The 276,506-nt window shown below is 40.4% G+C and overlaps 9 protein-coding genes and 1 long non-coding RNA gene across 30 annotated transcripts; 5 read left to right on the plus strand and 5 right to left on the minus strand.

Annotated features, from left to right (window-relative positions):
- Positions 1-4,389: 4,389 nt before the first annotated feature.
- On the minus strand, positions 4,390-9,596 carry sdhaf2 (succinate dehydrogenase complex assembly factor 2). The gene is made up of 4 exons (XM_030414741.1): positions 9,013-9,596; positions 7,041-7,264; positions 6,420-6,529; positions 4,390-5,079 (listed from the first exon to the last, which is right to left on the minus strand). Exons 1-4 carry the CDS (start codon positions 9,037-9,039, stop codon positions 4,949-4,951), a joined length of 492 nt encoding a protein of 163 aa, XP_030270601.1. The 5' UTR covers positions 9,040-9,596; the 3' UTR covers positions 4,390-4,948.
- LOC115580429 (cleavage and polyadenylation specificity factor subunit 7) lies at positions 9,520-16,030 on the plus strand. 2 transcript variants are annotated; one of them, XM_030414739.1, is made up of 9 exons: positions 9,520-9,965; positions 10,625-10,828; positions 11,786-11,889; positions 12,003-12,148; positions 12,251-12,581; positions 12,818-12,915; positions 14,173-14,317; positions 14,447-14,709; positions 15,753-16,030. In XM_030414739.1, exons 1-8 carry the CDS (start codon positions 9,879-9,881, stop codon positions 14,703-14,705), a joined length of 1,374 nt encoding a protein of 457 aa, XP_030270599.1. In that variant the 5' UTR covers positions 9,520-9,878; the 3' UTR covers positions 14,706-14,709; positions 15,753-16,030. The 2 variants fall into 2 exon arrangements, with proteins under 2 accessions (XP_030270599.1, XP_030270600.1); XM_030414740.1 differs by having other exon boundaries at positions 14,450-14,709.
- Positions 16,031-16,519: 489 nt separating this feature from the next.
- polr2l (RNA polymerase II, I and III subunit L) lies at positions 16,520-17,962 on the minus strand. The gene is made up of 3 exons (XM_030414742.1): positions 17,812-17,962; positions 17,157-17,261; positions 16,520-16,807 (listed from the first exon to the last, which is right to left on the minus strand). Exons 2-3 carry the CDS (start codon positions 17,249-17,251, stop codon positions 16,699-16,701), a joined length of 204 nt encoding a protein of 67 aa, XP_030270602.1. The 5' UTR covers positions 17,252-17,261; positions 17,812-17,962; the 3' UTR covers positions 16,520-16,698.
- Positions 17,963-19,310: 1,348 nt separating this feature from the next.
- On the minus strand, positions 19,311-23,387 carry LOC115580724 (uncharacterized). The gene is made up of 2 exons (XR_003983908.1): positions 22,263-23,387; positions 19,311-21,520 (listed from the first exon to the last, which is right to left on the minus strand). It is a non-coding gene; the product is annotated as an uncharacterized LOC115580724 (long non-coding RNA).
- An 840-nt stretch (positions 23,388-24,227) lies between these two features.
- Positions 24,228-66,223, plus strand: dagla (diacylglycerol lipase, alpha). 2 transcript variants are annotated; one of them, XM_030414135.1, is made up of 21 exons: positions 24,231-25,163; positions 41,869-41,970; positions 42,065-42,276; positions 42,467-42,568; positions 42,670-42,808; positions 42,939-43,026; positions 43,679-43,813; positions 43,905-43,982; positions 44,513-44,637; positions 44,965-45,115; positions 48,031-48,114; positions 48,947-49,024; positions 49,283-49,363; positions 49,615-49,757; positions 51,485-51,553; positions 53,150-53,222; positions 53,667-53,875; positions 56,961-57,087; positions 61,668-61,834; positions 62,107-62,124; positions 62,614-66,223. In XM_030414135.1, exons 2-21 carry the CDS (start codon positions 41,876-41,878, stop codon positions 63,686-63,688), a joined length of 3,249 nt encoding a protein of 1,082 aa, XP_030269995.1. In that variant the 5' UTR covers positions 24,231-25,163; positions 41,869-41,875; the 3' UTR covers positions 63,689-66,223. The 2 variants fall into 2 exon arrangements, with proteins under 2 accessions (XP_030269996.1, XP_030269995.1); XM_030414136.1 differs by lacking the exon at positions 62,107-62,124 and having other exon boundaries at positions 24,228-25,163.
- A 1,944-nt stretch (positions 66,224-68,167) lies between these two features.
- Positions 68,168-90,600, plus strand: ext2 (exostosin glycosyltransferase 2). Of its 2 annotated transcripts, none has more exons than XM_030414759.1 (15): positions 68,168-68,350; positions 68,949-69,289; positions 69,373-69,596; positions 70,029-70,118; positions 71,623-71,739; positions 71,944-72,139; positions 72,242-72,381; positions 72,482-72,575; positions 78,161-78,292; positions 83,666-83,855; positions 85,926-86,092; positions 86,656-86,799; positions 87,411-87,539; positions 88,219-88,301; positions 89,162-90,600. In XM_030414759.1, the coding sequence occupies exons 2-15, from the start codon at positions 68,975-68,977 to the stop codon at positions 89,298-89,300; spliced, it is 2,160 nt and encodes a 719-aa protein (XP_030270619.1). In that variant the 5' UTR covers positions 68,168-68,350; positions 68,949-68,974; the 3' UTR covers positions 89,301-90,600. The 2 variants fall into 2 exon arrangements, with proteins under 2 accessions (XP_030270619.1, XP_030270620.1); XM_030414760.1 differs by lacking the exon at positions 68,168-68,350 and adding an exon at positions 68,449-68,577.
- A 664-nt stretch (positions 90,601-91,264) lies between these two features.
- On the minus strand, positions 91,265-118,244 carry alx4a (ALX homeobox 4a). The gene is made up of 4 exons (XM_030413452.1): positions 117,567-118,244; positions 103,253-103,572; positions 97,535-97,663; positions 91,265-95,781 (listed from the first exon to the last, which is right to left on the minus strand). The coding sequence occupies exons 1-4, from the start codon at positions 117,916-117,918 to the stop codon at positions 95,461-95,463; spliced, it is 1,122 nt and encodes a 373-aa protein (XP_030269312.1). The 5' UTR covers positions 117,919-118,244; the 3' UTR covers positions 91,265-95,460.
- A 41,700-nt stretch (positions 118,245-159,944) lies between these two features.
- caprin1a (cell cycle associated protein 1a) lies at positions 159,945-167,708 on the plus strand. 2 transcript variants are annotated; one of them, XM_030414275.1, is made up of 17 exons: positions 159,945-160,089; positions 161,668-161,802; positions 162,425-162,487; positions 162,736-162,822; positions 163,195-163,436; positions 163,736-163,818; positions 163,945-164,100; positions 164,190-164,242; positions 164,368-164,451; positions 164,568-164,729; positions 164,954-165,062; positions 165,238-165,302; positions 165,627-165,758; positions 165,889-166,048; positions 166,539-166,727; positions 166,842-166,948; positions 167,085-167,708. In XM_030414275.1, the coding sequence occupies exons 2-17, from the start codon at positions 161,668-161,670 to the stop codon at positions 167,169-167,171; spliced, it is 1,914 nt and encodes a 637-aa protein (XP_030270135.1). In that variant the 5' UTR covers positions 159,945-160,089; the 3' UTR covers positions 167,172-167,708. The 2 variants fall into 2 exon arrangements, with proteins under 2 accessions (XP_030270135.1, XP_030270136.1); XM_030414276.1 differs by having other exon boundaries at positions 165,241-165,302.
- Positions 167,709-167,972: 264 nt separating this feature from the next.
- Positions 167,973-175,211, minus strand: nucb2a (nucleobindin 2a). Its single transcript, XM_030414277.1, has 13 exons — positions 175,051-175,211; positions 174,521-174,661; positions 173,401-173,508; positions 172,912-173,044; positions 172,663-172,766; positions 171,509-171,694; positions 171,237-171,327; positions 171,083-171,141; positions 170,910-171,002; positions 170,730-170,819; positions 170,439-170,609; positions 170,249-170,309; positions 167,973-170,155 (listed from the first exon to the last, which is right to left on the minus strand). The coding sequence occupies exons 1-13, from the start codon at positions 175,072-175,074 to the stop codon at positions 169,932-169,934; spliced, it is 1,485 nt and encodes a 494-aa protein (XP_030270137.1). The 5' UTR covers positions 175,075-175,211; the 3' UTR covers positions 167,973-169,931.
- Positions 175,212-184,759: 9,548 nt separating this feature from the next.
- plekha7b (pleckstrin homology domain containing, family A member 7b) lies at positions 184,760-272,418 on the plus strand. Of its 17 annotated transcripts, none has more exons than XM_030414875.1 (30): positions 184,760-185,001; positions 185,120-185,196; positions 185,338-185,395; positions 227,753-227,836; positions 234,205-234,316; positions 236,176-236,280; positions 236,928-237,000; positions 237,451-237,551; positions 244,911-245,089; positions 246,584-247,012; positions 247,199-247,739; positions 250,270-250,353; positions 252,021-252,155; positions 253,120-253,173; positions 253,874-253,954; positions 257,004-257,075; positions 258,189-258,269; positions 258,403-258,552; positions 259,327-259,428; positions 259,807-259,918; positions 260,124-260,326; positions 260,424-260,630; positions 260,715-260,832; positions 260,968-261,059; positions 261,402-261,626; positions 263,529-263,786; positions 266,615-266,748; positions 267,380-267,528; positions 269,808-269,948; positions 271,702-272,418. In XM_030414875.1, exons 1-29 carry the CDS (start codon positions 184,919-184,921, stop codon positions 269,933-269,935), a joined length of 4,227 nt encoding a protein of 1,408 aa, XP_030270735.1. In that variant the 5' UTR covers positions 184,760-184,918; the 3' UTR covers positions 269,936-269,948; positions 271,702-272,418. The 17 variants fall into 17 exon arrangements, 16 of the variants coding, with proteins under 16 accessions (XP_030270735.1, XP_030270738.1, XP_030270740.1 ...); XM_030414878.1 differs by having other exon boundaries at positions 184,761-185,001; positions 263,559-263,786; XM_030414877.1 differs by having other exon boundaries at positions 184,762-185,001; positions 260,439-260,630.
- The last annotated feature ends 4,088 nt before the right edge of the window (positions 272,419-276,506 follow it).

Below are 276,506 nucleotides of genomic sequence, written 5' to 3' on the forward strand. Positions count from 1 at the left end.
GAAAATTATAAAATGGCCCTGGGTATGTTTTTTTTTTTTTTTTTAACACTTTTATCATTCATTTAGTTTTATCACCTTTATACAGTATTTTAGTTGAATGGTTGGCAGCGTAGCAGTCAGGACTCCTGCGACAGGATACGAAGAAAAAACAATGTCTGCTACAATTTGTATGCTTTTTTTCTCCGCTTTTGTGCGAAAAATAATTCCCCTTCATTACTTGAATGATTATTTAATGTGAACATTAGATAATTATGTAGGTTAACTAGCAACTAATGCACCATAAGGTATTTTAGTGACTCCATCAAGAGGTCTCGCCTACATACTACTCTTTTCTGTAAGGGTTCGAAAGCAAGACATGTTACGAAATCTTCAACAAGACGAGGCATTGCATAAGCTTATGTATTTTTTCTGCCATGTAAAATCCCAACATACAGGAAGCTAGTTACTACAATGCAGTGAAAAAATATAACATTTCCCTCTGAATTGTAGAGGAGTATGAAGCGGCATAAAATAGTCATACTTCTACTACTGAAGAAAAATTACACTTACGCTTACACTTAGTTATAGGTTGGCTTAATATGGCTCAACCTATAACCCAAGAATGTAAAGAGACTGTAAACGTTCTGACTTATATGCAGTTTTCATCTAAGAAACAAATTTCACAGAGACTTGGTGCTAACTCTTCCGATCCCAGTTCAGTCTGATTTTGGGTGTTGATAGCATCAACTTCTTTTGTGGGACTTTAATTGCGAATACTTGGACCAACTGATAAAGCCACAGTTATTACAGCCACCACAGGAAATGCATTACTTTCGACGATTTGCTCTCTCTTCCAGCTCCTGCAGAGACAGGGCCAAGATTTTAAGGGTAATTAACACGGATCTTTAAAATTGGTGCTGATCTCTAGAATTAAGGAAATTGGCTGCTCTGCCTCCTACACCCTACATGTCACTGCATCTTCGACGCAAGATAACATCTGAGGGCAAATATCTGCGTGTGCTGAGAGAGCGTGTTTAATTTACCAACTTCCAACATCCTCAAAGTTAAAGCTGGCAGGAGCATCTCGTTCAGTGAGAGCTGATTCCCTTTGCGCTCCTCTGCTCACGACTCTCCGGCAGACATGGGAAGACAAGATGAAGGCTGAGGATGCTGGTGATGGTGGTGGGAAGAGGAAACAAGAGAACATGAGATTGAAATTCCAGGGGAGCAGAGGGTGACGGCAGGGCTGAGGATAAAACAGAGAGCTGTCACGACACAGGAAGCAGCGGTGGAGGATGACAGGAGCGCTGGGCTACAGATAGGCACAGTGGGTGTGCGTGGGCAACTGATGAATACACACTCTAAACAAGCCTCACAGCAATGAAGATGTGAGTTTTGCTCCACGTGGGATCCACAGGTGGTGTCTTTTTCTCCTTCAAGGCGGGAAATTGTGACAGCAAGGAAGGATCACATCCAACTACTGTCAAATAAATGATCATGTGTAGTGCATGGCATTCACACAGTGACAATTAGGTGACTATTGTTTCCAGCTTTTTAAATTCCTGCTGCATTAATTTCAGTGTCTGAAGAAATATAAAAATCATTTAGTCACCAGTAAATGTAGCAATGCAACAAAGAAAAATAACTTAATTACAAGTAAGTTAGTCAGTACAAAATAAAAATGGAAGTAAATATTACGAAGTATTAGCAGCCACGTGTTTTTTACCCTCCTGTTATGGTCAGTTGGCAGGTTGACCTGGTGCAAAAATATTTGAAAGTAATAAATAATCCTAATAATCATTGTTTATACCTCATTTCTAAACTGTTACTAAATATTCAACTGATATTTAGTGCAGTTGTGTGACTCATCTCACACAGATCCTGGTTCCATGAGAATAATTCACTAATCTTTTTAAAAAATAAATTCATGTCCAAATATTTATTTAATGTACACTGGAAAAATGTTGATATAAATACAGTTTTGAATTAAACGTCTATCATTTAAATGTTAAAGTTTATAATCGGCTTACATTTTAAAGGGTGCAATAGATAAGAATTGGCCACGTGTTGAATTGATACTCCCAACAAAAAGATGGCAGTTAGCTTGTTAGCTCATTTAGCCATAAAGTTAGTCGGACTACTGATGATGTTTACACTGCTGGCAAAGGAGTGTTGGACTGCTAGGAGAAATTTGAATTTTTGGCCTGGGGCTAGCTGGTTAGCACGCTAACTACTTCAGCAACACCAAATAGACATTAATAGTCATTTCTTTACATTCTGACAGTAATTTTAGTTAGTTGTGAGTTTATTGGATGTTTTAAACTAAAATTCTTACATATTGCACCTGTGGAATGTTCAGAATGAATCAGAAGTTTGCAGAAAGTCTATCTAGACATGTGGATGACAAAGTGCTGCGTTTTACCATTTGTTGACATGAATGTCTTGGTCGGAGGAACAGGAACAGCTGTTTCCTCATCTTATAATTAGAATTGAAGTCAGGACGGTTTCCATCTTCAGACACATCCTCTTTTATTTCACTGTTGAGATCAACAATCATTTTGTCAGGCCCTGACAGTGAGTATACTGTATGTAGCAGCGGAGAGTGATGTTGTAGAGACACTTTTGTCTATCTCGCCCCTCTGAAGCTCCGTGTGGGTAGTTTTCCCATGGGAAGATAAAAGGTTCCCATCAAAGTCATAATAACATCTGCACTTTCTTACACTTAACAGGTGAGGTGGGGAGAATAGGGAGAAAGAGGAGATGGGATAATTTGGGTTCCATGTCAAATTGACCCGAACAGCAAATATATGAGATGTGCCATTACCATCATTTTCACACCAATTAAGGCTAGCAGAAGATGTGTCATCCTGCTAAAATACTTGAACATGTTTCTGAGATTGTCAAACCTTAAAAATGGTCATTGTGACCGGCAACAGAATAGGTAAAACTGGGCGAAATAATCAAATTCACGTTTTGCACATAATGGCACCTGTGACTGATATGTGTTAAAATGGATTTGCTGTAAGATAAGTAAAATAGGTGCTTCAAAGTGTATGCAGAATTTTACCGCAGCCACTGAAGTGGAACTATAAAGCACATTATGATGGTTTAGTCTATGGTTCCCAGCCAAGGAGTCACAAGGTAATTCCGAGGAGAGGTGGAGAAGGAAAAAAAAAAGAAAAACAATGTTCTGCTATATGTTTCTATTCATTTTTTTGACTCGGATTCGGACTAACCTCATCTCAATTTGGTTGACTACCCACATATAATAGACATCTAAACTGTACGAAATGGCACCAATCATACACTGCTTTTCTTTAAAAGATCATAAAAACTAAAAAGTTCGGAACCGCTAGCTTAATTGTATTTTATAAGCATATCAAATATTCTTTAATGTAAATCTTGAAATCTAAACTAACTAGTAGCAAAAATGTGTGTAAAAACATAAAGAGAGTGAAAAAGATATTTTCCTCTCAAATGTTATGCACTATACCACTGATTAAGATATAGGGTGAGACAGATGGCAGAGCAGCAAAGAACACAGAGGGGAACCCTTCTGACATCACCTCGGGCTATTTTAGGACATAAAAATCGAAGGCTTGGATTCTAACTCGACATATTTACCCTTTAAAGTGATGAGAAACAAACAACACATCAACATTCGTCTCCCATCTGCGGGACTGCCTTGTTTGTGTAACACCCAGCCGATGGATCATGTGTACATTACGATTCTATGGGCGTACGCGAGCAGCCTTGTCAACTGTTTTGAGATTCTGTGCACATCTCCCGGCCAGAGGGCATTTCCCTCCTGCTCTCAGTACAAGGTTCCACTGAACCGACATGACACACAGCCAGGCACGATATTTTCCCCCCAGTCAACACACACTGATCTGCTGGTGGAGGAGAGTATTATGACCTTGTGGGCACGGCTTTAAGCAAAAAAAATGTATGGGGTTTAAGTGGAAACTCTGTTTCTCTGAGAGAATGAATGCATTCTTTCATAGAAGTTGTTAAAATAATGCACTTCTCATCCCATGCCATCGATTCCTTTCATCCAATGATGAGGAAACACTAAGAGCATCTTTGTTTTGTGAGGAAGCTGCACCTTAGTTTTAAAGATTCACAGAAAATGATCATTTCAATAAATACACCAACTGTGGGCTGATGTTTTCACATTGCATCCCGCTTGAAATATGAGGAATGTGAGATGTACGTGGTTTACAGGTGATCATCAGATGCTTGAATTTGAGTCACTGAAAATAAGGTCATCTGCTTCCATCTGGTGTCAGTGAGCTGATACTGCACGCAATGCACTCGTCATCGTGTAACAAATGAAGTTCATTGTCAGTCATAGTCACTTACTGTGTGATTTTTAACCCTTTGTTAGGGGTTAATATATTAATGAAAGACTTTTCCCAGGCATCAACATTTATTAAATAACCGATAATGTCTGTAATAGGCACAGTAACATCATTGAAAAGAGCCAAAACTTGACAGTTCAACATGCTACGCTAATGAGTGACTCAATGCATTTCTATTCACTTGTGAAGTTTAGAAACAATGAATGTCCTTTTATCTATTTATCAATGCTTGTCTTGTTCAGTATGCATCTCATAGTTTACATTTACAGTTTTGAAATCACAAATTTACAACAAAATTAATGTAAAATATTCGGAAAACCTTCCGAATATTGTCTCGCATTCGACTTTTCTCGATCTGCAAATGTCCCTCAGCTCCCACAAATCTATAATAACAGAGGAAGCAGCGCACAGAGGTTTTCATGGTGAGAATATTTCACAGAGAGATGTACCGTAGTCATGGATGGTTAATATTTTGTACACTCTGCTGTGTATTACAGGAGAGACACAGCTGACTTCTGAAGGATGTATGAGGTGGGTTATGACACTGATATTTCCCCCAGTGCTCCACCAAAAATGAGTCTCAGAGAAGGTCGGCAAGGCCGTGGACCTCATTGACTTTCCTTGTCCAGGTACTCCAAGTTGGGCGCATCCAACCTTTGTTCATGGTCTCGATTCTTTGTGAACTCCTGCAGCATGTCCATGACCTCGCTCTTATAAACGTCAGGGGTAGGCTGAGCTTCTGTAAGCAAAAAGAAAAACTGAATTTATTATTTTTCGGATTCCAACCCATGACCATTAATATACTGAGTAAATATTGAGGCCACTACCCCTCACATAAAACCAGACAAGTTGATCATCTTCATCTTCCTTTTATTAAAACGAAACATGGCCAGTCCCCCCTTTTTTACATATCATGGTGTGCAAATAAGGAATGATAAAAGAGACATCTTTAAGAGCTTCTAATCTTTATTCATATAGTCTAATTTTGTGTATGGATTGGTTTTTACTGTTTTTATTTCACTGTAAGGGAGGGGGGGGGGGGGGTCCACTGTATTAGCCTGATGGCTTCTTGACATCCCCTCACACATCTCTTATATTTTGATTATCTGATTTTATCTAATGTTTTGTGTGTTATTAAATACAAATAATTAAAATTAGATTTATCATATGTGAGAGGATTAATGATGAGGCAGATGGCTGGGGAGCAATGAGCACACAGAGGGGAGCCCTTCTGACATCACAGTGGTCTATTTTAGGACAAGCTGACAACGTAAAACTGAAAGGCTGACGTTGGCTGATGCATCATGATATTTCCCTCCTGATGATGATAAAAAAAAGAAAATGCACATAAACATTTCTATTTGTTTAATTTGTGGAAACTGCAAGTTTCCCTCAACTTACAAATTAAAGGGCTCATTTATTCATAACACTTAATAACTTAACACCACGAGTATTTGTTTTAGTAAAGTCAGATTGCATGCAGCTGCTTTTTGTTTGGTCTTCAAGAGTGCTGCTGCCAACTGGATGTGTTGATCTGTGCCGCTCTCACACTGATTCTGTTGCTCGGCTGTTACGCGCAACAAAACAGACATGTAATTTAATCAAATTAAGAGGAAATCAGAAGACTAAAATAGTAGGTCCAACTGGGACAGTGAAGTAGCTCCCAGGGTGAAGTCCAAGCAAGGAATGGTGTAAGACCTGGGATTTAATTATTTCAGAGTCAGCAGCCATGAATGATTGCTGTTAAAAAAACCCAAAGTATTTTATTATTATCATACCAACTGGAGTTTTCCACATTTTGTTGCAGGCTGAATATAAATTTAGAATAACTGACTTCTTCTTGTTTTTAACACAAACCAACAAGTAAAACCAAATATTTGTTATTTGTAATTTGCACAAATATTAACATTTAACGTATATCCATATTCCCTTCAGTGTCTGAAAAGCCTATGGACTGGTTGCCAGCCAACTAACTTCTGATCTGCTTTAACATAGTGCATCTAATGTACTGGATGAGATTGTACAGGCAATTTTCACATGTAGCAGGGAAACTCATCAAAAAAATAAAAATGTTCTCACGTGTCGCCCAGTAGTAGATGTCCCAGTCGTTGCTTGGTTCATTAATCAGTCTGTCGTACTGCTGCAGCTGGATCTCACTCATTGTGTTCAGGTATCGCTTTGCAAAAAGGCTGCAAGATAGACAGGGAACTCATTTGAGTCTTTACTTTAAATGGAAAGCTGTAGTTGTACTGTTAATTATCTGAGCAGCTGGTGAATGGGCTGCATGCTAGGAGCTTCTTCTTCTTTGGGCTTCCTTAACATCGCATCAATGCTTCCCCCTGGTTTTAATCTCTTGTCTGTGTCCCGTTATTCTATATTTGTTTGATCCATCTGGTGGCGCTCAAAAAACCACAACCTTCATATCTTAAAATACTTTTTACACAGATCTCTAATAATCCTAATCTCTGTAGTTGTGAAACAACAATAATAATATAATCATAATATAATCCTAAATCCCCCCAGCCTATTCAAAAATGTGTACTTGAACTAGAATGTTGTACAAAAGAAACCTGAAGAGTTTGTCACCAAAACTGATCACACACCAGTACTGTACCACTGCTCGAAAGTGTGTACATGAGATGAAAGAAAAAAATTTCACCAGCACACTTAGATCATACAAACACAGCACAGTCTAACAACCTGAGCAGAATGCAGTTTTCCAACATCCCCCTCTTTCGGCTCTCATACAGCAGGCGGCGCCTCTTGATGTCAATGGACTCGCTGGGCTTATCCTCCCAAGGGGGCAGAGGGATCTCAATCAGGTCACCTCTGGTGTCATCGGGCGCATCTCCACGGTAACCACGAGACGATACCAGCCCTGTGACCGCTGGTCTCCATGCTGCCCGGTGTAACCCTGTAACAAGCTGACAAGCAACAAACATACATGTCAGAACCAATAGACTTCCGTTTCATCCAATAAATGTGATGAGTTAAACTAATTCAATTTCAATTTTATTTGCAAGGGACAATGTGCAATTAAAACCTAAATGTAACCATTTAATGCATTGCACCAGAGTTAGCCTTAGGCTAATTTACATCTGCAGTCCAATTTAAGTCAGTTAAAGAAAGGCAGAGCTGTTCTTGAACTGATATATCCCATTTTCATTTGTCACTACATCTGATTGTCCCAGTTACGTTCTGAAACACTGCCATTATTTTGTATTACCATTTGGACTTAAAGCATCCAACATTACTCAAACATTAGATCAACATGTTTAACTGTCCTCACATTTATGTGACACAGTGCATGACTGAATGCTGCTTCATGTTGACTCTATGAAAGTCATTTTAAGTCTTAAATGTTCAAATCTTATAAAGCTAATGGTTTATAATGAGTAGTATTTAAGGTTTAAAGAGCAACTTCGAGCAATCATTGCAAAATTGTGTTTACATGTTTTATGTATCTTAGGGATCGACGGCTATGACTTTTTCAAGGTTGTAGAAATCAAGGAGATTGAAAACCAATGTTTGGGACAGATATTAATTTGCAGTAAAATTAAACTCTATGCAAAAGAAACAGTTATGGAATGAACCAAAATACAATTCACTCAATAACAATTTTGAGGTGCTTTACCTGAGTATTTCCCTTTCCTGCTACTTTATATTTCCTCTCCACTACATCGATTTGATACATTTAGTTACTGGTTACTTTGCAGATTCAGATTGTTCAGTGTTTACAGGATATTAATTGCGATGTGTGACAAATCATATAGTGTTGGGGGTGGAACACTGAGTGTGAACATCCTGCATCAGAGCCAAAGTAGCTCATTTTATGTGCTATCTAAAGGAAAAATTACCAATATGGATAGTTACGCTGAATATCAGCCAGGGCCAATAACCGGTCTACCCTTTTGTATAAATAGTATACAGAATAATATTGGCCAGTAAATTGATATTGTTTTTTTTAACCCTCTAATATCGATATTTAAAAAAAAAAAAAAAACAGTAATTGGTCAGGCTCTACTATTCTTTATACTGCTCAATCCTTGATACCTTAAGATATTTAGGATAAGGATAAGATCTTAGGATAAGATACATTTCATGTAATATATCCTATATTATCTTGAAAAAGAAAATGTCTGTGGCTTGGATTTGGCTAATGGCTGACTTGCGAAACAAATTTATTAATTAAAATCTAGAAAGAAACTCAGTTAAATTTAGGCTATAATGTATCCTTACAGCACGTCAACGTACACAATCCTCTTTAAATCAATACTTATTCGTTTTATTAATGGAGGTCACAGTCTCTTCCATCAGACATATAACCTCAAGATCACGAAGTTTAGATTTATGACAAATTTATCGATACAGACAAAAACAGGGATCGACACAGAGGGGAGTTAACGTTATATAATAATATCGCGGGGATCTGTTTAGCTACTCCTGCTTTGTAAAATGGTCCCTCAGCAGAAAACACTACAAAGCCAAAATACTGAGCTGCTGTCACGAGTAGTTATGTGAAAAATAACTGCTACATCGTATTATTACACTAAATAGATCAAATTAGAGGCAGAGCTTTCGAAAGTCCTCGAAGAGATCTAACATTCAGACGGCGCAGCGTTCAAACTTGAACCAAGAAATGTAGAAACAAATGCAACGCTTGCTTACTCACCCTTCTTGCAACAACAGACGACAGCATTTTAACCCTTTTTCTTGGGACGTTTTGGAGTTGGGCTATGAGGTGCTTCCTCGTCGTGGAAATAAATGTTAGTGATGTCTGAAAGTCAAACACATAACACTGAGCTTACACAAGCACTTCACGTCACACAGGAGCACACGGGGCACTAACGAGGGGGGACCGGATACACAACAGTGCGCACGTGACGCTAAGGTAAAAGGTAATTTTAAGATACAAGAAAATATAATTATTGTTATTATTTAATTTGAGCATTTTCAGTTCATGTATATGATGAGTGCGTTGGCCCAACATATCCCCTCGCATTAGAATTCGAAGGGGATCGACCGTAGGAACCGAATGTTGTATGTTGTAAGCCGGTAACATATCCTTGACGCACTGAAATGTTCACGTACCGAACACGTACCGAACGGTTAGCTACATTAGCATTAGCAGATCAAAGAGCGAGCCCATGGTAGTCCGAAGCCATTTAGATGAGCATTCATTCACGAAAGACCGTGCATGTGTTATCAAAGTGTTCATTAAAACATTATGGCTTGAGTAATGTCCGCTTGTTTTCTCGGTTGGTCATTGTAGCTTGTCTTGGCCAGTAACGGTGTTATTGTAGCGGTCTCGAGCGGAACGTTGTTTAACGTTAGCTGTCGATAGAAACAAGGCGTAACGACAACAACAGTGCTTGGATGTTGACAATGCACTTGTCGATATGCACTGATATTTAGCCAAGTGTAACGCTTCAGGTAGTGGTAATTTGCAAAGTGTAACGTCACTAAGTTAAACTATAAAACAAAAGATTAACTAGGTTAGCTGCAGTGCCATCAACTGGATCATCTTAGGCCCGCGGAATGGCTGCTGCAGGACGTGCAGCTGGACCAAGCACCTCCAAGACGGATCTCATAGATCTTTACGGTGATCTGAATCACACCGACGAAGTGAGTCTGAAGTTTACAGTGTTTGCACCGCTGCAGATGCATCAATGAGAGCATTGCAGGGATGTGTCCGAGATGTAAAGTTGTCTGCACCCTTTGATGGAGTTTAAATGCACCTTTCTAATTTGTGAACTCATTAGATATTCAGATTTTCAGTCTCTTTTTGAATGGGGACCCATCGATGGGTTCGTACTTCGTACTTTGCAACTCAAATGAAACCGTACAGTTCGTTCACGTTCTGTCATTCAGGCATCTATGGCTTCAGGTATCACTCAAGTCTAGCAGAAAAGTTGTAATGTCATATGTTCCCATGTTTGAGACTTGCCTTTGAGTGAAAGTGAATGTACTTTCATCCAGTTTTGTTGTTATAGTTATTCTGACAATTTCAAGTACCCCCAGTAAAAAATTAACTGAATCAAGCAGGTGTTCAATACCTTTTGTCATCTTCAGAACTCATCAGAACTCTTTATTTGTAGTATTTGGGCATTTTCAGAAAAAATGGGAACAATCCCCTTTCATTCCACACTGTCTCCTGCTGCTGCATTTGCTTGTATTTACATTTTCCCTGGCAGTGTGTTTTGTTCATTGATGCTCTACAAACATCTGAGACTCACGGGGTGATAGTATATAATGCCTGTGTTGCTTTTTTCTGTCCCTCACAGGAATTGGACAGAATTGCTGAAGCAAATGAACTTTTTGATGCAGTTCTGACGGGGGCAGTCAATCAGGACAAGAAAGTTACAACAAATGTGGCACCTCCGAAGGACGCATCAGCTCAAGAGAAGGCAAAATCAACAATAGAGAATAGTAAAAAAGCAGGAAATTCACTGAGGAAGCTGTCTTTATATATTGGAAATTTCCCCTGGGTGAGTACCAGCCCTCTCTGTGTTAATGTTGATTTCATGTTTACATGTCTGCATGGGTATGCATAACACAGCCTCACATGAAACAACAAACAAATGAGTTTTCAACACGTTAAGGGAGACTTGACAAATGACACATTTAAAGAAATGTACATTGTCTGTCTTTGTTTTGAGTTAACATGATTAAATATCTTGGATGTGATTATGTACTACCTCACTCAGTTAAAACCGGTTCATCTGTAGAGTCATCTCATTTCAATAAAAGTCAAATCAAACAATCCACCAGACTTGCCATTTGTTTATACATTTGGCACTGTAGTAGTATGTTGTCTGTTTTCATGAAGTAGCATAAATCCTTCAAACACTGTAAGAATGTCTTCAGTTGTGCACCTCTTTTACACCACATTGGGATTTTCCTAAACTAACTCAATGCAAGTTTTAGGGGGTTTGTGAAACACTATTTAGTGGAATGGCAAGACATTCTCTATTTCATGAAAGATCCACAGTGTACTGCTTTGTACTGGCTTGTGTTAATGCAATCGCTTATGCCTTGAGTTGCCTTAAAAAGAGCACCAATGAAAAACAGAATTTAAGCTCATCCAGTGGCCTGTCCATAGTTAACTAGATACCTTGATAAACCTGGTTACATATAATGAATTTCCTTTGTTCTCAAGAGTCTCTAGCAACACAACTTGTTTTAAAGGCCATATCACTAACTGACATTTGGCCAAAAGTTAAATAGGGAAATCCTAATATTCTTTAATGACAGTAATTATTCTGAAATATATCCTCAACAATCTCTTCCCCTTAACAAAGCAAAGTTTTACTCATTAATAGATGCATTTGTTTCCTCAAGCTCAATGTCTGTTTCTTTAGGTCCTATTTACCAATATCACAAATAACTATCTACTCTACTGTCATATTTTCATCCCCTCTCCCAAAAACTGCACATACCTCCAGTGGACATCTGATAAGGACCTCATTAGCATGGCTCAAACGTTGGGTGTAATGGACATGATAGACATCAAATTTGCTGAGAACAGAATTAATGGCCAGTCAAGAGGGTGAGTGGCTTCAGATCTAGAGAAATCTTTGTAGTTTGTGTTTGATTTATCCAAGCTTTGTATGACTTTGTGTGTGTGGTCACATGTTTTGTTTCTTCTACTCTATAATACAGATATGCAGAAGTGGTGGTAACCTCAGAAGAGTCATTAAAAATATTGTTGGAAAAAGTACCCCACTGTGAACTCCATGGGGAAAGGATAGACTGCCGCTTTGCCACTCGCCAGAACCTCACCATGTTTGAGGACACAGCTAATAAACGTAAGAGCATCACGATGTTGAGAAAATACTGTTGATTTTACGTTATACTGCAAATAATCAATATGAATGTCATTTTTCACAAAAACAATGTGTTTTCTGCAGGCATACCGATGCGTGCACAATCCAAAGACCCTAATGACCCAGAGCCTTTGGAAAAGATTCCCTCATTATTATCGCAGGAGCCCAGCCCTCCCCCTATACCTCCACTTTTTCCATCAAACAGGTTTCCCTCATTACCCAGCCCTTTCCTTGGTCGGCCTCCTCCTCTCTTCCCACATATGCTGCCCAATATCCCTCCACCACTGCCACCCCCTTTGTTCCCGCCTCCTCCAATTCATATTCTTAGCCAGCCACCTCCCAGTCTGCATACGAATCCAGCATTGGTCAACCCGGCACAAGACGGTCACAGCAGCAAAGCTTACAGCCAACAAAAGTGAGACCCGTTTATATTCATAGCTTTTGCAAACTATAAAGAGCTGAAACTCAAAATACCAAGACACAGAGAGGAATAAACAGAATAGACATACCCAAATAATTAAGCACATTGACATATTATGCATAATATAACACATTATTCAGCATCTTTGCCATAGCAATATGTCATTTTTATTAAGAACTTGTGATGCTTGTGTAATTCTGTCCATGACAACAATCTGCGTATTTTTTCAGACACACACGTACAGATGCAGAATTTGAGGAGCTGATGAACAGAAACAGAGCTGTTGCCAGCACTGCTATCACCAAAGCTGTGTCTGGAGCAACAGCTGGTAAGTACAACTGATGATCAGATTCAGTGAAGTGGAAGAAACAGCACAGAACTTAACAAGCCATGTGGAGAAAGCACTGGTTCTTACCTGTGACTGACAGGCATGTGCCAAAAATATTTTTAAAAAGCCATTTACATACAAGTACTCCGACCCCTTCATCCAGTGAACTGTTACTTTAGTTACTTAAAGCCTTTGAAAACAACTATGTGGTTATGGTGTGATCAGATTTGATAGACAGTGGCCAAGCAACACAAACGGAAAACCCCACAGTTGTCATCATGTTTAATTCAAATGTTACTAAATTCTGATATGACAAACCAGAGAGAATCGCTCCGACAATAACAGGAAATACCTCAATTCTCTCACGTAAAACTTTGGTGGTCGAGGGTCCCACTCCAGTCCAGGTTTTGTGTGTTCAGGTGCAGCTTTCTTTTAGGGACCTCCTTGTCTTTATTCCTATGTATTGTTTCCGTAATCCTAAAAGTTCTAGTTGTTGCCGCTGAAAAGCATCAATGTAATCATAGGACTTATAGTAGACAGATGATGCTAGACAGATGGGTAGTTCAGACATAGCACATGGTATTAATGCACAAGAGTAGACAGTCAGTGTCTGTTTATTACCTTCTTGGGAAACTCAAGGTAAAGAGTGGCCTCGAGTTTCATACCATTAAGACTTGATTGATGGAGTGTTGCAGAGATGGTTTTACATGAGCCAGGTGTGCTACTGGCAACATTCATACTTTTGCTTGATCCTGTGCTTTGACACAGTTGTTATCTCAGAGGTCTACAGATGGTTCCTAAGACTTTTTGCAGATGGGCATGAAGCTTTCAAGATCCTAGAGTTAACAATAAAATGTGGAAAAGCTGTTCAAATAGAGGCTGAAAGCATTATAGCGTAGTTATCTTTTCTGGATGTCTGAGATTAGGCTAACGTAGATGTTTGAAAAGGTTTCACACTGTATACCAGACTCTCATATTCCTCCTAATAAATGGTAACAGAGTACAGCTGGAAGCAAATGCAATGGTTTTGTTATAAGAAAAACAATGGTGTGGTATGACAGTTTAAGGTGTATAATCTTGTCAGGGTGAAAAAAAATGGAAATTGGCTATCAGAGGTTTTTGATAGAATATGGTTAATCAGGACCAATTGCTGATATTGATGTCCAGACTTTTTGTGGGTGTTAATGGGAGCTCTTTGGTGTTTAACTACATAATGCAACTTTTATTTATAACTGATTTGTGCAATTGCCAATGCAGGAGATCTGCGGGTGGCCATGGAGACTCTTCTAACTGCCATCGCCATCATAAAGCAGTCCAAAGTGTTTGGAGATGAACGCTGCCAAGCCCTGGTCACCTCACTCAAAGACTGTCTCGTCTCTATCCAGGGCAACTACGGCTACAGGTCAGTTAATGTAATGATGTGTCAGGACTCCCAAGACATGATGGATCTTGTTGTCTATGCAGAAAGTGGCATACACTCCTTCTTCTCATCAGTCTGTTTCACACAATTATAAATATACACATTTTTCAGCAGGAGCAGCAGTCGTTCTGGGGATGAAGAAAGAGAAAGAGACCGGGACAGGGACAGAGATCGGGACCGGGGGCGCGACAGAGAACGAGAGCGTGATAGAGAACGCGACAGAGAAGATTCCTCCAGTTGGGAAAGTCGAAGACGCAAAGAAAACTCTTCGAGTGGGGAGAGGGACAAGGAACGCTCACGAGAACGGGAAAGGCACAGAGATTACAGAGAGCATAGAGACCACAGAGAGCACAGAGATCGATACCGCTAACTTGGTAAGCTTACCTCTTATTTATAAACTTTTTCATCCACCAGACCATTTCATTTTTTGGCATGCATTTGATTATCCGTTCTATTGTTGGGTTTCGTGAGCATCATATGTTTTAGTGTTTTGAGTTACTTTAAGGCCATGACAAAAGAGACTGCCCAAAGATTGGTAAGAGTAATTTTAGGAGTCTAATATCACAGAGCCGTACTGCCCCTGCTTTATGTATCTCACACAACATCCTTTAGCTTTCTTGCTAGGTCACCCCAATAATGCAGAATTAAGTAACACTTATTGAGTAACTTTACTACAGATGTTGGATCTAAGCATAAACTTCCAACAAATTTGATACAAAGTTTGTTTCATCTTGTATTTCACAAAGCCAGTGAGTTAGAGAATGGGTCTTAGTTAAAATCATCTTGTAATTGTGACTGAATAAATTAGTTTTGTAAACATATATATTAAATCACTTAATGACCATAATTTAGTTTTTAGCATGTGATTTAATTTCAATAATGCATCTTATATTCCTCCATATATTTATTTATATGGCTCAGAAGTGCAGATTGTTGGGAATTAGAGGTTTTAAGCTTTATTGGATAAACCGTTAAAAGAACATTTCATCACATCCCAAACCTTTTTGACAGATTACCATTCATGAACTGAAGGTCAGTCAAGTAGTTATTTTTAGTACAAAGTTCGTGATGTGCAATGAACTGTTAAAAGTCAGCAAACCGTTATGTCACCAGACTCTTAATACATCATCATCATCATCACATTTTGTCTCCCTGTCAACAGACCTGGCAAGGGTATAACTTGGTAATATACATAATGAGATGGAGCATATGCAGAACTTCACAGTGATATATTTAAGAAAGCTTGTCAGTCAATACAAAGGTTTACAGTGTTTTCTAGTTTACATCACAGGAACTGCACAAAATGCTTGAAAAACTTTTGTGAGGATAATTTAGACGCATCCTCAGTTGTTGGCCAACACAATCCACACGAGTTATGTAAATGCTGCTCTGAAAAGTATGTTTCTTTTCTCCCCAGACTGATCAAGTGTTTGTGAAGCAGATTGAAGACAGGACCTTTTGTTTGTACATCAAACTGTGCATCAAACTGTGTAAAATCTGGAGGTATCAAAGGTGAAACTGAAGATGTATCTCCAAAAGCCTAAAGTGTACTGTTATTTGTTGTTGCTGGCACATGTGATCCAATGCTTGCATGCACGGGAACACTGCTGATTAACTTATGTAATGTATTGTAACATTTTCATCACTTTCTTTTGTATTAAATTACAAATTAAAAAAAAAAAACATTCCCGAGAATCTGATTCTAGTGTTTCATTTCCTCAGACATTTAGGTCATTAGAGGTAGCCTATAGTTTGAGAAGAAATTCACTTTTCATGACTGAAAAAAAAACTGAACAAACCACTGTACCGTTTTACTTTCAGGGCCCCTCTAAAGCTACCTTTCTTGGTTAAGTTGTCTGGCAACCTTGTTCCCCTCGAGGACGGCTAATTTGTGTAGAAAATATATCAAAACAATTTCTGAGTTTGATATTTTTTCGATGCTTGACAGTGCACCTTCATAGATCTAATAATGATCTAAATTTAAATTTTTATACATCACTGATATGGTATTGTCAGTGCAGAAAAACACACTATAAACGTATTTTCAGAGAGTCTGACCTCGATACAGAGAAACTGAAATTACTTGCAGTAAATTCCCCCATGACTTGAGGTGCACCAGAGTGCTAATTTTCACCTCATAGTTCTGGAGAAATGTCTGTGATAAATAGACAAACCAGCAACAAGTTAAACATTTCATTAAATAGCTTTATTTAGAAAAAAAAACCATGACATTTGTGCACACGTAATTGTTCAAAAAGTCTTCACTGAAGTCTGTTTGTTGTCGCACATCAATGATATAACATTAATCTGTCCATGCCACAGCCCCACAAGTCCTTGCAGTAGATGAGGGTGGCCACTCTCAATCACTTTTCCAGTGGAGCATAATTCAACAATTTCTCAATAAGATCCACGTGCGATAGGAGCATCCTCCGACAACAGTATCTCTTCAGGCCAAGGGCATCAAGGGCATCTCTTAAACGGGAGAGAGGAAGGAATGTTAGTCCTAATGCATGCCATACAAATCATGAATGAATACGTAAAAGCAAAGGCCAAGGAAGTTACTGCAGGATAGCAGCCTAAATGACCTCAGGTAATCACTATTATTCGTGTCTAAATTGTGGATGAAATGAACATGGCTTGTGACAGCTGACTAGGCTGTGGGTTTCGCTGTGGTGTACTTCTACTTGACTGTTTCCTAGAAGATTCTTTTGGCACAGCTTCACCCATGACAAGATACATTGTTTTGGTTTTGATTTGGCATTATTACATTGCCACGAACCACTGCTACCAGAATGACAGACATTTAAGATGTTCATCTCACCCCTCAGTATACTCGGCCTGGAGTAGACCGAGGTATGCCTCCCACTTGTTACCCACGATCTTCCCACATGTGAAGCACCGGACAGGGATGATCATTGTCGGACACCTGGAGACAGAGGCACATCACACTGTTCACATTCACACTCAAGAGTATAATTTTATTGTAGGTAATGCAGCCGTTTAACATCAATTTGTTAATTCAAAACAACTAATTTACATACCAAAGTGCCATAGTGGTTAACATATAAACATGTTTAAATGGTATGTGTACACGTTTAGAAGTAAAACGAACGAAAATAACTAGAACTTTGGCAACGTTTGTCGGTTAGCTAGCAATGCTAACTAGCCAAATGTTTTCTACGTAGTAGCTCTACAACTTCAATGGGTGTGTTTTCGTTGAAAGGATAAACCCAACGTACGAGTTTACTCACGGGATTTGCTATACTAAGAAGGGGTTTAAACCTGTTTTTCACAGCGGATTAATGTGTAACGTTAGCTAAATCCCATAGTGCAATTTCAGGCTAGCCACGCGATTAGCACAACAGTAGAGTGTCAGCTAACGTTAGCCGCTAGTTACATGCTGCCACGAGTTGACGTAGTGTTATTTGCCGGTCAAAATACAGAGTCTACAATAACGACAACTTGTATTTACTCACCGTCGCCAATGTAGGATACACAAAATTCAAATGTTGTGTTATTCCCAATGAAATTAGCTGCTGGAGAGTTCTGGCAGCTTCCCTCGTTTTCTCCAGTTTCAACAACAGCAATACTTCCGGTATAAATCTTTCAAAATAAAAGTGCTATTTCCCAAGGTGGAAATAATACATTAGGTGATACACTATTTACCAAATACCCACTCATTGTTTTGGATAGGAAGGACAAAATATTTGAAACGGCTTATATTATAACCTAATGCATTTCAACTACAGCCTCCAAAATCACAATAATGTTCACTTAACAGCTTCTTTAAAACGGTTAAGGATTAGGTGGTATGTTGGATGTAGAATTAGACTGCATTAGTTTTAACAAGCTGTAACTAATGAAAAGGCAATTGAGTGTAGAACTGCCACACAAGGTATTTACCCGAAGCTGTCACATTGTAACTATGCTAAATGGAATGACAATTGGCAGATGCCACCAAACAAACAATCCTGCCACGAGTGCAATCGTAACTTTTTTTTGGCCATGTAGACCTCAGAAGTGTGAGAGTATAAAATACAGACCGTGCATGCTTTATTGAAAAATCAATGAGTTTTGTTGCAGCTGTCATGGCAAGTCTAGTCTCTTTTTTTTGTGTGTATTCTTTTGAGAATACACAAAGAATCCTAAAGGTATTGGCTGGGAGGTTAAAATTTGTAACCTTAAGAAAACACCTTGCACAGTTCACACAGCTTCTCTGAGTGAGAAGTCTTATCATCAAGACTAAAGAAACATCTTTGTGGGTCTTCAGGTAGAGCACAGAACAGATAGATAATGACTTTTGTAATTCAGTGTACATATTGATTATTGAGGACAGAAATACCCACACACTGACCAAACATAAATATTTGAGCAAATATCTCTCACATGTGGTTATTAAAGAGTGATTAAAGTTAAATCACAAATGGCTGTGAAAAATAAACAAATACAGCTCACCCCTAAATATAATTTACTATGACTTTTTAGCTGAGTTTTAAGGATTGTGCTTTTTTAGGAATCTTTTTTGAAGCTTAGAGAAAGGCTTATAAGGCATTCAGTAAAATGTCATACATAAAAATTCAGAAAAATGTCATACATAAAAATAACCAACTCTAAAAGTTTTAATGGTTGTCAGCATGGCGGTATGACTTGTCCTTTGTAATTCAAAATTGGAGATGGAGTTATAGCAACCAGAAGCACTCACCATTAATCACAGAGTACAGAAAATGAAACTAGATTTAGTCCAAAATTCCTTAAGGGTTAACTGAAGAGGGTGTTTCAGCATGCTTACATGCAATATCCTAATTATTACATTGTCAGACAGTGCAAATTAATCATGCAAACTCAAATGACTGATGAGTGTAATTGGAAAAACATTTTCACCTCCAACTGATTAATAGAGCTGAGGCTCTGTCTACAAATGTATGATGCCAAATTTTAATTCATTTGAAATAAAGAGTGCAATTATTAGACAATAAATAGTCACTGGTTCACTGACTTTAATAAAGGTAAGATTACAACCTCTTTCTTTTTTTACATTTTACATTTCAGCGTTTGGGGGCAGAGGGGAGTGTGCAGAAGGAAACTATGTTAGAAATATATAAAAAATATATCATAACCAATCATTATCATCATTACAGTCATCATGAAAAAAACATAACCATTTCCCTCATCATCATCTTACATCGCCGTCATTGCCATCAACAACATCATACATCATCTTCTACAGTATTATTACATGTTTAATGTAATTTAACTTGCTACAGCACATGTGCTAAATGAGGAGTCCTATCTGAATTATTGCATTTATACGCTGTTGAAATTATGAAAATAGGATTTTCTCTTTTTTTCATTTGGTAAACTGTATCGTACAATGTGAGGTGAAGTTTGTTTGGTGTTGGCATACTATCTTTTGGATGTGTTTGGGGTGTTGACTATGGTGAATGTGCTATGTTTGTACAATATATTTGGCCAGTAATGTGTGGTAAAATTCATACTCGCCCTTACAACTAAAATCGAGTAATGGTGTGTGTCAGCTGTCTTTCCGCTATCTACTTATGCAACGTCTCCATGAGCTTTACATATGAGTGGACAATATTGTGTACAGCTGTACAGTTGAGTGTGTGCAGCATCAACATCGTGACTAGTTAAGGTTTTTTTTTATTTTTAATTTGAGTTAACTACACAACAGTAGTTCATCTACAACCCACTTTCCCTACAGCCCTAGGATGCTGTCATTACATTATAGTTGTACTGAGTTATTAATGAGGTTTTAAAAACAAGGATTTTTCCTAAAACCACATAAGGGGAACACAGTGAAGACAGAAACAACTCTAATGTTTTGGCAGCAGGCTTTAAACCTGATACTGCAACACTAATGGCCGCTACAGCTACATCGACTGTAGGATGTAAACAGATCAAACCAGCATAACTGTGGCTGTTGTTGTACGACATGAAAGGTTATTGATTTGTGACATCATTTGACGATAAAATAAAACTCTCTTATTCTAAAGCAATAGCTAACTTTACAATCATTCTTTGCAATATACTTGCATCTTCAACAGTCCTCTACATCCTATTCCTAAACCACTGCATGCTTATATTTCCTCTCTCAGAAAAGGTTGATATTTTTAAATAGCACTTTGCTATTCTCCATCAGATTTTTGTTTTTAGATATGCAGGGATTCAGTGTCTCTTCTGGTACTTGGGGGGGGGGGGGGGAAGAGAAAGCGAATCCCTTAACTTTGGCAATGATTTAGCCAAAATATGTGCAATACATCACAATGCATATTCCCACATGTTTTCAGGCACACTCTTTCAATTGTCTTATTTGAAAGTAAAATAAAACCTACGACTCCTAATAGCCAATATTAATATCGATACGTTTCAGTATTATGAAGTTTATAGAGTTTTTCATGATCGTGAACCAAGCTCATTTTCAGTGCGAGACTGCACAAATATTGCAAGCTTGTGTCAATATCTGTGCAAACTGGATTAAACGAGATAAAGCAGTTGGAAAAGTTATATTTAGAGAGTTTAGGCTTTTAAGCCCAGTACTACAGTGTGAGTTTTTTTTTTTTTTTTCAAAGATTATTACAATTCAGGTGCGATTCTGAAGCAATTTCATGCATATACTGTGTAATTATGCTCCATATACAGCCTTAATCAAAACTTGAATGGTTCGATTCACTACAAGTGAAAGCAGGTCAAAAATAAAAGTTGCACAGTGGCTCCCCATCCCCCATGTGTACCATCATAGTCTGTGAACCACTCAGCAATGATGCTGTAACTAATCAACCAATAAACACTTTAATTTGAGATAATGGTTTGGTTTAATTCCTCTTCGCCAGTAGCAACACTCCCAACAAGATGGCTCCTGCAGCAATAACAGCACCACCAATGAGAAAGGGTTTCAGGTGTTCCAGAGAGTCTGTGCAGCAGGCCGCAGCCTCGTCACCTGCTGCTGCTGCTGCCTCTGCTTCTGCTTCCCCATCCTGGGGAGGAGGATTCTCAGGCTCGGGGGCTGCAGGGGCAGGCTCAGACTTGCGTGGGGCTGCCGGCTTCTCTGCTTTGGATGCTGCCTTGGGCGCTGGAGCCCCGGTCTTGGCCTTGGCTTCCATGAACTCAGGGACAGAGGTGTGGTCTGGTCAGCAGGAGTCTTTATAAGGTCAGCTTTGTGCTGCTTCACTGAGGAAAAACAGCAAACAGACACAGCCAGATGATCCCACTAAATTTGGCTCATGTTCGTGTTATCTGCTCTGCTGAATGTAGAGACAGTGACATAGGAGCGAGCCCATGAAATCCACGAATCACTGTACGGCACTGAAGCAGTCATGTGGCAGTGAGGCCTGAAATGTGACCTTGGAAAAAGATGACATTGATGGGAACACTCCGATGCTCAGAGGACAAGGAACTGTTTATTTTGGTCACAGCAGCTGTGACATAACCTCCACTGATAAAAAAATTATGTTACAACAGCTTCCTGTGTAAAGCTTTTTCAATTGCTAGATCTGTAATGGAGGAAGAGGAAATGGTATTGCAGCTGCAGACCGTATACATAGCCAGGACTGAATCTCTGTTTCTTTGATCCCCGACAAGAAAGTAATCCAGATGCAATAACATGTAGGGAGAAAAAACAGAGCCCTTCCTCTGTCTTGCGCTCTGTTCTCTCACTGTAAAAACTGCATGAGTCATTTGTGCTATAAATGGAGGACAAGATGGAGGAGAGAATAAGGACTGTGGTGACTGCGAGGAAATCAGCGAAAATGCAAATGAGGAAAAAGAATGAAGAGAAATATGCACTGCTGAAATTTACGAGTGCATCATAGCAGCTATCACTTTCCAGAATGTAGGCTGTCTTTAAATAAAAATGCCTCCTACTAAATCCTGCAGTGATGTGTTGAGAGGAAAAATTATGGGAATTACATACCTGTCCAACAGCTCTGTAGAGATGACAAGGATAGCAGATAAAGGAGGAACTGCAGTGGCCTCTGGGAGTGAGAATGTCCTTAATATAAGAAAATGAGAGAAAGCGAAGAGATGGAGGACACAGAGCAGGAGGGAGGAGAATGAGCAAGGGAGAGGAGGAGAGACTGGGATGTACCACCTGGTCCACAAAATAGGGGGAGACTATTCTTTGATTACATCCTGGGTTTGAATGCCTTCTTAAATCTTTAACGAAAAAGTGTTATTTAAAGATGAAAGATTATCTGGACAATTATGAGATATAATACATGTTGCACATGGCTTATGTGAAAACAAGTTTGTGCTGTGATTTTTGAGGTACCGTGGAGAAGGAGCAAGTATCCAGAAAATGACATTTTTCATTGTTTTCACTGAGGTTTAAGTACTGACTTTCACTCCTGGGTGGGTTTAAGGGTTCACAGTGTTGAAAGGAATGTGTAGGAATTAATCAATTTTATACGCAATCCCATACTTTTCTGATAAAGAGCAGAATGACAGGGCTACAGGTAGTATACTGCTCATCTGTGGATTTTAACTCTCAACTAAAGCTGAAAATCAGAACTTAAGCCTCACTGCTTAATTTTAAAGCCAATGTGCTAAATGAATAAAGGCAAATCTCTTTCTCTATCCATGCATTCATTTTCTATACCCAGCATGCAATGGGCAAGAGCAACCCAACAGCATACACCCCAGGCACACCACTCACCATCATCGTCCCATAAAACTTATTAGGTCATGCTATAAGGAAATTAGTCATGTTTTAATCTAGTCTATTAAGGGGATCCCTCGTAAATCACATTCCCCCTGTTTGTACAAAGGTGCCCATTTTGTGGGAAATGTTGAAATGTTTGTGACATTATACCCTTTTATCCGCCAAACAATCATTTCATGTATTCATTATAGAAAATGGATCTTGTTGCTATTGACACACCAGATAAAGGCAGCTTTCAATCTATTTACAGACAGCAGATGCCTGCCACATAACCCCAAGCCGTGAGGTCAGCAGTCTTAGCAGGAGGTCATGTGAAAGTGAGGACGGGATTTGTGATGAGGGTTTCTTTTTCTCTAATTTTACAAAAAAAATAAAAAATAAAAATAAATAAATATATATTTCTTTGAAATTCTTGGCATATGTTTCGCCTGCTCGTCCGCATTTCTGACAGATGACACTACACCTATTTTCATGTGTAGATTCTATGACGTAACGCAGATCCACGCCCAGTGTACGTTGACCCAAAGAACGTCGTAATGTCAAGATAGTAATCGGTAAAATGAAGATAGCGTTGACGGTCAAACGCGTAGGCTTGCTGGATGACGTAAAACACACTGCCACGGTGAGTCATCAGGACTCCCAAATGTATTTTTGATTTGATAAAGTTTTGAAGACGAGATGGAAACCCCGAAGTGTCGCAAAGAACTCGAAAGTCAATCAAAATCAAACCTCTTCTTTTGTGTGCGCGCGCGCGCGCACGTGTGTGTGTGTGTGTGTGTGTCAATATGTTTTCCCTTGAATTATCCCTGTGTAAGATCGCATGAGAAAAAATGTGACGAGAAGAAAAAAGGGCTAAGAACAAAATGTAGACAATATGGATGACGGGTTAATTAAATCGAGTTTTGTGATAATAAAAAGGTAGCTTATACGTGTGCCTGATAGGACTTTTATAGAGGGGCGTCATTTTGACAGTTGTAAGGATATTTTTTATAGGTTTTGTACAAAATGCTGCTAAAAATCCAAGTTTATTCACCGCACGAGTCAATCTGTGCCTGCATCGCCGTTCCCGTCGCTGTGGTAACGACCTCTGATGTGATCAAAATGCTCCACTGCGCATGCGCAATTCATCACAACATCAAACACGATTATATTTATTTTCGCCTTTAAGGTAGTGTCATTTCTTTTTTAAAACTAGAAGCAGCGTTCCAAACAGACGCCTCCCTTAAAATGTTTAAGTAACCGAACAAACAAGCAGAGTAGGCTGTCAAATCCCCCCGGGGTCTCTCTGGGTGACTTCACAAAGGGGAGCGGCAGCCTCTCGAAAAACACTGCTCTCTTTGAGTCAGTCGCCGAATCCTTGATATTCACAAACCACCAGTGGCGCCCTTTCTCCGCAGGATTCTCCAAAGTGTCTGCGGGCTGCCATTTACGGAGACGGAGTCAGGTGTGCGTAAACAGAACACTGTATGGGATTTGCGCAGCCAAACACGGAAGGGGGGATACAGAGAATTCTTACGTATTTTTTTTGTTGGGAGCAAACGTCCGAGGGGTTGGGTCAGCTTCACGGGAAATGCTCCCTCCGTTCAGGCTACCCTTGCGGAGGTTCGGGAGTTGTCCGGCTGATGGCACACACAAGCTACTGACTACTACGTGAGGAACGAAGGGCTCGTCTTGCTCGTCAAACCCGAGGCACTGTCATCTTTCTGTGGACAAGAAATCATGCAGAGCTCCGACGGAGGGACGTGAAAACGACCCCGCACTCAGCTGGACTGCCAGCAGCCGACGACGTGTTGCCGTTGAGCGGAGGAGCGAGCCGTCAGTCTCCGGCGGTTTGAAAAGCGACCGTGTAATTGATTCGGCTCTTTGATGGCATGTACCGGGTCTGCCTGACACCCGACAGATTACCGAGGAAGCCCCGGCTCTTTGATGTCTCTTGGTCCATTCATCCCGCTGAAGTTATGACGTCTGTACGGTTATTATAATTCTATCCGTGAGACATTTGTGAATTCATACCTCCTCTCCTCCTCCTCCCCCAAAAACCCCCGAGCCGGTGTCGGGGAGAAGCGAGGCTGAGGCGGGTCGGCAGTCGGAAGGATATGGGAGAGCGAGCGGAACCAATGCAGAGGGCTTTGGCAAGGCATCGTCAAAATTCAGGTGAGCAACAGCAGCAGCAGCTACCGGATCCGGAGACTGACGATCTGAGCGATTACCTGCCTTTAGTTGTGTGCACATGCAGGGCAAGCAGCACGGACGGTGTGACCCGGCTTCTGTTCCGTTCACGTTTTTTAGTGCTCGTTTGAGACACATTTCTTAGGCCACATCCACATTAGCTAGGCCCACAGGATGCCACCTTAAGCAGCTGTCCTGATTTAAATCAGATTAGACACTACTGCCGCTGCTGCCAGTCGGACTTGTCGGAATCGCACGTTTGAAATCTGTTGCAAATTTAAACACCCAGGCTGCAGCTCACTACAGTTTCCCTGTCTGAGTTTTTTGTATAATTGTAAGTTATTATACAGCATATAATGATGACAGATGCCAATCACAAGTTACAAGAGTCTAAAGTAATGTGACAGTTGGCCTGTTGATGTGCAGTACCAGTACACTACCCCAAGCATTCACATGAATGAGTAAATATAGGTGTGAACTCTCTCTCTTTTTTTTTAGGTGACTGATCAGTCAACATCACTAGAAGACTTGACAAACCAGACATAAACCATAGCCTTCCCATGATCAGGACTCTCTGCTCTTAGTTTCTGCAGTAGATGACATGCCTCCCTCTTAAAGGAAGGAGCTGGCACAGCGACAGTAAGGGGAATGTCACACCTGTTTATCATGCACACTGAGAATATATTCACTGATAACTTGGGCCCTCCTTTTCTCACGACTCCCAGTTGTGGATACGTTTTTTCTCCGTTGTCGTTATGCTCACGCCACTCAAAAGTGCAAATGCCTCCACTAAGCATTGTTTCGCCATTAACGAACACTTCTAAGAGCTACGAAGAATAAGATACCATGAATGATATGGTTTTTCAAGAGCTGACAAGAGGTGAGTTCATGGAAGAAGAATGTGGAAAAGTGGGAATTGTAAGTCATTACACGAACTGTAGTCTAGACCTGTTGTGTTCTCCTGTGATATGATGAGGCATCGGACAAGTTTGTAATGACCAGAGGGTGCTTTTATGGCACACAGATAAGTAGTGGACTATGTCCCTAAGTCTTGTACATTAAAATGGATGTCTGCAAATAATAAAAAAAATTTATAAAAAAATCAATCCAAGCCAAGCCGTTGATAAAGTGCCATCAACAACAGTTTTTACACTTTGTTCTCTGGTTTCCCTGAAGGCTTCCACCCTAAAGGGATACCATTAACCTCCAGGGAGTGCTAGCAGATGCAGTATGTTTTCTTTCTGTTTTCCTCTGCAGTGTGCATGTGTGACCTCTTCTTGTGCCAGGCAACCTTCTCCTCTGCTCAAATATTGACCGATTGTTTTGGATTATTTGATTTGGCTGGTAACAGGTAGTAGGGCTGGGCGATGAGGCCTTAAGATAATATTACAATGTTATTAGGCTATATGTTGATATGCAATATGCATGTGAATGTTTTGAAATCTCCTAAAAAGCACATCATAAATGCTACAACTGGATGTATAAATGACAGATAAATGATTTTACTTTCACAGGCGACAAGTTATTTTTTATGAGTAAATACCTCTACTGATATTGCAACAGCATTGTAGGAATGACTATTAGTACTGGATATAATACAATTTCTGATAAATGAATGATCATCAGTAATGTGGACATGACGACGTCGTGGGTAACTGAGTATCAGAACAGTGTGGTGAAAATTACATCACTTTGCTGTATTGCAGCCTTCAACGCCAGGAAAATGCAACACTGTATCACAATATAGCAATTTCCAAAATCTAAGACTATGTGTAGTCTTATATCTTGATAAAAATATATTGTTGATATAATGCCAAGCCATAGCAGATAGTTTTTGGAATGGCACTGATTTGGGATGAAGCAGCATCAAAATAATTCATTTTGCGATATTTGATGCTTTGGTCCAGCAGTGAGTAGTATCAATAATGATGGAGCAAATCTCAAAAACACAATTTGGAAAACAGCCCTAAATGCATGTTTAAAATCCCGTTGCACGTGTTCATCAGTGATGATTAGGATCAAGAAGTATGCAACATTGATATGGACATGGACATGGCATAATGCAGCTTTTAAGAACCACCTGTTCAGTTTTGGTGGGATTAGAAAGAGTATAATACGACTACACTGTGACCTAAGATTTAGATATAATCATTCTGCAGATGTGAGGTAACTGTTTCAAACAGAAGTCCTGTGATAACATGCTGCCTAGGCTGGCATTTGATTTGTGTTATGGTTTCTCTTCTAGTTTTCTAATTTATGTTTCATCCCCAGTTTACCTTTTATCATATATGTTGTTCTGCCCTGAAAGGTCAAAGACTTTGTTAAAATCTACTGTTGTATCTTGCAATTGTAACTTTGACTGAAATTACTGACAATTTTAGTAGGTCTCATTTTTATTAAGAAAATAAATGACACTCCATAAGAGCTGTGCAATTGTCTGGAAATAACGCACATGTACTGGCAATTTTCCTTGACCATCATATATATTTAAATACCAAGTATATGTTGTTTTTGTATATGTGAAGTCTCAATAATCATAAACTCATGTTGATGTACAGTATATATGTGAATATGCTGTAACAAACACCATTTAGAAGAATATGAGTTGCAGTTTTATCGACGAGCAATGGGCATATGTTTTGTTGGAAAAGTTGTAGGCCTGTATGACCTCAACAGACTGTCTTTATTGTCGTGCCATGTCGTGATGGTGTGTAGGTGAGTGCTCGTGAGAGGAGAATGGATATAGGAAAACACCAAGACATGTTTACTCCCTCATTCAGGGAAATATGCCTCTACTAGATTGATATATTTACACATATCAGCTAAACTGAGGAGTGATTTGATTCAAATGTTACACTCTTAGATGCACTGCAAATATTTAGCTCAGGTGTAAATGTAATTCTTTGTCTGAGAGAATTAACTCAGACAAAATATGATATTCTTGTAGTCTATGAATATAATGGCACAGGCCCTTGAAACTGAAGTTAATTTGATTGTCTGTGTGCTGAGCACATGTCAGCATGAAAAGCAACCCTTATTTCTTTAAAACTTGGTAATTTGAAAGCAACAAAAATAGTTTGTTCTGAAAGTTTGGTTTAATTTGTGCTCATTTGTCAGACAGCTTGAAATTGCAAGTTTGTGAGAGATAGCACGCTGATTTAACAACGTTTACAGTTGTTGATAGCTCTATGTTCTATGCAGTCCATTGTTTATGTAAGATCTTTGCTTTGGCTTGTGGAGATGTAGATGTCATTGCATGCGTCATAGTTTCAGACTTGCTCTTTTTTGAGTATGACAGTGCATCATGGGAAAAAAAAAGCCATATAGAAAATGGCATTACTTCTTGATAACGTCCATGAGAAAGTATTGATGGTTTGGCAGATGCCTTGCAAGCGAGAGTGTGTTCGTGCATGTCCCCTCCCTGACAGACGTGCACGTATTGCAAAATCTATAAGCCGCAGAACTGAAATCATGTGATTATGCAGTGAAGCCATTAATAGAAAGCTGTTCAATACAAGAGTGTGAAAAATTTAAAGTACCACAATACATTCAGCACACTGCTGAAAACCTGTGGCTGCAGTAGTGTGATGCTGCAGTTATTTTCAGCAACTGACCAGATACAGATCTGTACATGGTTAGTGGCAGCTAGCTACAGACAGGTTGGCAGAATGCATATGTGAACCACCCAATATAAAGACAAATGAATGTATACATAAACACACACATGCAATCTGCAGTGCACATACTATCACATCAACTGAAAGAAGAGAAAATGGAGTGGGAAGAGGTGAAAGGGATTGAGTGGGTGGCAGTGGGAGAAAAAGATGGAGAAAGAGGCAGAGGGAGAGTAGGAGTGAGTGGCACATGGCTTTCAGTCTAAAAAAAGATGAGCAACACGAAACCAAAACCAGAATCTGGATTAGCTAGATAAGGAAGAGGAGGGGGACAAGGGAAGGCTCGAGGAGAAAATGTAGGTTTCTCCCGCACTGAAAATGGTGCAGATGCACACGCTCGGTTTCATGCTCATAAATGTCCTCTTAAATATGAATACTGAATGAGCGTGTGTGGATGGTAGGAGAAGGAGGAGAGAGCATGAGGATGGGAAGACAGAAGATGAGAAAGACAGAAGGTGAGATGGAGACAGCAGAGGGTGACATTCTTGAGGATGGACAGAATACCGCCATAGTGTGACAGAACAGGGAGAGACAGGATCATTAGAGACAGCAGGAGCGGATCCAGGGATGTGACAAATGCTGGAGACAATCTTGATCTGAGCTGAGTGTAACACTGACCCAGGCAGAAAAAGAGAGAGACTGGAACAGATGGATGTATGACAGAGAGCAGGAGACAGAGATATTTGGGACTGTGCTGCAGCCGTGCCAACCCCGACATAGCCTCATCATTTTAACCCCACCAAGCAAATATTTTCCCTTCCTTGTTTAGTTCTATTGATTGTGACACTATAATTGTGCACAATTAATTGTGCTGCAGTTTAAGCCTTTATAACCCGTTATCACATTATTTTGATGTGAGTGAATCCTGGTTGAACTTTGTGTACCAAATTTCATTATATGCCCCACAAACAGACTCCGACATCTGCACAGACACCATGACACTGTATATATATTTTATACCAGGATGTGTTCAGAAGCTTATGTTAATGACAGAGCTTTGTTCACCTGTGTTTTGTCGGACACACCTTAGTTTACATAGATGATCTAATCCCCTACAGGGTGCTGTGAGTGAAAGCCTCTGTATTCAGTATTGACATTTAGAGTCACAGTGTGTGAAGAGTGGCACTTGTGAGGAAAGAATCACATCCCTATTGATTACTTAAACATGTCCACAAGGATTTTTTGCTGTATCCGTTGGCTGATGATAGAAACAATTCAGAAATGTAGCTCTGTTGTATGCAGGGAAATGCACCTCAGTGGGCCTTAAAAAAATATTATTTTATTATTCTGCTGACTATATGGACATTTAATCGATTTATATTTAATCTATGTATCTAAAGTCTTTTCAGTTAAAAGCATGAATTACAAAGAAAAGTTACAAATCCTTACATTTAAGAAGCTGAAAGCAGCAAATGTTTGATATTTTTGTTTGAAAAATTACAAAGAATTAATCTTAAATTGAAATAGTTATCAACTTTTCTTCCACTGGACTAATCCATTAATCAGTTCCTCGCTGCAGTTGTACATTTCAGAAATGGAATAGATGTTTTAAATGTTCAGTCAAAACTCTTTGATCCATGCATGATTCCTGGAGAAGAGGTGAGGTCAAAATGTGATGCATTTTGAAGCACACCTTAGGCAATTCATGCTCAGTGCATCAGAGCAGATCATCCCTATTTTGGATGGACACCCACGGAAACACACACAGCTTCAGAATGGTGTGTAGTACTATCACCCACTTGACAAAGCAAAAGGGGAACAATGTTTCATGTTTATTTAATCAAGTGCAACAAAATAGACTGCACATTCCTACACTGGTACTGCTTCCCTGCAAGACAGCTGTTGTTTGTTGGTGGCTGTACCAGCATAAATATGTTTGAACTATTATGATAAACCCAAAGATTTTAGAGGCCATGCTCGACCCTAATTCTGTCTTTAGTATCTGTACCTGTTGCCAGGAAGGTGCTTGTTAGTCAAGTGCTTTTCACAGCAAAAGAAAAGTCAAAAACATGTAGAACTTTCTAACCACCACTGCAGGGTGATCCGCTGTCCATGAATGTGCTCACGATGGTGCATAACCTTAAGAGTTTCGCAGTGATATGGCTGAATGCTTTCAGTGCAGCTTCAAAGCTTTTAGGGGCAGTAATTCATTATGAAAGCTGTTTATTTTGCCAGTTCATTGGGAAAAATGTGCTTGGAAAATTCTAATGTCATTCTTGATTGTTTTTGAGAAGTTGATGCGGACATTTTGATGTCCTGACATTTTCAAACATAGAAATCTTCGACACTTTTTGAATCAAGAATAACTGGCAGAAGTCAAATTTAAGGGTGAGGAAACGGCACACTGTGTACAACTATCTTTTAAGATAACAGTGTTTTATCATATGTAATGTAAATATAACAGTCTTAGACAAACAATTACATTGCATTAACATCTTAATCCCCCGTAAGAGCTGGGACTTATAATGGACCAGAATTGATCACCTGTTTGTTTTTAAACCAGTTTCTGCTCTCTCCTCTGTGTTGAGAGGATATGCTTGAGAATGTAAATATTCCTCTTCCAGAGCTCAGTTACAGTAGTGATGGATGGGAGAGAATGTCATGGAAATAAAGAAGCTATAACCAACAGGCTGTGTGCCACAGCTTGGCTTCATGCTGCTGTTGCTGCAGCACATTTGCTGCAAGTGAGATGGAAGAGTGGGTCTACTTAAACACCTGCTGCTAGTCATATTAGAGCAACCTGCTGTCTGTCACACAAGGAATATATGTTGAGTTCAGATGGGAGCTGAGTTTTTCCATTGATGCAGATATTATATTCAGGTCCAGTATGTGTGTCTACCTCAGAAACAGTGTGTTGGTCTCTTGAAATTGTTCTGTGTAATCCTTTGAACAGTGAGCCAGGTTTTAACTTTTTATAAGCATAGTTGGATTAGAGTGCCCACCAACAAAATAAAGAGATAAGAGAGCAGTCAGACCACATGCAAGACAAAATGAGATTATCATCATTTTGCTGTTACAGCATGTGTAGAAGATGCAGCAGTCAGTTCAAAAGCAATCATTCTCAGTGTATCATTTTGGAGGCTGTGCTGCATGCCTGTGCCTCTGTTTGTTTCAGTAAGTCCATGTCAAAGACAAAGCCATAATGACGGTCGGGGAGCCCTGTCATTGTTGTTACATCATTGTTGATGCACCACGTGGGTACGAGCCTGGGCCTGGCACACAGTAGCACGCTGTGTGGAGCACAAAAGCATTGCTCACATGCAGGAATATGTCATACTCTTTTTGACAGAACACATGTCATTTTGGATTCAGACAGAGTCACTAGCTCAAATTGAGAGTCAAGAGTGTGCATGACTCATGCCATATGCAGAAAGCACTATCATAGTAGAGTCAGGCACAGGAGCGCTTCCTGGATTTGTCTGTGTAGCTGAGTTGCCCTAAAGGTCAGGATTTAAGTATTTAGACACTCTTTGATCTCAGGTTAGAAACACAGCAGGGTGTGTGGTGTGGGCCAGCTTCAGGTGCTGGAACTCCATGTATTCTTTGCTTTAGAGGAAGGTTTGGCGATATGGCCTGAAAATCATATTACAATATGTTTAGGCTATATTGCAATACATGATATAGTATATAACCCGGTATCTTAATATCCCCTTGAAGAAAAAAATACTTTATATAGAAAGACAGTGGATTGTTGAGTCTCATCTCCAGGTCTTCAAATACTGATGCTTTGGGTCGGTGGCCTCAATTATTCGCTTACCCAGAGGGTCAGTATTTGCCTTTTACATCAACAGAGGACAACACATTGTATTTATATGTGGGACAGGAGACACGGGCCATTTTAAAACATCAACAAATGTCTCTCTCAAAATGTCTTAAAAAGCCAGTTCAGAGTGTCAGGTATCCAACTTCAGCTGTGTATACTCTGCACCATGACTTTTTCTTACCCCTAGCTCTATAGTCACCATAGTCAGAACTAATGTTGTCTCAAAATGGGGATTTGTAACTTTGACTAAATACCTTGAGGGACCATTTTTTTTCATATTCCTTACTACCTGTAACAACGATCAGGTTTGCTTTAGCTTTTTTCTGATAAAATTAAATGTTTTAGCTGTGGCTTAAACGATTGATAAAGATGGCTTTTTGAGTGAAGTGAATGGATGCTGAGAAACAGCATTAGTCAGCTAGTCTGTCAGAAAGTGTGTATTCTGGTGTGTGCTGGCTTTGAAATATTTATTAGGCCTGTATTGTCATAACTTATTACAAGTGTATCCAGAGAGTAAGTGTTTTTTTTTTTTTTGAAGACTAAACATTGTAAAGAAAAACATAGGTAGAAATCATTTTCATGGAGAGGATTTGGTAGCATTCTTGTGTATTTCTTAAGTTTAAGTGTCATTGGTTGAAGATGGTAGGTAGGCTTACTTGCAAATTATTCCACTCTTAAAGCCATTGTCTTTATTTTATGAAGATATGCAGTTTCTGATTGTAAACATCTATCTAAATAAATAAATAACTCCACCTTCCTGGTCACAAATTGTCAATGGTTTAAGGGAGTTTACTACAACCATGTAACATGTCAGTGCATCACTGTTAATGCCGTTGTGATCTGTTTGCATTTCACTGTGGTGCAATCAAAAGTCTAAGTGCCTCTCCTAATGTCTACGGTGGAGGCTAAACAGCACCACTAATAGGCGAACATTCCCCGGGCTGATGGATGGTAAAGCTCCTGAGGAGGCAACAGCTATTAGTGAGGATGCTGGGTGGAGACATGTACGAATGGCCAGAGCCTTCTTCCGTGAAATTGGCCAGAGTCTTCCTCTGGAAATTCAGGCTAGAAGAGCTGATTTTGATTTTTGGCTGGAATGTGTCTACGTCACTGTGCAACCTGATAGATTCATGATACTGAGATTATTGGGATCTACCGTAAGTAGAAATAAAAAGCAAGGTTGACTGTTGTGCTTATCCAAGTCTTCTGCAGCTGGATGTGGATAGCTCACTGAAAACACTTTTTTTAGGTGTTTTTCGCACATTGATCTATTCCAAACTTCAGGAGTAATGAATCAGAAATATTGACCTCAGAATCTGTGGTTACTGTTGTTGACAAATACAGACAAAATAAATGTAGCATAGTCCGGCCTGCTTCTGGTTGTGTTAAAAATTATTAACTTGATTGTTATTGATTACATTGCACCAAAGATAACTGACAATGCTAATGGTTGTAAATTTCCACCATTATGGTTATAATATTTCATGTCTCAAAGCAATTTACAAAGTGGCTCATATTAGCTGAAACTATTGGTCGATGAATCCCAATCTCCCACTTTTGATTGATTTTTCTCACTGTCTATTAAGCAAAAATATAAAACTTTCAACAGCAGCTCCAATGAAGATATGCTGCTTTTCTCACTTTAACATGCAGAGAGAATATTATCCTTCGACTATTCTGATTTGACTAAACAAACTATTTAAAGGCATAACTGAGGAATCTGGATAATTGTCATGGCATATGAAATATTTACCCATTAATCAAAAAAAGTTGGAAAATTGTAAAGGCCACCAATAGAATGGATTGTTAAGGAACACGCAGTCTAAATAATAAGAGACATATAAACGTATTTGTAGATGAATCAGTCATAAAGTCTTGTAATGCAACTATAATACAGCCGTTGTTCCTGATTACACAAATGTAGCAGTTATGAATGACTTAACCTGCTCAGCACTGATAAATCTGAATAGATATTTATGTTTACATAATGCAAAGTTGTAATCAGTATTGCATTATATTGGACAGATTGTGGGATAAGTGTAAACTAGTAAAAGATAAAATAATGACCTGTATAAAAAGTGACAAGATAATCTGTTCCAACACTGCTTCGTTGTGGGGATTGGGCAACATTTAGCTACAAGGCAGTTTGCAGTGCAACAAAAATCTTCATTTGGAAACCATAAATCATCCAGTGCAAGCTGGGATAGGCTCCATCCTCTGTGATCCTGAACGGGTAGTTGTATAAGAGAAAGAAGAGATGGATGTATGGATAGATGGAGGGACCTGGCAGTGGACTTTTTACTTTTACTGTAACAACAAGGTCATCCCAAGCAATTTATAATTATGTCATAATGTTTTTTTCCACTGTTGAGGTCTCTGCTGGGAGTTTTAGCCATATTCTAACAACAGGCCTTAAGGAGTGTGCTGATAATGGTGTCCCTGGTGGTCTGGTTCATGCACGCCTTCTGCATTTAAGAGATCTGCTTGATTTCCCCAGCCTGATTGGTTTTGGCCTTAATGAGATTTGAGGGGAGTTCTTTTCTTGTCCCCTCTTTCTTCCATCTTTCCACTGCCCTCTTTAATGTCAATCCAACCCAGATAGAGTTTTACAAGTAGCTGTGAAGTGGCTTCAGTCACATGAACCCACTCACACATCCCTGTGTTTTTTTGTTTTTTTTGTTTTTAAGTCTCTCGCATTACGTCAAAACTGAGGAGCTGCATAGTAGGATTAATATGAAGATCTGGAATCTGTAGGCAAAGAGTTGCTCTATGTCTTATATACAGTGTTTCTTCAGGATCCCAGCCTCTTCTGAAGCATTGGCTTTTTAGAAATAATTACAGCTAACATTCAGCTTTGGGCGTTGAACCATTTGCTGTGGAGTGCTGAGAGTAAACAGGTTTGTCTTCAACCAAACACTCCTGCCGCTGATTTCACGTCATTGTCCTGCCTCTTTGGTTGAAGGTCTGGCAATCAGTTGGCCTGCCTGCTGTGGTGCTTTGATTGGAAGGAAAACCTTCATACTGTCACCGCACTGCTCATGGTTTAACCCCTCTGTCTTTGACACAGCCAGTTGTAATCACCTGCCAACACTACTCAGTCCAAGTTGCTGGGAAAACAACTTTGTGTTACTAAAAAACTGAAACATTTAACTGTTACTGAGCTTAGATTGTTCTGTAATATTTGTACTTGCTCTGTGAAATCCCATCCTCATGGTACATTATTCAAAGGTGAGGAATTTCATTTTTCATATTACTCTTGAGCTTCTACCACCCGAGCCTCGGCGTGTCAAATACTGTGCTGTCTATAGGGATCCCCTTTTATAATTTGAAAACAGGAACGCATGAGATAATGGAAACACATTCAAGTGAAATCTGGTAGCCTTACAGTGGTTACCAGTCTCATGAAGCTCACAAGACTATTATACATGGATTCATGCTTTATCTTGGCTGTCAACTAGAACATTTTCAAATGTTCAAAGAAAACACTGTTTTTCTAATACTGTTCATTGCCGCAGCACCTCTATTGACCCTCTGTCTGACTGCTTCTGTGCCTGTCTCTTTAAGGCCCCCCTCCCAAAAAGCCCAGCATACTTTGATTGGTCAGGTTTCTCAGGCCTGAACAAGCAATGTCATCGTGTTTCTGCATCAGGTCTGCCGTTGTTTTTGCAACCACAGCCATATTGGAGGCATGGCTGAAGATGGTGACTGTATAGTCTTGACATCACAAGTTTACAGAAGCCCTGGCGGCTTGTTTACAGGCTGCGTGCATTTTCCGTGGTTTGAGACTTTTGATACTTTTACAGTGCGTGTATACCTCCGTATTCCGGATGATCAAAACAATTGTTTATGGACTGCTGAGGCTGAATTGAGGAGCCTGACAGCCCGAGGAAAGAGGCAATTCTTTGGTCTTGTGGTGTGGTACAGCACTTAAAGTTTAGTATGTTTAATTTTTTGTCCAGACGAGCCACCAGCTGAAAGTTCCTTTTAGCAGGCTAAAAATTACTTTCCAAGACGTCAAAGCAGGCGTTAACATTCAGGTGAATAATGGGTGTCATTCACAAAGTCATCCACAAAGAAAAAACTAGTTCCACCAGTCATTTCTTTGTTTCAGTAGAATAGAAAAGGGAATAATAATTGCCACGTGCATGTCACCCAGTTATATGTGATTCATGTTTAGCTGATGACTGTGCATTATTTGTAATGATACCCATCCAGACCCATGATACATGTGTGCATATGAAGTCCATTACTCATTTCATGCTCAGTGCTGCACCATAGTACAGTTGGGTAATATGGCTAAAAAATGTCATATTGATATTTCATGTTCATGAGGGCCATTTCATGTTTGTCACCAAAAGACAATATGGGTTTCCTTGAACTAACTAACTATTTTCATTATTGATTGATATGTTAATCATATTTTTTCTATTAATCAATTAGTTGTTTGGTTAATTAAATATCAGAATATGGTGAAAGATGTTGATTAGTTTTTCCCAAAGGCCAAGGACGTCCTTTTGTTTAGTCTACAACCCATATATGCACCCATCAGCCACCCCATGAAAACCACTAACAGGTGATGTGAGTAACATTGACCCACCCCATCAGTACAATGCACCCTGCCACACCACAGAACTGCTCAGGAATGGCTCAGGGGACATGACAAAGAGCTCAAGGTGGCTTCCAAATTCCACAGATCAAAATCTGATTCACTTTCTGTGGGACAAGTCAGAACAAGTTTAATCCATGGTGGCCCCACCCCCCAAACATACAGGACCCAAAAGATCCACTACAAACTGTCATAGAGGACTTAAGACTTAAGAAACTTGAGAGGCAGAAATTGGACAATGGGGATTTTTTTTCTTTAAAAAGAGTTTAAACGAATGATCGAGTATCACATTTTCTTCCTCGATAAAACAATCAGGAAGCCAGATTTCAAACAATTTTAAACCTCCATCATTTACGTCTGTGTAGTACTCCATGACTTTGCTGGTGAATTGCAGACTTTCTTCAGTTCAGTTCAGTTCAGAAAACTTTATTTATCCCATACGGGCAATTCAGTTTAAATTGGTTCACTACAACCTGAAAAATCCATAGTGCTATTAGTGGTCTTTGCTGAAATAACAGTCCAGAAAAAAAATAAATGTTTTTTTCAATATTCTTTCTTTATTTGTTATGCTGTAGAGCAAAGATAATCAATATACTGTGTATTTGTAGACACAGTATTAAGTTGTTCATCAAAGACTGCTCTGAAAAGCACATCAAGCTACTGTTATGACCGACAAAGCAATCATCAAAGCAAATCATCAGTAACCAGAACATTGAAAACCTGTCTTTCTTCCTTCTAAACTTGTGTAACTGTTCTTTTCCTCTCTTCAGTTCCCAATACACAAAACACATAGCTGTTAGAAACTACTTGTGATGTGTGTAGATATTTTTGCAAAGGAAGAACCATACATCTAGCATATGTTGCTAGGCTACATCACCTTGTGTTTGTGCACAGATAGATATAAAGAGGAATAGCTGAACCAAATAGGCCCACATTTGTCTTGTGAAAAAGTAATTGTGGTTGGTCATAGTCAATCCAAATAAAGTGATAGGTCTGACAGAGAAAGGTCACAGTCACAGGAGGAACCCAACAACCAGGGAAATACTTCGATCTGTTTTTAGACAAAATGCAAATCGGGGCAGGTGTTCATGCTCAATAAGCACCCTCTGGAGAATTAAGGGAACTGGCACTACACATTTTTCCGTATATTTATCCTTAACCATATGGGGTACAAACGCGACGAGAATATATGTTACGATTTAACATTTTATAGACCTTATATGAGGATGAGACTTATATTTGGCCGAGGCAAAGCTCTAGGACTGTGACTATTGAATTTTGTTCCAAGTAAAAAAAAAACACAAAACATTGAACTTGGGAGGGTTAGATCATTGCTCTAAGCCAGGTCTCCAGTTTTTCTGTGTGACTAGTGATAGAAAAGAGAAGGCCTGTGAAAAGGTATTTCTCCACCAGATCTGCACAGAGGAAATGCCAATGTTTTTCTGTCATACTCACACATCTCTGCTGAGAGCTATGTAGGTGGTAGCACAAATGCTTCAATGAATGTTTTCATTTCTTTTTTTTCCCTTCAGAGGTAATGAGGTACAATCTTGTTGAAGTATGAAAAGTATGTGATCTGCACAAGAATTGTTATATATTTTATGGGTATTTCTCTAGATTAGTGCGGATGAGTGTTGTCCTTTTTTGTCCTTTTTTAAAGAAACCTTAGACCCCCTTTGATTTATGATGATGTGCTGAGCTAGTATTTTGGATACATGCAATACATGATTTGGTATAGAGCAGTAAAATAATTTGAAGTCTTGTGTGGATATTTGAAGGAGAAGCTCCTTTTGGTCTGTTCAAAGTCTGATCTGTAACTTGGCAGTTAGCCTATCATTTATAATTAGCAGCGCAGATGCTTTTTCTTTTCAAATTCTTACTCATGTTAGTGCAGGGCGATGAGGACACTTGTTATCTTGCTTAAAAGCGAGTGCTTTCAAAGACTGTCATCTGGGCATCTATTATCACTATTGAGGCTCGCACTTACCCAAAAAAAAACCATAGTAAACGATCTTCTTTGTTGTTTGATGCATAAAGGATGCACTAGAGACAGGGCATCATGAAACACAAAGCACAAGGACCACAGGTTCTGAAGACAGCTTTTTTTTTCAACAGTTGTTCAGCTGCATTCTCACCTTACAGTATCACCCTATAAAAGAGTATGTCACTGGCTAGACTCACACTAGAAGTGGAATGGCACACATGTTGTCTGGCTACTAGCAGACATGCACAAGGAAAAGACAACACAATCACACGTTCCAGTCCAGGTAATTTCAACAGATCGGTGTAAGACTTTCAACACAAACAAGACACATAATGTCAGGGAACAGAAGTGTGAACAAACAAAAAAACAAAACATAAAAAACAAATGAATGCCAAGGGAAGTGTTTTTCTGCACCTCCAAGTTGTTATATCAGTACTTGGCTATGTCGGTCCAATCTGACCAGTTGCCACTGGAGTTAACTTCAGTGCACAACTGACCCAACCAGATTGCTTCAGCAGTTACGCCCATTGTGGAAATGTAGATCACTGCCCCTTCGCTGTGGTATTTATCCATTCTAAACAGGAAGTTCTTGTATAATACTGCATTCTTGGTGTAGTATCATACTACACTTGAAATGATGCAACTGTCCCTCGTGCTATTTTATGCAGGCACGATGCAGAGTGAGACTTTAACAACTTTGATGAGTGTGGTATTTAAGGGCGAAACAGGGAAGGTGCTGCCAGGTTCTTGATAACTCAAAAAATGTGAAAAAGTGTTCTGAAACTAGACTAAAAAGCAGAGGAGTGCTGGATAATGACCAGCGAGAACTTTTGAAATTAAGTGGCTTCATCTGCTGCAAAACTCATCTCTACCCTAGTTCATTATCACCCTATGGCGAGATGTTTTATGTTTATATTTAGGCAATGGTTTTGGCATGATGAACTGTATACTTTTTTGACCAAAGTAAAACAAAAAGTGTCCTTGTGTTTTCAGCAAATATGTAGGAGCAGCTCACAATAAAGGCTGTATCAGCCTGTATCAGCACCATAAGGCCCACATCAGCATCTCTGTGGCTCTTTCTCTCCCTACTATTTCCTCCCTCACATGCCTTTTACGTTTCATTTCAGTTGCACCCACAGGCAACTTCACAATGCTTTCGCAAAAAATAGAACCAACACAGTGACGTAAAAGAGGGTTTATCACGTGGACCATAACCAGCGTGGTGCCATCATATATGGAAGCTGGTCCTCCTTCTTCTGTTCATTAAGTGGTGCATTTTCTCTGCATCCCTTCACCCACTTAGCCTCATCTTGTCCACATCCCATTATCTTTCACTGTTCCCCTCTGTGCAAGTCTATTTCCGTTACAATCCCTGTAGCCCTCTCTCAGTTTTCATGTGTTTAAACAGAAAGTGAAACACTGGCCTGATGATGCTGAGCTTTTAGCAAGATCCGACCAGTTGATGCATTAGTGTCAGTATTATTTTGTTGTTACAGTGTGTTTGTTCATTATCGGTGTGTACCTCTTAATTGTTTCAACTCCATGTCAGATAAGAAAATTACTTTTATAATTATAATGATGATATAATAGTAATAATGATAACTTTATTTATATAGCACTTTTCAAAAACTAGTTACAGAGTGCTTTACAAAGACATAAAACAGGAATAATAACAGAAAACTGATAAACAACAGTACAATTTAAACAGTGTTACAAGAATAGATATAAGAAGTGAGGTAAGAATGACTCAAACACAATAAAAACAAACAAAAAAGGAAGAGTGAGCGATTGAGGAGATTTAAAAGAAGAAGCAGAGCTAGCCAGCCTGATTTTCTTTTCGACATCGTGGGGTCTGTGATATAATCAGGGGCAAACCCCAAATCTAAAACAAACAGGTAACTAATGCAGAGATGCTAAAAGAGGAGTTATGTGAACTCTATTCAATTCTTTCTGGGTAGTCTTGCTACAACATTTTGACCTAGTTGAAGTTGTGAAAGATTGTATTGAGTGAGACAGGAATAGAGCAAATTGCAGTAATCTAAACGGAGTGTGATAAGGTGGGAAATTACAGTTTTATAGATTCATAGTGGACGAAAAAGATCACATTTTTGAGATGTTTCATATTTTAGAAAAGCAATTGAACTGATTTCATTTGATGATGAAAATGTTCGCTGGAGGGGTCTGGACTGGACCTATTAAAATGGCTTCTGATAAGATAAATATACTTGGATGTCCCCATAGGGAAAGTTGTCCCTTCATTCTGCAGTTTCACAGTGGACAAAAACATACATACTGATTTGTGAATGGTAAATGAACCCCTCAAAGCCATACAAGGTGCTGACCTGCTCAACATGAGCAACACAGCACTTCCTAATCATATTTTTGCTGTCAGCTGTTCACACACACTGACACACCAATGGAACAGCCATCGGGAGCTTTTTGACCCAATTGACCCACTCTACCTCCTGAGCCACAGCCACAAAAGAAAAGACATCAGCACTGCAACAATACATTACTTCTCTGTAACAGTGTACAAATGCATACACACCTTCTGACAGCTGATGTCAGACATGCACCTGTGCAGAATCAAGCCATTACAACTTTTCAGGCAAAGATTTTAAATCACGTCTCTGAAGTTCTTTGTTCCTCTGGTTGTCCCGCAGGGCAGTGATGCCTGGCATGGTGATGTTTCGGCGGCGCTGGTCAGTAGGCAGTGATGACCTGGTGCTGCCCGCCCTCTTCCTTTTTCTACTGCACTGCGTCTGGTGAGTCTGAATTTTGGAAAACTTTTTTTGCCTTTTTTCGTATTTACATATTTTATTCTAAAATAATGATTACATGTCTGACTCTCATCCTTAGGTTGGTGGTTCTGTCCGTGGTTCTGTTCGGTCTCCCGTATGGCTCAGACCAGTCCTGCTCTGTAACGCTGGTTGACCATGGCCGAGGGTACCTGGGCATCCTAGTCAGCTGCCTTATCTGTGAGAGTGCCATCATGTGGCTGAGCATGAGAGGCAGCATTCTGTACACGCAGCCCAGGGAAGCTGTGCAGTATGTCCTTTATATACGGCTAGGTGAGACTCACTATTCTGTCTGAGGCTCTCTTTGAAACAGGATTACCTCATGATGCTTGTGAGAACTGGAGGAGGTGGTTGTGAGGATTACTTACTGGGTCTCCCAGTTATCATTGGGACACTGTTTATATTGATTGGACAGTTATTGATTATTACTCTCCTCACCCCGTCTCTCTCTGCCTCTCTCTAGCTATTCTGTTGGTCGAGTTAGTATATGCTGTGGTGGGAATTGCCTGGCTTGTCCAGTATTACCAGCCGTGCTCTGATGTCACTGCCAAAAACTTGGCTTTGGGTGAGTGCAAGAGGATATAAAGGAGACTGGGAATGAGGCATTTCAAGTTGAAAGAAGTCTTTTATGCTTGAGTTTGAAATATGTTTAAATGTTCTCTGCAGGAATTGTTGCATGCAACTGGCTGGTGATATTCAGCGTCTGCATCACCCTCATGTGCACCTTTGATCCGACGGGTCGGACTTTTGTCAAACTGAAAGCCACACGCCGGCGCCAGCGTAACCTCACTACGTACACACTCAGGTATTAACGGGTTCATGGATCCTGTTTCTTTCTTCTTTCTCTTACCTGGTCTCAGATAAAGACACAGCTTCCAGGCTTGTTAACACAAATTTAGTCTTGACAGTATTCTCTGCCTTTTTCCTCTCCAAAGACACAGACTAGAGGAAGGCCAAGCTAGCAGCTGGAGCAGGAGACTAAAATTCTTCATGTGCTGCACAAGAGCCCAGGATACACAATCAGTGAGTCATAGCACACGCTTACCCATTTCCTCTCTGCGCTGAAAGTAAACTCGAAAATGACTGAAACCAGAAATGTGTCAGGGATAACGTCCAGTGAGCGAGTCATTAAAGTAGGACCTGACAGGATGAATCAAAACGGTGACACAACGGAGCTCATTGCTCAGCTACTTACTGGTAGCATAAGGAATTTTATATAAAATATGAATGGGAAATTATTTCACTGGAGGCTAAATCAATTTACAAGCTGTCTATCTGCAGACAAGTAAAGCACAACTGCAGCCATGGACATTTCACCATTCACTCAACTAAACTGCATAACTGAATTTTGCCGTCAGCTTTTAGCCAACAATCCAGTGCATTTTACTAAAACTAGTATTTGAGCAAGGCACGCAGTCCTCTGTGAGTAGGTTCAAATCCAGGAGACATGACAAACTATAACTATAGTCTTTAAGCCTAACCTATAAGCCTAGAACACTGCAGTTTAGGCGAGTAGAATCATACAATTTTAAATATTGTTTAAACAGACAGTCAGACTTTTTAAAGGTTGCGTGATGATTATATAGATTTTGTGGCAAACCTCCCGTCGCTCAACTCTGTTTTTCGTTACTGTGTTTTGCTAACATGTCCTGATATCTGCTACTCTCTTGTGCAGGATGCATATTCAGAAGTGGCGAGCCTTTTTGCAGAGTTCTTCAGAGATCTGGACATTGTGCCAAGTGATATCATTGCTGGCCTGGTGCTTCTCCGCCAGAGACAGAGGTCTAAGAGATCTTCTATCCTGGACCAGGTATCATTATCCATGGAAAAAAAGGGTGATGTCCGTATGTTTGTGCTGCTGTGATGACAATAACTTCTCTATTCTGTTTTCTCTTTCTAAGGCCAACAATGACATTTTAGCCTTCTTATCTGGAATGCCTGTCACTCGTAACACTAGATACCTGGACCTTAAGAACTCGGTGAGTTTTAATCCTTGTGATAAATGGGCAAAATCAAGGTCGTTATATCTGTATGCTAAATCACATGAATAGTTGACTGGAAGTTAAAAGGTTTCAAATTCAGGTAAACAATGAAGTGTTGGACATCAAAAATACAGCATGCATTCTAACTCTAATTCTGAAAAGCTCTGGATTATTATTATATTTTTTATATAATTTTATTTGCTTAAAGGCTGGTAAATTAAAGCAAACAATACACCAGGAGAGGGTTTACTTGTAGCTGACAAAATTTAAAAAGGACATCATTATTTTTCCATAAAAGAACATCAATTATGTTTGGCACCATACAAAGCTGTTTTGTGTAAATTTAACACCATACAAACAAAACAATAGTAGTGAACCAGAGCCACCAGTTGATCTGATGAGAACTGATGATGTATTCATCCAAATGGATATCTTCAGATTTGAGTTACTCTCTGAATATGTTGTTACTGTTATTCCTCAGTTGTTCTGACACTTGTGTCCGTCTGTCTACCTCTCTTTTCTCCCAGGGCGAGATGAACATGTACAAGGATGTGTGTTATTACATGCTCTTTGCCCTGGCTGCATACGGTTGGCCCATGTACCTAATGAGGAAGCCTGCTTGTGGGCTGTGCCGCCTCGCCAGCTCCTGCCCGTAAGCACTCAAACACTCGCCCGCACAGTTTTGATCTATCTGGCTTCTGTGTCTCTTGAGCCTCTTCAGTGCGGATCAGATTCACATGCGTCAACACTTGCCAAGTGGTAATCCACAGAGACAATACCACTCTAGTTAGTCTCACTCACTGACACTGGCAAAATCGAATTAATCACATACTCTCATCCAGATTTCGTGCATTGCGATACTAGACTACTCTCTGTAGTCTTACTTGTTTTGCTCTAATGTTTGCTTTTTTATGTAAGAATCTGCCTTTTATCTGATTTTTTGTCTGTGTGTTCTCCTGTTTTCCTCCCCCCTTCCCAGGTGTACGTCAGTGTCTGGCTCTCGGTTGTCCCAGTCAGTGACAGTGGAGGAGGACAACTGTTGCGGCTGTAACGTCCTAGCCATACGCAGACACTTCCTGGATAGGGAACTCAAGCAGGTCCACATTGTCTACACTTCCTGCCACGATGCTGTGAGTATTCTGACAACTGGCTAACAAGCCGTCAAAGGTGTTTTTGCTTTACTTCCTGAATAAGACAAAGGATGGGTTGTGTGGAGGAGTCTGAGGAACAGTGTCAAGATTTTTTAAATTGTTAATGCATATCACCTTTTGTACAATACTGCCCTTTCTAACCCTGTCCCTTCCCCATTCTGTGACTGAAAATCAGACAATAATCCTGTCAAACGAACGTCACTTAACACAGTGCCGTGGTGCAGCGCTGCACATCCACAAACTAGAAGCCAGTGGTTTTATTGTGGCATTTCTATTTTTTTTTTATCTGTTTTGGTTACACTTAATTGACCAGATTATTTGCTGAGAAATGGGTTGCCGAGTTGCTGTGTCTACATCCTCTGCAGTACGTCAAGTTTGTTCTCAGTAGGTGTCAGACTTCGCCAAGGCTGTTGGTGATAGTCATGGACAGAATTTTAAGATGGAGCTGAAGAGGAGAGATGGTCCACTTCTGCTCTCAACTTTTTATTCAGTATTGCTGGCTTTTGTTGCATTGTCAACAGCCGTGAGAATGCCATATTGGTTCTTTATTCTTTTGTTGGAAACCCATTAGCTTCCACAAAATGGTTGCTTGTCCTCTGAGGTCCATGCAAAAACAACAATTTATGATCGCAGAGTATCAATAATACCAGAGCTGGGAAGTAACACACACAAACACTTTGTTCCTGTGCTTGCATTGATTTTTCAGGTAACTATACTTTATGTAAGCATTTATTTTTCTGACATCTTTTTACTTTTACTCCCTTCATTTTAATGTAAGTACCTGTACTTTCAACACCCTACATTTGCAGACCGCTATCCAAACATCACAATACTGATTTTAACCTGATAACGCACAGCAGATGTAGAAAGACGAAACATCGCAAAAGACACAATGGCTGGTCAAAAAGACCTTCAGAGGAATCCTTTTTACTTTTATACTTTGAGTACATTTCAGAGCTTGTACGTCCTTAGTTTTACTCAAGTGAAGAAGTTGAAACTGTACTGCTTCTTTTTTTTTTTTACATTGTCATTCACTTTTTGATTTCACTTCCTGATGAGTCTTTTTTATGCTTGCGTGATTTAATGTATCCTTACCTTGACATTCCCTTGTCCACTTTTGTTGTAAAGCTGTATCTAGTAAAGCTGCTGAATCCTCTTGTCAAGGCAGTTATGTCGGTGTGTAAAAATGAAGAACTGGTTGGCATGATGGTCAAAAATACAAATGGAATTAAAGTGAAACTCTCGCCAAAAAGCAACCGAAGCTTTATTTGTGATTGAATATGAGTCAAACTTTCGTGTAAATGCATAATTACGACGAAAGAGGCACTTTTAAGATTGACAGTAGTTTCATTTTCGTGCAAGCTAATTTTCAATGGGGTGCAGGGGCACTTTTACACTAGCATCAAAATTGCTATTTTTAAAACACTAAGAAGGCTCGACACAACATGAAACTTTGAGTTTACTAAACAGAGGATTTTAGTACTACTCACTGTTGGAGCTGGATCTCCGGCACACCTCCGCCAAGACAGACAAAAAGTGCCATGGCGGCGGCGCGCTGGAGGTGCTACTGCTAACATGAGTTGTCCAAAAACCTACGTTTTAGTAAACTGTGTACGCAAACAATGTTCTCAATGCTCGTGTTCATGTGTAGAGACCCTGGTGATACTACGAGTAAAGTTTCATGTTGTGTCGAGCCTTCTTAATGTTTTGAAAATAGCGATTTTTTCGGGGCACCGACTAGTGACCGGAAGGTCGCTGGTTCGAATACCTGGCTCCCCGGGGCGGGACTGAGCTACATGCCGAAGTATCCTTGAGCAAGATACTGAACCCCAAAATTGCTCCTGATGTGCAGTTGGCACCTTCGTGGCAGCCACTGCCATCAGTAAGGGCCCTGTGATGAGCTGGCGACTCATCCAAGGAGTACCCTGGCCTTCGCCCATAGAGTCACTGGATTTGGCCCCAGTAACCCCCGCTCCACCTTGAAAAAAGGTGGTATGAAAGCGGTAACATCACCCGTGACCCGCATGGAGAAAGCCGAAGATGAAACGAAACCGTTTAGCTCAGTTGGGGCGTCCCATGTGCTGAGGCTCTGCAGCGGACCCGGGTTCGACTCCCGGCCTGGGTCCCTTTGCTGCGTGTCACTCCCCCTCTCTCTCTCCCTGTTTCCTGTCACTCTCTTCAGCTGTACTATCAATAAAGCTATAAAAGGCCAAAAAAATGCTTAAAAAAAAAATAAAAATAGCGATTTTGATGCTAGCATAAATGTGCCCCTGCATCCCATTGAAAATTAGCTTGCCCGAAAACGGAGCTACGGTAAATCTTGAAAGTGCCTCTTTCATCATAATTATGCATTTACATGAAGGTTTGACTCATATTCAATCACAGATAAAGCCTCGGTTGATTTTTGGCGAGAGTTTAATTTTAATGACCATAGAAAATGAAGATGAAAAAAATGAAGAAGATGTTTCACTACCTTTTTATATATTGCTTAAAAAATGTAGATTTCTTAATTAAATAAACAGTTTGAACAACTCCTAAGTATGGTTTTAGAAGTCAAAATAATTTCACTCCAATCTCACATAACTCTTAAATTAGTTTCCATGTCACGGTGAATATGCAAATAACTATTTTTATGCAGAGCTTCCATAGCATGCACACCTGCACTTGAGCTACATGATGAATTGTAAAATAACTTCCCAGTGAGGTTAGCGCTGAGTTTCCATCTATAAATTTCTCTCATGGAATGACTTATACGGTGGCATTCTGTGCCAAATGGAGAAAGGTTTGACGTCAAATACTTAAGAAGTGGAAGTGAAACTGATGCACAAGCATTTGTCTCCCTTCACTGTTCCTCTAATTCTCTAACCCCCGTTTACCTCCGCTCCTCCATACAGGTTTACGAAACTCCGTTTTTTGTGGCAGTGGATCATGCGAAAAAGAAGGTTGTCATCAGTATCAGAGGAACCCTATCGCCAAAGGTGAATTTTAACGTTCTCATCATGTGCTCGCAGCAATTTTTCTCCCTCTTAACATTAGCTGACCCTTTTCCCTTCAGTACCTCACAACACCAACACCTCCAGATCAGGTGAAGTTATCCTAGTTTAATGCAGTGTACTCAAACTCCTACACCCTTCACGGATAGAGCAGAAACATGACTGTCCACTTCTAGAAATAAATGTCCTCTCCATTTTTTTACATAAGCATTTGGGAAGTTTGTGTAGTGGTTTGAGAACTAGATCGAACCAATCATGCCATTTTAACAAAGGGAAAATGTCTTATAAGAGGACAATTAATTCTCATCCTATTTAATGCTGATGTTTAGCTACCAACTCGTCAAACATTTTGTAAAGCTCCTACTTTGATAAAATGCATCGAGTACAAATTTTAAAGAGGAATATAGATTATAGATTTGAATATATAAATCTAAGACACTTCCTCAGGTGGTAGCGTATTATTTCACAAGTACTTTGGAATTGTTAATCGTAATTTCTTAAATAAAACATGTATACACCATCTCTAGCTCTTAGTACAGCAGTTCAGGTCTAGTAGATACAATATAACAATCAAATTTGCAATGGAGATGATAAATGTTATTTTTAATTCCCGTGCCTGATCTTTGCACATTTAAAATGGACAAATATTATTTTTTTCTGGGACAATATATAGTTCAAAGATAAAGGTTATTACGACTCTCCTTCACTGTAATTGTTCATTCATTGCACTGTGTGCATATGACAGTCGAACACTTTGTCTGCTTTAAAGCTTTCTTTTGTGGATTTGTCTTTACAAAATTTCTCCCATGTGTATTAGGATGCCTTGACTGATCTGACGGGGGATTCTGAACGTTTGCCTGTAGAGGAGCAGCATGGGACCTGGCTCGGCCATAAGGTCAGAGATTACTGTCTAAAACCACTCACTATATTATACACACAGTATACTCCACTTAGATTTTCCTCTTAGGTTTCGTGTTCTCCATAGTGCAGGTTCAACAAGTAACATCATACCAGACTCCAAAGGTCATTTCACTTGTTAATAGAAGAATAATTGTTATGGGTATTTTAATAAGAGATTAATGACACAGACTTCCTGTCTATATTTCTTTCTTTCCTTCTCTCCACTGACTTCTCTTTCTTTCCACTCTCTCAGGGGATGGTTTACTCAGCAGAATACATTAAGAAGAAACTGGAGCAGGAAATGATCTTGTCACAAGCATTTGGAAGAGACTTGGTAAAAGACCCAATATACTATATAAAGAATGGCGGGCTCCATAATAATAACGTTTTCTGTTCACTTGCACTTTGAATTTGTATCAACACCACTGTAGTACATTACTCAAGTCTGCACAATTCACACTAATGCCTACTGTATGAAAAGCATTCTACATTTAGCAGTCGAGGCAACTTGTTTAAGTGATTATGTTCACTGTGGTGACAAAGTTGTGCTTTTGCAAGTGGAATGACTCTGGCTGTCTCTCACAGAACAAGGGCACCATGCACTATGGGCTGGTGATAGTGGGCCACTCTCTCGGTGCAGGCACTGCTGCTATCCTCTCCTTCCTGCTGAGACCTCAGTACCCAACACTTCACTGCTACTCTTACTCCCCACCTGGTGGCCTTCTTAGGTGAGTCAATCTGTGTGTGTTTATACAAAAGACTTTACAGGAGAGCATCAGTCATGTTGTCGTGAGTACACTATGCAGGAAGTTATTCAATACCTGTTTGCCACTTTCACTCACAAATCCCATGTTTATGTTTAAGTTTCAAATCAGACTGCAGTCGGGGGTGTACTGTGGTCACCACTGTTTACTTAGGACTAGAGTTTGTATCTGTTTCTCAGTACACAGCATAGTTAAACCTAAAGCACAATTATATCTATATCTTTTTTGTGTGCGTGTGTTTCAGACATGTCCCCACAAGCTGTGGAGGTCACTTTCATTTTTCTTTTTTTAATTCTCTAATATAGTTTATTTCTGGTCCAGAGGTTCCGAGTTCAATAGCACACTTGAGCACAATCCAACACCCTGCCATACAGCTGGCTGCAGTGGTTAGCTGTGTTTTCTATGCAAATCATGCTGGAAGAGAGCCTGTACCAAGAGATAACTAAAATGCTGCAGTGCACCAAGGGCTCAAAATTTGCAACAGCCACCAGCCACATATTGGCACAATAGCACATACAAGTAGCAGGTAGATTTCTTTAACACAAAAAACAGTGATAATCTATTGAGTGGCTATCAATATTTAAGCATTCACTAGCCATTTGGCCAGTGGACCAACAAGTTATTTGTCATCCTGAATGCACCTTTGGTGTTTCCTTAACGTTAAGACATTAACGTGTGTCAGGCTTTGATTAGATGATACAAGGTGGGTGACTAAACAAAAAAGGTAAAAATGGAAAAAAAAAAAAGATGATAACTTAACAAATTCAGATTAAGCAGTGATCTGATAACTCTGTGTTAGTGTTGTTCCTGGAATATTATAATAAATGTTGCTCCCGGACGATAATTTAAACTGAACAATCACAATTTTGCTTTAAGACTGAGCAGAACACGCATTTAGGTGAAGTTGCCCTTTATCACAAGAGTTAAATGTTAAGCAATACTCTGGTATCAAACTTTAATCTTTGGTAATAATAGGCCACTTCTGCACCACTTCTACAGCACACGCAGCTATGTAGAAGTGGTACAGTGGCAGATAAATGATGCTTCTGTTATCGTGCAACACAGTTGCACTGTGCTGTGGCTACCCATATATATCAATCAACAGCCACTGCTTACATAGCAAAAGCTTTGATAATGTTTTCTGTGCTCAAGTGCATTCATCGTTCTCTGTTCTTGTTTGCCCCATTCAAAAAGCAGCAACGCTTAAACCTGTTTTTCATGCACCCTTGATCATTTGTTCAAAGTCTGTGAGATCACGCTTGATGCTCTTTTTTAGGTCATCTGTTCACATGCAAATCCCCTGTGGAAATTTAGTTGCTGTTATTTGCACCTGTTTTTGTTATGACACAAGCAAATTAGAAGGGAGGGTCCACTTCTTCTGCAGGAGAAGGGTTTCAATAATTCTTTTACTGCATTTTCTTCTGTCAATAATTTCCAGTATCGTATCTCTTCTTGTGGATATATTCAGTTAAATGTATTATGTGAAGTAGAGTAGAGCAGTCTATCGAATAACTTTTGGCATCAGTTGGCTTCTGGTTGTTTTGAAGAGTTTTGGATTAAAACAGATGTATTAATTTATTTAATAGGCGATAGAAATGTGTGCAAAGAACATGGTTTCCTCTCCATTCACATCCTTTAATCTCCCCTCATGTCCTGTTGTCATAAACTGTGTTTTTCTTTTATTTACCCAGTGAGGAGGCCATGGAGTACTCCAAAGAGTTTGTCACATCTGTGGTATTAGGAAAAGACCTGGTACCAAGGTATCTCTTCTACTACACTACCAGTCAAAAGTTTTGACACATCTTCTCATTTAATGGTTTTTCTTTATTTTCACGACTATTTGCATTGTAGATTCTCACTGAAGGCATCAAAACTATGAATGAACACATATGGAATTATGTAGTAAACAAAAAAGTGTGAAATAACTCAAAATATGTTTTATATATTAAAAAGCCACCCTTTGCTTTGATTACCGTACTGCTTTGCACACTCTTGGCACTCTCTCGATGAGCTTCATGAGGCTGAGCACTTGTTGGCCCTTTTGCCTTCACTCTGCGGTCCATCTCATCCCAAACCATCTTGATTGGGTTTAGGTCAGGTGACTGTGGCGGCCAGGTCATCTGGTGCAGCACTCCATCACTCTCCTTCTTGGTCAAATAGCCCTTACACAGCCTGGAGGTGTGTTTTGGGTCATTGTTCTGGATGCTGTGGTAGCCATGCTGGTTCAGTGTGCCTTCAATTTTGAATAAATCCCCAACAGTGTCACCAGCAAAGCAGCCCCACACCATCACACCTCCTCCTCCATGCTTCACAGTGGGAACCATGCATGTAGAGACCAACCGTTCACCTTTTCTGTGTGGCACAAAGACTCGGCGGGTGGAACCAAAGATCTCATATTTGGACTCATCAGACCAAAGCACAGATCTCTACTGGTCTAATGTCCATTCATTGTGTTTCTTGGCCCAAACAAATCTCTTCTGCTTGTTGCTTTTCCATAGTAGTGTTTTTTAGCAGCTATTTGACCACAAAGGCCTGATTCGTGCAGTCTCCTCTGAACAGTTGATGTAGAGATATGTCTGCTACTAGAACTCTGTGTGGCTCTAATCTGAGGTGCTGTTAACTTGCGTTTTCTGAGGCTGATGACTCGGATGAACTTATCCTCAGTAGCAGAGGTGACTCTTGGTCTTTCTTTCCTGGGGCGGTCCTCATGTGAGACAGTTTCGTCGTAGCGCTTGATCGTTTTTGCTACTGCGCTTGGGGACACATTCAAAGTTTTTGCAATTTTCGGAACTGGCTGACCTTCAGTTCTTAAAGTAATGATGGACTGTCATTTCTCTTTGCTTAGCTGATTAGTTCTTGCCATAATATGAATTCTAACAGTTGTCAAATAGGGATGTCAGCTGTGTACCAACCTGACTTCTGCACAACACAACTGATGGTCCCAACCCCATTAAGAAGGCAAGAAATTCCACAAATGAACCCTGGCAAGGCGAACCTGTTAAATGAAAACCATTTCAGGGGACTACATCATGAAGCTCATTGAGAGAAGGCCAAAGGGTTCGCAGCGCTATCAACAAAGCAAAGGGGGGCTACTTTGAGGAATCTAGAATATGAAACATATTTAGAGTTATTTAAAACTTTTTTGTTCACTACATAATTCCATATGTGTTCATTAATAGTTTTGATGCCTTTAGAGAGAATCTACAATGTAAATAGTCATGAAAATATAGAAGAATTATTAAATGAGAAGGTGTGTCCAAACTTTTGACTGGTAGTGTATATACAGTACACTGTGATTAACTTCACCTTTCTGCAGTAATACCATAATAGACACATCTGCTGCTGCTCTCTCTTAGGCTCGGCCTGTCACAACTGGAGGGTTTCCGACGCCACCTTCTGGAAGTCTTACAGAAAAGTAACAAGCCGAAGGTGACTTAATCTTTTGACACTGTGCATGATGAGTCGGATCAACCCTTAAATATCCCCCAAAAAAAAGAAAAGAAACTGACACAATATTCCATCAGCTGGCCCCGCCAAGGACTTCCTGTGCTGTCTCACAATAATTTGGGGGAATTGTTTATGGGTAAAAAGTCATATCTCTTGTCTTTGTGCTAATGATTGATTGATGATTGAAAATGCAAACATGTTGATAACTACTCAAATTCCACCAGCCACTGCTCCTTTTGCAGTGGCTGATGAGAAGAAACTACAAACAACCTCTTGCAACACTGCAGTTAGAGTATCTCTGCTGTAATTAAAACATAATTTAGTCAACCCCTGCCTGCTGCAGAATGTGTACATATAAAACACACAAGACCGATTTAGAGTCAGAAGTTATGTTGCATAACTAAACTATGTTTTTCTTTGCACCAGTGGAGGATCATTGCGGGAGGCACCAAATGCATCCCAAAATCAGAGCTTCCACTCGAGGATGATGATCCTCAGTCTCAGCCTGCAGCGCCCCCAAGTAGTCGCCTATGGCTCCACCCCAGTGACCTCAGCATTGCCCTTTCAGCCTCGACCCCCCTCTACCCTCCTGGCAGGATCATCCACGTGGTGCACAACCATCCTCCAGAGACATGGTGAGGAAATTGATTTGAAAGCTGTGGCTGTTTCTGTTTTGCTGTCTGCTGAAGTGGTTGTGTAACTGATGCGTGGACACAGTTATCTCAAAGCAAATCTTTATGTTTGTTTCACACTTGTGACTTAAAAGAGCTGGCAGCTCAGTGGGAAAAGGTATACACTGAATACTTGGGACAGTGTGGGTTTGAAGTGTTCACGTGGCGCTGCCCTCTTCCCTCTGCAGCACTGTCTAATATCTTTTATTTCATAGTCTTCCTGTTTGTTGTGCCTGTTTCTTTATACCTGGTGTTTTTAATTTTGTGCAGTGTGGAAATATTTTTAGAGAGTTTAGAGATACTAATATTTGATCCTGATTCTGTTTGACACTGTTATCAAACATACACATCCTCTCCATCCAATCCAAGGCCAGAATACATTCAAAGGTCTTATGACTAACAGATGGATGTCATTCTTAATCTTAAAAAATATAAAAGAGGTATCTGTAATACAGTTGATGAGCATCTGAAAATTATTTGATTTTTCTTATCTTTATGCTCTCGTCAAGTTAGATAACTGTCAGATTTTAGGTCTGTGTGGCTTCTATGACACAATCTAGCTTCATTAACAAGCCTCGTGACCCCCCCCCAATACATTCAAGTGATTTTTAGTCACTAGACACTCTAGTGACACACATTATGCACATTGCAATATCCATTTCTACTGCAACCAGTGTTGGGAAGATTACTTTGGAAATGTAATTGGTTACAATTACAAGTTACCCTGTTGAAAATGTAATAGTAGTGTAACTATTTCAATTACTTTCTCAAAGTAATGTAACTAATTACATTTGGTTACATTATGATTACTTTTCTTTATTTTGAATGAAATCTCTCAACTGCTAACCATTTTGACATTTTAAGACCTATAGTGTGATAAACCTTTCAGTTCAAAGGTTTAACCATATATTATGAGTCTGACCTTCGGCCTGTACTGAAGGAGGCTCACTTCCTCACTAAATGGAGCAACAACTGGCTGATTTCAGCCAAGAGGAGCAGGTTGTTTTAATGGAGAGAGTATGAGCAATACAAAAAAGCCTGATCACAGCCTGAAGCAACAGTGGTGCTGCAAATATGACAAGAGGAGGCTGATTTTAATTTCTGACAGCTCTACACTGAGCTGCTTTTAAATATGAAGCTTTAGAGCAACAACAACTGTTGTGTTATACTGTGTTTTATATTGTTTTCATATATTTCACTGATCGTAATTATAAAATGCCAGTGTGTGTTTTATTGAAAGCGAGGCTGGGTGTGCGTATGAAAATAGGTTACAGTGGGTTTTTTAGGTGCTGTAGCTACAAGCAAATCTCATGTTGTCTCTGTACAAAGACCTTTTTAAATGTGAGAAAACAGAGTAGACCTACTCAAGATTTGCATTTGGGCAACACATAACAGGCGAAACAATTAATTTATTCATGGCCACATTAAGTTAAATTATCTGTCCTGCTGCGAGCGCACAACTTCTTTCAGTGGTGACTGACTGTATATAAAAGTAAATAGGCTATAGCCTAATAAATGACCTCCTGACGCGAGTCGGATCAACAGCTGAGCAGCGTATCCCCTCAGCTGAACATCTGTAGGCGGAGACGCTCAGAGAGAAAGTAAACAGCAGCGGATCAGCGCGATCTCTCCCTCCGTACAAATGCTCCGTTCTGATCCAGCTCCACTGGACTTTCAAAGTAAAGGTGACGCCAGCTGTAAATGAGTTAAATAGTGAAATAGCGGCGCTTTTATAGCCGATTTTATGATTAAACTCTGAACAGAACCTGGTCGGGACCAGGTTATGAGCTAAGCATAAGTTACCATGGTGATCTAGCCGGGTTAAAAGAGAGCCACCTTTGTAATACAAGGAAGCCTGGCTTCTGTCTGTATTAAGTGTTTTTTGTATTTCCAGCCCAGGAACATCTTGTGCGCCGCTGACACTGTTGCTACTGAGTCTGACTGCCGCCGTACGGTTTGTCGGTTGAGTCGAATGGCACATGACCAGAGAGAGCCAATCACAAGCGTCAGTTTTGGCAGGAAGATGTTGATATGAAAATAACTAAAAACAAACATGAATCCAGGGGGGCGAAAAACTATTTGATAAATCCGAGCTTTTGCTGCGATTTTTCAAATGTAACTTAAGTTGTAATCATTGAAATTTCCAAAAGCAACTGTAATTTAATTACATATTTTCTCCCAGTAATGTAACGGATTACAATTACGTACATTTTGTAATTAAATTACGTAACGTCGTTACATGTAATTCGTTACTCCCCAACACTGACTGCAACATTGCATAATCCAGGTCAAAGATTTTGCACTACTGCATAAATCTTGACAGTCTTCACCTATTTAAAATCAGTCACAAGCTATTTATATTTTTATTATATCTTTTAATTATTTTTAGCATTGTTTGTTGTTTTGCACCTGCAGAACACAGCAAATTCCTCGTATGTGAAAACTTACTTGGCAAGAAAAGCGATTGTGATTCTGATCACTAGGAGACCATTAACTTGAAGAAAGTCTGCGTTGCAGCTGCATTGATGAGACAAATCATTGGAATTTAGTTGACTCACCAACTATTTTATTATAACATTTTTCAAGCAGGAATTTCAAATATTTTCTCTTTCAACCTTCTTAAATGTGATGATTTGCGTGCTCAGGAAGTTCAACAAAATGTGATGAAGGTGCTCTTTGGTAGGGAACACTCACGAAAAAAGGGAAAACTCCAAAAGGTGGGATGAAAAGGTAAAAAACAGCCTTTATTTAGATGGTCATTTCAAACTGAAATTCTATATTGACAGTGCATTAAAGAATGAGCTGAGTAGCAGCCCACCTGTAGCAGCACAAATGTTTTTTGAATAAAGGGCGAAGGTGCAACAATCTGATCAGTTTTGAGTCATTCTTCAGTTTACCATATTCAGCTCCTGAGCTTTTTGCCCCAACTTGTGAGTCTGGTGTGATAGAGCTACATGAACTGTACTGTAAATGAGGGAAAATCAATCAACTTGTGTGTTTATTTGTCTTCAATCATGTTTAACAGACCTTATCTCTTCCTCCCTTGCAGCTGTAGCCAGGAGGAGCCAACCTACTCAGCCCTGTGGGGGGACAACAAAGCCTTTGATGAGGTCATCATATCACCTGCTATGCTTAATGAGCACATGCCCCACATGGTGATGGAGGGCCTAAACAAGGTCTGTTTTATGTGTGTGCATGTGGATGAATTTGATGGGTGTGGGTTTTTTTGAAATGCTGGTGAAATGGATTTTAAATCTTGTTTCTGATTTCCAACACTGGATAATTGAATTTGATGGATGACGAGTATTTGTGAAATGTCTCTTTCTATAAAAATCCAGATGCATTCACCAATATTTTTTAACAATTGTTCACAGAGGGGCATACCACCATACCAAAACACATTTTGTACTGTGTGAAATAGGAACTAATGTAGACGGATTGAAACTGAAAAAATTTTCCTAAATTAGAAACTGACACAATCTGTGGTTATCTAGCCACATGCTCATGTAAATGTAACACATTTATCGATATGTTTTCTTATAGAGAGTTCCAGTTAATATTAATAATTGAAGGGAAGGCCTGCTGCCATTTGTAGAGAAAACTAATTTGAAGGCTGATCAATTTATTGTTACTCTGGCCTACGAATCTTCTCATTCATGATTGCACATTGGAACTGAAAAAGACCATTATCAAATACACTGATGTGATTTATTTCCCTTTTTTGGTTCTAGAAACACACTATTGCAAATACACAGGAAAAACTTTGTGCCCTTTAAGTTTAGTTAAAAAATATCTTTTGAATGATTTGGATTAAATCTGAGTTTTGTATCCAGTTAATTTTGCATGTGACCAAACATTAACCTACAACTTACCAAACACCCTTTTGTTTTCTTCACGTTGCTTCGGTTTCCAAGCATGGGAAATGTTCACACCTAGGTGGTTTCATGGTATCCTCTGGTCTTTATGAGTGTATGAATTACAAGCATTGAGCATCTCTTTAGATAACTGGGTATTAATGTGTATGTTTGCATGTGGCGGATCCACTTTGGGAATTGCACTTGTCTTGTGGATGAAGAGTTAAAGTTGTAAGTTTGTTCCTCTCTGTGTGTATAATGTGTTTGTACTTTGTTTTTGCATTTGTTTGTCCCTTTGTCAGTATGTGTCTGGATGGATGTTTTAAAGGAGACATGTTATGTTCATGTCGAGGATCATAATTTTATGTTGTGTTACTACTAGAATAGGTTTAAATGCATTAATGCTCAAAAAACACATCAGTTTTCTCATACCGTCTAGTTTTGCAGCACTGTATTCCCCCTCTGTCTAAAAAGCTCTGTTTTAGCTCCCGTCTCTTTAAGGCCCCTTCTCCTGAATATCTTGTCTGCTCTGATTGGTCAGCTCACACATGCATGAGCCAGCACTGCTAACAACAACAGAGCAGCTGTGCTCAATCAATTCTTACATGCCAAACAAGCTGCCAAGCATAAATTATGCAAATGTGTGACACAATGACAGTGTGATGGCACAAGGTCACGGAATTAAAGGTGGTGCTACTGACGAGGTGTTTAAGGAGCAGTGTTTTCTGTGGGAGAGAGGAGCTTTAGATGGGGCAGACTATGACCTTATAGTTGTTTTACATGCACAAGAATGAAAAAAAACACCGAAAGAAAGGGAAAAGATTAAAAAGCATAATAGGTCTTCTTTAAGTTTTAGTGTGTTTGTGTGTGTGTGTGTCAGTGTGCGTTGTTGTCTGCTGTGCCTAGTCTGTAGTATGATACCTCTGGTGTTTCTGCAGGTACTGGAACCATTTTGTCCACTGTTTGAGCAGGAAAGCTCAGAACCAGAGGACGTGGAGGTCAATCATCATGCCAGCAGCACCACTATGTTGATAACCTCACAAACCGAATTAAACTCTCCTCCTCTTCCCTCTGATTCCTTGGCTCCCACACACAATGACCAGTCTCCTGCCACCTCTGTCACAGAGACCGAGGCTGTCTCTGTGCCTGTGCCTTTGACTGTTGCTTCTCCCTCTCTTTCAGATGCTGGGTCTGATCTTCCTCCTCCTACTCCTCCTCTGTCAGACTCTACTTCCTCCTCACAGCCGAGCTCGGTGTCTGTCCCCACACTTTCTAACAGTCCCTCCGACCCTCAACCAGCAGCACTTTCAGTTCATGATGATTCACCAACACAAACCCTGTCAGATCCACCCAACTCTCATTCTTGTGTAGATATGATTGCTGCTCCTCTTTCTGAAATCACATCTGATGAGTTGGACAGCACTCAGATAGAAAATCCTTCTCTCAAGATAGTAACAACAAATAGCTCTATTAAAGAAGTGCCGAACAGTCCTTCTGATTCTCTTGCATAGACTTTATAATATTCAGTATTGCTCTTCAGTAAAACTCAGGATAAGGTGTCAGAAAGGCTTTTTTTAAGAGACTGGTAAGGACATTTAATAAGTCATCATAGAGGAGGAAATGGCGAATTTTCCGTCTCTAAAAGAAGCCACAAAACACCGGGATAGAAAAGCAGCACAACTGGTATAGCACTTGAGGAAATTCTGGAAAAACGTTCTCTCTTGCCATTAAGAATTCCTCCTGGCTTTCTTTCCACTTGCACATAAAGCTGGTGGCTGTATGTAGCAAGTCCAGACAAGCTCTTTAAATGCCATGTAAAGGTGTTCAGGGAAAGACAGACACGGGATATTCAAAAGAATGTGAAACAATTGACAGGGCAAGTTGAGGCAACGGATGTGATGTGGTAAATTTCACAGGTTAAAGGTGTACATAACAGACCAGGGATATGCAATTGTGTTAAACTTTAGAGTACAGCAGAGAAGCCTTTTCCAACCCTGCATGAGTCCAAACCCACCTGCACTCTTTCTCTCCTTAATGACATTCGTCATTTCCTCAAATCAACCCTTCAGTCTTCCTTCCATCCCTCTCACAGCTATGGTACATTTGGTCAAGTGCTGTGGCATGAACTTGCTAACCCCATTCCTCCAACTAACTAGTTTTCTTTGTATTCACAAGGTTTCCATGGTAACCTAATTTCTTCCAAATTAACTGCTCTTTCTTCCTTCTTGGCTGGGTGTTTCAGTAGCTGCAGCTCTTCTCCTTTTTCTTTTTATTTGTGAGTGCATATTCAGCTTTTCCTTCAATCTTGAATCCCTTCAAGGAATTGTCAATTACTGTTCAGCAGCAGATGGAATGGCACAGGGAACAAATGTGTAAATATGGAATACTCTGCTCAGCTCCACTCAGCTGCTGAAAAATTGCTCAGAGATAAATTTCTAATTTCTTCTTATTACTGACTTGGTACAGTGGAGGGCTTTTATTAATGAGACTCTGGAAACTGGAATTGTATTTTTTTTTATGCCTTCCATCGTGCATTTCTTGATGTGCCTTCATAAATGATATATGTCATATGAATCCTTGGCTGTAGGGGTTGCAGTACATTATTGCATAATGCAAAACTCCCAAGAATGATTTTTTTTCTCTCTGGGTGCAGAGTCTGCAGAGCATGGCTCTGTTTTTTTTTTAGTTTAGTTTGTGTTTATTGTGCCTACACTTGCAGGTGAAATGTTTGATATTGTTTGTGCCAAAGATCTTTTGTAGTTTATCTCCTCTGTACTTCACACTCAACCATATAACATCACCATGTTTTCATTTGTGATCCATTACCATCTGCATAACTCCAAACATAAATGTGTTTGTTTAATGTCATTTTTAACTTACTCAAAATGTGCTTCTAAGGTTCTCAGTCTTTGTTTACATTCATTTCCATTTAATTTAACCCTTTTATGTTCCTATGACACATCAGTTGTATGTTTTATTTGCGTGTTTTCATGTTCCATACCTGCTCCAGTTTTAATATCATATTGTGCTTCCACCAAGTGTTCAACTCATTAAAGTTAACCAAATATATGTCATTGTGTGTTGATGTGATTTGGTGTTAGAGTTTGTTCTCCTCACATATTTATTAACACAACTAAAACAAATTAGTGGGTTACATTGTTTTCGTGAATGTTTTTGAAGTTGCGCATGCAGTTGGCTTATGCTTTACTATTCCTTATCATAGTGTTTGGTCCTTGCTCAGACTTTATGACTCCATTGTGGGTGTTTAATGTCAGTTGCAGTAGGTGTAAGCTCACCTTTAGATTGCACTTACATTTATCTGAACGTCGCTGCGCTTTAATAATAGATGTAATCATATCTGCAGCTGAATAAAGATGTAGTGGTTTCTTGGCAAAAGTCACTGAAAACCATTATAATCTTAATAGGGGTGGTCCAAATGCATAACTAGACATTTGTGACATTTGACTTAAGTGTCTTAAACATGAAAACTGTGTGTGTGTTGATGATGCGTTCCAGAACCGTTAATGGCCAGTGGATTAGATATTGATCTCTTGATTTTTCTCAACCTTGTTTTCAATCCCTCCTGCTATCATAGAGGAATAGAATTTCTATATTTTGTAAAGGAAAAAGAGTTGTAAATTGAGATGCATAGATATTTAGTTTTTTTTAAGGAGAAAAAATGTTTTTTTTTTGTTTGGTATGAAAAATAAGCAAGTAGTAAGCAAAATCTGTTTAATGCAGCAGTAATAGAATTTAAACTAATAAAAGTTGGATTTTCTTTTTTTTCCATTTAGAACTGAGCTTCTGCATCATTTCTCTGTTCATCACCCCTGCCTTCTTGCGATCGTTGTACCTCTATCTGTCCAGTCATGTGTCTGTGTATACCTCTGTGCTTGTGACAGGTGCTGGAGAATTACAACAAAGGGAAAACGGCTTTGCTGTCAGCAGCCAAAATCATGGTGAGCCCCACAGAAGTGGACTTGAACCCAGAGTCCATTTTCATGGATGCATCAACAACTTCTCAGCAGCCGACGCCTACAACCCACCACCGCAGGAACAGTAGTGTTCGGTTAGTACACCAGGCACCACTGTGGGTGTGTTGGAGCCTAAAAGAATATATGAAACGGATTGTTTGATCCTCTGTATAGTTGGTTCCCCCTCTAACTTAACATGTGATGGAGCAAACCTCTGCCTTAACTGTAGGGATAATCATGGGGACATGTCTATTTTCTATTTAATGATCTAGCCACAACTAAACAATACAACTGCTACTAACTGCTACTTTATTGTTTTCTCAAAATCATCGTTTCTGTCTGTTCTGTTTGGTTTAAAAAAAACAAGACAAAAAACATTGTTACGGTAAGCAAAGCATGCCAATACTAATTTTTGCATAATGTGCTCCCTTCTCTCATGCACGCATGCACGCTGTCTGACCACAGAGCAGTTGCGACGTATGGTAGTATTCAGTTCCCACCTCGCCCTCTCTGGTTTAGCCCCTGTCCAAAGTCAGTGTGAATTCCTGGTAGTGATGGTTAGATTATGATGTTACCTCTCCTGTATTAGATGCTAATACAAGAGCCAAACTGTTACTAGGATTCACTCCTGGCCTCCCAGTCTCACCTTTTGTCAGTTTTATATTCCATTTCTGTTATGTTTTGCCGGTGTTCACCTAGTCTCTCGACTCTAGATATGTTTTAAATACTAACAAGATCCCATTTCCCTTCTTTAACCCCCCCCCCCCCCATGAGTTGTGTTGACCCATTTTTTACGTCTGTCTTGTGTTTTGGATCCCCTCTCCCCTCCTTTCCCTGTCACTGCTCTCCAACCCCTTCTTCTACTCTCCTCTAGTTCATGTGCCCAGTCTGAAATATCTCTGGATGGTTTCTCTGAGTGCCCTCCTCCCCCAGTGCCTGTAGTGCTACGTGGAGCTCGGGAGCGGCTGGCAGTGGAGCTGAGGGACCGCAAAGCACCACTGGCCGTCATGGAGAGTCTCTCAGACGCCGAGTCGCTCTATAGTCTGGATTCCCGACGCTCCTCTGCCGCGCTAAGGGGTTCGCCAATGCTGAGCAGCCTCCCGTTCCCTTTGGATGCGCCGATCCCAGAGGAGAACCCGTCTCTCAGCTCTCGCACTGAACTCCTGGCTGCCGACTGCCTCTGCGCGACAACACCAGAGCACCTGGGTGAGGTCGGGCCCTTCTTCACCCCAGTGGAATCCAGATCCACCCCGGATTACCCCATGCGGCTGTCTCCCGCCACACCTCGTTACAGTGGACACCATTCCCCAGCTCTGCTGAACCAGAGCGTCCTCAAGCCAGAGGTTAACGCCAACCCAAACATGCTTCCTGATGGGGATCACCAACAGATACCGGGTGTTTACAGCCCGGGGAGCACTCCCAACACTCCCCTCAGCCCGCAAGCTGGTTTGAGACCAGTGGATGGAGAAAAAGATGACTGGGAGCTGGAGACAGCAGAGAAACAGTTACCGGCTTCTACTCCTCCACCCCAACTATCCAATGGGAACCCCAGCCAGGCCGTGCTGGAGTTCGCCCAGTACTTAGACTCTCTATTCAGATTGGACGGCAGCAGCTCACCGCCTCTTGAGCTGTCTGACGGGGAGTCCGAGTCTGGCCGGGGCTCCTTTGGGCAGGGTGAGTGTCTCGGAGACGGACAGCAGTTGGATGACAAACAGCTCCTGGCCAGAGCAACACTGGAGCCTAACCTCGTCCCCAAACCCCCACGCACTTTTGCTGGATCTGCTGACCCCTCTTCGGGCATCTCTTTGTCCCCATCCTTTCCTCTCTCATCGTCAGAGGAGCTCAACGACCTTTCCCCCGGTGAGGGAGCCCCGCCAGCCATACACTCCCTACGAACATCTCCCCCTTGCCACTGTCCTGAAGAGAACACACTATCGTCTATGGTGTAGTGTGCTTCCAGAGACTCCAGCGGGTCCTTTTGCTCTAAATCGAGAGGTGCGGTCATCCAAATTTTAAAAACATATCACAGTACGTGCATGCGATGGAATGCAGTCACTCATCAGAGATCCAATGACAGAACTCTACGGACCAACTCACAAACTGTTTCCATTCTTCAGGTGTCTCCTCCGAACGCTGTTTATAGCATTTTCACACTATTGCAATGACTAAGAAAAAAAAAAAGATACCTCTCTCTGCATGCCAGGGGGCTGTACTGCTTTTGGGTGAATATAATCTAACTGTAGCTTCACAATGCCATTCCAAAACAATGCCGTCTCACCCACGTAGGGACGTGTCAGCATTACATCGATTCCCTGACTTAACAAAATCAAAGGGAGAACAGTTAACTGAGCAGGGAAACAAAAAACTAACACTGTAGACGAGGTTAGCGTAGGCACATCATCATCTCGGTTGATGTACCGCACAACTTCCTGCACCCTCAGCAGCTCCAGCTTTTACTTTATATTTTTTATTTTGAAAAAATCAGGAATGTGAAGATGGACATGTTCGTCAATCAGTAGAAGTGAGAAGACATTATGAAATGATCCTCAGGTCTATAAAGAATTGACTTTGAGAAAGAGAGTAAGTGTGTTACATTGGTGAGAATTCATGTGTCTTAAAAATGTAGTGATTGTGACAAAGTTATTACAGACGCCTATGGATGTTTTTGAGTCTTTTGGTTACTCTTTATAGTGCATGAAAAAGGTTTTTTTTTTTTTTTTCCTCCTTTATTTTTAAAGAGAAATTGTCAATAAGCCACATAGATTGACATTCGGATACTCTTGCACATGTCATATTGCTCAATTTACCCCCCCCTTTGCCAAAAAATTTAATACATTGTATTGCCAAATGTATTTATGAGATGTACTTTTGTATATGTAAATGGATATTGCTTTATTTAAACACAAGCTAAGTTCATTATCTCTTGCCCTAGCCATTATGTTGGTTCCCATATAGACTGTTACACAGCAACACCACAGAGAAGATGCCATCCTGACCTTAAAACACTGCCATGGCTTTCATTTTTGAAAACACAACCTCTGTACCTTGGGTTTGAACCAATAATGAACTTGCTTATAGTTGTCCGAGACTCATAACTACCATACCTTTTCTCTTTAGAGAGCTCTTAGCAATGTGCCCGGGTCAAGGTCTGCATGCTTTTATGCATTTTCAGAGTAGCATGGCTGGTATAGAACAAGTCTTGTCATGAAATCACAGTAAATAAGCTCTTAACATGTCCAGAATTTATATTATATGTAAAGTCAAACCATTCTGGAGAGGCGTGTTAAATGTCACCAGACAGGTCCAAACTGTATATCCTAAAAGTGTCCCAGGATATCATTTCTGTTGCTCTCAAGGTGCTCTCCGTCATCTTGGACGTCAAGGTGTTTGCTTCCCTTTAATGTGGTTGATCTGGAACATCTGAGGTTGGACTGAACAAATATATGGGCTGGAACATTTCGTCAGCCAATTCTAAATACTGTACGTGGCATCCAAATCTTCCATATCACTCTGGGTGTTAACAGGTGGCTCACCGTTTGCATTATTTATTACCGTTAATGTTGTTATCACTTTTATTGCTATATTTGATGGTATTATTATCCTTATTGCTCTTGCAACAGATTGGTTTGATGTCAGTGGTTTTTATCTCAGTTTTTTTGGGACAGTGTGGCGAAACTTTTTAAGACTTTCCCAAATGTAAGGAGTTATATATTTCAGCTTTTTTTCTGTCCGAGTGGAAAAATATTTGACATTCTGCCATGGCATGGTGACAATATGCTCTTTTTACAAATGTTTCATTAGTGGTGAGACATGCTGCTGAGTGACAGCCTGCTCACAGTGACCTTTTTGGTGCAGTGCCACCGTCAAGCCCGGAGTCACCATAGTGATCTGCTCACTCTCTATTTGGAATAAGATTTGCTGTGGTTACTCACAGCAGACCGTTCCAGCCAGTTTACAGTCTGACACTGCTCAAATCATGCTGCCTGTCCCAGTAGTCTCTCACAAAATACACTAAGGTTGGGCCAGCAATTTCCTACGTTCAGTAGCTTTGCTCGCAGCCGGTCATACGCTAAACACTGCTGGAAGAAAAAAAAAAAGCACTGTAATACTTTCCACCACGATGTGTACAGCACCATCTTCTATGTGTAATTATTTATGCAGATGTCTAAGAAAAAAAAGAGATGAATTCCAATAGAGTCTTGTAGAAAACAACTATATAACAATAAGGAGATAAAGACTATATTAAAAGATATCAGTATTGACATATAGGAAAAAAAGCAGATATTTCATCTGAAAGTTATTTATTCAAACTATTGGCAGATTTACAAATTGGTCTATATTGAAAGAGGAATAATTCAACTATGTCTTGTCCATGTTTACCTGGTTTGCTTCCCCTCCTTTCCTGCCCCACAATGAGAATGTATTTACTCCCTCCCCCACACTGCCCTGCCTGTAATGGAATAAACTGCAAACTATGAAAATAACTATGAATTTATGTCATATGTCCACTACTGTTTTTATTCCGTCAGCGTTTTGATGACTGTTCATTGAAAATAAGCCACAAACTGTTGTTCATGTCAGTTTTATTTGGTCGGCTTGTTTTCCTCACTGCTACTGATATAGTTTAGCTTGAGTATAATAATGTACAAGTTAACCCAAAACATTTCATTTAGTCATTATCACTTTTCATGCCGACAGAAAGTCTGGTGAAGTTTCGTAGCCCACAAGACATTTCAGGAGCTTCACTGCGAAACACTAGCCCAGTTCACACTGTCATTTGGATGCGGAGAATTGGCGAACCACTGCTGCGGAGATAATGCGTCTTCTTCTGTGTGAAATGGGCTAGTGTTGCAGCATTCTCTTCAGCAACCGAGGTAGATGGGGACTTGTTTTAAAAACATAACATGGCTCCAGTTTCAGTCCCCACATGCCTTGAGATCCAAAATTGATTTGATAAAATGTTATTCACACCCTTTTTAAGCTGAAACATTCACTGTAGCTGCTGAGCTAAAAGCACAAGCGTGCACCCCACCTAAAGTGGGTGCACAAGCTCAACAAGGCAAAGAGGGTGTAGATGATGCCTTTTAAAATCAATTTTAGATTTTGAGCCTCCAGAGATTTGGACTGTGTCAGACATGCAACATTATTCAGTTTTTATTTCTGGTTGTTTCTATTTATTCTTTTCAAACAAGTCCTTGTGTACTTAGTTGTTTAGGAGAATGCTGTTCTGCTGCGAAGTTCCAAAAATGTTTGGTGGACTATGAAGCTAATGAAGATAATGACTGAGTTTTCATATTGGGATGAAATTGTCCTTAAAGAGCATAATGAGACTATAAATGCGTTTTTTATAAATGTGTAATCGAGGTTCGATTGAGAGGGTTAAAGGGGAAATTTAGGCAAAGACTTCCTAAGATGAAAAGTCTTCGTTATTTGTGAAAGATTATAGTTTTAAACGTATTTTTTTTTTTGCCAGGTGCTGCGGATACAAGCCGGATGAACCCATCCTGAAAACATTTGTGATTTAGATTAGATGTAAAGAACGTATCATCAGTTTGAGAACTGCTGAGTGCAGGCGGATTTTGAGTAAAGGTGGCATGAGGTGTCCAGAGCTATATTTAAGCCCATATGTAGGTGTAGCAGTGTATGGTGACTGTGCAGTAGGTGATCAGAATCTACTGTTGAGCCCTATAGAGGTGTCAGGGGTCAAAACACACAGTGTGGATGGGAGGTGTCTGTTTGATAACTAAGATGACAAACCTTGGACGTCCCCGCCTCACTAAGTAGTGTTGTTCACATGTGCTATTTTGTGAAATCTCTTTATCACTCCCCGACCCAAGACAGTGAAGATTAGTAACATTTCTGTTTTAGTTAACTCTGAATCATGGTGATGTGAGGACTGATTGCGGCTTAGAGACCAGTAAAACTTGTTGTAATTTATTCTACACTTCAGGAGTTTTACTGCCGGTAATTTACATTATACTAGGGAATAATTTATACTTAATGACCTCAATTAAAGTACTGTGTCAGCACTGATTTTGCAATAAAACATCACAGGAAGGATCTTATAAATTACCCCTCTCAAAACAAGATTATTCACTCCAGGGAGTTATCTTTGAATATAGGATAATAACATATCAGTGGCATGGCTGATCAGTCCATTCCAGAAATCTCAAAATCACTTGCTAGTTTTACATTTTTTTAACTACCATCAACTGTTGAGAAAGACCATGTGGTGTGATTGAAAGCTCAGAAAAGATAAAAGTATGTTGGGGGACCTCAACTTCATCTACAAGATTTAGATTTACAAATGTTTTTAAAACCCTCGATAATAAAAAAGAAAGAAAGAAAGAAAGAAAGAAAGAAAGAAAAGAAACTTATAAAAGATGTACCTACTTTTCCACTAGAGGGGAGCAGTGTATCAACAGGAGTCACAAACATGTCAGAAGCGAAGAAGAATGACTTCCGGAAATCACTGCAAGAGTTCCTGGGACGCTAGCGTTAGCTTGATGCTAGGCTAACATTAACTCTGTATGTAGAAGTGTTGCCTGTTTTCTAATCGTTGCCATGAATTAAGACCGAACTGTCGACCCCCTTTTCAATTAAACGTGTCGGTGAGTAAACATACAGAATAATTGTATTACTTTAAACTCGTCCAATAACGTTTGAGTATGCCAACTGACGTTAGTAAGCTAAGCGCTATTAGAAGGAGTGTTTACACAGCTGGTTTAGCTAGCTAACTACTACGTGAGCTGCGGTTAGCCAAGTTAGCTTCCTTGTTCATTTAAGATAAAACAGCCACTGTCATCACTGCTCTTATAGCACACCTGGAAATTTACAGGTAGCTGAACAATTTGTGCGATATTTCCTTCGGGTTGTGATACATTTTGGGGGGATTTCCGCTGTTGACATTGGCTCGATAGCGGCTAAGGATATGTTAGCACTAATTAGCTATTCAAGTCGTTGACAGCGAATACGTCTAAATGAGTAACGTCGTTTTATTTAGAACCGATTAGTGTGAACTTAAAACTATGTATCGCACATATTACTAAGATTTTTGGGGTAATTAATGGACCTCTCTGGTTCGTGGATTAACGTTACAGGCAACGATTGTTTGGGTAAAAAAATGGGTAAACTGTTTCCTCACTTCCTCATAACGTTATATACATAGTATCCTGAGCTGTCACTGATTTAAAGTCTGTCTTTACACAGTGACCGGTTGAGGAGAGGTGTCAGGCATGTATGCCACTGGGAAGTACAGCTCTCGGGGCCCAGCCCTTATCCCGCGGATGAAAACCAAGCACCGAATCTACTACATCACCCTCTTCTCGGTGGTGCTGCTGGGACTGATTGCCACAGGGATGTTTCAGTTCTGGCCCCACTCCATAGAGTCGGCAGCTGACTGGAGCCTCGACAAACGCAGTGTTCACGACGCACCTCTGGTCCGCCTGCCTGTGTCCAGTCCCATTCCTGAGAGGGGTGACCTGGGCTGTCGCATGCACACCTGTTTTGATGTGTACAGATGTGGCTACAATCCTAAAAACAGAATCAAGGTAACCAAATCTCAGAGCAAGCCTGTACAGCTTTTCGTTCCCGGTGAAATTATGGCTCACTGTTGACATGTTTGTTCTGGCAGGTCTATATCTACCCTCTGCAGAAATTTGTGGATGAACTGGGGGTTCCCATCAGCAGCACCGGGCTGTCTCGAGAATACAATGACCTGCTCAGTGCCATCTCTGACAGTGACTTTTACACCGATGATGTCACCCGGGCTTGTCTTTTTATCCCATCTATTGATGTGCTGAATCAGAACTCCCTGCGCATCAGAGAGACTGCCCAGGCTCTGGCAATGCTACCCAGGTTAGTCATGAAAACTTATTGAAAGTTATACTTCTTTGACACTTTGGTGTGCGCACCACTCTTATATGAACATTTTTTTTTTTTTTTTAAATGGTTCTCATGTCTCTGTTGTTGTTCTTGGTGCTAAAGCTCAAATACAGAGTTTTAATATCCAGTCACAGATCTTATATAAATGCATCTTTAACATCCAAAAATGTCAGAAATAACAGCCACTGCCCATATAAGATGGAAATGTCACAAGAGACCAAAGTAATGCTTCAAAATGTATATTTTCTGGTCAACACACACACACATTTTTTTTAATACACATTAGTATCAAATAGAGAAAAGAAGGTCCTTTTACACAAAAACTACAAAACTGCCATCATTTAATTTTCTGTTGTTCAAGTATTCTTTAAACTAACGGATCAAATCTTGTGTATGTTTTTGTAGATGGGACAAAGGAATGAATCATCTACTTTTCAACATGTTACCTGGAGGCCCTCCAGACTACAATACTGCCTTGGATGTGCCCAGAGACAGGTAGCTACAGTACATCCTTGAAGCTATCCCAGTAATTAAGATTGGGTTCATTATAATCTGAATCATTGCCACTTCTAAAATCTTTAAAAGTAGTTCACTTCCACTATGGTGTAGTCTGTTCAAATGATAATTACTTTGTAGTAATTGCAGGAAATGCATGGATCAAAAACATACATGGCTAGATCAAAGGTAAATGTCACCACCAGATAGTGTTGATCAGCTGTCACACTACCATAGTCAAGACAGACACCTACAGTCTAAAAATGATCTGAAACTGCAAACTTTAATTCATAATACTAGACAGGAGGGAAGCAAGCAACGTTGAATGACTAGTTACAAATCAAAAGGATAAATTATGTTTGTTTCGGTTGGACAAAATAAATACATTTTTATGCTACAATTGATCATTCAGCCGTAAGTAGCATTTACCATAAGTGCAGTCACATACAAAGTGTTAAAGGGACAGTTCACCCAAGAACACAAATGCATAGTTGCATGTTATCTTAAGTGCTACTTGTCCATCTAGATTGTTTTGGTGTTATTTGGAGAATTTTGGAGATATTTGCCTTCTCTTAAATATAATGGAACAAGATGGTAAGATGGAAAACCTCAACACCAATGTCCCTTTCCAGAAATGAATGATCTAGTTAGTTGAGATAATCCATAGACCTTGTTGTGAGCATGTAAGAGCTATTTTCTTGGGGCTAAACTACAGCTGTTTAATTGCATTACCACGCAGAAGGAAGCGTTTATCCACTCGTGGACGAGAATCTTGTGCTCATAATAGCGCAGGATGTAAACATCGTCCTCCTCGGCTGAACTGTAACATTTGCTAGCTTAGTTAGCCTAATATCTTGTTATTTTCATTATATTCAAGAGAAGGCAGACACACAGAGTGAACACATGGGTTTTTGATTTTGGGACGATCTTTCATTTTAAGAATGATTATTTGATAAAGATGAAAGAGATATTTACAAGCAATTGGGAGATAACATATAGTCAAAAGTCCTTGAGGAGACATTTCAAATCTGGTTGTATTTACCAGTGAAGAGCCTCTGTGTCTCGAGATGTCCTGTAGGCTGGAGTGATGGTTGGGTTTGTGAACAGGCAGCCTTGAGACAATGAACACTATCTTTAGCTGCAAGGAATTTCCTGGGCTCATCCAGCTGGGGTCCATTTGACATGGAGCCTCATCAGAACCAGGTGTGTGTGTGTGTGACTGACAGTGTGTTTCCACTTTATATTCACCTTGCCTGAGAATAGAATGTAATCCAAAATACATTTTGCCACTTAGGGGACTATATGGGCTCTATTAGCCAGGGCACTCAGCCTTGTTTGATGTCACTTTGTGCTCCACATCAACATTGTCCGTCACAAAAGTCCTCAAAGGAAGAAAAATAACAAATGATTGATTTTGTGTTTCTAAAGTCTTTCTTTGCAGCTCATTTCTATTGAGTCCCCAGTACGCTGAAGCATTGTTAGAAACCAGGTCCATTTATTTCAGAGCTCTGCTTGCTGGAGGCGGTTTCTCTACGTGGACTTACAGACAAGGTTATGATGTCAGCATACCGGTGTACAGCCCCCTCTCTGCGGACGTTGAGCTGCCTGAGAGACAGCCTGGGTGAGCACATCTCGCACATTATCTCCCATTATCTTGTTTTAGGACCACATCATGCCTACATTACAGTCTGTTTACCTAATGTATTCACAGACTGTGGAAGTAATTGTGGTTTATCAACACTCTTTAGGCTAATCCCTATCAAGAAGTTATTTATAGTCAGCAGTAAAGTATTCCTCTGTATATCTCCTGTCTTCATTCCCCCAGGCCAAGACGCTACTTTATTCTGTCCTCTCAAACTGCCATCCACCGAGAGTACCGTGCTGAACTGGAGCGCTTGAAGGAAGAAAATGGAGAAGCACTGCTCCTCCTGGACAAGTGTAGCAACCTTTCACAGGGCGCCGCCGCTGCACGAAAACGCTGCTACAAAGGGCAGGTGTATGACTACCCTCAGATCCTGCAGGTAGGAAGCACAACTGCATTAAAAGTGATTTGTATGAAATATTAAAAGTTAATGCGTTAACAAAAAATAATCCAATCTAATCTCTAATTTTTCCTCATTCAGGAGTCTTCATTCTGTGTGGTTCTGCGGGGGGCACGATTGGGTCAGGCTGCCCTCAGTGACGTGCTGCAGGCTGGCTGTGTCCCCGTTATCCTCGCTGACTCCTACATTCTGCCCTTCTCTGAAGTACTTGACTGGAAAAGGTCTGCCAAAATTGCTGCGCAGTTGGAAAAACAAGTAAACGGTTTGACAGTCAGACGGCCCTTTTCAGTAGACTGATTTCAAGTTTCTGTTTCTGCACAGGGCGTCTGTGGTTATTCCAGAGGAGAAGCTGTCAGAGATGTACACCATCCTAAAGAGTATTCCTCACAGACAGGTTGAAGAGATGCAGAGACAGGTAACGGGCACAATGTATAACTGAAGACAATAACATCTTTTAGTACAGTTATTTCAAGTGCCTTACACTAAGTGGCAGTGTGACTCAGATTGACTCTGTGGTCAGAGGTGCTGTCAGTTGGGTTAGCGCGCTTGGATGTCACATCTAAGTTATGCCTGTACCAACCAATAAATCAAGTGTATGGAAGCCCAAACACATTTTATTTAAAGCGTCCAAAAGACAGAAATTTGAACTCCAACCTCACTTTTAGTACGTTTGAATGTCCTCCATTGCGCAGTCTAGATTTTAAACAGCTTTCAGAAGACTCAACTATGTTGATTTTAGCTTGAGTGAAATGCTCGGAAGACTGCTCTCCCTCTCTCTCCATTTGATATCTGTGCTGAGCCACAATAAACAAAAGTGAAAGCAGCTATGAGAGAAGTGCACTGGTTCAGCTGCTCCTCATTCCCTTGTATCAACTCAAGTCCATTTACTAATTATACTGCCCAAACACACATTTTAGGCCAAGGGCTCAGTGATGGGCTCAGGGTTGGATTACACCAGACAGGCTGAAAAACATGGCTAGCCTGTAGATGGGATTGTATTCTGCTGTGTGTAGCTCACAGCTAATATAGTACCATACATTTTATATTGTTTTCTGCTGATCACAGTAGTCCTCTGCCTTCTTTAACGGTCTACAGATGGATTGACTTGGTTGCAAGTCGATTCTTACCCGAGACATTTCTCTACAGATATAATTTTACTCTGAATTTGGTGAAAGTAATGTTATATCACTGTATACCGTTGTGCACAGGTCACACTCTAAACCCACACTAAAAGCATTAAAGTGTGTTCTCCTTTTGGCACATAGCTGATTATTGAAATAGAAAGACTAGGATAGATGAAAATAATAAGCTCACATTGGAAGAGCACGATTTGGTAAATGCACTACATAAACTCAGAGCCAGGTCCTTGTTGTTTTTACCTGGTAAGACATGATAGACCTGATGGGCCTACAGAGCACTTCACGTTAAAAATGCAAATGTTAAAAGCTTGTTAACCCCACATTATAGATCTGTCTCTTGCAGATAATGAGTCTATTATAATATCAGCACTTGTAGTATTTTTGAGTAGTCAAGTGCCTACACGTGTGTCCCATATTCTGGTAACTTTACACAATTCCCAAGTGCTAAGACTCCAAGCGAAGCTCACAAGGATACGTTTGATGGATTAAAAACATCCGGTCAGTCATGCAAGTACAATTACCGTACATAGCTCAACGAAGCTCATATGATATGTTGGAACAAATAAATGCGACCATACAGTATTCTAACTACAATCAGATGTAGGCAAACAAAGACTCAGTTAGGGCAATTACATGATCTAGAATCACGTAGGTAACTGCAAGAGAAATATTGAAGGGGCCAAAACTTGGGTATCATACATGAAAATTTGTTTACAGATTTGCAAAATTTTAGATTATTCCTATTACATGATAACTTTCTGTGGGGGTTCTGCCATAATTTTGTTTATGTTTGAACACAAATGATGATATTCAAGCCAATCCAATGTGGTGTTGTAAACAGTGGTGAATTGTGGGATAGACCTTACTCTGAATACCCTTTGAAGCAGTATTAGGAAAAGTTTGCATCAAGTGTTTGTTAAGTGGACTGTGTATTGGTATTTTCCTGGCGTAGGTAGTACTTGTCTATTATGAGAGCACACTGCAGGGACAGAAATGTATATAAAAAAATGTATATAGGTATATGTAGTTCTATAAGGAATCGTTTGATGTATGTTGTATTCTTGAAGTCGGCATAAATCTGGAGATGTTCCCTGTGGATACTATGTAAAATACTCTAGTCTTCATGCGAAAAACATTTTTATCCCTACTGAGTGCCTGTGTTTTTTTTCCAAGCAGCTGTTCTAGGAAAGCTTTAACAAAGATTTCTTTTGTGGTTGAGCTGATGAATTTCATTAGTTTAGCCAGCAGAGGGCTCAACAGTCTTTGCTTTGACTTCGTTCTCATGTAGCGTATTAAAAAAAATCAAAGGAAATGCAATGTAATGAAGAGCAACATCGTATGTATTTGCTATAGTTTAAGGTTTTAGTAAAGTAAATTATAGTTGCTCCTTTTTTAACTGTCAGAGGCTAGAATCAACAGAAACAGCAAACCTAAAAAGTGGTTTTCAATGTTATTCATCGGTTGTTGTTCTGTCAGGTCAAGGGTGTTAAGTATTCAGTTCATCCTGGAGAGACAGAACATAAGGTTAACTTTATTAGAGAGCAGGTCAGATTGTGACAGACTACTGTTGAGCCTCCATCAGTAGTCAGCAGACTCAGTCCAGACAGCAGAACTTGTTTTCAGATTTGAGATGATGTAATAGCCTCCATTTAGGTCAAATATTAAAAGGCCGCACAGTAAACAGCTGCAAGATGAGACCGCTGAGCCCATGTTTGTGTACTGACTTTCATGAGCCTTGTTTGGGTCATACCCTCAAAATATGACACATTTATTAGATTAGTACGGCCAAATCCATTCTGTTATTAGATTATAATATAGAAAATGGGAGGAGAGAGTCCAGCTTTCTTTCCGCTACTCTTGCCTTGAACTAAAACCTGACTACCATCTTTTTTTTCTTTTGCTCTCTTGATTGTACCTGTCCTCTCAGCTTTGTTGTAGCCTCCCCAGCTCTCCACTTTTCAGAACAGTACACTTTCTGCAGCTGATTTGAAAAAAAATGTTGTTTTACTTGTCTTCAGGCCAGTCTTCTTTTAATATGAATCCACTCATACAGAAAAGAACAATTAGCCAGGATGATGGCAGGTGTCAGCGGCCTTTTAGTGAGGCAAAAATATAACAACAGCTGCTTTTAGAGGTGCAAATTTGATATCCTGGATCAATCAACCTAGTTATTCCAATTATCTTTCCTCACAAAAGGCAGGATTTATCAGAATATCACAGCCTAAATAATGCCTTAAATATGAGTGTACGTATATGTGCATCTAGGTTGCAATGCAGACTCTTTAAAGCCTTACAAAGTATGAAATGTCTGTGAGGTATTCCATTATCCATAAAATCATGGGGCTCAATAGTACCAAGACTGTGTAATCCCACATGAAACCTGCTGCTAAAGCTCGAAGATCCTCTAGATCCCAAATCCTGCTAGTTTTTGTTGAAGCCGATCTAATAAGGACTGATTTACACCTTGGAGACGAGATGATTATTTGAGCAAGTTTTGTTTTGTGTGTGTGTGTAGAAATGTTTTGATCACGGTTAAAAGTAAAGTGCTAATAAATCTCGAGCAAAACAATATTCCCAGTGAGCAAGCCCACATGATTGAAGCGGACTGGGTTTCACTGCTGTTTCTGATTATGTCAGAAACACTAATGATTGCCTGGTTCTGTCCACAGCTCACTGGCTGCCAATTCTGCTCTATAGGTTGAATCATCTATCAGGCACTTGACAACTTCCACTGAGTTAAAGAAAGTGAGGCAGACTGCTGTGATCCAAACTGCTTCTGATCATCTGTTTGACCTTTTTATTTAAACTGAATTTCAGCAGCTAAAGAGTGGCAGTTACTGGAGAGATCTGTAAACTAGAAGGAAATGAGTTAATTTAGTTTTAACCAAGCATTACATTGGATGACTGGTACATTTGGCTTACAAAGGAATAGATTTTTGACCCAACTTGTTCTTAGGATTGTTCTGCAATATTTATCAATATTTGCAAAATATTTACAGCTACAGTTTAAATTATATTTCATGTCCTTTTTGGTTAAATACACTTGAGTTAGTTCATGGATCATGTAGATCAGAGTTAACTACAGGCTAGATGTTGCCGTTGGAAGATGAAGTAAGGGGTTCTCTTCCTTTCTAGCAATGCCGGCTCTTCTTCCCTGCTCATAAAAATTCCTGCAGGCGCTGGGAGAGGGTGGAGGGATGAGCCCTCGGGCCAGCACAGTTTTCTTTATGCCTCCTCCCGGTCAGAAAAGAAACTTTCATCACTGAGTGATTTATGGGCCGTTGGGATTCCCCCCTGAGATTAGTAAAGTCCTTTTGGATTCTACTCACCCCCTCTGTAAAAATAAACGCTGTGTTTGTGTTGTTGTACATCTCTGAAGCTCTGTCCTATATATCAGACATGGGTGCCACGTGCCACTAAGACCCGTCTTTGTTTCGTTTCTATAAGAGATAGATATTTAGCCCAAACAAGTAAGATATTCACATCCTTTTTCCCCCAGAACTGTGGGCTATTGAGGAGCTGGTGAGCTGGAGTCGGGTCACTGTAACTTGGTGCCTCCTGGCAGGAGACAATGTTGTTTGAAGCTTCATTAACTCTTATAGGGTTCTTTTGCCCTAAGATGTTCCTTGAAGTTGCTTAATAGAAGAGTGGCCTGCACAAGGCAAGAAGGCCAGACACATATCTTTTGGTCAGTAACACCATTCTAGATTGATGAGGTCATTGTAACTTCTGTGTTTTATGGTATAAAAAGTGAGAAGGAATTCATGAACCCTAGAATTTACAGGTTTGTTGCAATAACTTCACCTTAAATTTTTTATTTTCTTCATCTGACGAAACAAATTGAGTATACAGATATTCTCTTTCATCTTTGTGGCCTCAGCTGAAAAGACGATGTGAAATGAACCACGAATGAAGGCAAGATTGGTATCCCAGCAGCCAATGTGATAACATTAAGTTATGGGTTACGAGTTCAGTTATCATTAAAGTCTGCTTTTCACATCGGAGTTCTGTTGAAGTGAAACAGGCACTGTCAAAAGAGATTTCAGAGAGCCTCAGAAGAAGAGCGGTTGACGGTCAAGAGCTTGAAGAGAGCTGCAAAGTGGGCTTTTAAGAGTTGGACCGAAGGGGAAAAATCTGGATTTTACAGTCATGACTTCACACTGGTGTGTTATCTTCAGTTGTGTAATGACCATATCACAAAATAAAAATACCAAAACTGTGAAAATGGTGTTTAAAAAGCAATAACAACAGGCCAGCAGTGGCCGGGGGCTCTGTGGAACTTGTGTGTTGTGCTGAAAGCCAGTTGTTAGTTTGTTATTGGACTCCAACAAACTGTAGCTACTGTTGTTTTCTGCTAGTGGAGCAGAGAGTGGCAGTGTGAGACATAGCGACTGAGAACGTGCACAAAGTCACATCCTTCTGTCACGGAAAATCTGACCTCAGTCCTTCACAAAGAAATCCATAGTCCAGCAGCATCAAACAAATCAAGTCAAACAGATCACCCACAGACTTTTAATGGAAACAAAAACAGACAGGGAAGGTGTCATTTTTCATGTCACGGTACAATTCTCTCTAATCTGGCTCTTCAAGTTAAGATCATTTAATGTAGTCCGTGTAAACATTGTCATTGCCTTCGGGGGAGACATAAAAATTATAATTGTTCTGTATTACTTTTCAATTGATATAAACAGGGCTTTCTTACACCTGTATGCAACATATTGTGGTAATGGCACGATTGTCATGAAATTTTTTATCAGTCAGTGCAAATATCCAAGTTTGCATCTGTTTGTTTTCTTTTTGCTCGTTTTTCCCCATTTGAGTTTTTCTGTGTATATAACAAGTTTGTTCCATTTGTCCACAGGCTCGCTGGTTCTGGGAGGCCTACTTCAGCTCCATGAAGGCTATAGGTGTGACAACGCTCCAGATCATCAATGACCGCATCTATCCATACGCTGCACGCACGTACGAGCAGTGGAACAATCCACCTGTGGTGGTATGTAATTGTTTAGACTCAGTGTTGATATGCTTTTTTTAAATTATTTTAAACTCTGACCCATTGAACAACATTATTTATTGTATTATTGTATTTTAACCTTTCATTGTTGTCTTTCAAAAGTATATTTATTGCCCCAACACCAATCTCTTTCTACAAACAGCCACATAATCTATACAATCTGTGTAGATCTATGCTCTGCTGTGCTGAGCCCCTCAGTTGTATTCCTAGAAGTCTCTTTGTTGTCTGTTATTATCTGACACAATGGAGCTTTGACCATACATGCGCTCAAAGTGCCACATTAAGCTTATCCCACTCTCCTGTGCCTTGTAAATCCATGCCTCTGTGGCAGAGTGACAGTAGATGCCTTCGCTCTTTCTGAAGCGCGCCACACATGCTGCGCTTCACAGTTTGGTATACACCCAGCTAGCTCTGAGGCAGCCAGTTTGTGTCAGCAGTTCTGCACTAGGAGGATTCCTCCGTTGTGGTGAAAAATAAGTTCCTGCATGTCTGAGTCATTGTGTTTGTAGAGAGTGCGCTTGATGCGAAGAATAGTTTGTGTGTGTGTGTGTGTGTGTGTGTGTGTTAAGCATCCCTGCGGTTGTGGGAGTTTGTGGCTGTAGACAGCTTGGCTGGGCGACCATCTCTCAGGAGTTGTTAATCAGCCTGGTCTGATGTAGCGGCTCCTCCATCCTCAGCCTGTGGGGTAGAAGCATGTGTGTGGATGCATAAAGGGATCTGTCAAATGTCTAAAAGTATCCCACTATAAGAAGATCCACTGAAATGCTAAGATTAGAGAGGTGGTGTCAAAGAAATCAGTGCTCTGAGTGCTGTTTTCTGATGTTTTATTTCAGTTCTGCTACAAACTGTACAGTTACTGAGGATCACAAGGGTTAAAGTCAAGTAGGCCCTCACTGTTGACCATGGTTGCCTGTTTTACTCTGAACAGGTAGCTTGTTAATCAGCAGTTACACATGTTATTGCCCACTTATTTCTAAATGTTTTGTCAGAGTGTCTCCAGCCCAGTCAATCAGAATCACTCAGGTCTCAGTGTTTGTCCAGACCCAGAGGAGGTTAATTGTGTTAGGGTACAGACCTTTAGCCATTGTTGCCTGAGATGGGAGATGAAGTGTTTTCTCGATGGATTCAGTGAATGGATGGTGAGAAGAACTTGCGCAGAGCACTAAATAAATCAGGCAGACATTTTTCTCCCCCTCTCCTCCTGTAGTCTTAAGGCTGGTAATTGAAAGCACATTTCCACAGGATTGCTGGTGCCGTTGGAAGACGGGGGTTCAGAATAAGGGACAAGCTGCTTTTTGTTTGGGAGTTGTAGGTATTGGGCATACTTGCAAGGTTTTACATGACAAGAATTGAGGCATATCAGGCCTATAAAGGAGTTTAAAGTTTTGTGGTGATTGGCGCACACTCGTATGGAAGTCTTACTTGATCAGTTTAGCAGTTTGGGTGAAGTGAAGTCTGTAAGTATTTGGATTTTCTTTTTTTTTCTCCCATTATACACATTCGATTTGAAAATGAAAAGAATTGCTATGAAGTCACAGTGCTGACTTTCATCAGATGTGAATGTAAACACCGTCACAATAAAGACGAAACATACAGTGCTCTGAAAAAGTATTTTTCCTTACAGATTTATTTTGTTTTTGCTTTTTTGTCACACTTACATGTTTCAGACCATCAAAAATGCATTTTTTAAATGATTCATTTCAAGGGAAAAAAACTATCCAAACCAACATGGCCCTATGTGAAAAAGTAATGGCCCCCTTAACCTAATAACTTGTTGTGCCACCCTTTGGCGGCAACAACTGCAATCAAGCGTTTGCGATAATTGGTAATGAGTCTTTCACATCACTGAGGAGGAATTTTGGCCCACTATTCTTTGCAGAATTGTTTTATTTCAGCCACACCGGAGGATTTTCAAACATGAATGGCCCGTATAAGGTCATGCCACAGCATCTCAGTCAGATTTAAGTGCAGACTTTGACTAGGCCACTCCATTAGCCATTCAGAGGTGGACTTTCTGTTGTGCTTTGGCTCATTGTCTTGCTGCAAAACCAAAGTGCGCTTGGCCTTAAGGTCACAAACTGATGGCCGGACATTCTCCTTCAGGATTTTCTGGTAGAGAGCAGAATTCATGGCTCCATCAATTACAGTAAGTCATCCAGGTCCTAAAGCAGCAAAGTACCCCTAGACCACGACACTACTATCACCATGTTTGACTGGTGGTATGATGTTCTTTTTCTGAATTGCTGTGTTAATTTTACACCAGATTAAACGGGATGCGCACCTCCCAAAAAGTTCCACTCTTGTCTCGTCTGTCCACAGTATTTTTTCACAAAAGTCTTCGGGATCATCAAGATGGTTTTTGGCAAATGTTAGATGGGCCTTTGTGTTCTTTTTGGTCAGTAGTGGTTTTCGCCTTGGAACTCTCCCATGGATGCCATTTTTGTCCAGTCTCTTTCCTATTGTTGAATCATGAATGCTGACCTTAACTGAGGCAAGTGCGGCCTGCAGTACTTTAGAGGTTGTCCTTGATGAGTTGTCATTGCGCTCTTGGAGTAATTTTGGTAGGCCAGCCAGTCCTGGGAAGATTCACCACTGTTCCATGTTTTCTCCATTTGTGGATAATGTTTCTCACTGGGGTTCACTGGAGTTCCAAAGCCTTACAAATGGCTTTGTAACCCTTTCCAGACTGATAGATGTCAACGACTTTGTTTCTCATCTGTTCTTGAATTTCTTTGGATCGGGGCATGATGTGTTGCTTTTTTGATATATTTTGGCTTGCTTCATGTTGTCAGACAGGTTCTATTTAAGTGATTTCATGATTCTACAGGTCTAGCTGTAATCAGGCCTGGGTGGAGCTAGTGAAATTGAACTCGGCTTTCCAAAAAATGTGGTTAATCACAGTTAATTCCTGATTTGAGAAGGAGGGGCAAGTACTTTTTCACCTAGGGTCAGTTTGGTTTGGACAGCTTTTTTCCCTTAGTAAATGAAATCATCATTTAAAAATCACTTTTTGTATTTTCTCAGGTTATCTTTGTCTAATATTAAGATTTGTTTGATGATCTGAAATGTTTAAGTGTGACAAAATACAGCACTGTGTATTATAGAATTGATTAGATACAATTCCACATGGCTTAAAAGGGCTCCAAGATCTACATTACACTACAGTCACTCACTTCTTTTGGAATTGCTGAAGAAGTAAAAGTTAAAGGAGTCATCACCCGGAAATCGCAATTTCTCTCGTTAAATCATGCGTATTGGTGTTGGACCTCTGTTGAAACTTGCCTGAAAAGCTGGAGTTTGAAAGTGGATTATTTTTTTCGCTTTGGCTCTTTTTCCGAACAGGAATAGCGCACAATAGTGCGCGTTCCTAAAGCACGAGATTTTGACTCTGCTCCTGTGTTGACGTTACCACAGGAGGCTACTTGCATATGCACCGGCTCACAGCCGTCCTCAGCCAGACTTTCTGAGTGAGCACGCTGAATCTGCTTATTTCTCTGTCATTTTCACACCATACATCGTGACCGCCAGCATTAAAACTCAGGTCTTACATGTAAAACACGAGTGTGAAAAGTAAGAAGGAAAAAAAAAAGATTTTACCATTCAGAGACATCCTGCTGTAAACGTGTCTCTTGCACCGTCTCTGCCTCTTCACTCTCCTGTTTGGTTTCCGACTCTGGCTCGTACATAAATGCCTGAATTCCGTAAGGTTTGTCATTTAGTGTGTGCGCCATGACAGGGGGCTGTTTATGTTTTGGAGTCTGTGTGTGCATGCAGGCTAGCCCCCCATTCCGGCTCTGTCCTTCCTGTGGCCAATCAACGATTGATTTTATATACTACTGTGCCTCTGCACCTTTGAAAAAAATAGTGGTACTTGTGTGTGCTGTTAAAAGATTAACATAAAACGTAAATGTAGAAATGTTTATACAGATAAAAAGGCAGGAGAGACAGGCTTTTTAACTTCTTTATTTCTCTTGCTTTTAATCTACATATCTTTGATGGGGCTCAAGTGTATTAAAGAACCACTTAAGCATTTTAAATAACCAGATAAGGTTCTTCTTTCTTAGTGTAAAGTATAAACTACTTCAGATCTGTTGGTTACGTTGAGCTGTGGCTTTCTTTTCATCCCATTTATTCAGTTTGACAAATGACTTAAGTGGTCTCTGCCTTTTTTAGTCTGTTTTAATGCATCTCTGCTGCGTATACGTGTTAGTTTAATTATTTCCCCCTTCGCTTGTTTGACAATGTGAGAATGACCACAAGGAAGTTTCCACTTGCCAATAACGTGACTTTTTATTGGTGGAGGAGTGACTGATGTTGTGTAAAAGGCAGCGGCTGTGTCTGTGTTGACAGACTTGCGTTGATGCTATGGAAGGAGCCACATAATCGCTGTGTGGCCACCTAGGACCAGAGTAGACACAGGTTTTATATGTACTTCAAGAAGCCCACAGATTTACTGTGTTAGATATGCTGTCTTTGCCCTTCTCAGATTGTCACTGTAACAAGGGTGGAACAGTTTTTAGAGGCTTTGATGAAGTTAACGCGCTTATGAACCCTGATGCTCCTATATCTGCTAGTGTTACAGTAGCATGTGCTTGTAAATAACAGACACACTTAGTTTGTAGGAAACAAACAATTTTTTCTGAGGTGAAGTGAAATAAAAAGACAAACATTAGTTGTCTCCTCTGATCCAGATGACCGTGTTTTGTATTTAGCACTCACAGATCGTCAGAAAAACTCTCCTGTGGATTCCTGCTTTAAACTGTGTCACCCGATCTAAGCTGAAGTCAGTGCGGCTTCTAAGGTTTATGAGACTTTTTAAAGGGGAGCAACGACAGAAAAGCCAAGTTCCACATTGACGATAGGCGGCCACTGTTAACTACATCGCAAACTTTACTCCCTCACTGCTCCTGTTTCTCCTACATCCCAGAAGACTCATCATAATAACATCACAGGGGCAGGAGACTCAAGAGGCTAGACAGCCTGTCTTGTTTGCAATCTCCCTCATGGTCTTTTTATCCTTCTGTACTGCTGCTTCAGTAAGGTTTACTTGGCTTTCTTACTGGAAGCTTTCGTCGCTCGTTTAGCCCCTGAGACACATTATTGAATGATTCTTGCTCCACAATAAAATCCATCATCTGGAAATTACTGCAGGTGACCTCACTGTCCACTGAAGCACTATTATAGTGTATTAAATCATGGAAAACATGACAGACAGGGGTGGACATAGATGACATGACGCTAGCTCTTCTGTAGCTTTTCATAAAAATGAAAGAAACTAAAGGAATGAATGAAACGAGAAGTTTGCGGCCTCAACAACCACTGTGTTTTTCCTTTGTTTCCTGTCTCGTGCAGAAGTGGTCCAGTGTGAACAGCCCTCTGTTCTTGCCACTTATCCCACCAAGGGCACCTGGGTTCACAGCAGTGGTACTGACCTACGATCGTGTTGAGAGTCTCTTCCGGGTCATCACAGAAATCTCCAAGGTGCCCAGCTTGGCTAAGCTGCTGGTGGTGTGGAATAACCAGAACAAGAGTCCTCCTGAGGGTGAGTATAACAGATTCTCATCGAAAAAATAATCAAAGTTCATGAAGCTTTTTACAAAAGATGAAGTTGCATATACACTTTTTCGCCAGTTTATGAGGTTAAACTACCAAAACTAGATGAAACCTGTGCAGTGTCATGTCACAATGCTACAATAAATCCTACCGTTATGTTTTTGTCTGTGGTTGTGGTGCTGTTGAGTTTAGATTTAAATACTTTAATAAAGTACCAAGAACCAAGAGCATGTGTATACATACTAAAAGTATTTGTGTTAATAAAATCCAAAGAAGCCATCAGTAGGTCTCAGTTCTGATTGACCAGCAGATCTGTCTCGCGTATTAATCTGTCTGTCACTGTTTGTTCTGTTTTCATTACTGTCCATCATCACCAGTAGTCTGTCAGAGTTGTGTCATAGTTGGTAAGCTTGGATTAGTCGTTATTTATTGCACCTTGCACTGTAATTATTTACCTTAATGTGGCAATTAAGTACACAACAGTTCATCGTGCCATACCCCACCGATGGCTTAACTCAGACTGAGACTGTTCTGCACCAGGAATTAAATCAGTCCTGCCGCTGTAAGAGTTGGCTAATGTAATGAAGTAATGAGAGGACTTTGAAGTGCTCCCTCGTGGCTGTGACTTGCCTTTTCATTAGAGGCATCAGCGGCGCCTGGCTGGAGCTTTGTGACCCATTAGAATTAACAAGGGGCCATTGACAGGTCAGACTCGCAGGGCTCAGTCCAACATGGAGGCAGAGTTCCTCCCCATTCACACCAGGCCTTGATCTGATGTGTTTACAGGCTCCTATTTTTACTTCCTCCTGGATTTCTTTTAAGACAATAAAGACCAAGTTACAATGTTTTTCTAACACAATTATCATTTTTGTGTTTATGAGTCTAAATATGTTTTGTAACAGGCTTAAATGACATTGTTTGTGAAATTGTGTTGACAAGATTAACTGCCACAGAGCATCAGTAAATGCAGAAGTCGTGCATAACAGCCATAGAGTATTCCTAAAAACGTTGCTGTGATTTGACCCATGCCAAGGTGGAGCAAAAGTTTCAAAAAAGATAATAGCCTTTAATTCTCTAAATCCTACTGCCTCTGTCCAACCTTGGAAATAAAAGAAAGGATGACAGCAACATGGACGGATTGAAAGAAGAAAATCTGGGCGTTTAACGTAGCACTTTTCCTGACAATAGCTTTTGACAGGAGACCTAAGACGTGGTTAGAAGGACCCACAGCTCCTCTTACAGGCTGCCAAGCCCCAGTTAGCCCATTAATGAGGGGACACAGTCTGTGTGATCTGTCTGTGCCATAGTCCGTGCCATGGACACTGCCCAAGATGTTTGAAACGCTCCCCTGACAAAACGACTTTGTTGATCTATCTCGTGAATCGTACTGTGGTTAGATTTGCACGTGCTTGAGGTTAGCGTAGCTATACGAGTCAGTGAGTGAAGTTAAACTCCCAGAGCACTATTTTCCACTGCCAGGAGAGACTTCAATGTCTCTGTCAGTGGTGAATGACATCATAATCTCTCGCCCATCTTTAGACATTGAAAGAGGCCATATTTATAATCCTGTGAAACCACTAAAAATGTATGAAATAAGGGTATTATCGTGTTGCATACAGTATATATGTATTGATGTTGGGCTGTGACTGAAAACTGATTTACTAAGTCATAAATGACAAACACAACTAGTAAATTTCACATTTGAAAATCTTGACACACTTTTTTTGTCAACTGGTCATTTATAAATAAAACATGTCTAAATGTATATATTCCATGAAAGAAAGTACTTTCTGAAAAGTAACAATTTACACATTGTTGAATACTAAAATAGCTTACAATGACAGAAAACCAAAATAACACTGCCATAAGAATACAAATCAAAGAAAAACATCAGTCAGGTAAGTAAGTAAATTTGTATTTATATAGCACTTTTTTCGTTGAGACATTAATTGTTGAAAAATGGTTTATTATCCAAATTGTTGCCAATTTAAGGTTCATTTCTTCATTTCTAGATCTGTGTGTGTAGAGATTCTACGCTTATTGTTATTTTTTTTGGCAGAGTCTCTTTGGCCGAAGATCGGTGTTCCTCTCAAAGTCGTGCGTACCAAAGAGAACAAGCTGAGCAACCGCTTCTTTCCCTACGACGAGATCGAGACAGAGGCAGTGCTAGCTATCGATGATGACATCATCATGCTGACATCAGATGAACTACAGTTTGGCTACGAGGTGAGAAAACAGACCCACATTTTAAAAAACATACTCACCCCCCGTCCTTCCTCTGTTGGCAGGGAGCCATTTCAGGTTGATCCCGGTGTTTAAAGTCATTCAGGGAGATTGCAGGCTCATTCTCCACAAGACGGGGATTTGACTGTCGGCTGAATGTGTTTGATGTGTGATGAATGATGACAGGTCTAAGGCTGATACTTTCCATGCCAACATACCTGCCCGGCCCCACTTAGCTCAGCGCATTCACCTGAATCCATTTAGGAGCCATTTAATAAAATTGTGCTCACTTTAGGTATAATTACATGGAATTGCAGACAGGATGGAGGAGTAGGTCTAAATAGATGACAGTGCTGCCGACTGGCTGCTGGTGTCGAGCCATAGATATTCAGCCAATCATAAAGCTACTTGTAGATGAAACTATTTTCAATTTATATTGTAAAAATGTTCAGAAATATTTTGAAACAGAAGACTAGATATTGTAAATCTACTAATCATATTGTAAGCCACCAGTTCTTATCTTAGTTTGATTCTCCTAAACATGTCTACAATCTGTCCTGCTCCAGGTGTGGAGGGAGTTCCCCGACAGGCTGGTGGGCTACCCAGGCCGACTGCACCTCTGGGACCATGAAATGGGGAAGTGGAAGTATGAGTCAGAGTGGACCAACGAGGTCTCCATGGTTCTAACAGGAGCTGCCTTCTACCACAAGGTGACCTGGAAACGCTTGGCTGAAGTTATCTTGAAGTAGTTGAATCAACAAGGATGTGATGCAAAAAAAACATTCTGGCATATCCCAAATGTTCATTCCTCTTTCCAGGATAATTGAAATGTTTGATTGCAATTTAGCTCAGTAATGTCTATTGCTGCCATATTCTCACAAGTGCCCAATCAATACTGCCCATCTGCAATTCTCAACAGAGATTAGATGCAAGCGAGATGTCTCCCACCTTAGAAACTTCCATTATCAGCCCTTGAAAAAATAATGTATCGATTTCCTTTTCACCAATTTCCTGATTGGGTTAAAGTGGCACTCAACTTGTCCTGGGCTGTCAGTCAATCATTAGTGTTGAACCCAGAAGACCTCTGTTTTGGGTATGCAGAGGATTTCTGGAAAGAAGATTACAGTGATAGATGAGCAGAGTGTCAATGGCAGAGCAAGGTTATCTCCCGTCTTCTTAAACCTCACACACTCACTTAAGTTCAAAGAAAATTCTAGTGCAGCGGTTCCTCCTACATACTCTTCAGACAGTGTCTGTACATAACGCTTCTTCAGACTCTTTGTATAACACCCTGTAATCTCTAGTTTTTTTTCTTTTTCAGTACTTCAACTATTTGTACACATACAAGATGCCCGGAGACATCAAGAACTGGGTGGACGCTCACATGAACTGTGAAGATATTGCCATGAACTTCCTGGTGGCTAACATCACTGGCAAAGCCCCCATAAAGGTACATTCACAGCTCTGATCGGCCTGTGTGCTTTAAGCTTGCTGGGGGAGGCTGAGAGCCTGACAGAGCGGACCAGCATCTCTGGGTTTGATCAGCTCTCACCCTTCGGCTTCACTGCCTCTCCCCTCCTCCCTTTCACGCTGACTGTGCCCAGGTGCAGGGGCCTGAGCTAAAGCCTGGCCTTAACCTCCCTTATCTGGGTGTCACTCACTGGCACTCCCCCTCGGAGTATGTTTTCCTAAGCTCACTGAGGCTCACGCACACCCTGCCATCAAATCACAAGCTCCTCACTTCCTTACGCCTGCACCCACCTCCCACCATATCTCTAACCGGTTCCTTCAGGAAACACTCACCGTCTCCAGCCATCCCTGTATTCCTCTCTGTGTCTCACACTTTCCTCTACACACACATATACATTCACAGGTTCAGAGCATTTGGTCCAGGCATGTGTCAGGGGTATACTATTAGTGATGGAGGTTAGACAGAGGAAAGCCATACATCATCTTTCTCCATCTCCACCGTGGATAATTCAGACACACACTGTAATTAACAAAAATTGTTGTAGGATGTCACTCATTTCATCACACTGGACAGTTTGTCAGCATCTGTCCGAGCTGCTGAGGTTTAACACACGAGTGAGCAGACGTTACTGGTGTGACTTTGTTCTGCTTCTGTTTAGGTGACCCCCAGGAAAAAGTTCAAGTGCCCTGAGTGTACTGCCATTGATGGACTGTCCCTGGATCAGACACACATGGTGGAGAGGTATGATACTTGTTTTGGAATTCTGGCATAAATGGAGCACAATAATCTTTTTTGTTTCCTTATTTTTTTACTTTGTAACTAAAGCATTCTTGTATGTGTGTTACTCCTCTGACATTACTTTTACTTGGGTTTGGGCTTTGAGTTTTAGTTGTAGAAAAACCTTGTAATAAATTACTTTTTATCTTATGAAAATCCCAAATTTATCTGGATACTAAAACATGTTATCAGTTCAATTTGTTGTACAAAAAACAGAGTAGAAATTCTATCTTCGGAATGTTGCACATATAAATTTGTGCATTTCCATTTTTCCCCACCGTTTTTTTTGGGACACTTTCTATAACTAGAAAATATTCACTGCAAGAGAACCTTGTTTACAGTAAACTGCAGTCAATAGTATCTTTTGTCTCGTGTTTAAACAGCCTGCTGCCATTAAAAAGAAAACTTTAAGTATTAATTGGGGACATACAGTAAAAAATGTTTTTTAAAGATTTACACTTTGATAATTTTTTAGTTTTTCCAGTTACATCTTTACCACTAGATGCAACCACTAAATTGAAGTCCTAGATGTTCTGTAAATAGAGAACTATATACTACAAGCTGTGCAAATATAAACACACAAGACCACTGACTGGATAAAGCCTCTACATGCCTGTAAAAGATATAAACATGAACATTTTAGTGGGAAATTGTATTTGAGGAAGATTTGCATCTTACAATAATTAAAAAGGAAGAAAAATACCTCATCTACCTACATACCGTATTCATCATTTGCAAACATTACAAGTCATAAGCTGCTTAATAAAGCCATGTTTTTCTCCTGCTTTTAAACTGAATAAGTTGTTGTTTTTTTTCACCCCTAGATCTGAGTGCATCAACAAATTTGCCTCAGTTTTTGGTACAATGCCTCTAAAGGTGGTAGAACACCGTGCAGACCCTGTACTCTACAAAGACGACTTCCCAGAGAAGCTTAAGAGCTTCCCCAACATCGGCAGCCTCTGACCAGACTGTAACAGGTGTTTCGACCTCGCAACAGCCTCAAGACTTCAAAATTCGTCACCAACATCGTCTTTCATATCAGGACGGCAATATTCAGACTAAAATGGTGCATGCATCCGTCACCTCTCAGCTCAAATTACTTTTACTTAGATTCTTTGATTTTCCAAATTGAATGTAAAACGCATTGTACAAGAAATCTTGAATGAACGAGGACGTTGAAATCTAGGGATGGTGGTGAGTGTGACGAGAATAAATGGGCTTAAATTAATGATTTTATTATAAAGATTTACCAATGCCAGTACCTAGACTAACGTTACATGAACTACTACTGGATGGGTCACCCAGCATCTGATGTTTGATGGACAGGCTGACTGACTGAGGTCTTGCGCTCCCCCACTGTTACTGAGCTGGAAACTTTGTGCTCCAGCTGCTCTGGAATCAGCGTATACAGTGTATATATTTGTATTTTGCAGCAGTGCTGTATAATAGTTATAATTTATGATGCACCAACTAGTATTGTCTTTTTGTCTTTCTATCTCTCATTTTCAAAAGCTGACACGGACCTGATTCTTTTAGCTGTACTGTCTGAAAAGGAAACGTAATAAATGTTTAATTCACATGAGATATATTAAATGCTTCAATGACATATCTATGAGGGCTTTATCTAATGTGATGGTGGCTAACAGATGATGTACAGTGAACGTCTCACATACGGTTTGTTTTACACAATCAGATTGGACCAGGCTGACGCTGTAAATCTTATTTTTCAGGGCGAGTAACTGCTGATTTTGAAATGTTGATGCTAAGCTACTGGAATCTTGAATTGTAGTTTTATACTGCCTGAGCAAGCCTTTCGTTATATTAATATATATAAGTATAAAAAAAGGAGCGGTGCTAATTGAAGCATCCTTCTAGTCATTTCAAGAGTTGAACAAGTGTTATGTGCCATGCCTTTGAAAACATAATGTACAGGGAATAATGGACAAATCCACACTTTTGAAAACACGTGTATAAACTGTTGATGCAATGCTTTTTTTTTTTCATTATGCCTGTTCTGTGTGTGTGTTTATATTTCTGTCTTTTTCATCACCATCTCTGGTATGTAGGCTTCAACATCGAAAACAGTGCAGTCTTTGAGATGTTAACTTTGCCTCGTGGTGTTTTTGTTTGACCATTTTTTTTTTTTATTTTTAATTTTCATAAGGTCGGGGAAATTGTTTTAAATTTTTTGACTGAGTTTATGTATCTAAGTGTATATATGACTTTGTAATACATAAGTAAAGACCACACTAATAAGTCTGAAGATGACGTTTTCCTTTTTTTTTTTTGTCATGTCCAACCTCAAACCCGTCCGGTGCTGACGCTCCGTGACACGGACGCTCCACTGTTCCCTCCAGCCTGTCACCTGTTGTTAATATACGCTGCCTAATCCACCCTGTTCAATGTCAGCAGTTCAAAAGGGCGCAGTTCGTATTTTTGTCAGCTTCAATTAGTGTGATACTCTTGCGGGTTGTGCGATCTCATTTCACCACTCAAGTCCCTTCAAAGGCACTGAAATGCGTGGGGATTTTAGTATGCGACTGCAGGGATGACACAATATTTTGGCAGGGTGGAGCGATGCAATAAGACGCTCCAAATTCATTGGTTTTCTAGCAGCAGCAGACAACTTTTTTTTTTTTTTACAAGTTGTGGCCAGACCAGTGTGTTTAGCTGATGATTTGAAAGGCTTTTCTTGAAACTGGGAGTGACTTGAGTGACCTCTAAATACTAATAGAAGAATGGTTGTCCTGCTTTTACTCTGTACCGTGTGGTAACGGCGGTTTCTGAATTCTGTGGTCTCAGAGAAAGCTGGAGGCAACCACCATTACCTTGCACGAAATTCTATCCTTTAAACTCTGGCTTATGCTGTATAAACCATGTCAGGCATGAGCAAAATTTCCAAACAAATTAAGGGACAAGATTCTGAGTAGAAGAGCAATAACTTATTGTACTTTAATCACACGCGAAATGTAACACAGGCATGGGTAAAATTCATACACTCATTTCAGAAGACGGCTTAAAGCCACAGAAAAACTTGGAAAAAACAACTTTTGAAACTTGTAAGAATTACATATCGAGAGAAAAATGTTCAAACGCAACTGGAAATGCAATTTTAACATCATGGGGGGGGGGGGAATCAGACACTCAAATACTTGATAAATTGTCTCACAAAATAAAACATGACATCTAATTAGTAACATTTCCAGGAGTCTTAAAAACACTTCAACCAACTCTGCATGCACAAAATTGTACATGCACACAACGGCACACGTATTTATCGTATATTCACTCTTATACTGATCGCCTGACTTCAGTAGTATTAGAAAAATGAGAAAGGGCGGATAATGATCGTCACTTATGGATGGAGTTACGCAGCATTCTGGAGGAAGAAGCTTTTTTTTTAAGGCAATCTTTAGGTAAACGGTCCTCGTGTGATTGTTCACTGGAGATGTTTCAATTCAATCAGAATGAAGAGAAAAGAGTAAAAAAAATAAAAATACTGCGAGCTGTATTGTGTAAACCTGAGCTATCGAATGCCAGTATGTGTGCGCAACCAACGAGAAGACAGACGGCCCTGTCTGTCCTGACACACAGTACTGCAGTCCACAGCCTCCACACGGCTCAATGTTAATTAAAACGCCTTCCTGGGTTGGCCCGTGCGGCTGTGCCTCGGACCCTGCAGCTTTGAGCCGGTGGACTATAGTGGTGGAAGTGAGCGAAAGGGGAGAGGCGCAGTGCAATGTGTATGTGTGTGTAGAGGTGGGTCGGGAGGAGGAGGGGGAGGATCTTTTTGAAAGCAGAGCCATGACAGCTGAGAGGGAAGCATGTGTGAGGCATGTTTGTTTTGCATTTACCCCCCGAGCGCAGCTGTGTGCACTGTCCTTTTCCCAGAACACCGGAACACAGCAGACGCCCTCGCGGCTCGCCCTCCGTCCAACCCCTCAGCCAGAGCACAGGGGGCCCCACATCCACATTAGAGAGGGGACCCTCTCAGTTTTGAGATATGCACTCAATAGCCAGGATTATGCACATGTGTTCGATTTGGGTCAAACTGGATGTAATTCTGGATGTAATTTGGAGGACTCCGGGGTGATCTGCTCCGCTGACAGGTTATAGCCTGCGCACCGCGTTGCCTACCTGGCCAGGAGGGCGGTGAATGTGGTTCAGTTTAGAGAATTAGCAATGGTTGCTCTGCCTGGAGGTGAACTACAAGGTATCATTTTGGCTTTTCAAAACCATGACAGCCTTCGTTATGCCTAAGGCCTAAATCAGGGCTTGGAAACAAAGGAAGAACATGCGTAACCTCAAAGTAAACCTCGTCTGCTATTTCTGTCACCGGAGGAGGCAGTTACTGTTACCCAGGCAAAAACACGCGTTACTGTTCAATGTTTGAATGATGGACAATTATGTTTATAAGAAAATGATATGGGCTCGAAGAGATGGGTCCAGCTCAATTAACCTCTGCCTTGCCCCCTCCTCTTTCTACGGAGACACAAACACAGACATATTGTTCCAGGCCTTGATAGAGGTAAACAGGAAGACGGTAACCAGAGCAGGGACAGGGGGGAAACAAGTCCTGATGGTGTTTTACCTTGTCATGTCAGTGGTTTTACAGAAAAACAGGTCCTGCTCAAATATCATGCCAGTAGAGGCTCAAACTTCTAACGAATGACATTTTGGGACAATACCTGCATAGTCATTGTGTCTACAAAGTCTCTATCTGTAAACATGGCAGGATTAACTTGTTTGGGGTTAGCTCTGGTTGTAGGCGTTCTCCACGTTTTCCTCAGAGACAGTGCACGCAGCTCACTATGGAGTGGTTTCATTACATTTCGCCCTGAGAACCAGAAACCGGCCAGTACACCTACACTTGAATACTCCCTGTTCTCAGATTTCTTTTGTGTGAATAACTTTGTTGTCCAGTAAGTTCATCAAACACCATATGAGGACAATGTTAACAAATAATGAAGGTTTTAAAACTAGATTCTCCTTTGTAAGATCAGGCCACATAATAATCACGCAGCAAACTGCTGTTGCCAAATGTTTAAATCATATTAGTATGATCATTTTGCCAGAAATGCCACAATGTGCAATAATTCGACCGTTGTCACACTGACATTAGCAGTTGGATTAGTCTTGCGATTTAGTCTTGCGCTTCCTGATCCAATCTCGCTTTGGTGTCAGACTAACCCTAACCCTAACTGGCTGAATTGAAGTCAGTGGGAGGCGCGGGAGAAACACAACATATCTACGTTGTTCTGGCGAACAAATGCCTCCAGAAAATGACACAACACACTTCAGAGAGAAGGTTAACGAATGATTATTTTTTTTTACGAGTCTGATAATATTGTGATCAAACGGGGCAGGTCAGATGGATTCCTGCTGAGGAGACACAAAGTTGAGGAACACACAACGTGTTGATGAAAAAATCTGATCCCCCGACCCCTAATTGTTCTCCAGGTTATGACTCACATATGCTTATTTTCCCCAAATTGGGATAATGGCATGGTAGTTTAACATTTCCCATCTGGCAGCGCTGCAGGTCCCAGCTGACGTAGCACCGTAATGCGGTGTGAATTCACAAACAAATGTTAAAGTGATCAAATAACCAAAAATCATTCGACATGCACGGCAAATCTAGGAGCTGTAACATAAACCCCACTGAAACTCTTCCTCACTTGTTAGAACTGAAATCTGTCGTCCAACATCGCTTATAGTTTGAACAGAAGCATGTTTTTTGTGGTAAAACTGGACTTGAGGGTGTCTGAAGATGGAAGATTAAGCTGATATTTTCTCAAGCCTGTGCTGAGTCATCCGGTCGGTGTCTTCCTCTGGTTTGGATTTGACAGAAAATAATGACAGAAAGAAAACAATAACACGGCAGCGCTGCTTCGTTGCCATTCACTGATTGGTTATAAAGTCCAGAAAGAAAGGGGCTGCTGAACACTGACATCCTTTCAGTGCTTCAAAGTGTCAACACACTCCACCAGCCTCCTCTGTTTCAAAGGTGGCTGCTGCTGGTTTTAGCTGTTATTTCTGGCAGAATCCCGACTGACTAGTAGGCACTTCTCTCTGCGAAACTCCCGAGACCTTAAAACGCAAAGGGGCACAGTCATGTCCACTTGGAAGTCTGTCCTCCTGAAAACAAGAGCTGGCTCTGTTTGGAGGGCTGGCGCTCCCAGGCTCTTCAGCCCCGAGAGCAGCAGGCCCGCTGTGCCCCTCTCGTACTCCCACACACCACTTCCTCCTCCGTCCCTCCATCCCTTCCTCTCGCTGGCCATCAGCAGGCTGACTCAGTGAGGCAGGTGGATCTCTCACCCCGACCGCGCTGAGACAAACCGCAGCGAATCTGTTTGACTTTTAAATGCCGGCAGGTTCCAACCACTTCTAGCTTCTTCTTTTTTTCTTTTTTTTTTTTTGTAGCTGAAATGTTTGCGTTGAATCCGAGAGGCTTCATGATGTGACTGATACGCAGGATAGACTGTCACACACTAATGCCGATAGAGATTGCCTTAGAATAATATGTACAAAGCATAAAACGAATAAAGCTGAATTTCAGTTGTTTTTTTTTTTAAGGATGCTTGCATAACAAAAATGACCAAAAAAACAAAAACAAAAAAACACTCAAAATTTAAATAAGGTAGGAATAAAACAGCACCTGAACAGACAACTATGACACTGAAAGCACTGTACAAACAAAATCTCCTGGGTTTTTTTTTTTTGTTTGTTTTTTTTTATATCAAATAAGTGCATGGATTTGTTTGAAATTATTAACCTTTTCCTAACATTTTTCTTCCTATCGTCACTTCTACACTGCAACACGTCTAATACAGTACAGCATCACCTCCCACCAGCTCTCCACAAAGCTCACCCTCCCACCAGTGGGGTTGGGAAACATGGCGGTGTCACATCACTTATCTTTTGCCAAACCTCCTGTTGTTTTCTCTTCCATTAAACCTCACCCATCTGTGTATTTACATAATTTTTTTTATTGCAACATTTATGAAGGTAGTCACTGTTGCCTTTAGAGTTTTCCAGTCTAGTCCTCCCTCACCCCACGCTGGGTGTTTGCAGACATCTCGGGGGGGTCGACAAGGTCCCCCATCCAGCAGGTATCAGCACATCATGTGGCCCAAGATATGGCTGCACTGTGCTCCTTGGCCTTCATGCGCAAGGCGGCGATACTGGAGGACTTGCGGTCAGGGTCCATGTTTAGATCGTACGTGTTCATGCCCGTAGGCATGCCGGGAGATCCTCCAAACAGGCTGCCCATGTGAGCCTGTCCCATGTGACCGCCGGGGCTCGGCACCCCGAGAAAATCAGACACCCCGCTGGCAGAGTGAGGGTGAGGTGTCATACAGGGAGTCACGGTGTCGCAGGACACTACACAGCCCGGCACAGGAGACGCTGCGCTGCTGCCACCGATCCAGGAAGGGTTCTGAATCTGAAATATTGATGGGAAATCAACATTGACTGGCATTAGGTCCACTGGTTTCTTACATATTACACTGTTCTGAGCTCATTCATGTTCTGATTCATCTAGACAGAAAGGAAAACACTGCTCTGGCTTTTTAACCTACTACAACTTGTGTATACACTAGATCAGTGGTGTCTAAAGTGAGCTCTCTAGGGGCGGCTGTGGCCGAAGCATCCTTGAGCAAGATGCTGAACCCCAACACTGCTCCTGATGTGCAGTTGGCACCTTCGTGGCAGCCACTGCCATCAGTAAGGGCCCTGCGATGAGCTGGCGTCTCATCCAGGGAGTACCCTGGCCTTCGCCCATAGAGCCACTGGATTTGGCCCCAGTATCCCCGCTCCACCTTGAAAAGGGTGGTATAAAAAGCGGTAACATCACCCGCGACCCGCATGGATAAAAGCGGAAGAAAACGAACGAACGAACGAACTTATTGTCACAGATTATCTGTAGATAACACAGTAGCTTGTTTTCATGGATTTCTTCATTTGAAATTTGGGGTAAACTGTTTACGTGTGATGGGATTAATGGGGCCTGGTGTTTACATGCAACAGCCATTGTAATCGGAACAGTTTGCGTGACGTGCGCAAAAGTGACTTTACGTCATGCATTCCTCTGAGGCATCCTATTATGTTTGGCTCTCTAAGAGTTTGTATTAGAAACAAACTCTTCGCATCAGACCAGTTCTCCTCAGAAGCCGCCATCTTTGGTAAGTGAAGAAACAAACGTCACTACACAGTTAAACTCCTCCTCTACAACCAATCGAAATTTCGTTCAGTTTGGAGGTGTTTATATGGAGCATTTTTTAAATTCTGTTTAATGCTTTTAAACCATTTATAATCTAAATATTAGGCTCCATGTAAATGCAGCTGCTGACATAATGACTATTTTGGTTACTGGTTTTACACTTCTTGTAATAACACAGCTTAAAGCAAAATTCCTATCAGATTGGGGTCTGTGGTCAAATCTGAGCCAGTTTACCACTGGCGGGATAATTTTTTTTTTCCATTTGGTTTCAGACTTGCATTAGAAAAGCAATCCATGAGAGTAGGCAAGTCTGCCTTTATCATTCTGTTACTGCTGCGTGGTTTCACAGTTATGAGACATCACGCCATAATGTGTTAGCAGAATTCTTGAACAACCCAACATAGAAGGCGAACAGAAAAAAAACAGGGGCAACGTTAGGCGATACTTCGAATTTTTCGATATATAGGTATTTGCATTCTTGCTGAGTGTAAAATGACGATTGTCAGGCAGTTGAGTTAATATCAATATTTTATATTCTATACTGTTTTTCTATAGATTGGACAAACCAGGCGTCCGACATGTTAATTACTGAGCTTTGGAGATTCTTATAGGCAGATGTTGTTACATTTGCACACAGTCAGGCTAGCTGTTTCCCCGTTTCCAGTCTTTACACAAAGCTATGCTAATTGTCTGCAGGCTTATATCAATTAAGGGAAATAATTTAATAAGCATTTTTCCCCAATATGTCAAATGTCACTTTGAAAGAATTGTATAAATTAGCTAATAATTCCATCTATTACACCATAACAACACGACTTACTTTTTATGAAAAGTGGGCTATTAGCTGGCTCTTGTACTAAAATTAAGCAAACTTACAGTCTACATGATAGAAATGAAATCTGAAAGGCAGGAAGTAAGTAGAACAATCAACCTCCTCTTGTTTGGGTTGAGAGAAATAAAAACAATGATTTTGTACCTGTGCATAGTTCTCAGGACGCGTCAGAAGCGGCAGCTCATATGCAGTCGAGAAATGTGTCCGGACCTGCTGCATTTGACCAAAACGCTCCCTTTTCCTCCACTTCGCCCGTCGGTTCTGGAACCACACCTGCAGATAGAAAAATGTGTGAACGTCATAAAAACTGGCAGGATCGTTTTGTCTGAAAGAATGAAGGATCTGTACTCTCACCTACCAAGCCTTGGTCCTGGGTCAATGTGAGGTTTAAAATTCAAGAGGAGGGAAAAGGGAGCACCTAAACCCTTTGACAGGAAGTTTCCACCAAATCTGGGGGAAATACTTTTCTGTAGATAGAAATCTAACTTTCCCTTTAAAATGATCCCGTGCAGCACTGCCAGAAGACTGAAGGCTGAATATCATGAAATCTGCAGCACATCAAATCACAACTTTTCTCACGGTGCACGCGAACAAACACAATTCAGAGAGCAGTGGAAGTTCTGGCGATATAACGGTTAGTCATTACGGAGCTGAGAGAGCAAATAAAACAGAGAAACAGTGAGCCGCAACCTTCACTTCACTTCAACAAAGTGTAATTAGATATCCTCCCCCTCACCTTTCATTATTTGTTGTCTGACAAGAGGGGGACTTTTTCTCCCCACTGATGTTTTCTGCAATCGTCATTGACATCTAAATCTGAAACTTTTGTTTATTGAAAGCATTATTGTGTTTAAATTACCATCAGAGAGTATTAAGGTACTCCAACTACATTAACTTTTCTTACATCAAAACATAATGGTTTGTTGTACAAGTCTTAACTACCCCCTGACTGGACTGACAATCGAGAGATTTTCTCTCTCACTTTTCTCTGATATGATTCCTCTAATTTCATTTTATCTGCTCTTTGCTCGCACACTTTGTCGTAAGTCTAAGGAGGTATTATGGGAAATTGAAAAGTGAGATGGGATTAGAACTGGGGTTTGTTTGCATTTTCCTTTTTAATTTCCTGAAGCCTGAAGCTCTTGGCTTTCAGATGCTGTCTCCTCCTAAGTTAAAGAAGCACACAGGCCAGAGGATGTAATCCTTCTTTCCTTGATGTTTTCATACATCTTCCGCAGCACTGTCTGGAACAACATCACTCCTTTATGATTATTACACATTAATAATGTTTGTGCGGTGTCCCTATTTCTCTTCATACGGTGGCATCGGCAGCTCTCATCTGCTCTCTCTCCACCTTGTTCCCAGTCTGTTGGCTATTATACAGGGAGAACATATTTTTGTGTTGCACACACTGCGTTGTGACAGTAATTGGTAAAGACCCTGACAGCTTAAGTAGCTGGTGGACTTTCAATGAGGCTTTATTTATGTTACAGCCCCAGAGAGAAAGAGCAGAGAAATGCCATACTGGCCCCAGCAGGAGAGCTGTATGGGGCTGAAAACACTTTGAAGTGAGAGAGTGGCTCAGAGGATTGATAACCCGCCTCTGCTGTCACTCATGTCAGCTTCCATACCAAAGTAAAAAAGAAATCCGAGGCTGAGCCTGGCTTCAGTTTTCCAACACCCCCAAAGCACTAAAAATATCATGGAAACACCTCTGACCGCTGTTGTTGTTCATTAAACAAGGTTTGTTCTATTTATTCCAAAACCCTCCGGCACATAATGTCTTATTTTCCCTGTCAATTAAAGGTAAGTGGAGTGATGCAAAGAGATTCACATGGTGCAAAGTGGTGCACGAAAGTCGGTTGGGACCCAAGGCAAGAAAATTCCCCGGAGGCTCCTCCAACCAACGTTAGTCACCGGTATATTATCAATAATCTGACACCGGTGAAAATAATGCACGAAATTCAAACCTTTTTCCTTTTATTTCCATCATTCACATTAGTAGAATTGTTAAATATAAATAACATTTGTATTTAAAAACCAAAACAACTAATACCCGCACTGTCGCATTGTAAATATTTTAGATTGCGTTGATTTGAAGGCAGCAGCAGTGCACAGTATAGTGTCTTTAGTGGAGGTTTCAGGGGGTTAATAGATTTGTACCTCTAGTATTGTAAAATATGCCAATATGAGCGTCCATCAGGGGCCTCTTTTCTCAAATTTCTTTGGGGGGCCCCAAAAATTCGACTGGTTTGCCTCTCCTGATGCTGCTGTCATCATTTCCAATAGTTGTTAACCACTCAAATATTTATATATTCAATTCATCCTGATTCATTCTTGACAATCTGATCATGGCTGAAGGTAACAATTATTTTCACAGCTGATTACACTTTTTAAGTCTATCGATTGTCCAAGCATGTTCATAGAAAGGACATTCCCCCAAGCCTGAGTGATGTCTTCATCACTAGTTTTGTTCAATTGTCAGTTCAAAACTTAAAGGTGCACTACGTAGTTTTGGGAGGTAACATTTTAATCAGAAGGGAAAAATCCTCATTGATTGATTTTCATGACTGAATAAACTGGACACTCAGACGGTGTTCTGTGGACCAGAGGAAAATTGTTTTCTCAGTTACGGAGACATATCACATACATATTTCTGAGTTTTGTGTTATTACCTTATTGCTATTGTAAATATTACCCTTCTGAATGTTCTGAGAATTTTCTTACCAAAACTACATCATGCCCCTTTAAAAAAGAATTGATGCTGTATCATAAAAAAGAAGCAACAAATCTTACACCAGGGACTATTCATAAAATATTTTACATGATTAATATATATATATATATATATCCAAATACTATGGTGACTTAATCAACTTATTGAATTCCTAACTCAGAATATTAGTATATCAAACACACAGCATGTCATTTCTGCCGTAAATCACGTTGGATCTCGAGAGTTGACTCAGGCCAAAAATGTTCACAGTGAGATCTTCTAGTCTTTTAGCTCTTATTCACGTTATGTTTAGTCATGTTCGCTGACTTCCTTCCTCACACTCCTGACTCTCTCCTGGAAGTTAAAGCAACAGGCACCCAAATGAAAAACACTGTTACCTTGAATAACTTGCAGATTTTTTTTTGGGGGGGGGGGGGGGGGGTTTGAACATTGTTGGAAACATTTTGGATAATGTGAGTACACAAATCCACGACATGTAGCAACAGAGGTCTGCTTGGTTTTAGACATTTGTGTGAAATGTCAATTTGTTTCTAAATGTCAAACATTTTATGAATGTGTCATAATACATATTTAAAGCACATTTCGGTGGTATTTTTGGCCTTCATCATGATTCCTCTCGCTTTGTGGTTTTCAAAAATGTTTTTATGAATTTCGAACAATTTTTTACCCTTTTTTTCTATCTGCAAGCTGATCTGATTCAGTGTTTGAAGGAATCATCGTCTCCTTCCCCGTTGGTCCGATCAGGCTTTCCTGCTATTTAATCTTTCGTTAACTGTTTGGATCTATAAACTCTCGCGGACACCTGTGTTTGCCTGCTGAACTCCACATGTCAGACGCTATCTCAGCTCTCTGAGCGAACAGAATGCCAAATCTGAGAAATGCGATGTTGTTGAAACCCCGACCCTTGACCCCTGACCTTCCCATGTATCTGTAGTGCATATGACTCGGATCTGAACTTACTTTCTCCCTTTGAAAGACTGAGACTGAAAAAGCAAACAACTCCAGACCCTGACGTTTTTCTTTTTTTTTTTTTACTCAAAGTTTTTTTTTGTGTGAGAACCATCAGACAGTGAGATGTAATATCACCCTCCTCAGAACTACACTCACATACTTTAGACATTTTTTTTCAGTTTTTAGTGCAAAATGCTTAAAGTTTTAAAGGGTCCTTGATATTTTTTTCCTCCAGACACAGAATTCATGAGCTGTGAGTCTTTTGCTTGTGAATGACCTGAATAGAGCACAGAACCCCGTCCTCTGACAGACTAGGCATCTCGTGTCTTTTATCTTTTTAACTTGAGTGTTTAAGAGGGCCGCTGGGAGAGCCGAGGGCTGTAAAGCTGCATCCATCTGAGGCGGGCAGGTCTGTGATAGTGTGAGCTGCGGAGCAGAGCAGCATACCCTTGAGTTATAACCCTGCGGCTGCACAGACTTCCTGTGTTTCACTGCGTAGACTTTCTGGTCACCGTTCCAGCTTGTCATGTAAAAGATTGGCTTTAATCGTGGTTCTTATCCCTGTGTACGGCCCCTCAGCAATATAAAGGATTGTAGCATACTAGAATACATCATACGCCTCTAAAATTCACAAAATTCAGATATGACTCGATATCTCAGTTGCTAACTTGCTCAAAGCTCATGGGAAAGGTTTCACACCCACCCTGGACGCCACAGCAGGGACACATTCTTGTCTGAACAGGATGTTAATGAAAGAAAAACACAGAAAATCCAGGGGCTTTGGTAGTTCATGGCGCACACACACACATACACCACACATATGTGCAGAAATGGCGGAGGCCTGTCTCTGTTCACCGTTGTCGGAATGCATTACAGCAGCAGTCATGAGCGAATTGTATGTAAATCGGGCCAGAAGGTCACTAGATGGGGTTCAGTCAGAGTGGTGCTGTACGCCCCGGGCTCGACTAATACCGGCAGAATTGAACTCACAAATTCAGGAAACCAAACAGCTACAGGTACAAAGGGAAAGGCCACGGAGACAATCCCATCGATCCCACACAGCACAGTCAAACAAGCCTCCTCACATGTTGATGAAGTCTGCTCTCCTACAACTGCACATATGAGGCCCAGGCAGCTCAAACCTCAGCCCCATGGGCCCCCTGGCCTCTGTGAGCTCCCACTCCCCCACTCTCTCCCCCTCCACTCCCACATTACCAGATAAATCTCTCATGTTGTTCTGTGAGTGACGTTATCTGTGCAGAGCTGCAGATGTTGAAGGATCCATGAGGTTATGTTGTTTAAACATCGTCTGTTCTGCTGTGACGAAGAGCTCTTTTTTTTTTTTTACCAGTGGATAGGACAGGCATGTCGCTGCCAGAGACGCAGTTGCCAAAGTAAAATGTTTGCATTATATGTTTCTCCACAATCCATAGATGTATTACAGCTGTAAGTTTCATGTGTACCATATCACAGTTCAACAATATGTGTCATATCATGTTCACACAGCTAGCGAGACAAGCGAGGGACCACTGAACGAGACAGCGTTTCAGCTGGCATCGGAGCATTTTCAAGCCAACAAACTAGTATTTTAGACATGTTTGTGGCAACAGAACCAGGTAAGCAAAAACATGATCTTTTCCCAACCCTAACCAAGTGTTTCTTAAGCGAATTGAACATAACGAATTGAAATGTTTCAACATGGATTACGAAAACAAACATTGCCAAAATTGTATTGAGTTAGAAGTTGCGACGATTGGACAGTGATTTACTAACGGTGTCTTTTAAAATCAACCTCAGTTTGTTATTAGAAATGTGATCAGATTTGTTGGTCTGTCTTTCCTTTATGGTAAATGTCTTTGAGCTGCCCAGTTTCTAGACAGTTTATCTAATGTTAACAGTTAAGGTTTCTGCAAAACACAGATACTTCCAAGATTGACGTTCGCACCAAATGTAGCATATCACGTTCTCATTATGCGCTTATTAGCCACGTTTCACAACAGGACATGGAGTTGTGACAGGGAAGAAAGTGAAAATTCAGCCTAAACAGACGTCAAGTTGCAACATGTGGTTTTGCAGCAATGTCTATTCTGGTGATTGGTTTGCTATCAGCTGTGTTTTTGCATAAGCTGCATGTGAGATTCACCAGAACACCGTTGTTGAGCGTCCTGCATTACCTGCACACGAGCTTCCGTCAAGTCAGTCCTCAGCGCCAGCTGCTCCCGGGCATAAACATCAGGATAGTGTGTCTTCTGGAAAACCTTCTCCAGCTCCTCCAGCTGGTAGCTTGTAAAGGTCGTGCGGTTGCGCCTCTTCTTGCCCTTGTTGCTTTCGCCTCCATCGCCCTTGTCCAGAGGGCTCGACAAGTCTGTGCCCGGTGGCCTATCAGAGGCGACCTTCACGCCCTGATCCTTCACAGCCAGGTAGCTGGTGTCCATTCCAGGTGGGTCGGAGTCTGGAGCCAAGTCTGAGTCTGTCAAGCCTGAACTGTCTTTACCTAGACACAGGGAGGACATGGAAGCTGTTAAAAGAGGTTCAGGATGGATTCGAAACAGATCTCTGTGAACGTGTTAGAAGTCTGAAGATCATTACATGATGTTAAGAAAAAAGTTTAAGAGTGTTATTTCACTTTACAGACAATCTGGCACTTTTAGCGTACAAAATTAAACGAAGATAGATCCATATCTAATGCCTTACATTCTACTGCTATTCTTCAGGATTTCAGCTGTCATGTGTCTTCAGAGGAATAAGGTGATAAAGTGAGCCGGTAAAGCTGTTGATAGTCAGACTTCAAAGATCCTCAACTTGCCTCAGTCAAAATAATGACAGCTGTTTTTTACTTTTCAGTTTGTCAACACGAAAATACTGCTTATAAAGAGACATCATTTTACTTTGGGATACTACTAGAACGGGTTTACATGCTTTACATGCTTTAATTAAAAAATCATTGATTTTCTCATACTGTCCAGCGATGCAGCACTGTGTTCCTCTCTGTCGGAAATGTTTTGTTTTGGTTCCTGTCTCTTTAAAACCCCCCATCCAAAATACCCAGTCTGCTCTGATTGGTCAGCTCACACAGGCTTGAGCCACCGCTGCTAACAACAACAAAGCAGTTTTGCTAAATAAATCCTTACGTGCTAAACTAGCCACTAAGCATAAATTAAGCTTATGTGTGACATCGTGACGTAGTGTGATGTCACTAAGTCACGGAATAAAATGCGCGACTTAGTGACATCGCACTACGTCACCATGTGTGAGGAGTTTCAGGAGCAGTGTTTTCTGGGGGAGAGAGGAGCACTGAAAGAAAGGAGTAAAATAATAATTGGTCTCCTTTAAATCGTGAAATGAGAACGCTGAAAGAGAAGTCCCTCTTTCTTTCTTTGTCATAAATGAGAGACATTTTCATTCATTTTCAGAAAGCCAAAACATTCTAAGAATATTTTCGGTTCTCTACTCTAATATTCAGTCGCTTTCCTCTGGCAGAATAGCCACAACTGGAGATTTATTTGTAGGATCGGTATAATAACTCATGGGGTTTGATAGGGTGGAACAAAGGAAAAACAGTTGTGAAATCTGTTTGCACACGTTCCAGACTATGTGTCAATTTGTTTGTCTGTCTGTGTAATGGATGGCCTGGATCATTGACTGCTTACAGGATCCAGTTGTAGTTCGTAGATCATCTTGTGACATCCTGGCCATAATTGACAAAAAGTTGTGAACACACACACACACACACACACACACAGACACGCACACACACACACACATACAACACACACACTCTCTTACACTCAGCTGTTTATCAGTCCTGCATGTGGATGAGGTCTATCATGTGGCTGCAGAGTCACCTGGCTGCAAGACTGTCGCAATTAATTTAACTGGGGAGTGATTTGAAAGCAGGCAAAACAGGAGAAAGACCCATCTTTGTACTCTCTCTTTCTTCCTCTGTCACACACACACACACACACACACACACACACACACACACACACACACACTTGTTTTCCTCATGGCTGCAGCTTAACTGTAAAACCTCAGGCAGCTCTCTGATTATAAATTTCCACAGCCGTGTCCCTGCCAGTGTTCTTGTCAAATTTGGCAGCTCTTTTCTCCCTCCGCCAGACAATCCAGTTCACACACGCATCTTTGGGTTAATACACATCCACATCCTGCGGGCCGTCTCTCTCTGGCTCAGTCTAGTGGCGACATGCAGCGCTGCACGCTCCCGCTGCCTTGACACCATCTGAGGTGAGGTTATTTTCAGGATGGAGGACAACTCCGCTCATATGCCCATCCAGCGATTTGTCAGGTTAGAACCAGGAGGTGTGTGCGTCGGTGTGAGCAGATTTTCAGTACTCAGTCAGCACAGGAGATCTCGCGCACCCGGTGACCCCCAGACCACTGCCATGTTGGGTAATGTGCTGCAAGGTGAGGCGAATGGATAGCTTGTCATAGGCTGACACCGTCTGTCACAGACACGTGCACGGAGTGTATTTCAAGTGCATCTCTTAGTGATGTCATCATGTAAATCAAAGTACCTAGATGTAGGCTATTTTTAGGTATATATTTGTTTGTGGCTATATTTTGGGATTCTTTAGTTTTATTTCCTGTCATCATCATCGTGGGACCTTTGTCCCTCTTTCCTCCTTTAAGGCTTGCATGCAGAGACCCAGTGTCACGTGAACTTGTTGTCGGTGTTGTAAAAAGTACCCAAAAGTCACAGTTGAGTCAAAGTAAAGTAAAATAATGACTTTCCCCATATGAATAGTACTCGAGTCAAACTATCAAAAGTCATCTTTATCAATAAATATACTTAAAAGTACACTAGTGCCCCACTTTGGCTCTGATGCAGCACGCAATCTGCAAAGTAACTAGTTAACTTAAGTTAACAAATAAATGCTGTGAGAAAAAAGTACAACATTCGTCTCCAGAATGTAGTGAAGTGGAAGTATGAAATAGAAGACATTACCTCACAATTGTACTCAAGCACAGTTGATTTTGTGCTAACAGTGTAATAATTTGTTCCTTCCTGTATATGGTTTTAATCTGACTTCATCATATAGTACATATCACTGGCGGATGACAAATTATGTTTTTTTTTAGACATACTGATGTCAGTGTACTTTCATTTTATGAATTCACTGAGGACTTGCAATTGTGATTGAGTGGTCAGGGCTGGGTTTGCATTTATGATACCAGAGCCAATACAATACCCAAGTTAAGGAAACCAAAATGGGTTAACACTTTATGAGACATATTATACCTTATTGTTTTGAGGAATAACAACCCATCAAAAAAGCATTTTAGACCATGTACACATTTTTTTGAAGGAACATAAATACCAGCTTTTAGTACTTGACACAGCTTGACACTTTTTGACCCTCAATGCTACAATCCCATTTTGCTCAGTACCAGAACAGTACAAAGGTTCTAGAAATGGTTCATGTTTTTATTCCCTCCAACTGAAGCCTCGCTGAGGAGAACCTGCAAGATGCCCACTGTCAAATAAAGTTATTAGACTGACTTTAGCTTATTTGATCCAGCCTTGTGAGAGGATTAATAAAACCTGTCTCTCCATACAGACTACATTCTGTTGTATGGTATTACAGAACCATATATCAGACCGGATCCATTTCAGCCCTGCAGATTCGCTGAGCCTCGATGTCAGGCCGCGTTTTGGTGGCAGGCTGCTCGCCAGGGGTCTAAACGCCTGCAACATCGTCCTGCTGTCCATGACTAAAACATCCTGTTAGGTTCGAAGGGAGCAAACGTGTTTTATCCCAGCGTAAATATGCTCTGGTTATTTCATCATATTTCCCTGCGGCCTGGACCCGCAGTCCCCACAAGGCAGGACTTGTCAGGCTGTTTGAAACCATGAGGCCTCTCGCTGATCAAAGCACATTGTTTATATCAGATGTCGCTGATGTTTTTTCTGCAGGAGAGGGATATTGTGACAATCGCTCCAACACCGTCCAAGGTGAACAACAGTGGGCTCTCCTGCAGCGAACGCCACATGCATGAAGAACTAAGAAAGTCTCTCCGCTAGCATGGCAGGAAATGATCTGTGAAAAACACATGCTACGTCGAAACCTCTTTCTGTTAGGAGCCCTTTCCATTACACACATGACAACTTCAGCTTACACCTGCACTTCTGCCTTTCGACAAAATGCACGTCCCAACAAAAACCCAGCAAACTCACAAACCAAAAGTCTTTTTTCTTCTTCTTCTTCTTCTTCTTTTCTTTTCAGGCGAACATGCCATGCAAAATGTTTTGAGTTGCAACCACAGAATGTTCTATTTCCACTGCAGCGAGTGCTCTGGAGTGATCCAGCGCTCAGCATCTGTTCCAATTACAGTGAACAGAGAAAGAAGAGCAGAGAGTCCGCCGCTCAGCGAAAAGCTCCTCGCACAAAAAAACCTCATTGTGTGAATATTTCCACCTGAGTCTGAAATGGTCACATTAAAACATACATCCAAGCTAGTATTTACTTTACAGATTATCATGTCATTGCTGGCACCGACTTAAAAAATAAAGTTTGATTTAAGACCTTCCATCGCACCTCATTTTTAATATCGCGTGGCACTTCTCCTGTGGATCATAGAGTCAAAATGACATGCTCACGGGTCAGACACTCAGCGCGGACAGCTATTAATTCACAGTTGAAAACGAGGGGGCAACATCAAAGTGCAGTTTAACTGGCTGTAAAGCGACAGGGCACCTTCCCTGCCTCTTTATTGACTGGGATGACTGGGGTCAGCTCACGGTGTTAAGAGGAAACACTATAAATTACGCACCACGCGGCGACTGGGAGAGATTAACAACATGTTGCTCAAGCTGAAAAGAGAAATATCCGAAAAGAGAGGGGGGAAACATAAACAGCGGCGCGAAAGAGGGGAGAGGAAAGAGAGAGGATGTAAACGAAACGCAGAGAAGAGAGGAGAGAGGAAATGTTTGAGCAGAGTATTTATTTGTACATGTTTTTGGGATTTGTTTTACTGACTTAAAAATGTGGATCAGGACCTAACATGGAGCTTTGAACAGTGGATAACTCCTAAGTCCTGCTTGGCTGTAAAGACAGAGACAAGCCGCGACACCGATGCACTGTAAAATCTGACAAGGTGATCGTACTTAAAAATTATTAGTCTACTTTACTCAACAATGTTTTTTTTTGTGTGTTTTTAAATCTCCTTAGCTTGTGCATCTTAAATTTAATAGTCTGCTTGGTAATTCTGAGGTAATCAGTTTGCTGATTTTTTTGAAGGAAAGTCAACTCGAATCTACAGTTCGCCTGACACTGTGTGGACCTGACAATCAAGCCAAGGCAATAATGATATGCTAGACATAATATGTGAAGTTTGAGAACAATTTTAGGTGCTTGTAATTGTTTTTACTTCATCTTTAATCTACTCCTCCTTCACAACATTTCAGAGGGAATCATTGTACTTTTCACTCCACTACATTTATCTGACAGCTGTACTCACTTGTTTCTTTGCAAATTATTAGTTCAAGAAGACTGATGTTATTGTTAGAGATTAATTATTAAGTAGTTTAAATGATTTTGTTGATAATACTTTCTTTTTTTCTTTTTTTTACTTGTATTTAAAATAAAACAGATAGCTGCTGTCCTTATAGCATTTACAGTTTGGTATTATTTTGGCGCCACTGTTGCAAAGACAACTGGATTGTTTCGTTTTTTTTTCTCAAAGTAGCGACTTCCAACAATGCAGAAGGGGATGCAAGTTTATTATTCATTCAGTCTATAATGGAGACATGAACTCAGACATAAATGGTGCTATGGTGGACCACGGTTCAGCCTTATTATTTCAGGAGATTGTAATGCCCAGTGGCTGGCAAAATTGCATTGTGGAAGGGTCACAGTGTCATTATTTTATATCCATTACATGTATATTTACCTTCAGAATGCAGGACTTTAAATGTTTTTCTATCTTGCCAACACTGCTTTCCCTAAACTGGCAAGTTTTTGGCCATTTGGGGGCAGTGGATGCAAGATGCGAACCCATCAACTCATCGTCACATTTTAATTTGACATCCAGCAGTTACTGGGCAACATTATCTTATGAGTGCAATGTTAAAACTGTTTCTGGGCCCTGATGAACGCACGTCTATTAACTATTATGTTAACTCTCTTTTAGCTCTGTTTTTGGTCCCTACCAACTCCGGAGGGAAATGTCTGGCTTTTCAGCTGCTAAATGCTCCGCTATGATCACCGCAAGCTTCGTCTGTGTGCTGTCTGGTGATGAACAGGTAGAAAAACAAGCAATTATAACGGACTGAAACAGTAAAGTTGCATCCAGACAGCAAAACAATGACCTGAAACTCTTCTTAAGCTTAGTAACGCTGCTGGGAGCTGCTCATTCAGGTGATAATTCTCTGTATGTTTGTTGCTCATATTGTCACATGTGTTCATATTGTCACTTGATATTCTATAAACAGCTATCATGGCCGCTCTAAGTAAAGCATCTCAATTCTTCCCCCGTCACAGCTGAAGATGGAGTCAAAGTTTCTCTGACCTTCTGTTCTTGAAATCTAACCTCGTCTCTTTTGGAAGCAGATATCGGATGGCTATAAATAGCCTGATACTATTCTTGCTTGGCGTGGTGTCAGGTGCGTTCATCAAAACATTTTTGGACAATACACACACTCATATATTCTAAACACACACACACACACACACACACACACACACACACACACACACACACACACACACACACACAAACTGCCCTTCACACCAAGAGTCGATGTGTCTCCCAGACAGAACCTCAGCAGACATCAGCACATTACATTTATTGTTTTTTTCTTTACGAAAAATGTTCTTCAGTGACCATCTGATAGGTAGCCATTCACTTTGAAATTTAACTCTGCTGACTGAGCGAAGCGATGATCCATCTCAGCAGGCCGTGCAAAACTCACAGACTGCGAAAAAAACAACAACCAAAAACCCCATAAAGCCAAGGACTGATAAATCACCTCTCACGTACCCTTTGTCTTCTTTGTGCTCTCCCCCCTCTGTATCTCCCTCTCTCCTGCTCTCTTCCAAATGTTTCTCTCAGACGTTGCTGGAGCAAAACGGAATCTCCTTCATCTTGTGTTTTTGTTGTTTGATCGAAAGTGAACATTCCATGCGAGTGGGGAAAATCTTGCGAGAGTACATATTTCAATATTTCATGCGCACGCACTTAAAACAAAAAAATAAACCAACACTATCCTGGAAAACTTGCTGCAAATCTGAATATTCTTACAACAAAATGCAACCAAAGATTTCCACCAGCAAACATAAAGACATCAGTCCTAACAATGAATCACAACTCTTTACTCTGTTGAGTTCATAGTTATGGATTAGAAATGTTAATTGTCAAAGAAACACAACTGAGAAACCTTTGTTAAATGATTGTCGAAGCCTGTATGTCTACCAGTAGGTTTCTAAAGTTTCAAGACGTTGACAACAGTGATGGAACGTAAACTAAGCACATTTACTCAAGTACTGTACTTGTGTATGATTTTAAGATGCTGTACTTTACCTTACTTGAGTGTTTCCATTTTATGCTAACTCATACTTCCACTTCACTACATTCTGGAGGGCAACATTGCACTTTTTACTCCACTACTTTTATCTGATATTTACTTACTAATTACTTGGCATGTTACATGATGTTCTCCATCAGAGCTAAAGTAGCATATTTCAGATTAATGGGCAATTGCTTAAAATCATCGGAAAAAGATGAATATCAAATCCAATAATTATAAATAAACAACATGATATTTCAACACATATCATATCAGATACTTTAGGACTTTTACTGAAGTTATTTTCTTTCAGGTGGCTAGGATGCTTTTTACAACACTGACAAATAGCTATTGCCAAAACACTAAATATCCTTATAGTAGTATATATAATTGTCTGGTGGAATCAAAATTGAACAGAGCAGGAAAAAATTAGAGCATGAAATACTTGCAGGAAGCAGTTTTACTGCTGCTGACCTTAAATCCATCTGTGTTAATGTTATCATGCATATCTTTAGTTGACATATTCAATCAGATCCTGTTTCAAGTGGTCAGGCGAGTCACTATTGAACTTGTCAAAAGTCAAAGTTACGAAAATCAATTGCATTCTGTGTTTAAATATTTTTGTCTATTAGAAACTAGAGTCGCAACAATTAATCTATCAATCAATTAGTTGTCGGCTATTTTTTATAATTGACTGACTGGTTTGAGTGATTTTCTTAAGAAAAAAAGTGAAATTGTAAATTATGTATGCATTTTAAATGTAAATGCTTTTACTGCTCTGTGCCAGAATATAAAACTGAATATATTGGATTGTACACAAAACAAGACGTTTGAGGACGCCATCTTGGGCTTTGGGAAACACTGATTGCCATATTTAACAATTTTCTTGTAATTTAAAGAAAAACAACAAATAGTTAAATCAAAGAAAACAATCTAAAGATTCATCTAGAGTCAAAGCTATTGCGTAGCCATACTAAAACCAAGAAGTGTTGCAGCTTCTTGATGACTGCACACAAGGCCTTGAAAAACCTTTAAGGTATTACCCCATTTCTGTTGAGCATATACCAAAAAAAGTATTCGGCCTGGTGAGGAAAAATAGAATATAAGACTCTAAATCATGCCAATTAAAGTCAAGTGGGTGCAGTGAGAAAGTCACCTGACTGTACGGGGCACAGAAACCTACCAAAACACTGTGATCAGTCGTCCACGGTTGGTTTCTGTCTCAGCGTTCGGTTTACATGACGCAGTGTCAATGAGACCAAAGCAAGTCCTGGACGGCGTGAGCCTTTTTTTTGCCCTGCTGCTCTCACTCGGCCATGCAAGCCGAGCCTAATGTAAATTGCCCTGCCAAACTTTAAGCTAAATGGTAAAATGATCCTGAGTCCTTGTCACCTCCACTCATGTCACTGACTCGCTGAAGTGTGCCTCAGTTGTCTGGGCCGCATGGCTGGTTCCCATTACTCCCTGCTCGAACCAATCAGCACAGACGGCCATTACGAGAGGCTGAAATGGTTGTGCCGGGTTAAAGATGGTGAAGGAACAAAACAAAAAAAAAAAGCCAGGAGATGACAGTGACAAAATCTCACAACCCAGTGCAATCATGTCCTGAATACTGGTGCGTTAGTGCTCCTGCAGTCAACGTAACATCTCCACATGCAGGGCAGAAGAGCCGGATCGAATTCTCCCTTTGCCCTAAAGATAAATTATGGTTTAAGTTGGAATAAACTGCAGCCTTTTATGTCTTCAGATTACACCAGCAGTGTGTGTTCGTGGTGCTAAGATGTCATTACACTACAAAATCAGTCACTGTTTAAGACAAAACAAGGGATTGAAAGGCACGATCCCGCTGCAATTAGGCCTGCGATTTAAAACCCATGCAACAACAAAGGAGCATCCTCCGTCTTATTGGTGCAGTCAAATGTTTACAACGTAAAACTGGATCCCAAATGTTGCAAAGGGCTCGACTTTGACACCGGAGAGTTTCTATCAGAGGGTTTCGAATGGATTCTCTCTGCTGCGTGCACGCAGGGGAACTCGCCCTGCCCTCCAAACAGACGGGGGCAGGAGAGCCGAGCCAAAGGTCAGACGCTGAGGGACGAGACGGACACATCAAAAAGAGGACGCTTGTTGTCTCCAGATCACAAAGATGTGAAGGTGGCTGATCGAATCATTCTCTGGGACCTGTTTTATCCAATGAAGAAGTCATTTTACATTTCAGCCAGTTTTGTATTGATACAGTAAATGCATTAGTTCACACATTTTCTTCTTCTTCTTTTTTTTTTTATCATTTGGTGTCTTTAACCGAAATATAGGATTTTCCCCACTTGATTGTGACTTAAATCTTCACCATTCAGGAGAGAAATACTTTACCTTTAAAATGACTGCATTTATTTACAGCTGTAGTTACACGTGACTTTATCATCTAATGAAAATGTGCCTCAGTGATAATGATAATCCCAAATTACATGTACTTAAATGGGCCTGCCCAACGAGTATTTTTACTTTTGAGACTTTAAGACCATTTTGCTGAAAATATTATACTTTCATTTAAAAGGTGCACTGTGTAGTTTAATCAGAAGAGAAAGATCTTCATTAGCTGATTTTATGCCTGAACAAAAGAAATGGCCTCGTGCTGACGTTAAAGGACTGCACACTTGCACACTGTTGTACTTTGTTTATATGTGGCGGACCCTGCCACCTTTCTAGCCTCAAAGAGTGTTCTGGGGAGCTTATTTTCTTCTGAGAGCAGCAACCAAAAAAAAAAAAAAAAATAGAAAATAGATATATCTGAGTTTGTACTATTACCTCAATATATTGTAAATATCAATATTGTGAGTTTGATTTTTTTTTCTCCAAAACTACATATTGGCCCTTTAAGTGAAATGATAAATGTTCGACTTTTGATCCTAATAAAGTAGTTTAATGTTGTTAAATTTTTATATTGCTACCTTTAGCTAATTCTTATACTTTAATATTATATTTTCACTAAAGTAAAATGTTAAATGTTGGACTTTTACTTGTAATAAAGTAGTTTAATATTGTTGTATTACTTCTTTTACTTTTGAAATGTTAATGTTAGACCTTCACTAAAGTAAAACCATATATGTCAAAAATAGGCCTTTACTTGTAAATCAGTGACTCATGTACTGTACTTAAGTACAATATTGAGATACTCTGATATCTTAAGTTACTAGTTTCTTTGCAGATTACATGCTGCATCAGAGCCAAAAGCAGCACATTTTTAAATTCACTTATTTCATCAGAAATTTGAAAAGAAAAATAACATTGATTCTGACATGCTGAGTATCAGATCAGATAACCAACCACATAGTATAATTTTAACACAACGAGTATGAGTACTTTTTACAACACTGCTTGTAATAAAGTAGATTAATCTTGTTATATTGCGTATTCTACTTTTGATACTTTAAGTACATTTTGCGGGTAATATTTCTGTACTTTTACTTCAGTAAAACAGAAAATACAGGACTTTTATTTATAATAAAGACATTGTACATGGTTGTATTGCTTGTTTTACCTCTGATATTTAAATGTTAAACTGTTGCTGAAGTCATATGACAAACGCCAGACTTTTATTTGTATAAAATGTATAAAAAGTAGTTTTTCATTGTTTTATTGCCAGTTTTATTAAAGGGAAAGGATCTGAGCACTTTACCAATCCAATCTGTTACTTTTGCTGCTTTTTGGCCTTTAATACCTCCATCGCTGTTGATGTAAGGAATCCTACCAACAGCCTTTTGAACCACACCGTCACATTTCTTTCACTTCCAGTCCGTCTGCTGCTGTCAGAGCTGAGCTGAGAGCTCTTCTCACTCTCCGAGCTACCTTGTTGATTTCATATAACACCATGATTGGCAATGTGTTTGTAGTGACTCCAATGTATGTAAATGTTTATCAGACAGACGCTCTGTTTTTTATCTGACAAAGAATGTCTCCGTTACAGTGTGGGCAGGCCGAACCTCTGACAACTCTGACACCAGTTATCATGTCACCTTTGACTGAAGGGATCAAGCCACAAATTAAAACAAGGAAGCACTCTCTGACAATCTGAAACTCCCCGCTGATTGTGTAAAATACAGGGTTGATAAAAGAAATGGGGCAGGAAGTAAAATACACCAGAATTTTTTTCCAATAAACACATCAGGAATCATTTATCATTTTTCTCCCCAGCTTGGGCGTTCAGCATATTTTACTGCTGCTTTCAATTTACGTCCAGTCGTTGCTGTAGAAGTCAGTAAAAAGATAAAGTTAACTGGAGACTCCAGTGAGAGGAAAACTGCCACCACTCTCAAGTTCTGTCTGGCTTTTAAAGACTCAATCTCATATTTACAAGTTTGATTTAGTATTTAAAGAAATTTGTTGAAGATGAGGTGATAAAAACATGAATTCTAAAAATGTGTGTTTTTTTTAAAAAAAAGAACAGTGTCTCCTGTGATCCCAGTCTGAAGAGCTGAAGGAGTTTTATCTCTGAGGGCCAAGTCACTGAGCAGGAGAACAGAGAAGTGGACATCTGAGTCGGATTAATGCCAGAGCTCCTGTTGTCTGCAGCACCGAGGTGTTTTTCTGCCTTATCCACTGTGGATCCAGTCATTGTATTATTATTATTATTTTTATTATTATTATTATTATTATTATTATTATTATTATTATTATTATTATTATTATTAAGGGGATTTTGTTGTAAAAGGACAACCTAACCCATATTGAGTCCAACCCTGGTGGTAATATATAAATATATTTTTTTTAAATCAAAAGAAGTCATGAAATTATATCTAATTTTATGTAATTTAACTAACTCACAACTTAAAATCTGCTCCAAACAAGAAGTCATGACTTCCTGTTCCTTCTCTAAATTATATCTTGGATATTTAAAACAGATAATAATAATAATAATAATAATAATAATAATAATAATAATAATTCGTTTGCTTTCTGTCTTTCTTCATGATCCGAACTAGAATGTCAGCTCACTCTCAGTCTAATAACTGCGGTTTATTTACAGCATGATATAACATTTTTATTCCATCTGAATTTACCGGATCTGTTTCAGGGTTAATGGGTGATAAAAAATTAACAGCCCTTGTAAAAAAAAAGACTTTTTGGGCAAGACTGATCACCGTTCTTGACGTTTTTGGAGCAATAAAGTTTTTTTCTGTCTTTTCTTTTTTCTGCGAAGGCCGATTTCCAGAAACTGTCAAAAACTGTTTAAAGCGCTTCAGTTTAACACTGACAGACAGACGGACAGCTCGAGGACACCGAAGAAGAAGGAGCGATGGCGCCGTGCGTAAAAGGACAAAGACGTTATTATTATTATTATTATTATCATCATTCTTATTATTATTATTATTATTATTGTAGCTGCATCTTCCTGTTCTGGTTGGTCACACAAACCATTTAAAGGTTTTTATCTTGTTACATTATTAAATCTTGATCTGATTTTAATTTGACGATTTTCTAAACACTACTTTAATATCTAATTTACAAAAATATACTCCTCGGTGGATAAAATTCAAATGTGAGGCATCCTGAATTAATTCATAAATGTGAAGAAAGCGTGTAAGAGAAACAGGCCCGGAGGCTTTGTTGCTTCATTCAGGTCCAGAGCGGCTCTATTGTGCAAAAAACATCAAAACCGCGACACTTTCAGACTTCAGATGCATACATGCGTTTTGCAGAATTTTATTTAAAAAAAAAAAAAAAAGTGTAATTCACCAGACGTGATGATGAACATTTATCTCCTCATCGTTTACGCATCAGATCGAGTCATTCTGATTTCTGTCGCTTAAGCTTTTCAACCTGTGGCCCGAAACTGAAGACGAGACTGGATTAAAACACAACGGATTTACCTTCATGATATCAAATATTAGTCTGACTGACTGCTGTGTGTGTGTGTGTGTGTGTGTGTGTGTGTGTGTGCGTGTAGGTGTGTGTGTGTGTGTGTGTGTGTGTGTGTGTGTGTGTGTGTGTGAGTGTTCTCCTCAGTGAGCAGGAGGAGATGCAGTTGAAGGTCAACCTCCATTTTTTCATTTAAAGGCCTTTTACGCATCTTTTTTTTAGATCTTCCAATTTTCATTTTGCTGCCGTGTGTGTTTGAGGAAAAAAAAAAAGTTAGGAATAAGCAGGAACAGGAATAAGCTGCTTCAAAGTGGCCGCCTGCCTCGCGAGGGTCAAAGTTTTATTTACACCCTCATCATTCAGCCGTTACAGCAGCGTCCCCACGCAATTAAATCTAATTGGGGCCAATCAGGGAGAGCAATGAAATGAAAATATTATCAGTTTGGAGCTCACTATTTGTGTCATCTGAAAACCTGTTAATTCAATTGTCCGACTCAGCTCCAATATTAAGGATTGTAATGCAGATTATCGCATTAAACGCGCCCTAATTTAATTTTGATGGCCAAAGGGCCAATTTGATAGTCGGGAAGATTATGCCTCTTCTTAACTGTGTTACGCACATAACTGCTGGGCCGCCTCGTTACGAGCCGGGGTGTCCTGGTGCCTTTTTTACGCGCGGAGGTTTTCCATCTCAGGAAAACAAAACAAACTGTTTTTTTATTTTTATTTTTGTTTCATTTTAAAGCACCAAACACGCAACACGTGCAATTTCAACGGTCACATATCAGAGAGACCATCCGGGACCGAGCATCTGAGCTCTGGAACCACCGTGTCGAGTTTTACGCATCGAAACTTCCAAACCAATCTGGCTACATCTGCGGATTTTGTGGTGACAAGTGGAGCAGAGAGGAGCGATGGCTGGCTGAAAAAAAATGATCCGCACAGGTACAAGAACATATGAGACACAGCGCAGCTCCAGAGAAACATCTTTATGAAACATTTCTGTGGATTTCTTCATGGTAATTCATCTCCTTCGTGATAAAACAGCCCCGGACTGTAACTTAATCCCCGCTGAGTGTTTTTTCTTTTTCTTTTTCTGAACTCACCATAACACGGGACGAGCGCTCCGTTGTGTCCGCTCTCCTGGTGCAGTTTGCCCTCCTCGGGGGGTGTTTTGCAAGAAGACCTCTGCATGAAGAGGTGGTATTTGCTGAAAGTGCCTTGCCCAGCTGCGGCGGCATCCAATGACTGGCACTCCTGCTGGAAGGGGCTCCGGGACTTTTCTCCGTAAGCCTGACCTTTGTTGGGCAGGAAGGCGGTGGGGCTGTATTTGGTGTCAGTAGCTGGGAATGTCCTAAAGTGGTCCGCGTGGTGATCCCTACCTTGCGCTGCAGAGGGGCTATAATATGAATCCATGGATGTCATGTCGCTGTATGAAACGCAGGTCTCGGCGTTCATGCCTAAAAACGAGTCAGGGGGAGAAAAAGGAGCAAAGTTTTTTCTTCTTGCTCTCTCTCTTGGAAAGGGAAGCGCAGACACCCCCTCCTCTCCTCTCCTCTCCTCTCTACCTCATACAGATGAACGCACACACACACACACACACACACACACACTCGCACACACGCACGCAGAGACTGCAGCGCACACCACACCGCAGCTGGCTTTGGTTATAAAACGATTCAGATCTTTTCCAGGAACCACTGTCGTTGACCAAACACTCCGAACTCCCCCTCAGGTTTGAGCAGAGTTACACAAACCCGTCTTCTCCTCGGAGGAAAGGGACCGAGATCTGCTCGCTTCGGGACTTCTCCCAAGTGGTCATGCTGATGACATGAACGAGTTAGGTCGCTTATTAGGTGGGGGAAGAAAAAAAAAGTTTGCAAAATAGGGGCGGGGGGGTTAAACACATGACATTAATGCAATTTGGATATGAATATAGCCCGTGAGTGATGGCACTGGGGCGGAGAGGGCACGATTTTACGCTTCATTCGCGATGGTTCATCAAGGGCAAATCATCCATACTGACCCGATTGTGTCCCTGCCGCCAACTGTGCGGCTTCTGAATACAACTGAGTTCGTTTACAACATCTTTTAAATACATTCATAATCATCTGAAACGGATTTTAGGCTCATTTACATCCCAATTATTGATTTGAAGCCATAAAGACATTTCCCTCCGTCACGGAAAACGTTTTTTTCTTGACTTGTTTTTGAAAGAAAACATTATTTGGCGTATTGCCAAACAAAGGAGGTCGTGTTATATATTTATAAAATAATAATACATTATTTGAGACTTCGATTATCAATTAATGATATTTTCTTTTGTTTCTCCTAGCATATTTTCGCTGGGAATCTTCGCTGACGGCAAATAATCTCAAAAATGCAACATGTAGTCGTTGTGAGGTGAAATGATCGATGCGAATCTACAGCTGTCGTTATGTGTAAACGCTGTTTTCACGCGCAGCCATTGAAATAAGTTGTTTTGAGCCTTAACGTCGCGCGGAAAGTGAAACAGTGACGTCTCCATGCCACGAAAACATCGAGTTATTACCTTTATAGATAATGCTGAAGGTCAGTTAACTGGGTAATAACAATAGACAACTCGAAACGTGCATCAGCACATGATATCGTATGATCAGTTTTTTTTTTCCTGCTTTTTTATAAGACAACCGGAATCCAGAGGTTTTTTTTTTTTTTAGAGTTTTCATGCAGGCTGTTCGAAAATCCCACTTTTTGTGTCATTCTATGCTGAATCCAACACCTGAGCAGCATCATCTACAAGAACATGGTGAGATAAATAACGATGAATTATTACCATTGGCCTCGTGAATCAAGCAAATCCTCAATAAGAAGACATGCTCTCCTTGTAATGTGTTTCCTTTTAGGTTTCCACTTACACAAGTGAGTTTATCCTGATATGGCACCGTTCACAGAGCAAGCTCACAAAGTGTTGAACAGGTGAGGTCAACTGAAGCGTCAGGCCATTCAAACGGCAAAACTGATTAAAGAATATAAATAGACAAGACAAGGCAGATCATAAGAAAACAGATTACGGCAGAAGAAATAATACAGATTGTGTGCACGCGAGAGACCCAAGATGCGATCCAGAGATGCAAAAAAGGAAAAAAACCCTCTGAGGGGCTCCTGAAAGGCTCCCACAGTCCATTTAAGCTAGAGAAAGTTAATGTTATTTTAAAGTACAAGACACATTTTACAGTGAAAAACACCAGTTAAAAGTTAAAGAGTTAGAAAAATATCAAGAGGACAGAAATATGATGAGAATAAGATGAAAACTCTTTACAGAAGATGTTCAATGTGCAGTGAAAAATCATTCAATCTTAATTTGAATGACCAGTTTTGCTGACTTCTTCTGACCCGTGCATCAGTCAAAAAATGATATACCTCACTTACAAAACACGCCGTGATTTATAAAAGGCAGCCTACAGTCACAATCCTCAGTTTATTTCAAAGAGTGCATCTTTTGTGTGGTGCATTAAGACACATCATGTAAATGTGTACAGGGACTGAAGCTAACAATGATTTCAGAAACATGTCAATCCGTCCAAACTTTTTAAAACTGGACTGACAACGCGAGAGTTAAACAGTAAACAGTTGGATCCTTCCCGTGCTGCAGGTGTTTGTCCGTCCTCTGTCACACCGGCTGGTTTTCCGTCTTTGGAGAATAAGCAGATCAGCCGTAACGCTCACAGACTCTTTAAAGCAGCCGGCAGAGAAGAGTGACAGACTCTGGTGAGCTGTAGTTGTGCACGCACTGCAACAAACACACAAACATATCCGTGCAGTCATGCACACATGGTCCACACATGCACACATACAAGCACATGTGTGAGAGAGGAAAGGAAGGCGGCAGCAGCAGCAGCAGAGAGGAAGAGGAGTAGAAATCTGCTCCGTTTTTTATTTCAAATGAAGTCCATCAGGCTGAAAGGTGTCCATACTTGTACGTCTGATGTAATGTTCATGCTCTGTAAAAAAACAAAAAAAAAAAAAAACAAAAAAAAACTGTCTCGAGCTCAACTGTAAAGCGACTGTCTCGAGGAGGGGGGGATTAAATGATTTCACATCCATTCATGTTTCATCTGATACAGTCGAACAAATATATAATAGCGTTGAACTTTCTCTCCTAATGTCAGCAGCATGATTTACGGCAGTGAACCAGACCTAATGATCACTTAGCTGAAGTTTTCAACCTGCTGGAGTGGTGCACTGCTGTCTGTGCTATTCTTAGCCGTGAGCGGATGTTAGGTAATGATGCTGTCATGTAATAATGTTACACAGGTTTACCTGTTAAAGGATAAGTTCACCCCAAAAAAGGAACATTTGGTCATTATCTGCTCGAGTCAGGTGATTTGTTTCATCGTCCACAAAACGTTTCAGGGGCAGTGTCGCAGCACTCTCTGAAACAGCGGTTGAGGGTAGGCTCTTGTTTTAAAAACAGCCAAAAAAAACAAACATAAAATGGCTTCATACAGCTCATCGGCTCAGTCTCGGTGAGCTCAAAGTTCACAAATTGATTTGCAAAAAATATGGGTTTTTTTTACTCATTTTTTTGAAGCCGAAATCTTTACTGCAGCTGCTAAGCTAAAAGCGTTAGCACGCACCCAATGTGACACAGGTGCATGAGCCTAACTGCACGTCAAGCATGTAAATAAAGTTTTTTCAACTCAGTTTTGGATCTCTGGACTTCCAGAGACTTGGATTACAGCAGATGAGCTGTTTGGAGCGATTTCCTGTTTTTCTCTGGTTGCTTTTTTGACATTTTAATCCAAGTCATAGCCCGTCTATTTCAGTTGTGTAGGAGAATGCTGCAATGTTGTTTTGCGGTGAAGCTCCAGAAATATTTTGTGGACTAAAAAAAACTTCACCCGGCTTCCCATCAACATGAGGTCGGGTAGATAATGACAGAATTTTAATTTCTGGGTGAATTTACCCTTTAAGTAAGAAAGTGGAAGGCTTCTCTTATGATGTTTGCCGCCTTTGTTTGGTGTGGTTTTATGTATTTAAAGACTTTTTTTCCACCTAAACTGACTGAAAGGTCAGTAATGAGTCATTTTATAGATTAAACATTGAATTGAGCAGAACTCCGAAACGCTGTACGTGCTTGAACATCGTCCAGTCTGTTTTTATCTCCGATGTAGCCTCAGGAAGTCTGCGACCGCTGTAAATAAAGATGGAATATAGCATGCTTTATATTTCCATTGGCATGTTTGGAGTGTGGTTCATGCTTTGGCCACAAGCATGGTTTGATCTCCTTTTATTTCACAGGGAAATGTGTCCCCAGTTTCTCAGGCTGTAATTGCTTTGTTATAAGAACCATCCACGGTTTCCTTTTTTTCCTTTTCAGCGAGGGATGGTCAGCTAGGGAGAAAGAGAGAGAGAGAGCAAGAGGGATTGTGTTCCGCGCTATTGAAAAATTATTTACGTGTCAGTTTTCTGGCGCTGTGGGTGAGAGCTTCCCAGTAGTAGGCCCACCTGCAGTGAATAAGGGAGCATTAATACACACACACACACAAACACACACGCACGCACGGATACAGATATACACTCACAGCATTGGTTCATTCATGCACACACGAAGAAAAAAAACTGTAATCATATTTTACGTCGAGAAAGACGAGTTGCTTCTTTCTTTACTGGGACAATATTAAGCCAAATTCCTATAAAAAGAAGAAATCATTCATGACAGATTTATGATATTTAAATTCACTGATTGTGGTGATTGGGAGCCAAATAAAATCATACATTTAATCTGACCGTTAATTCTCTTTTGAGGAGAAAACCAGTTTGAAATCTGCTAGTTTACAAGGACCATTATGATATATATTATATTGAATTGTATTATGAAGACTAATATATTCATTGGCAACAGAAAGACAAACTGCTTCCATGAGGACTCCAACTCTTTTAATGAATTTTTATTTCAATAGATTATCTGTGATATTTAGTATTTTTGCATTTCTTACTACAACTTACACTCATAAGATCTCAAGTTTACCAGTTCCATGAGGGGAACAAAGGGAATCTATTACATACACTGTGCATGCACTGTTTAGAAAACTCTGGTGAGGGCACACAATTGACGGGGTTAATAAGTGCAAAGGAAGTTTTCAAGAAGAGAAAATGTCAGCAGACAGTCTTCAGCGTCTTCCTAAATATTTCTCACCGCCGGATCCTTCTGAACTGAGAGCCTATTGACTCACGGCCGTGACAAATTTTTTAGGAAGCCGCGTGTAATTATGTTTTATTTTCTGAATTTTCCTCTCAGTGAAATACATAAAGACATTGTCCTAACGGCACAATGAGTAAGACTGTTGTCACAGTCAGTGTTCCACTAAGTGAACATGCAAGATATTTGCGCATACGGGGGTTAAAAGAAAACACAAGGAGGACACGGGGGAGACATGAGCCCACATCCTCGCTGCACTGACAACATTAAACTTTAGCCTCTGCCGTTTGGCTTTAGCCTGTGGCAAAGCAACTTGATTGAGGCCTTTGATGGGCATTAATACACCGTGGAGAGACGGCTTTGTTCGGGAATGGAAATGAACATAAAACGGAAAGCGGAAAAGGAAGGAGAGAGGCCCACAAGCTGATCTTATTTAATTTCACATAAAAGAGGCATTCCATCTTCACAGAGCCTGTTTGGGCATCTCAGACTTCCTAAACTTACTGGGGATCGTATATGGTGTGTGTGTGTGTGTGTGTGTGTGTGTGTGTGTGTGTGTATGTGAGAGTGTGTGTGTGTGTGTGTGTGTGTGTGTGAGAGTGTGTGTGTATGCACAGCAGAGATTTGTTAAGCTCGGTTTATGAAGCCAAAAAAGCACAGTCTGGGCCATTTTGAACATATCCCACATGGCAGTTAAAAAATGTCAGTGGCACTGGCCAGATCAGGAGAGTTTGGAGCCACTACCTGGTATAATGACAGACGGCCCTGCCCACAGGCAAAACATCTGTAAATTAGTCTTGACTACATTCTCTGTCTTTTACAGTGTAGAGAATGAGCTAAACTCTGCTCAAGTGTTTCATCTTCGTGACATACAAATATCTGCAGTGTGTCTGACTGAATCAAAGATTACCCTGCTGTCATGTCCTTTTAAAATGTTGTTCAGTGTGGAACAACAGCGCTGCAGCGGTGGCGTGTCAGACTCTTTGATGACGGCTTGAGTCAAACCAGTTCCTGCATTTTCAATGCAGACTTGTTTGTACAATCCATTTCCAACATCTTTTAACTGCACATGTATTCCGACATAGTGACACTTCCATCTTTATTTTCTTGCTTTGGCCTTAACTGCATGTATGTCTGCATGTAAGTCCAATGCACATTTCCTACAATGTGAGAGTGAATCTAGATTCTTTATCAAAGCCGAAGTAAAACACAACACACTGTGTCAGAGATTGAGGTTGTGAAGGAGTCAGGTGAAATAGACTCTCTGAATTGAGGATCAAGAGCAAAGACCTCTGAATCTCATATTTTCTTAACGACTCACTCTGCAGAGAACAAACACGACATGGACCTCAAAAGATAAAAGTAATAGAATTTGAACAAAATAAAATTTAACAATGCTTGTTTGTGGTCAGTTTGTCAATAGTGCAGATAAAGATGCTAAATGTGATTTTACTCTATGACACAAATTGGGTTCAAAAGAAATACGTGCAGGGATTTAGTGGAATCTGCTCCTCTTTTGTCGTCAACTTGATTCAATCACAGGAGTTTTATTCACGTCAAATTAAAATGTCTAGTTGATATTATCAGAGCAAATCAAAACATCTGAGAATATTGACCTGAATGATGAGTTGGTTGAATTTGCCGCTGTGCTTCCAAGCCGCTCGTCAAAACATGGATCAAAAGAAAACATTATTTGAACCTTAACAGACCTCCCAGCGTGTGTTGTTTGAGTGTTGATGAAGGTGAGCCGTGATGAAGGTTGGAATCCATATTAATCTCTACCAGTAATTGTTGTAAAATCGACGGCCACATGTATCGTTCTCCTGCCACAGCTGTAAGACATCTGCAGCAACTGAACAACAACTAGAACAATGAATTTGGAAGGCAAGTCTGAATAAAATGTGTCAGTGTGAGAAGATTCATTGAGGGTTTTCGTCTCAGACTCTGTGAATAAAAGTCACTCAACTCATAACCAGACGATGAAGTAATCATTCACGTTTAGTTTAGTTAACCATGAAGGCAGCTGGCTCACGTAACATTTTAAAGCTTACAATGTTTTACAGTGTACTGGAAATATCGTCACTTTCCAAATTCCATTTAGTTTAGCTCAATCACTGCCTTTCACGGTAAATGAAAAATGTGATCTTGTGAAGCTATCACGTCGTACTAACTCTCCAAATGTACTAAAATATTATATTTTCTACATTTAACGCACTGCAAGGGGTTTTTAACTGGTTATGAAACATCTTTAATGTAATACTGATGCCTCTGTGCTAAACAAGCAAAAGTATTTTTTTGGTGGCATGCTGAGGATGAATTGAGGAGACCGGAGGAGGCAAGCTGGCCACCGAGCTGTATGGTGGTGCCGGCTAATCATCAATATATAAGGGAATATTGATAACTTTAGCTGTAGCTCAACAAAATTACTATCACAGAGAAACCGAATCTGTCAGCTGTGGGATTGTAAGTAACTCACGTGTATAAATGGCAACGTACCTGAATCTATCACCATATTACAGATATTGATCTTACATCACACCCTCAGCCGTGTGTAATAAAAATAAAAATAAAACTTTCTTTTACTTGTGTCCAAAGCAAATGCACGCCCTAGCCAGGCGAAGATCTTTAACAACAGGAGGCCGCAGTTCACATACCAGATTTGTCCACAGGGGCCGCCAGCGTCAACGAAAAATGAAAGCTCCTCGCAGCAGCTTTAAATACTGAAGTTGTAATGAAATACTGCAGCTGATGTCAGCCAGAAGTTACATTTATCTTTTGGGAACCAACTCTTTATTGGCATGTGACCACGTTTCTGCGACGGCACTCACATTTGTATGGTGTCAATATCTTTCAGTTTTGACTCTGAGCTGTGCTTCTGTGTGAGCGCTCGCTGTGGATTTTGGCACAAAGGGCCGCGTTAACACGCTGTGCGTGTTGATGAATGTCAGAGAACAAAACTCCACACAGATGTATGAAAGCTGTTAAGGCTCTCTGATTCGTACATCAGTGAACAATAGATCACAATCAAAGCTGTCTGATTCACCAGATTAAACGCAGATAGATGAATATTAATCTCACTTTCATTCAATTCTCCTAAAACAAGCAAGCAGAAGAAAGGAAAAAATGAATTACATTTTTGAATTTAATGTCTTTCATCTCTGAGTATTTGCGGCATCATTTGATGTTCATTTGGTGGTTGATGAAGCCGAGTCCAAATAACCATATGAAGCCTAACTCGTATTAAAACACTTATTTTTAACTTCAAATAAACAAACAGCCCACAAAACAGAAATGTGTTTACAGACATTTTCAGCCAACCTCTTTGTCAAGTCAGTTTTATCTATGTGGCGCCAGATCAAACCAGCAGTTATTTCAGGGCACTTTGTCCAGTCTCTACTTTTTATAATAGTGTTTTATCTGTACTTTTTACCGCTATGAAAATAGAAAAGGGGTCTGCAGCAAATAAATTGAAGAAATCGAACCACAGTTTTCTGATTGGGATTGAAGTTCAGCTGCCTTCTTTGTGTACTTTAAGGTCTCACACACTTTAAAACTCAACAAGCCGAAAAGCTGCTAAGAAATAAGCAGCGTCATTAAAAGCTCCCTTTAAGTCAGAGATATTGCGTTAAAATATTACTTTGGTCAACTGAAAGTCACTCATACAAATGTTGACTAAGTGAGTACACTTAAGTAAAATTAAAAAGATACATATATTTACATGTATGTATACACTGTATACTACGGGTCAGCTGGTTATTGGATCAATATTCAGCATTTTTATTGTTATCTGAATTAGTTGTTCTTCAAATCCAATTGCTTGTAAAATAAATCAATTTGAATTGATGCATGCCTACACTACCAAAGTAACACTACACTACACGTATTTGATCCCTTTTGATGATTAAATACATGTCGTGAAGTGTAAGTACAATATTTGTCTAGAAAGTAGACAGAAAGTAGATAGAAAGTACAGGTACTTTAGTAATTAGTACCTAGTTCACTGGTTATAAGCAACAGTTCATGTGCTGTTAGTTGTTCAGACCTATGTGAGATCCATAGTGCTGTGTGTGTGTGTGTGTGTGTGTGTGTGTGTGTGTGTGTGTGTGTGTGTGTGTGTACATGTGTATGTGTGTGCGTGTGTGCGTGTGTGTGTGTGTGTGTGTCATGTTAATCTGGTTGGTGGTCTGGTTTGTCTCCCCTTCACAGTGGTATACAGATTTCTTTTTTTGTTTTGTCTTTGCCACAGTATCGTCTTTCTGTGGCCCTGACTGCGTGTCACCAGACGTACTGAATTCACTGTTGCTGTGTTTGTGAGCGTGTAAAATTTTGTAATAACTTCTGCGTTTACCAAACGTGTGACACACCTTCTCCTCCCTCTCTCTGACCCCTGCGGTGAGCGGTGGTAAGAAACACACCTGCAGGCTCACACACACGCATGCCCAGTCTGACCGAGGGTCCTCTGGGCGACGATGAGATGAGCCGCGGCCTGTTTGAGGCACTGCTGCAGACTTTTATGCACTGCTGAAATTGGTTTCACATGAGCAGGGGGACTGAACTGCATCAGCAGATTTTCTGATCAAATTAAATGAAGAAAGAAGGGAGAAGCAAAAAAATGGACCCAGCGGTTGCACTTATCTTGATTTTAATATAAGTGCCCAGGGATGTAGAGATAGAAAAAAAATCATCTGTTCTCGCTTTCTTCTTCCTCACTTTGAGTGTCTGGTTGGTGTGTAATGTTGATGCTCAGTCAGGGCAACAGTCTGCACCTCCACTGCTCACAGTGCCAGCAAAACATCTGCTTGACTTCCTGTGGAGGAGCTCTAACATCTGGTGCTGTATGTATGGCAGGTTCAAAGTTAGAACAGGTAAACTCCCAGTGGACCGCTGTGTTTCTAGGTCATAGGCACAGAATTGGATCTTCAAATGTGCTCTCACGGTTCAGTAAATGCACATATGATCTAAAAGAAAATGTGAAGACACCATTATTCTAAACATGATTTAAGATCTTTATTTCAGTTGCCCTCTGTCCTCTGTCTTACATGTTTAGGCATGCCTTTGCGTGTCCAACCTTAGGGCTGCATAATATAAATTAGAATATCATCAAATGGCAATACGGCCAAGTGCAATATCCAAATCACAAGATGCTGCAATTTCGACATAAAGTAATGTATGTATAGTAAAATGTATAGTATGAAAAAAAAAATCTTTATAATGAAGCACTGTAGTGCTGCACAGAATGCTGTTCTCAAGATGTAAGAAAAACCTGCACTCTTACCTGGTTGTCATGATTTTAATATTTTTTTCAGCGAAAATGAAAAATATGATGCAAAAATAATCACTCCCACCAATCGTACTCATATCATAAATGTATTATCTGTCAAAATAATCACAGTATGACTTTTTACCACATCATGGAGCCCCATCAAACATACTGTTTTTATAGTGTGTGCAAGTACTCCTATGTATGTGTATGTTCCATCTTGTTATTTTCCATCTTCCTTCTTAAAAACATCTTGACTTTCGGGCTCTTGCAGAACTTGCAGGAGGCCATGACACGGTGCCCAGCCCATCCAGACCCTCTACATGCACAAAATCCACAGATGAAAGTTTATTATGATCTCGAAAAAATGTTTCCCACATGTGACCATACCTCCCCGATCTGGCGCTGATGTTGGGATTCCTCCTTCAGTGATATGATCAGTTGGGAGAATTATCCTGCTTTATCAAATTAAGAGCACACCCAGCTGGGCTGGCACACACAGCGTACACACAGGGAGGTTTGCGTGTGTTTCTGAGCAGAAAACTATTTAGTTCTGAGTAAGTAGGTTGCAGATTTGGGGAGAGTGTGTGTTCACTTGTCCACTGTGCCATCCTGCACTGTTGCTGTGCTCATTTGTGCTTAGAGGAGAGAAGCTGTATTAGGAAAAACTTCACTTATAACCTCGTCGCATTTGATCTCCGAAGATGAGAAAAACATGGAAGCCTGCAGTTAAGGATTAAGCTGCTTACAAGCTGCTAATTGCCTCGGTCTAACTGTGGCCTTGTTGACTGATTTAAAGTGTTTCATGTGATAAAATCAAGCTTTAAATGTGCCTCCTTTCAAAGCAACTTTTGAGCTGTCAGGCATGTCGGTGTGATTTAAAGCTTGAGAAAATGATCATCATAATCATTTATTTAATTCCTTGTAGCGCACCATTAAGTCTGGCTCAGCCAGGTAGAGTGTTGGTATAAGCCTGCCATTGGGGACCTATTTAAGGCTACATCCTTCTGCCTTCCACTGTCTGCTTGTTACTGTTTCAAAATCCCTGTTGCTGCAGAAAACAGTAACCTCTATCCTAGCAGCTCACACACTGAAAATTGTTTTTACCTACACCCACCTAGTAGGTAATGGTAATGACGTAATCAAGTTGGCTGCAAGACTTTTTCTTTCTTTTGATTTTTGAGCAGCATTTATTTTCCCCTGCTCGGTGGGACCAATCTTGGGTTTGGTATCTGGCTCGAGTACACTAAAAGCAGGATTGAACCCTCCACCTGAGCTGTAGCTGCCTTCACACCATGCTGCAGTTCACTCCTGCTACAGAACACACAGTTGTTTGTGACTGCTGTCTTGGAATACACCACAAAAAGCTATTAATAACGGATGAGACAGAAAAATCTGTTGCCGTTAATCAAATTCTGCAATCACCCACCAGTATTTACGTCTGATGCTTGGCATGTTTGGTATCCTGTCTTTCCTAGCATTCCCCCACCTATAATTTAGTTCCCGAGAACACCCATACTGGCTCTACAGGGCAGAAAGCTTTTCTGGAGGTTTTCACTTGGCCTTTGCAATCTCTGAAAAACCACTGCCACAAGTATGTCCGCAGGACTCCACAGAGGGTATTGACACGTGAACATGGTGGTTCTGCTGCAACTAATGTGATAGCAGCGTTTGAAAATGTGCAACTGTGTGTATTGTCAAGAACTGGTCAGCCCTTACCCTGTCTTGTGAAAATGTCACATGTTAAAATTATCAGTTCACTTTTGTTCAAATGACACACATTCGTATGTGATTTGCTCAGGAAAGCTCATGAAATGTGCTTCTTTTATGTGTGAAGAACTTAAATTTGAACATGTGAAAATAAACTGTGAATGTGAATTGGACATTTTCCCAAGTATTTGTCTTTTCTTGACATATAAACAACCATTTCCATAAGAGAAATTGATTGATTTAGAAAAAAGAACAGGCTGCAGGTCAACTAGTGATCGGAAGGTCGCTGGTTCGAATCCCGGCTCCCAGGGGCGGAACTGAGCTGCATGTCGAAGTATCCTTGAGCAAGATACTGAACCCCAAAATTGCTCCTGATGTGCAGTTTGCACCTCTGCCATCAGTAAGGGCCCTGCGATGAGCTGGCGACTCGTACAGGGGGTAACCTGCCTTCGCCCAGAGAGTTAACTGGGATTGGCTCCATACTGTGATACAGTATTACAGTACATTGAAAAAAATATCTTAATACGTTTTAAGAGTCAAATGTGCAGCCAACACAACTAAGTTCATACTATGTAAAAAATGAAATAAAAAAAAAATAAAAAAAACACAAAAAAAACAAGCAGTAGAGGCATGTGATACTAAAGCGCACCAGTATGAAGATACTTCAGAAACGCTTTACTGGCACCTCACCCAACTCCAACCACTTCTGAGAGATAATGCTGTGCAAATAGTTTGCAGGCTGCAATCTAGAGGGCACTGTATTCTGAATAAATTACACAAATGACCTGCAATTTGTTGTCTCCCTCCCTACCACCCCTGTCCTGGTAAATGTCCAGATGCTGAAGTGTTGGTTGATGCTGTCAGCTTTTTGGTTTCACTGGCTCTTCTTTCATTATGCAAGTTTGTTTTTAACATGCCGAACGCCTTCTATCACTATTCTATTCATTCTTTTACATGTAAATAATAACGCTGCCCTGTACACACCTCAACCTTGTTACTGACATTTCAGGACAGTACCAAAGGAAAGGTGTTATAAAACCATAATGTACAATTAACTGGTGATATCTGTATTTTACTATGATATATGTAGTCTTGATACGAAACAAAACCCCTCCATCTTGCATCCAAAGTTGTACTGTGTGTTTTTGACTGATGGTTTTCTTCCCCTTTTCTCTCATTCCCAAAAAAGCCACATAATGCACCTTTACTGTCAACCCTGAGTTTGTCTACTTTGAGCCCTGCAGAGTGAACAGTAGAATGATAATCTATTTGATGAAATTTGACCATTTAATACCCAGTTGATTCAAGTTGCACCCTGGATGTTACATTATTTATCTCTCCAAAGGACATTTGTTCGTTGTGACAAGTCTTTCAAGTTAACAGTACACGTGGAGGCTGAGAGCTCAGTCAGTAAAATATCAATTGGAAATGTGTGAGGGCAATTTATTATTTGTTTTCATTTCAGGTGGCAGTGGAAAGCAGCACTTTCAAATAAGTCTTTTCAGTAGATATCAGGTGTTCCTCAAAGCCAAGGGTGTTGATTTATTTCAGCTTCGATTTGAGTTATTTGTGTCACATATCTGGTACAATCTCGCTCAACCTGCAGGTTTGCTCCCACTCCCACCTCTTCTAAATCAATTCCAAAGACCTTGTTGTTTGATGCAGCCTTTCTTTGAATATACTTAAGGCTTTGATCAATCTTTAACTGCACTGTAACTGTTATTGTCTTGTCTCATTTAAATCTATTCCATTTAGCTTATTTTGCCATTTTATTGTTTTACTTGTGTTTTGTTTCTTGATGTCATCCTGCTTGTTTTTAATATTTTTTTTATATGCAATTCTTTAAATGTCTTACACTGTTATACTATTTCTATTGTGTACACATGAGCATTGACTGATAGGAGTGCATTAGTCCAGGTGTGTTTGATGGCATTTTGAGGGACGTCTGTCTGCGCTGATTGGGCCACGCGAGTCCACAACTCTACTTAACACAGCCTCCACCATTGCCTTGTCATATAACCTGATGAAGGTCTAAGTACTGAAACACTGTTGTCAATAAACCTAATCGCAAGTGAGGTGGACAGTGTGTGGCGACAGTCTTTTCTAACCAGTCAAAATCCAATATAAATTGCATCCAAAACAGAAGAATGTAGAAGAATACCATGTATGCATGCTTACAAAAGTTGTGATTTATCAAACTATCTCTTTGAAATAGCTGGTTAATCTATTCGAGTTATACAAGGTGATGCGGAAATGGTAGAAAAATGGTTAGGAATTAATTCATGCACAGGTAAGCTTTTCTCAAGATAATGACGGCTGTTGTGCATAAACAAGAATGGGATACACTGACATAAATCATTTTATTTGACTGTATTTTAACTAAACCAGTCCACCAGTCAAAATGGTTCAGTTCTGGCAACGGTCTATGTAATAACACCATTTTGGTCCCCAGAGGGAAAGGCAGTTGGTTCAGTCATTATAAAAGTCATTATAAAATTACTGGAGGCGTGTGAGGATATTGGGTGTTTCATTACAGGTGACAGTGTAGGGGAGCAGCAGGTCATAATATAAAATGTTTCTCAACAATATTTTTTTAAAGATAAGAGGTGTTCCTCCAGCCAAGGGCCATGATCTGCTTTGTTATGAGTCGTGTCCTCATGAAAGTGGTGAGTATTTATCTCAGAGTGACAATACACAGTAGTATGTGAATGTGGAATGCAGGGCGGGAAGCAAGGTTGTCCTTCAGTCCTCCCATTTTTCTCTTTTATCTGATTATCATATGGAAGCACTCATAAAGAAAATTAGGCACAAATAAAAAAAAGTTGGCAGCCATATTTGCAGAGTGAGAGCAGGCCAAGTTATTTCCCTCCTTTGGTCTTTTCTCAGTTGTTCCTGAGGAGGTTTACCTTCATCCAGTCTTTTGCCAGATCAATTCAATGTGAATGTTTTTCACACATGGTACTACTGTGTTTCTACTTTTCTGGTGTAATTGGCTCTCTGACAGTACAGTGACAAATGCTACAGATGTGTTACAGGGCTGTTTTTGATATGTTTTCCAGGACAGTGACTGATTTGGACTGTCATGTACCTCATGATGATGATGCATCAATGCATATTTTACCCTTTCCATGCGGCACACTGGCTGCTTGTGTATTAGCAGATAAAAGAGAGAAAGACAAACAGATTGTGTTGAAAAGCTCCTCAAACGGGAGTCCAGGAAAGAAAAAACAGCCCAAGACTAAGGCCCCATTCTAGAACAATATCACTGGGATAAAAGTTGACTGTGATCTCCCAGTTCAACCTTTGACCCTGACAGTATTTGGATTAGAGGAGGCAGGATCCTGTGCGTTTAATGTCTAAGGCTCAGTCAGATCTGGACGGGGGGTGTTGTGGGAGGGCTGTGGGACAGACCCTGCTGTGTTTATTTTGGTGGGCAGATAGGAGTCTCCCAGCAAGGTGCTTGCTGTCAACGCCGTGACCTACGAACCTCAGGCCGCCGGCATCACCAAGACTCCAGAGAAGAAGACCACAGCAGCATGTGGGATGCTCAGTGAAGAGGTCAAAGGGCAGGGCTGCTGCTGAACATGTGCACAGATGTCAAGAAATAGCTTCACTGAATTTCCTTTGAATTCGTGCAATCTTGGTTGTAAAGGTGTGAGTAACCTGCTAGTTGAAACAGCAGCCAGCAATGGGGGACGCTGAAGTTGAAGAGGCACTTGACAGCATTGTGTTCTAACAAAAGTGAACATTTGAACTCACAGAACCAGCATTGCATTTTGATGTTGATGTTTAATTATAATTACACAACCAGCCTTGTACAATGATCGTCCCAGTCGACAGAAGAAATGTTAAGCTAAGCATGTTTCCGTAAAACCAAAAAGTTCAAGCTGTACGTTTCTTGTATGTTGCAAATGTAAGTTTCTTTCGGTTCAACTGATGTTTATGTTCTGCTTTAACATCAAGGTTAGACTTAGAATATCTCTTTTGGCTGCCTAAAACGCGGCTGGAAATGTCCCGAGGTCTCCTTTAGAACATTGTTTTCCGATACAACAAACATGGCTAGAGATCACTTCCTGTGAAAAGTTTTGGTCGCCACGGATGTCTCCTTAAGAAACATGCGGTTTATCACCACGAACAAAAGGAGAGACTTACCATCAGAAATATCCAGTTCTGATCGACACAAGCAGCTCCTCATTTCACCTTACAAATAGCCGGTGGTGCGATGCTGCAACCTTGACGTTCATAACTCTTTTAGTACAAATGTCAGCATGGTACGCACGCCTCTGCCACGTTAAACTTGGACGTATCTGTGGCAACTGGCCAGACAATATATATAGATATGATTAATTTGCAGTCACCTTGGGTATGTAAATAGATGAATGAATAATAAAACAAAAGCCTTACTATTTATTTATGGTGGGCCGAAGATGAAGACAAATTGAGTCTGGTAAAAGAAGCCGCTCTGTCGCCAGGATACTTCTGAACAGCAGCAGGGTTAACGGGCTCTGGCTGTGGTGGGTGTGGTCTATTAGTACCCTTCGGGCTAAGGTTTACAGGGTTTTCTCTATAACCTTACACGAGTTTCCACATGAACCGCTTGTATGGTGCCACAGGGAGTTTATCAAAGGCTCTGACATGGTGGCTGTTTCTGTTCACTTTGGTTTAACAAGCATGGAGGCACAGTAAACATTTTATGCGGCAACTACTGGAGCTGATTCAGTCTACAAACAACAGGGGAAAAGAGAGTCTTTTCACTGTAATGTCATTGGTTTGGTTTCTTCTGTTGCATCATGGGTATGGTGTTACAAATTTTAGGTTTTATATATTGGACCCAAAAGTGGACATCAAGACAGGGGAAAGGTTGAAAGGAATTTATTTAGGTTGCTCGTGGTTGTAAATAAAGTGCTCAGGCTCAGGCTGGTGGCACAGCAGAGGGTGTATCTGGGGCTCATAGTACTGGGAGGTCGAGGCTGCGTTGGAGGCACAGGTGAGCGAGACGCAGGTGGATCCACGGAGAGATTTGTCTGGCGGCAGAGGTGCAGGAGGCTGGGCAGCAAAGCTCTGAGATAGCAGGGGCTCTGGGGATGATGAGGAGTTTTCAAAAAGGAATCACGAGATTCAACAAAGTGTCACAAGAGCAGAAAGTCACCAGAGGCAGCACAAGTTGTCCAGCCATAAAAACTACGGCGACGAGTGTAAACAATCTGGCAGCGAGTAGACAGAGGACCAGAGTATCTAAGCCGGTGCTGATGATTCGATGGGCTGTAGGTGTGTGAGACGCAGGAGCTCCACGCCCAGCCTCTGCGAAACACCTCAGAGCACACAGAAGCAAAACACAAGCACAGAAACAACACCACACAAAGTCCACAATCATGACATACGTAAATGCTGTTTCAACAATCAGGAATTGTGTTAAAGAGCACTGTGTGGACAATGGAAGAACAGAACTGAAGTCGTCGTCCCCTCGCAAGAAAAAAGAAAAGGTAGACAGTTTTTAAAGCTTGTATCTCAGTATCGTTAGAGTCGTGGAGCTTATGCTGTCTCATAAAAATGCCATGTCAGAAGCTCTGCTTACAGCTGCATCAGGAAATCCTACTTTTATCTATAGTGTGTACGCTTTATCTTGGCCATCTATCATGGTCTAGTAAAAACAAGAATTCGTTAAGAGGAGCACGACTGTGCTGAACGCTTTATGGATTTTGTGTGTGCTACCTTCATGTCCTTGCTGATACTCAACTCAAAAAAAGGGCCACAAAATGAGACTGGGCACTACGCAGTCATCCACAGGAAGTAAGAAACCTTTTTCTTTAAGTTAATGTAAATAATAAAAAAACTCTCTTAGCGCTTCCCATCAGCTGAGCGCATCTATTCCTCTTTAACAAGAGTCACTGACGAGAATTGGTGGTCAAATGCATTGTTGAGTTGATGAGACATCGAACGGGGAAACAGCATCCATGAACAGCAGTGAAACCCGAGTGACCCTTTGAGCAAAGGTCAGCGGCAAGAGAAAACAGAGAGCTCACTCACTGGTCTAACATCCTGGAATGTCCTGGAAGCTGCGAGGGGAGAAAAAAAAAGCCCATTCAAACAGGGTCTTAATCAGAGTCATGTTCTTTATTCAATTTGAGATTTGAGTCACACAGACGCAGATGCCCCATTCCATTTATTAACTTAAGGAAGACTCATAAGAGAATGAATGGTTGCTATTTTCTGCCACACATACACTATGGTGTCTCAGTGTTCATAAGTCCGTCCTGAGGCCTTTCCTCCTATTAACTTATTCATCGGCAGTGGATCCAAACATTCAATTAAATAATAAGAAAGATGTGACACAGATACAGGCGGGCGAAGCAGATCCTCAGGTCGCTCTTGCTCTCAGGGTGTCAAATACTGAGATTTTGTCATGTTCTGTGAGGCTTTCGTACAGGGAGGCTGTGTATCTGATAAAGGGCTGATTGTTTTTGGATTACTTGGGATGAGATCATGTGGCTAACTATGTATTATTAAAAGATACCGGCCACGATAGCCGGTTAGCTACCCATTATCGCATGCTCCATTTAATATGCAACATCATTTCACACAGTATATGTAGTTGGTGGTCCCTGCTCTGCATCGCTATAAGCTTAGAGGTCATTGGTCTGAAATAAGTTGAAGAAATCATCACACATTATGTAACTTTCACCAAGTGATGATTTATTCCATTGTTTTGTTTCATTGCCCAGGTTACTGTGTGTCACTGTATCCGACACACGCATCAGCAGCAACAATAACTAACAACAGAGACACGTGTTCCTTTGTGTTTTATGAATCAAATTGTATTATAAGTACTGCCTAGCTGCTTGTCTACTTCAGACTTTGTTATGTGTAAAGGTAATTTGAACATGTTAGTTAAGACAATGTGCCACCCAGTGGCGGTTCTAGACCTGTTTTAATAGGGGGGCCAGGTTGGGGCCGGCTTTTTTGTTGGGGGGCACATACAACCAAGGAAAAAAAGACAAATCCCTCATTCAGACAAGGGATAAATGGAACTTGAAACAGTGTTTACAATTCTAATTTTGACTGGGTAGTAAACTGCTGATACACTTTATTTCTGTCTTTCCCTTCAGTTCAAAATCATTGCAAAAAGTCTGTCATTGTGTTATTGTTGCAGACTCCCTGTCAGGGGGAGCCACAGGGGGGTCCGGACTCAGAGTTACAGGGGCACTGGCCCCTGTTGGCCCCCCCCCCCCTAGAACCGCCCCTGGTGCCACCTAAACAGACTTTTGAATTGACTATCGTAATGTAGCATATATAGAATTATTTATATGTAGCCTCACAAACCACAAACATTGTGTTAAACCTTTGTCGAAAGGAAATAAAGTTTGTTCCACATCCAATAGTGATTAAACCTTTAAATTGTGTTTAAAATACAGTTGCGTCTGCTTCTTCCGTGACATTATTTCAGAAGGGAAACATTTCCCTGAGTAACAGTCCACTTTTACCAGCAAGTGCGTATCGTAATTGAAAACATCCTTCCGTGGAGTTAGTCATGGAAAATTGTGTCATTGTTTTCCCTTGCATTGTTTTCCTGGGGTCTCTCATACTATAGCTCAGTGAAAAGCAAAATTCTATTTATTTGTTTATTGGGTTAATTATCCTGTAATACTCCTGAGCGATCCCTCATCAATTAACAAAACATGCTTTCCTCTTGTTATTCTGAAAACGCATTCTGTAAATCAAGGGGTATATTTCAGGTCAGAGGCCTGAAGGTACGACAATTTGACAGTAAGGAAAAAAAGAATTGTATCAATAAAATATAAGTCTGCCCATGATATCAACATTGATGCCATCTTTATTAGTAGTAATATGATTACTACTGGCAGTAGAAGTAATAGTGCTATAAGTGCTGCTCCGGGTTAGGATTGTTGAGAGCACAGGTAGGACTTCCATATGGTTTCTGTGGTCCAACATATCTTTGGAGATATGTACGTCAGGTTGTGGGAGTTGCCATGCTGACAACAAAGCCCTGTTCATCCTGCTTCAGGGTGACCAAGTGATTCCAATTAGAGCTGCATGTGTTGTTTACTGAGGCTGGGGTCGTGCAAGTCAAACCTGAATGAGTCTGATCTTACTGGTAGAGAGCAGAACCTTGGATCACTCTGACTGGAGTCTGTTCTTTCTTTTCTCAACAAGGGCGATTAAAGCAGTCCGTTTCAATGTTCACAGTATGTTTGTACGCACGTTTTCTACTTGATTTCCATACGCAATACACCTACAGCTTAAAATGCTTAAAGGAACAGCACCAAATGCACAAACAGCCATGCTTGCCAGTCTTCCGCCTCTGAAATACAGAAAACAAGACCGACCAACTGAACGGAACTCAAACATTATCAGCGAACTTGATCAGAAGGAGGAAAAAGGAAAACAAATCAAATGTTTTATTGTTTTATACAATATGGCTTCCTCTGACTGTGAGAAAGTCTAGAGTGCCTGAGGAAAAAGCATACACAGCACTGAGAAATGGAGCTTACAGATGCTCTGGCAGAATCTTATCATCACGCTCTGTTGTCCAAGCTTCATTTGAACAGTTACTCATGAAGCTGTGTCACTTTTTGTAGCCATAACATCTAAATGTTTTTAACTTTCAAGTGGATAATGTGTTGTCACTGCGAGGGATTACTAAAAACAAAAAGGAAGGGTTAAAGGAGTTTGTGCCTTTACATGAATGACATGATGAATAAAGCCGCAAATAGTGGCCAAAGCCCTGCATCTACCTCCTCTCAGTGCTGACCACTCAGTGACAGTGATACAAAATAAAGCTAAGTCTAAGGTCTAAAGGATTTACAGATTCAATGGTACATTTGTCACATAGATAAGTAAATGCAACACACACAAAAAGAACTAGTTAGAGATGAAAACATTCATAAACATATATCTCATTTGACAAGTGAAAACATGCAGTGTGCAGGGCATCTCAAAGGGTTCAATTGTGCTATTTCAATTCACAAAGAGCGAGTGTCACCAGATGAGCTCGGTTGTGCTCTACTGCAGATTTCCCCCCAAAATAGGCTATGGCTATCTTGAAACATACATTTTAAGGATTTTTCTAGACCTATTGCAGCACCGATGGTCATTATAAAAGACTTTCTCAGGGTTAGTTTTCTATTGTTGGCAGTCGAACTCCCAACGTTGTAACTCTAAAATATGAATGGCACGGTGGCTCGGTGGTTAGCCCAGTTGCCACACAATAAAACAAATCAAGAATCCAGCTTCCAACGGCCAGCTGGGGCCTTTTCTCTACAGAGCTGACATGTTTATAAAATGCTTGCAAGTGCCAAGGTCAACCGCTCTTTAGGATTGAGTTTTCAAGTTATTTTAATGTCATTTTGTCTGTAATTTTACAGTCAAGTTTTGATTTAGCGATTTAACGGAGTGAATTAAAAAATTAATGATGGCTGAATTCCATTTTGACAATTCAACAGCAAAATCCAGAGCTGACCATTAGTAGTTAATAAAACAAAACATAGATTTTCACTTTTATTTAAGTATCTGAAAATCTCTTATCTTCTGGGGCCCACACAAACTTTTAATCACAACTCTGATCAACACACAAAGCATCGACACCCAGTCCTGTCTTAATTGTGCTTCCTGGAACGCAACCCAATTGTGCAGGTTCAGGTCAGTGACCGTTGCAGCGTACCAGTGATAGGCTAACCAGGCCGTCATCATACATATTGTCACACTTTGGTAAGGTTTGGGCAACAAATCCACTAAGTTGTGTTTAGTAAAAGATCACAGTTTGGGTTACATCACAATATGTACGTTAATTGCGTTACTCACCGTTGACTTTTGGTTCATAGCGGGACATGAACAGCAATCCTATGTTTGTTTGAATCATCCATTCACCCAAACAACAAGAGTCGAGAACTTTACTACCAATAAACACAAACATGGGCTGTACTAAGCTGCTTGAACAGTTCGGACGAGATGGGCTGTGATGTGATACTTACATACACAACAACAAAAGGGGGACACTCCAAAAACTGGACCCTAATGGGTTATTGTTGCACATGTAAACACTCTCTGTGATATTTTTGTTTCGTCATTAAAGACATTTACTCCTCAACATGTCAAATTAACACAAAATGTACCCACAGAGAGATGATAACTATTTTGTAAGTTTAAGGCCTTTGGGTATGAGAGAGAATGACAGATGTGCTGGATTCTCATGTGAGAACGAGGAACATGAAAGGCAGACAGTATAAGTTGATTACGCTGAATGAACAAAGCGTTGTACAATCTAGCCAGACTTCTTCTCTGGGTCGAGCAGCAAAGGGCAGACTGTTGGCCGAGTGCTGACACCAGCTTGGGACTTACTGACTGTCAAAGTTAGTGACTTTGACTGTGTGGAAGCACGGCTCCTTGAACAAACGTCCTTTTCATTTCATGCTTTTTACACCCATACACTGCTGATTCAATTGCCGCTAATCACTCAATTGCAATCACATGTATGAGCAAGTAAATAACCTATTCAAAGGCTTGTGCACAGAAATAACTTTTACTTCCCTTGGACGTCTGAGAAAGAAGTAGGTTCTGGTGCATCTTAACAAGTAAGTTTGTAGTTTATCAAGTCCAAAAATGTCTAATTTGTATTTATTTCCCCAGACTACAGGACACTAGAGCAGCCACAAATTCCTTCAGTAAGGCTTTGATACAGTTTTGCTTTTGGGAGCATCGGCTTACACTGAAGGAAGTGAAAAAGGAAATAAGGTTTGGCATGTTGACTCAGGACTAAATTTCCCTGGAGGCATAAACGGACAGCTATTAAAGTTTAATTGCCAATTGGTAGAGCTGTGAGAGCCCTGGTGGAGTACATGTTGGAGCTACTGTGGGCAGAAAGAGCTGTTGAAAATGTTCACGGCTTGACTAACACCTGTCACTAAAAGGTCAGCAGAGAGAGGCGCTGACATACGTCCACACAGCGTCTTTTATCACAGGAGTTTTAATATAAAAGGAAATTATAACTTAGAGGGGGAAAAAAGTGGATGACAACTACACTTGAAATTGCCAAACGCCAGCCCAATTTCACCCTCATCCCGGCAAAAAAAGACAGAAAAACACGGAGGGTATCTGAGCTTTGTTTCTCCATTATTTGCATAATACACTTTGATGGGTGGATACTCATCTGAATCCCTGGCTCTTTTGTATCTGCCGATTACAAAAGGCCTGTTTCCAGCGCCGTGCAGGCTACCAAGAAGAGACTATCAAAGGGAAGGAATGGGCTTTCAAGTTAGGACCCTTCGATTGTGTTACAGATTGGTTCCAGGTGAGGCAGCTTTGGGAAGTTCAGCCGGAGGAAAATTGCCCCTCCGTGCAGCGCTTGTGTGAGGCAGGGAGGCTTCACGGTTGGCATGGTGCTCCGGAATTCCAATACTACTCACGTTTGGTGGGATTTCTGAGGGATGAACGCTGGGCCTCAAAAATCTTGTTGTGGTTGATTGCAGCTACATTAAAAGCTAAGCCGGGACAAAAAAAAGAAAAAAAAAAGGGGTACACAGAGTGTCTGGCTCGTTGAATAGCAGGATAGCACCACAGTCCGCAGACAATAATTGCAGACATAATGTTCAAAACATGCCTTTGATTCGCTCATAAGATAAGTCCTGGATTTATTATTTCAAAACAGACATTTTCCAGTTCCACTCTGGTGTTAACGTGATTTCCACAATGAGCGGTTCATGTTCCTCTTTTTCACACATGGCAGGAAACTATCTCAAGGACTCCTGGCAGAGGTACACCATACACAGTTCAGCAAGCGAAAGCACTGGATATCACACAGAAAAACCATACTTAAGGATTATTGTATTTCCTCTAATACTGCACTGATTTATTAACTTTTCTCAGACCACACTTGCTGAGGAACACAAGCTTTTGATCATGTGGAGATTTATCTGTAGAGATTTGAATGTCACCCTTACTTTAACTCATTTAAATCCGTTTTCGGTGGATCTTTGGAGTGTATTGACGGAGGCTTTCGACTCCGACAACTCATTCAGTTTGATGCAATTTCCATACAGCATCAAGGCCTGTCATCACATTTACCAATCAGTCCTATCCTATCCTTGACAGCTTCACAGACTCCTCCAGTGGCGCCATTTGTCTTGCAACCGATATGCCGCCATCATCATCTTTATCTTCTTTTGATATGCTAGAAGCCACCCCACCCAGCCTCAAAGCCAGGGCCATCTGTACAGTTAAACACATCTTAAACAAGTCCTCAGGGAAACTCTAAACAGACCCCAAAGTGTTTCACACGTACGCAGAGAGTGATTCTGTATGTCTGCCGCGCACACTCTTGTCAGATCTGATCTGAACCAGGCTATGTGTGGGAAAGACAATTAGGCAGAGGCAGTGCTGAGCCAGGCACGAGCGTGCCAAGCCATGGCATAATGCATCACTCACCTGTCTGGCCAAATAAACCGAGACAGGGAAACATCTGCTCATGTTTTCAAACTGGGCAAAAATGTCTGTCCCGTTTTATTTTGGGGGGGTTTTGAAGCTTTGCAGCAAAAACTTGGTCTATTTTAGCTTTTCGCTGCGACGTTGCATCACTAACTTCTGCGAGCATTAATCACAAAAATGTGGTCGTAAGATCGTTATTGCTGCCTGTTTATTGTCTGTTTTGTGTTTGAAATCACGGTCACTGCATGTCTCTAGTTACTCCTTTTTTCTATTTTGCTTGTTTATTTGTTTTCTTTGCAGCATCATGTGCACCTGTATAATCACTGAGTGCCGTTGCGGAAAAAATTAAAATTTCACAATGAGTAAAAGATTGTTTCCACCCTCAGCGTGCACTGAGAACGACAACAAAGAGAATCCTGCAGACCGAGGCCACACAGAGCAAATAAGCTGTTATTCCACTGTTGTTTGGAAGGATTGTGAAGAGATTGGTCTCGTAATGAAAAGAAAATAGAGGTGATGTTCCCATGACGGATATGGTAAACTGAATTGAGAGAGGCGGCTCTGTTCACACCTCTGGCCCCCCTCCCCCGCGCCCCCTTCCTCGCGCTCACCCTTCGTCCTTTAACCTCACTGACTCACCCTTTCCGAAGAACCCGATCCGGCCCAGAGGCCCATGCGCTCATGTCCTGTCGAGGATTTGTTGATTTCTCTAATCACTGTTCCAGCTCTGCTTGTCTTTGTTTGTTTTGCAGAGCAAGCAGCAAACACAAGCGCTTAAGACGGTCCTGTGGAACAAAGAGAAGAGAACTGCTTGAGGACACTGAGCTCCTGATTGCATCTCGAAGGTCACTGTAATTACTGCATGTTTTGTCCTGAAGTACACTGCAGCAGAACAATGTCAATCCTAATTATGGAGGAGATATCTTTGTTTTTCGTCCCAAAAAAATCCACACATCAAATATGTAAAGTTAATCCTCGCTGGTTTAGTTCCGTCAGCATGTGACTGGACTGTGTTTTTATGTCTTTCTTAAGAGGGAACACAGCGTCCTGCCTAATTGGGAGTGTGGGCATATATCTGGTGGGTGTTTTTTTGTCTCTGTAGGATCTGGGAGGAGATGCACAGAGTGGAAGGAGAGTGCCGCCGAGAATGAAAACCATCAGGAGGAGGAGGAAGTGCTGTATTTACGCTGCTCATGGCCTCCTCTCTTCACTGACAGGGGGAAACAAGCCCTGCTGGCGATCTGCATGGCTTGGCCTTATTTCACTGACAGGAGAGTCTGCATTCTCTGAAGAACTCTCTGTTCCTCCTGTGGTAGTTACAGTGTGTTTAAAACCAGAACCACAGCTCTGTTCCTATCCTGAGGGTCCCAGACGCGTACCCCCTGACCCCCTTAAATGTTTATTGATATGAACAGAGTGGGCATGATGAAGGCTTTGTTATAATTCTGCAAAGAAAGAGTTCTCTTTGTCCGAGTCGAGCAGGAAAACAGAGAAGGAGTGAGAGTGACAGTTCATTTTTGGAGGCTAAAATCAAGAAAAAGAAGAATCGGGGAATAAACAATAAAGAATTATTTTAAGGACATCAAAGGCCTTAGCTTGTGCAAAATATCCAGGCATCCCTGCAGTCTCCTCTATACCATGCAGATACAGAGCAACAGGAGGGATCAGCCACAGCTTGACACGAGTCAAAGCAAGACAAGCCAAGCAGATGTCAAGTTTGACCAAGATACATACAGTTAGCACATATGGAGGCTACTGCAGCAATACGTGATGATTGGTCTGGTTAGTGACACAGCCAGCAGTTTATCGAGCCAGAGAGAAGCAGCTTTCCCATCGGCACATAACAGGACAGTTGGACGAGTAAAAAGATTATTTTGTGAAAGCCTAATTTCTTTGTTCAGTTATTTATTCATTCATTCGAAGAAGACATATTGTGCTTTTTTCATTTTCCACCTCTGTATTTTATATAGTTTATTGTGCATGTAGAAGATCTTGTTCAGTTAAAAAGGTCAAAGTCCACACCAATAGAAGCTCCTCTCTCCCACAGAAAACTCTGCTCCTGAAGTACCTTAAACGCCTCATCAGTAGTCTTTCCTTTAATTCCGCGACTCCTTGACACCACACTGTGTAAACATGTCTCATATTCGCATGATTCAAATAAAGCGTTTCACACTAAAGGGGGAAAACAGTGCCGCAGCACTGGACAGTTTGAGAAAACTGATTTGTATTTTGAGCTTACAGTATGAAAACCTACTCTAGTGGTAACCCAAAATTAAATTATGTGCCTGAAAATGAGTGTGATATGTCTCCTTCGAGCATTCCTACTTTTGTATGCAGCACTTATCTTGCTGACATCTGTATTGAGTTTAGTGGGATTAATTAGTCAAAAAAATATGTAGTGTTTGGTCAGTTGCTCAAAGAAAAGAATTTAAAAAATCAGAGGTCAATTTTTAACCCCAAAGTTGAACTCAATTCAAATGCAAGATGGTTACCACACACAAATGATTTGCTTTAGAGGTGGCATTGAGGACAGGGTGGCTCTTTGTAAGATCTACTCTGTTATCAGTTTTAAAATGAAACGCTGACGGTATCTCTGCTTCAGATTTAATAAACCAGCTCAATTAAATGGTTGACAATGGGAAAGCAGCCAAGCTCAATTTTTCTGCGGCCTGTTTTTCTCTATCTGATGTAACAGACAGCTGCCTCACAATGAATGCATAGTCACACCACCACCAATACCACTTGATCTGCAGCTCTAACTACATAATGAACTGTTGGCCTCAGATGTCAGTCACACACTGTCTCCCCTCCCACTGGTTCCCTGCCTGTATCTCAATCCACAACCTCTATTCAAGGATAGAATTATGGTGAAAACATGTATGTAATGCATCTGCGGTATCTACTGTATTACGAAGAAGAACCAAAAATGTGATACTTTATTTTATTTTTTAGCAGAAACACTTTTAAATAGAAGAAAATGTTTGTATGTAACTCGGTTGTATAACAAAATGAAAGGTTGTTAACACCTTCATGCTACACAAATGACATCATATAAACAGTTATTAATATAGGAATACACATGAACACTGCCATACTCTTTTCAATTTCAATTTGATTTGTTTTACATAACAAAATCCAGGTTGAATGTTTCATAAATGTGAATTAACAAGTACTTTAACGTGCAATTGTATTTCGTGTATGTATTTTTTCAGTTAGTGTTGGTCCAATGTTTAAAGCAGAGGGTTAATGAAAACATATAGGATAAAATACCATGTGCCATTTCCTTAACCGCACGTTTTGAAATGATTTATACATCAACAATTTTGAAAGTCTTGGAAAGTTGGTGGAATGAGTTAATACAAATGCCAAAGTAATCTAAGACTACAACTAAATTGTGTTTAAATAAATGCCATCCAGTACTAACAATACGTAACAATAAATACCAATATATTTGCACAATGGGGTTGTTTTCCTCATCTCATACCCTTGCTGGAAGCCCACAACCCATTGCTGAAATAAATGTTAGCAATGAATGTTTCTGGAAAGCATGGATATGTTGCAACTTTACTCTTCTGGGGCTAATGTCCAGTCGGGTTATGGCACAAAGGTTGATTAAGTTTTTTCTTATGTTTTGGTATAAAATACGTGTTTGCCACAAACATGGCTGGAAAATGCCCCAAATTACTGCCAGAAATTTTTGTTTTTTGCCGAACAAACACAACTGGAAATTGTCCTGAGGTCTTCTTAAATAATATCCAGTGATGTCACACTTACAAATGTTAAAATACAGTCTTGAACTGCGGTCAGTGGCTTGGCACCACCATCCCCTCCGCCTCCACAATATGAAGGTCAGGTCATAAACATTTAATGTGAATGTGATATGATACGTTTTGTAGAGATTTCAGTTTGGTATACAACCTATGACACCTACAGATGTGAACACATCAGTAGTGTGCAAAAACATAAATTGCCAACATTTTCTCCTGGCGAATGGGCTGGTGTGATACATGTGCTTTTCATATTCATTACACATATTAGGAAGTACACACAGGCAGCACAACGCAACAGAACGCAGCATAACGTATAGTGTATTTACTGTTAAACCAAAAACACATGGCCACTTGTACACACGCACATGGATATAACAAAGATGGAGACCTGTTGTGGAACTCTGGGTGACCAAACTCAGTCCTGGTCACTGTGGTGTACTATAAAGGTCTGTATAGCTCCACGCACTGTGACAGATGCTGGGTGCATAATGACATAAAGCCTGCCTTTCCTTAAAAGCTCTTCAGGTTCAATCCAGAGTCTGACCCCAGACCATCCGCAGAGCACCTGCCACATCAGCCATTCATCACCGTCACAACGCCCACTCGCTCACCAGCTCCAGACATGACGGACATGGAGCCGGACAGAATTGTACACAGCGCAACACAGCGAGAGATGGGTGTGTATGACAAACACACAGCTTCATGTTATTCCTGTCATCTGAAATAGCAATCAAAGCTGATCTAATTAGCCAGTCTGTATAATTGAGGTCTTTGGGGAAATACTGACAGGGTCCAGATACTCTCTCTTTCTGTGCAAAAGTCTCACCAGAAGCACAGTGAATTCTGGGATACGGGGCAGTCGTGACAGAGACTTCTGTTGAGGATGTAAACCAGACGTCAACCGTCTGTGTGTTCTGATGTGGCATGAGTGCTTATGGGAAACAATCATGCATGTATCAGAGCTCCACGCACACACGTTTAAAGCAGTCGTGCATTTGTCATTGTCCAGGTCTGTACTTGTTTGTTTAAGCTCTGACTTGGCACATGATGAATGTGTATTATATTTCTCATTTAGGCACCATGTTTCCAGGCCAGTCATATGGGCTGTTTCTGTACAAGTTCTCATCTCCTGTCTGCTTCTTTATTTATCCGGACATTAGATTTAAGCCTGCTATTGAAGCTCTGTTTATAAGAGCTTCTTCTCGTCCTGATCTTAAAGTTATGTTTCTATACCTTAAAGTAATAGCTTCACTAAAGATTTTACTGACTTATTCCTACTGTTGCAACATAAGCAGTTTGATTTCAGCTAATAGTCACGGAGGTCGGACATTTCTGTGGCCATTCGCAGTTGGTGGTTGATACCATCTTCACGGTCAGGCTACATCCAAGTATGTTTCGAGTTTGACTTGCTTGGATGAAACATGCTGCATTATTATCTCCACATCGCTTTTGTTTTGGTTTTTCAGCGAGGATGGATTTCACCCGAGGTAACAGTGGAAGTCCAAGAGTCTGCTATAACTTTGGAATACACAGACTGACAGGGGAGGTTATTTGGCTTCGAGTTTAGGTTTAGATTTTCATCCAAATTGATCTGAATCTAAATGAAGAGTAAACACGACACATTCCATCTGATTTACAGCAAAAATGGATTGAGTTTTAACAAAAATGGATTGAGTTTTAGCAAAAAAATTCCACAGAACGTTTCTGAGTGATGCACAATATATGAATTTCAGATCATGTCATCTCCTGTCATCTCTGGTGAGGATCTACTTGAATCTGGCATCTGTCTATTTTTACTATTTTGACTGTGTGTAGCCTGTGTTATTATTATGATATACGTATATACATGTATTAGGGATGTTAATGATAATCATTCATTGATTAAATCGAATTTAACTGATTAAAATATATTGACTGACAATCACGTTGGCAAAAAATACATCAAAGGTATCTTGTTACAAGTGCTTATTAAATACATCAAAATGTATTTAATAAGGGGAAGAATTTGAGTGTGAGGTGTACACTGTGCCCTGGCCAGAAACTTTTGTCCACTGCCGTAAACTCAACAGCCAACCTCAGCAAGCATTTGAAAGCAAAACATACTAACATGAAGTTTGTAGCTCAAGATCCCCGAGGAAATGATGATATGTCGAGTCCAAGCACACATAAGCAGCTAAAACTTCATTTTCACCAGGTATCTAAACAAGAGCTGGACAAACTTGTTGCTTTTGTGTTCGCCTAAAAGCCCATAAGATGCACTGAGGCTATGCTATTTGGTATTATTGTTTGCATTGTTGTTTTCTTGTCAAGTGCTCTGTTTATGGCATTTTTCATGATAAAAAGCACAAAATGAATACCTGTTGTGTCCTCCATAGTAGAACTTTATGTAGGCCTTTTTTAGGAAATTTAGGAAATGAGATGGGGTTCTGCCCGAAGTCGAGCATCATAAAAGTAAACGTAAAAGTAACGAATAATTTAAAAAAAAAATTCCTTAGAGGGTAACTAAGTAAAGTAAGGGATCACTTTTTTAGAATTAACGAGCAAACACTACTTTTTAAAAGTAACTTCCCCCAACACTGTTGATATGAGGTGCTACTATACCCCTTTTATTTTCCATCTGCTACAAATGACAAATTATAAATTAATCAATCGATCAGACAAATTTAACTTGTATTTTTCTGCAGTTTAGACAATACATAATAATGCATAATAATCACTTATGATGCAGCATAGATTCTTTCAAATGAATGAAAATGCATTTCACCTTATTGACCACCAACAATGAAAGCTTATGATGCATTGATATGTACTTCACTTCAATTAACACACAAAGATAACTTGTGATACTGCACAGACTTTTATAGTTACTATAATATAGTTGGTTGTTGGGATGTTTATAAGTTAGCATAGGTAGTCAGAACGTATTATAAACCCCTTCAGTCAACCTCAAGTTTATATCTAGTCACAAGTCTCCATAAGACACTTATTACATATCATTAATTTTAAGTCTCATCTATGATGTTTAATGAACGGTGATCTAGTGCATCAGAAAGTATCATGTGTGTTTATGAGTGCTGTCGTAAAGCATCATGACTGCATTATTATACACTATGCACTATGATTATTTCACATCTTGTCATCACCCATTATTCCTTCTTCACCATCTATTAACATCAACATGCTCGCTCACAAGTATTCCTTGAAAATATTATTTGAAAAAACCCAGAATTAATTTTTAGGACTTTAATTTCATTTAAGATATTTTAGTCAGGTAAAAGAACTTTGGGTTTATTACGCAATATCCGTCAGTCTCTCCTGCATTTACAATATGGTGGAACTTCTGACATTTTATAATCATATGGCTGAAATTGGAGAGCTGCCCTCACGATGTTTGTGACTGACAGATGTTATTCTAAATCTCTGAGGTGGTCGAAGGTCTATAAATCGCTGTTGGTGTTTTATCCCTGAGCTGGCTTCACATGAGTTCCCATGATGCCCTCTGGGCCCGGCTCTGTGGGACAGGAGTGCCAGGTCTGCTCTGGTTTCACACTGTCAGATAAGATCAGCTTGTGTGTTGAATTCCTGTTACTGAGCAGACCAGGTTAGCGCTGACCCAGTACCAAAGTTTGGGCTTCAGGAGCCAACACTAGTCACGCAATGCAGAACAGGAAGTCAAAGGTCGTAGTTTACCTTTCATCCACAGTCTCACTGACTTCATTCCTTATGGGGATAGCTGACCATCTAACAACAACAAAGCAAACTTCTCTTTGTGCATGTACGGTGTTTCAGTATTATAATACTGAAGAGCAAGAGTAGTTTGAAACCATGACAATAAATCACCGCTAATAAGACTGCGTTTGAAGCTCTAAAGGATTTTTGAGCCAAGGTTTGGATTGAATTAACCTAATTAATGCATATTTCAGTCGGACACATGAGATTTTTGCTGAGATGCTATGTGTGTTATGTTGGAACACACACTCAGGACTAGTAAATCATTACAAACTAGAATGGCACAAGGCCTAATAGTCTCCTTAAATTCAAACAAGCCATCTGTTTTGAAATAATACATTTTTTAATCCGCTAGATCCAAAATTTCATTTGAATCTGCATCAGACACCAGCCACTTAGATACGCCAGATTCTTTTCATAGAGATATCTGAACATTCAGCCCCAGTTTCCTATGACACTGATGGAGAATATGTGGATTTTTGGTATAATTAAGTGGAGAATAACAAACGTTCCTGTCTGCTGCAATGACTTCTAGTCTTATTCAGTGAGTCATGGCTACATATTTCTTGTGTCTTCTATAAATGCAAAAGTCTTTCACTCAGAATTTCTTTCATTTCAGTCACACGAATTTGGCCAGAACGCAAGTTTTCACTGATCTCCGGCCTTAATCCTGGTTCTGACTTTATCTTATATTAAGTGCAAACTTTTTTTTAAGTTGATAGGAACAAGTTATAGAATATGCAAACTGAAGTACAGTGGGGCAAAAAAGTATTTAGTCAGCCACCAATTGTGCAAGTTCTCCCACTTAAAAAAAATGAGGCCTGTAATTTTCATCATAGGTATACATCAACAGAGACAAAATGAGAAAAAAAAAAATAAATAAATAATCACATTGTATGATTTTTAAAGAATTTATTTGCAAATTATGGTGGAAAATAAGTATTTGGTCAATAACAAAAGTTCATCTCAATACTTTGTTATATACCCTTTGTTGGCAATGACAGAGGTCAAACGTTTTCTGTAAGTCTCCACAAGGTTTTCACATGCTGTCGCTGGTATTTTGGCCCATTCCTCCATGCACATCTCTAGAGCAGTGATGTTTTGGGGCTGTCGCTGGGCAACACGGACTTTCAACTCCCTCCAAAGATTTTCTATGGGGTTGAGATCTGGAGACTTGCTAGGCCACTCCAGGACCTTGAAATGCTTCTTATGAAGCCACTCCTTCGTTGCCCAGGCGGTGTGTTTGGGATCATTGTCATGCTGAAAGACCCAGCCACATTTCATCTTCAATGCCCTTGCTGATGGAAGGAGGTTTTCACTCAAAATCTCACGATACATGGCCCCATTCATTCTTTCCTTTACACGGATCAGTCGTCCTGGTCCCTTTGCAGAAAAACAGCCCCAAAGCATGATGTTTCCACCCCCATGCTTCACAGTAGGTATGGTGTTCTATGGATGCAACTCAGCATTCTTTCTCCTCCAAACACGACTAGTTGAGTTTTTACCAAAAAGTTCTATTTTGGTTTCATCTGACCATATGACATTCTCCCAATCCTCTTCTGGATCATCCAAATGCTCTCTAGCAAACTTCAGACGGGCCTGGACATGTACTGGCTTAAGCAGGGGGGACACGTCTGGCACTGCAGGATTTGAGTCCCTGGCGGCGTAGTGTGTTACTGATGGTAGCCTTTGTTACTTTGGTCCCAGCTCTCTGCAGGTCATTCACTAGGTCCCCCCATGTGGTTCTGGGATTTTTGCTCACCGTTCTTGTGATCATTTTGACCCCACGGGGTCACACCAAGCTGCTTACCTATTGCAGATTCAGTCTTCCCAGCCTGGTGCAGGTCTACAATTTTGTTTCTGGTGTCCTTCAACAGCTCTTTGGTCTTGGCCATAGTGGAGTTTGGAGTGTGACTGTTTGAGGTTGTGGACAGGTGTCTTTTATACTGATAACGAGTTCAAACAGGTGCCATTAATACAGGTAACGAGTGGAGGACAGAGGAGCCTCTTAAAGAAGTTACAGGTCTGTGAGAGCCGGAAATCTTGCTTGTTTGTAGGTGACCAAATACTTATTTTACCGAGGAATTTACCAATTAATTCATTAAAAATCCTACAATGTGATTTCCTGGATTCTTTCCCCCCATTCTGTCTCTCATAGTTGAAGTGTACCTATGATGAAAATTACAGGCCTCTCTCATCTTTTTAAGTGGGAGAACTTGCACAATTGGTGGCTGACTAAATACTTTTTTGCCCGACTGTATGTGCTAGGAAAAGCAGATGTTGTGAACCGACACTCGACGTAATCACTTTTTAAGAAGCAGTCACACATATCAAACCCTGATGTCTATAATGGGTTGACTGAATTCGGTGACTTCTTTGTGGCTTTCTGGTGCAGATTATGGAATTGTGATGAAAGAAGACCTAAACATGCCAACAAGTGGAAAATGGGAACACTTGCAGCTTGGAAGAGCAACCTGAAAGCTGAAATGTATGAGGTATACAAGCTACCAACTTTGTTTTGTTGTTGTGGAAACAAGCTACCAATTTGATTTTGAAATAAACACGAGATGTCTGTTAATGTCGGGCACCATATTGGCATCTTAAAAAGTAGCAAGAAATGAAATTAATATTTGTCAGACATGTATATATTTTCTGTTAGTAAACAGAAAGCTACACACCACACAATAAGCAATGGCCCATCTACTCGACTGCTGTATACACACATACAACCCCAGTGTGCTGGGCTTCAGTAAGTTACAATGCAACGATGTGGCAAAACAGTAAATGTATTTGTAAGTTGATGACATTCAATTCTATGTTTGGAACACTGGAGTGTTATAGCCACATGCGCATCTAATTACATATATCATATTTCACCTGTTATACAGGTGCCACCTGAACTTCATAATATGTGTGCCATCCAATTTGTTTTGTACAAGATATAATTGCACCCAATTTGGCTGATTAAGAGACAAGTGCTCCTCTGAGGCCATGAAGTTATGGAAGATAACTCAATTGACCATATTCACATGCGACCATTTTCATCTGACGTCAGGCTCGGGGTGGGAAGCTCAAATGTTGTATTACTGTGTTCCAGGTTCCAAGCCCTATAAACATCTTAGTTCTTGTCATCATATCACTTCATGATTGAGCAGCTACTGGAAAGACAATGGAAAGTGAAAATCTGGAGGGATATCAGGCCATATTATTTCAAACTAAAACAACATTTTCAATAGATAGATAGATAAGCTTTATTTTCAGACTCAAGTTCCATACAAAAAATAAAAGCAAGACACACAGTACAAAAGGACTAAAAAAAACATAATAATCTAATGACTCATTAGACTATTATTACTCATTACACTTATACCAGTGCCCCGAAAACTGAGACGTGCAGCGCGTGTCAATATACATAATGTTCACCATTGCCACAACATTTTGACTCCCAGAATCATTTAACCGGCAGATGTACCTGTGCATTACATTTCTCAGAGCTGCTTGCAGTGTGTTCACTCCAGCGCTCACAAGCAGCTCACTCGCACTAGTCCATCTGGGCCTTTTTAAAAGTATCCTCAAAGCGTCATTGTATGCCACTTGCAGTCTCTGAAGGCTGGCTTTTTCATAATTCAACTACAGATGTGCAGTGTACATAGGTGAACAGTACGCTTTGAACAGAGTCAACTTCACACCAACAGTGCACCAACCAAATTTACGTGCCAATACATTTGCTCGCACATACAACATACGACACTGACGAAAAATGTCCTCATCATCTGTCAGTTGGTCTGTGATCACATGACCAAGATATTTCACTTCACTGCAGATATTTAGAACCTTACCTGAGAGTTTAAAGTCAGGAAAAGTCATATGTCTATCTTCCATGGTTCTGCAAATCATTATCACACTTTTTGACTTGTTGTACTTTATATCATGTTGTTCCCTATACACAGAACACACATTAAGGAGCTGCTGTATACCGGCTGAGCTTGGACTAAAGATCACACAATCATCAGTGTACATAAGATGGTTCATCACTGTACTGCCGACCATACAGCCAGTTTTACATGAGCTTAGATTATTTGATAAATCATTCATGTAGAAATTAAATAAAATAGGAGATAAGATGCTCCCTTGTCTTACTCCATTACTGATATGAAAAGGAGCAGACAAGCAGTTATCCCATTTAACATGCATGGTCTGTTGGGCAATACCAATAGGACAGGATTCTGACTATATACTTAGGGACACCTGCTGAACCCAATTTTTAAAATAATTTCTCATGATTCACCCTATCAAATGCCTTAGAAGCGTCTAAAAAACAAATAAAAACAGATGAGTTTTTTCTCTTATAGTTGCTCAGCAGTTCCTTAAGCACATATACACACATATCTGTACCGTGTCTTGGTTTAAACCCAAATTGATTATCTGTAGAGATAATTAGTTCATTAATCCTCTCCAGGAGAATTTGTTCAACAACTTTGGACAATATATTAGCTAGAGCGATGGGCCTATAGTTTTCTGAGGAACCCACTTTTCCTGCTTTATCCTTAACCAAAGGAACCAGCTGACCTGTCGTCATAGAGTCTGGAAGAAAGCCATGGACTATGAGGGCATTGAAGCATAAGGCAGGAAGTGTACATAACCTTGATCTAGCAAATTTAAGATGTTCAGCGGAGATATAATCCATACCTGTCTTTTTGTTAACTGATAAGTTTTTAATCGCTTGAGAAACCTCATGAGTTGTGATCATATCTATATTTTCAACATTTGCTACTTGATGGCCATTAGTCTGAACACAGTTAAACAATTTACTATAATGCCTTCGCCAGAGCTCAGCAATAGCACTAGCACCAGAGACTCCATCTACTGTATATGGTAAAGAGGGTTTGCAGTTATTAATGCGTTTCACCTCTTTCCAGAAATCTTTATTAGTATTATTTAAAAGTTTCTTGGCCATAGAGTCAGCCCTCAAAGATTGCTCGTTTTTACTAATGAAACGTATTGCATATTTTTATTTTGTGTTTGTACTCTTCTTATATTCAAAAATGGGCCCCTGTCTTGGTTTACCAGCCATTGCCCAGGATTTAGTAGCTTCACGAGCCTCAGCACAGAATTCAGCCACATAAGTATTCCAACCAGGCCGAACTTTTCCTCTCTTTATGCGCTTAAGGTGAGGCTTACTAGCTTCAAGTAAAGCTGAGACAATATCAGTATACATTGCAGAGATATCTGTCTTATGTTTGGTGTTTGTACAATTACTGTTTTTACATATGAGTGCCTCTCTAGAGAGACATTTGCTCAATAACTGATCAGTACATTTACAGTAGGAAGCAATGTCTTCACATGAAAGAGAGGACCAGTCCAATTTACCAAGATTAGAAGTATTTGCACATTTTACAGTTGCAGGTATGTACTCAGATCTGATGACCATCTTTACAGGACTGTGATCAGAGGTGGATACATTGTATAAGATTTCCATGTGTGCCAAAGAAGCGTGAGCATCAGCTGTAGAGACAATGGCCTAACCAGGACGTGGTGTGCCAGGCCTCACTTATATGTGTGTAGCTTTCGGCTGGCAAAAGCTCTCTGCTAGACAGTACCAAGTTATTATCTGTACAGAGATGATTTAGGTGGTTAGCAAAAATTGACCTCTTGTCTGAAATATCTGCATTCATATCCCCAACAATAAAGATATTTGTGAAACACTCATTTTGTAAATAGGAACTAATAAAAGCAAGCTTATTTACATAGTCTTCTTCATTATGTTGACATTCATATGGAGTGTAAATATTTAAAATTATAAATTCCTTATCACGCTGAGTGAAGTGTATAGCAATGCACCAGTCCACGCCAAGCCTAATATCATTAATCGCTGAGTCCAGTTTCTTATTCAATTATGCAATACCACATTAGATTCCGTTAGACATCAGCTAACGTTAGGATTTGACCACTTCCAAGCTAAAATGACTGTGTGTGTATTGTGCAGTATTACATTAATTGACACATTTTAAAGCATTAACACACATCTTGGACACATTAATTTAAGCCTGGAAGTGAAACACACTGGATGTAATCAAATGTAATGTTAGCTTGGATTTGAATCATAAGTATTTGAACACTCACTTTAAACCCCGGGGTATCAAATATTTAACTTTGGAATACAGCTTTAACATTATCCCAGCATTTCAGCTTACCACCCTGAGCAAGAAAATGGCTGCTGTGTGAATATGGTCTGTAAAAAATCATAGAGTAGTTCCAATTATGAGAAGCAAACATTTCTGTACACATACAGGTGTATGTCTTTTAATAGAGGGATGGATATCCGATCGATTTCAGGTCAGTGTGGAGCTGATGAGGCGCTCTCACTACTGTGATACTGTGTTTCAGGTTAGGTTGTAGCTTGAGCTGTTGTAAGAGGCTTAAACAAAGAGAAATAATAACTGACAAAGAGGCCATCCAGCATCCGGCTCCGTGCCAGACAGCATATGGACATATGTGTAACATGATTGTCCGTAGTCATTTCCAACAGGATCACCCTGCTCCTCCGCAGCTGCTGTGATAACTCGAGAGTTACAAGTTTTGAATCTACACACAGAGGAGACAAAGCATGAGATCCCCAGATTTACAAAGCATGAGGCTTACAGTCACCATGCCAATACCTCCCAAAAAGAAAAAAGAATGTGAGCATGAATGCATAGCATTTTCACAGCAGCTCTCAGTATACGTCATGCGGCAGCTTTGAGAATACCCACAGAACCAAAGGCATCACTGGTATGGTCTTGTAAATGCACTGCATTGAGAATACAGTGAATTTGGTTTTGAATTTGAAGGACTGGAGATACTAATCATCATAGTTTATCCTGCAAGGACTGCATTGTAAACAAATCTACCCTTGGACCACACTCCGAAATCAAACCTCAGTCACATGAGTTGCAAATTGCAAGATGGTGAATAAAATTCTCTGGCTGTAATAATGATAATGATGGCAGTTAAGTGGAGATGCTTGTAATCTGTCTGTAACACATGTGGGCCATGAATTATTAATGTTTCCCAACCAACTGAAGAGAGGCTGTGAGTGGAAAAAAGCCCCCCACCACCTCCTGAAAAAAATCTGGAAACACCCAAGATCCTGATTTCACCTCTTCTTCTGGTGACGTATCATACAACTAAAACACTTTTGGCGTAATGGAATAGTTAAGATAAACGTTTTTTTAAAAAAAGGTCATGGACGAAAATGTGTCAAGATACCAAGTTTGGAAGGGAGATAGAAATAGAAGACGAGGGAAGCCAGAGGGGCTGCAGATGAATTCCTGCGCTTGCCTGGCCTACACTACAAGTGGTCTGGGGCCGGAGTTTTTGTGGGGTTCTTGTGGTTTTTCAGCCAATAAATCCTCTGCACATATTTAATCCAGTCAGATGTGCTGCAGGAGAGGAGCACTGAAGGATGTACGGCCATTACTCAGCAGCCCACATCAGAGAAAGGAGCCCGATATCTCTACACCCCTCCCCCCTCCACCACCACCTCACCAGTTATAGACATATTCGTCATCAGACAGAGAGCCAGACGCAGGGATCATAAAGGAGGTGTGAAAATTGAGTGTGAAAGTTTATTGAAAAGGTCTGAATCTCTGAAGGTTTGGTAATGCCGATGCTCTCATGCTGTTATTTTTCCCATATGATGCCAAGTGTGAGAGATCGGACCTTTCAAAATATATGTTAGAGGAGATATTTGATCGTGCATCCCCAGTTATTTATAACATTGTTTGAGATTTTGTGGGTTTTGGTATAATTAAGCAGAGAATAACAGTTTTCCATCCTCACATAGGTATTATTCAGTGAGCCGTCACTACACACTACTTGTGTCTGTCTATAAATGCAAACTTTCAGTATCAGTTTACACAGCATTTCTTTTATTTCACTCATAATTTGATAATTTGACACTGATCTCTGCCATTTATCCTGGTTCTGACTTTATTTGCATTGCAGTGCACACTTCCGTTAAGTTGATGGCAACAAGATCCAAAATATCCAAACAAAACTATGTAATATGCAAAGCAGATGTTCTGAATTTAAGCTATCTGTGCTTATGCGAATGCTGATATTCTGAAGCCTTTATCTTACAGACACAATGGAATAAACTGGGACAAAGTTGTAGCTGTGTATTTAGAGGATGTCAACAGATGTTTGTTCATTTCACAACATTTTCAATCTATGACATCTCATTTTTTCCTCTATTGCGTTTTCAATTTGACTCATCGAGACACTGGCAGCGTTGATTTTAAGAAACAACAATTAAATCAGCACTGCCACTGTTAGTACACGTGTACTGTATTGTCTTTCTGCTTGGTATTCTTTCTGTGGTACAACCTGCTCATTACAGTCAGTCTGGTAAACTACCCGAAAATCGCATGATGCTCCTGCTTTTGTTCTTTGCCCTTCAAATTCCCCTCGGCAGTTATGTGACTGGTACTTAGCACATCACCACATGGTTGCAGATTCATTGGACACTCTGTGCCCACTAAAAAACTACAGAAAAGACCAAGAGAAATCAATTTAAAATGTCAACAACACCACAGTGAACACACATCAGAGGGCCATCTGAGACAGCGTAGGATTATGCCTCGAGATGTTTTTTTTCAGCAAGCAACCTTCCAGTTTATGGGACACTTGCGCCATCTTCTGTTCATTTTTTGTCATTGCTAGGATTTTCTTTATTCTTTTAAATCTCAGTCTGACCTTCTTCTTTATAACTCAAGTTTACACTCTGTTTAGATCATTAGCAGCTGTGTTCAGATCTTACATCCTTTTTTATGGAGAAATAACTGAGGGAACCATTTCAGGGTTTTTTAGAAATAAGTGGTTCATGATGTGTGAATCCACTTACAATCAGGGCTGAAGGCAGACATCAACTGAGGTCATGTCCTGTCTTATTCGGAAAAATGTAGGTGTTCGGGGAATATGGTGGGGGTATCAAGGGATAATTCACATATTTTTAGACTGAATACATTTAAATTAACTAGGCTATAATGAACAAATACGAAGAAAAAAAATCCAAATCATATTAATGGCAATGTAGAAAAGGCTTTGAATCAGTATTTAAGATTCAAAGTTAATTTTATTATCATTCTACAACACAGGGTTGTATAACAAAACAAGAAATAATATGGGTCAGACAATATAAACTGTCATTATTGTATGTAGTGCTACAGATGAAAGCTGTTTCATCCGCATACTTCACACCAGAGTTCTCTCCACGGCTGAGAGTGCAGTCGTGGGTGTACAGCTAGGGTGGAAGTAACTCATTACATCTACTCAAATTATTATTATTATTATTTTTTTTTCAAATCTGTAATTTAACTCATACCTACGTATGTATTACACATTGTAATCAACTTAGTTACTGTTTAAATTATAATTGATGTATTACACAATGTAATCAACTACATTACTGGTAAAATCATAATTCAGTACAATTTGAATTCATCTCTTAACCTTCCTTCATCTATCATTTTGTCACCAATAAGGCTGTCTGATCACAAACGAGACAATGAATCCCTTACATATAGACAAAAAAACGCAAAGCTCTGCAGCAGGTGCAGGTTCTGACAGGTGACCATGACCACTAAGTAGAAAAGAGCAGGAGCTAGGAGTAATTCAGACTGAGGATTTGGAGAAACAGAGAAACCCCTTTCATAGAATGCCTGCTACCGAGAATCATTTAAAATATCAATGTTAAATAATAAGTATTACCCTGAGTTTAAGAAGAATACTTTGTAATTTTACTTAAAAATGCTATTTGATGTGATGCTCTGGGTCAAAAACTGACGCTTCGGGATGTTGGACGGTCAGCCGCCAGTTTTTGACAAGAGACTCAAAAATCAACTTTTCTTACAAATGCCACCCGTAAGTACTTTTTATTGCCGGTAGTGTTAACTTGCAATTGAGTAATACTTCAGTAATGTAACTTTACTTGTACTTGAGTATAGCTTGTAGGTATTCTTTCGACCACTGGTGTACAGTGTGAAATCAAGAGGGGCTGAGCACACAGCCCTGAGGGGCTCCAGCGTAGACCTTCATATTGGGAATTTTTAAAAATTCTTTTTTGAGGAAAATATAACTGCCCAGCTAACAGACTACATAAAATCTTAAATTAATTAATAAATTCAATCAATATATGTTGCAGCTGTTGTTGGGGAGAAGAGGCTTAATTAAAACCCCAGTATTTCTAAAATTGTTATTCAACAAAAACTCAGTCCCACGTTTGGCAACAAAATTAAGAAGAATAATTAATTAACACAATGATTAGGAGAATCATCAGATCCAAGAGTAGGATGATGACACCTTTGACCATTTAGGACATATTTTACTGTCAGGCATTCTTGAGGTTAGCAGAGGGGTCCTAGTAGCCGCTGCCGTTACCGTTAGCTCAGCAGCAGCTGGTGAGAACCTGAGCATCCTTCTAGAAGAATACCACTGGAAGTAGAAGATACGGACTGCTCCCATACGCCAAAATCTCTTTGAAGACAAAGAGTATAAAGGTACGGGCTTCGTGTCATCACTAACGAATGATTGTTTACTCTGTTATCTGTTCAGTAAATCGTCTTCAGTCATGTTTTACTCGAGACGACTCAACAAAACGAGTTGTCGCAGCGTCCCGAGCTTCTCTTTGTTATTCCGTTATAAACATCTTGAAACCACATATCGTTTTCTGAACACAGAATAAATGTTCTTGGTTGATTTAGTTTACCTGACATTCGGTTAACGTAGGGCATTAGCAACATGACGTTAACGAGCACGCTAGCTTCTCAGCTAACAATGGGGGGAAAAGGGAGATTAGGACCAGCGCTCTCCGCTCGGTAAACTGGTGTTTTGTTGCTAGCTATCGTTTGTCTTGCACCAGTGAAGAGCTAGCTGGTGAATGAAGCCCCCCAAAAGATGAGTTTACAACCTCAGATGACAGTACGTAACTTACACGCTAGCTGTTACATTAGCTAGTCGCGTATTGTTAGCATCCGTCAATAAGGTTAGCCGATGTCTCCAAGGGAGCTAAGGTTTTTAACTTTGAATACAAGGCCGACATTTTAACTTGTGTTAACGCAAACTTCCTCTGGCAAATTCCCGATTCCACGCTACTTCACGGATGTTATATGTATGTAACCCCAACTAAGCATGTTATTACAGAGCGGCTAACATTTCCTCATGCCGCAAGGGGGGAACGGTTAGCCATAATCGGTTTTTATGCCGTCTTTAATTCGTCGCTCAAATCAAAGACATTTGCTCGAACACGTCACTATCACTTCCCATGGCTCGGGGTTGTCGGTTTGAATCCAGCACCGTGGGAAACACCAGTGTTGCTGAAAGTGCTTAACAACATCCTCGCTAACCTCAATATCGGATCTACTTCTATGAATCATCAGTTCATCGTCAGGTGGCGGTCGTCCCAGTTAGAGTAAATATTGTTAGTAATGTTTACATAAAACAGAAAAGGAAAGGGTTAATATTGTAGATAAAGGAAATCGAGCTATGAGCAGCTTTTTTACGATTAAAGAAGAGGTTACTAGTGTTTCATTAGCCTCAGATACATGTACAGGCACATCTATACAGACGTCCAAAGCTCCATTAGAAATGCGCTTTTGTAAAAAATCAGATGATCTCAGTGTCACCTTGCATGGGCGCCACGAACAGCTTATAAAGCAATGATAATTTTAACACTCTAATTTAAATAACCCATGTCTATATATGTATCTGCCACGTGTATCAGTAATAAATACCCAAATTGGAGTTTAAGCAAACCTATTCAAAATCCCTCCACCTGCCTCTACAGCGAAAGTAGTTACAGAAAGATGATCTGAGATATTTCATATGATGTATTTTGGATAACTATAGATTTCTCCCTTTTCACTCTGGTTGTTTGAAAGTATCAACTGTCAACACACTGCAGTGTATAACTTTAATTAGAATAGAGCAGTCCACGCAAAAGATGTGTTTTCTGATTATACAGTCTCTACCTCACCTGAGATTTGTTGTTACATTTGCCTTTGCTTTTTCCTTTTAGTAGTGAACAAAAATGTTGATATATTTCCAACAGTTTCATTTTTTAAATGTTCTCCTTTCAGATGCCTTCAGCGATGGTTGGAAACAGTGCTGTCCAGTCTGCCACTCCAGAGCTGGGAAATGGAAATCATTGTGAGACAATGAAGCAGGTTCTTGCTGTGGTCGATAAGAAGGTTCGCAACATGGAAAAGAAAAAGGTATCTGTATTTCATAAAAAATGACGGTGTGTCATCTCCGTCTTCTTTTGCTTAAGCGGGAGGTTAAAGTTGATAGTTTTCCTGTAGCAAAAGATATGACATGATTATCCCTTTTAAAGATGTTGGAGAACAGAGGTGAAGGCATCTAACCACATTTTGAATGTTAGAGAAAATTGTGAGAGTAGGTACTGTATGCCAATAGGTTATTAAGTTTTTCCTTCAGGTATATGCTGAATGCACCTCAGTGAACAGATATGAGCCTGTCCCTGGTTTCTGTGCTAGCAAAATGTAGTCAGAAATTCTGCCTTTTCACCAAAATATCTTATATTTAGTTTTCACGACTCAAGAGAGAGTCTTCTCAAATTTGATCCACATAGTATACAGCAGCAATTCTCTGTCTGTCTAGGTTCCATTTTGTACTCATCACCATAACTTTTGTCTGGAAAACAATGGATTCCTTTTTAAGTAGATTCTCCTTCACATATAAAAGCACATTGACAACTAAGTCTCGCTCAGCCCCGAATGTCTGCAAGATCAGTTTCTCTTAATCAAGGAAGTAATTTGTTTTTAGCCTGTTGTTTTATATCTTATCTAAAACTTTGATTTCTCAATATTCTTACAGTCCAAACTGGATGACTATCAGGCAAAGAAGGATAAGGGAGAAAGACTGAATCAAGATCAACTGGTAAGCCAAGAAAGCGGAAATCAATATGTCAGTTATTTTATTGGTGTCTGCTGTGAATTTAATGCACTACAATCTAACACACCTACATGAAAATACATGAGAAATGAAACAGAAATATTATCATTTATTTACTATCATCAGTCCTATCAGTTTTATGTCACATGTTGGATCTGTTACTCTGTGATGTTCTATTTGAGGGAAATCATTTCTAAAATGATATACAAATCAAAATGTATTTCCAACTGTAGGAAGCCTTGGCAAAGTACCAAGAGATCTCCAACAATCTTGAGTTTGCAAGAGAATTGCAGAAGAGCTTCATGGCATTGGGCCAAGACGTGAGTCCTGAGTTACTGTTGTTGTCATAGCCTGCTGAATGTGATGTTATAATTCATTTGTAAAGTTTTATAAATATGATATGAATCTTTACCAACATTTAGTTGCCAAACATCAGGAAACCCTTTATTCCTACTTAGTCCTAAGTGTTTTTAAAAGCAAATTCTTTATCAAGAGCTTACAAATATCCTGGTTATCACTAACTGTTGTAACTGATGTAATACAAGACTTGTAGCTGCACATCCTAACAACCCCACATGACAAGAATTCACAGAATACTTACTGCCTCAGAAAAGCTTATAATATCAGATGATGGGGTTGTGATTTGTTCTCAAAACCCCTGTGCACAAAACATGTCTGACTGCGGTGTTCAGGTTCAAAAGGCGGTGAAGAAGTCTGCAAGAAGGGAACAGCTGCAGCGAGAAGAGGGGGAACAACGGCGGTTGAAGACGGTTTTGGAGCTTCAGTTTTTATTGGACCAGATGGGAGAGGACAGCATCAGGCAGGAGCTTAAACGGCCCGATGCTACTGGTTCGCCTTTGCTCACTGACGCTGACCTCACATCCCTGGATGAGTTTTACAAACTGGTGGGACCTGATAGGAACTATGATGTCAGGTATGAGACTGCCTGTGCTTCTATTATTTAAGTGTGCATACGTCTTTACCTGTTCAGTGTGTAATGATAGTGAAACAGAATCAGAATCGATATTCCTTTATTGTCCTACAAACGGGAAAATTTGTGTGCCACAGCAGCCAAGTTACAGAATATTACAAAAAACAAAACAATAACAGTAGTAAAAAATAAACTATATAATTAAAAAGGTAAGAAATAGAATAAACTCGTATGTACATATAGAACAGACGACCAACAGGACAGCAGCCGATTATATTTCTACCCTGTTGTGTAACATACAGGTTGACTGATCAATATGAGGAGGCCTCAGTACACTTGTGGGAACTGCTTGAGGGCAGAGACAAGGCCGTTGCAGGGACCACATGTAAGTATTTACAATTCTTGATCTCCCACCTCAGAAACACAACTAATCAATTGATCCTTGTACAGTATATGCATGTCATTAAGCCATGCCTTTCCTCTCTAACTTGCCACCTTGTCTTTGTTTCAGACAAGTCACTGAAGGAGACTCTGGATAAAGTGCTGCTGAGTGGTTACTTTGACAGAGCACAAACTCATCAGAATGGGACGTGCGAGGAGGAAGAGGAAAAAGAGGATCAGACAGTGGTGGCTGAGACTAAGGCTGTGAAGCAGCCATCGGAACCTGGTAACTAACAGCACATTGGCAGTACACGTGTGAGATATTTCTTAGATCCTTTTTCAAAACCTCCCCTCACACCTGCTTCTTTTCTCCAGAAGTAACGGCTTCTGAAAAATACACTGAACCAGTTAAAGTGGAAACCACAGAGGTGAGATTTCTTTGAGTGTTGCTTATATGATGCATAACAACCTTACATAAATCTCAACTTGGCAGTAATTAAGAGCTGTTTTTTTTCTGTTGTATCTAATTCTCTTACATTTTCTTGTTTTATAGTTTGTAAACAGACAGTTCATTCCAGAAACAACGTACAGCAGTACAGACAAAGACCAAGTGGAGGATTGGACAGTGGAGGCTCAGGTGTGCTGCGCTAAAGCTTTACTACAGTACTTTGTGCCTTAATACATATTCCTCAACAACCTTGTATTTTTTGCACTCTAATGTGATTGTCACATGTGTGTGTGTTTTTTGAATAGATGGTGAATTCCCTCGAGCACCAGCCCCCTGCCCAGCTGGCTACAGAACCAACTGTTACTGTGGACCACGGCCCTCCAAATCCGCCCAGTGACCCAGTGGTCAGAAAGCAGGTAGTGCAAGACTTAATGGCCCAGATGCAAGGGACGTACAACTTCATGCAGGTAAAAAGGTCCAGCAGATACTGTAGTGTCCAGCTTAGTGCTGTTACTACTTACAAATGTGTTATTCACACTGTTAGATAATCAGTTGATTCATTTAGTGAAAACTATCTCCTTTCACATAGAGGTCAGGTTCAGAAAGGACTCTGCTGAACGAAGTGTGGACCCACTTGTTGTAAAATAATGCTTGATGCAACTATACATTTACTTTTGTTTGGCTCTCCTAGGACTCCATGTTGGAGTTTGACGGCCATGCTCTGGACCCAGCCATTGTGTCAGCCCAGCCGATGAAGCCCAGGCAGACTGTTGACCTACAGCAGATGGGATGTCCTCCAAGTGAGTGACAGTTCATTTATCATGACTCTGAACTGATTCTCCCACAGATTCTTCTGAGTAGGATCTGGTTACTGTTTTCTGATATATCAGCCTAAAAGCATACCTGTATTTGTTTTTTCACTTAAGTTGCGTCTAAAGTCAAAACTTTTCTCTTTGTTTTAAATTTTCTTCCAAGCAGCCCTCTCAGAGGCCAGACTTCTCCCAACAAGTGCAGTGTCTGGACCACAGGAATCCTCACAAGTAAGTAGAGTGGCAACCAAGTGGTTGGAAAGACTTGTTTGCTTTGATTTGGCTGAAAGAGAGAGTGTGTCCTTTGAATAACAAGAGTAGTGCGGCTTATTTCTTATATTTCTAGAAGCTTTGCTGGTGGAGTAAATGTGATGCTGTCTGACATGTCGTGATATTTCATACTGTGTATTAAAGGGAGATTTTGATTTCATTTGGATATGATAATAAGGTAAGAGCAAGTTTTAAGGTGTAAAATCAGACATGCTGTCTTTCCCACAAACTCTCTGTAGTCCTAGGTTCCTTGCCATGTTATTTCCCTCCTTCCTCCCTCCCTAGGGCTCGATGTCTCTGTCGTCTGAGCAGTCCCCCGCCCCATGCTCCCTGTCCTCTGCCTTCCCACCTGTCTCCAAACCCCCCCACTCTGGAGGCATCAATGTCAACGCAGCACCCTTCCAGTCAGTTCAAGCGGTACGCCTTCTATCTGGGTCCAGTCAAACAATGTGAACGTGACCCTGTTTGGAAACTGTGAGGATGTTGTATAGAAATCGGGATATTTTTTTGATTTGGACACACAGAAAACTTTTTTTTCCCTCCACAGGTATTTAATATGAATGCACCTGTACCTCCAGTCACTGATGGTCAAGCAGATCCTTTGAAGCAGCCCAGCCAGTTCCCTGGTGGCTATGGACCGGGCTTTAGCAGCCAGTCAGAAAGTACTGTAGACCAACCTGAGATCCCACAGGAGACATTACAGTCAGGTGAGGGTACAGCTTTGGCTGATTGCATTATAATACATTGGAAAAGCTGTTGTTGACATTGCTTGGCATCATCTCTACATTGTCCGGACAGCGTATGACTTGCAGTCATTCACAAAAGCAGCTAAGACCTGATCAGCTTACTAATTGTCAATGTATTTGGTGACATAAAATGCTGTATTTATTTTTCCTTCACGTTACCATCAATATTGAATTGATTTGTACATGATTTGTATCAAAATGTCTCTGGGTGTATTCCTAAAATTGATAGTATCCGATCAATAGCCCCTTTCTGCAAGCTGCATTTATGAGACTAAAATGTCTGACTTATAGTGAAATAAATAAAAATGAAATTAGAAAAACCAAAGGGGCTGGCTTTATGATAAACTCTAAAAAGGGCACTTGAAGTAAGAGACACAATTAAGAATATATAATAAAAAATAAATGAAGCACTATACTTACAAAATCTTCTGTCTTGTTTTCTTTCGTCCAGTTGTCAGCGGCTTCCAGCCTCAAGACCCCGTCATGCCCTCAGCAGGCGGCCATGAAGAGCCTTCTCCAGCTGCAGGGTTTGGACAGCCGGGACAGTCCTTCTACAACAGCAGGGCTGTGCCCAGGGGTGGACCCAGGACCGGCCGTGGCATGATGAATGGATACCGGGGCTCCTCCAATGGATTTAGAGGTATGAGCATCAGGCAGTATTTTACTGCGATCCGACAGTCATGTTGCCTCATGATACTTTGTAATGACACAATACATGTAGCACACTGTTAATTCAAATGCTTCTCGTCATCAGGGGGATATGAAGGCTATCGCCCCCCCTTCTCAAATGCTCCAAGCAGTGGTTACGGTCAAACCCAATTTAACACATCCCGGGATTATTCCAATAACACCTACCAGCGGGTAAGATTAACTTTCATTATTAATGTAAATACATTTTATTTACCCAAAAAGCTCAAATATCTTATTATCTGTTCATTGTTTTTCCTTTTGTAAGAATTAAAGGGTAGTTATTGTAAATCTTTGTTGTGTCTTCAAGGAGGGATATCAGCAGAACTACAAGCGGGGAGCTGCCCAAGGACCTCGAGGTTTGTCTCGAGGAAATGCTCAAGCAATGCGATCCTAAAAGGTCCTCAAGACCGTCAAGTTGCGCCACGTTTAACATTCAGGTTCTTTGAATGTGTTTGCCCCAGCTCACTTTTATAACAATGTTTCCTTTCTCATTGGTAATCTTATTTTTTTAACTCCTGGCCTACTTATCAGATTCAGCCTGCTTTGGTCTGTCTAGATCCTCTTAATGTTTTAACACAAAAATGCTGAACTTCACCACATGTAGGATTATCAGCAAGTCTGTGTGATATAAAACATCGAATAGATATTCCTGTAAACTTGAAAGATTTCATTAATTTATTTTTTGTACAAAATAAATGCAAAAAATACCCTGCCACTGTCGATCTGATTCCATGAGAAGGATTTTCTTCTGCCCTGTGCTGTCAGCCACTTTTTCCTCTTGATCTTTTAATTTTTCATAAATCCATTGAATGTTTTTTTTTTTGTTCGTCTTCGTTTTATTTTTTACCCCTCTGTCATCTCCTGCGCCACCACCTCTTTGTACGCTGATGTTATTGGTTGAGACTGTTTCAATAAAGTTGTGTTCTATTACCCTCTGTGTAGAGATACTACCTTCCTGCTTTAGTGTTTGAGTTTCTAGGTTCTGATATTTCAATTGTGTATGATTTAATATGCCAGGTTTGTGGCAGTGGTTTAGAGAGACGGGTACTGTATGTCACTGACTGCTTCAAACCAATGACAGACAGGACTGCCAGTAGTCTGTCTTCTGCCAATGTATGCATGGATTGTCTGTACTTATGTTTTACATTGTAAGAGTTTGAGTCAATCATCAAGTGATGAAATCTGTTACACAAACTGAAAGGTCATGACTGTTTTATTGTCTTGAACTGAGTTGTACAGTATTGTCAAATGACTGTATCAGCAAGTCAGCAGAAAACACTGTAAAGTTTGTGCAAATTATGATGCAGCTTTGTCTCAAAAGAACACTTGGCACACAGAAATCAAATGACACTGCAAAAACACAACAATATGTATTCCATGTCTAAAAGTATGTAGAAGATAAAACCATAATAAGGCAGACCTGTTATTTCACAGAATGCGATTGAAGCCTTCCGTACAAAGTGCCAAAAATCAACAGTGGTTTGCCATGACCACAATCTGCCAGCTAGAAGGAACCACCATGTGACATGAAAAAAGCAACTTGGATGGCACAGCGACGACACCAAACTGGTTATCTGGGGGGGAAGATATGCCATGCAAAGATGTTTCTTTAAATTAGGACCAAGTAAAACACATCAAATGATGTGAACTGAAAGCAAATCCATGATATAATTTTGTTACAATAAAAAGACACTGGCAATATCAGATGCAGCTCTTGACTCTGAGGTTCGCCCCTTTAGATTAACGTAACTAATTTAACAAATCCAGCTATTGCTTAAAACACTTCGAAAAGCGTATAGTAAGACAGCAGAGTAGAAGTCTACACCTTAACTGATAAAATTAGCTTTAACGTCTTCAAAACTTTTATTTAACAAATTCAAAATCCTGATCAATTATGATCAACTCATAAATAAACAAGTCACACACACATTTTGTGCACGAACAACAGACCAAAATCGAACTTCCCATCATACCACAACATGAGCATCTGAAGGGCTGTGATGAACTTGGGTCAAATATTTGTTGAATGGGGGGAAACTTTATTTATTCCCTTTATGTTTCTCTGTATTTGAAGAACCGAGCACCTTAATTTATTCCAACATCAAAGTCAGATGAGAGCAGCCGCAGTATGGCCCAATATGGCCATTTTCTGTAGAACTGAACCCGGTGTCTTATGTGACTATATGCGTGAAAAGACTTTTCATTGGAGGTAAACAGCCGACTTACAGTTATTACAGCAACCAGAATCAACACTAAGAAAGTAGAAAAAGTTTTGGTTGATTCCTTGACTCTGAACCACGTGGCTTCATGAGTGCGTTCCTGGTTAAAAGATCCTAATCTGTGGTAATGGTTTCAGCTGAAGATGATTGAAATAATAATGTTTACAACAAAAGACTGACTGAACCCTCGTGGATTACAGTAAAATTATACTGTACCTATCTGCATCAAGAAGTCCTTACTTATTTTAAGAGAAATGGTTTAGGACATTAAATGCTTATTACTGGTTATAATGACTTGAGTGCCTCTTTGATAGAAGATTAAAAAAAATTCTCTTGTACTCAATTTCTAAAATACTTGACAGTCCAGTGAAATAAATTTCACAACAAGTCACACATGTAAACTAATCCTTAAAAAAAAAAAAAAAAAAAAAGATGTATGGGGTAATTTAATTCATCAGGTATGAAAATCAAAATCAATTAAATTAAAACACCTCAATAGCTGCACTGCACATATCCAACAGGCTCATGTTGATGTCATCTTAGAGGTTCTGTATTCAAACAGCAAACAGCAGGACATAACAGCTCACCAAGATTATATTTTTTGTATAATCTTAACCAAACATTCTTAATAGTTTCTAATGTAATCAAACAACTCCTTTAAATGCTTGTATGAACATTTTAAAAGATGTACGTCCTTGGTCGGTTTACTATTGTAATTCCGGAATGTAATCTGAGGATTACAGTTATTATCGAACACTAGCGTCATTCAACAGGGATTCCTTTTGTGCTGCTCTCCATCTCAAGTATCCTCCAAACCCCCACGTCATGCTGGTTAAAGAGACCTAATACTCAGGAGGGACGGCTCCTCTGCACGTTGGAGGGGAGGAGGTGCTGCGAAAGTCTGGTGGTGGAGGTTCAAGTTCTGACAGTTTTGTTTATGGCATGTTATGCTCGCCTTGTGCAGCTTCATGGTGGCCTGGTGGCAGATCCTGGTGTGCCTGGGGGAGACCGTGCTGGTCTAGGACTTGATTTTGCTGTTCATGGTGTCCTTGAGGTGTGTCCTGAGGAATATGCTGTGCAGGTTGATGCTCTTGTGCTTGGGCCTCTGGTTCAAATTGCAGCTGGTTGTCGTGTATCTCTGGTATATCATTTCCGTCAACTGTAACAAAGAGGCAGTTTTGTGTTCTTAGAAGTCAGTCTATAAGATGAAATTACTATCAAAAGACAAACAAATGGTGCAATTCACACTTACCATGAACCTCTGGAGGGGGTTCTACCTTCTGTGATTTCAGCCGCTCCATATGCTCAACTGCCTGTGACAATGAGTAGATTTTCTTTTGATTGACAGAACTTCTATTTTCTTATAAACCTACAGCATCAGAGTAATCCTACTGTAGCAAACCATGTCCCCAACTAAAATATAACAGTGTACCCTTCATTACCTGTTGCAGCTCAATCTTCTGTGCATTAAGCTGCTCCTGTTGTCTCTCCAGCTCATCCCTCTGTTTCTGGAGGTCAACAGCCTTCAGGTTGAGGTCCTGTTCCTGCTGAGCAAGATGCTCTTCAAACTCTCTCATCTCTTCGTCTGTGTACGCCTGGTTCTGCTCCAGAGTCTGAGGGACACACAAAGTGGATGCGAAACGTTCTAGTACACTACTTCCTTTAACAAAATGGTGTTAGGATTACACTACTCTTGAATAACCTCAACATACTAAAAATATGTGATGTCTTACCTCCCAGCTATCTGGCTCCAAGAATTCTTTTTTCTTTGTAGCAACCAGGAATTCATCTAAAGAGACCAGCCTGTCTTTGTTAGAATCCACCTGTGAGTGATACAGGAGCAGCGAGCTTTAAGCCAAGAAATCTATTACGAATGTAATTTCATAAGAATAGGTTCCTGTATGTAACTGTACCTCATTCATGACATGCTCCCTCATACGTAGCCTCTCTTCCTCCATCTCCACCATATCATCTTCTTCATTTGTGGGGTCATAAATCTTTTCCAGCTAAAATCACAGAAACAAACAGTCAGTGCAAATACCATAAACTGAAACATGATGGATTTTTTTCAGATGGCTTGGCTTACCTCTTTGGTGAAGAGTGCCTCCAGTTCCTGTTCATCAAAAAAGCCATCTCCATTGGTATCTGCATTATTAAGAAGGAGTTAACAAATACACCATTATCTGTTACATGACTGAGGACTGAATAAATGGACAGCTGTTGGATGTTAAATGTCTTACCATGCAGGTTAAAAAAAGTCTTGGGGTCAAAATCTTCAGGGTCTAAGCCATCTGCTTCCTCCCACACCTCCTTCAGTTGATTCTGGCTACCCTGCAACATGGATGCAAAATCACTTAATCACTGAAATTATAGCTTTACAAATAAACCTAAAACCAAACTAAACTTCTAAAAATCTCAACTAAAAATTGCCAGAGGAAACTGGACAGAGACATTTGCTTCATTGGCTGAAACAAACCACATCACGTCATGTGTGTGTTTAAATCAGACTAACCGGATGGTTGACTTTAGGGTGGTCAGCGTGCTTCTTCCTCATCTCCTCATAGTGCTCCTCTTCTTTCTTTCTATCGTCATCGTCCAGTGTTTTCAGGTGTTCCCGTCTGTCGTGCTCTTTCATCATTTCATATCTCTTGAACTCATCATGTCTCTCTTTGTCGTAGTTCTCCAGATCTTTAGTGGCCTTGATGCAGGAGAAAACAAATTAAATCCACCTCCACTAAATCCACCCAGTCGATAGTTAGTTTAGTGCAATAGTCACGAATGTAACTCCATTTTATCATGTTGCATTCACCTGAACACTAAACTAACTTTACTGACTACATTCAGTATACTGTACTGTTTAATTAGGCTCCATTCATTTTCAGTTTCTTTAGGGGAACAAAAGCAACTGGTAAAGATGTCAAATGTACTTGAGGTAAGCAATCTATCATAGTGAACATCATGTCTGAAATAATTAAAGTCATTTATCATTGTGCACGCTGATAAGAAAACATTTGCAGGTTCTTTAGCATGTAGTATGTGCACATGAAAGACTTCAACATCTAGAATATCCAGGGTTAGGGTAAGCAAAACTGACCCTTATTTTACATTGTAAAACTAACCCTGTGACTCCTCAGTTGTAATGGATTGCATTTGACTCAATTAGTGGAGCTAATAAAGTGGCAACTGAGCGCATATAAAGAAAAAAGTAAGTATGGTATGCTTTGGAAAACATGCTTTGATAGTGTTAAGTACATGTATTGCATGTTGAAATCATCCACAAGAAATGGAACTGTCTTTAAACATCAGTTAAGATACAGCAGCAGGCCTAAACTTTTCCACTTTTGAGCTGAAGAAGGTAAAGCAGACTCCTCTAATGAAAGTTATTTTCTCCACGTCTACAATTAGCCTTCCTTCACTTCACAGATTTAAAGCTGTCTACAATCCACAAAACTCATGGTTGTTCTATAGCAATGTCCAGTTTGAACTTTTCTATACTTCAGCACTTCATTGTCCACAACTATCTGTTAAGTGTGTTCCTAAAATCTGCCAAAGGAATGTTGCACAGTTAATTATTACAAAAGGTCAAAGGTAGTTTAAATCATTGGAATAGTGTACCTGTGTCTTGAATTTAACATTTTTATGGCATAATTTAGCAGTGAGACTTACAGATCTGATGAGCCGATCCAGGTCATCCACCTCAAATGTGTGTGGGTTCATGTGGTTCAAGTACTCAAACTGTTTCAACAAAGCCTGGTGGTCCACTGCGATGTCTATTCAGGGAGTAATTGATAAAAAGATGAAACCATACACTGATACAAAGCAGCATTTTTTATATAAACAATTTCCCTTTAATGTGCCATTTTAGCTGTAGTTGAACTCAATCAAAATTAAATATAAATTCTGTTGCAAACATACCATTTCCACCTTCAAGGTCTTGCTTGGCCTTAATGAGAGTCCGTAGTCGGTTCACCTCCTGCCTCTTCAACTCATCCAGTTTAGTTCTGACATGATGGCTAACAAAGTCCAGCTCTTTGGCCAGTTTACCTTGCTGTATTTATTTATGAATGATGGAAAAGTAAGTGTTATTCAACAGTTATGGTCGTAGTAGTAAATGTGATGAATACATCAATGTATTAAACATTTCACTAAATGTTGATTTTTAGCATTCTGTAAACCTGAAATAAATGATGCAGTGGACCAAACACAAAAAAAGATGAAGAAAAACTATAGGTAGATTGTTTTTTATTAACCCAAAATATCCATGGTTTCCCCAGAAGATTAATCAAATTCTTGGACAAGTGAACGCCCTTAATTTATCATTCAGTGTACTGATTTACAAACAGTTTACCCAGTGCTGGTAGAAAACTGCTGATTAAACTAAACAAAAGAGAAGCGGTGGGATACCTTGATGTCTTCCATGTCTGTGTTGTGGAGCTTTTCTCTGAAATGCTGATCTTTCTCTAGAAAATCAATGACTTCCCTGAGGTAGCGGTCATAGTGGAGTCCAGTGTCCTATAAAATGTAACAAATTAAACATCACTTAAAAACTCCTCTCACTAAACTATATACCACAGATGACAAACAAGTAATCCCGCAATGATCATGACTTTTGTGTCACTTTATATAAAAACACATTGTTATAAGCACTTCTGTGAGAGGTCTGATTTACTGAAGACTGATTGACAGAATATTTTGTTTTACATGGAATACGTGTCTGCTAACAAATATAACATACCCTCCAGATGTTTGATGTAGAGATGACATGTTTTTACCATTAATGTTTACAAACTGTGTTCTGCCTCCAATAAAACTTTGCATTTAAATGTTTTCTCACCCCAAACCAAAATCTAGATGATATCTGGTTTAGCTCTGTCAGGTTAATATGTCAATATTTAACATGGACAAACTTTTCCCCCTGCAGCAGACCTCTGAGATTCCAGTCATGAACTCAGAAAGCCACAACACCTGGAACTGTTGTACTGGTGATTACAAAGATTTGCGGGATCATAAAATTTTGAGTGTACTGGTTGAAGCAATTCAATTTTAGCACAATGAGACATCGGGCCATCTCTCATTTAAATCCAACAAAGTGCTGTTACCAAACTCTCTTATTTACAGCCCATGAAGCAGCTGATAGCAGCGACATAACTGCGTAGCATCATGGCTGGCCTAACAAGTCATTTATGATTAGCAATTTCTGAATACTGTCTAATGATCTACACTATAAAAAGAAAAAATCAAAACAGAAATAGCAATCAAAAGTTAACACAAATCATTGAATCTGTGTACTCTGTCTGACCTCAAGCTGCCCCCCAGTAGTGCTGAAGTACTCAAAGAATAAAAAACGCCAGAAATAAATAATATATTTGAGAAGCTGTAATGAGCAAAAATTTGAGTTGTGGTCATGCCTACCATGACTGTGTACCTACCATGACTGTTACACAAGAGAACAGGAAATAAAGTGTGCTTTGTGATCAGGTTTCAACCACACACAGAGATGTGTATACATCTTGTATCATCTTACCACACTTGCTGGAGGCTCTTCAGGTGTCTTCTCTGGCTCTTTCACTTTTGTCTTATCAATACTGATGGGGACTCCCTCTAAACACAGCATCTGGACCAGCACCAGTGCCAAGCCGGTGACAAGGGCCCGACTCCAGCACATCTGGAAATGAGATACATAAACGTTTACATTAGCTGCAGTTTCATTTACATTAAACAGTATGTGAAGAAAACTAGTCAGCGTGTCTCTGAGAATACAAGGGTCGTTGTGTGGTCAGCTTCCCCATTTGCTCACACTGAAAGCAGCTCTTCTAGCCTACATGGGTTGTCATTTATTGGCTAGCTAATGATCTCAAGTGGAAGCTGTTGGTGTTAGCATTAGCATTAGCACTGCCACTGACAGATTTGGCTAATGAGAATCAAGCACCAGAGCTACTCATGTCTGCTGTCAGTCTGAGCACCGCCGATAACGCTATATGTCCACGACATTCAACGTAGTGTTAAGCGGTTCCTTAAGCAGTAAACATATACACGTGTCTCTTGTATACTCACTTTATTATGAATCCCGGACCTCATAAGCTCTGCTTTACTCCCGTCGCTTCCTCACAGCTGGGAATTGTGTCGGCAGCTAGCTTGCTAGTCAGCACGGTAGGTTGTGAGCGGGGGTTGAGTTAACCGCAATGGTCAGGTCAGCTTTCTATCCAACCGACTAGCAAGTTGCGTTGCATCGAATCGTACGTGGCGACATGACGACGAGCAGGTGGGCGGTTCCCACATAATTCTGATCGAATCAATTACAGTAATTTGAAAGAGTGAAGGTCAGGATACTCGTGATACAGAGAAGATAAAGCTATACATTCTGGATAATAAATTAGTGTTTCTGTGGAAAGTCTTTTCCTCACTATCATTGTCTTTTTCCCCCTTTTCATTCCAAATGATTTTCTTCACATTTCTTTTGATCAATTAGCGATTTATGTATCGATTCTCAGGAGAAACCTATGAAGCATTATCTGCACATCTGTCTTGTTTCATATTTAATTTGCGGAAGAAAATAAAGGATGCTATTGAACTGATTTACAGGTACCACACATCCAATATGACTTTGCTGTACAAGTGGTGGTAAAAGGTCCGTGTATCTTTTGGTCATTCGATTTTCCTTTCAGAAACGGGTATTGAAAAACAAAAAACTAGTGGTTATTTGATTTTCGTTCTAAATAAAAAAAATAAAATTGAAATACAAGGCGTTTTAAGGCGAAATTATAAAAATGATTTGATATTCATTTTCTATTTCATATAACAAAAAATAAAATCACTAGAAAATAGAAATGGAGATCATATTCTGAGACCAGATGTTGTCATTTACAGGACGGTGCTGTGTAGAAGAAACAGTAGGCTAGTAGGCTACGGCGGGGTAATCTACCGTGGCAGTATGGAACTGCGGTCAAGCCCGATCTCCGTGGTCAAATCAGCCGCACTTAAATTTCGAGTGTACAAGTATTCTCAGCATTATGGTAAATGCGGAGAAACAGCGTATTTACTTTCGGTTTTCAAAATAAAGGTATTAAGAACAGTAAGCTATAATTCGAACCTACATTTTGAATAAAATATGTTACATTAAAGCGTTTCATGAGCCCATGATGAAGAAAAAACACTTAATATCAAGTATCTTTACTGCACCAGTGTAGAGACATGCCAAAATAAAAGTCTCATATTTATGCCTCCAGTTTGCATATTTTACCATATTTGAGCTACTGTAAAAACACATTGCTCAATATTTCCTGGCTACTGATGGTATATTTGACATCTACACATCTAAGACTACCACTATACTTGATATCAAGCATTTTTACTGCACCAATGTGGAGAAATTCAACAATAAATTTCCCCATTTGTACCTCCAAGTGGCATATTTTCATATATTTGAGCTACTGTAAAAACACTTTGCTCAATATTCCTGGCTATGGATGGTATACTTAACTTCTACACATACAAGTATCATAGCGTAACATCATGGTGATGGGCCCCGGTGCAAAGATTTTTTTTGTGCCCCTACCCCCGCCCTAAACACAAGCGCATGCTCTTGCTCACTGCACGTGCACACACACACACACACACACACATAGTCACACAGCCACTCGAGAGAACTGCTAGCAGGGGTGGACTGGCCATCGGGAGTAACGGGATTTTTCCCAGTGGGCCGATCAATGATAGGCCGATGGACAGCTTTTATTCATTCATTCATTCATTTATTTATTTATTTATTTATTTATTTAGCGCCTTGCCTTGGTAACTACCGTATATTACCAAATAATAACCGGGTTTCAATTAACCGCAGGGTCCCCTTTAAACGCCGGGTGCAGGTGTATATTTGGATAAATAACCGCTGGTTCTAAATAAATGCAGAGTCTAATTTATTCTTTTAAAACATCAAGGAAGGAAACGTGACCACTGACACTGCATGTTTTTCTTCTTCGCCTTTTTCACGGGTTGTGCTGCTTTCTGTCAGTCAGTATCACATTGATGATCGCCATGGCTCCGGGGCAGCAAAAAAATAAAAAGTACGACTTCAAATTCAAACATTCTGTCTTAAAATATGCAGAGGAAAACTCGGGAGAAGCAGCCGCTAGACGTTTCTCTGTCTACCCCAAGAGAGTGAGAGATTGGCGAAAAAATCTAACTGAGCTTCAGTGTCTGTCCGAGGAGGACAGCAACAGGGCCAGGCTGCCTGGTGGAGGGAGGAAGAACTTCACTTGCAGAATGCCAGAGAGTTCACCGAGAAGCTGGAGAAGTTTGTGACATTTTCATCACAGATTTTTGAGAGGAAGGAATTAAACGCCTGTCCCAAATTGCCGCCTGGTCTGTTAAGTGATTGAAACAAATAAATGCCCCAGCTATTATTTGGTATTGTATGATAACAGACATGAGAGAGACATGCATCACAGTGCTCAGCTGCAGACACAGCAGAGAGGTGACGAGACGTGACTCATCATAACTGACAGGCATCAAGGTGATTGGACAAATTATCATTTCCTCCTCCTATACCAGCCAATCAGCGTAACCTTACCGACCCGCCCCCCAGCTATTTCATTCACAAAAACAGGGGCCTGTGGCAATTCTGGACAGCTGTTTTGCAGCTGCACCGGTTGCACCGCCAATACTTACGCCACTGACAAGCATACTTAATATCAAGCATTTTTACTGCACCAATGTGGATAAATTCAACAAAAAAAGTCCCATATTTATACCTGCAGATTCCATATTTTCATATATTTGACGTACTGTAAAAACGCTTTGCTCAATAATTCCTGGCTATGGGTGATATATCTGACTTCTACACAAGTGTTCTTACAGCAGCTCAAATATGGTCAAATATGCAATCTCCAGGCATAAATATGGGACTTTTATTTTAGAATTTCTCCTTGATATCAAGTATAGTTGTAGTCTTAGATGTGTAAAAGTCAAATGTACCATCCATAGCCAGGAATTATTGAGCAAAGAGTTTTTACAGTACGTCAAATATATGAAAATATGGAATCTGCATGTATACACATGGGACTTTTATTGTTGAATTTATCTACATTGGTGCAACAAAAATGCTTGATATTAAGTATGCTTGTAGTCTTATATGTGTAGATGTCAAATATACCACCCATAGCAGGGAATTATTGAGCAAAGTGTTTTTACAGTAGCTAAAATATATGAAAATATGGAATCTGCAGGTATTAATATGGGACTTTTATTGTTGAATTTAACCACATTGGTGCAGTAAAAATGCTTGGTATCAAGTATGCGTGTAGTCTTATATGTGTAGAAGTCAAGTAGGCTATATCATCCATAGCAAGGAATTATTAAGCAAAGTGTTTTCACAGCACCTCAAATATGGTCAAATATGCAAACTGGAGGCATAAATATGGGACTTTTATTTTGGCATTTTCACACTGGTGCAGTAAAGATACCTGATATTAAGTGTTTTTTTATTCATCATGGGGTCATGAAACACTTTAATGTGACATATTTTATTAAATGTAGGTTCGAATTATAGCTTACTGTTACTGTTACTATTACTTAATACCTTTATTTTGAAAACCAAAAGTCCGCATCTACTATAATGCTGAGAATACTTGTACACTCGAAATGTAAGAGCGGCTGATTTGACCACAGAGATCGGGGTGACGGCCGGCTTGACCGCAGTTCAATACTGCGTCCATGTGTCACGGTAGATTACCCCGCCATAGCCTACTAGTCTACTGTTTCTTCTACACAGCACCATCCAGTAAATGACAACATCTGGTCTCAGAATATGAATAAACAGACCTTTTTTCCGTTTCTGTTTTCTAGTGATTTTATTTTTGGTTATATGAAATAGAAAATAAAAATCGAATCATTTTTATAATTCCGCTCATCCCTTTTTGACCATGAAAAAGAAAAACGCCTTGTATTTCCATTTTAATTTTTTTATTCCAAAACGAAAATCAAATAACCACTAGTTTTTTGGTTTTTAATACCCTTTTCTGAAAGGAAAATCGAATGACCAAAAGATACACGGACCGTAAAAGCAGGCTGTTCAAATACTAATAGTGATATCACAGTAGAAGAAGAAAAAAGTCATTATACTCAAATTATAAGCCTTACAATCAAAATGTTGCTTACCGGTATGTAGAGTGGCTACATATGTATAATCAGAAACATTTATTTGAAGTATAAGTACACATTATTCAGGCTTTATTGGCCCTGTTAGTAGTGTTAAACATTATATCATAACTTTTTTAGGAGGGCCAGATGTTTAAAAAAAAAAAAAAAACATGAAGTGATGAAGGGCCAGACTCCCTCGTGTCTTACACTTACATTTTTTAAAGTTGACTTTTCTTTGAGAAAAGTCAGGAATCCCATTACCTCAGAATTAGGTTAAAGAAGGACTATTGAACTTAAGTTGTCTGAGCCTAAACGTATTACTGGATTTTATTTGCTTTACTTGGTCATTTTGAGGCAATCAGTTTCCTCGATTTTTCATTTAAGTAAAGTCACTTTGTCAGATGTTCTTAGAAGGAGGATGTCACTTTGAATCTCGCAAGTTCCTTCTGCTTAAACAGCCTGGCTTTAAACTTTTTAATGATAGAAGACTGTTCTCCTGCACTAAAGGCCAGAATGAGGTTGGTGTAGGGCCACATTTGGCCCACGAGCTGCCAGTCTATTCAACATTATAATACTGGATTATTAATAGTACCGATGCATAAATGCAAATGTTTCATAAATTGATTATATCATTGATTGTTTGTATGAAAAGTCCTAATCTGTAGAGTAGCTTGTGACTAACAGGTAGATGTAAGTAAAAGTAGAAGTAGAATTACAGAGGATAATAGGTAAATACAAGACTAAAGTATAAGTACTTGAAAACTGCACTTACTTACGTTAACAGCACTAGATTTTAGCAAAGTTCAGTAAAAACAAACTTTTTTGACTCAGCTCAAGAAGCAGCCTGTGATTAATGGGTTCGGGTTCACCTCTCACCCCGGCACCGCTCACTGTGCTCATGTGGACATCTTACATGGAACCTCGTGGCTGTACTTATGGATGATTGTACTCCTCTCGCTGCATTCTGCAGCCCGCACAGGCAGATTAAACTAGAGCTTCTGTAAGCTTCCTGAAGACCCTCAAAGAAATTGCAATAATGAATGTAAGCAATCCTAAAGTAGAAAACACTTCTATTTTCTTTATTTTTATTGATTATTTGCAAACACCAAAATGTACAGGTTATGTCCTGTATGTACATTATCTGGGTATTTAGGTCTTGGAATCTCAAAGAAACACTTAGTTAAGAATGTGATTTCAAGAGTCATTTATCAATCAATTAAATTCACTTGACAGCATTCACTGTCATCAAATGGACCTGAATCAAATAGCTGCTCCCTAGTTAGTCATTAGGGGGCACAAGTGCTTTGACACAACAGAGAGTGAAGTTGGTTAAGGTTACAGCTTGTACAAGTGCAGCCACACAAGCTACAATAAATGATCAGGTGGCTGCGGCTCAGGAGGTAGAACAGGTCATCCTCTAATCACAGAGGTGACAGTTTTTTGCTCCCACATGTCAAAGTGTCCACTGAACCCCAGATTTCTGAAATGAGTGTCTATCTGTGTATTAATGAGAGGCACCATGTACAGTGCTTTGTTTAAGATATATGATACATATACTGTATACGACATGTATAACTGAAGAGGTGACATCTATTCTAGCTTAACTGTAATATGTTGGAAAGACACAGTAGATAAGGATTCAAGCAAGATCTGAAACATATTTATTCACTTTGTCACTCTGTTCATTGAGTTTTATTATAAACAATAAAAAGTACAGATCTAAAAAAGATTTAAACTAAGTTCCAATGAGATGCCCTTTTGTTTTAACAGCTACTTGGACCAGCTTGATAAAAGGGCATAAATTTGTCAGCCAGCAGCTGTAAAAACATTGGCTTTCCTCTTGAACTATGGGTGCTAATAAAAGTCCAGAAAGTCTACCTCTGAACTTTGGCAGGTACAGCCAGACAATGAATCTAATTCTTTTTCTGGATCAGTTGGCTTAAGACTAAATATAACATCTCTGCCCTGTAGGTGTCAGCATATTAGTTCAATGGACTGGAAGGCAATTAATCACTGTCTCTGATCATAGCTAACATGGACAGTGAACGAAAGCTTTTGAGCAGATGTGGAAGATCAGCACTTCTTTTTCATCAACAAACGTAAGATAATTAAACATGCCACATTATTAGCAGGAGAGAATTGTCTCAATATTACTCTCCACTGTGTGCGGTTAATAATTCAGACCCTTTGAGACACCTGTGCATGCTCATTTATATAAGTTACCCTGCTCACATTAAAGGATTACTTGTTCAGCATTTAGAGAGGATGCTATTGATTTCCTGTGTGGGCCTCTGCCGGACAGATTATGACCCAAACTATTCTAAGATGAAAAGTCAAAAAAGAACAAGAGAATCTTTTATTATATTTTCTCCTCAGCACCTTTAGTAAGCTGTGATTCAACAGTAGGACGCTCTCTGAGGAGAAGACAATAACATTGAGTCACCTTGCTGCATTGTGAGCCTCTGGCAGCCGAGAGGCAGGAATCAGCAGCAGCAGCAGCAGCAGCAGAGATCATACTGCAGAGCTGCACTGGACTGCGCATCAACTGCGTGTGCATTTGTGTGTAAATTACTATGTATAAATGGGTGTGTGTGTGTGTGTGTGTGTGTGCAGCGGGGATGATGATTAATCATAGCAAGGTCAAATAACAGCGACTGAGTGAGGATACCAGATGATTACACTGCAGAATGTAAGATGTGCGGCTACCCTGCATGCGCTTCATTTTGCAGACTGGTTGTGAAATTACACCAAGTTTAAGTACAGCAATATCAATAATACAGCATTGTTATTGATTAATGCAGACAGTATTTATGCTGGTTGCAGATCTATGCCAATGACTCCCAAAAATGAGGCATAGGTTTTTCTTCAAATCTGTTGCAATCGGGTGGAGCCGCTCTCATGTTGCGACAGATGTAATAATGTGTTTTATGGATCACACATGTGGTTTGTTCTGTTGAGGAAAAACAGTGTGGAATTAAAGGAAAAAACGACGTACATAACAGATGTCTTTGTGCGATGCTGGGTCACCATGAGCTGCTAAAACAGGTTAATGATCCTTGGCATAGACTGATGGCATTGGAGGGCCCTGTCTACCACATCCACCACAGGTTGTCAATTTGGATTAGAACCGGTAATAGTAAAGGGCAAAGCATATGATTCATATGATTTTAAAACACATAAACCATTTGGCACCTCGTGTGCCCCGCAAAGATTCCATGTGCATTTGAAGTCAAAGTCATTTATGCAGTGAAAAAACAAGTTCCAATGGGCCGAGAAACATGAGAGCAGGGAAAATCCTTTTATTCTTTGACTCTTCGGTCTAGCAGATAAGACTAAAAGTGAATTGGTTTCTGCACAGCGGCAGTACGATAACGTTTTTTTCCTTTTTTCTTTGAGAGGAAATGATTTATCTTTCACTATCCTTGAAGAACACTACCTTAAATCCACTGGAGTTTCCACAAAGCATCCCCAAAAGGGAATCCGGATCAAATATTTATAATGTTGACAGATGTTTTCTTGCCCCTCTGCTCACTGATCTGCTACATACAGTAGTATGCCCCACTCACAAAGGACATAAAGATAACTGAAATATACACCTCACCGAAAAACACAAGATGTCCCGCACGTCTGTCTCTGATTGTTTGACAGATTTATTTGGAAAGCAGTTAAATCATAGAGAGTATTGTATTAATGACAATGCATCTATATAAGAGAGCATGGCATGATGAAGTGAAACCTTGCTGCTTGTGTCCTGATGCTCAGCAAAATAACTCTAGTGCCAACACCACTGTGACTTTGAACATTGCCTGCCCTCACATAGCTCATGCAAGGGAAATTTATGGGCAGCTTTGGTAAATTGGGCAGGTCTGTTTGATGCAGTGTAAGCATTATTGTAATGTGTCATGGTCAGGAAGGCTATCTGTCCTCAGAACATGACTGCAGTGAAGGTGAAGTGAGGCTGAAGAACTTCATCTAAAGCTTCCAGTACAATTTATGCACGGGCATACAAAAAGGCATTTCCCAAACTGAGCATGCGAGCACACACACACACACGTACGAACACGAACACGAACACAAACACACAGATGGTTTTACAGAGACCTTGTAGCACTCAGATACTTTTTATTTCTCTGCCTCAAGGTAATATTCATAATTCTAAATGGTATGCCTCCTTTAGGACACACTAACACACTAACACACACACACACACGCACACACACACCTTCACACACACACACACACACACACACACACACACACACACACACACACACATACACGTGAGACTCTCTCCATACTCTGGGTCTTACTCGCCATGAAAAAATGTATTTATTTTTTTCAAATTGTAAACTTTGCTTCAAGAAATGTACATCAGTAGAACAATGTATATGCCAACTTTGTAATTATAGACTATGTGTACTGCCTGTGTTCTTTTTACGTGTCTGATGAAACTTTGTTTTGGACCATTTTTTCTTAATCAGTTTTAAAGAAGACTTCAGTTGTTTATGAGAATGCTGCACTGGGGTGACGAGATAATGACTGTCCTTTAAGAGGTTTTAAACTTGGGATGTGTTTTTCAGTTTTTCACAGGTACAAAGTCGATTAACACGCCTCCACGTTAAATTAATGTGGCCTGGTTTAAATTGCAGGCACGCCTCCAGACCATAATCTCAGCTGGTTGTCCTTGAGCCTAAATTTATTTTGTGGTTCCTTTATCATTGTCAGAGAGACCAACTTTCTTCTCTTCCTCTACGGCAATTCCTCTGCTGATATTACCTAAGCAGCTTATGCTTTCGTCCGTGTCTGTTTTTTGGTTGGACTGTTTGTGAGCAGAATTACACAAAAACTACTGAAGGGATTTCCATAAACTTGGATGGAGGATGAGTCTCTATCCTGAATAGACCCCATTTACTTTTGGAGCGGATCCAGATTTAGGGACGGAAACTGGATTTTTTTTCTCACTTTCTTTAACATTTTAAGATCAGGCTTTTATCAACATTTTTGCTCATTTCTCGCAGACAGTATCTATGACACAATTGATACAGCATGAAATAAAAATCCAGATATGGTTGATGAAATAATAATTATTTTTTTATATCTCTTGATATATATCGTGGACTGTTGAGCATTGGTGGAGGTATGTGCTCTATTGAACGGCACTCTAGCTTGGACTAATGCTCCTCTCAAACATTCCTAAAAAAGGAAAATAAAAAAGCTGCTAAAAACTAAAGAATAAACTCTTATTACTTTGTCATTTTAAGTGTCCTTATGAGCTCGTGATAAAATATATTTTGGGGGTATATTCCTGCAACCCCACATTTCTAAAAGAGAAAATTAAACATGCAAAATCATATTGGTTTAATTTAGACACGCCTGTAATCCTTTATTATTCCTTAAAGGATTTACATTCTTGCTTCCATGTGTTGCACCCCCCCTCGCGAAAATACTTTTAGGACAACATAGTTTTCTGGAGTTTTGTGTGGCCTGAAATGTCCCGGTCACGGTGCACTTCCACAACTACACTCTCCGGGCTCCTCCCTACCTTTCTCACCCTCCGTAGTGTGGACTTAACGCTTTATTCTTTCGTAGCTTTAATCGTCTGCCAGACGTCCTGCAGACTTGTGGGGAGCCGCTTCGAAGAGTGGTGGAAGTGCTGGAGTTTGGTCTTCTTCCCCTTTAAAAAAAACTATGCAGCCCTAGCGGTGGTTAATATCTGGGCTCCCTGGAAAAGTCTGCGGAGAGGAGGGAGAGGGAGAGAGAGGGGGGGACAGGCCGAGTCGGAGAGATCATGGCGGCACCGCTCGGACGGGACACCCTACCTGACCACTGGTCGTACGGAGTTTGTAGAGATGGCCGGGTCTTCTTCATTAAGTGAGCGGTGGCTTTACTTTCTCAACGCTTTGGCTCTCTATCGAGGCTGTAAGCGAAGGTTTTCTTTTATTTGTTTTATTGTTTTATTACCGTTCAGTAACAGGTGTCTCTCTTGCAGTGATAAAACTCACAGCACTACTTGGCTACATCCACGGACTGGTGAACCTGTTAACTCGGGACACATGATCCGGTCAGGTACGCGACAAACTATCAGATTTGTGGGATAACCGAGAAGACATTTTTTTTTTTTTTTTTTTTTTTTTTGCTGCACTGTGTTTTCTGTCCGCTCAGTCAGTGTGGTTTTCTCTTCTTTTTTGTTGTTGTCCCGTCTTATAGATCTGCCGAGAGGATGGGAAGAGGGCTTCACGGACGAAGGAGCCAGCTACTTCATCAAGTGAGTGTGGCTTGTGAGCATTGTTGCGTTTGCTTGACCGTGTGAAATGTGATCCCATTAGCTGCTTGTTTCGTGTATAAAAAAGTATGCAAATGACACACGACACTTAAACGCACCAGCATATGGATTTAACACACAGGAGTCCCATCGGGTAGGTGAAAGCAATTACCTCTGGCTGCATGGTGAATGGAGAGTGGCAGTGCCTGGCAGGACAGGAAAAAGGCTATTAAAATTCTCCTCACATCCTCCATGCAGGACCTCTACTCTCTCTATTAGATAGGTGTGCCGCCTAGGTGTGCATGTGTGTGGCAATCTGTGTGTGTGTGTGTGTGTGATAGAGAGACTGTAAAGGTTGCAGGAGAGAGGGGTGTGACCATGTTGTGACAGAGATGTATAGCATGATTGCATTATTGAAGCAATGAGGACGGGGATCTACAAAGTCACAGACTGCGGTGTTGAAGTTTATTTGTCAGATTTGCACGTGTCCTTCACACATTATAATTTTCTGGGATTCAGGTTCGAGCGAGAGGCAGCACGGTTGTGTGCATTATATTTGCATTTTCGTCTGCAGTGCTTGGATTTTGGATTGGATCAGATGGTTTCTGTTGAGAGCAGCCCAGGACACAGCGACCACCGAGTCACGCTGAAAGCAGTCAAATAAGTCTGGCTAATAGTGACGGACAGAAAGCCTACTGTAAGGCAAAGAGCAGACAGATTCTTCATTGGTGCTGCATCATTGTGGATTGCAATGACTCCTCCCCCTGTAGCTTGCTTAAGGTTTTGTGGTTCCACTACCCGTAGTCCTGTTATGGCCCCCCATGCAATGCTCAGACACCAGTTTGGAGCCCTAATACGCTCTTCATCTTCGAAAATACCTGCACTCAGAATTAAGTATAAAACAGTATTCAACAAATGATACAAACAGGATGCACTGTGCCAAAAGCCACATCTAAAGGCATTCTGGCATCCAACCATGTGGTCCAACTAACAAATCTGTTGTCAGTGGCACTTATATTGTGCATGGGATAAAAGTGGTCGCTGTGTTTTCCTCTCATTCTCGCATTTTTTCCCTGTAAGAAGCGAGAACAATGCAGCAGTGAAGTTGTGTGATATATGGTAGCCTAAATGTCAAGGCTGTTAAATCAGTCGGCTACTTGTTGCCCAGCTGGCTCGATGGAAGGATCCTGTTTTCTCTCCTGTTCCAGGCTTGTTTCTTTTGTTTTCGAGAGCTAATTTGCTGGTGTCAAACGGTGGTCAGGAACACACCCAGACTGTTATTTTGTACCGTTTGTCTTGTCTTGAGCACAGCTGACATCTTTCCATATATTTTTCTTGGTGCTTGAAAGAAAGTCAAGTTGTTTTGCATTTGCCAGCGTGGGTAAAAACTGCTGAGTGATTATTTATACAGCCTAACTGTATCGTGAAAAATTGCCAGTACAAAGTTATCTTGCCTATCAGCTCCGGTCAAAAAGCTTGACTCATGTGACTTTAACTATGTAAATATCTGACATCATTGGAACACATTGTTAATGAGGCAATGCTATACTAATGATCAAAGCATTAGCTACAGAAAAAACAGATGTTTTGGGTTTATGCTGATACATCTGTTAGGGAGTAAAAAAATGCCCACATTAATACATCTGCTGTAGGCTTGCTGCAGTAGTCTGTGTTTCTAGTGTATAAGGTGGTCGGGCATACACTGATAACATTACCTGCATTTTGTGACAACTATGTCTCAAATGCCGATAATGGCCTTTGTTTTACTCTGTTAATGCAATGTTGATTATGTTGCATGTTATCTTGATTTTTGAAGGGTAGTGTCTATCAAAATTCAAAATAAAAGTCAACTTTTTTCTCGCCAGTTAAATACTTGTATTGTGAAGCTGCAGCAGTAGGAAATGTTCTGTCTGCATTAGCAGTAAATTAACATGATGCTTTACAGATGGTGAATGTCTTTTCTTGCAAACAACCGGTGTGCCAGGTATGACCAGTGTTGTCACAAGCTTATTTGTTGGTCTCCGTGGGAAGCCTAATCAGCCAATGTAACCCCATTTTTTTAAAATGAACCCTCAAATGTGGTTTTCAAACACTTGCGACAGAGATTTGTAATGGAGGCAAGATGTTTTACAGTAACCGTGCAGTAAGTTAGCAGTAGGTTCTGCAAGTTTATGTCTCAAATGACATCACTGTGCAAAAACAGTTGACTTACTGGGGATATCATTATTTTGAATTACCTCTAGGATATCATATAAGCCAACATATTGATGGGGGCTCTAGTATTAACATTGTCTACATCAGCAGGCCCAGGTGTAAAAATGTTGTTAAAAACCATCAACTATTAAACTGTATGACAAATGGATTGGTCTTCGTTTAATTCTTGAAGCAGTGTGACTACGGAGTCTCATATTGAAGTTTAGTGTTCATATGGATCATTAGTCTGAGAAACAGCTGATTGGTGCACAGCTCATCTTAATGTGAATGTGACTGTTTATTATTCCCTTGTGATGGAGTAGTGTCGTTTTCTCATTGTGGAGTAGTGTATCTCAGGTGGTTTATTTGATTTATTGCAGATCTGGATGCCAGGTTTCTGTATTTGTCCCATGTGTCTACTGGGTAATTATAGGAGGTGTCACATGTGTCGAGCTCACCTGGCTTTTTGCTCTATCACTCAGCTAATGAAGCTCAGAGTGAATATGCAGGCCTGGTTAATTTATTACTACTTTGTTCTTAAAAACACGTTTTAGTCTGACAGATTAAATGTTAAAAACAGCTTACACTCATGGAATATTTTAACGGCTTTGGGTTATTAATGTTAGCTTGCAAAACTCAATCACTAAAGGGAAACAATGAAGATCGCTCCAGCTCAGTGGGATTAATCCTTAAAATCACATTAGAAAAATTGGAAAGGGATAGGACAACTTGGATTGTGGCCCTAGTTTAGACTATTAAAATCATCACACGTGTTAGATTTTAGTGTATTACTGGCTACAACCCAACCCTTTTAAAAGACCTGTTAACGCTGTATAAACAACTTCAATTAGCACTGAGTTGAGGTGAGTTTATTTCTGTGCTCCAGGGTCCAAATCATAATACTTTGTGTTTGGTTTCACAGGCATATCATTTTCATGTAAGCATCAGACGTTATGAGAAGCAGATCAGATTTGTAGCACATAGCAAGAAGCTTCTTTTTAAACCACTTTTGTCCATCTCCAGTTGTCCAGGAAGTCTTACAGCAACAAACTCAAGCTGGATTGAGGTCCGCATGGTGCTGCCGTGACAACGGTCAGTGGATCTGTGTGTTGATGGTGGAAATTAGCCAAGGTGGAGTACAGAGGAAGGGTTGTTCAGACACTGCTGCTGCGGCAAATCTCACATTTATTTACACCTCATTCTCAACCAACCTGAACTATCTGTTAGATGTGTGCCGTGCTTTATTTTGCTCCAACAGTGTGAGGGCTGAAGCTTTTTTCAACATCAAAGCTCTGGCTAAGAAGGATTATTATTATTTATATATGATAAAATATCATTGAAATTGTGCAGCTTGTGTGCAGTTTTTATTTGTTTGGTATAAGTTCAGTAAAGTTATAGTTGGGGCTGCTGCTGCACAATTAATCGCAAAATCGGCTTATGACTACGTGCAATATCCAAAGCGCAAGAAGCTGCAAGTATTTGGTGAAATAACAAAACAGCATTATAATTCAGTCCTGTAGAGCTGCAGAGGTGCCCTGGTCTACAAATTCTGTTCTCCAGATGTGTGTTTGGTACACATCACAGCCACAATGTCACGTCATCATGTTTTTTTAAATAAAATTGTGATGCTAAAGTTATCATTCCCACTAATTGTGAAACTTGTCACAATTGCAATATCTGTCACAGTATTCGTTATATGATGTTCTGACCCTATTGGGCAGCCCTACTTATAATAATGCGTGACACACTGACATTAACCCATCAATAGACTGAATTGTTTCAAAACTAATGGGCGAGGTCTGTTGTCATCTGTAGCATTAGATTGAAATACAGTCTCTGGCTGTCATACTTCTGGCAAGTCTCAGAGGAAGTGACCCAATTTTCAAAATCATCTTCCAAAATCATCGAGTTTCAATCCCTGCAGATGATATGCTACAGATGAAACAGGCCTGTGCGGTGTGTCATGGATGCATCTCAATTTATGGCAAGCAAAAGAAGGCTGAAAAATGCCATGTGTGCAATTGTGAAGGTGCAGTGCAACTATGTTAAGCTTCTTAACACACTTAAGTTGTAATAGGAGGTCTTAACTATCATGAACGTAAGTGCACTCGCTCATATGGCAGTAAATACATATGTTTGTAACAGATGTCGTGACTGGACGAACAGTTGGAAAGAATGTAAACGAGTGTACGCATAAGTTCCAAGTCCAAGAACATGGTGGTAAACAAAAGACTAAGAACCAACGTGATTGTTACACTTTATTTGTGATCTGATTATTTTTTCTTGTCATAAATCTTCAGACGACCTTGTGTTTAGTAATCTTTGAGTAAAAGCTGGGAAACTGAGTTCAGTGAGGTGTACTCACTTCCACAAATCACTGGCGCTCACTGAGCATAGGAAATGTGCAATTCTATAGCTCCCTGAGGGAAAGAAATGACCCCACTGAGGTACAATGGTGTCCTGTTGAGGACACAGTTCACATTGTTCAGCGGGCGCATAATGCTATGGGACAGTCCAGGAAGAAGTGTTGATATTAAACTCGTATAGATTTCACATAAAACAAAAAGGTAAAACTTTATTCACTCTTCAGATGTAATATCCCCATTCAGGGCTATCCGATTTGCACTGCACAATTATCGTGGCCTAAATAATTCACGATAATGATGTGAAAAAAATAATCTTTTACTTTGTTACTACTTTGTTTATTGTATTTTGTCTCTATTTTGGCAAACAAATTACCGTCAAAATACAAGTGTAGGGTAGAGGAGTGAGAGTCTGTACTTCTGTGCAGAAGCATACAAGAAGAACAAACAAAGTCTCAACCAGCAAGATGTAAACAGACACGATTTAAGGGGCAAATGTATTGTTTACACAATATTTTCATCTGTGTATTATTACAACCAGTATCATTTTAAGTGTCACCATTTCATCAATATCGGCATTTTGCGACAACCCTTTTCCCATCAGTATTTTTTGTCATCTTAGATTTTTATGGGTGTCCATCTTCCCAGTCTCCTGCTGCTTGTTATGTTTTAGGTTGTGCTTGCATTTTGTAACTAGCTGACTATTTTATGATCAGGACAGTATGAGTTAATTAGCCACAAGGTGTTTTGGGAGTTTTGAAGAGGGGCATTTTAATAGAGGATAAAAAAGAAGTGTAATATCCCTACAGGCCCTTATTTTAAGGCTTTCTTAACGAAGCTCTCTTTTTTCTGCAAACACAGCAAATCCATACCTTATTGCTTGGTTCAGAACGTAATTGCCCCCCCAAAAAACAGGGCACAAATTAGCCCAAGGTCCTTCAAAACGACCTTTGCGCTTCAATGTTTTAGATTCTCTTATCATGAAAGATATTTATATGTTACTCTAACTCTGACTTGATCTATTTGGGAACACTGTGTTTCAAACTGTCACATTGTACCTCTGACTTTGAAACCTTTATAGTGAGGTGCAACTCTGAATGTGTTTCTTTGTGCGGGACGGTTCTGTATGAGACAGCTTGACCACAGAGGATTTAAGATATGAGTTTTGCTTGAACCATTTCTAAAGTGTTTTCCCTGCTGGCCCTCCTTTGGGCTCAGGCAGGAAGACAGTCCAGATATGTTTTTTTCTTTTAAAGAAGCAAAGAAGCACCAGAATCCCATCAGATATGGTCAATGCTCAGATGAATGCTCAAAAAGGGACCTCAAACTTGATCATTCGCTAATGTATTGAAGCTTAACAACATAACTCACAGACATTAGTCTAAAATTCCTTCGGGTATTGTACACAAGACTGTGTTAGATATGCTAAGTACGCCTCGTGTTTTTTCTCAAAGGACCGTAGATGTAAAGGGACATTGTTTGTAAATCGTTGTGGAGTGTCATGGTAAGTAATGAGGAAAGATTGAAAACACACGACTGAATACCAATCAGATAGAGCTCACCGCCACAGGCAGCAGACAGGAGCAGGATCAGTGCAAATGCTTTTGTTTCAGCAAAGCTGAGGTGAGGCTGACACAAACAGTGAGGCAGCTGTTCATCTTCGCTGATGAACACATCCATCCACTGTGTATACCAACAAGGGAGTTAATATCTATATTTAAATCTGCTGTTCTGCTTGAGAGTGCCTATGTATAAACTTTGCTTGGATTTTAGAGACAAGAAGGTATGGATGAAATTGGGTTTGTCGTTAGGTTCATCCAATTGGAACAGATGTGTCACTTAATAAGATCCCATAACAGCAGCAGCTTTCCTACTGTATGTGTGCTCCAGTGAGCAACCATTAATTACATGTTTATAGGTTTGCCCTCATACTCAAGCTCAGCATTGCTTTTGGTGACACAGTATCAAGTAATTTCACTCTTTCTTAGACTTCCCTGTTTATTTCTTTGGAATGGTTATTGAGAGAAACTGCTTTGGAACACCTTGCAGGTCTTGCTTTATTTGCTCTGCAATTTTCTTGTCCACAAAGGCCGGCTGTGCTTGTTGAACTGCCTCTTCATAGTACCATAGGAATATATTTCTTCAAGTGTCGTCAGACTGTGATAACATCAAATTCACTCTAGATAATGCACCTTTGAATTGCAGGGTAACCGAGGATCCACTTTCTCTACGACAGATGTTAAGCATCAAAGGAACCACAGCTGTTTTTTAAATAATTACTGGTGTGAATAATTCTCTTCAACTGTCTTGATACACAAGCACGGCTTCTGCTCTTTGGCTATAAACATTTGCATTGTGTGTCTTTGTACATTCTGAAGAGTGTTGCTCTTCTTGATTTATTATTCTTTTTGTCTGACAGGTTTCTGTTTACAACAGAGATATCTGCACAACATCAACATACACATGTTAATATTCAGCTTAGCAACCAAGCTGCATTCAGATTATATCTTGTGTGAACTTGCCCAACTTGAACAATTTATTTGGGCTGCACAATTATTCTGAATATTACTGAAATTGCAATATGTCCAAGTGCTATTTCTAAATCACAGCAATCAATTTGCAATTGTTGAAATATAAAATGTTTGACACAACATTGTAATGGAGTGCTGTATTGCTTTAGAGATTCCATGATGCACAATGCACATTGTTCTCCAGATGTAAGAAAACATTTTTGGTTTGGTACAGACAGCTGGTCATGTTTTCATCTTGTGAGTCTGTGTGTGTCTGTGTGTCTGTGTGTGTGTGTGTGTGTGTGTGTGTATTTTCATGGCAAAATGTGGTCCTGGGGACACCTTTTGTAGCAGGAACACCTTACCCCCCTGGCCCACATTCATTTTGATGCATTCATTAAACTTTTTAAGGTGTAGTAACGATTCAAATGAATTGTGATTCACAGATGTGTGTAGTCTGACCCATCAGTACGTAGTACTCATTTATTAATGTCTTCTGAGCAGTCAGAGGCTGAAATGTCAGTATGTTGATGGGCATCACAGATGGTGTGATCCCATCGTAAGGTGTTCTCTACTTTTTTCAGGGTAAAATTTAAAATTGTGATGCGAAAATGATCATTCCCACTAGTGCTACACATTGCATTATTTGTCAATGTAATCACAATACGTTTTTTTCATGTTTTTTTATCAAATAAAGGTAATGCCTCAATTTATGCACTGATTATCATTTGGCTCTGTGCTAACAATTTTACACAAGAAGCTATTATCCTTACAAGTGATTGATTAGGAACTACACTTTGACTTTTGTCTCCTTTGATTAATGCAAGAGGCCTCTTTCTTGGAATGAGCCTAGAACACAGTTTTTATACAGAAAAATAATCTTGCAGACTCACATAAAGCGGTGTAATCAGTTATCTGTACTGGACATTTTGTTTGCTGTTCCTAGGTAGAGAACAAACTGATTCAGACGAGTATGAGCTATGTCTTCTTCTATGCTTACCCATAACATGTTATCTCAACAGTCATGCTGCACTTACTCAATATCTGCTGTAAACAACATGATAATGGAATGGTGCTGCATGTGTGAAAACAAGGAGCTGATTGTACGAATTGTATGCCTCACTTCAGAGGTTACAAAAGTCAAAATATAATTCAAAATCAGTTATTAGTAAGGATAATGAGAAATCATAAGCCAGTAGCCCAAATTTGGTGTCAAGATGAATCCCCTTGACTTAATTTCTATTCATTTTGTCATTTGATGAAATGTTCTTATTTACATCTTTATCAGGTAAATAATTCCTTTTTCCCTCAGTGATTTTTATATCAATGTATTGTCTCTGCAGACTCGTCAGTGTGAGCTTGTGTATAAACACAATTCAGTGTCTTCCTCTACCTTCCCTCGAGCTGTTTATTGAAACTGTGACCTTCAGCTTAAAATAGATACCCCAAAATCGTTTTTGTCATTCTTGACAGGAAAATCCTGATGGATTCGATTACTCCTGTCCTATCTCTGCAAAATAAAGACATTTGATTCTGGGGGGCATTATTATATGACACTGGATTAAAAAAAAACACTGCATAACAGGAACATGTTGCAGGAAATGCTTTGTCAAGTCTGACAGACTTCCTCCATTTATATTTGAAAATGCCTGCTGGCTGGAGAATGTATTCAAAGGGTTTATTCTTATTTGCATTATTCTGTTATGGAGACATCATCACCATACGTTTTTAGAGCTTGCTAATGGAATGATCAAATTATCAAACGACTGATGAGCTGAAAACATATTTGGTCATTGGTCATGCTTATTGCAGCATTAAAGTCCTAGTTTCTAACAAGATACCAGCACCTGAGTGTGTGCTGCTTCATTTGATTAAACTCCCAGATTTGTTGCACTTCTCTTCACACCATTGCACCATGTGGGCTGTGCAGGGAGTGAAAATACTGAATGAATAGGCTAAATGCGTTTCAAGGTCAAGAGAAGTGCAACAAGATGTACTGCTCTTTTGCTAATGTTTGATGATGATAAAAATAACGCTCAAAATGGGTTTTGGATTTTCTTCTTTTAATGGAAAAAAGAGCTGGGTACAGAGAAACACTTCACTTCCCCATAACACACAGACACACAGCCTTGCCTTGAGGCGTGATTCATTAATCCTGTGATGGTGGCGACAGTGCACATGTGAACACCGTCTTGAGCAGCAGATGCAGGGATACGGAAATTGATATCAGGATTCATGGCCATAGAATTGCAAATGGGCTGTTGTTGAGGTAGCGAGTCCTCTCTCTCTTGTAGGATGATTTATGTTGACCATTTGTCATTATCAGTAGATCCTTGTATCACATTTAAATCATGTCCAGCTTTTGTGTTTGTGCATCTATCTTCGTTCCTTGCCTGTTAGAGGCGCCCTGAACTTTCATTTAAGGCCAGAGCGTTTTATAAATAGAGCTGTGTTGTCAATATCATGTCAGAGTTGACTGATTACGAAGCATGTGACAGTTAAACAATACATACTGTACTGTACTGACAGGGCCTACAAATTGAGTTGGAGTTTAAAGCGGTGGACTGAATAAAGAGGATGAAAACAAAGGGCAAATTGTGAGTGTGGTACAGTAGATGTTTGTGCTGCAGAGCAGAAAGGAAGCTTTCCATCAGGCCTTGTTTGGACTTGCAATATTTAACCCCAGGAACCTGCAATTAGTGAATACATTAAGAGCTGCGGGCTTGAGGTGTGCTCTGTGTGATGATATACATTATCTCGAATGAGTCATTCAGTGTCCAGACAGCCTGAGCAGGTTTCCCAGTCAGAGCTGGAGCAGAGGGAGTCAGAGCAGAAAAAGGGCAGGGGAGATGCTCGAGCCGGGATGGGGACCTACTGTTGCAGCTGCCTGCCCCTTGGCCACGGGACTGAATGGGCTGATCATGAAACAGAGGTGGTTACTGAGCTGGAGGAGAGGCAGACTGAGACAAGGTAACACAAGTTTGATGGTGGAAGGGGAAGTTTTTTATTTGTCTTTGTGTTAAAGAGGTGTTTGGTTTTACTCCAGTCTGGATGTCTATAACATGCTATGGTGATGTACATCAAATGTAAATTGAACTAGTATGCTGCAAACAGCATTAAACAGCATTAAAAATCTTATCCAATAGTAAATCCAAAACTTTTTTCTACTGGCATATTTCTACATGTTGTTAAAGAAAGAAGCACTGCACCTGAGTCGTTTGAGCTTCCTCTCTGAAAGAAAGAAAGAGTTTGTGTACCCTCCCTCTGATTGAATTCAGATGACAGTTTTTCTGCCGCATTCTGTCAGAGTGCGACTGGAGTCACTGCGGAGAGGTGCGGGTCCCACACTGTTCTCATCTCACCGACGGGTGAGGAGAGATGTGATTAGTTAGCAGCCACGAGGGTGGAAGATGGATGTTGTATAAAGAGAGAAAGTCTTTCTACAGAGAATAGACCTTTTTTGTTAAAATACCTTTTTTTATTGTGTCCATAAAATTTCAGTATTTGGTGCAAAAGTGATGAACACTAAAGTAGATAATATAAATGTTCTCAATCTCAAAGATGAGGGTGTAATGGCATTGATTTTCTGCAGGAACAGAAAATCTGCATTTAGATGAAAAGTGCTTAGGTTGTGTGATTGTATACATCTGGTAAAATTTAAGATGCTGCAAAATGAAATTTTCCTTGAATAATTTCTTAATTTATTTCACATTATGTAATAGATCGTTTTCAACACTTTCTTTTTAGAATAATGCAGATCGTCATGAAAAAAATAAGATGTACAGTAGGTGGCTGATATCTGTGAGTGAGTGATGTGAATCCTGTAGATCTGGTGAGCTTAAATTGCGTTTGAGCAGTTATGAGTGGTTTAAAATGTACATTTCAGGTTGATATTGGATTAGAGTTGATTGAATTAAAGAGGACTGTTGGGCCTTGGTGGAGGTATGCACTCTTCTGAGTGTCATTCTAGATGCAGAATGTAACAGCTAGAGAGTGATGACACCATCTGATCAGTTGATCGCTGACTGGGGATTCAGTTGAAGTTTCAGGTTATTTTACAGTTTTGATTCAATCTCACTGCTGTCTTCAGTACTGTTTCCATCTTAAGGAAAACGTCTGTTTTCTGCAAAAAAGCTCTGAACATTACCTACCTAGCACAAAAAGGGAGACAGAAAAATTGGCAACTGGTTGTTGATCATAGTAGCGCTGTGTGCAAATAAAAAGAAAGAGTATTTCTCTTTCGAGTTGGTAAGGACCAAAAACACACTGATCAAAAAAATTAAGGGACCACTATAATCACACAACAGTTCTTGATTACCAAATGATTCAAGCTAAAAATCTTTACTGATGTACATTGTATAATTTGTGGAGAACAAAATTATTCAACAAAGTTCAATGGAAACCAAAATCCTCAACCCATTGAGGGCTTGATTCAAAACCACTCTGAAAATCAAAGTAAAAAATTTAAAGGGATATTCCGGCGTAAATTTAATCCATGTTCTAACACACCGTGACCCCGAGTAGAACCCCCCCTCGAGAGATAAAGTTTGCAGACTGCTAGCTTACGTAGTTTTAACATCCTCAGAAACGACCACACGGCAACAATACGGCAACGATATCAAATGTTTGATGCCTCGAAATATGTGCTGGGACCCTGTTTCTAATGTTGCTGAAGTTTGGTGCTGTTCTGAGCATTATTTGTGGCTTTTTGATGGCGGTTTATACTTGGACCCATTTACTGCAATGTATTGTTGTCGTGCGATCGTTTCTAAGGATGCTAAAACTACGTAAGCTAGCGGTCCGCAAACTCTATCTCTCGAGGGGGGGGGTCCTACTCGGAGTCACGGTGTGTTAGAACATGGATTAAACTTACACCGGAATATCCCTTTAAATCACAGGTTGATCCAACTTGCGTGAATTTTATCACAGCAACTCATAATATGACTCAGTAGTTTGTATGGCCATCCCGTGACTGTATGGCTCCTGACAACATCTGGGCATGCTGCTGATGCATCGTCGGACGGTGTCCTGGGGGATCTCTTCCCAGACCTGGATCAGGGCATCATTCGACAGTCTGTGGCGGTTCTTGGCAGCATCGGATGCACAATACATGCACATACAACATCCCATTGGTGCTCAATTGGATTTAGGTCAGGGGAACAAGAGGGCTAGTCAATGGCATCAATGCCTTCGTCATCCAGGAACTGCCTACAAACTCTGGCTATATGAGGCTGGACATTGTCCTGCACCAGGAGGAACCCAGGGCCAACTGCACCCGCACAGGGTCTGACAGTCGCTCTGAGGATTTCATCTCGGTATCTAACAGCAGTCGGGGTACCATTGGTTCTGACATGGAGGTCTGCGCAACTCTCCAAGGATATGCCTCCCCAGACCATCACTGACCCACCGCCAAACTGGTCATGCTGAATGGTGTTACAGGCAGCTTAACATTCATCGCGGCGAGTCCAGACTCTTTCATGCCTGTCACATGTGCTCAGTGTGAACCTGCTCTGATCTGTGTGGAGAACGGGGCACCAATGGCAGACCTGCCAATATTGGCCTTCTCTTGGGACTGCTGATCAAGCTGTACAGTGCAGGACTGTGAGCACAGATCCCACTAGGGTCAGATACATGTACACCAGAAGCCTGCTGGAAGTCATTTTGTAGGGCTCTGGCCGTGATTCTACTGTTCCTCCTTGCACAAAAAAGCAGATACTGGTCCCGTCTCCTGGTATCTCCTCAATGCTCTTGAGACTGTGCTGGGAGACCACACAGCAAACCCTGGATGAGCTGGACTACTTGTGCAACCTGATTAGGCTACAGGTACAGCCTCATGCTGCCAGCAGTGACAAGGCCTCTAGCAGAACACAAACTAGAGAAGAATCAGTCAGGAAGGATAAGGAGAGAGCAAGTGTCTATAACCACCGCAAAACCCTCCCTTTTTTGGGTTGTCTAGCTTTTGCCTCTCCATTGCACCTGTTGTCACTTTCATTTGCACCAAAGCAGGTGAAATTTATTCTCTATCACTCGTGCTTCCTAAATGGATGGAGATATACCTGAAGTTAAACTGTTATACTGTTAAGTGGTCCCATAATTTTTTTGAGCAGTGTAGCTTCAAAAACAGTGAATATAGGACTTGAATTCATCGGGTGGCAAGAAATACGACCCCAAATGACTGCTAATGTTCCTCCATATCTGCTGGAATTCCTGAATAGACAAGTATTTGCTAACAGAATTCAGCACTACTTTATAAGTTGAAATAAGTGCTGATTTTTTCAGCTTGATCAATCAAGTTAGGGCTGAGATCAATCAAAGACGTCTTAAACACAAAATGACCTTGAACCTAATTGATATTGTAACATGTCCTTTGCAGTGTTTTTTCTCCATACATATTCCTTAAGGTAAATCGTTTTGAAGTGTAAATGACCTCACACTTCAATAAGCTTACGTTCATGTATGAGCTCTGAACATTTTTCTCATTGTGGATTACCTGATTGAATATTGCCGTTCCCATTAATGGATTATCGAGTGTGAAAAAGATAAATGAAAAGTCTGGCCAGTGAAAGCCGATCTGCTGGTCGGGGCAATTTCACTCACTGCAGCATTTATTGAACACATTGACCACACAGCTGTGTGACTTCTCACAAGCCAATCCAATTTAATTTACTTTAGTGCAGAGATGCAAAGCTAATTCCTTATTCATGAGCTGATCAATTCTGCCTTTTTAAAAACTATTCCAAATCTTTGTGATTTGATAATTAAAAATGTGTTCAGTGTTCAGCTCCAACCAGCTGCTGGCTGTAAGGTGCTCAGTGAGACGAAGCTTGGTTTGTGCAGCAAAGGTGTTGGGATGCTGATTTTGACAACTTATTTTATATTTGGAAGTTTTCAGATCACTGTAGTAACAGATTGTCTCAGTGGTGATGTACTGCGTGTCCTTATCTGTCAGTGCATCATTGAAACGTGGTGCAGCATACAGTATATGTTTGTTGAAAAGTGCTGTTCTGTTGTCTGCCACTAGATATTGCTCTTGAGTCTTTGACTATTTGACAGTTTGATGCAAATTCTTATTTGTTTCGGTCATATTTATTTATCAAGACAAGTAATGCTCCAAGTGTTTTTAGTACTCAGATCTTTCTTTTTGTGTAGGCTCAAAAAGATATGTTAATGAAAGTGTGAATTTATAACTAAGTATAGTTTATAACTGTGTTATAAATGTGTTACCTTCCCATTATATAGTCATTAACCATTTCTCAGTCATATCAACCTTTTCCTGCATTTAGCTAAATTGTTTCGGTGTCAGTTGTATCTGCATACTTACAAAACAGCACTTAATTTCTGAGTAATTATAGTCCATAAACTAAACACTCATAATACACGTTGTATTTTTGCAAAGCCTTATTCCTAATTGTGACGTTTTTCTAATTTCCTAACGCAGCAGACTGGAATTGTGTTATTATATCTTCATTTTGTCATACCGCAGCCAGAAGGACAGCAGTGGCAGTAGGCAATAGAGTGAAGTATGAATGTTGACCTGGCTGTCCATCGTGCGTATCGACCTGAACCACCCTTGTCCAGCCCTCTGCTCTTATCTATATGTCTGTCTGTGGATTATCGAGCCGGCACTGCAGCAGCCCGAGCCAGTCACTCAGCTATAGTCTGCCCTGCCTCCTCCATCCCTCTCTCCCTGGTTGACTGGGATTTGATCTGATAAAGAGGGCTGAGACTGAAGGCTCTGGTTGCAGTCAGAGACCAAGGTCAGCATTTTACGTTGAGGGGACAACACAGCGAGGTTAATACTGCTCAACTGTGGTCACCAGAAAGAACGGTGTAGTGAGTTTATCAGCACGTAGGGCCCTTCCCCTTTCCTCCTTCTTCATCTTCCATATAGCGACTGAACAATGGAGCGTTATCATTTTATTCGTCTCTGGAGAGGCAGAGTAGAGCTACATGCTGTAAGTGCTGGCAGTGTAACTGAGTGATCGAGAGTAAAGAGAGAGGGCTGAAACAGCAGTTATACTTCTATCTGACACCGCTCTTTGTGCCCTTCCAAGCACACCCACGTAACACAGTGCACACAGTTAAAACAGGATCGCTTTGCATACGTCAAGAGAACAGACAGGGACACTCCTTATTGGGCATCTTTGGGAACTGGACTGATTTGGATGCTCAAGACTTTTGAATTGGACGTCCTGTAACTCACTGGTGAGTAACAATGGTGCAGCTTGTATGACTGAGAGTAACCATCAGAGACACGCTGGGAGTATGCTGAAAAGAGTGGGAAGAGGAGGATAAATCAAATTTATATTTATACTGTTGTCTTTAGAATGAATTTTTTTTGCAGCTGAAGGCCAGTCTGTTCAATCTTTGTCTTTCCAAAACCTCAACAAAGTGTGTAATGGTTTTATTGATTATGTGTTTATGTCCTTTTATTATATTTAAATGTACAGAAGCACGATGAAGAGCAGACTTCTACTTTTCGTTCCCATTCCATTCAGAATGTGTTCATTTCAGTAGTTGTCATACAGCTTATTGAATGCCATTCTAGTGGTTGTTTGGCAGATGTGCAGGAAGTGCAGGGAAAATGTCCTTTAAGTATCAAAAGTAAAAGTAACCATTTTGGAGCAGAGTGACCGCTCTCTCTCTCTGGTTGTTAGAATATTACTCAGTTCTTAGATTATTTCTGTTGTTGGGTAGTTTCATCTATAGCAATGCTTTATATTTTAACTGGTCACACTTTGTATGTCAAACAAGGTAGGCAACATAGCTAGTAGGCATGGGACGATATAAGTTAAAAAAAAGTTTCCCTGTCCAACACAATTACAAGTCACAATATGTTGATGATCATCAAAATATTCTTGAAACTCTTAAAATTGCACTAAAACATGCTGGTATCACTTTAACCTTACATTTTGTTGAGAAATAAATATTTTTGTTGCATCACAGAGAGGACACACAGCTTTATTTAGTGAAAAACTACATCTTAGATAAGTAATCATAAATCATAATGTCCTCCTGCATGAATAAAGGAAAAAACAAAAGGTGGTAACCTTATCTCCCTGTCATTCTGCAGCTTAGAATCATCATGCATGGGCCTTCAGCCATAGTGTCAGGCAGAGGCAATTCAAAATCAGGAAACCAATACAGGACTGTACGTCAGGGAGCTAGATAACTTTTCCAAGTCATTCACGGAAGTATATTTGTATCTTGATTATGATTATGATCTGTTTTTTAATCAAAATTTTAGTTTCCACATTGAGTTTCCCTCATTTCCAAGTAGTTACAAACATTTGTTTTTCATTTAAACCTTTCTGTGGGATTTTGTTACAAATATAATATTATTAGTGCTATATGAAAATTATGTAACAAGTAATTAATACATATTTAATTGACTACTGTTGTACTTTGTACACATTTATTTTCTACAGAGGGAAATTATATACCCTAAATCCTTCCCTTCCAGGGAACTAAAAATAAACATGTACAAAGTGATTAGATAACACATGTTACAGAGTCTAGTTTGAACCACTGGATTACAGAATAATTTGCTATATTCATCCTTTCTTTACTGTGGACACATTACAACTGCTCTCTGACAGTTCAGTTGTTTACTGGTGTAAGGTTACATTCCATTTGAATGGTGCACATGTTGAGATCTATTCCATGCAGTGGAATGAATTGCTGTAGGGGAGGGCTAATGCACAATTCAAATGGTGGTGGTTACACCCTGAGATCTATCAGACATGGTATCATCTCCACAGCGTTGAAGAGGTGTTTACTTGCAGTGCGAGTGCCTTCAGCTCCTGGGGTATGCTAACGAGATGTGTAGGAGAGAGTAGATGGATGAGAAAGAGCAGCGGAGGATAAAACTCAAGGGAAGAGGGCAACAGCAGCTGGATGCATTACCTGCATGTTTGTGTGTGTGAGTGTGGTGGAGGTACTGTCAGCGTAATCTGTGAGTAGACTTCCTGAATCCTTACCACACACACACACACACACACACACACAAAGTCTGTTTATTAGCTGATAGAAGGCATTTGTAGCGTGGCGTAGTCATCAGTCTTTCCAGCTGTTCGGTCACAGCCCAGTCTTTACTTCCATTTCTCGTGTCATGAATGATGTCTCCCCAGCACACTCACTCTCTCCCCTCTTCATGTGATCCGGCTGCTGTCACAGCATTTCCTGTTTAAGATGTTTACAGCAATGCTGCTTTGTAAAATGACTGTGTTTTGAAGCTGAGCTGCTGCTGGACACCGTTGTCCCCAAGGGTTGGACAAAATATCGATATAGCTATACGATTATCCATACACTGGCGCCAAATATTGATATTTTTTATTAAAACATGCGGGTGCTCTAAACAGATTACTCTGACAATTTGACTTACCAGACTCACCACTTCATCACTTCTTGTTGTGTAAACTTAATTGACACACTGACAGATTGTGAAGAATATTGTGAGCCATAGTTGCCATAGTTGCCTGCTTTCTGGTAGTTTGGCCTTTTCCCAGTTTGTGGAAATGTTTACATTGGAATAATGACACATGGACATGGACAAGGTGCAGACAGTGTGTCAAGACAGATATTGTGATGTTTTTTTTGAGGATTGTCTTGCAATGTACTATTGCTGTCATGGGCAACGTATCATGAATCGTAGGCTGTGTCCGAAATCACCTACTCATTCCCTACTACATAGTCACTACACAGGGAGTCCAACATAGTGGACTATATAGTAAGCTCAACGGCAGAAAGAAAAACGCACTTTCGGACACTACTCCGGCGCCGTTAATGACGTCACTACTGATGCGCAGTTGAAACGTGAATTGAAACCTCCGTGCGTTCGTCCGCAGCGCAATGCATGATGGCAAATATTGCTTGGTAAGTGACCATCGGTTGCACACTACTTTTCGCGATTCATTGTGGGATACTTTGAGTGCACTATATAGGGTATAATATTTCCCACTAGACATTCGGACAGCAAAATGGCGTAGTCACTATGTAGTGCACTATATAGGGAGTAGTGAGAGATGTCGGACACAGCCGTATTCTATCGTGAGTTATTCTGTGATTCCCACGCTAGTTGTCCCACAATTCAATGTGTAGTGTAAATGTAGCAGCTGTTGCTCCAAGATCATCTCTGCTGAAAACAGTAACATATCCCTGGGGGTAATTTTTTGTGACAATTTATGAAGTTTTCAGATTTGAACTTTACTCAACCTAACTTCAAATTGATTTTTCCCCAAAGGGCTATTGGCATGCATTGCTTGTAGATGGAAGCAATTACAAAGTGATGCTCCATAAAGGCACTCATGGGTGCATACATTCATTCCCTTGCAATTGGTCCTTGTGAAAGTATGTTGCATACTAGCTAGGGCTTATCTGCTGATTATTTTCACGATCAATCGATTAATTGTGTAATCATAATTTTCTAGATCCCAAAGTGACATCTTAAAAATGCTTCATTTGTCCAGCCAACAGTCCAGAGCCCAAAGATTCTCCATTGATGCAGGGTTTTCCCTGCCATTATATGGCTTAGGCGCGGCGCCCAAGCGTTTTTGCCTCCCGCCTAAGCAGGGTTCTCTCCAGACGGTGGAACAGCGGCGCTGCGCCGCTATACTGCTAGGTCAGCGGCGCTATACTCCGCGCGTGACGGTGACGAGCGTCCGTCCCCTGGTTGACGGCTAGGAGCTCCCGGCTGACGGCTATGCGCGTCCGTCCCCCGGCTGACGGAGTTGATGACCGTCTGTCCGTGTCTCCCCCCCCGGACTGACGTTGACGAGCGTTCGCGCCCCCCCCCCCCCCCCCCCCATTTTGACTTTTTGTTTAAAAATTTAAACGATAATCAGGATTGGTGATTGGTAAATTTATCCCAACCCAGTCGCCAGAATAAGTGTTAGCCAAATAGCTTTTATGCAAAGCCACAGATAAGTTAAAGCTTTACATTTCCACATGTTGCAAGTTTTTCTTTGTTTAGGTTCAGTTTTTTGTTCCTCTTTTGTCACAACAGCGTGTTTATGCTCTGGTTAGATCTCCTTCAAAATATCCAGCGGTGTATGGCTTACAAATGTTGAAATCCAAATTCAAACCGTGGTCTCTTATTTGGCAGCCTTGTTGTCTGTAACTACACCACCATCCCCTCCACCTCCATGAAAATAAAGCTATAAACATGTTATGTAAACCTGATATGACACATGCTATACATAGCCTATGACACGTACAAATATGGACGTATCGGTGGTTTGCAGAACCATAAACTACCAAATAGTTGAGAGTAAAGATCAGGACATAATATATTATTCATACAGTCTTCTATCATGACATAATAGGCAATGTTAAAGTTGCAAAACACTTTCAGTCCCTTCCAGCCGTCACTTAGTCATCTTTGTTCTCCTTCCTTACTCACTACTATAAATCCTCTGTCTCCCTCCTCATTCTCCCTCCTATGGCTTGCTGTGCATGCTGTGCATTGTCTGCATGACTGCAGAGGGAATGGAGCAGAGAGGGCGTCCAGTTCAGGGTAGTGCTCTGACGGCAGAGCTCTGCTGAGGAAACGCATACATTAGAAGAGAGCAGAGGAAAGGTGAGCGGAGAAAGCGTGCCACTACAGGGAGGGAATGTAAAAGAAGAGAATATGATTACATGGGTTATAGCTAATGCTTTGTACCTGTGGTTTTACTTGCTGCTCTCGGGCCTCTTACATGATGTATTAGGGAGGTTGGCTGGCTTTAATAATAACCATTGCGAGCCTAATGCTCTCGGAGACAAGGGGACACTTCAGTGATCGCATGCAATTTTAGCTCCACCTCAGCAGCCCCAACACAGCAGAAGCGGGAAAGAGGATGTTTTGAATGAATCGACGCCTCGGTACACAGCAGAGGACGTCAGCAGCAGCAGCAGCACTACCAGCTGAGAGGAGTACTCACACACAGGCACCAGTGAGAGGAGCGGAGCAGAGCACAGCAAATCACAGACCTGCAGCTAACATGTTGGGCCAACCAGGACAGTCAACCTTGCACATCCCTTACAAGAGGCAGCCAGTGTATCGTGCGACTCACAGGTGTGTATCTCTGCCCCATCTTCCGGCACGTATGTGGGATTGTACGGCTATGTAGCTAATCAGGAGGTGTGTCTGCTGTAGCTCTCCACCAGCCGCAGGATATAAAGTGCCTCTGGTTGCATGCTGTTAAGTGTTTGGACAAAGTGTATGTGCCGGCAGTAGAATTAGCACACATGCTGAAAGTGTCCGTTGTCTGTTTTTGTGGTTGAAAAGGCAGCTGGCCACGTCGTCTTTACAAACCTTTGAATTGCCTTTGAGGAACGCAATTATCAACGTGTACTGATGGAGTAGTCTTTACAGGAATGAAAAGATGGAGTGGGGGCGAGAGAGAGAGAGATGCTCACTGCAGTGCCTCATGATCACAGGTCACTGGCTGCTGTGTTGATGTCAGCAGAACTGTGATCTCTTAGGCTGATTATGATGCTCCTCTATATACATGCTTAATGTGCTTCTATAGGTTAGGCTTTCGTGGGAGTTTGATGCAGTCCCCCCCACCTCTTCTCTCAGTGAGCCAGAGATACACTTCTCAAAGGTATGCACGTGTTTACATGGGTTCTCAATCCTTAACACAGCTGCTATGAGGGCCCAGTCCACACACACACACACACACACACACACACAGATCCACAGAGATATATACAGGCTTACACATGCAATGTCACATCTGCTGTATATTATCTGTGCACTGTTCTTTGTTTTGGCGGGTTATTTAGTTAGCTTTTTGATGAAATTCCATGTTGTTCGAAGTCATGCAAGACCAAATGTCATGTTAGCGTAGATGTGGACATTTCACCTGTTAGCCTCAAATGACCTGATAACATATGCTGCTTTATGATAACAAGAAAATCCAGTGATTTACCCAGACAACTTTGGTCAGATGTCCAGAAATATGAACTGGCAACCTCTAGTTTTTAAGCTGCTCTTTCTGGTTTCTTCTGTCAGTTTTAGTTGGGTTGTGACACGGAAATCATGCCACAAAAAGACCAAAGCATTCATTGATCTGTGCACAAGATATCAAGCTCATTACCATTCTGTCAGGGTCTGGATGTGAGCCGCAGTGATAAGGTTACACAGCTTATTTATCATTCCCTCATGTGCTCCCTCAATGGCCAGCCCTCTCACTGTGCTTGAGGCCTCAGAGGCAGTGGGGCTGCCAACACAAGACTGCAAAATTCACCTACATGTACAGTACGAACAGAAGATAAGAGAGGTTGACAGTTTTGAGACTTTGAGTCAATATTATTTAGTTCATTTTAAACTAACATCACCTCTTTTGTGTCTGCTTAGTCAGGTCTGTTTTTAATAGATTATGTAACAGTTTCAGTTCAGTCTGGCGCTGCTCAGGGTGTTGGATAACATCTGATTTGGTGTTCAGTTCACCAAGTCAGTTCCAGTAATGCTGAGTACAGCCCAGTCACACCCAGCCCAGATCACAATTCCCCTTTCATCCCTCTGCCACAGGGTGAAATCTCGCCAAAAGACACAGTGCTTCATTTGCATGCTCAGCTGATAATAGAGGTCATGTCTTTGTTAAGTGCAGCTCGGAATGGCCGTACCAATTCAGCCTGAAAAGTGACACACCTAAAATTGGTGCAGTGGACAGAAAAGCCATGGATAGAGGGGAGAGAGGAAGGAGGAGACCTCTCTTTAACCACAGGCATTCTGCACATTTCCTGGGAGACTTAATATTTCTAAGAATAGACGGTGATGATGACTAGCAGAAGGTTGAGGTATTTAAAAGGGAGTACATTCTCTGTGTACTAAGACCGTGACCTTTTAAATTCCCCAAATTGTGCTTTAGATCAGCCTCTCTGTGAGTCGGAAAGAAATTCGAGGGAAGGGTTCGATCCTGCTGGCCGATTTGAGCTTTAGAGCTCTGCACCAGATGTGGCCTACCTTCCTCCACTGATGTCTGACTTAATGAGCCTCCTATGTCTCTACGAGCTTGTCCCACACTCTCAGGATACGCAGATCTAAAAATAGCATCTCAATTCAGTTACCCTCTGCCAGCCAAGTGGAACCTCACCTAATTCATTTAATCCATCTTTTTGATTTCCTCAAGAAAATGACGATGTGATAGCTTGCGCTCTACAGCAGCTGAGAGGGACAGATAAGAGTGGGCTTTAACCAATGCAGTGCAATGTGGCGGTCAGGTATTTCACGTCACTTCTGTATAAAAAAAGGCGCTTTTGAGTTCTAAGCCCGAGAATAAATAGACAATTTAAATGGAGCAGATTGTGAGGGAAACCTGCGGTGCTCTGATAGCTTTGTGCACAGCATGTTTGTACTGCATAATAAAACAAGACAATGACATTGAAAACATCCGTTTGCATCCGAGTAGATGTGTGTTCTTTGGCCACTGGAGCATCGGTGTGTGCTGCCTGCAAGTTGTTCATTGCCACTGATCAGCATTGCAGTCATCGTGTAGCTGTGTTGTCTTAACCCTATGTGTCACTGTAACTCCCCAGTTGGACTGTGTTCAGTGACTGCTCTCTTTTGCGCTGTGGTGTGTGTCTGCTCGGATTCTGTAATGAGAACTGCAGGAGAGAGGAGAGAGGTCTCTGCAAGGCTGAAGCTGGTCTGGACGCAGTTAGCACCCAGCAGAGAACGGATATCACACACACACACACACACACACACACACACACACACACACACACACACACACACTGACACACACAGACTGACCCAATCTCCATGACCTGCAAAGAGTTGATTGTAGGCTGAGGAGAAGGAAACTGCCGTATGAGAAGTCAGAATTGTCTTTGTACACTGTACACACTGATGCAAACACTGCTGTAAAGACCGGCCTGCTGCAGTAAAGTGTGCAGCACTATAAGAGCTCGGACACCCTCAGGGCCAAGATTCTCTGCAGCAAAATTTACCAGACTAATCAAATTTCTCTCATACTGTAGCCTCTCTATGTTTGTGTCAGGCACACAAAACAATAGTTCGTTTAAACAAGCTTAATGTGTGTGGCAGACCAAGTTTCAAGGTAGGAGGAGGGTATTTAGCGGTGGAATGACATAATAATGCCTCTGACATGATTGTGTAAGGGATTTAAACATGTTTCGCTAGGGTTAGCTGAATCCGATTGTTGGAGGATCCAGTGGCTGTTTATCTGCCCCTCTGCTTTGGACAAAAGCGCTGGCATGTGACATGGCTTTCATGAAACAGTATTGGAAAAACCAGGGATTACCCTGGTTCAGATAATGTAAGCCTTAAGGATACAACCAAAATCAACTACGTCTGTCCTGTTTTGTTTCTGTCCATTTTAAAGACCCCATGCTAAAAGGGATGACAGTGTGAAAACTCTGTATCTTAACACCCTTCAGGCATTGAAATGGACGTTACCTATTTATTGTTATATTCATTTATCCTGGTATAATATCATTTTTTAAATATGTTTAGAGAGAGATAGATTGGAGGAGTTGTGGTTGAGCTTATTATTGCGTAATTACTTGAAAATCCATCTCCTACAAAGGTCTTATCCCAAGAGCATCTTAATGATGTGCAAAAAACAGTGCAATTATTGATCCTCTAATAACAGGATAAGGTGCTCTGCCATAATCAGCTTTTACATCTCCTTGTACCATTAAACTCACAAATGTGATGTCATCAAAGTGGAAGTCACTCAGATGCAGCGCTGGATTTAAAAGAGTAAGTAATCTGATGAATTGCATCCAGTGATTCACTCAGTAATTAAGTTCTATTGTGGTTAATGTAGGCTCCGGGTTTTGAAAAGCAGACCACAGGTCTAACATTACTCTCCTATACCAGTGTTGAACTCATTATGGAGACTATCAAATCAGACCAAAATCAGTACATAAGAGCCAGAGATATCACCTTTTTTATTCCACGCATTCGTCTTCCTTTTTAAAGCCTACCGGCTACATTACCCACAATGCAGGCAATTGTTTAGATTACATGCTGCATCCTCTGGAGCCACAAATAGCGATATACTACTTTTTTCCACAAATGCAGTAGTAAACCTGTAAACCCACTTGTGGAAAATTCGTGGAGTTACCCTTTTAATAACAGCCCAAGGTAAAAAGGTGGAGGTTCTTTCTCTGACCTAGTCAGACAGTTTCTTGTTCAGACTTCACATGTTTAGAGTAGCCATCTAAAAAGATCCATGGCCTATTTTTGTCATGCTGTTTCATTATAATTTGAGGTTTTTATGTGAGGTTTGATTTATTTTTGATGTTGGGGGATTATGGGGATCAGAGATCAGAGATCAGACGGATAATCAGACCACGAACATATGCAATGTGTGTGTGTGTGTGTGTGTGTGTGTTTGTGTGTGTGTGTATGTCTCCTGTTTGTGTAGTATGACAGATTGCCAATAGTTAGCTGAATCAGACAGTCATGCTGCAGATCATTCATTTGTACAGCCTCAGGGAGCAGACAGTTCTTTTGAGCTTGACGACAAGGAAAAATGCTCGGAGTTAGTGTGGTAGATGACTGCTGCTGCATGGGACTTACACTGAGGACTTGCTGGTAGGCCACCTTTGTTTCGATACACGTTCTTCACTTGCCATATGTGTTAAAGATTGACAGGTGGAAGGTGCCGGGGCTAATGAGGGACTGATGCTCAGTCGAGTGAACATACTAGCTTATTAAAGCATTCTGCTGCACTATGTTTAGAAGAAATGGTTCTAGGATTTTTTGTTTTGATCAGAAAAAACAGCCAAGTTATTGTCTTCACTTTTGTTTTGCAACTCTGCATTCTTGCCTTGTTTTACTTATTTATATGACAGCTGTGAGTGATTTATTGTGTCATCCTAAAGGTGTCATCTCCGACTTACATCTGTGCTGCAGAATATGCGACAAGCTGCCTCACAATCGATCCTCTCAAAGCCCTAAACAGCGGCATAAGTAGGCACTTCACATGGATGTACACACACGTCTTTTAGGAAGATACCTAAGAGGCTGTGCACTGATGGACCATCTCAGAAAGGAATACAGAATCAGTGTTATCACAGGGGGATGGTGTGAAAGTTCTCTTTGTGAGTGTGTGTTTGTATGAATTTCAGTGGCGAATGCAGTGCAAGTGTGATGGAGGATTTTATCCCAGAATTCTCCTCGGCCTTCTCTTCTAAGTTTGCTGTGGCGTTCGTCAGAGAAATGGTCGAGAAACATATTTAATCTGATAGGATGAGCTGAAAAGCCGGCTCTGTAAACGCATATGTAGAGTGTTCACGTGAATGTTCAATAAACTGTCTCACTGTAAACACAGATTGTGAGTGGAGGTCACATGATTTCCCAGAGTAGACATGGATGTCGTGAGTCTTATGAATCGGCAGTCTTATAGTGCTCTGCTGCTCTTGAACACTGCAGTGCTGTGATATTTGGTAAGAATCAAATGGAAATATTGGGTGTGTACAGGATGTCTCTGATCTGGAACAAATTAGATCTTTCTGTTGCTGTTTCCACTACCTCGGCTCATAAGTTACCCAGATAGTTGAGTAGGAGGAGTGGACAGAACTCTATATCTGGTCTGATTATGTCTTTGTTATCGTTCAGAACCTCAAGTTCTCTTAATTTTCTTAATTTTTATTCTGCTGACAGTGCGTTGATCATTTAGTGAGTTAAGCCTCTCTACACATGGGTGGATCTCCCTGAATTTCAAGGGTGAGTTGGTCAAATTCAAATGAATAACTACTTAAAGTCTCTTCTTCTCTTGTGATGAAACTTACACTATTTACCTTCATTTCACACTACAACACTGGTCCTTATTGGTATGTTTTCTCCCTAGGTCACCTTAAAGACTGTTTTTAGATATGAGTCAAGTGAGTGCCAGCAAAGAGATGTTAGCTAATATTTTGAATGCTTCCAGATTCAGTTGTGCACTGTTATTACTATACAGTAAGGTGGTTTTGTTTTGTTTAGCTACGGATAACAGAACTGTCACACCATTCTCAGTGGTCTTTCCTACTTGGAGCTTGCAGTTCCTGAGCCCTAGTCTATCTCCTGCCTGACATTTTCAGCTTTAACATTCTCCCACACTTCACATCCCCTTCTGTCCTACATGGCACAGCGAACTGATTAGCTGTGTTTGGCTTTGCATTGTGGGTTGGACACTTAAGCAGATGCTTTAGTTCGGCAGCCACGGTGTGCAGTCACAAGTTGTTAAAGAAAGTCATGATGTATCATACTTGTTTGATTTGAAAGGGTCATTTGGTTTTGGCTGTGAGTATTGCAGACCGCATTAGATCGGCAGATGAGGACTGTGTTTCGGTCCATCTGAATGGCTGATTGAGGAAGATAACAGCATCGTATAACACATTAAATTACATTCTGGAAATCTTCCACAATGTCAGTAGGAGAAGATCTGAGAGAGCGTGGGAAAGAAAAGGCAAGAAATTATGTTGGGTTTAGAGATGGAACATAATTACATGTATTTGATTAAATTCATTCTAATTGCGCAGGCTGGCAGTTGCTATCTGTGCATCATTCTCGTCAGGTTCCCTCAGTCTGTTTATCAATTCAGAAGACAGAGTCAGACAATGTCCTTCATCGAAACTGGCTACTTTTACCTGACCTGAAGTAATTTGCTTGGACCCAGACCTCAGTCTGCTTCCCTGGACTGACTACCAAGTCGATTAGTGGCATTTTTTCATTACATCTGCCGGCCTGGCTCTACGTGGTTTGATTCAGGACGTCAGCCCAGCACGACAGGGATTTACACTGCCATTACAACAGATCTACCTGCTTGAAAGTGTCTCTTTAACTGATGATGTGCTTGGCTTGTGTTCTGGTCAGAGGGGCAGCTGTAAACACGTTTTGTCACTGCAGCACTATGAAAAAAAGGCCCCAACAGAAAACTCTTCACAATAAAGTTCCTCCATTATTTAGCTATTTAAAAACTTTTATTATCAAGCAGCAAAATAAGGAAAAGTTTTCACCAACAGTAACTTAATGCACAAAGTACAGCAGATATCTCGCACAAATAGGGACGCTGAAAAACGTATTTCCTTAAGGACATGATTTGAGACTCGCAAAACATTTGAGGTAGAGAAGGGGGTCATCATGGGTTGGCCACAGTCCTGAGACTTCATACTCGGATGCAGGATGGGCTCAACTTGGAGCAGTGATAAAAATGCAAATTGACGTGGCTCGGTTTGACTGGGCGCGGCCGATGTGCCAGTGGAAAAGCCCCAAAGCTTCACATAGCTGCAGCTTGCTCGCCTATGCTCATCTGCTTCAACGATCAGATAGTGGAGACAGGTTACAGTCTTCAGTTCAATGGTGGAATGCACACATTGATAGGCTTTACATTTCTTTGAGCAATTTGACACTCCATGCACTCCACAACTAGGATTATATATAATTATCTGTGGGATAGAATGATGAGCACAGCGACCAAGTACCAGGGCATTGGTTAAATGACACAAGGGTAAATTGACTGCATTTATATAGCGAATTTCTAGTTTTTCCACCCACTTAAAGCGCTGCATTCACCCATTCACACACACATTCATACACTAGTAGAAAAAGACTACCATGCAAGGATCACACACACCAATCAACAGCCACCGGGAGCAATATTGGGCCCAGTATCTTCCCAAAGGACACTTGGACCACAGGATCGAGGGATCAAACCACTGGCTCCCAGATTAATGGCCATCTGCTCTACCATCTGAGCCGTAGCCGACCCAGGGTAACAGAGGAATTCAACTTTTGTGTTCAACATGGCAAAATGATTGCAATTAAAACCCACTTCACAATCCAAAAACACAGATTACTTTTTAACATTTCACCTGTACTGCCTCGTTGTCAAAACCCTCTTCATCACAAGCAGAATGATCCGATTTGATGCTTGTTTAGGTATCAAAAGACCTACAGTAACCACTTGGCAACAGCTGACGATTAACAAAATATTTTTTGCCTTAATTGCCTCATTTGTATGCGCTACTTTCCCTGGATTCTCCTCTCTACTTTTCCAGTTTCACTTTCTATCTACCACTAGCAAGGCATTTGCTGTCAAATCCAATTTGCAGCCTCATGTTTTCAGCAAGTACAGCCTGTTAGGTATCACCGCTTGTGAAAGTAAATTGGTGTGATGACATTAAAACCACAAATGTGCTTACATCAGCCAAGCATATTTGTTGAAAAAAGTGCTACCACAGTAAATAAGCCTTTAAACCGATGAGACATGCATGCATTAAGTCTGATTTGGGTTTTTTTTTTTTGGTCCGCCCACAGTGTGCCATGACGTGTGGGTGATATACAAACAAGGAAAAGCCTGCAGTTTGGTTCTAGCTTTACAGTACTACATGATTAAATGTTATCCTTGATTTTTGTGGTGTTTTTTTGGCTGTTTTTTTAACATTGTAATCATTGTTCCAATGATTGCATGAAGAGGATTTTGAATAAAAAACTGCATCTGCCTTTCTCTAAATGACTTTCAGATATCTTGTTCAGACAGTGTTTTTGAAGAGGAGTTGAGGAATGCTGTTTGGACTAAAACTGGGGGTGAGTCCTGGCTGTTTTGTGCACAGCACAGTAATGGTGCTAATGCTCATTTTGTGTAAAGCAGCACTGCAGCTTAATAGATCCAGTGTGCACTGACATAGAGGACGTGCAGCTGTTTCTGTTGTCCTGCTGAGTGCTGACACGTTGTTTTCACTTTGTGACCTGTCTATACTTAATCTTTCATGGTCAAATTCCTTTACGTCTCCTTCTCACCTACAGTGGCTGAAAGCTATGCACTGCAGCCACAGGGACTCTGGAGAATGGAGGTCAAAGGTCACCATGTTACTTTATTAACCTGTGATTTCCAGAGGAAAGTGGCTCATGTTGTTCTTCAGCTGATCTGAGATTGGTCAGACCTTTGATGATAAAGTCAGTGAGTCAGTGCTTTGGAGGTGTGTCCATAGTGTGTATATGCAGTGTGTGTGTTGTGTGTGTGTTTGTGTGAAACGAAGCAAAGTGCCTTTGAACCTTCACTATTGATGTGCTGATCACAGTGGGGTGAAAGACTGTGACAGGAGAGAAAAGAGATATTGGCTATTCTCATTTCATTTGTTTCAGAGGTGGCGAGAAGAAGATTTGTTTTCTGTCAGCTTATCTCTTTATCTTACTGATTAAACATTTTAAGATTGTCTGTTTATCAGAAAATTACATCAGTTACTTTGAGTCATATTACTTGAGCTACACTAATAACATCCGTATGCAAGTAAAGGCTACAGCTGAGACTAACAGCTACCCTGATGCAGACTATCCCTCATCTCTTTTGCACTGTCAAGGACGTGATGCTTTTGCTGATTGTGTGTTTTTTTTTTTCTTGGTAAAAGATCATTTGCTTTGCAAAATCTTCCCTCCCGTGGCTTGAAAGTACCCAAAGAAGAGATATGCCAAGTAAGATCATATGTCAGACGTCTCAAACCAGCTACTGCATGCTGCTGCTGCGATGTTTAAAATAACACAAGACAGGATTTTTATGTATAAGATACTTGATCCCAAAACTCCAGATGCAGTGCTGCAGAAGGTGAAGAGTGTCACACTCCCTCACTTCGTCTGGTGTGTAGATATTCACTGTGGGAATTTGTATTGGGTTTTATGATTATATTTCTCTTTGGCCTCAAAAAGTAAGTCGTCCAAAATTAAATAATGGAACCTTTAAGATAGCATGTTGTGTTTTAAGGTTTTCACTACTTTTTCAACACCAAGATATCTACCGTGTTCATCTGGCCCACTTACTGGGTGGAATGCACAGTGGTGATAGCCAGACATTGCAGCAAACAGAAGCTGCCCAAGACAGTTTTCTCTAAACTAAATCTATTTACAGGTTGTGTATGCACATGAACAAATGCATGTACATTTTAGAAACGCCTGGGTTGAAAACCAGTGAGGTTGTCCTTGAAAATGACCTAATTTTAAAAAACACTTTCACACACTGAAGATTCAGACAGTTCTTGTTAGCACAAATGAAGAGATGAAATAAAGAGGACTCCTTGTGGCTCTAGGTCATCATTATTCAGCAAGTGAGGTGCAGGATAAATCTGTGGTGTAAAATATTGACTTAAAGCTGCAGGGACCCTTCATTGATTTATTCCCCAGAGTAATGCTCGCTCCAGAAAACTTCCTAGCTTTTTTTCTTTTGTCGCAGCACATCGCTGTCGCTACTGATCCCTAAAGATTAATGCTCTTGGAAGTAAATTTTTATTGTCGTGGTTGGAGGCATTATAAAACCGCAATTTCTCTGATGAGTCACGTCAAATCAACCTTTATAAATATTTATCAGTCAGCTTAAATGTGTGCCAATGGAGCAGAGGAAGTGCTGATGTGCTCACAGTCCTGTAGGTATCTATGTCTTGCTAAGGCCATTTTCTCTCTGCTGAAGGCAGTTACTAGATCAGTTTCAGTTCATAACAGGCTTTAAGAAAGGCCACAAATAGCAAAGCTTCTTGTGCACAGGATATGAATATGGCTTTGTGGCTCTTTGTAAAGCCTGTGTTTGTATGCTAAAGTTAAAGGGGGGATTGCTAAGATATGGCTAGAATCTCAGTCTAAAACATTCAAAGAAAGAAACGTCAGCGGAATGTGAAGAGACAACAGTGTTGACTTTATTGTCAAAAACATCTATGTGCTGTGTTACTGAGATGTCTGCTGAAGTTAGCATTCTAACCAGTTAGCCCTGAACAATCCTGTCATATTATACCACTGTGTACCACAAGAGGCAGTAGTCTAATTAGTCTAATAAGTAAACTTAAAAATGAAATAGAATAAGAAAATGTCAAGAAAGGAAGCATTTTTACACCTATTTTCCTACTAAAATAAAACAAATTAACAACAGCTGTATTCATGCTCTCTTTAACTGAACTAAGACAAGCTTAATGTGAACTATGTGAACTCATAATAAAACGCACTTCATTCCTCGTAAATAAAGAAAACTTGGTTTGTCTTTTCACAATCACCTCTGGTTTGCTTGAGATAAATCATCAATTCACAGAGTAAGATGTGAAAATACTCTGACTGTACATGACATCTTCGCCCGCGGCTGATGCCAAACTCTCTCTTGCTCCTGTGCTGCTGCACGATTCTTGTGTCCTTGCCCGCCGTTTCCTCGTGTCCTCAGAGTCATAGTCCTGGTTAGAGCTGTTGTAAATCCCCTCCGCACTCTATTCACTGTTTTAAATTTGGCATCTGACAGTCTCTGAGATTGTAATCAGTCCCAGTCTGGTGTCCAGAAGTGTTCACTGGGAGGCTGAGCCATGTTGCTGGGGGTGACTCCCTCCATCATCCAGGGTTGCGGTGCGAGAAGATCCCCAGTTACCTAACTCCATGGCCAACAATGGCTACAGCAAAGAGTATAGTGAGCAGCTGTATGTAGTTTTGCAGCTACCTTTACCTTTAATCCACCATTACCAAAGTCTTTTTTTGTTCTCCCCTTAGAGTTTGAAAAATATAATTTCCAGTTAAGCAGACATGAAATGAGATGTTACTGATGTGCAACATCTATTTTTGGCAAAAGGTTTTGGTACCCAACATTTTCATTCAGAGAGATGGTTCTTTTTCCAATTTAGTTCCTGTGCATGGAGAGAAGTGTTTCCTTGGGTCTTAATTCTTTGTTACTGGCCCAACAGAGGCCTTTCTTGCATTCACTGCACTACAATTAGCTGTTGCCTTGCTTATGTTTTGGAGCAACATGGCCTAAAGGACTATTGTGACTGCAGTGAAATGTGCTGTGTCAGACCAGAGTGTGTGCTGAATGTTAATAAGGTGATGGCTCTTTCAATTTCTGCCAAACCCTCTGTTTGACAGGGTTACAGACCCTGGCAAGTCCTTGCACCTGTTTCTGCTCTCCACTGGGCCTGTTTGAGCTTGTCTTTACTGCTCTTTGCGCAGTGCTGCTCGAGTGGTTTGCTGGATGGCTACCGGCTCCATAAAAGCAAAGCTCAGGAGGAGGAGGAGGAGGGTTTTTCATTGATGCTATTTTAAATTACTGTACATGCGTGTGTAGAGGGGCACAACTGCTCTCCAGTGGGGTCGTATTAAGTGTGTCATACTGTCAACTCAGCGTGGAGTTGCTGCAGTTACAAACAATGAAGATGATGGTGATAGTAGTAAATGAGTGCAATGACAGGGAAAGGCCAGTCAGTCAGTGTGTGCTTGGTTGGATTTTCCTCATTTGTGGAATCTCCCAGTAACTCTTTCGTAGAGACTGCCTGGACGATTCCTGCACAAATGTCAGGATAGTGAAGTTGAGCGAGGCTGCTGCTGCAGTGCTCTGCTATGAAACTGATAAAGGTCAGTCAACATGTGCAAATCCTGCTGCAGAATGTTATCTCCTTAATGGCTCCCTGTGTCTAGATACCGCGCTCAAACCACTCCTATTAAAGCTTAATTAATTTTGCCCGCTGGGTGCTGGGACGCTACAGGATGTTTCTGGAGATTCCTGATATCTCTCTCCCACGATGTCACATCCCGTCTCACATCCACTCTGCCCGGGTGGGGTGTTGTACACACAGAAATGTGAGTTCAGCAGTGGTTCATGGAACCTCATTTGACCTCACGTGGTTATATCTGCAGCTCCTCATTGATTAGCTTTGTCTCATTCTTTGAAATCTGCAGACACATGTCATCTGCTTGCTAACAGCTTGCTGATATTAATGATGCATTTGTTACAGCTAATTGAATTGGGTCTGAGAATGAAGTCAGCAGTCCAGCTCGAAACAAACGATTCTCGTTGTGTGTTCTGTGGTGATTAGCTGCACAACATTGATTTTGTGTTTCACTTCGCTCAGAGATACAATGTAAGGCGACTACAGTATATGACATTCATTACACTATGATGGTTTATGAGATGAGTTTGTGTTCAGCTGCACACTTGAACAGTCAGTGAATGCCTTAATCGTCAACTCAGCATGGACCTTAATGTTTCTTTTAAATAGGGTTGTGCAGGATAAAAGAGTTGTGTTCGTCTCACATTAATGTCACAGAAATATGACATACGAAATGTTCTTCATGCAGAAAATAAGATATTGTTGCCTTTTTTGAAATCTATTTTTTTTAAAACAGAGTTTATTGCATGATAGATAGTTTATTCTATATTGTACATCTTGGAGTGTGACCATGGAGGGAGCTATTACCTCCGCCAAGAACATTATGTTTTTTATGTTGGTTGGTTGGTTATCTGGTTGGATAATCGAGAGAATAACACAAAAACGACTGAACTGATTTTCACCAAACTTGGAAAATCTGGATAAAGGCAATTCATGAATCTTGAGATAATATCAGGCATATTCAGGTGGCTGCTATCTAAGAGTGAGTACAATTTGATGTATATCCAACTAAAAATGCAGATTTGATTTAAATAGGCTTTATTTGATATTGCATTAGGCTTGATTGAATTTAAAGTGGCTGGTGGGTCTTGGCAGAGGTATGTGCTCTACTGAGTGCCATTGTAGTTATAGAGGTTTTAAGTAGTCGGTTGTTACATTTCAACATTCCAACATAATTTGTCATAATATATCATTAAATGTGCCAATTGATAATTTATGTACACATTTTGTTAAATGTTGGATAAAAATCTGTCAAATTAAATTAAATTGAAAATATTTTTTTGAAAAGGCTAATAAATATTTTTTATTGAATTCACATTGTACAAAGAAATATTTATATAAAAATTATATATTACATTGTCTTTATTGACAGACTTGAGGTCCAGATATAAAAGACACACACAATATACAGACAAACATAACATTACACATAAATAGACATGTGTTCTCAATGGTTAAAAAACATACACATGTTGTTTCCAATATTTCCAAAAGCTCGAGGAATATCTTGTCTCACTTAATATAATGCCATTCTGACTCAATCAGCCGACACATACATTCATACATGAAATTCCTAATGCCTGAAAAGTGGGAACATTACAGTTCACAAACATCTTGCTAGCACTTTCCCATCTTGGGTACTTTAACAAGATTCTAAGAGCATCATTGTAAGCCACCTAAATCTTATTCATCTTTGCTTTACTATGGCTACATCATAGGTGTGCTGTGTAAAGCGGAGTGCAGTATTCATTAAAAAGAGCTGTTTGGACTTCATCAGTGCACATATGAATTTTGCGTGACAGCATATTTGCCTGACCATTTAATAGGGCTATTAATTATGCTAAAAATAATAATCACTATTATTTTGATTGATATTGAAATCACGATTAATAAACACGATTATTCACTGATTTTAAAAAAAGTATTTATTGAGCCACCAAAACTCAACTTTAAATATATAACTTTTAGAAAAACAACCAAATAGATTAGTAACAAGTAAAAAAGTAAATGATAATAATATGTGTATGTTTGCGTGATGGCAACACGTACCGCTTGTCCAAAGTGTTGACCAGTGTCTTGAAGCCTGGGTTGCTAATTGTACTGATCGGGCACATGTCCTCAGCTAGCATGAATGTCACAGCCTCCGTTATCTCTCGCAGTCGCCGGGAGCCGGTGGGATATGGAGCGGCACTGTAAAGAGTGTCGTCAATGAAGGACTGTGTTGCGGTGGCGGTGGCTGTAGCTGAAGTTGACGCTCTTGCACTTTTTTGGGTCTTTTGCTCCTTCAATACTTTGTCATAGACCACTTTATGGTTAAATAAATTTGTCGTGTTGCCCTGGGGTGCAGACACGACGATGTGACAGACTTTGCAAACAATCTCCTTCTGCTCCACGTCCGACGATTTGAAGCCAAAATGTCTCCAAATTACCAAAGTTGTCCTACCTTTCTTTTCAACTAAAGGCTCAGGCTGCTTTTCTGCCATGTTATCAATCGCTCGTTCCACAATTGATCCACGCACTCACTGCTGCAGCTGCAGGCGACACAGGTGCGTTCACTGTACATTACAGCGCAGTAATTTGCATACACGACGCGCGGCGGCACGTTAATCGTTTTTCTTCGATTACAGTGTTTTCATGATCGTGAGAAGCCAAAATCGAAATCGCGATCAAAACTCGATTAATTGCCCAGCCCTACCATTTAATTCATAGCACTGGCGCTGAATATCATCATCATCATTAAGGTCATTCCTGATGATATGCCCTAAGTATTTTACTTTGGTTACAATATCTAGCTTTTGCTCAGACAAGTAAAATGAGGGAAACTTTAGCTTCTGATCCTCCTTAGTTCTGGCTATCATGATAACACTCCTTTTGGGATAAAATTTGATGTCAAACATCAAACCATACTTCGTACAAACTCTGAGCAATTGCTGTAAGCCAGCACTATATGGTGACATAATGATTAAATCATCAGCATACATTAAATGGTTAGTAAGCTGATTCCCCAAAATACATCCAATCTTACACTCTTCTAATTCTCTAGACAGACCATCCATGTATAGGTTAAAAAGGACAGGTGACAATATTCCACCTTATCTGACCCCATTGGTAACAGGGAATGGGTTTGATATTGTTTTGCCCCCTCTATCTTGCATGGTTTGGTGTGAGTACCAAAAATGCAGAATTCTAATTAAGTATGGAGGCACCCCTCGCTCTTGCAGCTTAATGAACAGTTTGCCATGATTAATGCGGTCAAAAGCTATAGAGGCATTTATAAAGCACATATACATCATTGAACTGTGCCTTTTATAGTTAGAGACAAGTTATTTTAAAGCATAAATACACAAGTCAGTGCCATGCTTAGTTTTGAATCCAAATTGGTTGTCAGTAGTTATAGCATAATCTTGAAGTCTATCAAGCAAGATCCGTTCTAGCACTTTAGATAGTATACTAGCTATAGCAATTGGTCTGTAGTTATCTATGCTTGATGTTTTGCAGGTTTTGTCTTTGATGACTGGTGCTAGCAGTACAGATAGCATAGAGTCAGGTAATATGCCATAAAACAACAATCCAGAGAAACACATAGCAATTAACACTGAGAGTCTTTGGCTTGCATATTTCAGGTGTTCGGCTGCTATTTTGTCAGGACCACATGCTTTGTTCACAGCCAATTTCCGAATTGCATAGTACACTTCATTAGGCCTAATAGCACTACCATCATTATTAACCACATCACCAACCTTAAACTCAGCACTCGTGACACAGTTAAAAATTCCACAGCTCAGCAATATTTTCATCCCCAAGGATCCCATCAATGCTAGATGGCAGAGGCAACTTTCTGTTGTTGGAAACATTAACTTCTTTCCAGAACTCCTAGACATCGATTCTGCTGCAGTTTTTTAGCCATGAAATTTCCCCTTATCATCTGCTAATTTCTTTTGATAAAACATACAGCATATTTAAACTTGGCATTTGCCTTTTTGTTATGTTCATGCCTTATTTTTCCCAGCTAATACCCAGCTGTGCACGGCCTCTTTAGCCTCTGTATGAAGCTCATATACATATTCATTCCACCCTGGCCTGATGTTTTGTTTCCTTTTTCCTTTTGTAAAGTACTTACTGTGATTATTTAAGCAGTTTACTATTTTTTCATACATTCTAAATATATCAAAGTAGTGCTCATTGTTCATGAAGCACTGACTTTAAGTATTTTAATGACATGTACATGTTACATCTAATTCTATCACATAAGTTCAATGTGTGAAATGTATTAACTTGATATGTGATTTATTACAGGAGACACAATAACCAATTTGAGTAAACACATAATGTTTATGTATAAGTCTGGATTCATTTTATTTAATTAAATGTAATTCTTAACTTAAGTTTTAAGTTTAAGTTAAGTTATTTAATTTATTCACATGGATTCAACATGATAGAATAACTTTGCAATAGACACTTCACGTTTATTTTTTTAAGTGTAGATTAGGGTTGGGCGATGTCTGCTTAATTGGCATATGGCGATATCTACAGTGAAACATCGTGATTGACTTTAGCATCAGTTATGAATTTGAGACAGCGTGTCCCCTCAGTGTTGTTGTCGTAAGACAACAGTTGTGTATTAGCTCACCACTGTAGCCACCGCTACATTTGTTTCCCACTATTGCTCTGACATGAATCTCAACACCACATGTCTATAACTTCACTTTGTTCCGCCTCATATGATTAAAACAAGGTTGGTTAACTACCCAAGGAAGCTAACCTAAGAATAAAAATGTATTAATGTATAAAAAATGGCATGACTTAGAGAAACAGTGGCCCTCGGGAAAAGAAACACTGCTGTCACAATGCAGATAGAATCTTAATCTCATGTTCACTTGCAGAGGAGTAACAGGTCCTTTCACTGGCTCTCAGACCCTCATGATTCATCCTGCTCCTTGAGATTTCAGACACCACATTGTCACTGGGATGCTTATTACTAAGGCGACATGGAGGAAAACAAGAGGCTCTTCTTGCTCATGTTCACAGCAGTGAAGATTATCGCTTGCCACGAGTGCTCTTGTTTCGGCATGTCTCTGTGGGTTGGAACTTAACTGAATCACATTGTCCGAATGTATTTTGATTAAAGAGAGGTGTCATGGAATTAAGAATGCTTCTAAATGAAAAGTGTGCAGATAAAACAGCAAACTTCTCCACAGTAGATGCTCTTTCAGCCTCTTAATCCTTGCTGTCTATCTGGTACAATATTTACTGCGGGCCTAACAGTACGTTGGTACCACCTGCTCCTCTAGGCTGCATTCCTCAGGATTAGTTTCAGTTCCCTCTTAGCAAAGGTTGGAGGTCAATGTTACTGTTAAACCAGTGCTTAAAAAGTAGACACAGATGAACTTGAGGTGACCTTGAAGGGGCCCGAGAAGGTCAGCAAGTTATCTGTTTTACATTATTGAATACATTTCTGAATTCTGGTTTGAATACTCAACACGCTGTTTGCCTTGTGTTCATCATCAATGTAGTGTGTTGTTTGTAAAGTAAGCAGGCACATCAGGAAGCTGATGTGAATTATCGTCTCTATTACTCTAGCTGCAATGCTGCCACTTGGAGGGTTGCAGCGATAAACCTGTGTGACACCAATAATTGATAATTGAACTGAGTAAAAAAGACCTTTTGGACTGAACAGCAGCTACATAACCAAGTAATTCCTTGAAAGAAAAAAAAAAAGCCCAATTCCATTCTGGGCAGGAGGAAGCGAGAGGTGGATACAGAGATGTAGAAAATGGAAAAGGGAGGAGGATCTGATAAGGGACTGAGGTATTCCCCTGATGGGAGGGAGTAACATCTCTACCATCCATTCAGCAAGTGTGGGGTGAAACTCTCAGACAAGCACGCGCGAGCGGGAGAAAGCGGAGATAGCGAGCTCCCCCCTCTGCTCTCATCCTGATTCCTCCACTCTACTCTGCTCTGTGCAGACGCCCGACACCCTCTCTCCGCATCTTCCCACCTGCCCCGACTGTTCTGAGAGGATTTCCATGACCCTGCAGCACCACAGCGAGTCTAGCAGCTGATTCATGATGATTCTCACAGCAGGTGAGACTGTCTCCGCTGTGTGCATGATACAGCAGAGGCAGAGTGAGCGGGAAACAGAAGCAGAGAGATCTCTGCTGGTGGAGTTTGGAGAGTTTTCTTTTCGGATGGTGTGATCCCTGTCTTTGATGTCTGTTACGGAGCAGATTGGAGCCTTTGTGTGTTTTCTATTGGTGTGGGAAAGAGAGGGAGAGGTGTTCAAACCACAGAGCCGTGCCCCTGGCTGCCCCTGCTGCCAAGACTGAGCCTCTGTGTTGGACAGGGATTACTCTGAGCCTCTTGCTTTTGCTGAAAAAAACCTGGTATGGCATGCCAGGACTCCAGTTGTTGCAGCATTGAGAGACCTGATTTGAGCTGCAGTGCTGCTGTTTTCTAGAAGAAGCTTTGGCTGAAATCAAAACCAGGTTGCTGTTCTATTCTTAGGTTACTCGCCATTCACAATCATGTTTGCCTACTTTACCTCTACTCAGTTTATAGAAAGTCCTGTATTTGCTGCTGTGAACTCTTATTTTCAAGCCACTCTTCTTTTCTCAGCTAGGATCGGTCTTGTTGGCATTGTGATATCACTTCTGCTTCCATGTAAACACTGTACATTGAGATGCCAGTCATTCTTTCTCGTCTTTATCTGGCCTAATGGAAGCTGGAACTCTATATGACCTGATGGTTAGTGTTATGGGGCCCTGTAACATGCTGATGGTGTGAGGCAATGTCAGGCTTTGCTCCCAATGAACAAATATTTACAAAAAAAAAACAACTTGTGCCTGACTGTTTTTTTGTTGTTGCTGTATGAGCCTTCTTTATCTCCAGTGGTTGCTGTTTTATAAGAAATTGGAGTAAGATGAAGGCTTTATAATTCCATTTATTTATTTTTATTTTGGTACCTTTATTTTACCAGGAATATTCAGATTGGTGTTCAGAATCTCTTTTACAAGAGAGCCCTGGCCGAGACAGCAGCATACAAAGTGCCACATAAAAAGAAATAACGAACACAACAAATAACATAAAATGTGCTCATAAAAGAAACAAGCAACTGAATTAAAAACAATCAGCAGTAATAAACTAGGGTGAAACCTAAGTAGCTTTTTGTGTAGATAAATAGCCCTATTATGATCACACTTGATCATGATGAAGTCAGTTACTTAATGAATATGAAGCTAAATGACCTAAAGAACTTTGTCTATTCATTTCCTTTCAATGTATTTTTATCAATAACAAATAATCATCCTATGAGGTTGAGGTTGAGATAAGTAATAACTTGGTATTACTGCATCTACTGTACCCTTAAGATGTTTTTGACTAGTTATTGATTAGAACTGCTGTGATTGTAAACGATTCAGTTAAAGGTCGACTGCACTCAAATCAATGTAATCTATTCAAAAAGAAGCAGAGAGGACATCGAGGTGGTTTTGCTTTTATCTTGAATTATTTATTACAATCTATGATTTATGTCAAGTCACTACACAGAATCATATTTGTGACACTAAATGTGAGTAACTACATCTCACTGGCACTGACAGCAAAGCTGTTTCCCAAGTACACAGTCTACTGTAGACGGCAGTGTGCTACAGCTCTTCTGCAGCAGGAGTTCATTTTCCCCTCTGGGACAATATTGTCACAAACGTTGATGGAAGCTAGTTTTCCGCAAACAAATAGCCCTACTGTGCTGCAGTGTACACTTACCGGGGATGCAGCAAATTCCGTGACAAATAGTTCAGAAGTAATGCGGCTAAGACAAAAGCCTCAAAGAATGCAGGTTCCTAATTAAAAGGGGATGCTGGTGCAGTGCTGTATGTGGCCCAGTGCAGCTCAGCAAATTATGAGGTTTTATCAGGGACAAGCCTGCGAGTGTGTGTGTGTGTTCGTACATACGTGATCACGAGCTGTTTTCACACGAGTACATGTGTAGGTTTTATGTGTTGTTTGTACTCGATGTCATGCCGTTTGTGTGTGCAGTATCGCTCAGTGTTATTCCTGTTCAATACACCCTCTGAACTTTTCTCAAATGTCAACTCATAAATCTTTCCACCCTGCTCAGTTTGGCTCCCCCTCCCTTTGCTGCATGATGATGCAGTGAGCCTCCACTTTCTGTTTGTTTCATTCTGCGCCTGTATAGTACTGAACTTTTGCCACTGTCCTTCAGGGGATTCACCCCTCACTGTTGAATATATAGTCATTTATTTACCCTCGGTACACTTTCATTCAGGATGTAAACATGTTTGTTTTAGCTATCTGTTTATCTGAACGAGTGTGTGTGTTTATGAGAAAGAAGCATATGGATTTTGGTCTGCACAGCAGTGTTTACTCTACGGTTTTACTGCACAGTATTTCACAGCTGCTGTTGAAGGGTGTTGTGTGTTTTCTACTGTAATAGACTGTGTGTGATGGTGATGGGAGAAGATAAGACAGGGCTGGGGGGAATAAAATACACTACTTACAAAAGCCGGACATGAAAGCATAATATTGCAGTACAGTACACAGACATGTGACTCAAGTCAAGATGCTGCAGTCTCATCTGCAGTTGTCGATCTTTGTAAAGAGAAAAGACAAAGAAAAGTATCAATACCTGTTGAGTAATAATTGAATGAATTCTTTTTGACCAAAAAGTATGACAATGAATTAAATTTGTATTATGATTGATATTCAGCTAAATAAATGTAATCAAACAAAAAACTAGTAAAAAATGTTTCCTCCCGATCACTTTCAAACAGCCAGACTAAGAAAAAATGTTTAAACTAAACATAAAACATAAAATAAAGTCGTTCAACTCATCATGTCTCAAGTCAAGTGAAGTCTTGAGTCTTTAACTTCCGAATCAAGTCAAATTTTGTCAGTCTGACTCAACTGACTTGAGTCAACATTAGTCAGAGTCCACATCTCTGTCTGTACACAAGATTATAGAACTTTACATATCTGTTGTCCTCATGCTCATAAGAAGAAGACGTATCTCCTCACTATAGCTAGAGAAAACACACAGGCTGGTGGATATTATAAGATATTATATTTTTAATTAGAGAGGAGTTACTGATGCTTTACATTCTTCCATAACATTTTACTGTATAATGTCTCTACAGAACTCAAGCGCTGGGTACCAGAGGAAAACAAAGCAATCGTGGATTGTTGTACACCTTTGTTTCAGTCATGGAGTTTTCAGCAACTTGTGAGAGAAACTGAATTAAATGGAACGCTAAACACAATGATAGAGGCTTAATCTGCTGTGAAGGTTTGATGATAAGTTTGGGCAAGGTAATGAACACATCAGTGATTAAAAATGGAGTCAGTGTAAATCAAGTAAATCAATATGATGCTTCAGTGAGTCAACCCAGGGCTGTTGATCTTTCCTTCAATACTGCAAAACAGTGTGTGTTTACTGGATATTTTCTGTTATTTTTGTTTATTTTGGGGTAAGATTGTAAATAAAATAACTCAAATTCTGTCTTTGCATCACTGCATATATATTTTCAAAAGATGACAACATAAAGAAATGGAGTCATGGCCCAATATTTCAATCCTGTCAGCTTCGGCACCAGCAGCCACTTATCTGTTTCTTATTCTATCCTTTGACAATAACATGCATTCATGCTCTAGTTAAAGCAATGAATGGTCCCATCTAACTGAAATCAATAAAACCTGGTGAGCTGGCTAAAGCAGAGTGCTGAGCCCTACACTTTGTGTTAAAGAATATGAGCTGTGGTTCCCCACCTGGCTGCAGTGCTACCATAGATTCTTTTACATTCGACTGAGGCGTAAACATTTTTTAGCAACATTTTGTAGCATACATAGCGTCTAGAAAGACATGATCAAGAAGGAGTGTGATTAAAGACTTGACACTAATTTTGATTTCTCTCCATCCCCCCTCTTCTGTCCTGCAGCCACAACCTTAGGGCAACATCCTTTCGGCACCCTGTGACTGGTCAGATTTCGCCTGAAAACACAGAATACACACTACAAGACAGGTGAGTTAGTTTTTTTTTTTTTTTTTTTTCTCCCTGGGAATGATGCATACACTACATGCTTAAATGTACAGGATGGGTTTGTTCAAGGTCATGCAGTGGGAGTCCAGAAATGGGAAATAGCCTGTCGTCCTCCTTGATAAAGCATTTCACCGTGATGGGAGAGATGTCCTCTACTGTCCTGCAGTAACAAGCAGAGCTAAAAGCAGTTTATCAGGAAAATGAGCTGCAGTCACAGTCAAAACAAAATCTGATTAGATGTTATTAAATGCATTTCCATCACATAGTTCATAAATGACAGCATTGACTTGTCAGTAGCTTTGGATCCCAGAGACTCTCAAGTATTATTCCTCAAAGAATTGCCTTAATAGGATTTATGGTAATGGAAAGCTGACGCTCACATATGCTTTTGACAGTGTTCATATCACATCTGGAGTCATGAATCCGTCTCATCAATCAGCCGAGTCATGCTCATGCTGGCTGTACTTTTTTTTGGTGCATCGTATATTTTTCTGATTGGAGTTGAAGTCATAAAAATGGATACCTGACTCTGTGACTGACACACCGATAGAAAGTTTTCTTTTTTAGGAGTGAAACTTTTTTTTGACATAAATATTCTGCCAACACAGAAATGTTGGGAATTGGATTTATGCTAGATGTTGTTTTTAGGTCACTGCAGTCTATGTCACAGCGGCGTGGCATTTGGATTTATCGTCGTTTTATGTCATTCTGTGAATCTCATCCTGTAAAGCCATCAAAGCTGTACGGCAGGTTTAGAGTGCAATATAAGGCGGCAGGTGTCTGATCGTATTTAAGCTGGCGGCTGTAAGATGATCATGCATAGCATGATTCCACAGAGACAAGAATGTGGCCTCCACATTCTCACTAATTAACAGACGGTCTGTTAAAGCAACGCAAAACTGATTGCGGTTCATCTGCATCCAAACTCTCCTTTATCCCCAGTTCAGTTCCGTTGAGCCGTGGATTTGTATACCAGCATATTTTCAACAGTCGCAGAAAGACGCTTTTACTTTGAAATGTGACTGATTATCTCTTTAAGCTATGGTAAGAATAGCATCAGTTATTGACAAGGACAAGGATGTCATGAAACAAGCAGCACAAGGTTAAGAAAAGTTGTCTCAGCATACAGCAAGCATAATAAAATGTTGACACATAAAAATAATCACCTCTGTGTTGGAAACTACTATAAGAGAAGATGTGCTCTCAACAAACAGACTGAAAAAGTTTAACCAAACATAGATACATGCTTAAAGACAGATTCTGGCTTCAGCTCTGCTCAATGTCTTTGACATAGATAATCACAGCTGGCCAGCAGACGCCAGGAAATAGCTACATGTGATCTGTCTGTAAATGTAACCTTTGATTTACATTGCCCTGTGTATTGATCTGTTGATCAACAGCTTCTTCTGCCTTTCACTCACTCTCTCCTATAAAATGATTTTTTTGACAAAAGTAATGTGGTGGACAACACATAACACAATTTTGGGCTGAGCTTACGGCTTCCTCTGACTTACAGTCTTTGTGCTAAGCAAGGCTACAGTAAACACTCCCTGTCAATGTAAAACAATAAATTACCACAACATTCTTCATGTATTTTGTGCAATTTGATCAAAATCTCATATTCTGATAAAAGTTTCTTAATATCCAGATTGTCACGCTAATAAAAGATGGACCCAAATGCAGGAGATGGCGGACAGGATTATCAATGGATGAAATTTTATTCATACAACAGATGACTTGACAAAGACTGGACTTAAATACAGACTAGACTAGGTGTGAGGTGCAGGTGGAGTGAGGTGGGGAAACACAGGTGAGGGGGAATGAGTGGAGGAACCAAGAGAGCAGGGAGGGAACTGAAGAACAATGGGAACAGGGCTGGACTAAAGGAGGAGATGCAGTGCAGGTGTGGAGGGAGACAAGACTGGGGAGGAGCACAGCAACACAGGAGGGAAACAGGAGACTGGAAACAGGCTCAAAGACACCACAAAACCCAAATATAAGACGACAGAATCAACAGGGCCATGACACAGAAAAACATAGGAAAAGGCCTATTTCTCATCATATTTTGAATCAGATTCTCAACAAATAAAGATACCTTGTTGAATTTGTGTAGTTTTCTGCTTTTATTCTGAACATCTATGCAAAAGTTTCCATCAAGCATTTAACAAAATCAAAGTGTTGATGTATCAAATATAAAAAGGTACAGAGAAAACACTTTTCAACTATAGTTCTAAACAAATTGATGTACTGCCCCTCTTTTAGGTACAAGCTCCTTGTTTTGCCTTGGCTGGTCGGAGTCCTCCCCCCGTTTGTCCTGTGTCGTGTTCACACACCTCCATGTTGTGTGTCTTGTGTAAAGTTATCCAGAAGAGGAGAGATATTAAAAGGGCAGCTTTGGCATGGATGTAGGTCACTTCAGTAACAATGTAGACAAAACAAAGTCAGTAAATTTGAATTTTAACTAGAGCACTATCTGTTTCAAACCACTCTGTGTTGTCCAGCTAACTGCTGCTTAAGGTTACTTTTATCTTCTGAACCAGGTCTATTTACTTTATTGCCATATTTTGTAGCCTCTCTTGCCCTTCTTTTCATAATGCTGTTTAGTGTAGAGCATGACAGCTGGGTTGCAGTCTTGGTCTTAAATGGGTACGACACAAGCATGACCTCGCTGTGGATGCGAAATGTCGCCTCTGTTCTCTCTCATGATGATGCTATGGACTTCACTCTGTGTGCTCTGATATCTTAAAAAAGGAAGTTGGATTCTTCCATGGATCTCTGACTCAATTCCAAGTCAGGAGAACCTCAGTGTGTTCCCTGGAGAGCTTTATCGGATTGAGGGCAGAGCAGGAAAAAAGAGCTTCAGGAGGCCCTTCCCCACGGAGAGGTCGATCCGCATGTGCTTTGCTGGCCTGAAAGACTCTGACTTTGTTATGGATTATCACACTCTGATCAATTCCTCAACCCTCCTCATGTACCCCCCGCGCATGAAAGGATTAAGAAACGTCAAATGTGCCCTCATTTCCATCAAAGCAGGAAAGGCAGGGAAAGACACAGCTTAGTGTCTTTCCCCCTTCGACACTTTGTGATGTGAAATATCGCTCCTCTCCACCACATGCCACAACAAATCTCCTGGGGAACCATTCCAATGACAGTGGTGGTAAACAGTATGAAAGCTTCACATAAAACAGCGCCGTCCTCCTGATGCGACAGAAACATCCTGTAAAAAGGCTGGCTGCAGTCCAGACTTTGAGTGCGAATACTGTAAGTTTTGTTTCGCTGTTGTTTCTTTCTTTTTTTACGTTGTTCTGCCTTTTTGCTTTAGCTTGTGACACACATCTCTAGCTCATCTTCTTTTCCTCATCTTCAGCGTAGTGCAGCACACAAAACAGGAAAAAACAACAGCGTTAGTGCTGCTTTTAACCCGTTTGAGGAACAATGCAGTTAGTGGTTGTCAGAGAGACAGGTCACACATCGTTTCCTATTGTGAGCTCACTCTTGCCGTCAGGAAGAGGCTCTTCTGCAGTGGACAGTGTGAGTTGCGAGACTGCAGATGAGAAATTACCCTTCCTCCTACCTTCTTTTTGGTCTGCGAGAGGGAATATTAGCACAGTTTTTATTCAAATAAGCTAGGGCTGAACATTTTCTGTGTTCAATGTTGAAATTAATTCTTAATTAATAATAAAGCGTTGTGGTGCTACAGAGATACCCCAGCCAAAAAAGTTTTTAAAAATTCTTTAGACATAAGGGAACAAGCTTCTTTGGCACAGACCCCAGCAAAAATCACATCATCATCATCATGTTTTATATTTTTTGTCCTTGAAAATGAAAAGAAGTACCATCCTCACTTAAATTGAGGGTCATATAGTTGGTTGTTTGAGGCTAAGCTGGTGGTTCCAGCATCACAGTGATGTTCTGCTCCAGGTATTTTTGCTTACAGAGTTTCTTAAGAAGAGTGCAATTAAGCACTTCAGGTCTTACAAAGCTAACAAGAAATCTACAAGAAGTGGAGAGCATCATTACTGAACTCCTAACTTCTCAAATATTGCATTTATTGGACTAGGTTCAACACACTGGAACAAGATGATGAAGCTACAGTGAGCATCTGATCACCAAAACATGATGACAGAATTGTGTTGAAATATTATCTGATGTGGCAAATCTCAGTTTTAGCAGTTACGTGGAGATGTAAGGTTCAAAGTTTGGCATAAGCAACATGACAGCATTCCAACCTGTCCCGTGTTGTGTTATGGGATGGTGGTATGTGTGGTTTAATAGCAAGGACAGAACATATGGCCGCCGATAACATCGTTGCTGGCCAGTTGCACCTCATCTTAGTCCCAGCTTCCTCATTTTAAAAGCACTCCTTATAGCAGGAAAATGCTCTATGTAACCATGACATTAACTTTTATTTTTATCTAGTGGTCTGCACAGTCGCCAGATTTAACCCAGCAGTGCACCTTTTAAAATGAGATGTAACAGAAGGTCTGGAGGATTTTTGGATGAACACTCTGCTGGAGCTACATTTTATCACTTAATCAGCTCTGCCTTAAACTCTAAAGGAATGTTTCTGTGACCTTGAATAATAAAATTGACCCTCGCCGTCTCCAGTTTTCCCATAACCTATGATGGATCTCCTTGTGGCCTTGAATACTACAGAAAGGATACGGCTTGACACCCAGTATGGCCACTTACGAACCTGAATTTCTCGTGGACTCAGTGTCATATTCAAAAGTGCAATCCTGACCATTTAATTCAGTCTACGCCCATTCTATTTAAAGCAGCCATAATGTTCGGGCATATACAGAGAGTTCAAGCCTCAGGAGGTTTGTCAGTGGTTGTCACTGTAACCATAGCCTAACTGTTTAGCTGCCTTTTTTGTCACATTCTTCTATATTTCAGATCAGAAATGCCAGATCCTCTGGTTAACCAAGTTTTCTCCGAGGTATTCTATGATGCAACACTCTGAAAAGGCTTGATGTAATTTATGGAAAACATTTCACTTTTCCATCTTTTGATATTGAAACTATATTATTATCCTAGTGCACTGCCATCTTCTTCTGCGTTGGTGTTGAAGGTTGTATCGCAGTAATTAACCTCAATGTCAAGAGAGATTGTCCCATTTGTATCCTGTCTCTGTGTCATTCTGTGCTGAAGGTTAGACCTGTTTACCACCTCATTCCATTAACCTTTAGGAGTTCCTCTATTTTAGGCATTCCAAAAATAGTTATTGGTACGGTGTTGTGTAGCCCCAGCAGTATGTTGAATCATTTTTTAGTAATTCATCACACTGGAGCCAATACTGATATTAGGGAGTAAAAGATATTTTGATGCTCAAGAAAAAGCCAGATCACTTTCCTCATACAGTCCAGTATTGCAGCATCTTAAGGCCCAGTCTCTTAAAGCCCCCCTCCCTCAAATCCCCAGTGTGCTCTGAATGGTCAGCTCACCCTATCACTGGTCAGCACTTTCATGGTTTTAGCTTCCAATTAGCTTCACTCCTACAGGCGTAAATTATGCAAATGTGTGACCTGGTGATGTAGTGTGATGTCACAAAGTCATGGAATTAAAGCGAGACTACTTACGAGGTGTTTCAGGCATTTCAGAAGCAGTGTTTTCCTTGGGAGAGAGGAGCTCCCGTACATGTGTAAATTACACACTGAAGGAAATAAACCAAAAAAGCTTAATAGGTCCCCCTCCTTTAACTCAAACAGTTACAGTCACAAACAACAGCCAAATGTTCAAACGCTATCAATCACAGCTAAATTAACCACACTAACAAGCGAAACAGTTATTTATTCATAAATTGAGTTCAGTATGGTAATGACACAGCAGGGAGGTAAAGCACTGAAGATCTTTGTGCACACAGGTAATAAATAATCCTCAAAATACTACGTTTCACTTGTTGTTGGACTTAGCAGCATTGCAGAGCTTAAGAACCCCCAGCACTTAAGAACCAGATCAGGAGGAAACGGCCACTGCTTCTCTTTGTAAATGCCAAAAGAAGCTTGTGTTTTATCCGTGTTTATGGCTTCAAGACGAGTCTTTGGTTCTTTATTGTTTTGTTTTGTTATCCGGGCGTGTACAACATTTATGCCCCGGGGTGTGTGTCCGACCAAGTGTCACTGGAGTGTTTGGAACACGAAGCTTCCTCTATTAACAGATCCACTGCGAAGCCATTGGCTGTGACAGGTCGCGTGGCGGTGTCAGGAAACAGTCATATCCTTTATATGTGAAAGCTCAGCACAGGGCCACGCTCCGTTTCCAGCCGTGTCTTCAGTTTGTCAGAAGAGAGAAGGAATATCACAATCCAGCGCCTCTCATCCTTCTCATATCCCTCTTCTCAACTGTAGGATAGAAGCCCGTATGTCCAAGTCGGCGGCCATTCAGAGATCCCCCAGCATGGTCACAGAGTCCTCCAAGGCTGTGACCTCAGCGGCAGTGGAGGTCACCCCAGGGTCAAAGGTGAGCGTCAGTGTTTCTCTTTGCCGAGAGGTCAAAAGTTCACGTTGAGCATGTGTTAGTTAGTTTTGCTACGCGACCTAGAATAAAAAGAAATATAAAACAACACCTGAAGAGATAATTAATCCTTAATGTGTTTTCATGTTTTCTTATTGACATAATTGACCAAACATTTCTTCTGAGGGTGGAGAATTGCTTTAGGAGCGCTCCTGATAACTGTCAGTGCTCATGTTGATTAACTGCTTTAATAAACTCCAGAAGACATTATCTCATTCTGATTAATGGCTTCAACGAGAAGTAATTTATTCATTTTTCAAACGCACATCCTGTGGGACTGAGCAGGGGAGCGGTGTTGTGTTAGACTCACCGTTGTTTCCACAGCGATCATGGACATTTTTGCTGCAAACATGTTTTGTCAGTGAATGTGGGGGACGCCACAGAAGCACAGGACAGTAATACATTCACAGAGAAGGCTGAAAGTGTTAATGATACCTCTGGGAGCCACTAAAAGACTGTTGAACTTTTCACACAGTCCCATCTTTACTTTCACAGTTGGAAAAAACAACATGCCTTAATTATGGAGTACATTTCAGTGCAACTCAATGTTAGAAACAACTATCACTTTAATGATTTTAATTTTTGGAACTACTGGAATAGCCTATTAGTAGATTTAAAAATACATCAAATTGCTGAGCAACAACTGTGATAATTGATTAGTCATTTATAATGCCAAACATTAGCTGGTTCCAGCCCCTCGGATGTGAGTTGAGCTGCTTTTCTTTATCTTATATGACAGCGCACTAAATATCTTTGGGTTGTGAACTGTTGATCAAACAAATCAAGCAGAATTGAAGACGTTACTACACATGTGTAGAGCTTCTGAAGTGATTAATCAAATGATTAGGGTAAATGATGGGTAGAGAAATACACTTGTGGTGAATGTTTTGTAGGGCTGCAGCTATTTTTATCATTGATGAATCTGCTGATTATTTTCACAATAATTCAGTTATTAGTTTAAGTCTATAAAATGTCAAAAAGTCCTTGTCAAATTTTCCTACAGCCTAATATGGCGTCTTCATTTGTACAACCAACTTTCCAAAACCCCCACACTCTTCATTTATTATCATAAATGAAAAAGAAAAGCAGCAAATCTTCATATTAAAGACACATTCAAACTGGAACTAATACATATTTGACATTCTTGCTCAAAAAATGAATTGAATGAATTATCGTTGCAACTCTTCCTTTTAGTGTTTAATAAGGAGTATATATAAGGATATGAGTGGGCATATGAGTGTTGTCAAAATCACGAAATATCGATTCATATGGACAATATCTGAAACGGTTTCAATTCTCATTTTTGACAGTATCGATACACCAGTACCAGCTGCGTTTTTGCACTCTCCTGTCCTTCAGCAAGTTGACACACACACAACTGCAGTGCCCTCACACCTGAGTATCATAGAATATGTTGCCTGGAGTGACCTTGTCTGAAAATATGGCAGATTATAATTGTATACACACATCGACAGGAATAGACAGCTGGTATTTCCTCTCTTCCTCGTGGGTGTTCAAAGAAGGAAGTTCCAGGAAAGAAGGACAATTTATTATTTCGAAAGAATGTTTCTCTCTTCTTTCCAAGTATGTAATCAGTGGTTCTCACACTTTTTCTGTCATGCCCCCCTTCAGGGGCCAGAAAATAATAATTCTCAAACCCTCAGTTTGAGACCCACTGGTGTATACTCTACTACTCCCTATTAATCACTCTGTTACCTCAGGTAAGCACAGTAAATTGGCTTACAGCTCTCCTCAGCAAAGCTTCCACATAATGAACTCGTCTGGTTTTTCTTTGCTTTCTGCAGGGCTCCAGAGGTACAGGGAAAGTACACAGTTTTGGCAAGAGGGATCATGCTATTAAAAGAAACCTCAACATCCCAGTGGTTGTGAGAGGCTGGCTCTACAAACAGGTGAGTCTGATAGAGAGAAAAGAGCCCACCTGTGATGAATCCAGGAGCACATGTGAAAGAGTCACACATGTGTTCAGACCAGTCACAGTAGTCACATTAAGTTTACAGTCCTTGCAGAAAGTGAGATGGTCCATCTGTCTGGAATAGAGCAGGCGCTGGATAAACATTTACATCATTGTTGTGAGCAGTTAGTGGTTCATTGGAGTTCTCTCCTTCCCCGAATCTGGTCTTTGTCTTTCTAATTCTTTGTAACAATATCATTTTGTGAAGAACATGGTGTTCTATGAACTCTAACATTTACAAAACGAGTGCTCAGACTGCCTTTATTAAACCAGTTTAATCTGGACCTGAGTGTCTCACAAGAGCTCATAATCCTAAAACGTAAAAGACAAAAAGTCACAGACCAAACACAGAGTTTGAGAACTACAAAACTGAGTTAAATGAGGCTGAGCTTTGTGCCAAGTCCTGCGAAGAAAAAGATTAAATGAAATGCACTCATTGTTCTAATGACATGCACACACACACACACAAACACACACACACACGGGTGCTATGTTCCCAAACCACGCTTTTTAATTAAAATGTGTCCCTGCGAGGAGAATTTCTTAATACTCCGTGTGTTGTGTTTTTTCCCCCTTCACCTCCAGGACAGCTCTGGAATGCGTCTGTGGAAAAGGAAGTGGTTTGTTTTGTCAGACTACTGCTTGTTTTACTACAAAGGTGAGTCTTTGAAAAGTGCACTTGTTCAGAGTTTAATTAGGAAATCAGACGTGCAAACCTTTATTGATACGTTCCTTGATCAATGACAGCCTGTAATTAGATGTTTGGCATATCTATCTCTCACTCTTGCCAGCTTTCTCTTCCACCCTCTTCTCCCTGCTTATTAATATGAGTGTCTTATCATGGGATGTAATCTGTGCTCGTGTTTGCTGTAGTATCTACCTCCTCTGCTGCATTAATCACACTGAATAATAGATAAGCCACATGCTACCTCGTGCCACGCGCTGCCACATGGCCTCTCCCAGACAAGAGTCACCCATGAATTATGTCTTGCTAATTTTCCTGCTGTTCATAAATCTGCAGTCCCTCGTAAACATCGTTAAAGATCTTGGCAGAGTTAGAGTTTGTTATTTTGGATGTAACCGTAACAGTACCGGTTTGTTTTCACAGACAGCCGAGAGGAGTCGGTGCTCGGCAGCATCCCTCTGCCCAGTTATGTCATCGCACCAGTCGAGCCTGATGACCACATAAACCGCAAATACGCATTCAAGGTAACACTGAAGTGGCACTGAATCAGATCTACATAAGGAGCTTTCATGTCTATGTGTGTATAGCCAGTGAAGCGTGTTCATTTATAGTTTTGCTACATCACCATTTGATAGCAATCCTCACATGTTGGGTACCCCGACTGTGGTCCCTGTAACACAGGAAGGCTGGCTTGGGACTCCCTGCTGCCTCCGTTGCATTTTAATTTCTCCTTCATGTTTTTTTCTTTTAATACCTTCTGTGATTCACTGTTAGGCTGCGCACTGCACTTCAATACGTGAGTGTCAACCAACATGTTTCTCTAGCACAGAGCATCAAAAACAGTCAAGCATCAAAGAGCTGGAATCAGGTCAACATTTCTTTACTCAATGTTTGATGATATTTTTCCTGATTTCCTTATTCCTCCTTATTTATAGATTTTTTTTTAAATTAATGCAGTCACTTAAAGCTGTTTGTATAATAGTTTGGCAACATAAAAAACTGATGTGTTTGAGTTATTTTATTACATGAACACTCAAAGACAGAGAACAATTTTTGGAGCCCCTCACTCTCCTGTATATATTTTGTTCTTCCTCCCCTGTTGTAGCAGTCAGCATCAAGTGCCATAAATCATCTGATTCAGCAGAACCTTAAGTTTCAGTCTGGCTAATTTAAAATCTCAATTTTATATTTGCTTTGTCGGAGATTGGATGAATTAAAAATAATTTTTAAATAAGTTAAACCAAGGAAAATTTGGTGTTCTCAGGAAGTTTAGTTTTATTGTAAACAAATGTACATATATGTTTTAGACTTCAGACTTTAGGATTTTTGCCTACACCTTAGCTTTTCCTTAGTGTCTTTTAGTGAAAAAACTGTTGTCTGATTTACCTACTATGTGGATGTGTCCAAAAAAAAGGTTTTGAGTAAATAGAAAGGTGATCAAATCATAACAGAGGATTGACATTTTTTTTAAATATGCAGGATTACCCACTGAACATGGAGAACCGTTGGCCCAGAGGAAGAAACTATTTTGGTTTCCTTGACGAAACAGCCGAGAAACATTTTACATTGGTTTTAAAACATATGGATGGGATTAGCTATTAAAAAGTTATACAGCATTGTAGAAAAATGGCTATTTTTAGCTTGCAGCGGCAGTCTTTGTCTTAACAGAAAAGAAAAGTTTTGAATTTGAAAAACAAACAAGATAAATGTGCTGTTTTGCACTGATACTGAACTCACATTCACATTGTTTTGAGAGGAAGAGTTTGCATGAAATTGCAATGTGAAGAAAGGCAAATTAAATTGAACACGTCCTCTTACAACTTTTTGATTGTTGATACAGAAGTAAAACTTGCAAGCTTCTCATTTTACATGACTAATCTATAAGAGAGGTCTGTCTGATATGAGATCATTTATTCTGATTGGGTTCTTGGATACATGGGAGCTGGTTGCCTGTGAGTGACATGCAGGCTCTGCATGCGCAGCAAACATTCATTGATCCTTCTTGATCGATTCATCAACCGAAGCAGGGCCTGCTTCGGTTGTTTGAACAAGATTCAACATGGTCACTTTTTTCCAATATTGTGCAGCCATAACACAAACCCTGTAGTGGATGTTACAGGATGGCTGCAGCACAACCTGGTACCTGTATTCTGTACAACAGAGAGCAGACTTGTGCCTGCTCTGATTTCATTCACTTATGGTGAGCAGTGGCTGTGTTTCAGTAGCCCCACCATTGTGCCGGAGAGGCTGCAGTAGGGCAGTCTTCAGTACAGTGTCCACAGTGTAAAAGCTTTGTTCTTTTACTGAAATATGAATGGCACATTCAACTTTTACAACTCGGTTGTAATACTGCACCTAATATAGCCAGCCCACGTTTTGGTAATAGTGTCATTCTTATCTGGAAGTGCGACAGAACTTAGATGCGGCAAAAAGTCTTTTTCGCTCTTTCCTCTGTGAATTCTGCCAGAGGACAGCAAATGGATTCATGTCTTTTGGTTACAGCAGGAGTGTTAACATTATCCAGCTCCTCCTTTGTGGAAACACAGAGCTTGTTGCAAAGAACAATAGTGCCTGAATGTTTGATGCACCACTGCAGCTTCAGGGCATTCTGCTGCAATCCGTTCAGCTCCTTTGTACTTTGGCTTTTGTTCTTGTATTCTGTGTGTGTGAGCGTGTGAGCATGACTGTGTGTTCTTGTGTGGTACATATCTTTTTTAAGATCATATTACATACAATGGATTTGTTTGATAATTGCGCTGTGGGGGATATTAATTATACATTCAGCATATTCACCGTCTCCTCCCACCACTTGCAGGGGAGTGTGTGTGTGTGAGGTTGGAGGAAATGAGCCAGGGCTCTGTTGTACCTCCCCGTATTTAAGAGATCTCTATTCCCCTCGGCTCTCCCTGAGCCATCATGCATTAAAGAGCAGGAGATTCATTACGCGTATCTGAGGTGCTTTGGAAGATTTCTGTCACTGCTAAGTAAGCTTGACAACAGCTCAGCCGGCGTGTGATGTTGTTCTACACTGAGACAATGAATTACAGACTACAGTTACTACGACTAAGGACTAGAGATGGTGACACTTGAGTTATTCTTTAAAGCAATTCAATAAGCACTTGAATGGAAATACAACAAAACATATTGTGTAAGTTGGTACAGTGCTTATCTGAGATATTCATACTGTGTCGTGAGGCCATGATTGCGTGTCTGATTGTGAAGAATCTAAAACACTTTTGATGCTCTCATTCTTGCTTCTGTGATGACTGCCACACGACCACAGCTGGATCCATTTCTGTCTTCTCTTATTGAGTCAGCACTGATCTGCTGTAACTTCCTGTTTTCTGTTCACTTATTTTGGCTCATCTCACTGTGTTTCTCTCATTCCCTGTTGGTCAATTGCCTCCCATTGTGACCCGGTGTGTGTGCACGGGCGGAGTGAGTACTGTTCTCTGCGGGGCGGCCATCCTGAATCACACAGGCTTCCTGTCTTGCATGAATAGGTATTTGATTTCACTTGAGCCTCATCAGTGGACCGCCATACTCAGCTCATTTTGTTTCATATCATGCTAGTCGCTGCTGGATGCACATTTGTCTAGATGTGCATCGAAGCATCATGTACAGGCATGACTCCAGTCATCTATAGACAATGCCAGAATCACTGGGGTGCCATAAGGTTTAGTAAACAACTTCACTGTGAACTTTTTGGGGGGAATTCACACATTTGTTTCAGTACTGTCCCCCAGTAAATTGGATTTTAACCCTTGTATTATGTTCGTTTCTCCCCCCTTACTTTGGTGTTCCCGGTCAAATTTGACCGGTCAGGTTTAACTGCTCTTAAATTACCACAAAAAACATAATTAGAACATAATCATTTACCAAATGTTATTTAACACCCTTTAATGCTGTAAACAATGTTTCCAACTAGTTGTGAACATGCATAACTGCAGTGAATATACAAAGAATAGACACTGAAAATCATAATAATAATCAAAACGGAGACCAAATTCTCAGAACATCAGAAAATCAACATGAAGTCATCTGTGTGTGTGTGTGTGTGTGTGTGTGTGTGTGTGTGTGTGTGTGTGTGTGTGTGTGTGTGTGTGTGTGCGCCTCTGTCTCAACCCAAAATGTATGCTTCTGGGTGAATTTTGATAACATTTCCGTATTCTTTTGTAAATCCATCAATAGCTGTTTTTCTCAGTGTGAAATACCCCCACCCATTGTCTAGCCCTCGAAATTGAAAACATAAACTGGAGGAACGCTCACCAGCCTTGGAATAGGACACAGGAGTGGCATTGTACAATCAGGTTGGAGTGTGCCTTGCAAACATAGGCATCACATTTGTAGCTAACTTGTTTTATTTATACTCTCTTGGAGGTCTACCTGGTCCAACTCTCTCCATGTGTCCCCAAACACACACTTCCCCCCCAGGTTTGTCATGTCCAGTACAATTCCCTCCATGGACTCTGGTAAAAAGAGTTGGAAGCTGGACTTGATGTCATCCACACGAGATATTACGTATCGTGTTGGCCATGGCGTCATCCTTACAATGTTTTCCACTCTTGCTCTGCCTCCTCTGTCCTGGGAGGAAGAATACCAGAGCAAGTTGCCACCCTTGGACTGGAATGTCACCTCAGGTGCCTCTTCTTCTCGTGCCTCTTCTCCATGTGCCTCTTCCTCTGGAGCCTCTTCATCTGTTGACTGGTCAGTCTCATAAAGGTCTGGATCAAAATCAGGATGGATGTTGTCTTCCATTACTGACACATCTTCCTCTATCTCCAGTTAAACTTCCATCTCGTCTTCATCTGATTCAAAAAATCGGTCCAGAGCCTCTATTACAGTAAATTTCCTACTCATAGTGGTCACAGAGTCAAATGACAGAAAGGCACAAATAAAGTTTTATACAGGTTGTCTATGAGAAGATAGTCTATTCTGTAAAGTGTGGTTCACGTGTAGGGATGGGCACATAAGCATGGGAAAGAGATTGTTTCCCATAACAAACACCTAATTGTTGAGTTTGAAATGTGTAAATCGGTATATATTGGGCCTTTGAACAGGTATGATACATTGTTAGGTCTGGAGAGTGTGTGTGGCTCCCAAGTGGGCATATAAGCGCGAGAAAGAGACAGTTTCCCATAAATTACATCTAATTCTTCAGTCTGGAATGTGTGGTACGCGTGGGGGAATATATACTCTGTGTGTGTGTGTGTGTGTGTGTGTGTGTGTGTGTGTGTGTGTGTGTGTGTGTGTGAGGGTGGGATGATGTTTGTGGTTGTGGATGTAGATGTGTGGGTGTACATGGGGATGTTTTCCATCTAAGGAATGAACATAATCTAGTATTACCCATTCATTTCATATGCCGGTCAATTTTGACCGGGAACACCATGGGTGTTACAAAATTGATTAGATGACTCAAAATTCGTTGAAAGTGCTGATCAGAAATTTTATATGTTCAAATGCCTAGTGTGGAGGATATCATAAAGCCTCGAGAGAATCAGAAGAAAAATAAAAGGTTTAGGATATTATGAAGTTGTAAATCGGTCAGATTTGACCGGAACATCATAGGAGGGTTAAATGAAACAGAAAATTGCACATTCAGTGTAGGACTCATCATTCTTCTTATATTTTCCAATTATTGGACAGTGTCAGAGCACAAGGGTTACTCTTTTGATCAATCTCTCAAACGTATATGGGCAGTGGCTCTGGTATTTGTCTTGTCAGGCTCCATATCACTTATCACATCCTCATTATGATCGGAGTGGTGGGACGACAGGGTTTCCCACACTCTTCTCTGATTTCATTGCATTTCTTTGGATGTTTGTTGCCATCAGCAATTTGCCCCCTGCTGTACTTACAATACATGTACAATAGAAACTGCAATACAAGCTATTAACTTGTTTCTTTATGTCAGGTCCTTTATTGGGTTTACGGCGGAGTGTTTGGCTTCTCACACATTCTCACGTAAAGATTAAATAATTTTGGTTACACTTAATAATAGGGGACACATATTAAAGGAGAACTATTAAGATTTTTCATTTTGTCCTTTCCTTCAGTGTTTTATAAAGGTTCTTGTGCATGTAGTTAGTTAAAAAGTTCAGTAGTCCCGCCTTTAATTACATGACTCTGTGACATCACACCACGTGACACCTAAGAATTGATCTAGCACAGCTGCTCTGTTGACGTTAGCGGTGCTGGCTCAGGCATATATGAGCTGACCAATCAGTTGAGACCGGGTAATTGCGAGGGGGGGCCTTAAAAAGACAGGAGCTAAAACAGTGTAGACAGAGGTGGAATATAGTGCAGCAGCACTGGACAGTATGAGAAAACGGATGTGGCTCAGGCATTAAAGTGTGCTAACCTCTTCTAGTGGCAACAAACTAAAATATACATATGAACCTGAATGAGCATAATATGTCTCCTCTAACCATCAGCTAATTGTCTCATGGCCATATTTTACTTACATTTTTCACTACTGGGCTACTAAATTTTTGAACCTGCCAGTAAGCTAGTGAAGTGGGCCTTTTTTAATAACAGACTTATTAAAAGGCAGAGCTTCCTTTACAGTTAGGTCATCTTCGCACTAAGTACTGTATACATGTTTATTTTTGTTTATTTATTTTATTTTATTCACTTTATTTCTCTTTGATATTAAGGAGCATTATTGTAAGTATGCCAGATTTAGCTAAGAGGCTAGTTTTCAGTAGTCTCTGGTCAGGTGTAAAGTTGGGCAACCTAAAATTAAGAAACACGTTTTAAATAAACAATCATAAGGTCAGGACAAAGACAGAAAGCAAAGACCAGCAAGCAGACATGACACGTAAGTTACAGAACAACTTGGCAAAAACAGACATAAGCAAGAGCAGATCATAAGAGCAAAGACAACCATAAGCAGAGAGTGATTTCAGAAACAGGACAACAACAGTAACTATTACATTGTTTTATTTGTGAGGATATATATAATAAAAAAGGAATGTATCCTCAAAAATAGTAAATGACCCTTCTTCTGTCACTGTGGATGTATGTTTGCAGATTGTATGTGTTTTTAGCTACATGTCGGGGTATAGGACTCAGTGAAGATTGCAGATTTCCCACTACATGTGCAGCATATTGCAGTTAGGTTTAGTGATTTATATCCTCCTGTTGAATTGCCAGCAGTTATTCATGAATGCTGTTATTATGAAGAGACAATAAAGGTAAAACAAAAAAAACATTACTTACTAATCTTTTGCTCACTTTTACTGAATATATAGTCAATAAGGTCATCGTGTTTTGCAGATTTAAACTAAGACCGTTCTCTATATGACTGTGAAGGAAGAAGAAATGTATATTTGGGAAGAAATAATAGGAAATGAAATACTCATTAGCTATGAGAGTGTGCAAAGGAGTGATCTATAACCACTGCATAGAAATAACAGAAGGTAAGATAATGTGTGTTGTGTGTGTGTTTATCCTGACTTAAGTAATAACAGATGCCTATAATAGCCTTTTCGTTGCTACTCTGTGGTTGTTTGCTGCTGTTGCCTTTTAATTTGTGTGTGCTACAGGGATTTTATATTTTTTTGCACAAGCTTTTCTTGAAAAGCAGTTGGAAAATATAACCTGTGAAATGTTTTTTTTTTTTTTGTCAGTGTTCACATTGTTTCTGCTGCAGCACTCTGCTCCCCCTCCCCCCCGTTCTTCTTTTTTTTGCAGTATTGCTGCAAACTTTGTCCTCACTGAGGTGACGGCTGTCAGTTTCAGTAAACATGAAAGCAAAGTTTTCCACTCATCAGCCTCCCAGACACATTTTTCCTGTCCTCAGCAAGAAGTTCACATATCCATCCTGTCTCTCTCTCTCTCTCTCTCTCCCCCCGATCTCTCTCCCTCTCTCTCTTTGATAGGCGAGCCATACAGGAATGCGCTCCTACATTTACAATAAGAACTCTGTGATTGGCTCGCAGGCAGAACACTGCGGGATGCGGACATATTTCTTCAGTGCGGACACACAGGAGGACATGAATGGTTGGATCCGGGCCATGAACCAGGCTGCGCTGATGCAGCAGAGTCACACCATTAAGAGGTTGGTCTCGCTCTACGGAGTAGAATTCACTTCTCCCATTGGTTGATTTTCTAGTATTAACATCTCCCCTTTCATAAAGGCCAGCAGTCTCTGTGAACTGGATATGTCCTGAGAAATGATCATAAAGGGAACTTGGGTCATAGTATTCAACCAAATAGTGCTCTGTAGTCATCAGTTGACTAGTCCATAATGTCTATTAATCACAGTCTAAGTTTCATAACTGAAATTCACTCTTTTTTTCACCTACACAGGCTTTAGTTTATCAGCATGAGCAGTTTTTCACAGCAGGCCCAACCCTGTCCGTCTGTTCTGGGGCACTGAGATGTCTGCAGTCTGTGTGTGTGTGTGTGTGTGTGTGTGTGTGTGTGTGTGTGTGTGTGTGTGTGTGTGTGTGTGTGCATGCTTGCAAAATGCACCTGGGTCTGTTATAGATGAGGCTTAAGAGATGTTCTACTGCAGAACACTTGTCACATTGCACAAATGCAGATTTGAGTGTGGAATCTTTTAAAATATTCATGGCTGTGTATCTGCAATACAGTCTGTGACTATTGTTTCTGTGGTAAATGCATCACAAGCTGCATTAAGACAAGTGAGATTTGTCAAACGTGCTGCATGGTTTGAATGGTCTGTGCAAAAGTGCCACCTAGAGGCCAATGTGAGTCAGTACTCCTCATTTTTGTTACTTGGAAAGCACTTGTGTTCCACATGGCAATCATAGTTTATTATAGTTTATATTAAATGCTTTGCAATGAAGAATGAAGAAATAATAAATAATATCACTTTATTATCCACCCTTGTGTGAGGTAAGTACTTGCCATTTAGCATTTTAGCATGTAGTAACAGTAATAATAATAATCATAATAAACCTAATAATGATGCTAATAATGATAATAATAAAGCACTGCTTCATAAAACTGACACAATAGAATTACACAATTAAATGCAGGAGGAAATTAAGATATAACAAAAACATATAAATGTATATATACATATGTATAAAACAAATAAAGATATTAAAAACCCAGGAAAAATCTAATTAATAATAGCATAAGCAAGTAAATACTTAAATTAAAAGCAGTTTTTATAAAATTAAGTTTTAAAAGGACGCTGACGTGGCTTGAATGATTCTCAAAGGAACGTAATTGAATTACTCCCTTTTTTCTCAGATCTTTTCCAGGAGAAACTCAGCAGAGGCAAATTACCTTTAAAGTCACAAAAGGTTAATTTGAAAGTCCATTGTTTTTTTTTTTATCCGCTGCTTAATGCTGTGTAATCCCTTGTTTAAAGAATAGTGCTGCTCTTTATCATAATATACAGTGAAGAGTGGAATTAGATGACGTCTGAATAACTGGAAGAGTGTAGCTGTGTGTAATGGTTGAAAAATGAAGCACTTTAACACTTCAGTGCATACGCTATAAAGCAATTTGTTTCAGTCGTTCACAGGCAGAATAACTTTTGCTGATACATTTAATCATCCTGTCTCTTTTTTCACAGAGAGGTGGAGAAGCCAAAGAAGGCTGTGCAGCAGGCAGTCCCGCAGACCAACCATGTCCACATCAACCAGAGTTCACCTCAGCCAGAAAGCCTTCGAAGGACAGACAGAGAAGAACCTCTGGAAAAAAATATTCAGCATGCTCATGGAGATGAGGTGAGGTACGGATTAGAGATCCAAGCGAGGCCCAGCCAGTCGGCCACAGAGGAGAGAGCAGAGAGACTGTCTCCAGACTCTGTCGAAGGTGCCGCCCACAAGAATGGACAGCAAACTGTCATCCAAGTGACTCTGGCACCGGAACAGAACGGCAATCTTGTGTATCAGAGGGGCTTTGGGTCGCGGCCAGACCCTGAGAAACATGTGCAGAGGAAGAACACGCTGGCTCAGGTGGAGCAGTGGGTCAAAGTTCATAAAGGTGACCCATCGAAGAGGTCAGTTGGACTTTATACAGTCAGTTTGAATTGACCTCTATAACAGCAGATGATAGTTTAAAAACCTTGAGTAAATGCTGCCCTCTAGTGGCTAACATGAATACTGATACAGAATAGAGAAATAATTCTCATTGTGAGCAGATGATATGAAATTCTTTTAAATACTTCTGTGTTTTTCTCTCTCAGCACCCCCTCGGCTGAGTATAACCTCCCTCGGCGGACTCCTCCCCTAAAGCCCAAATCCAGCACAGCCGATGCCACCTATCAGTCGCTGCCAAAGTCTCCCCGTCTCCCGTCTGGCAGCAACTCCCCTCCAGCAACATGCAACCTGCCTAGTGACTACAAGTACGCCCACGACCGCCTCAGCCACTTCCGCATGTCCACCGATGAGCGCATGGCCACCAAGGAGGGAATGGTGTGGCAGCTGTACGAGTGGCAGCAGCGGCAGCAGTTCCGTCACGGCAGCCCCACCGCCCCTATCTACACCGGGCCCAACTTCACAGACTCTTCATCTTTCAGAGTTACTGTAGAGATGCCTCGTTCCATCTCCGTCCCTCCGTCCCCATGTGAAGTACCACCATCAGTCCCTTCATCCTTCAAGCCCTTGTCCCCACGCCGGCCACACACTCCATCAGACAGACGCACAGTCAGGCCCCTTGATGAAGTCGTAACCGGGGACAGCACAAGGTCCAGCTCCCCCGGCCATATTTGTGCCCAACTCTCTCAGGTAGGATACACACTCAGGAAGTAGGAGGCATCTTTGATATGTTTCTGCTTTAGACAGTTAAGACAACATATACCTTATCCCCTGCAATATGAAATAAAAAAATTACATAAAAGTGTAACACCGCTCTTCTAGCTGACATGTTTGTTCCTTAAGGTGAACATGGTCAGTGTAGTTTATTCATTATAGCAGTGTAAACATGTAACGTACATTCAACCTAAAACCATAAAAAGTTGTACTGATATCTGGTCGTTGTAAAATTGGGGGAAGTTTCTATTCTAAGGCCACAAATAATTTCTGGACCTTCACAGCAGAAAAACGTCACATTCTTCTAAACAACTGAAGTAAATGGGAACTACTGACAAAAAAGAGCCCTATAAAACTCATCTTGTGTAATTCAAGTCTACAGAAACCCTGAGATCCCAAATAGATGGACTGATTATTAAATTTGAGCTGAAATTTTCACTGTAGCTGCTAAGCTCCAGGGTGAGGAAGGTTCGCAAGCTTCACAGGGGGTCAAGGGTGTAAATTAGGTGTAAAACAAATCCCCCCACCTACTTCAACTGTTTAGTATAATGCTGTAATGTTGTTTAGCTGTCAAGCTTCAGAGTTTTTTTTGTGGACTATGGATCTTCACTGACTTTCCAAACGCATAGGGTTGAATAGATAATGACTGAATTTAAATTTTTGGGTGAACTTATTCTTTAATCAATTTAAAAGCATTTTAAATCCTTCTCTGGTTCCAGAGCCCTTAATATGAGGATTGGGTGTAGGATAAATAAGATATATTTTAGTTGTAGACTGTTGGTTTGACAAAAGTGATGTCACATCTGGTCCTGGAAATTCACCAATTTCTTACATTTAGCTGGCAAAATAATTGATTAATTACGCTCAGACTTTGCAGATCAGTGTCTCCTGGATGTTCTCAAACGGGCAAAGAGTAGTGTTGATTGGAAAGGGGCAGCAGTAGGTTTGCTCCCAGTGTGACATCAGGCTTCTATTACACTCATAGTAAGGCCGGTTGAAGGGTATTATCCACCCCCAAAGATGGAGTCACTTTGCCCAACATGTGCTGTGTACAGGATAAACGGCTGTAGATGACAGATGGGTGTTAGTCTCATCCCAAGGTTACTGTCAGCAGCCTGTCATTGGCATGAGACTCAATTGAAATACGATGATTCACATGCAGAAAGCCAAATGACAACGGTCTCATTCTCACGGCAACTCTGGATAGAGAGGTATCCATTGACTTTTGGGATGGTGTGTGAGCTCACAAGGACACCATGGGAAGATTAGCAGGAGGAGCCTGAGAAGACTTTCGAACGTTGATGCTCATGTGAATCGCTCGCAGATTCACACAGTCCACACCCAGGCCCCACTCCACAGGTGGTGTGAGCATGTGCGAGTGAAAGTTTTGCTGCTCCGCCGTTCCCCAAACCGTCAGACAGCACCGCCACCGCCGCAGGAGACGGAGCGAGGGGCCGTCCTGTCATCCACACCCTGTGCTGTCTGCCTACCACACCCTCCACATGTGAAAAGATCTCCCTCCAAACCGTCACCACATTCGCCAACACACACAAGCCTCATGACCGACCCGTTGGCCTTGCACAAGTAAACAAAGTGTTGCAGATGCTCTGTTTCCTCCCTCATTCACCCGAGTGTCAGGACACTAATTATAACCATAAACTAGAATGACGCACAATTATGGAGAGCCCTTTAGAAAGAAGATAAATTTTAACAAAGGGAGCCACAGTGACTGTGCAGGAGGGAGCGATGTTTATGGGAACTAAATTTAGTCTGTAATGAACTTAAGTTTTGGTGCACCCAGCATCTTTGAGGTTGATGGTGCTCTCTGGCTGGAGCGCGCTTCAGTAATAGCGCTCTGTATACCTCAGTGGAATATCATTAAGAAGTATATTTTATTAGCAGCTAATCCAATTTGCCCAGGGCTCCTCAGCACCCTATAAACATCGCTACTCTATCTCAAACATCAGCAGCGGTCTCTTTCTTCTGATCTCGCATTTAAATAAAAAACCTATTATACAGCAAAAAAATAGTGGCATGGGAATCTCAAAGGGAATGGCTTACAGTGCTTCTCTTGCTGGTAGCAAACAAATGTTATTTTAAGAAAGCAGGTTTAGTATAATTTATGTGTAGTTAATTAAATCTCATGTTGTTTGTGTTCTTTTAAGGTTCAGTAGTGGGCCCGTTTTTTCGCTAATTCTGTGTGTTAAGCAAAAATGTCAAATTTCCCAGGCCCTGTAGCGTGTAAAAACTCAGGGCAACACCTTGTTTCGAAAAAGAGTAGGAGTGATGAAAGGGAGAAAGGGATGGATGAAAAAATAAATCTGCTGTGTAGTCAAGTTTGTTTGCAGACTTGGAGGCAATAGTTTAACTTTGATTCAGTGTGATAGAGTGGTCCATCCCTCCCTTTCAACGCTCTATTGAAGATTACTTAGTGAATTAGACATTCTGTTTGATTTGACTCTATTAGATCTGTAATAACAAGTTGATGAATTTTGTTTCTCCACAGACTTCCCAAATGGAGAGAAGGTCCATGCCAGCCATGGGCTACATTACACACACCGTCAGCGCGCCCAGCTTGCACGGCAAAACGGTACGAAGCTCTTTAAAACATTCACGACTTCACTTGATTTTTATTGAAACCCAGATTCCAAAAGAGTTGTGATGCTGTGTAAAACATATATTCAAATTGTTTTGATGTATACTTAATTGAAAACAGTACAAAGACAGTATATCTAATCCTTTACTTCATTAACTTCATTGATTTGGAACAGGTTCATCTGTAATAGGTGATAGAATCATGATTGGGTATGAAAGAGAGCATCCTCGAAAAGGTTCAGTTGTTCACAAGCAAGGATTGGGTGAGATTCTCTGCTTTGTAAAACACATGATTATATAAAGGATATTAATACTCAGGAACAATTTGTAAAAAACATTTTCAATAAACACAGTCCGTGATTGCCTCCTGTTTTTATCTACATTTCCCACAGCGTCCCAACTTTTTTGGAATGAGCTCAGAACAAAGGTTTCTGTTATATATTAAAAATATAGTTTCTGACTAAAAGAAATGATTAATTTCCCTAAAACATTGACTTTATGTATTTTAATTACATATCAAATTCACATGTCATTCTTTTCCATGAGTATTATATATAAAAGAAATGCATATGTAATGCATTACTTTAATGTATAATACTTGCAACAATTGCATTAACTCAATTTAAGCAGACTGAGTTTTTTAATTTATTCACATCGACACAACATGATAGAAATACTTTACATTAAATCGAGACTAGAACTTTTGTAATAGAATAACAGAAAAATTATATGCAATCGTAATATAAAAATTCAATGTTTTAGAGAAATAGTTTTTTGAGTAAGACTGTTGATCCAGTTATGAACATCTAGACCTAATTGAGCTGACTGATTTTGTGAACCCCCATAAAGCTGGTTTAATTTTAAGCCATTACGATTCGGGATGCACTGATTAATCTGCTGATATTCGCCTTGTTGACTGCTATCGGCACATCAGATGAAATTCACTGAAAGCATTGGTCGATCTTTATCTTATGTGTCACATCAATTTTGCACTGGCACATTCACGAGGGACTGGCCATCTCTGCCATCGATTTGTAAGGCTCTAAAAAAGTACAAAGAAAATTGTGTAGGTAGATGTATAGCGGACTAAAAAGGCTTTAGAAAAAGGTATTTGTCAGGAAAAAGTTCATATTTGAATTTGAAAGAAGATTAAATGAAAGGTTCTTTAATAAACGTATAATGATAATTTCAAAGATATTGTTATGAACGGCTCTGTGACAGTTTAGATAGTCTTTTTTTTTTGTAAAGATTGTATTCTTTTCCCACCCTGAAAGGTGGAATCAATAACAACAAAAATCAAATAAAAAAAACCACAAAAAAAACCTTGGTATCAGCTATTGGCCAATTTGTTACTAGTTTCGGCCAAGAATTTCAAAATCGGTGCAACCCTGATTGTGATAAATGTTTCAGTTCAGTTAAGTTGTTATCAGTTCTGATAACCCTTACTCAGACAGTTTTTGATAGAACAATAAGCCATCCTCCGAGGCTACATATTGCAGCTCTAGCTTTTTCATTTTAAGTTTGATGAAGCAGAAGGATACTGGCCTCTCAGCTGCTTGGCTCTCCCAGCTAATGTACTGCCCATATGGTTCTCAAGTATTTTCTCTCATCCCTCTGCCCTTTCACTGGCCTCCGGCCGCCTAAACCCGGGCTCGGCTTCAGCCAGAGGAGCTGACTCTGCTCCTCATTCAGCTTCGGAGGCACCAGGCCAAGATGGCTGGTGTGCATAGCCCCGGCGATGCGTTCGCTCACTTGCAGCACCACCAGCACAACGGCCTTCTAGGCCCCAGCATGCAGGTCAGGGGCCCCCGTTTTTCCCTAACTTCCTCTACAGCACACTGCAACCCCTGCCAGTGCATTGTGGTCCCCCTCTCCCTCAGCCAATCCCATACATTAATTCCCTGTCATTCATAAGACTGTGTGGTCTGTTGGCATTGCTTGGTTGCCTTGTTTGTTCAACCATTTCGGCTTGTGCTGTACTGCACTCCAGACTGTCCAGACTGCCTTTAAGCTTTACTGTTTTTTAGTCAGTGTGAGTCATCCACCTAGTTCATAACGTTTAAAATGTTCCAGAGGTTTGTGTTATCCTATTTGTATAAAGTAATATGCCATCTTTGAAGCATGTTGCTTGTGCCTGCACTTTATACATTTCCTTTGTTTTATAGATGCCACAAAAATAATATGTGATGAATACAACACATTTCTACGTGTATGTGTGTGTGTGTGTGTGTGTGTGTGTGTGTGTGTGTGTGTGTGTGTGTGTGTGTGTGTGTGTGTGTGTTTGTGTGCTCTGATAAATCTTTGCTCTGGATGTTTTCATTCTGAAGCAGCCATCAGGCCACAGTCTGAGCCTGTTCACAAACAGTGAATTGCTGTAAGACTAGCACACCACAATGAAGCTGCAACAGTGCTCTGTAATGACAGCTCCACCCATTTTCTAACATCCAACCATTCTCTGGCCATACTCCATGCCTGCACTCACTTTGACCACATGTCATGCACGAGACCTGTGTTGCTCAGTCGTGCACGAGGTCAAACATGAGACATTAAACCAGTTCAAAAATGACACCATTACTTAATTACAGTTTGGCTTCACTAGCTGTGGATAAAAATACAGAGGTAGAAGTAAACTGTAATTGAGAACCGAGTTAATTAAAGTTCTGTTTGTGGGATAAATAAAAGGCTTAGGAGTCATCTGGTCACCCATTATCCTTTCGCAGCTTCATTTCAAATGATTTGTCTCTCCACTGCTCATTTAAAGGCTGATGATACTTACATACAACTGAAGAAGGACCTGGAGTATCTAGATCTGAAGGTGGGCCCCAACAAAGTAAATGCCACTTTATCCTTTTTCATCCTCTTCTCCATCTCCCTTCTGTGGACTGCAATCTTGTTCTCCTGCTGCTGCCTCCAACATCTGCCTCCCTGTTTCCCCCTTTTATCCTGTCTGTCCTCTGTTCTGCACTCTGCTTTTTTCTACTGTCTCCTTATGACTGAATTAACATGTCTTTTAACTGCCTTCCTATTATGTACATTATATTAATGACAATAAGAAGCAATTTTGCATTAACAGTCTTGGTGAATCCAACAGATGGTCCAATGTGAATGACATAGAGTGACGCAAATATTTGGCTTCTTGTACTTATATTGAAGTCCTAATGTTCAGTTTGTCCATTGAATGATAGGACTTTACTTTCACATGCAGTAACACCTGTAGTTTTTATAAGCACATGGTTGGATTTCCTAACTCTTTGCGTCATGTGACCTCCAATTCCTTTGGGAGTGTTAGAAATAGTATCATTGCAAACACCTATTACAGCTGTTCTTAAGCAGTCTGTCTCATTTAGCCAGCTACTGGCATATATTCCATTTACACCTGTGCAAAGCATTTGATCCTAATTTGTATGTATAACACCACAACGAATTAATCAGAAACCTGGGTTGTGTTTTGGAATGGAGGGAGGTCATCCAACGATGTACTGTAACGCCTCTCCATTTCCTTCGTTTCAAAACAGATCCAAAGTATTGACCCGATGATCGTTTCAGTACACAATGTGTTTGAAAACTCCACTCCGAGTTTTGGGTACTTTTGGAATGTAAGGATGGTGTGCATACAAAGTGAAAACAGACCATTTTTCACTGCTTTTCAAAAAGGAATGTGATGCATCCCTGGAACCTTTGCAGGATTTTGCACATGGATACCTTGATCTGATCATTCACTGTGCACTGTGAGATTTGAGATGATGGAAAGGAAGTAGTCATGCCAGAGGGCTTCCTCGCATGCTGTTAAGCATTTCTGAATGCTTTGAATGTTTGTCATGATGTCTTCACTTTGCTTTTGTTTTGCTTGTTAGAGCGTAAGGGATGACCCAATGGTGCTCTTTAAGAAACAGACTGGCAATGTGATTCTGATATGGCTGTGACAATGTTAGGGCCTCTAGTTTCATTGTGGTAACTGGCAGAAACTGACAACAACATGAGGTGTGTTCGCCGTGGTCCTGAAAGAGTACTTCAGAAACTTAGCAGTCTTTAAGAGATGACTTAAATAAAAATGTTAATGTCATTAGGCTGCTGTGCAACACAACAAAACTAGATCCCAACATTGTCCTTTCATTCACTTTAAGCCTAATCCAATATCAAATAAAACATATTTGAGTCCACTAGCTCCAGATTTTTATTTGGATCTGCATCAAGATCCATGCTTTTTTATTCCTTAGAAGTTCACGTAAATGTTGGAAAAATGGCTTATCTCACAATGAAAGAAAGAAAGTACCAAACGGATTTGTCTCAGATCTGCAAACAAATTTAATGAGGTCTATTCTGGGACCCAATCATAACCTTCATGATGGAGGTAACCAAGATGGCACTCCGAGCTATCCAAAAATGTAAAGAGAGCAATATAAAAACAAATGAAAAATTAAGAATATAGAAATATAAAATAAGCTAGATAAAAATATGAAAATGGGTATAATGAAAAAAATATATATTAATAGAATGATATTGCATTAATTTGGTAAATATCCATATCTTTCAAAAATCAGTGTCTTAGGTCTGTAACACATTCTTTTCTTTAAAATCATGTTGTTTCATCGCCCAAGCTAAGATATCCTGGTGATCACCAATTTTCCCAGACTTGACAAAGCTCCCTCCAGAACCACAGAATACATTATGAAGCTGTTCTCACAGGCCATGTAGTGCTTCACATGACTGGTAATTGACTTTGACATGTAAAGTAGGTAGAATGCCCCTTTAACTGAGCCTTCCTTCGTTTGCGCTGGTTCATACCGCCGTGTTGGGTGTGGTGATCCTTATGTGGGCGTTTTATGAATATTCCACCCACACTTTTCGGCTTCATGCATCACCGACTGTGACAGAAGATCTGGAGAAGCCCCTGTATCCTTATACTGATACTGTTATAAATGACCAAAACCAAGAATAAAAGAACAAAGTATATTAATCTCAGATATTTTCAGAGATATAGGGATATAATTGGAATATACAGACCCTGAAATGATAAAATGATATGATTCTGTACTTGTTGTACTATGTTTGAATCTCTAATGCAGTCCTGCTGAATATAACAGGATAATACATCTTTAAAATACAGACGGCATAGTCAACAGCACATTTCAAGAATAAGCCAGTTGTTACTGTTTATGCACATGGAATTGGTTAACTAAAAAGTACTACGGTATCTTAAGTACTAATTTAGTGGCGAAGGAGACACATTTCCTTATTTTTAGCCCTGCTAGGGGCTAGACTCTGGAGATGGCAGATTTCTCTCTGGCTGCAGGCAGTTGTGATTTGTTTGTCCAGAGGCAGATAGATCTCACTGATGAACTGGAATTTACATTGTCGTCTACCATGTGAAACTAGAGGCCTGCATAACCGAGTTAAACATTTACAGGTGACACGCTGTAGCTCACATCTTTCCATTGTAAACGCGATGTTTCTGAATCATAAGAGCAACATTTTCCTCTCTCATGGTTCATATAAAGGACCGAGTTATCATGGCTGGGTTGTATGGTCTTAAAATAGTGTTGCAACATTTTAAGGCGATACACGATAAATATCTCGATATTTTGTAATCTCCTTAAAAGGACTTCATAATTGCTAGGACTGGGCGACAAATTCAGATATCACAATATTTTTGGCTAGTATTGCGATCAATGTTGTAGGGATTGCTATTGGTTATTTCACAGAGATTTTTGATAAATATCCATCAGTATGTGGATTTAACGACTAAAGACATTTGCACATCAAGTCTGTCATCCAACATTGCCCCCAGTTGTCAATCACGTTTGAACACTGACTGCGAGACTTTCGTCCGTCATATTGATGTGATGGGTTTCGAAATACCAGCCAGCTGCTGTTCAGGACCAAGTGGTTAGTGGAAATTGACGGACTTGTTTTAAATGTGCGGTTAACTAGCAATGTGTCAAGCAGGGCCGCTGACATCCAGAAATACCACCTGGATGCACTTGGCATAATTCTGCAATAATTTATTTTACTCCAAAATCATCTTCACTGCTTGATGACTATTTTGTCTTTTCTGACAATCTTTTTTAGGATAATGGATTGAAAACAACACATGTGAAAATAACAGACTTGGTGTGCTAAGGCCTCACATGTATAAAAGGCAAACATTAGTCTATTTGTACTGTAATGTTGCCTTTAAAACCAACAGAAGAAAACACTGGAGCTATTTCACAATATGATGACACATAGTCTTATTTTTTGGGAATATTTGGTATGACATAATATCGATATATTGCCCAGCCCTACTGGCAATTTAACTTAATTACAGTAATAGTGGCCAGGAAAGAGCAGCTTTGGGGGAATTTATTATTTCACTGAACACAAAAATGCAGAAACTCTTTCTGCATAGATGTTTTTACTTAGCTTCTGCACAAAGTTTTGTTATAGCAACTCACGCTCATGCCTCTTTTTTGTCTGTGTACATTTTTTTTTCCTCATTATTTTTTAAGACCCATCCAGCTTGATTTGTCTAACAGTGTCACTGTATGAAGAAAAGTTGTTGTTATCTGTTTACTGGAAGTTTTTAAAGTAAACTTATGAAGAAATATTTCATTGGATTACTGATATTGAAGGTTTTATTTCACTTGTGGCTGTTGGGAATTTCAGGTTACTGGACGTGAGAGTTTAAAAACAGAAAGACCATCAAGGCCTGTGAAAATAGCAGAAAGTGATGCTGATGTAAGTGAATCATTTTGTTCTCAGGACTTAAAGGATAATCACCCTGTTTATCCGTCTCTCCTTTTCTTTAAGATCTCCGTTTCCGACTTCTTACAATCCACTACAGAGAAGATCTGACTTTACTGTGTGGTTTAGTGTGGTTTGTGTGTGTGTGTGTGTGTGTGTTCTCAAGTTGTGGTAAACAGAGGCTGTGGAGGGAAGGGAACGTATGTACATTGCAACACTGTGGGGACACCCATCCACACAGCACAGTGAGGGCCTGAGAGTATCGACCACAGCTTTTATTTTCCTCCCTGCAATTTAAAGGGAAAAATACATGTAATGGGAGTTTTAGATGTTGAGCTGTTAAATTTTTCAGTTTGATTTGCCTGATCCCGCTTTTCTCACTCTTTGTTTTCCGCTGAATGGAGGTAAATAGGATGGATGTCCTGGCTTTTCATCATTAGCATTGTTCCACTTTAACAATTTATAAGAAATTGCCAGTAAATTTGTCTGAACAATGAATATTTCATGCAATTAAAAACAACAATATACGGCAGCAAAATAAAAACAGCTTAATTATTAATTGAACAGAATGATAAATAGATCTGAGGGAAAAAAATACACTGCGTGAGGAAGACTGTGAACTAAGGCAGTCTTATGTTGTTTTCATAAACACATAACCCAATTCTGGGAAAACAAATCTGTCACTCTCAATAAACACGCTTTTCTCCAAAAGTGAATTTGAAAATATGGATTTTTGATTATGATTACTCATAATGGGTATTACCCGATCTTGCCCCCCGAACCAGACAGTGAAGAGCCTTTTGATATTTCTCTCACTGTGCTGATGAGAGGAATTCCCCTGGGCTTTTCACATAGATGAGCCTTATTGACATATTTACAGACAGCGAGGACTACAGTAGACGATCAATTCGTCTCATTTGGCTGCGTCAAAGACAAGACTGGAGCAGTCGACCTCTCTTGTTGTCAACAGATACTGTATCTCATCGGCCCCGATTCTTGTTTTGCTCTGTTGCATTTTGTCTACACTTGATTGTATACTCGGAGATTAGATTTTATCCTTTGTCTTTTCTTGATTGTTTATTTTTTCTCATGTTTTTTTCACTTCAGGTGAAATTAAGTCGACTGTGTGAACAAGACAAGATTCTGCAGGAGCTTGAGGCCACGATACGCACTTTGAAGGAGGACAAGGTTTTTCTCTTATACATTCACAAAATCAGCTTCTTTTCAAACTTTCATGTGTACAATATCTGTGTCAGCCTGCGCTGGTGTGGTCCATAATCGCCTCTTATGTTGTGACTGTGTCTCTCGTGTTCCTATCTAGGACAAGCTGGAGTCCGTGCTGGATGTTTCCCACCAGCAGATGGAGCAGTACAGAGATCAGCCAGCCCATGCAGAGAAGATTGCTTATCAGCAGAAATTACTACAAGAGGATGTCGTGCACATCAGGGCTGAAATCTCCAAAGTCTCGACAGTAAGACACACGCTAATAATGAAAAATACAAATTCTTTGATGCGTTTGTGAAAGTAAAAATATGCAACATTCACCCTCCTCATGTTTTGTTCCTGAAGTTCTGATTAGGTAAGTTATACTGAGTCAAACTACTCAGACTGTCTCCTCTATCACTAAGCACATACTGCCACTCGCAATATGTTTTTAATGGTCGGAAACAAGATGTTCACTTCTATTTTTAGTTGTTCCCTTTTGATGGTTTCTGCAACAGGCACAGTGTTTCGGGTTGACTGTGACTATCAAAATGAGTGCTCAGGGACGAAACCTGAGGCAATAAAGGAACTCATGAGTACATTTCTCCACCACTCAGAAAGATGCTTAGTCAGAATGCCCGACAGTATTCAAAATATTTAATGATGAAATGAAAGTAGATGAGTTTCAGTAGAACGTTAATGAATAACCCGACAGATTACGCAATAGTAAACAAGAGGTAGACATTTCTAAACACATTGGTTGTGTTCAAGACTCTCAGTGGAGACTGTATACAGTATATGTAAACGACTGACTGAACAATGGAAACAATAGATCAAACCCAAGAAATTCGAATTAAAAAAAATTACTCAACCTCGAGTGAGTGAGCATGATAAAGCTGAGGTAACCCAAGACACCTGCTCTCTAGTTCAAATTGCATCTCACCGCATGTGGGCCAAGAGTGACTGCAAATCTGTATAATGGATTGAATCCTCATGAGATGTCTAATTTACATCGTGGAGTGTGCTCTGTTGTGTTTCGCAGGAGATGGAGAACGCATGGAATGAGTACAGCCGGCTGGAGAGAGACGTGGACTGGCTGAAGTCAGCCCTGCAGGGACAGATGAGCCGCAGCGATCTCACTCAGGTCTGTGGCTGAGGGATCACTGTTAACACACATACGAACAAGTCATTCAGTCTAATAGACGGTTATGTGTGGGAATGAGTTACAGACAATTGATTCAAAGTCTTTATAGGCGAGTCTTGCCACCTGGCATGTTTTTAAAGTATCAGGTAGTCACACGGTGAGAAGAAAGTTAGTCATTTTCATCGTAGCTCTTTGAAATGGAATCAAATTATCAGCTTCCTCAAGATTCCCAACCTTAGTGTGATCAGTTCAGAGAATCATGTATTAGCTTAAAATCAAAACTGTATCTTGGCAAAATAGATGGTGTTGTATTTGTAATCTGTTGCCTCGGTATACAAGTAATTCATAGTGTGTGTCTCTCTGTTTCTCTGTGTGCAGCAAGAAAAAGTCCAGATCAGAAAAGAGCTGTGGAGGATTGAGGATGTCATCGCCGGCCTCAGCACCAGTAAAGCCAACTACAAGGTCACGATTTCCTCTGTGACCAACCCAGGTGAAGGTTTCATGTGTAAAAAAAAGTAAATGATATTTGATGTGCAATGCATAGCAACGTGGTCACGCCATCGTATCTCCCCATTAAAGCTCTTAATTATATACTCAATACTTATGCCTCGAACGTTTCCCATGGGACAGGAACGTACTGTCTTTACAGCATGTGTGTATTCATGTTACATGTTCGTATTCATTGAACTCCCCAGAGAGGAAATTTGTGCCTTCAGTGTCGGCGTCATCAGTGCCTTCTGTCTCTGGGAGCCCGTCTGCTATGGAGATGAGATTGTCCCATCAGCAGCAGCAGCACAGCCCCCACCTCAGCCCCAGTAGCCACACACCCTCCCTTTCCTCCAGCCCGAGCCAGCAGCCTTTACGCCACTCTGCAACCATCGCTTGTGGTTTTAAATGGGTGAGTGACCACCCGCCGAAGGACTTCAGCTGGTTCTTCACAACACAAAAAACAGAAAATAATTATTCTGTATGTAAAAAATTTGAAAAAAATACAGTTGTCCTGTATGCAGGGCGAGGATGATGTGCCTCCCAGACCTCCTCTACCTCAGCTCTACAGTCCGGATGAGCATCCCCCTGCTGTGCCCCCGTTGCCCCGGGAGACAACAGTCATCAGACATACTTCTGTACGCGGCCTCAAACGACAGTCAGATGAACGCAAAAGGGACAGGGAGATCGGCCAGTACACTAACGGAGACAGTAAAGTACGGACAGTGTGTGAAATTCATATATTGAAGCAGCACAGACAGAAAAATCTATATTTTCTAATCTCTGTCTGTCCGTCTCAGGTGGAGCTTCGGCCTTTCCTGAGCGATCCAGAGCTGATGGGAGCTGGAGACGGCTCCAGCCACATCACCGTAGCAGCATCCGGACATGACGGTTACCAGACGTTACCTAGCAGCAGAGGTACGAAGATGACAGGAGCCAGTAGGACAGATTTATTTAACTGGACCCTATTTATTTTGTCATTCAAAAATCTTTACATCAGCATTTGGCTATATTGTTATTCAGGAATTTTAATGCTTGTTGGCTTTCCCTCAGGAGTGGCTAGCTCTGCACTGAGGCTAAATCAGTCTTCAAGCATCTCCTCATACGTGACCCTCCGAAGAGCGGCATCAGCTGTTGGCATGAAGGTGAGGCTCAAAGTTAACAAAGAATCAAGAAAATAAAAGATTTAAAAAAAAAAGTAAAACCTGTATCAGTGGACTGACAGCTCAGCAGATAGAGTCGTACATGTCATGTTTTGGGTTTTTGGTTTGAAAAATAAACATTGTGGTGTAATGTACACTGAGCAACTGATTCTCTCTGTAAGCTCCAATAATCTCAGAAATGTCTCAGTTGCGAAAACTGAATTGTGAAATGCTCCTTTTTCATTCCCTGTTAACATTAGCTATGCTTTTACGTTCTCCTTAGGTTTATTTTCATTTTCTTCCTCGCTCATTTGTATCAACCCCCTTTCCTCCCACTCCTCTCAGGAGAGGCCAAAAAGTGCCTTGGAGCGTCTGTACTCTGGGGACCCGGCACAACAGCAGCAGCGGGGCAAGATGAGTGCCGATGAGCAGCTGGAGAGAATGAAGAGGCACCAGAAGGCCCTCGTCCGCCAGCGCAAACGCACCCTGAGTCACGGAGATCGCCACACTTCTCCGTCGCCGCGACCCTCGTCCTCGTCCTCACGCCCGCTCTCAGCAGACCTAGGATCAGTATGTTACTAGAACAGTATCACACGTCACACTCCCATGCATGATGACAACCAAACCGAGAGTGGCGATCTACGGTAGTCATGCATGCCTTCACTCAGTGTAGTCTGTCTTTTCTCTGCACCTGACTTTACAGCGTTGATAGTAATAAGCTAAATTAGTGCAAGACGGTAATTCACTGTGTGGATCTAACTTTGCCTGTTGTTTTCAGACTTCAGTTGTTTTACAGCAGACACTGACGTGTCACAGTCGGAAAAGGACAGGTGTTACTCATAACACCCAACAGAGGAAAACATTTTTGCTTGACTTTGACATTTAGCAGTGGCTCCATTTTGTTCTCATTTATCAATAAGCTGTAAGACTGTGACAGTGAGGCAACATTGACCCTAAAACCGAAGTAACTAAATAAAATTTAGCCATCGTTAATGTCGTTATTCACACCTGTGATTTTCCAACTCTGACGTGTCAGAATGTCCTCTGTGAAAAAGGTCTATACAGAGAAGTGAACAAGAGTTTCTGCTTTATATCTAACACTTAACTGTAGCACAGTAATACAATATAATTGTCAAAAAGGTATTTATTACGAAGTGGAAAATAATTACATTTACATCGGTTAGAGAGTTATTATTGCTCAAAATCTTTACTTGCCTGTCAAACACATAACACACTAATTACCTCAGAAACACTTCAATGCCATCTTCACCTCATATCCATCATCTTCTGTGTAGTTATAGACCCTAACATCATTTTATTCCATCTATTCTCATCACTCCTCACTGATCTGCCTCTGGCTATGATTGCTTTCACTCTGACAGTGTAGTTTTTAGAGTTGAGCAGGTACAAATACAGATAATGTATTTTTTACAAGTACCATTTGAGTTAATCGTGTCAATATCCATACTTGAAGCTGAAGCTTAAGTTTAAAAAAAAAAAACTTCTGTATATAGCTCACTTTCTCAATTCTGTAGCTGCTCTGTAAATCATTTTCTAATAAACAGTATCTAACAATTTCAGGTTAACAAGGGGCGGTGTTAACCTGAAACCTAATTTCTCTCCTCATTTCGATACTAATGCTCACTGTTCTTCGATTAAATACTGTTGCTGTCTGCCATCCATTGATGTGTATGAGTGAGTGTGTGTGAGTGAGAAAGAGAAAGAAAGTGCCTTCTTATTTTATACTGACCAAAACATTGACATACACTCAACAAAGCCTGAATAAGCCTCATCATCTCAACCTAATCATGGCATGTTTCTTTTGTCTCTTACTTAAATGAAGATAAGATGGTGTTAGTGTCAGTGGATCGGGGGCGTACTGTCATCCCATCCACCATTCATAGTCTCTGTGAGAGGAAGCCTTCTGTTCGGACAGGACTAATGTGTATAACGTGCATTTCATATATTGGTTTCGGCATGTTTATCTGCTAATTAAATGTTAGTTACAAGAGCCCTTCCTTTTTTCACATGTGAATGTTTGCAAATAAATAAACATTATTTTCTAATGAAATCATTTTGCCATGTTTTTTATTCATCATATATTTATGATATTTTTAGTGAAACTGTCATCGGTACGAATGAACTGTCCTGTTTGTTTCAGTGTCATTGTGCTGTCTTCTTGTCACTGTTGTAGACGAATCAGAGCATGCTTTGATTTGAGAGCTTTCAGTCTCTTAAAAGCATGCATTCAAATCTCATACATATCGATGCATGCTCCCTTGTTTCTCCCTTCTTCTCACCTGTACACACACACGCTCACGGTGTCTCTCCGCAGCCAATATAGAGTGATACCTAGAGTGTTGCACAGTACTTGTTACATTAAGAAATAATGTGTGAAGGCAAGTGAAACTTTTCAAGTTTGCTTGATGAACGAGACAACTTGATGGCAGCATCCTGTAATTTGTTTCATAGTATGTTTTGTTTCCTTTGTGCGTTGTCCAGTGGAAGAGAGAGCAGGACTTTGACCTGCAGTTGCTCGAGAGGGCTGTTCAGGGCGAGGAGGCCCAGGGAGTTAGGAGCGTTCAGGGGGAGGAAAGACCTCCCGAGCACAAAGAGAGACCCCGATCGCACTCTGACGAATGGCTGACCTTCCGCTCCATGGCCACTACCCCTCCTGCCCACGAGGTCGACCTGGAACCTCTAGAATATGACCTGGATCTCAACAAAGAGGTGAGTTGTCTTTGTCTGTCTACGTACATATGATGAAAAATTTTGATTGCTCCCTTTAACTCTTTAACAATCTCACTGATTTGAGTGTGTTATGAACTTTGTAATTGCAGAAATTCAAGAAATAAGCCTGACTTCATGCGATGGAGAGTGTAGCTTAGAAAAAAAAACCTTTACCATAGTTAAACTTAATTTATGTCCACAGACTCTTAGTTAAGGGGTTTTGATATAAATATAGTTTGTTCAGAGTTGAGCGTCAATGCCGAGTGTACTGAAAATAAAATGTATGTGAATGGTAGCAGCAGGTTTTATTCTAAGCTGTGCAGTGGAGGATCGAACCTGTGTGCTGACTACATATTCAAAACCTTTCTGACACATTCTCTTAGAAACATGCTTGTTTTGTTCATGCAAAAATAATGTAGTCCTCACACGAGCGCCCCAAATCTTTTAGTAAGCGGTGTAAAGACGACCAAACCCCTCCTACGGTGAAAGCACAGACTGGAGCTTGGCTGACAGACATCTATGATTACACAAACACTAACATGTTTGCCTCAAATATCTCTGCGGATCAGGATCAGACTGACCTGAGAGTTTCCACGTGGCTGCTGCATGGTTCAAGGGTGTGCACCGTCGCATTTGTTTGGACTGCAATGATACCGTTAATAAATTATTTCAGAAATGCTTTACGAATTCCGCTAGCATTGCTAACCGTAGCCACCATAGTCACGTGCGCACCAGAGCCAATCACTGCAGAGCCCACCGCCACCCCCCACCTCAAGAAACAAGCGGATTTATACCTGCAGCGGCGCGAGCTGGACCGGGATTTTGCAGGCGGTTCGGTCCCGTTCTGTTCTGTCCTGTGCATCTAAACTGACTGTTGTGGATTAATGAGATTAAACGAGTCCGGACCGAGTCTGTTCGGGTCTGAGGAGATCCGGAGACGCGTGGACAACAAAGTGGAATCGGAATCTGTGGATGTTCGTGTGTAGCTAGCTGCTAGCCCACCCACAAGGCCCACCTCCCAAGTCGACGGACTGGACGCACCGACACGTCCAAAACCAGACTTAGGGTAAATAATGCCCGCCACGCTTTTTCGCGAACATTGCCGTCACGTTTGCTTTGTGTCTGGTGCAGGAAGAAACGGTAAAAACGGGCTTTTGTCACGAAAGTGTCCAAGCAGCAAGTTTGGTTGTTGAGGAACGGGGGAAGCTGTGGGAGGGACAGAGGCGGATGAATGGCAGGCAACGACGGTCGGTGTGTAGACAGCGATATTGAGAGTTGAGAGATTTGTGACATTTAGCGTGTTTGGAGTGTGTAGTTAGTGTGTTATGTAGTGTTTGGTGTAGTGTGTTTAGTGTGTAGCGGAGTCGGTTTTTTGTTTAATGAGTCAAAACAATGAGGAGAAGCTGAATGTGGAGCAGGTAGTGCAGCTCTTCATTGAGCTGCAAGGAGCTCAGGCAGAACCGAGCATTGCCTGCATTTAAATGTAAATAGTTACATATAACTTTGTTAATTCTTAAAATGTATGCACATATTTAGCAAACAACAATTTATATTTGCATTATAAGTAATAAAAAATGGTTTGTTAAACATATTTGTGGTTTTCACAGTAAAAAAAAATCTAACTTTTTCTACTCGGATTTTATGTTTTTTTTTTTTTGTGATTTTAAAGGGATAGTTCGGGTTTTTGAAGTGGGGTCATATAAAGTACATATCTATAGTCGATCTGTTTCCTACCGTAATCACCGATCAGCGCAGCCTCAGTTTGGAGAAGTAGAGAGCCGCTCCAGCCCAGACGCTCAGCTTTGTACTGCAGTGAACGGGGTTCAGCCAAAAAGCGAAATTAACCACCTAAAACAAGGCTCACCTAAAAAAAATCTATATCAGGTCAAGTGTACGTTGTATAGGTAAAATTCACACCGCTTTACATCACCGTCAGACCGCGCTTTCTTTTGGCACTACATTTTCTCAACCGCAGAACCCCCGTATCCCTACACATGAGCGCTAATGCGGAAGGATACGAAGAGTTAAGTTTCGTTTTTATCGAAAGTAAACCTCTCGTCCAGCCACCGCTCGCAGATCAGCTGTTGCCCAGTTACGCTAATGCGTAGGGATACGGAGGTTCTGTGGTTGAGAAAATGTAGTGCCAAAAGAAAGCGCGGTCTGACAGTGATGTTAAGCGGTGTGAATTTTACCTATACAACGTACACTTGAACTTATATAGATTTTTTTACGTGAGCCTTGTTTTAGGTGGTTAATTTCGCTTTTTTGCTGGACCCCGTTCACTGCAGTACAAAGCTGAGCATCTGGGCTGGAGCGGCTCTCTACTTCTCCAAACTGAGGCTGCGCTGATCGGTGATTACGGTAGGAAACAGATTGACTATAGATATGTACTTTATAAGACCCCACTTCAAAAAACCCGAACTATCCCTTTAAGTCCATTGTGTTAATACAGTATGTCAAAATAAAAAAATAACTGTACAGTCACACATGTGAGGTTGTGCTGAAAATAATGACACCAAGTAAATAGTTTTTAAGGTGAAATATAATGGCAAAATCAAAAATAGTCAAAAATGGCCAATTATACCCTGGAATATCGGATTTCACAACAAACCTAAATATCCCTGACGTCCCACCTTGAAACACAGCCTCATTTGGCCATCCATGAAAAAGCTACTTAACCTCCCACTTTTCTATAGGAATAAATTTTTCTTACGGGCACTGCACTAGTCCTTCAAATGGACAGATTATCATTTTGGGGGGTGACTTGATAACAAGGACGATGATAAAGTCCCTAGGATTTTAACACACACCATGTCTGTGTTTTGTAGCTTTCCAAGCCTCAGAAAGTGTTGATTCCGGAGCGCTATGTGGATTCAGAGCCCGAGGAGCCTCTCAGTCCGCAGGAGGTGGAGGATCGCCATCGTAAGGTGGAGCGCATCAAAAGCATCTTGGCAAAGTCCAGGTAAATAAAATGAAATTAGCTAACGTTAGACAACAGCTAAAGATAGCCTTTAACCACTTCCTGGCTAGTGTTAACATGCTGGGGCACATTTATTTAAGCCTGAAGTGGTTGAAATTGTTAACATGACCGCTTTAGATTTTCATCAATCATTGTCGTTTCATTTGCTGATCAATTGCAAAGCAGTGTGACTCTAACAATTTTTTAGATTACCTACGTTTATTCGACTCGCAACCCAGCAACATAACACGATCCCAGCAGTAGAGATTCTCACCCTGAGCGTAACAGGGGAAAAGGGCCACTGTTTGAGCTAAAACGGCGAGTTGCTGCAGAACAAATGGATCTAACTGCAGTAGCGAAGAGCAGCTCGCTAAGCCAATGGTAGCTACAGCAAAGAGTAAAGTGAGCAGCGTTTGGTGGTGACTCTGATGATACGCTGACCTCTACGTGTTTGGAGTAACAATTGACATGTTGCCTTATGTGCACCTTTAAGTGTGGCTCATAATTGGTTGATTCTGGTTTTTCAGGAACACCCAGATAAATGCAGGTGCAATGTGGTAATTATTATTAAGTAGCTTATTGGTGCATCATGATTGGTCAGTTTTGTGTCCTTTTTTCTTTGTGCATGGGACAGTGTGCAAACCCTAGCATCAACAGTGCCTGTGGACAAGCCAGAGGTGGGGCTGGGAGCACTCGACTCCGCTCTGCAGGAGCAGGAGAGGATCATCACCATGTCCTACGCTCTCGCCTCGGAGGCTTCGCTGAAGAGCAAACTAGTCGCAGGTTGGTCACTTATATCATCTGGAAGGGTCGTCTGTGAGTTTGAGCCTGTAGTTTGTTGAAGGTTTTTACATCTGTGCTTCATAAAGGAGTGTAAAAAAATCATTATCCCAAAGAAACACTTACAGAAATAATTACTGTATCTGCATAAATAACTGAAAAGCAGACCAGTGCTGACAGTTTCAGTAAATTTTCTCATCAAATTTACATCTTTTGGATGAAAGGGGGATAATAGGGAGAATTCTGGACTGATGGAGTGGAGATGAGAAGGGCGTGAAGGTGCAGAGTCAAGCAATAAGGCTGTTCATTTCCTAATAACTGAACATTATTCCTTCTTAGGAGTGCAGATAGCCTCTAATTGCAATCCGTGTAGAATCTTTCAGACAGGGGGAGGAATCGCTTGATGAGGCCATTTTGTGTGCTGATCAATGACCCAGTCAAACTCCACTCTCCTTCTGCATACCACCGCTGCTGCTTTGAACGTAGCTCTGAACCTGCATAAAAGACACTGCGCTCACTTTTCATCTTTTTTCGTACTCTACAGCAGACAGGCAAGTTCATTTTCACTGTAGCTGCAGCAGGTTGTCAGTCTGTCTGCCTCGCACACACACACATGCACACACACACACACACACACACACGCATGCACACATACATCTGTCACACACAGTAACACTCAAGCTGTCAGCATGTGTGGAAGCTTAATATGCACAGTGAGGCAAAGTCAACAATTATAACATTATTTCCAGCATAGAGAAATGTCAGAGAATATAACTGGTGGCACCTTGTCAGTGGAGACTGAATCAATGACTTTCTCTCCCTTTGGTGTTAAAGTGAGGTATGCTGGTGCACTTTCAAATCCTGGAATTAAAGGAAGGCGTTTTTTTTTTTTTTTTTCCACAGTATTATGCATGAGACTTCAATAATGCCAGCGTAATAGCAGGAATGTGCAGCTCTGAAATGATGTACACTATATATTAAAGAAAGGGGTTTTGATTGTTGAATTTGTTATTCTAAATTTGGCATTTAGTAATTGATTGTCAGGAATATTGAAAATAATCTCTAATTTATCTACAAAATATTAATGATTCCCTCCTCAACTATTCATTGCTTTTTTTTCTCCCTCTTTTAAGATGATGAAATGTTCAAATGATGAAGAAATGAAGCACATGTCACATCACTGCATACAGATCACAATGGGCCTCAAATGACCGGTGGTTTTAACTACTGACATTCTTTTTATCAAATACCCTCCAGGCGTTCACTCTTTGGGATTCTGAAGGAAAAAAAAAAGACGTGTTGAATGAAATCAAGTTGACGTCATAAAATTCACTAAGACCTGTTTTATTAGCGCCTGAAACCTGGTAAAAATAAAAAGCCTGTAGGTTTGTGAGCATGTGTACGTACATTGATGGATCTTTAATGTTTCTGAATAAGGGAGGGGCACCTGTAACAACAGAAAATGAATCGGCTTCTACTTTGGTGATATAAAAAAACAAGTTACTTATTTTTTCAATCAAAAAAGCCAAACTTCTGCCGGTTTAAGCTCCTCAGATGAAAGGAATCATGCTAATTTTGTCATGTATGACTTACCACTTATACATGACAAAGAATGCTCAGCGGTTATCTCCAGACATCGCAGCAGACAGGTGGATGCTGCTCACAGTGCTATTAATGGAGGTCTCCGTCCTGATTGGATAAAGTGGGCAGGGATACCAGAAAACATCTTTTCTCTTTTACTATGACAGTGATAATCGTGGGAATGTATTATTATTTTAACATAAAAAATATCACTAACAGCATCTTCAGTATTTGGGGGATTTTGTACCGATGGTTGAACAAAGCAATACATTTAAAGAAACCATTTTGGGCTGTGGAAAAATATGACGGGCATTTCCATACATCTATACATTCCTTCCTTTTTATGGTATATCAAATTTTATTAAAATTGCTAAATAAACTGTCAGGCAATTATACTATGTATACTTTATATCAACCAATGAAAAATCCTGGTTAATATTCCAGTGATGGACTGATTTAATTTGTTTACCAGCTATACCTTGGGCTCTGACGGCGATCACTTTAATATATCTGCTTGTATCCTGTCATTGTGGATCAGATCATCAGCTCGACCGCTTCAAGGCCACATTTGAGTGTCCCATTGTGGGGTCCTCACTTCTTTCCTTCATTGTTTCCTATGCACTGTCCCGGAGCTGTCCACTCGACTAACAACCACTGTGGTTTTCTCCCTCTCTGTTTCCTTCCTGTCTTCTCCTCTGTAGTTCCAGCACAGGCTAGCCTCCCCACCCCTCCTCCCCCACCCCCTCCTCCGCCTCCTCCTCTTCCTCCTGTATCTCTGGCGCCTCCTCCCCCTCCTCTAAGCAACGGAATTCACTACACGTTTGTCTAATCCGAGAAATAAAGTAAGGTTTAACTGCATGTTTTACGGTGCTTATGTTTCCGAGGCCTCTCTAATTCTCTCTAACAGAGGGGCTCCTGTGTGCTTTGCACCTCGCTGCATGCTCGCTGCTCTGTTGTGATTGTAGGAAACACATCTTGTCTGGGTTAGGGGAAGCCCTGCCTCTGCTCCCATTATGATCCAAACAAACATCTGCAGGCAGTCTGCTCGTCCCACTGTGATAATTGTGTGTAAATTGTTTTCTTTTTTTCTTTTTGTACCACTGCCAAAATATTTATGGCTGGTTGAGGAAAGAAAGGGCTCAAACGAACATGACTGTTTGTAGCATTGTGTATAATTAACAAAAGAGACACCTTTTGATTTAGCACCTTGACAGATCAGCAGTCAGCACAGCTGCATTCCACAGCACCAATTAGCTCCCCATCTGTAGACTGGCAGCGATAAGTCAGAAAAAAACAGTCGATATCACTGTTGTTACTGTAAAAAGAGGGTTTGTGTCAATTTACTGCCTCATTAAAAAACCTCAGCGCATCCGCCAGTACTGACAAATACTTTATTTGGAACTAGTTTCTGATTTCTTCCCATGAGCTCTCCATGGACAAATAAAGGCGACATGAATTGCAGGATGGAGATTAAAAAAAAAATGTCCTGCTCATGGGCACATATACATAACATGAACACACACACTGTAACAAAGTGTATATAAAGCTTTGTTTGCCTTTGGACTTAGTGTGTTACCAGGTCTGCCATGATAACTTAAAAAAAAAATCTAATATTTGGATTTTTCAGCAGATAGTTATTGTCCAAAATGACATTAGGGCACTGTAAACATCACAGGGAATTTAATAATCATCATTTACCTCAAGCATCTTTTTTCTGCGTTATGTTGTGTAAAAAATTGGATATATACCATATACATAAACGCCAGTACTGATATGTCTGCAATTGGCCGCAATCGGCCGATAATATCAGACAGATGATCTATTTAGAAATATTCAGACATTGGAATTGAAGTGTGAAGAAACCTTTTTGTCGGGGGATGTCAGAATGATGGTCATATATTCATATGTTGATAAGTTATGTACATTAAGTTGTATTTATAATGAAAGGCTATTTGTTATTGTCTACAGTATAATGAATCTTCAGTCCTTGAGAACTTGTGTGACTGCTTGTTGTGCTGTGTGATTTTTTTCTATTTTTCTCTACTGCTCTTATTGGAGTGTACACTATTGTTAACAACTGTGTGTGTGTGTGTGTGTGTGTGCTTTACTGTTCACTGACCAGCAGAAATGCACCCTCCACAACAGTGCTTTACTTGCACATGGAGGGGTATGAGAGAATTTTTCTTGCTATGCAATAAATGTATCAGTACCCCATGTAGGTACTGTTCACTCAGTCTTATATTTATCAGTTCTATTGCTCTTGTATGGCAGCTGCCTTTTGTGTGACAACATCTTTAAAATTATTCTTATTCTCTGTCCCTTTTTAGTAATCCAGTTGTATTGAATTTCTACTCGACTTTTAGATTTTCTACATCAGGGGAAAAATTATATTTTTCTAGGGTTAGTGCACGGACACGAACAACCTCCTTAAAGACACTGAAAGCCTAGACTCATTCATGTTGCACTAAAACCTAGAAAAGGAAAAAAAACTCCAGTTTTGTTTATTTTGATAAATTCCGCTGTCATGGTTTTCTTGCTTGTCCGATATCTACTGTTTTTGAGCTAACTGTCTTTCTCTCTCATCACTTTTCTCAGCTCAAGCTATTTCTGGACACTGAGGTGCTATTCCACGATGAGAGCAGACAACTGGATTTCTGCAAGAAAGGAGGATTTTGTTTAATTTTTGAACACTACACCTTTCCATGCAGCGGTACGAGAACTGTACTAAACATTTAACCTGCTCTCTGAGGCTCATGCGGCATTGACTCGTTGATGTGTTTCTAGTTGCTGAAAGCGACAGGGCAATGGGAGCTGCTGTGCTTATTAACTATGGACGTGTCTAACAAATGTTAATCTCATGATAATAATAAAAATAATATTTTCTACATGCCACTGCACTTTGAATTGTACACTGTATCATGTTTTCAAGGTATGAATGACTTGCTTTTACTTGCAGTGTGATGGAAACTTGGAACTCGTTTGTTTTTTGTGTTTGTTTTTTGTGTTTGTTTTTTGTTTGGTCGTCAGGTTCAGAATGTTAAGGAAAAAAAAGGAGGTACTAAACGTGTCATGATGGTAATATTTTTGTCAAAACTCAGATAATGTTCTTACACCAAACCACTTGAAGTATCATATGTATGTACCTGTAGCACTGCCAGTCTCCTTTTAGCTTGCCAAAATGAATTTTATTTTTGCTTACATCAGGATGAAAATAACCTTTAACATATTTTCTGTGTGACTGGGGAAGGTTGCACAATGGAAATTTATAACAATGTGAATATTAAAGATATTAACATAAGATCTGGTTCATCACAAATGAATTGATTTCATTACTTCTGTTATTTTGTTACATATTTATCACATTTATCTGAAAACCAGCTGAACACCTCCGTCTCACCATCTCCTACGGTGGCCATTTAAAACCGAGTGTTGACCTCCAGGGCAGAAAAATTACGCTGCCAGGGAAGTACCAAAAACTGCAGTTCTTCGAAATGGCCACTTGAGGCTGGCTCCAAAAGTGAGTCAGTCCCCATAGGAACCTATGTTTAAATTCCCAGTTATCCAACAGAAATAAACATATTTTACAGCCTGGTGCATTAAACAGTTTTGGCACCTATATCTGTATGTATCCCTTCATGACAACTGCACGGGGGTGACGGCCTAAAATTACCGAAATTTAGGTTGTTACCACACAGCTCGCAGCTGTGATTGTGATGTTGATGCCTTTCGGAGAGTTGGCGCAAATTCTAATGTTGGACAAATAATATGGCTTATTGGACTAAAAGGATTTGTTTTTTGGATTAACGGGCGACTCTGATAGCGTTAAGCTGCAGCCAGCTGCTGGAGCCGGTGAGATCTGGAGCAGAGCCTGGAGCTTCTGGAGGAATAAACACCAGGAGTCAAGGAGAGCACAGAGTTTGTTTGTTTTTTTGTTTAAAATTTTGTGACTAAAAAGTGGATTTATCTTCACTCTCCCCTGCTGTAGAGCCGCGTGGTTGCTGAATTCCATTGTGTGTGCTGTAATTCTTTTTTATTTGACTGCTGAATTGAGGGAAATGTACTACATGAATGTAAACAGAAGACATGAGCTTAAGAAAAGACAGGACAACAGAAAGAAAGGGAGTATCTGGTGAGTGCTGTCTTTATTCAGAGACTGAACGGAACCATTAACACAAACCACAGCTACAGTGAAGCATTCTGGGTGAACAAACCTGCATTCAAACTCAAAAGGGTTCTGGAGTAAAAACAATGATTCTGTGGTCAAACTAAAACAAATTAGCTTCTCTTTGTGAAGACTGAGAGCTTGTTAACCTTCTCTAGCTTGGTAGCTTCCAGTAAGGTGGGTGCTCGCGTAAGCTTCATCCTTTTTGTCAAAATGACAACAACCAGTACCACCCACCTTGAGATTCATCGTCGCCCCTCAGAAACCTCTAAAGCCCTGTCCAATATTTTTATTGTCAGTGTTTAAAATGCGACACAGAAGGCCCCTCCCAGTGTTGGTTTGTCCATTCTGGGCTACTGTAGAAACATTGCGGTGCAACATGGCAGACTCTTCCTCTGTGGATATTAAAGACTCACTATTGAGGTGACAAAAACACAACAGTTTCAGGTGATTATCCACCGATGAAACATAATTATGAATATTTGTTTCCTTTTCTGAATATAGATCCTCTCGATTCCTTCACACTGAACCATTAAGAGTAAATTCATCCACATCCTTCTAAATGATAAAAAAAAAGGCCACAGTTTACAGCGCCTTATAATTGACTCAAGTATAGTAATCACATCCTCACAGTCACAAATGATAACCGACAAATCAACCCCTGCCAGCTGTATTGTGGTCTGTAAGCTGTAAGTCGTACTTGTTGCTCATGTGAGCTTGAACCCACTGTACAGCAGAAACAGGAGAATATCTCAAAAATAGTGACGATGTGTCATTCTCAACTTTAGAAACCAAAATAATCCCACATGGTCTGGTCTGACAGTAATCGAGTTCACTCGTCATTGTCCTCAACTTTCTGTGCAGGAGGCGGGCAGTGCAGCGTACACAGATGTTCAAGCGCAAGGTTCATTTTTCTTGTGCTCATTAAGAAATTGGACTAAGAAAGGCAAATTTAACTTAACAGCCTTTGTTCTTTATAATGCGCCACTGAAGTGTTTATCGACCGTATCTTTATTCTAATCATGTACAATGAAAAAGTACAAAATGTGCACTCATCATAGCTCCGGGATTCTGTTTGAACATCCACATTGATTGCCTTGACCTATTAAACTTCATTCTATTATTTGGAGAGGGAACCAAGCTATGGCATGCTCAAAGGAGGTGAAGTTTCAATACAAAAAAAAAAAGAAGACGAAGAAGAAGAGAGGCTTCTTGAAATGTTTCTTAAGTTCAAAGCTTTTTCCATCTCAAAAGGGCATTTTTAATTCCGTGTATTTTCAACCAAGAAGGTGGATACTAATAACTCTGGATTCTGAAGTACAGAATTCATATCTTTAAATCATGAACTGTGTCTCCGCTGCAATTGTAAAAGAAACCTCTGAGAAATACGTGTATTGAAGTTCTGATTCAAAAAGAAAAGAATATTGAGAGGATGCTTTTAAATAGAAAGTGAGGCGCTTCTTTTATTCGCAAATCTTGCAGGTTTCAGCACAAATATTTATCGTGTTGCGTGGGTTCGAAGATCGTCCTGATGCGTGCGCTGATAGGACACGATGCGCCCACTTAATGAACTCTCCCCGTGTCTCTCAGCGTGCTGTTGTGTTGCGGCTCCCTCCCAAGTGACATCTTTATCTTAAATTGGAGAGTAATTACTTTCACTCGTCTGCATCGTGGTGCGCCGGGGAAAAACACCTGAGAGATCGGGCTGCACCTTCCTTTAGCAGCCACATCCTCCCTCTGCCTCCGTCTCTCCTCCAGGATTGGGGGTTTGGGGGTGGGGGTGGGGTGCGGGGGGATGGGGGGGGGGGGGGGGGGGGGGGGGGGGGCCACAGCGCCTGCTGGCCCTGGTGGCTAGAAGACCCATCACATCCTCTGTTCTGCTTATGTTGCAATAAAGTGGGATGTTTTTCCCTCCTCCTGCAAAAAAATTCACCCAAAGACCCTCCACTGAGGATTGTGGCATTTCCATGTATTGACGTTTGGCTGCTGGTTCATATACATTTGTTATTCTATGCTCTGGACTTCAAAGAGAATGAAAGAGGGCCTATTATGCTAATTGGGTCCTGTTCTGTTAAACGCAATCAAACAGGCCTCCTGCGTTAATCCTTTTACTAAATACTTACTGGCTTCAGAATGCTTTTTTTTTTCTTCTCTCTGCTAAGATACATACTGCTCAGCTCCCTGACAGGGATGTTTGTAAGCAGAAGTAAATAAAAAAAGATAATAAGTAAATGAAATGTCTCCTTTTCAAATCAGAAAAAGTCAAACTGCCTTTTGAAGTATGATTAAAAACAGGTTAAAGCTTAAAGTGTGTGTGTGTGTGTGTGTGTGTGTGTGTCTAGTTTGCCTCACGCCAGATGTGTGGTTGAAAGGAAGAGCCCATTGAGACCGTGCTGAGGACTCTGACCTTGTTCTCAGGTCTGCATTGTTCGCCCGCACTTCACACTGCTTTTCTAACGTATTCACGGTTTTCCCCCAGATAGAGAAAGAGAAAAGGGAGGAATCCTACAGTGAATCCCAGCGATACCTATTTCCATAACATAAATATTATTGTTACTTCGCCGTGAATGTCTGAGGATTTAGACTACAGTGGAAACACAGCCGGCGCCTCCTTTGCACGCTGTGGGGATCCAGATTGTAGTCCAATTGTACAAACACAAAACCAAGGAAGCCCATGCAATAGGTGCTTTGATTTCAAAAGAGTATTTTATGCTGTTTTATCATTTTCCGAGCTCCACATACGGTACATTTTTTAATATGTAAGAAATGGAATGGTGATTTGCTGAATAATTGAAGAGATAGGAATCACTGAATATTCTTCCCAACGTGCGTGCCTGCTATAAAAAGAATAAAAGGAAAGGCTGAGTTACAGTCACGCTGCACCACGCTGACCCAACTATTTGCACTAGCCAAACAATTGCCTTTTGTGTGATCCTTTCATATTTCGAGGCAATTATGTTGTGTCATCATTTGGGAGACGATACACAAGCGTTAAATATTGAATAACACGTTTACCGGCTTAATATATTAAAGAGCGAGAGAACACAATTCCTTCGACATGAATGATTAAGCGTGTGTTAAGAAGGTGCTGTGTTACATTAAACAATGAATTAATCTCATTTCCCTTCAACGGAAGGCTTTTTACAATACCTACAGTGAATTGGGCTTTTGGTACATAAAAGCAATTGCTTTATAAATGAACCAAGTGCCTCTGGGCCTCCTCTTTAATCTAGCTGCT

This window comes from Sparus aurata, chromosome 4, assembly GCF_900880675.1.
Source record: "Sparus aurata chromosome 4, fSpaAur1.1, whole genome shotgun sequence".
In the NCBI taxonomy this organism is placed as follows: domain Eukaryota; kingdom Metazoa; phylum Chordata; class Actinopteri; order Spariformes; family Sparidae; genus Sparus; species Sparus aurata.

What these genes read in the sequence shown, in the direction of transcription:
- nucb2a (XM_030414277.1), bottom strand. Translation starts at nt 175,074, where the DNA reads ATGAGGTCCGGGATTCATAATAAA. An exon ending in TGGATCGGCTCATCAGATCT is followed by an intron (nt 171,695 to 172,662) that starts GTAAGTCTCACT and finishes TCCTGCATCAAG; the next exon opens with GCCACTAAAGATCTGGAGAA. An exon ending in ACCCCCTCCAGAGGTTCATG is followed by an intron (nt 170,156 to 170,248) that starts GTAAGTGTGAAT and finishes TCTTTGTTACAG; the next exon opens with TTGACGGAAATGATATACCA.
- LOC115580429 (XM_030414739.1), top strand. Translation starts at nt 9,879, where the DNA reads ATGGCTGCTGCAGGACGTGCAGCTGGACCAAGCACCTCCAAGACGGAT. An exon ending in AAAGCTTACAGCCAACAAAA is followed by an intron (nt 12,582 to 12,817) that starts GTGAGACCCGTT and finishes GTATTTTTTCAG; the next exon opens with ACACACACGTACAGATGCAG. An exon ending in CAGGGCAACTACGGCTACAG is followed by an intron (nt 14,318 to 14,446) that starts GTCAGTTAATGT and finishes CACATTTTTCAG; the next exon opens with CAGGAGCAGCAGTCGTTCTG.
- sdhaf2 (XM_030414741.1), bottom strand. Translation starts at nt 9,039, where the DNA reads ATGCTGTCGTCTGTTGTTGCAAGAAGG. An exon ending in GAAAACTGCATTCTGCTCAG is followed by an intron (nt 6,530 to 7,040) that starts GTTGTTAGACTG and finishes TCTATCTTGCAG; the next exon opens with CCTTTTTGCAAAGCGATACC. An exon ending in CATCTACTACTGGGCGACAC is followed by an intron (nt 5,080 to 6,419) that starts GTGAGAACATTT and finishes TTTTGCTTACAG; the next exon opens with AAGCTCAGCCTACCCCTGAC.
- polr2l (XM_030414742.1), bottom strand. Translation starts at nt 17,251, where the DNA reads ATGATCATCCCTGTCCGGTGCTTCACATGTGGGAAGATCGTGGGTAAC. An exon ending in CAGGCCGAGTATACTGAGGG is followed by an intron (nt 16,808 to 17,156) that starts GTGAGATGAACA and finishes CTCCCGTTTAAG; the next exon opens with AGATGCCCTTGATGCCCTTG.
- caprin1a (XM_030414275.1), top strand. Translation starts at nt 161,668, where the DNA reads ATGCCTTCAGCGATGGTTGGAAACAGTGCTGTCCAGTCTGCCACTCCA. An exon ending in GACTGAATCAAGATCAACTG is followed by an intron (nt 162,488 to 162,735) that starts GTAAGCCAAGAA and finishes TTCCAACTGTAG; the next exon opens with GAAGCCTTGGCAAAGTACCA. An exon ending in TCATGGCATTGGGCCAAGAC is followed by an intron (nt 162,823 to 163,194) that starts GTGAGTCCTGAG and finishes TGCGGTGTTCAG; the next exon opens with GTTCAAAAGGCGGTGAAGAA.
- alx4a (XM_030413452.1), bottom strand. Translation starts at nt 117,918, where the DNA reads ATGAACGCCGAGACCTGCGTTTCATACAGCGACATGACATCCATGGAT. An exon ending in AGCGCTCGTCCCGTGTTATG is followed by an intron (nt 103,573 to 117,566) that starts GTGAGTTCAGAA and finishes CCCTGTGTCTAG; the next exon opens with GTAAAGACAGTTCAGGCTTG. An exon ending in GTCCTGAGAACTATGCACAG is followed by an intron (nt 95,782 to 97,534) that starts GTACAAAATCAT and finishes TCAATATTTCAG; the next exon opens with ATTCAGAACCCTTCCTGGAT.
- dagla (XM_030414135.1), top strand. Translation starts at nt 41,876, where the DNA reads ATGCCTGGCATGGTGATGTTTCGGCGGCGCTGGTCAGTAGGCAGTGAT. An exon ending in AAGCATTTGGAAGAGACTTG is followed by an intron (nt 49,364 to 49,614) that starts GTAAAAGACCCA and finishes TGTCTCTCACAG; the next exon opens with AACAAGGGCACCATGCACTA. An exon ending in GGAAAAGACCTGGTACCAAG is followed by an intron (nt 51,554 to 53,149) that starts GTATCTCTTCTA and finishes GCTCTCTCTTAG; the next exon opens with GCTCGGCCTGTCACAACTGG.
- plekha7b (XM_030414875.1), top strand. Translation starts at nt 184,919, where the DNA reads ATGGCGGCACCGCTCGGACGGGACACCCTACCTGACCACTGGTCGTAC. An exon ending in AGCATCTTGGCAAAGTCCAG is followed by an intron (nt 266,749 to 267,379) that starts GTAAATAAAATG and finishes TGCATGGGACAG; the next exon opens with TGTGCAAACCCTAGCATCAA. An exon ending in GAAGAGCAAACTAGTCGCAG is followed by an intron (nt 267,529 to 269,807) that starts GTTGGTCACTTA and finishes TCTCCTCTGTAG; the next exon opens with TTCCAGCACAGGCTAGCCTC.
- ext2 (XM_030414759.1), top strand. Translation starts at nt 68,975, where the DNA reads ATGTATGCCACTGGGAAGTACAGCTCTCGGGGCCCAGCCCTTATCCCG. An exon ending in ATCCTAAAAACAGAATCAAG is followed by an intron (nt 69,290 to 69,372) that starts GTAACCAAATCT and finishes TTGTTCTGGCAG; the next exon opens with GTCTATATCTACCCTCTGCA. An exon ending in CTGGCAAAGCCCCCATAAAG is followed by an intron (nt 87,540 to 88,218) that starts GTACATTCACAG and finishes GCTTCTGTTTAG; the next exon opens with GTGACCCCCAGGAAAAAGTT.